Raw genomic sequence first — 250375 nt, 5'->3', positions numbered from 1 at the left:
ATGAGGATACAGAAAAATATGTAATATAATAGCATAAAAATCGAAAGTATTTATCTTAATTAGTCTTAATTTAGTATTAAAAAACTATAAATATAGGTATATATATACACATTATACAAGGTAGTTATATCATAATCTTATATAGAAATAGTATTTATATCGTACATTTACAAGTTTACAAAATAACGTTTAAAAATACTTCTCATTTTATAAATATATATTTGTGTTAAAATAACATAATTATATACTTATTGAAGAGTGTATTTTTATACTTTCGCTATTTAAAGAAACTATTCTGAGTAGTTAAATAAAGAATGTAAGAATATATCGCATAAGGTTATCAATATCAAATAAAACTGCGATCGCTGCCGTCTCCACCTATGGATCGCTTCCGGCCAGTGTTACTTTACGCGTTCTCTATGCTGTGTCATTTATCATTGACGGCCGTTACTGAATCTCGATACCACGGTATACCACGGTAGTTAGTGACAGATAATAACGAAGTCACGGGTCTCGATACGATGCCCATTTTCAGACGCGAGAACCATCGAATTTTCCCGATAATCAATTTTCGAGAGAGAGGAACTCGTGATCGCGTTCGTATCTCTCGAGTCGGTTGACCTTATCACGCTTGCCAGATTAGCGTCAATCGTTTTGATGAGTGTTGCTGCCAGTGTCAGTCAGCAGTGAACATATTCCGTGCATCGTCTGGAAAATGATGGTCACCGTGGTCCAGGCGAAGCTCGCGTCGATGATCATCATCGGCGTTGGCAGCTTTGTCGTTGGTGTTGCACCGGTGTGTTTTGTTTCACGCGTGAGATATCTTCAACAGAAGCTCCTTCTCTCTTGCACACTGTGTTTTGGTGGTGGCGTTCTGTTCGCAACTTCTATTCTGCACATGTTACCGGAAACACGGGAATCTATGTCTAAACACGCAGAACTACTTTTTTCATGCGGATTTCTTCTCCTGTATCTTATAGACGAATGTGTCCATTATTTTTGGGGCAGTGAAGACCAGCATGTTCCGCAGGAACATCGTTACGAAAACTCGAACTGGAATAATGGAAACCAGGCGTACGTATATAAGTATATGCACGATTCTGTTTAATATATCGTGATAAACAAAGATTACTTGTTCAAGAAAAGGATTCTGTAGTATTCTATTGGAGTATTCTATAGCGATACGATGATTAATGGCACTTTCATATCGGAATGGAATTTTTTATATTTAGTTGTAGTGTTATAACGACGAATTATATTTACAAGCACTATTTCAAGTTGCTGACATGTCATTTAGAATGTAAAAATTAATAGACAATAGACCGATACACAGAGTAATAGACCACAAATTAAAGATTTTACGTGTCATTTCTTCTTATATGCTTGTTTCTTGTTATTCAGAAAATTAATTTTGATTTTACTTTTCTAGAGTACATATACATATACCTATAGCAGTATATTGATATAGTATGTATATATTCACATCGATAAATATTAATATATTAGTACATATATAACATCGTATATAATTCTACGTTAAATAACGTGAAGAGTTTCTTAATCAAGTTTACGAAAGTTTATCAATTAATAGATAAAATATGTTATCTGCTACCTTACAAACTATCTTCTGTCTCATCTACTTAACTTTGGTTCTTTTCCAAAAATTAAGGTTTCAATATACTTGTCAACAGTGACGTTTCATATTTTAGCAATTTTATCTGTTGCAGAATAATTGCAGTTTATTTTAACCGGTTTATAAGATTTCTATTTCTAGAATGGCAACTTACATTCAACTTTTGTATCTAACTAGTTGATTATTTCGTCTGCAGTTTGAATGAGTCAGCCAATAGTAGATAATCCTATGTTTAATCCTAGATCGTCTAACAATATATTCCGTGTCTTTGTAAATAACTGATAATGGAAGAGGAGCAGGAAAGTGGCGAGAAGTAGAAATGATACGTTCTTGCGCTTGTCTTCTGATAACTGTGTAATTCTTTTGTTATTTTAATATTATTGGTCGCTTTGGTGTGAAAAATCTTTGTATGCGGAAAATCGAACGTTAATACGAAGATTGAACATTAAATCAGAAAGATTGATTTATCATTTGATCATCATTGCGATACGTTGGGTATATATATGTCGATAAATTGAAATGGGTTTAAAATTGATATATTATATATATATATATCTTATAATATATATATGTATATTACAAAAATGTAAAAAATGATCCATACCAATTTTATATCTATATTTATATATATATATATATATCATAAATAGCAATTTTGATTTTTTTCATAATTAAATAAATTACAATAAAATAAATACGAATTTTCCATCAAAATACGTATATATACTTTCTTTTTGTATTTGATGAGATCAATTGAATTACTTCGATACGGTGCTAATCAAATGCAATACAATTAAAAGATATTAACACGAGATTATCTTTCATTACTGATACCGTCTGTTTTTTTCCAAGCTTGATATAAGAATCGTTTGCACGAAGACTAAACCGATTTACGTCGACAGATTGGCTCGCCGCTTTAAAATTCATCTTGGGAGATGTTAATGTTCCAAATATAGGAACTTAACTAGGAATTTAATTAAACAATGTCCAAGATAGATGTTACAAGATATAATTACGGTAAAATGAATATAAACGTGACTGAGAATACCGTGGCCATAGTCTGCATAGTATAAACGAAATATCTTTTCTAGCAATGATAGATCGAATTACCAGCTGGGATCAATCGAAATTTCATTTGTGCCAGTTGCATCAAAGTCGACTGATGAATCGGCTATTCGTACGTAAAGTGAAAGTCAATTGTGAAAATGGATTTGTGGATTTACAGGGAGCGATGCCGGAGTCACTCGCATCAAGTGAGCTATAACACGGGCACGCGGACTGTCAGAGGGGTCCCCAATGCCGACTTTAATACGTCTTATCAGACGAGTCTAGACGGAAACGGAATGAACAGCAACTGGGAACGCGAAGGTTACGGAGCGGTACAATATACACCGACCGCGCCACGTCATTATAACAACGAAGGGACGTTTTTATGCCATGGCAATCATTCAGAGCCGTGCTCAGATTCCAATACCAACATCATGGGACTTTTATTGGCGCTCACGGTCCATGCTGTCCTCGAAGGACTGGCGGTTGGCCTGCAAAAGGCTACGTCCGAAGTGTGTAATGCTTCCAAATAGCGTAAACGTGATATGGACGACACGATATATGGCGATAAATTGAGGATATCTATGCATTTATGGGGAATATAATTTTTGTATAATCTTTGATTACAGGTATTTTTGTTAGTCGGAGCAGTAGCTTCCCATAAGTTCGTCGTTGGATTCTGTTTAGGATTAGAATTAGCCGGAGCTAATAGCACTCTTTTTAGGCTCGTAATAGCAATCTTTGTATTCTCCGCTGGGTCTGCAGTTGGTATAGGAGTCGGAATGTTAACGTTCAAAGTGAGTAAGAAATTTACGTCTGTTTAACTTGGTTCTAATTTACAGTCAATATGGTTCTTCGATCTATGTTTAATCCAATTTCATATAAATTATATTTCCTCGTCGTATATCTAAATATTAAAAAAAAAAATCGAAAAAATGATTTAAGAGCTAAGAGTTTAATCAATTTTAATTCTTGAATAATATTAATAATTTAAGTTTAATCGTTCTAATTTCTGAAAAGGACTAGTTCTAATTAAAATGATTTAGTTGATTGAAAAATGAACGCAAGAGGGTTAAATCGTAGGAATAGAAAACAGTAATTTGCGTAATGATTTGTGTAGATGCAGAATAAGTGGACAAACGTAGCTGTACCGATTCTTCAAGGTTTAGCAGGTGGAACGTTATTGTACGTAACGGTTAGCGAAATTTTGCCAAGAGAGAGGGCGAGATGGCACAAAAATCTGCGACGATCCGCCGGCGTTTTGCAGCTCTTGTCCGTGATTCTTGGCTTCGTCGTTATTTACCTTTTGAATAACTACGTGGCAACGTGAATTTACAATTTTACTTTTAGCTATTTGATAGAAAAAATAGTTCAACAAACGAAATGCAACAGTAGCGTATCAAGAACTACAGGGGAAGAAAAATGTTACGCGAGCTTCTCTGAAATAAATTTACCTGAGAAGCTATCTTTATTTAGATTCAAATACAAGTTTAACGTACACGGAATATCGTGACGAAAAAGAGATATGGAGAGCTGGAGCAATTGAACGAGGAGAGACAAAAGAGAAAAGATAACGCCCTTTAAAATGTTGTATAAAAATAGAATGTTGCAACGAAATCGATAAAATGTTTTAATTCTCGTTTGTTCTATTTTTTTGCACGTTCACAGTTTGTTGTTTAAAGAGTATAGAATACAAGTTACAGTACCTGCAGCTTGGATGTTTGCGATGAATTTATGAAAGGATTTCCAGAATTATGTAGGATAGAATTTTTATTTTTTATAAAGTAAAATTACGTGTAGTTTTATCAAGTTGGTGTTTACCAAATATTATAGGCATGAAATTGAAGTTCATTCGTCAAGTTACCATACAAAATACAATTATTTTTGTATCACGTTTTTTCATTAATTTTCATAAAAATGAATCATCGAAATCAACGACAATAAGAATAATACGAATTACTAATTACAGATAACGAATACAATTAGCGAAATAGACTATTAGCATATTCGCTCGTCAATAATCACCTAGTAATTCGTTAATGTTAACGATCACGATCACTAGCGTGAATAAAATCTACTATTACTTTTATTTTTATACGTATGCTTCCGCTTTATATAGCGAGAATGTCTGAGTAAGTGAAAGATCGAAGGGAAAATTAATAAAACCTATGTCATGAGATCTGCAGCTTCAGCCCATAATTACATATACATTACCGTTTATAAATATCAGGACACTTACAGAAACTAAGATAAGCGTAAAAGGAGATATTTATTTAGAGTTAGCTTATATAAAAATCTGGTCTACGAATCGCCAATCTTTTTTGATTTTGCGCTGAATTTACAAATTATTAATCTTCCTTTGCATATCAACGGAATCTCACGTAATTCAATATTTAGCCGAATGGCGTGGGGGTTAATTTACCGCGAGTTACGCCACCGATCAACTCCGCTATCCTCTTCTAACTATGCAACGCGCGCCCTAATCTACGTTACAGGAAGCATTTACCATCGTGTTCATTAGCATCAAGTTGTTGCTGATTCCTTGGCAAGATTAGCACAATCGATTCGATTAACGTCTACGACACGACGAACAACGAACAAGATTTTACGCGATAGCAAACGTGACAACGAGAGCTCTGCACATCCAACGAAGCTTCGAACGAATCGAAAGACGTATCTCTGTCATCGTCAAACGCAACGACGCGACGCATTGAACGCGAATTGTGAATTATTCGTTCTGTCACCACAGAGATTGGGAAAGTGACGTATCTTTATTAGCATCGTTGTCATTTCCTCTTTCGTCAGAAGCTACCCCATTGACAGAATTTGACTAATCGTTCGTTTTCATCTCTTCTTTTATCCATTTGATCTGTCCTATTTCGTATCTTTTTTTGTTCTTTTTTTTATGTTTGTTTGAAAAGTGGCGTGAAAATATCGTATACATTTTTATATAATTGATTTTATCTTAAAACATGCAGGTTGCTTTTTTAATACCTTTCTCTTTTACGCATGTTTGTTTTAATTAATTACTCGCAGCTGCATCATAAGTATCATCGAAGTCACAAGTTTTATACATTTTCGAAAATACTAATCTGCTTCAAAAATTGTTTTTCAATTGTAATATAACGGATAATCGACCGTTTAACTATTTCTATGATCTCTGCGAAATATCTGTATTTGCATCAAATACGCTGTTTGCAGCTTATACGTATGTATATGCATTTTCAGATTGGTTTCAAACTTTATCAATATGATCATTAATAATCATTAGGCTGCCAATGAAATTTTAAAACGTAATATATTCGTAAAACGCGTTTACAAATGTTCGAATATTTGCCGTGAATCGTCACAAGTAAACCGTACGTAGTGTCGTTCGATATCTTCGATAGCAACTTCTCTGAACAAACGAAAGTTTATCCAAAATTCCCCTTATCGAAAGTATAATCCGCAGGAGAGTAAAACTGTTGGAGGAATTTTCTTGAAACTTCGCGAAATCTTTTATGCGGCTCACGTGGAGGGAGCACGAACGTTCTATCGACTTTAAATTCCCTAATAAAGGATCGGAACGCGAATTCTCGCGATAGCGTGGCAAGCAAGACGATGACAGTGAACTTGATCCGATCTGATATCATCGAGTATCAAGAAACCGTGCTTATCTTTCGCTATAGTGACCCAACTTTCTGCCTCTGTCCGTGAGAGAAATCAATGCATTTTGTCGGCGAAGAAATAAACGGAGCTCGTGCATTGAATATATCTGCGATCGGTCGACTTCAAAAACATCGAAGGACCAGCAATTACATGGAAATGAAATTTCGATGTTATCGTGGTTGGTTTTGCTGGGATTTAGTTTGGAGTTTGAAGTGGTCGTTCCGAAGCTTTCAGCTTCGTTTGATTCGTCTTGAACGCATTACGGCTCGCTGTTTATTCCCTTCGAGTTCAGCGTTCATGAATTTTGCAACGAGATGGTGTGATAGAAGATCGAACTTGTTTTAATATAAAAATACTTTTGTGAAATTGCATGGTTTCATCGAAGATGATAGGCATTAAAAAATCATACGGTTACTTGTTGCTCATCGTTAACTATTTCTTCTCTTCTTTACTTTTTTATTTCTACGTATTTTTGAAATTTCCTAGGAGAAAGCAGTGTAATGTCGACCAATGTTAATTCTGTTTCGTACGGTACAGTACAATACGGTTCCATATTATTTACTTTATTATTAAAAATTTTAATTTAAAAATATTATTAAAAATGATTAAAAAACTAATTTAATTAATTTCTGGACACGATCTGGGACATTAAACGTAGAACGTTATTTTTCGGAATAATACCTGGTTTTTCGGATAATTAATTATTCTAGGCCACGTCGTCAGCATTAAAGCTAGACGTTCGCAACAAGAAATATAAAAGGAATTGCAGGGATGACAGGAAAAAGTTCGCGATATTTCCGATTTATTTATCAGAGGCTTTGATTATGAGATATATTTTTAATAAACATTTACCGACTTTCCTTTCGTCAGTTCGTGTACATCGCGAAAAAAAGCAGATATTTATCGATGCTAATATGGATGAGATTAATGTGTACTCTGGTAAATATTGACCAGCATGGAATACATCGTCCAATGTGCAAATTCTAAATCGGTTTACCCAGTTTCAACTGCGACGTATAATTTTCAGCGAATCATTAATAAATACCGGTACACGTTAAAAATATATGCCTAAATACGTTTATCAAAGAGTAGAGATTATTAAAGAGTGGTTAATTCGAATTGAAATAGCGAATATTTTGTTAAAAAAAAAAATCGAAATGTAGCGGACAAAAATTGGAGATGGTAGAAAGTGTATTCGTTTGCTTCGTTGAAGGAAATTTGTTCCTGTTATTAGCTCCTCGATCGAGAACATATTTTACGACAAATAGAAAACCTAGTACTCTCGTTCTACTCTCTTTCCACTTTTCTTTCCTTTTTTCTTCGTCGATCGAGGCAATTTCTTGGCCACCGAACGCGTAAAAGAATTCCACAGACTTCTTCCGGTAATAAACCAACTAATAGAAAACTTCATTCCACCAAGGCAGAACGATCGGTGCGATTTAAAATTAGCCGGTCGCTTTTAACTGGAACAAGATAAATCCCTTCCCCGGGCGGAAGTAACGAACGCGATTACGAGAGGGAAGATAAAACGAACCACTTAGGGCACGAATGTATTCCAAGAAAGTGCTGGATCCAAGTAACTCGCTAATGGATTAAATTCTCCGGCGTAATTTCACGTTCTAAACAATCGATGCGAGGGGAAAGATCCCGTCATGGGAAACAGGCCAGCGAGACAGGAAAAGAAAACGTTCAAACCGACTCTATAATCGCGCTGCAATTACCGTCAGGCAGTGGACTCACGAATTTTTCGTGAAAGAACGCCCGTGAAAGGACAGCCCGCCTCCATTTCGTAAATTGCACGACGAATGGAGAACTTCATGCTTGAAACGCCGACGGATAATTAAGACTTGTTTGTGACTGTTAACAGTCCAGAATAAAAAGTTCTAAAAAAAAAGAGAGAGAGAAGAAGGAAATAAAAAAAGAAAAATTGTCGACAGAAATGATACGACGTTATTTATGCACGTTTCCATTGTTCTTCCCTCGCGGAAATTAATATGGAAGAAACACAGCCGGAAATTCGAAGTCTTTACGACAAAATGTAAAAGTGCTATTTGTGCAATTGTAGTTGTTAAGACGTAGAAGGTGATAGCCGACGATATATGTTAATCGATGATATATTTTAAATTCTTAATATCTTACGAACGCTGTGAGAGTAGCTGTGCGTCATCTTCCTGCTCGGTAAGAAGCGAAAACGTGCTTTAAGGACCAGCTAGCTGTGTAGACGCGTTAACGATTTAAGGGTGATTATGATATGATAAGTAGCGATCTAAAATCTTTAAAGGATCTTAGTAGTTTAATGGAAGAATTAAGTAAATGTAAAGTTAAGTAAAAATCGTAGGGAAAATTCGAGTTGATGTAATCCCTGGAAGAGCAGTTCATATAAAAGGGTTTTCTACGCGTAACGAAAAGAAAAGTTATATTCTTAATCCCTTGTAATTCCTACTTTGATATTGAAATTATTTTAACTCTTTTGATTATATTCAAGCGAAACACCAAGAGGGATATAATTTGTAATATTTTTCTAAAAGATAAAAAAGAAAAAAAGAAAGTACAGCAACTACAATAAAACAAATAAAACAAATAAATATTTTTGTAAAGTATACAGCAAACAGGTTACATATTGGTATTTAAAAACTTGAATGGTTATGATTATTCGATAAATCTGAAACCTTAATCTGTCATTTCCTATTACTATAGATTGTATTGCCCAATAAAACAATGACGCGCAACCAGATTTGTATTTATAGCAAAACAAAGTGGAGAGGAAATGGAAAGCTGCAATTTTTCAAGGTTTTAATAGGAGTTGGGAAAGGTTATGTATATGGCTTTCGAGCTTATCCGTTCCATTAACGGCGTTGAAAAGCAGCAATAAAATAAATGGAGCATTGCCCTGCGAGAAACAAATCGGGATTTAGACCTTTTGATGCTTTTCAATTCACACGGGGAAGCTCATTAATTTTATCCGTTTCTCCGGTGACTTTCTATAGTGAACAATTTCAGCTTGGAAAATATTATTCAAATTTGTACAAATGTTTAAAAACTAATTAAATATTTTAACATACTATATAAGATTGTTGTTTTTCTTTCTGGTGCTCTTTTACGCGAGTTTCTTGCTAAATATTTGGTGCAAATAAACGAATATTTACTTCATGGCTATTTATTCTCCAAACAGAATAATTTCGACAGTTTGTATAATGAAAATAAGTAACGAATATTATTACATTCTGCAAATTATTAATTTACAGTACGATTGTTTCATTAAAAAAAAAAAAAAAAAGAAATGATTATCTGAACTTAAGAAATATCGTTTATCAGTAGAATGCACAATGAAAACTTCGATTAAAGTTGCTTCGATGAACTATAAATATCCTGTGGTTGTATTAAAAAGATACAATAACGAAATTTATTGTTTGTAAAGCAGCAACCATAAATGAAATATCGTCAACCAGCAGGCTATCGAACGCACACTTCGCGTAATTCATCGTGTCATGTGCTGTATTACAATAGCAACATGTATTCACTTCGTAAAAATTGTTGGTAATCAACTTAATAAAATCCCATCAGCTTAACACGTTCACCGAGGATTCAATTTTCATCGAATGCTGCATTGTAAAGGACAATATATTTGAATATAATAGCTATCTGTATATCGTAAAATTTTATGTATGCCTGTTATGAATCATTATACGAGTTTTTTCCACATTTTCATGGTTAGTGGTTCAGCTCCGAATTGTATTAATTTTCCAGAATAAATCATTCTACATCGAAGGATTATAATTGGACCGTGAATTTTTATGCATTTGTATGAAACGTAAAGGAGTAAAAGTTCGTAAAATGCGAACAATGTGTTCGTAAAAATATTAATTCGCATAAAAACCTACAGCCTAATTATGACGAATGTAAATGACTTAGAATATCATTATGTTCGTGGTAAAATGGAATTTCGGCAAATAGAAATCCTCCAATAGCTACGTCAATATTTTAATTAAATAACTATATTTTAATATAGTTATAGTTTAATATATTTTAATATAGTTATATAATATATTACCACCTCAATAATAAAGGTCTTACGTAAATTTACGTAATTCTAAAAGGCAATCACTTGAAAAAAAAAATAACGAAAAGAAATTGAGAAATTTCTATCACGCTTCGAGTACCTATAACAACAGCTGTCAAAGGAGTGATAGATCTTTAGCTATCGAGATTCATTTTTCATCAGACTTCATTCGAATAATGCGTCACTGGCCCTGGAATATTAATCATTGCTTCTGCAAAATTTTGTAAAGATTTCATGCCTCTTACCATGTTAACATAATAACTGATTTAAAGTGCTCGATAAAAGTCTAAAGGAACTATCACGTTGTATTTCTTTTTTTGCATTTCTCAATAAATATATTAAGTAATTTAGTTGTGATTACAACCGAAATAAGATCTCATCTTATTGTCCGCGCGAGACTTTCGATTTTCCAACGGTATCTTTTTTTTTTTTTTTATTCGAATCATTAACTCGTTCTCGTGTACGTAATACGATGTCCCAGTAAATATAGCAGATACTGAAGCGTGCACTTCACGAGCCCTTAACTCTTACTTTCTTTCAGTAAAGTTATTGATCAACCTGGCATCGTTTCATTAACTTTAAAAATAACCCTGTGAAAATAAGCATTAAGAGTAACGAAGAGGATCAGAGCACGCACTCTTCTTCCGCTGATCGATTTGTTATACCGTTCCTGAAAAATTAATTTCACGAATCAAGCTATAGGATGTCACTTCTCTCAAGTATAGGTCGAGTTCCGTGAAACTTGCTACCATTATCTTTCTAATCACCGCGTAATCATTTAGAGTTATCGTGTCTTACGAAATATTACGTTATTCAATATTTTGCAAACAAATGTATTTAACATCAGTAGTATAATTATATATAATTGACAAAAGTTATTCGCTAGCAAGTATAATTATTCACAAATCTTTGATCTTTCACGAGGTGACATTCTTCTGTGTTTTGTTCAACGTAATCGAAAATTGTCTCTCAGCGATTGTTTCCAAGGTATAAAAAGAATGTGCGAATAAAAAATAAAATAAAATAACGAAAAAGGGAAAACTCCGGTATTTATAATGCGAATGTCTAATCTGAACTCAGCTAAACAAAATCATTTTATTATAATCACTGCGTTACAATTTGACTGCGCGCGGCCCTTCTTCCCAGTTTTGATTCATAGAAATTAAAAAGTACCTGGATGGGTAACAAGAAATTCGGTTTATTCTTAGATTTTTAAGGGTCAATGATTAAAATATTCTTTCATTAATCGGCGTAGTTGCATAACTATGGTGGCGTGGCCTTTCATTATTCCCAATATCGGGAAATATTTATGGGCATTCATCGGAGTACGAAAATGATAACCCTCCCTTGAATTTTCTCACGTCTCTCACTTTCGAGAGATATATGCTCTGCCCCCGCTTTAACTCGCCTCTATTTCTATCTATCTCACTTTGTCCCTTTCACATTTCCTCTGATTACCACCTGAATTTCATTCCGTATCCCCTCCCTTCTGCCCACGTGTCCAGTAATCTATTTTATTTATCCATAAGTGAGAATAATTTCTCCGATGCACGAAGAGTTTGTACGAACGTCTTGAAATTTATAAAAGCGTATTATATCCGTGAAAACCTCAATCAGGGGGTAAATGGGTGCAAATAACGAAATCTTTATGAAAACACATAGTTTTCTCCAGAAAGTTATCAAATAGTTGTTGATCGAATTGAATAGAAAAATTTGTATACTTCCATTGGGGAATAACGTTAGTCACAGTTTTCGTTTTCTTAATAGAACAGCGATATTACGATTAAAATTCGTCGTACGGACAACCTTACTACAGAAATTGTATTTTTACCTAATTCGGGGCTAATATCCGTTTTTGTCGTCTTCTTGAATGTTCCAAAAATATTGCTTACCACCACATTAATATTATTATGTCTTTACAGAGTATTATTTTTATTTCCTGTATTTATCGCATATTTATATCCTTCGACTTTAGTTGTCGCATTGCTTTAAAAGAGGAAGAAGTTAAATAAAATATTTTGAAGAATAGGCGCCGTTCGTCTTGATACTTTATACGACACGTAACCAGCTAACATACCAGTAATTCTACTGAAATAAAATAAAAAAAAACGAAAGAGACGTATGTAATTAAAAATTCACAATTCACACGAAGCATTGAAACTCTATTAAGAATAAAAGGTATTCCACGACTGTTTTCATTAAGAATGTATTTTCTAAGATAAAATAACGCTCGTGCATCTTATCATCGTTTATCCTAGAACTCATTTCATGCAAATAAATAATCTTTTAATAACCGCTAACTAACCGCTTCTTATTACTTCGTCAATCATAATTTTCGCTCGACGATTTCTTTTTCCCAAGCGCTGTACAATCTTTTTTCTCGCAATTCGTTTTATTCCCAAGCGTTTCTTTCTCTCTCGCTTATATTATCGACCCGGGGTTATTTAATAGGACCCAGTTTCTCGAGCTATTTAGTCCAGGGACGCGACACGTTCGACGAACGGGAAATTGGTCAGCTCGGACCGAAATAATGTTCCTTTCGGTTAGCGAAAGGGCCGTGCGTTGCAGAATTCTATCAATCGAAGTAGAACGATGCGATTAAGGAATGTCGTTGTTGCACACATCTGTACACGAGCTCTGTTTCCGCTGGAGCTCGAATATTTGAGAAGATCATCGTCCACGAGCGTTTCCAGCTTTCCGCGCGATATTATCTACTAAAGCTGTACTTTTTCACAGAAATAAAAAAGAAAAAAAGAGAAAAATGAAAAAATTCACGGTTGCGCTTGTGCGGTTTACTATCGGTTACGTTTTCTGTTTCCTGTTTGAGTTTAATCTTTACACTGTTCATAAAAAAAAAAAAGGAAGTACAGGAAAGATATATAAATTGTGAGTGTATGCCTCGGAATCGTATTTTCTTCCGATATTTGAAAATAATGCGACAGAAGAAGGGATAGCATTTTTAAACAAGAATGTGTATTTTATGCTTATATTACGTTCTAGTAGTTAATATTATCTAAATTGTAATTTAAGAGCAGATTTAAGAGAGAGAGAGAGAGAGAGTAATTTAAAAGCAACTTTTATTATGAAATATTTATTGAATTCTAGCGGTGCAAAGATTTTTACGAATTTCTTTAGACGCGAATGCGAAGAACACGATCTTGAGCAATATCGCTATTTATAAATAACACGATAATATCATATTATATGGTATTATATTAAATAACATAATAACATAAATTTAAGATCCAAAACTTTTGGCAATGTAAAATAAAGCTGAGAATATTGTACCCCTTCACTTGTTTATTTTAATATTTCTAATCATTTTTAATTGATATAAGTGAACATCCTTAATGAAAATAAATTTTAATCAAAACTTCGAAGATCCAGCTTGTATTTGGTCTTAAAAAGTCACAATTAAAAAACCTGGGCTCATGAAAGCTCAAGGCCTATAAAGCTCTAATCCCGCTAAGGGACGGATCGCCAGGATTTAACCTCAGAAGCTCAAGGTTTTATGGCTAAAAAAAAAAAAGAGTTTCTTGATTACGTTTACTGATTAAGACTCCGAATCATCGAGACTCAATACGAAGCATATAATTTACACAGGATAAAACGTTCATATTCTATAAATTTCGAAGAGGTCTATAAGATTCAGATAACACGATAAAACGAATAAAAGCAAATTCCTTGAAATGAAATGGGCACCTTAGAAAAAAATTGAAATTTAAAGGAACATAACGTGAATAGTGGCCGAAAAGCGGAGAAAAGAGTTTAAAAGATAAGAAATACAAGAAAACACCCTTATTCTAAAAAATTAATTATATTTAACAAAGACAGGACATGGTACCCTACAGACCTATGTACGCATGAACTACGGATGATTGTTTCCAACGTGATAAAAAATGTGAGAGAAATATCAGATTCGTACAAAATTGTCAGTAGTTTGAATTTACATAACTCGACTAATCCAAATGAAGCTTCAGACAGATCTCTAGGGTCTCTTATTTACGGTATCGAATTTTCCTCGTGGTCGACGTCATCGCGTTTCGTACAAGGGATGAAACGTTCTCATAGACGATCGGGGGCTTCTGTGACCCTCGATCAAGCATCCTCGGGGGCATTTTACTCCAGATAACCGGACAGTTAGTTAGCATGACGGGTCTCGCTTCGACCACTCTTGTACACGGTCTCGAAAATGAAGAGCCGATGAGATTTACCGGGAACGACTGGTATTTTAATGGAGCGGGCCTATGCCTTTAAACGACATTATCTCGGGTGTCCTTCCTCCACCCTTAGGAATACCAACGGTGCCGTTCGATCGCCCTTTCTCTCCGGCTTCTCCTAGCTTCCAATAATATCGCGACACGGAAAGAGCGGAGGCGAGCGAAAGAGAACGAAAACGAGGCGGCTGGAATGGCGAAGGAAAGAAGAATGAGGGACGCGAAAGAGTGGAAGGTGATAAGATCAGAGAAGAAACGGGGGAGAACGTTGAAGACGCGGCAAGGCATTTAGTAATCGGACTCGAGGAATCTTCAATATGACGACGAGTGAGAGAGTAATGACATAATAATTGATCGTGGACATTATCATCCGCTGATCTTGTTTATCGCTGCTTAACGATTTAACCAGCAATTATGACAATTTTTTCTTTACGAAGTGTTGCGAGTTTTTTTTTAGATTAATGTTACGAGTATTTTGGAAAAGGAATAGTTTAATTCGACACAGTAGAAAGTGGAATAACAAAGTTTTTTATTTTAAGGGGCAATATTTGAATATTATGATAAGGAATATTTTGAATATTTCAAAGGGGTGGAAAAACACGCGTATAGTCTGAAAACCAAGTAGCAAGGAAATTTTGATGATACGGCATTAATCGACAACCTATTGAATTTTAAAACTACTGTGAAAATAGAAATAGCGTTCTTCTCTTGAATTCTTCACTCGCAAGGATTAAAACCGATCTGGCAGAGATCGATTCGTTTTTATTAACTTTTAATCGGATAATTACAGAACTTTTTGATCAAGAGACGCCTCGGTAAACCGATTAAACATTCTCCACTGTGACAAAGTGTTTGTAATTTAATTCCTCGAATTTCGCCTCAGGTACAACAAGCGTGTTCTCGATACAGAAGACTGCAAGTACGAGCGAGTATATTTAGAGTAGCATCTGCAATTTATTCGAGATTTTTTGGAAGTCCCAAACTTCTAGAAATCTATTACGAATTTTATATGATAATGCGTAAGCGCGATTCATTCTGCATTTTGGATATCGAGATTGAATTTTAGATGGTATTTTTAAGCAATCTGCGATCCATCAATTTCATACAGGATTTCTTGTACAAAGGTTTGACTCGTATTAAAGTGGCTAAGAATAAGGCGAAGCTGATACAAAAACAATCCCGACGTAGGTAGAAGGTTGTTTCGGGATAAAAAGTTGGCTGTCAGGCATTGTGTGACAAGAGATTTAGAGGTTGATTCCATTAAATTTCGTTTTTTTTTTTTTGGATCCTATTACAATAGAATAACGTTTCTTTTTTTCTTTCGTTTCATCCGTTTCAGGCTGTTTGATTTGAAGAAAACGAAGTGGTATGCATCAACGATGTACGATATTTTTCCTCGTTAATAATCAACGTTAGCGCGGTTATTAAAACTGGCTCAAGTTTCGAAAGTTAAGAAAGCAAGTGTACTCTCTTATTTGATCGATCAGTTTACCATTACAATTTAACATTTTTATAAAAATGAAAATATCATTCTCTCGTAGATTAATACGTCGTTACAGTTTTCAACGTTTATATTCCAACGGATGATCGATCGAACCTTTGTAAAAACAAAACAACTATTAGCATAAGGGAAAAAGCAGGCCCGCGGTTTGTTTTCTATCGTGCAATAATATTTTGTGCAGTTTTCTACGCGTTCCCTTTTGTATCGCGGTTTCAATGAGTTTCTGACCCATTTTTCGTTTTGTAAATATTGTCTGTTGTATTCCATGGATGAATTTCAACGACGGATAAATGCTTTCCAATCCCATAAAAGGGAAGAAGCGAACGAATAGCCAGCCGAACGCATTTTTCGCTCTCTCTGTTGGAGATATATTGTTTAATAAACTGAACATTCCAATATAACAAGTAGAACAACACGCAGACGTAGTTTCTAGGAACGAATTAAATAGTTTATATACATATCAATTTTAATCAAAACATTCGCTGCAATTTAAAAATCATTTTATTTCATAAATTACTCAGAATTTTGCAAGGATACCGTAGACAAATCTGTACGATTAAGGCGCGATTTGCCTATTTAATTTATTAGGATTTATTAATTTATTAGATCCAGATTTATTAAATATTCGAACGGAGGCAAATTTTCAGCGAAACCTATTGTGTATTCGAAACAATATGCATATATGCAGAAATAAGGAAGATCCCGAAAGGATTTAGTTGCGCGTCGCTTTTCGAGGGAATCTCGTTCAAGGAATTCTTATTAACCTCCTTGCGATCCAATTGCAAGCTTTTAATTACTTTTGCTGGGCTAATATTCAGTTGGCAGCTCACTCAATTTACGGATGCAAATTATTAAACGTTATACGTTTAAGAAGTCGGGCATTAAAATAACGACAAGCAAGATGCCAAGCAATTAATTAAACTCGACTGCGCCTCGTGGTAAGCCGAATTTGCATTCCGTATAAATGTCTTCTGTTTGTAATTGCGGCATTTACGTTAAATTGGGGCATTTAAGTCGTTTTTAAGTGACTGAAATTCTAAGTTCGTCCCTCGGCGAATTTTCTTTGATGATAAATTGTAGTCCATGGTTCATTGTTTCAGAAGTTTTAGCAATTCAGTCTTATTTTGTACGTTAGCTTTACTTACATACGCGTATGCAGTAGTGTAGGATCTTTACTACAATTAGTTTATTTACAATAAATGGATTAATTAAAATGGAAACGATGGTTGTTTAACGTGAACTAATCACAATAACGTATTATAATTAAGACAACTAGATAGTTAATTTGCAATTCTCGTCACCACTCGTCATCCCTCTGACTTCTCGATTCACACTCTCTGACTTCTCAACCCACAATCTGTCTTCTCAACACTCTGACTGTTAATACGTCTTTCTTCCTTTTGTCTTGGCCCCACCAAACACGTCGGTTTATAGTTCGCCCGATATCTCTTAGGCCTTTCGTCCACGATACTACTGTAGATGTATATAGTTTACGAAAAATTATTTCTTTATCGTGTTTAAAATTTATTTATAATAATTTGCGAAATATTATAATTGCTAGCAAACTTAGTAAATGCTTATGAATGTTACTTTACGAGCCTATTTGATCGTGATGGTGTCAACGTTATTCCGTATAATTCTGCGTATTCTATATATAATTATAGTCAAATACATCGACATTTTCATTTTCAGTCTCATATCTTTCATGTAATTTCCAAACATTTCTTCTTTAAGTTTCCAAATACAATTCTTATTACGAGCACGTAATATTCACATGCGTTGTTTGTATTTAATATTTTCTATATTAGAATTTATATAAATTTAATCTTCCGAGTTGAATAGCACGCATTTGCAACATTTTACCGTGTGGCCTTCTAGAGGATAAAGAGACAGCTTGATAACGTGCAGGATAGTTCAGACCGTAATTCGCATTCACGTCGAAAGGACGTGCACAAGTGAGCAATTTTCACTTTCGACGCTTATTTCTTTCTCTGTGATCCTCTCTCGTCGAGTCCTTTGGTGTGGTGTAATTAATAACACAGGGTCAAGCGGTGCGCTTTAACGAGATCTACCGTGCATGCGTTTTCGCGAATTTTAGCCACGCGGTCGCAATTTTTTCGGCTGCATAGTATAACACTTTTTCAATCAATTTCACGTACTTTCTTTCCTTTCGTGCGATAGCACTCAACGTAAAACTTTGAATATGGAAAACAGGACGCAATGAAATTATTAGAATTTCGATCGTTACAAAACCAAGCAACTATGAAAATTATCGGCAATATAATATACGTATAAAGATATTTGTTTTTAAAATGCGAGATACTTTAATATTATACATTGTTTTATTGTATCCTTTTGTTTTTCACCATTCATATTTCTTTCATTCGTTGTAAAAGAATGTACGCACACATATGCGCGATATTATGAGCAGCATGAAGCACGCGTTTCAGCGAACGTTGAAGTTGTTTGTAAAATACAAATTATCCGAGGGATCAAGAGGAAATAGCGGCAATAAATAGGACGATTTTTTGATCGAACAAGCGACGAATGAATTGTGTGGAGTGGTTCATATTCCATGATGGAATCTGGAACGCTGGAATTAACTCGAGGAGCATTGATCATCGCTTAATGGGATTTTTTAATTAATTCATGTATTAAGAGCAATTATAAAAAGCATAAGATATTATAATATAGAATATATACGAATATTGTTTAATATTGTTCTCCTTTTTATATATTTATTTATGTATTTCATTATCAGCGTGAGTTCAATATTTACAATTACAGTGCAATCTATGCAATTCCATATTTTCATATTAAATTCTATTGTATTTCCCTCGCAAAATCTGATATGGACATATTCGTATACGAAATTTTTCTATTCTTGCTATTAGACAGATAACTTTTACTGTACCATTTTATTACTATCAGGTTGTCCGAAAAGTTTCTTTCGTTTTATAAGGTGATTCATTTCGTTCTATTTCTATTATTATGTTCGTGCATAATTCAATAAATTAATATAGAACAAAAAACATTGTGAGTGTATTATTTCCTTATATAACGAAAGAAACTTTTCGGACAACCTAATATATAGAATATTTCAGCGAGTCTTACTTCGTTTACTCCATTTAGCGAGAGTAAATAAATTTGAAAAATAGCAAAAATTGGTAAACGATACATCGAAATAAGGCTGTCACTCGGTCATTGATTTATTTTACAATGGCAGGATAAGTGTGAAGAGTTGCCGAGGACGGTAATAGGGTATGCAATTCATACGATCACCTTTTACCATAATTTCACACAAGGGATGTTCTATCAAGGATGAAGAATGATCTCGATATATCGCGGTAGCTGAATTATTGAACGCTGAATACGCGATGCTATTGCATTGGAACGCTACTCGATTGATTGATTGTCGAGCATGTATAGGTCCACAGCTGAATAGTTATAAGAATTTTGAAAATTTATCACCTAATATTCGTCGAACTCGGGCTTACAATTAGACTTGCAATTAAAGAACGACGATCAAACCAAACTATTATTGGAAATCAAGAAATATGTACAGCTACATATCTACTACTTATTGTACTATACTTAATACCATCTAATAAATCCTTTACTTTTAAATTACCTAATTTTTGCTTCTTCTTTGACATTCAGTTTAAAGATACAAACTTTTTTTCGACTCTAGTTCGTAATTACGGTAATTAAAAAAGTAACAAAAAAAAAGAAATAAAAGAAAGAAGTATTGTATCTTATAATTGTTAATAAAAATCATATTGAACGCTGAATACGCGATGCTATTGCATTGGAACGCTACTTGATTGATTGATTGTCGAGCATGTATAGGTCCACAGCTGAATAGTTATAAGAATTTTGAAAATTTATCACCTAATATTCGTCGAACTCGGGCTTACAATTAGACCTGCAATTAAAGAACGACGATCAAACCAAACTATTATTGGAAATCAAGAAATATGTACACCTACATATCTACTACTTATTGTACTTAATACCATCTAATAAATCCTTTAATTTTAAATTACCTAATTTTTGCTGCTTCTTTGACATTCAGTTTAACGATACTATCTAAACTTTTCTTCGACTCTAGTTCGTAATTACGATAATTAAAAAAGTAACAAAAATAAAAGAAATAAAAGAAGAAGTATTGTATCTTATCATTGTTAATAAAAATCATATTAATATAGTACCTCCACGCTGGTAATATTAGACTTGGTAATTTTAAAGAAACGATATTTCACACGCATCGATCTAATAGTTCATCTTGATACTAATACTAGCGCAAGGAAACGCAATAACATCCGAGTCTCCAAATTTTCTACCAATTCATAAAATATTATTATATTTCCCAAAGCTCCTAACGAGCAATATCGCGTCTCTCATTCTCTCAGCTCGATCGTCCCAGTTCAGTTACCTTTCGCCTCATGGAACAGAACCTTGCACAGATCTCTTTATTACGTGCCCTTCATATTTCATCCTATCAAGGAAAAACGAAGAGAAAGCACGTGCGCTGGTCCGATTAAATCGCAAAAACAGTGAATATGTGTGGCTATCCGGGTAGGCGGTCGTCGCACGAAAACGAGATACGCGGTAAGCAATCCAATTCGCAAAAAGCTTCATTTATCAGCCATAGTGAGGCCGGTAAGGGAAGAAGGACAATCGCACGGGGAATGAATTAAGGACCATTCGAGTATTTCTTTTTTTTCCTCTGGTTTCAGTCGCCCACCTGTCTCATCGATTTCATTTCACGAGTCATTTAGAAGCCGGCGTTGTTTCGCTCGATCACGAAAAACGGGTCGAGTCAACGCAATTTCTTCTATTAACAACGAAATCACCATCGATAGATAAGAAACGTAATCGCATCTTATCTATAAGCACTTCGAAATGTAATCTTTCTTATCCCTGGTCGATTGTGTGGTTTTCATATACTGTATCGAGTTAATAGGATTAAATTAACGAATACTATTTAATAACGAATAGTTTTTTCGATGAGAATATTCGACACGTGTATGAAATATCATTTAGTAGGAACTTTTGGAATTACTAATTAGATTTCATTCTTCAAAAGAAGACTAATTAACTTTATCGTAACAACTAGAAAGTGAATCTTTTAAATCAAAACGATATATGAAAAATGTGTAATGACGTGCATAACATCGATTTATATATATACTGTATAGCAGAAACGCAGAAATCATTTAATTCTGATTGAAGATACGAAAATAATGTTACGTTAGCTACAGTGTCTACTTTTGATAAAACATTCCTTACGTTAATGAATTTCATCGTACAACGAAAGAATATTAACTCCAAACGTTTCAAGCTTTAATTCGCATAGTGTGATGATGCAATATAATCTCGAAAATAAACCTCATTTTACACATATTATTGTACTTATTATCATTATTTGAACATAATATGAAACAACATTATACAAAAGGAATATCAAAAAACACGAATAAAAAGGAACATAACCGAGTTCGCGAATTCGCTACAAAAGTCTAGGAGATACAAGCTCTTCATTCGCAACCAGGAAACGTGGTTTGGAAAGCTCTGTCCAGGAAAATCGATTGACCGCCAAAACATGCACGAAAAGGAATTCTTGCAACGTTCTCTGATTGGTGTTCGTCGCTTCGACGAGAGTTGCTTTTAATTGAGTGTCGACTTCAAACCGAACTCTTTTGTCGTCGTTTCGAATCTGTTTTCATCCGTTTGCGAATCCAATTTAGGACGGAAAGGGATATTAACGAATGGGTAGGTTCGAAATGTTGCGTCGCTTCGCGTCGTCCTTCTTCTCATTGCGTAATACCTGTCTACGTTATAGAATAGTTGGCTGTAGATTAGAATTTTCTTGCTTTCGATTAGTTTTACGTATAACCATTATTGCAATAATTCTTATAAATAGAATCATTTTTTCCAGATTACTCTTTCAACTGAAAAATACATGTTTAAATAACATTCAGGAGGTATCGTTATCTGTTTGAAAATAAATAGAAATATTCGATATAAATAAGAGAGCAAGTATATATTTTATTAGGAAAAAATATATTTTTCCTATCAGTAGTAGTGTTACGCTGTGTTTAAATGTTACACAAGAAATCCCAGAATATTTAAGTTAATCAAGCGAGATCTATTCGCAAAAGTACGATTCTGTGCAGGAGCAGCTGCTTTCCCTCGTGCGAGGAGTTATTTAAATTCATATTTTGCAGCGGCATGCAAATAGGCTCACTTTTCCATCCGTGCGTATTCACGTTTCCACCACTGCTGCAAATCTTGTAATTACTCTTCCATGTAGTCGTATACTTTAATCGAACAAAATGCACATTGTACCATTGCTTCGCGAGAATTTTTAAATTTCATTCATAAACATAGCGTTTAATTTCGTTCTAGCATCGTTGTCGAAAAATATTCATTTGGTACAATTAGAACGGATTGATAAAAAAATTTCGTCAAACATTTCTATACTTGTTTCGATACTTCACTCGAAATATATGTATTTTTTATTTTTATATATCTTGTTTATTATTTTCATCATATTTCTGCTATACGAAGCATAGGAAACGAAGAACAAGGCGTAATAAAAATCCGACTTAAAATACCTCTTTGTTTTTAATTTTGATCAATCTTTGTCAAGATTAATTTATTCAATTTGTCCGAATAAAATTTGGTTCGTTTATTTTAACGAATTACTTAAATCCCCTTCGCTAGATCATCCTATGTCCGTATCTTTTATTTCGGTATTGATTATGCACTTTGATAAGGTACCTGTCGCCTGTCTGCATTTTTATCAATTTCACATTTTTTTGACATATTGGAATATGCTATCAGGGCTTCAAATTTTTTCCCTGGCTCTTAGAATATCGTGTATCAAAATACATTTTCAAGCACATATTTTATACAAATTGTTTTTACATAAGGGCGAGGGAATAGCTTTATCTGGCTGCTCCATTTCCATTACTTGAAGCGGTATGAAGAATGTTCCCTTGAAAAGTCGTTTAGTACTGAGGAGAGTGTTACGCGATGGGAGCAGCTTGTGTATGGGGACGTGAAAGAAATTCCAAGGTCGGCACCATATTTTTTTAAAACAAGCTGATGTATTTTTATCAATGACACGCGATACCTGTTAGCCGCATATTTTAAGCCCTAACGAATAAACTGAAGTTAATAAATTGGATCCTCCAATGGTAGACGTTTATTGAAACGCACGTTGCGCGTTACCTTTTACAGCAAAATCTTCAATTCTCTACTCTTCGGTCGTTTCAATTAAAAGTCATCGTCAGGAGCAATAATCTGAAACTCATCGCATTCGTAATATCGCAGTTACCATTTTACAACGCGAGTGTCGGCTTTTGGAAATCAAAACGATCTCGTCCTGTTCTCTGGCTCTTCTAAAGGGAACTAGATCATTCGTTTGGTCAGTTAATTTCCCTGTGAATTTGCCAAAACATAGCGGAACGCGATACAAAGCCATCGTCTGGCAAACGAGTCCTTCCGGATCAAAGTAATCCGCCGCTTGGGTCTCGCTGGATTTCCAAACGTTTCCTTTCACTCTGTCGCGATGTCGGCGAGAGGGGAAATGCGATATGACTTCAAAACCGTCGTATTCGCAGTCCATTTTTAGCGTTAATAGCACGACTGGAGGTCAGCTGAAATGCATGAAAGAGAGCACTTTCATACGCGAGTCCTGAATACAGGTTCGAACGTTTTGCGAGCCCTCCTTCCATTTCGCGCCTCGTTTTCTCTCTCCCCTTCCTCTCCTTTCATTCTTTTTGTCTTTTTCCCTTCTCTTCTTCTTTTTTTTTCTTTTTGTTTCACGCCCCATGCTGTCGCAATGAGATCGCGATCGCGCGTACGACCAATTCCGCGCGTATCCGCTTGGGATGTCATTTAAAAAAAAAAAAAACCCTCCGTGTCGATTCTCTTCCTCCGTGGAACAAACGAACTCGCGTCGTTATAGATCGACATCATGCAAATCTGATCGAGGAACGGTTCGAATTTACATTCAGGAAATCGTGTTTGTAATTTGCACGAGTTCGAACTGCGAGTTTCTTCGATTTTATGTTTGCAAATTCGTTCTTTGTTTGCGGGACGCGAACACGTTGTTGATCTTGAACGAGTTGCCGACCATGGGCTTCTCTATTGTGCGCGTGGAGGGTGTTTCGCTCTGCTAAGAATATAAAAGCCACTTGAAGGGGATGGCTTCGGACGGAATCGTCGTTGGAATGCTTTTAGGGAACGTTTTAAGTCTACTGGTATCCAAGTGGATCACGTTCACGTGTTCTAGTTATTCTTAGGTTACTCTTTATCGAAGCAAATATACATCTATTCCAATAAGTGCAATAAGTTCTTGCAAGGGTGAGAATTTGAAGAGTTTATTTTGAAATATTACGCTCTCTTTCACCTGTTAGTATTGTCAACGCAAGTAAATGTAGAGAATTCGCCTTTTCTTAGAGCCGTTGGTTACAGCGACGAAAAAATGTCAGTGAACGCATGTACGAAAGGTTTGTTTGAAAATCTTAGGCTGAATTAGAACTGACATATGTGCCTACGCATGTTATACGTTTAATTAAAACGTGTTGCTCAAGACGATAGTATATGAATATAAATATAAGAGAATATACAAGATAACAATGTAGATATGAATATAAATATCCATTACATTGTTAAAAAGAACAGACGAAGTGACGATGAAATGCTTTATCATCTAGCGCTTCCCTCTCGATAAAGAAATGTTCTATTTTTAATTAACTTGTTAAAGATAAGTAGCCTATAATTAAAATTATGTGATTATGCACTATTGTATAACTGCTCGTATGACGTACGTTGATAAAAAAAAAGTATCTGATAATTTTACCATTATTCACATTATTTTATATAATTTCACGTTATTATTTCATATACAGGTCTATAAATACGCAGGACATTTTCGGAGAATCGATTCTACGTGTCAGGGTGGTGAAAAAATATGTGCAAGATATTGAGGAAGTTATAGTGTCAAATTTCGTTACCAAATACATACGCGGATTATCATAAGCAATTTTATCCCTAAAAATATTTCTCATGCTTTTAACATTTCGCAGGATTTTTTTCTATCTACGAATCTTTCCTTCTATACGAGGAGATATCAAAATACGAGATACGAGGGTTACCTACACCTTTACCTAAACATAATTTTACCTAAGCATAATTTTTCGTATAAAAATTCGGTATACCGTTAAATACACTCTATAAACATTTATAAACATCCATAAACGTCTACAACTTTGCTACATCAAATTAATTTTAACGTAGTATACCTCGTAAAACCGCGCCTTTATCTACCCTCTTAACCTACTCTCCCTTTCAAGAGAACTATAAAAGAAAATCCTAAAGTCTGGTGGATCGCCGTGGAATCACGCCGGAGACGCGTTTCAGTGCCGCAGTTTCGATGATCCGGCTCATTTTAACCGTCCGATTTTTCGATAGATCGGGAGAGCGCGGGCTCTTTCACGGGCGCGCCTAATCGCGCCGCCCCTTTTGGAAACTCATTGAGCCGGATTTTATGCAGCCGTCCGCCAATGGTCGTTTCATGGTGAGCTGCGTGGAATAAAATCGTGGCCCTCCGGAAAAAGAACGAGGAATGAAACGAGAACCAGAAACGTAAAAAATCAAAAACAAAAAAAAAAGAAAGTAAAACGAAAAGATAAAACTCGATGAAATTAGAGAGAGGAAGAAAGAACGGAACGGTGGCCTAGGCTATGGTTACAATGGGTGCGTATTCGGAGGATTTAACATCCTGACGTTGATGTAATTAAATATGTACACAGTACTCCATCCTTCAAAAATCCCAGGGTAGTTACTGTATTAACTTCAAAATTAGAACGAATAAAGTACGTAGTAAAGAGAGAAATGACGTTTGTGTAATAAAGAAATTATACGCTATTAACGTACTAACGATTTTAGCGAGACACGGGTTTTACTTAAAATTCGCATTGTACCTCATATATGAAAATTTCATTAAAGATAAAAAATATCCCAAGACCTTTCAAGAAAAATGTATGTACGTAGATTTCAATGAGTGCGTACGTTACAGTTTTCAGACGTTTCATTCGTCGAAACTGAATTCGTCCGGATACGCATCCCTTGTAACCATAACTCTGTTGGGTAGCAGTTCGTCAATTCGATCAGGTGTTCGCTTTATTTTCTGTCCCCGAAGACACAGAAGATGCGCTTTCACCGGCATCGGTCTAGGAATAGCCAACGGCACCGCGTCATATTATTATCGTTGCCATTAAAACATCCCCTTTAGTTAGCATTTCACCTTGCAACAGGGACAAAGTGTCGTCGGTGTGTGTTGGAGGGTACCCGCGGCAGAGAGCCGATCTTACACGCCACTGCTCGACAAAGTGAACCGGCGTCGTGCACGTATTAATATCTAGGGCCCACGGCTGGCACCCTCTCTCTGTTCCTTTGCCACGGGGTCGCTTCTGACGTTCAGCAATCTTCGTCGTTCGAGATATACGTTTCTCGGGGTGATCGGTAGACGTCGGGGGCGGCGGGCGGGCAAAAGGGCGGCCAACGTGGCCTCGGAATATTATTTCGATTAGAAAATTCGCGTTACACCCGCTCGATCTCTCTCCGCCGTGTCGTTGGGCGTATTTGCGGCGAACCACGATAACCAGGATGCTTCATGTTCTTTTTCTCCCCTTGGTTGGTCGGTTGCTCGATCGGAACGGAATATCAGTCCTCATGGAGGAAATTGAAAGTGAGAGATGGTCGACCTCTTCGATGATTTAGGATATCGTTTTTCATATGTCGTTCGTACAGGAAATTTCGAATATAACGACTCACGAAAATAGTTGGACGCTTGTCATAGGAATTTTTGGCGAATACAGTATGCGCGTTGTAGCGACAATTTTTGAAATTTCGTCCACTGTGAGATTATCGCTTTTATAGTAGTATTGTTTGATACCAATTTTTAAATGCACGGTCGACCCTTCTATGAATTCTACGGTTAATTCGTTCCGCGTTGTATCGAAACCGTGTTTCCGAAATACTGTGTTATGAGAGGGTTGAACATATGTAAGAAATTAAGTAGTAAAAAATTAGTAAAAAATTAATATTACGAGGTAGTTGTTATAAATAAAGTTACCTTAAATAGTTGTTCTAAAAGTAGTCCCACTAAATATCAAGGCTCGTTGATACAATGGATAATTGATCGTTTAAATTTAAATAATTGCCTGAGTCTCGTGAGGCTTATGTTTTCTAGCTTCTGCGTACGTTTTCGAATTTGTTCCAAATTTTGATAGTTTGACGATGATAATCGCGTAACGTTGCGTGTGATACAAAATTCAGTATGTCATCCAGTAAGTCACTGTATACTCGTTTATTTCTTCTTTTATTTCGTGAAGATGATTTTTGACAGTTTAGAAGACAATGTAACATTTAAAGCCACATCTATTTTCCAAATTAAATATTATACGGAAATTTATACGCATAGCTAGTTACTGCTGAAAATATGCAAACTCGTCGATCAAAATTTCATGGATATCGATTTCTAATCCATCTCTCTCGATGTTTGAGTTTGCCCATTCTCATCGCTTCATTATACATTCTCTTAATCTGTATCTTTGCATCGCGATATACATGTCATTTCACGTAATTGGCTTCTGTTATATCGCTAAGAATATTGAAATTATATTATATATTTCGTATATATTTACATATAAAGTTATATAAATATAATAAAATAGTACATATAACAGTATACTAGAGTCATGGAACGTTATAATCAGAACCACAGAAGTGGTTCAATTTTTCGTTGCAATAGCTGTTTTATTAAAAAATTCTTTTAAAGATTCAACCTGGCTCAGTTACGTGGGATAGCCTGTGTAGGAGCGCCTTGCAACTTTTTCCAGCATCTTTCACAATCTACGACAGAAAGTCCTTGATACATTTTTTCAAAGAAGCGTGGCGTGCCAGGTATTGGAAAGGTTCGACACTGGTTCAAGTTTGTTCTTTGAAAGTTTCGTCAGTGTTATAAAAGTTGATACAATGATGTGATAGATATATCGAAATACGAGAGCACCGTGTTTCCCGCAACATCGAGTAATTGCGATTCACGAGAAGTGGGTATAAATAGTATGTGTTTTTCGAGGTCATGAATAATTTATCTATCATTGAAAGAATTTTGCATTAACGTCTGAACATTCTTCAATTGTTAGACAATTTTTGTTATTTTTACAAAATATAATAAACCCGCGAATAAATAGGTTTTATCTTTTCCTTCCATTGGCACTTAAAGGCCACAATGCATTATTTCAGTACGTGTTTTTTTTTTTTAAATTAATGCAGACGAACAAGTGGAAAAAATTGAGTGTTTTATTATTGTTTAACACTAGATGAATTACAAATAATATTACGATATTATTACAGAACTATTACGGGGCGATAATGTGAGAACAAAATTCATCTACGACAATCCTTAAGAGTTAATGCAATTAGAGAGAAATTAGAGAAATTAAAAATTTACGAAATTAATGTACTTTCAATATAAATATGCTTCAACTTCTTTCATCAGACTTCTTTAATTTTGTAAACGGTGCATAAATTTAAATCACTTTTTGTATTTTACAATTATAAATTATTTGTCATTTAAGGTCAGCTTTGGTAATGTATTCAATTAGTTGATGTTAGTTCCTAGATATGCGTTGCTACGGTATATTTCAGTTTACATTGCCTCTATTATACTCTACGTATTGCATAGCTAACGGTATGTTAAATTTCCCATTATGCCATTCACCGGTTAGTTAGTGCATATATTAACATTGTCATGGAATGTTACTATTGATATCAAACATTTAATATATTCCAAGCTTAACTGACAGCTTCCCAGATACACAAATGTTTCAAAATTTATATAAATCTCATAAAGAATTCAATATCGTATATAATATTGTAATTTATGCATTCGTCATGTCATATCGTGTAACAAAAGTTGTTCGAATAATGGTTGTTTACGTGTTAAATTTCTCAGCTCGTACGAACGCGTACAACCTTCTAACAAGTACGTAGCAACTTTCCAATTGGAACCACGTATGACGGCAATTTATTTTTATCGTTGCAATAAATCAAAGAGAAGACCGCTAATAGCGATCAATGATACAGAAATGGCAACGACATGATGTTCCATATTTTGTCAAGTATCAATGATATTCACTATCAAAGTCGTGATAATTATTTTCAATGTTCTTTTTGTCTGAACGGTTGAAACGTTCGGATATAGCAAAAGAAAAGATTTGTTCTTCAAACACCATCATATTTCTGTGACAGAGAAAATCCCTTTTTATGGATATGTGTATGGATTATAAGAAATCCCCTGTCGTTGCGTGAACTTCAAAGGGACGATGAAAGGAAACGACCCGAAAAACGCGAATTGATATTTCGTTTTTCGTATACATTTCATTTGCCGATGTTTTCAAGATCTTTTATGTCGTATCCCAGTTCTTCCACTTTCGCATTAATAATTATTAAATTATCAAATATCAATATACGAATATGGGCAACGAAATTACGTAAGTTACGAAAACTTTCTCCAACCATTCGTGAATAAGTTCGACCGTAACTTACAATTTCCTTGATTTACATATTTCAGTTACCTTTCATACGAGACATTCATTCACAGAGTACAATGCGTATTTGTTCCATACTATTTTTGGCCAGAAAGCCCATTGTACGAAGCACAATACCTAATCATAGAATTTTGTTCGCGACTGAACGATTCACCAAACTTTTGTATCTCACTGCATGGTAATTTCTACCTGGGAGCAGATTAGAGAATTGTTTCGAGTTTTCCCGGTTATAGCCTGACTAAAACAGGGTTTGATACACGACAGGTGGTCGGTTTTCCATCTGAATCGGAAAACGACTTTACAATGTGTTACACGGACGACAGCATTTCCGACAGTTGACTTCCATTTGATTTGATTCGCATGTCGTGACAGATTTTGTAGATGAATTTTCAACTACTTGCGCGTTGTTCGAATTGATTAAAGGAGCCACGATTCTTCAGCATTCAAGGGCGCGAATTGAATGTCAAGGACGAGGAAGATATCGAGGATTCGAGAGAGCGATATTTTTAGCGAATATTTTTATTGACCTATATGGAACGATCTATTTCCATCTTTATGTGGACTTACTTGGAAATGTTTGTGAAATTGATGAAAGAAAGACGCGGATTTAGACGGATTTTGCGAGAACACATTGAGATTCTACGCGAATAGTTTGAAGGATTACTTGCAAATGATGTTTGGAATGAACTTTACACGTAGAAAAATCTATTTCTATGTGATAATTTCTGTATAATAATAGAACCTTATTTTTTAATCGTTCGATAAGATGAAATAATATATAACTTTATCGTATTTTCGTATCAGTTTCACCTGTGTTTGAAATATAAATTTGAATAATAAAAAAGCAAGAATTAAAATACTACATTCAATACTAAATTTTATTCGAAGGATCTTCGGTTTGTAATAAATAAAAGATTCTATTTAATGAATCAAAAATTAATCTAATTTTCACGATTTAAAGGGGAAAAATCACAATTTCAGGAAACTATAAGTTGAACTAAACGTACGCTTTATTCGCAATTTACTTAAACACGAGAATGATCTAGCAGCTTTAAACGTATCCTAGTGCCAAATAGGCTTGGAAATGCTTATGCAGTTGTTTCACCGATCGAACGTCCCAGTGTCTCGGGCAAGTAGTTTGACGGAAGCTTATATTCAAAGTATTAAGGAAACTTAAGGAACCACGTGGATTAAACGATTGAATTTTGTTTGACTAGCTTAGAATTTTAGTTTTGTTTCTGTCAGAAGTTCTTGCATAAAGTTCTTATGTGAAATGTTTGACAGTGCTCATTGCCAAATATATGTATTTTCTAGCGAAAGTCTCATACGTTCAATATGTTATGTATTTTGTCTACAAATCGTGATAGTATAAATAGTGTAATTAGCATGTGTATCAAAGTATCGATCTTCTCAACGTTCTACAATAATATTCTAAAATTTAACTACACTGAGTTCTATTATTAATTTAAATATCGCCTAACAAAGTTTAATGTTTAATAATAATCGTCTTATTCAAATACAACATTAAAGTGGAAAAACGCGGAACCTTTGGAATTGCAATTTTGTGTTGTATAGTATCTTCTACAATACAATGTCTTTACATTTAGTTATTTCCAACTAATTCGGGAAGAAAATCTTCGAGATTCGAAAGAAACAAAAATTTTTTAGAATCTCGTAACTAAGATCGGCTATTCAAAATTTTGTATCGGTGTTACATAGGTACAGGCGGATTAACACAAGTAAATCATATATGTATAAGCTCATCATAGATAGGGCTAGATTCACTGCGGAACACCTGCAACCTAATTATAGCTCAAGTTTCGCTTCGTTATAAATGTATACAACCCTGATGTAGACTTCGTATAATCGTGACGTGAACATGTTTAAACAGGTCCATTATCTCGATCAAGTTTATGGCAATTCACGATCGAATTTGCTACAGATCACCTGAAGAAAGTATCCAGGTCTGTACACCAATATCCTATTAAAATTTAATTTTGCTCTCCTATAAAAAAAAAAAAGAAAAAAAGAAGCAGGAAATACAATTTATCACCTTTTCCCCCCACGTTTCTGCGCGAAGAATTACTCGGGGATCGCGAGAAGCTCAAGGAACACGGTGTGAACGAAGCTTTAAACTGATGCGCGTCGCGGCGGCTCAGGTGGAGGCGCGCGTTGCGCACGCACGTCAGATTTTCGCGGGGTTCCCCGCGTCAGCCGCGTTCCGCGCGTCGCGTCGCGTCGCGTCGGCCCCTCAGTAGGCCACTGTCATTCCGTCGAGTTGCATCTTGCCAGCGGAGTACACTTTCTCCCGCCCACGCGAGATCAAACCGCGCGAATCCAAAATCACCGCGAATCAACGGCGACCAAGTCGAAATTTTTCCCGCGCAACTACGCGATCTCCAGAGTCTGATCAACCCTCGGTTCTTCGACTCTGTTGCCATCATCGCCTCCTTTCACCACTGTCTATAATATATATATCGCTTTTTTCGTCCTCGATCGTCGCATCGTTTGCGATACGATACGCGTACATACATGTGGATCCAACAACGGTACCCTTGAATCACTTCCACCGTTGTACGCTCGAGATGTTACGGTTTAGCCCGATCATCCATCGTTGCCTCGTGAACTGCTACCACTCTTTGATCGTGTGCCGTACATTGCTTTTCGAAATTCATGCCGTGAACTGAGCCACGCGTTCCACGTTCGCTGCTTTTCTTCCGCGTTGGTGGCTATCACCGGAAATGATAAAAGGACGAAGAAGAACGTTTTCCATTTCGTTTCATCTTGGTCGTCTCTTTCGTCTGACCTTCGTTCCAAGAGATTGCTCTTTTTCTAGTTTTGTTGCTGTTGTTGTTCTTCTTCTTATTATTATTTAAGTTGTTATTTAAAATCGTGCGTCTTCTTGGGGACTGTCGTGTCGAGGGACGATTTTTAAAACGGTATGAAAGTGTTGTATACGTAGACTTCTTCGATGATTTCCTATAGTAGTACGAATCGCTTAAAAACTATATTGACTCGATAATTTCATAAACGAAGAAAAAGGTGACCATCTGACGAGCATTATCTTCGAAATACGCTGCAATTATAATTTACTTTGCAGATATCTTCGATAATCTTCCGTATATGAACTGCTTTAACACAATACTAATCTCAACTTCATAAGTAAAGAAATAAGAAAATTTATCTTGCGATAAGTATTATAGTTCTATGGAAGTAAGATATTCAGTCTTCGTGATGTGAAAATTGACTGAACGTGAAGTTGATCAATTTGGCTCCTAAGAGTCTTGTACATATATACACGTACATACAATGTATATACTATCTCCAAAATGCCATTTTCCACCTCTTTTATTTAGAAAGACTTACCCTCTATTCGGTTCTCCTTTGTGGCAGCAAAGAACGGAGGCTTTTAACGTTCTCTCGGGACAATAAATTCCTGTGATCCACGTTTACTACGCTTCGGCATTCGTGTAATTAAAGATTCAGAAATTAGACCGCTGCGAGCCATTTCCTAATCCCTGAACGAGTCCACCGGTTCTTCAGTGAAACGCAAAACCTTGTAATTATCCTGTTCCTTAAAAGTGACAGTTCGTATTTGCGCACCGTGATGTTTCAAAGAGAGACTGAAAAGGCTCGAAATATGTAACACAGCTTTAATTAGGCAGTGGTTTCTTTGTCTTTGGTTACACGGCGGAAGCTTTTAATCCGTTTATGTTTGTCTTGGATCGGATCGAGTTCTCTCTTTGTTCGCTTTCGCGGAGAGAACTTGCCTAAAAGGGGGAATATGGACACGAAGAACACCGAAAAATCCGGAGGAACTTTCCTGTCCATTAAACGTGACGCACAGGTTACCCGGCTTCTCGAGTTACCGCGCTGAAAACATTCTTTTTAAAAATTTAAAAATTTTCTTCTCTTTCCTGGTTTCTTCATATTCCACAGAGGAATGGAAACGTTTCAACGTATTTCTTTCTATCTTCTTCGTTTCTTTATTCGAGTTCGATTGGTTTAATGCAGAACTTTCGTTTAACGATACTTCTCGGTATTAATTTTTATTTGATCCATAGAACCTCGATTACTAGTTTCGATATCCAGTCTCGTTTTCTTCGTGGTCTTCGGTGGCTGATAAAAAATTTTCCTCTTTGCTAATCGTTAGGTTTCGGATTATTAAATGTCCAATCGTCTAATAGTACTCTTACGTAATTACGTAAATTTAGCGGTGTGAACATTCGGAAGACTCTGTAGGAATATTCTGCTCTGTGGAAATTAGTCATACGACTTTTTCAATTAATATTTGGCTTCCAGTTTAGTCAAATTTCAATCGTACGGTAGCGCTTTTACGCGATTACAATGGTTTCGTGCCATGACAATTCCGTAGCAATCTCACACGATATTCTGAATTAATATTCGACGTATTTATTTATCGTTACTACTTGTACATATTAGTTACAATCCTTTCGGAATAAAGCTTCAACGTGTTCGTATATCCTTGTTATAATATAAAGTCTGCAAGTCAGTTACGTATAACAAATCGTTCAGTAACTCGTTAACGTGTATAGCATCGAACGAGAAAAGCGAAAATTCTCCACGAATCCTGAAATTCGTTGAAGTCTTTCTTGAAGAGACAAGCGATTCGAATCGATTTAAATAAACCGAGAAAAATTAAAAAATTGCTATTTGAAATACGCGAACGAGAATTCTGACAGAGAAACGCGGCTTTCGAAAGTGGCGGACGGGTGGAAGGCGATTCAAGGGTGTCCATTGTTAACGATGTCAACAACTGCTCGAGCAAATCACGAAGACTCGTGTCGCGACGCGCCTCTTTGGCTCTTCCATCGTGCAACGGATCTTGCACGAAACGGGACCGTGTATTACTCCAATTACTACGATTCTCTCTATTCAACCACTCAGAGAAGTACAAAGGAAAATAAAACAAGCGAGAAACATGAAAAATTCGTCTTAACTGCCGCTTTTTCCCCGTGAAAGTGATCCTTCGGTGCACGAGGCTAGCGTAAAGAGGCGTGTAATTTCACTGACTTCTCATTCTTCGTTTGTCGAACAGATATTCGTCGTAGCCAACCTGGATGATTTCGCAGTGAAAGCCGAAGTGGAAATTATTGCTATTCGTTCTTTAAAATAAAATATGCGAATTTTCCACAGATACGCGCGAATTTAGTCGATGTTGCTGCTGTCGATCGCGGGCCAGTCTCAACAAAATGGGTTCATCGTCGTCGACGTATAATGATTAACTCCGTGAATTTTTGTTGATCAGACGAAGCTGTTCCTCGTGGATCCTTGCCGCGGCTTGAGCAGCGGATTTCGATAAAAAGAGAAAAGTAAAGAAGTGGCGCCCATTGGGCGTGCTGCAACATTGGCTCGGTCGATTAATTTGATTAGATATAAATATCGCAGGATGTGCGCCGGCTGATCTGCATGATTTTCTGCGCTGCTTGTCAAAGGTGTCGGCTGCCTCCTTTTTCGCTGTCTCTCTTTCTCTACGTCTCTGTCTCACGCTCTCTGTCTTATGTCGGTATCTCTCTGTCTTCCCTTCCCTCCTGGTAAACACGTAAAATTCGTCCCACCTCCGCCACCTGTACGGCCCCGTCCTCTCGATTCCTCGAATACGACAGATGCGCACAACGTTTGGAAATAATTCGTGCGAGCCAGAACGTGCGAGATCCGAGATCGATCGAAGTTGGAAAGTTTCGTGATGCAGTGATCCGAGGGGATCGCGATACCACCACTCTCAGCCGAATCCGAGAGAAATGGACAAGGACAGGCATGGGCAAGGTAAGCGACGTCTCTATCGTATGCGTTTTCCTATCGAACTTTCCACTGTTCTTCGAAAGTCTTGATTTACTTGCTTAACCCTTAACTACGTTGCAGTTTCATCGTCGAGTATGAAGTTAATTTAAGTTAATTTAAGGATTCTAGCAGCATACATTATGCGTACGAACTTTGAATGTCAGGTTTCGGTTGATCCAGTATTAATTGTTAGATGAATTATTAGTTCCTGGTGTACTAAGGTTTTGCATTTTAGAGTTAAGTTTACAGTTACTTCAGCAGCTCTAGAGAGAGAAAAAAAGGAAGCAACATCTTTCGCTTTATGTCATCTATTCGCTTTATGAAAAAGAAAAGTAGATTACTTTCTAGCTATCAAAGTGTTTCTTTTCGTTTACTTGTTATTATACTACACTGTACTATACTCAAAGTCCGTAGTTAAGGGTTAAAATGCTTTTGTAATGCACAAGCATCGTCACAGATATTGTCATCTAAAAGTTTGCAGTTGTAAATTATTACGTATATGCGAATTACGTATACGTGTAAATTATTGGTATAATTGTGGTTAAGACGTTATTAGGAGAATTAAATAATTTCCAACTTCTACGTTATATAAACTACATGAGACTCAGGAAGAAGATCTCGTTAACATTATACTCCGACTGCTATGAATTTAGAACAAGAGTAAGTCTAACTTTTTGAATGGCGTTACATGTTAGAGAATCGGTAGTTTGTCGTTGCAATATAATGTTGCAAATGAAACATATAAAAATATATCGCATGTAACTCGATCTTAAATTACACGAAAGATGTTTCAGCTAAATTACAAGAATCGTTGAATTCATAATTTTTTCGAGACGCCACCATTGTTTCTGCTATATCGAATTAAATTACACGTCTTTACCATGTCGAATTAAATTACGCGTTTTTATCGCGTCACATGACTGGAATCATAAAATGTAATCTACATTAGAATATACGTACGATCGGCATAGGCTATTGTGCATCTTTTTGCCAAACGACAGCGTAATACATATTGATGATGCGAAAGGCGCTTACGCTTGTTACATGCAGCTCGTACAAGTATCACGGTGACGCTGGAAATTTTGGTGAATTACAGAAAGACACAGCTGCGGCGGATGCGCTAAATCTAGAGCTCGTTGCGCCGACTGGAAAGCTCTCTTTGCGTTTTAATTGAAAATACGTGTTAAACAAGGGAAAATAATTTCTGCCTCTAGAGATTATTCGGAGTTAGAGGGAGAAATTATTACCATCTTGAATCACGTACCTTTTGTCCGAGAAGCCGACCTTCCAGTTATCGCAACGTCAAAAGTGCATCGTGAAAATATACTGTTATTATCTCGGAGAATGAATTTTTGAAATAAAAATCAATTTTAAACTACGACTCTGATACACAACAATGTGATTATTGGAAATTATTCGTGTAGTATATTACAAATTTTACATCTCCGATTGTTTCCGCGATATTCTATCATTATAGTTGGAAACGTTTGAAGGAAAAACGACGTGTTTATCATTTTTATTACTCGCAAAGAATTTTAACCGATATGAGCAACTAAACGTACAAAATGTAAGTCACCGCCATTTCATCGACAGAAACTTTTGGTAATAAAAGAGTTACGATCGTGAATACATATAATTGAGAGTTTCAAAAAGACAATATGATTTTGAGGGAATTTCAAAGTATTGGGAAATCTCTATTACGGTTCGAAGAAGTTTGAAACAGCGAGTCGGAGCTCTTTGTTCCAGTAAACAAAATAATTTAACGCAATAATGCCATCGGAGTAACACGACTAACAGGACAACGTTTGCGTGAAAAATTCCAATGAAATAAATAATTTCAATTTATATTCCTAACTCTCTTTGACATGGTTATTTGAGAAGAAGTTTCGCTACGGTTCGTTTTTAATTAAATTGAAATACATAACGGTATATGTTGGCATAATTAGAAAAAAGTAGAAATATTCAACTATTCCTTGTAGGGTCTGGCATTCCACAATTTCTCTTGCGTTTGACACTTTTATAAATATCCACCTCGTGGAAGTTTCAAATAAAAAACTGACTTTGATCGCTCTCGAACTATAACGTGACAGGTTCAACGTGAGTTTATTGAATTCGCAGAATCTCCGATTCCGTTACAAATATTTCAATCACGCTTGTGTGTATCGCACATTACGCGTGAAAAGCGAACTCTAACCGGTGTAATTGAAGTTTCATTCGTTTGGACGAAAACGTAGATGGTTAAACATTTCTCTTAAAAACACGTGTGACGGTCAGAGATCAACGAAGAAACGTATGATAGTAGTATGATAGTACTAAACGAAATAACATTTAACACGAAGATCTATATATGGAGATATAGACGTATGTATCCTTGAAGCATCACCAACGAACGATATTCTCCTGCACGTCGTATTTATAAAAATCGCATTTGCTAAATAACTTATTGGACCTTGAGATTCGAAGTAATAAACTGTAAAAAGAATACTAATAAATGTAATAGCAATTACAGAAAATACACGTAAACATCAGCATGTAGTAGTACATCTTCGAACATCGTGCAAACTTCCAAGTCACATGGTATTACTGAGGAGTTAAGTTGACTAGGTAGCACAATCCTTTTAAGCTCTTCAACTCTAACCCTGTCCCCAATAAGTGCATATAGGAGGTATTCTTTAAGTTAAAACATATAGGATAGCTAACAAATTCTGGACAAATTCTTAGACAATTTTAAATTTTACAAATTTTCGACAATGCCAGATTCGTTTAGAAACAATCATTCATGTTAAAACGTGTACGTAGAATATAAACGAATCAATTAGAAATTTCAATGTCTTCTGAAATCTGTCTCTCAAGTTGTCAGCCACAACTTGATTCGATTAAAAGCAAAAATCATTTTCTCCTGGATATATAGAATTTTATAAAGCGAAGCGCATCGACCACGGATGTTTAATTTTTAACTTCGTAATAACTTGACGACTCGAGTCTGGCTCGAGCTGAAATTCTATTCTATGGACGGTACTTCGCGAGAAATCTTTTCAGCGGTGCGAACTTTCTTCGCCGCTTCCTTTACGCGTCGTATAGACCTCTGTTATTTACTTCGAAGCTCTAATTCGTTTAAACGACGGCTCCAGGTTAAACTATTGACCCCGGACCCTTCGACGCGAGATTTCCTATAAATAACCGGCACTCTTTTTTTTTTTTAATCCGATGAAATGCATTTCTTTTGTATTTTTTCCCCCTTCCATCCGCGAATCGTGGTTTTTTTTTAACGATGTTTGAAGTTTTGATCGAGTAGAAGATTATATGTATATTGCTTTTATTAAATTGCGATATAAGTTACACGATATTATACCAAAATGTACCTACTATTAATTACGTTAATGCAATCAGTACATATATTAGGCTATCGTTGTTAGATTAGATACCGATGCCAGCAATATTACCACATAATTGTTTGTGCAACTGATCCTGTCAATTCTTTATTTGAGACTAAATTTGATAAAATATCTATTGGCTCAAATCCGATACAAATTAAACGATAACATTAAATTATTGTTATCGTACAATAATTAATATTACTACGTAAACGATCGTAGTATTAATTATGACGCGCTACCCTTAAATGTACAAGATACGTACGTAATTATATGCGTGGCATTAATACGAGAGTTTATTATTATTGGATACTATCGATATTGCCATGTAATTGCTTGTAAAATTTATTATGTGAATTTACGCTGTATATATTTTACTATGCTTCGTTTTATTTTATTAAAGCGAAACTGAAATGCAAGAAAGGAAGGAAGCGCAACAGCAGGCTTAAAGAAAACGCAATTCTTTGTAATTTACAACGTTCCTTGAACTTGGTAAAATTCCAAAGATCCGATATATTTGTATTTACCAGGAATATTTTAAACGAAATGATTAATTTGTAATTTAATATTGTTTTTACAACAAGGCCACGTTATTCCCCACGCGTCGACTTAATTTATTTCATCTCGAGATAAAACACGGATTTAATTCGAGCATGTAGACGTAAATTAAGATGTAAACCAGTTAACGTCTAGATGCGGCGGCTGATAAAAGGAACAATGGAACGAGCCAAGCGTAACACTTTCGAACATATGTACTTGCCATCCGAACTTCGATTCCGACATTAACTTCTCTCGAATCGACGCAATAACGAGTTTGTCCCGTCAAACCAAGATTTAATAGACTAAGGTCAATTCATTAGTCGAACAGTTTAACTCATTCTGGGCAGATGCTGAATGCCGCGCAATGTTAGAAAATCAATTTTCCAATTCTATCGAGAACAGCATAACTCGGCTGTTGGAACTGCAAACTTCCGAGCACAAGCGTACTAACTGGATCGCGTTGAAAAGCTTTCATTTACGATCTTGCGTATAACGTTAGATGCGTTGTGTAATCGCGACTAATGTTTATAAACTAGAAATAAACGAAAGAAACGCTATTACGAACGATCCTATTTATGATTAATTTATAATTAATCAAGCGGATAGAAGCAAGTAAAACAAAATATCTGTTTGTGCTTTGGAAAAGAATTTAGAAAATATATTATCAGGCGATATTTTGTAAAAAATTGTATTAGCTCGCGGTTCAAATCTCTAGTCTTAATCCGCAAGTTGATTCGATTTCGATATCGTTTCACGGTAGCTTAATTGTAATCCAACGAGCTTCGTTAAAAAATTGTTTCAAATTAAATGCATATATCACGCGTTGTTTAAGTCTAAACGACGTTTCAAATGTTCTCTCTTCCTTTCACTTCGTACTTTATTTCTGCAATAAACGTGACAAACGTAAAACTACCACCAAACAAACAGCATCTACTTATTCTACGTATAAACGCTATCGTACAAATATTACGTACAAATGGTATCTATCTATTCTATACGAAATCCTAACAAGAAACCTTCAAGTTTTCGTTAAATAGTTCAAACAGTCAACCTTTAGAAAATATATTAACTTGCTTATGCGAGTTATTGGACGCATGTAACTCGAATGACACAGGATGCGTCGTGAAATACGAGCTCAATCACAATGGGGTTGCATCGGAACCGGATAAAAAAGGAAGTTTAGAATATGTTTATTGTGCAAACATTTCTGTTATCTGGCCTTGTTTCCAAGTTACAGCTGTATCGTGGTAATAAATTTCATTTCGGGCTGCGATAGAGCTTCGTATTTCGTGTCGACTATTTGCGAACGTTCTCATAACGTTCTATGAGGCGTTTCATTCTGTTCTTTTGACGAGGGAGTGCTACGTGTCGAAAATTTCTAATAGCGTTCTCCGGCAATGGTTGAAACAACTCTACCGGTATAAGAAAAGTTGTAACACGGAAATAGGGTCAAGCAGAACGGACGTTTACGCAGACTTTCGTTTTTTCGTTGTTTTTCTAGCGAGGTGAAATTGTTAGACAACTGAAGTTCGCGAAGCATACTGTACGACCGATTAACGCGAATCCTTCACAGTCAAATCGCGTACAATTGGCTCTAATCCTTGACAATTTGTTAACGCGAAGCTCAAACAGAAAGCGAATCGACGCGATGGTAGAATTACGACTGTAGAATTTTAATTCCACTGTTACTTGAATTCCTTTGCAATTCATTCTGGTGGAATCTCTCTTTTTCGAATATCTTGTATCACGTGTGTTGGTTCTTTGATCTACAACAACGATAAAAAGTGGCGATATTTATCGAGCTTGTTGAGGTTATTAGATGTATAAAGAGAGAAAACGCGTGGATAAAGTGTAAGGTAGAAAATATATATTTAATAGAGAAGTGTGATAATAAGTAGGAATACAATTTAAGCTGGTCCAGATCCGCATGCTAACAGTGTTACCTTATAACTGAAAACACCGAAGCCAACGTCGCCTGTCTATTGTTTATGGTCTGTCTTCGTGCCAGTCTTTTGTCTATACGCTGTCGATGGCTTCAGTGCTCGAGAAAACTAAAAAGACCAGATGTAGAGTTTTCGTAGAAGTGGTGACCACTTCAACAGAGCAAATGACAAAATTATTCCATTGGAAGATATTTAGGAGCATTAGAAAACACGGACAACAGCATTTGGCAGCTACTTGTTCAGAAAGCTGCTCGATTGGTATTCGTGTGTATGAATACGAGTGTTTTGTAAAATTGTACCACAGAACTTCATTTATCTAAACTTGTTGGGGAGACAACCAGTTTGGTATATATAATTCGAGTTCATATAATAAAAGCCCGCTAATTTTCCTCTCTAACTATAGTATTTCGTTCGCATAATAGGAGCTCACGTTCGGACAAGCGAATTGAAGCAGCGAAAGTCCAGCTAATCGGGCATTAACTAAAATCTAGTTCCAACGAGTCGAGCTTTAGTAGCTTTAGGACTTTTCTTCGTTTTACGACTTTCCTCGGAGAACTCGTTCGTTAATTATCGCGACGAGTAGAACGCAATAACTTGGCATCGTCGTCGAGAAAACTACTACTGGTAAAAGCAACGCGTACTAAAAAAATCGCCCGGTTGATGGAAAAACTTCGAAGCAAATGTCGTTGCTCACGCGCCAGCCGATTTATTTCCGGTCAACGGTCGAACATGTAGAATGGCAAAATCGGCAGTGACAGCTGCTTTCTAAATTCGCTGCAATTCCATTTCGAGTTGGAGACGAAGTTAAGGCGCTTTTGTCCGACGGTGGTTGAATCATGGTCCATGTTCCACGATAGCTTAGAGTGGATCCGCGAATAAAGACAGGTTCGATCAACGTTCATAAACTTACAGTACTTTCGGCCATCTGGAAAATTTCCTACCGATGGTTTCTCCCTTCTTCGGAAAAGTAATTTACCGGCCAAAAGCGTGCAAGGGCGCATACATTCGAGGCAGTTACTACGTGCCTGGCATTGAAATTTTTATCTTAACTTTTGAGATTTATGACATCTTTTCTTCCGCGAATTGGCAAACCTCCTCTGTCTCGGCGGTGAACGTAGACAATTTTTGGCTGCGCTCGCTCTGGCGGATGTATTACTTGAAATAAAATACAGAGTAAATGTGAAATGACCTAGTAAGAAGGCATCCTAAATCTATAATTTGATGGAAGTTCGATGTATGGCAGTTCTCAAAAATATTTTATCAACTAGCTATTTTTTCGATGAAAGTTGTAGTTACGGTAGATACATCTGGACTGACATCTCGAAAATCGTCATAGCTGGTGGGTTCATACGTGGTTGAATTTTGTATTTTTAGATGATAAATTTGATAACGTGGATAGGTTTAATAAAGAAAAAAAAACACTTTCGATTAATGCGAAGGAAATAACGTTTCTAATTTTTAAAAGATTCGTTGTTAGATATTTATAAATTTTCGTGTTAATTCGTGGGAAGAATTATTGGCTAAACTGAAATATGGAGTGGACATGGAATGGTTTGACGAATCGTCGATTGATCGTCAATTTTTACGAAAATAAATAGAATTTTATGAAAAACCATGTAGAGAACATATATCTCTTTTTCGTTACCAATCTTTCACATTCAGAGGAGTGAAAATTGCGTTCAAAGTTTGCAGATAGCAAATATATTTGTCTAGTATTTGGGAAACTATTATAGTTAAAGAAATAATGCGAAGAATCAAACTTGGGAAGTTGGAAGTTCTCCTAACTTTGTTAGCAACGTTCAAGTTGTTGCTTGAGTGGATATGGTTGTTCTCTTTTCTTCGTAAATAGTTAGCATTGTTTTCTTATCTAGAACATCGTTCGAGGAAGGCGCAGAATTTTCTTTCTGGTTAGAAAGAATTGTCGAACTAATGGAAGTATAGTGTGACTCTGAAACGATATAAAAGATCTTTCGGACAAACTCTCTACTTGTGACGTGATACAGAGCGAAGGTTTCGATTTAAGGTACAATTATCCCAATGTTGACAGCTTTCATAGGTAAAACAATTCCGCTTAAATTATTGCTTCGTTATACGAGATGTCACATAAAACTTTTATCAATATAAACGACGTAACGTAATCTAAGTATATGAAAATAGAGACGCGTTTTTATTTAATGTACCTTTTTGTAGAGCCAAAGAGAAGCCTTAAGATTTTCCGGCGAGATGCAGACCACCGCTTAAAAGTATGCGAATACTTGCTGAATTTTAAAACAATTCAATTACAAATAATTGAAACAATTCAATTACAACAAATAGTAATCCCAGAATTTTTAATAAGTTTCTAACGTAACAGTTATTTGCGAGAGTTACGGAAGAATAATGATAATTTAATCTATTTTTTCTGGAACAAGGATTCGATATATCTCATGTTACGACAGAAATTACAATTTTAAATAATACGATTAACTAACCAACATTTTCTACGTATTTTTTCCCTCAATCGCTGATAGATTTTGTACTTATAAGAGCGAGGGTGTAACGTAGAATAGCTATGTGGTAAGAATATTACTTCTTGTTTTAGAAAATTTTCCATAGTATTGAAAAACTTTGGAATTAACTGAAATATGAGACGATTTTAAAACGAAGGGGCAAAGTTCTAGGACGAAGTTCGTATTTGTCACAAAGAGAGAATGAAAAAGTTTCCTTTCCGATTATTTGCAAGTTGAAAGTTCCCTTGGGTAACGTGATTCAATTTCGATCGTTGCTCTAATGAATATTCCTACTTGGATAATATTGATTTATATAAGCCTTATCTTAAGAAAATTCAACGTTCCAATTTTTCAAGAGTTCTTTTGTTATTGATAGAATAAATCTGGTATTGTTACAGTGCTGTCGTATTTATCGTATTGAAGTGAGCTATAAACGGATGCTGTTACTATTGTCTTGTGCTACAATTACTCCATTTATACAGATAATTGACAGGCGTAATTACTCATTGTCGGTGAAACAATTGGTTCGATATGTTATTTCATTCTATCAATTACAAGGATTCTCCTAATCGAACATGACTTCTACATTAAAAATACAGGAAAATAAATGATAGATATTATTCGTTTTGTTTAAACGGTTTCATTCCACTTGTGTACCAAGGAAGGTAAAATAGAAACTTGTCTCTTCACGAAATTCTACATTCACGCGTTATTAAATTATTTTCTATTTCATTATATATGTCGACAACTGATTACAAACGAAATACTACGAAACGAATATACATGTACGTACACCTACAATTAGTTTCGATTGTAGTAAATCCTCAACACGTATAATAAAATAAAGAATGTTTTAATAATATGCAAATACAATTCGTTGAAATAACATTCAGTTTAAATTTTACTTTTGTAAAACGAAAATCGGACGAATCTATATGTAGCCGTGCGAGGATCGCGTGAAACATAAAATTCAATGTATTAAAGGTAATCTTTCACGTAAGATACGAAGGTCTTAAAATATTACCGTTTTTCAGATCCCCTATTCAGCTGCATTGGGTATATCGTACGGTAAATAAGTCCTTTTATAATAAAAAGTACACGACATTAATTATTAGCCCCATGCGTAGCGAAGAATGTAAAAATATTTTATCCCTAAAATATTCTTTACCCAGATACAATACAGGTCGTGCCTTATATTACCATATTCTTTAAATCTTTTTATATTACGAATAATTAATATTACGTTTAAGAGGCAAATTATTAGAAAAGGAACTCGTGAGACATAATAATGAATTTATGTGGCAATTTATATAAAAAATGTTGGTTTCAATTATTTAATATTAGACTACGTTTGTGGGTATGTGAAACGATGATCGAAACTTCCTTCTGATTAAAAACGTAATATGTAATACGAATTTTCTGTATTCCATAGAAGAGAAATTGTAGAATTCAATACGTTGTCAATCAAATTCCAGATCAAAATTATCTTTCTACGGTGGACAACGTGTCGATTACTGTTACATCGTGTCGCGATTAAAAGCACAGCATCGTTGTACGATTGTTCTGTCCGGCGCTTAATAAAGCCATTATCTCACAGTTTTCTTGTCGTGGTTAAAATCAAGCATTTTTATCTGACCGCTGTCCTGGTCGAAACGATAAATTTGTCCACCGGCGACGAGCAGCTTGGATTCCTTCCTTTCTCCGCTCCGGCCATTTAATGATCGGTTTTCCACCGGGTGGCTCCATTCGCCGCTTCCTTTTCCATTTGGTTTCATTTTCAACCAGGTGGTTATTATCGTCCCGTAGCCGGAGAATTTATGATGCAGACGTTGCCGAGTATGATTTTGATTAATCGCTATCGTACCAACGACGACGTTTAATTTATGAATAGAATGTCCGTACGCGATGAGACATGTAATTGGAACGAGTGATAGACCGCGTTTAATCAAGAACGAGGGCATGCCGGAGGAAAAATTGAATTTAGTATCTCACGGTTTGATTGGTTTGCGTGGAATATGTATGTATATGTGTATATGCTAATTAAATCTCCGTATGTAATATGCTAAAGCGTAAAGTATCCGAGGTAAAGTGTTCGTAATAGTATTTCATATTTTATACACATATAACGTAATCTTTCCATTTTACGTATAATAATTTTATACGTCTTATACGTTTGGACGAAACAGATCTTCGTTTAGGTTTCTTCGCTTTTTTGATCACGTTCATGAAAATACGAGATTGCATAAAAATCCGCTATTATGAAAGTAATACGTTCAATGTAACATGCTGGTAATAATACTTAAAAAATATTGAGATTCGTAATAAGGTATATTAGATCGAATGGTAATTACACGTATAGTTGGTAATAGCAAATCAGAAACATATAGAAGATGTAGAATTTCATAAGTTCCATAAAATATCTGAAAGAACTTTCTGAACATCATGCAATCTATGTAAAATTCGTCTATAAAAAGTTACATTTCCATGTTTATGAGAGAAAAAGAGCTGCAGAAAAATGAGTTTTGTTACATATTTCTTATTATCTCTTCTTATCCGCAAGGACGAAATATAAATCGTTTCAACTGATAACTTTATTTTACGCATGACTTTTGTTATACTCGATTTCACATCTACGATATACGTTCATTTGCACACTGCTGCCTTTTAGTAATAATTAAATACACAGGAAAAACAAATGAAACGGTGTTACGTGCACCGTTTAATTAAAATTTGGACAATCATCGATCGAATAACGATATGCTATCAATTTTAAATAATATTTGTATGGTATAAAAGTTATTGCCTTATACCGTTTTCATTGTTATTTTACGTTCGTGTATTATACGTATGTCGACCTGTAAGCACCCTTATATCTTTTATCGATTATCCATGAACTTGGATTACATAAAATACCTAGTAATCGAATCACGATTCACGTTCGCTGATAATAATTAGCAAATGATAATAAAGGATACGTAGGTAGCTATTGAGTGAATTCCCACGAAATTTCGTGTAGAGGAGACTCGGTGCATTACGTGAAAGTAAGGAGAGATTTTAGATCGGCATATCGATCGGAAACTACGTCATGCAATTTGTTATTTATATTTTATTTTTATTTATTTTCGCCATGCCACTTCAATTTATCCGTTCTAGATTTTCTAATCGAATTTTGTTAATACATTTTACGGGTACAATTAAGAAAAGATGTTATTAAGGTAAATTGTTTGAAGCTTTATTAAAAAATTACAACAAAACTAGAAAGTACGAAGGAAACGGCAACGGTTATTACGCGAGATAAGAATAGATTGACGATCGATAAATGTTAATGCACCATTTTAAAAGCTACACTATTTTCTCCTATAAAAACTGACAATAAGAAATTGGGGATATTTTTCCTGTACAGTTCATTTCAATTTTATTTTGTTTCAATAAATTAATAGACTTTTCATATCAATTCAACGCACGCATTAATATTTATTCTATGTACATAAATTGGTCGTGTTCTATTCTCCTTGTATTTTGTACGTTTGTCGTAATAAAGTTTCAAACGACGTATTTTTGTATAATATTTTCCTTATTAATAACCATGGAACGTTCGTTGATAAAATTCGAATGGAAAAACTTACGATATTCTGTATAGATGCGAGAACATTTAAATATACAATTAACGTTGCAACATTTCACGAAACTAACACGAAACTGGCATATTCAACGGTACTTTCGCTCTAATAATAAGAAACAATTAATATCATCGAGAAATTGCTCTAAAGTTATTCACACAACTGAGATAATTCTCATAGTTTATACGAGAAAATTATGGATGAGACGCTGGAATCTCGAATTTCATGCATCCACAGTTGTATGTATGGTCGTCTCAAGTTACCTCTGCTTTGTGGGAATTTCAACACCACAGTCTAGGTATCATAGGAACTCGATCTTCATAATTCCAAGGATATGAAAACCGCATCAGAACATCACGGAATCGTATGGATATTGGACTAGCACGTAATTTTTGGCTTTAAAATTACCTGTATCCAAACCTCGAAAGTCCTAACGCGCTAGTCCCAAAATCCCAGACGGCAGAACCCGTAGGACACAAATGCTCAGATCCCAGGCCTTGAATTATTGAACTTTGAAACCTCGGGTCTCGAATTATAGAATTCCCAAATCGCAAATTTCACATGAACCAGATCTGCAATCAAAGGATTTCGGATGTCTGATCTTGAATTATAAATTGTAATTCTTAGATCAGAGATCATAGAATTCGTAGACTGTTATTCTGTATCATACACGACTGCTATTCTATCATAGAATCTCCAGACCATAGATTTTCGTGCATACAAGTTTCAAACTTCAGATTCTCAATTATAGAAATTTCAAACTGCAGACTTAAACTTCGTACCCTAGATAGATAGATGTAAATTTGAAATTTGGAACCACAGAACTTATAAATGCCTGATCTCAAACCATAGAATCTTTAAATCCTCGATCACGAATTGTCAAATTCTCAATTTACGATTACAAGAATCTCTGATTGCAAATTTCAGATCAAACAGCACCTCAAACTCCATGTCCTAAATCGCAGAACCTATTGATCACGTATCTTTAATCGTATAATTGGGCTGTGGATTTTCATGCAAATTTATATGTTTACGAATAGATACAAGCAAAGAAATAGCATCTAAATAAACAATTTCTTCACTTCTACTAAAAATTATGAAGATCGCTGTTCTTTGGATATAAATTGGATTCTATGCATTTTCAAATTTCGCCATAAACCCATAGAATCTACAATCTACGTTTAATAATCTTCAAGTTTTTGATTTTAGACCATATGCATGTACATATAATCCTGAGAATCTCGAGTTCCCAAACTATGGAGATTTTAGCTGGGAATTTCGTCGATTCTACGTACAGGTTTAAATTTGACACGTTCTTCAAGAATTTCATATGCAAACTCTGTAGTCCGAAGATCCACGGTCGTGTTATTTCTTCACGCGTTTTTTTTACAACATTTTTCCCATGAATATCAAGATTCCGCAATATCAAGTTTGCGGTGTTTGAAGTGCAAAACGGCAGAAGTAAGTTAGAAGGGGTCGTACGATTCTGAGTAGGTGCATGAAGTTTGAAATGTGCGGTGTGGATTTTATTGCTTTAGTTCTGTACATGGAGTTTACGCTACAGTTACAGAATCATAAAGTCCAGCGTCACACTGTCTGAAATTATTGACCTTGTATATAAAGCAAAATTTTATATCTTTTTTTATATTTAAATTGCAATATAAAAAGTTTATATAAATTTTACATAATTTTTAAATTTCATTTTCATAGTATAATCTTATTGCGATTATATGAAATTATTACCGAACGATACGAAATGCAACGTACTATTCAGAGATGGAAAGAAATCTCGCGGGACGGTGCAGGAGCAAAAGGTTCTACTGTTCTCTATCGTCCACTGTCACGCGATATTACGATGTTTCGTTTGTATATCTGACATTTTCGACCAATACGCGCGCTTAACTTTACCACTGCGTTGGAAACTGTCCGTCAAAAACGATGAATCAAGTCCGCATTTCTTTCCATCTACGTGCATGGATCTAATTAATCGCAGTATGTAAATACGGCAATGAATACGATAGCGTTCAAATACTTTTTTTAGCCACTGTATATTATAGACCTGAGCTAATCTAAAACATTATTCCTAACAACTCACCAATCTGCATAACACAGAAGCGTCGATCACCATCGACGATTTCCATCAAACCGAGAAACAGGATAGCAAAGGAAAGGAAAGGAAAAACCAAATGAAATCCTCGACGAAATGCATTTGGTTTGGTGATCAGTTCGGAAGGTGGAAACGAAAGGAAGCTGGCAATATGTTATTCCCATCAGAGACAAACGTAAAGTCATTCCATTTCTTCGTTTGCACCTCCGCGACCGCCGCAGGTCTTCGCCAATGATCGATACCATGTATTTGAATACAGTTTGAATCAAGCCGGATTGCGTCTATTAGATTTACAAAGGTTTCAGACTTGCAAATAGAAGGAGAGAAGGAAGAGGTGGAAAGAAGCAGGCGGTTAGAGCAGTCGGCTCGTGCGATTTATTGGATAGTCAGCACTTCTAACGCGACTCGATAAGCCGGAATCAATGGCCGGGCGAACATAGCTGCTGACCATCCCTCGGTGGATGTCGCTCAACGAAATTCGTTTCCGGAATCGGGATCGATTCGACCGAGAGAACGCCTCTTCCCTCGCTGTTTTCGTTCCTATTGTCGACTAAACAGACCGCATTGAGTCAACTATGTCGCACAATTTACAACATGTTGTAACAATGCTGCACGGTGTACACGGCTGGAAATGATTATACCAATTACGAGACAAGAATAGAATGGCGAAGACAAAAGTCCATTTAAAGTGCGAGGAAAAGTCACGTACGCAACCTAAACCATTAAAAGTCGGTAATCCACTGGAAAGTTAAGCTAAATTATGCCGCGCTATGCCAAGTTTAAAAATACTTGCTTCGATAGTACACGGGTATACCGGGTAACGCGACTCGCTATCTTTCTGCAATTTGCGGCCACGTAACGAAAGATGTTTTCGACTATACTTTCACAGTGTCGAGTGTAAAGCGACGATAAAAAAGTTCCGAAAATACTTTGCTTCCATAGCGGAAGCAAGGCCACCTCTCGTAACGCAAATAGAACCATACGTTGTTTTTATTTTTTTTTCACGAGATTGCAGGGGTCTTTACGACAAATTCAAAAACTATATTACACGATATTTTGATTAATTCGATATCAAGTTTACGGATACACTTTATTTTAACGCTCGTTCAAACTGTATATCGCCTTCCGCGATACAACATTTTGCTCTTTTGCAGAAGTTTGAACGACCTGTCGTTATTATAATGGCTGAATGTACAACTCTACATGCTGTAGTAATTCTCTCTTTTTGAAATGTAAGTAATTCCGAAATATGTCAACGAGTGAAATATTATTCCCATTATTGTATATCTAGTTTATTAAGTTAATAAAGATGTCATATAATACGCGTTTTGAATTCGTCGTAAAGTCTGCTGCAATCTCACGGACAAAACATATAGCTCTATTTATGTTATCCATGGTGATCTCGGTTTTGTTATGGAAACAAAGTATTTCCGAAATTTCTTTTTTCGCCTGTTTGTAGTACGCCCGACGCTATTAAATTACGGTTCAAAACATTCTTTGTTACATGGCTGCAGGTGGCAGAAAAATATTGAATCGCGTTGAAACGCGGGACGTTCTCTACATACGCAACAGTTTCCATTGAAATTTAAGCTTATAGTTTATTATATTCAAGTTTTGGTATCCCGTGTGCTATACTTTTGTGTATTGTATATTTTTGAACTTATCGTAGCACGGCACAGCTTATCTTAGTTTTCCGATGAATCTCCGGCGTAGGCGTTCTCTTATCTGCTAAATTATAGCAAAACCTGAACGTAACTCGGCCCACGACTCGTGGCAATTTTAAACGAACGCCCAACAAATACTCAAATGGCAATTTCTTTCGACTGCACGGAGAGGCTGGATTTTTATTTCTCTTTTTATAATTTTGTAAATTATATTATAATTAATATTATAATTAATTATAATTATATTATAATATTAATATTATATTAATATTATATTAATTATAATTATATTATATTATAATTAATTTATATAATTATAATTAATTTAATATTAATTTAATATAATTTAATATAATTAATTAATATTAAATTATATGAAATTATATTATATTAAATTATATTAAATTATATTGTAGCAAAACTTGAAGATAACTCGGCCCTCGACTCGTGGCAATTTTAAACAAACACCCAACAAATACTCAAATGACAATTTCTTTCGACGCCACGAAGAGAGTGGATTTTTATTTCTTTTTTCATTATTTTTTAAATTATAGTAAAACCTGAAGATAACTCGGTCCACGACTCGAGGTAATTTTAAACGAATTCCCAACAAATACTCAAATGGCAATTTCTTTCGAGTGCACGGAGATGCTGAATTTTTATTTCTCTTTTTACAATTTTGTAAATTATAGTAAAACCTGAACGTAATTTGGCCCACAACTCGAGGCAATTTTAAACGAACCCCCAACAAATACTCAAATGACAATTTCTTTCGACGCCACGAAGAGGGTGGATTTTTATTTCTGTTTTCATTATTTTTTAAGTTATAGTAAGACGTGAAGATAACTCCTCTCGCGACTCGAGGCAATTTTAAACGAACACCCAACAAATACTCAAATGACAATTTCTTTTGACGCCACGAAGAGGGTGGATTTTTATTTCTTTTTTCATTATTTTTTAAATTATAGTAAAACCTGAAGATAACTCGGTCCACAACTCGAGGCAATTTTAAACGAATCCCCAACAAATACTCAAATGGCAATTTCTTTCGAGTGCACGGAGATGCAGAATTTTTATTTCTCTTTTTACAATTTTGTAAATTATAGCAAAACCTGAACGTAATTTGGCCCACAACTCGAGGCAATTTTAAACGAACCCCCAATAAATACTCAAATGACAATTTCTTTCGACGCCACGAAGAGGGTGGATTTTTATTTCTGTTTTCATTATTTTTTAAGTTATAGTAAGACGTGAAGATAACTCCTCTCGCGACTCGAGGCAATTTCAAACGAACACCCAACAAATACTCAAATGACAATTTCTTTTGACGCCACGAAGAGGGTGCATTTTTATTTCTGTTTTCATTATTTTTTAAATTATAGTAAAATCTGAAGATAACTCGGCCCACAACTCGTGGCAATTTTAAGCGAACGCCCAACAAATACTCAAATGGCAATTTCTTTTGAGTGCACGGAGATGCTGAATTTTTATTTCTCTTTTTACAATTTTGTAAATTATAGCAAAACCTGAACGTAATTTGGCCCACGACTCGTGGGAATTTTAAACGAACACCCAACAAATACTCAAATAGCAATTTCTTCCGACTGCACGAAGGGGGGTGGGGTGGTTTTAGCTTTGACAGGTCGCTGGAGATTCTGTGATTGGTAGTCGCGAGGAAAAAACGCGGAAAGAGAAAAGCGAATAATTTCGTTCTCGAGGTAAAATGGAGAAAATCCTGCAAGGGAAAAGACAAGTGGTTAACGTTACGTAAAGAGGTTTCCAGACTGGAGAGGTGTTTCCGATTGTAGAAAGACGTACGGAGGATTATTGCATGGTTTTGTTCGGCTCTCTCGAGTGTTGTTGCGTTTCAAGTTAGATCGTTGTAAGTTTGAATTTAGGCTGTTGAGAAGATTATCATTTGTCGAAACGTGATCTTCAATTACTAATCCGCTACTGTAGATCGATTATAGTTTTCGAATAGTCGTCAGTGGTAATATATTAGTGTCCAAGAAATGTCGGCGATCTTCCAATACCGAGCCTTACGAATTACGCTAAACGAAAGATTCGATCGATCGTAGAATAGAAACCCTCGAATATTCCGAAGAAACTGCGATTGAGTCATTTTCGATATTACGGTTCGAATGTGTCCCGGTAATAGATTTACGTAGAACTCGAAGAGTTATAGTTGAAAACTTTTGAAAGCTCCATTACTTTAGGAAAAACTCGATCAAATCCGAGAGTATACCTATTCGCATCTAGATGACGATCGCAGAATCTCAGCAGCGTAGCTTTTTGTTCACGGAAATCAGGAGGACAGCGAACGTGACGAACGTCTTAATTTAATACGACACAATAGACGAGCGTTTAGTATAGAAAAAATGTAATTGAACTATGTTTTGTAACTAACAACGATAATTCAACTTTTACTTGTACTTATACCTTCAAGTACCAATTTTAAACATTTTCCTTCTCTCTTTTCTTATTTACCTTCCTCATCTACCTTTGTACTCTATGTTCTCGTATTTTCGGCTTTCTTTCGATATAATATCATGGTAGCCAATATAGCCGGTTATCGTTACAGTGCTAACGCGTTATGCTAATAAAATCCAAAGTGTTTGCAACGCAACAGAGACAATTTATTCGTAAAAGATGTCCAAAAGCGTTCGAATACTTTCACGAGCCCCTTTAGAGTCTCTGCAGATGCGATTTCTTCGTAGCAATAGGAAGGTCCGTGGTTTTGGTTGGACGTGAAATTGCATTCGATATCTGAGTAGCGCGAGGTTTGTCGATGAGGCGAGACGAATAGGATGAATCGAGGTGAATACCGCCGGGAGGGCCGAGCGCAGGACAGAAAAGATTGCGAGGAGAGCGTTAACAATAAAAATAGAGCGTCGCGCCAACGGGGGGAATCGGGGCTACTGGATAGCGATACGAAAAGTAAGATCGATAACTTCTTTTTAAGATTGAATCGAAGTGACAAGTCATGATACTGTGATAGTGTTCGATCCGGACAACTGGCCAAACGTTTGACGCGAATCTGTCACGGCGAATATGCGAGTGAACGTTCGAAGTCTTCTGGAATAATCAGTTTTCCGGGTTTTACGTTGATGAATCGTGAGCGTTTTAAAGATGAAAAGTTTCTAGAAGTATTGACGTTGTCAGGTCCTTGGAGGTTTGACAAATGCTTGGGTATTTTGTAGTTGGATGTTCGCGATTCGTGTCACAAATACTGGAAAGACATTTGTGTCGTAAGTAGACTAGAAATATTTTTACGTTTAGGGTAAATCGAAATATAGTTTCGTATATACAGACGTGTAAAAATTCAGTGATCATGCGGATTATGCACAGAAATAGTAAGCACGATCCTGCGATATATTTCAGCAATTTAAATCGTCATTTGACCCATGCGTTTTCAATGGCAGGTTCGTATAATTTCACAGTTATTGGATACAAATATGTCGCATGAATGCGTAATTGGGTATTTCGAATTATCGACGATAAGAAGTTATCACGCAATCGCTTATGCGTCTAACCCGGTATTATTAACGCAACTGTTATTGTCTCGTATCTGTTCACACGGAGAATCTATGAAATTTTTAAATATCAAATACCGTTTGTCGGATAATAGATTTTCATGGGTGTTCTATTGTTTGAACATACAATCGTTAAATGAAATGAAATAAAATTTCATCGGCGAGTTGGTTGATTGGTTTGGTTTACATATCGAATAAAATGAAATACAGTTCATTTAAAATATATCATTCGCGAGAAAAGAAGAATAATGAATTTTCTATGAAACAAGATGTCGGGTTTGGTCGTATTTCCGTATGTCGTGAACTGCGTTATCGCGGGCCATCTAATGCGCGGCATTTAATCGGAAAAACCTGCGTTGGACAAAGCTGTGATGTGAAATTCTATTTAATGCTTTGAAAGTCGCAGTGCTCGGTCTGTTCGTGTCGCGTTAAATCGATAACTTGTTGAGTTCAAAGTTGGCGAGTGATTTTGTAGATACGAATGCTGTATTTTATATTTTGTTTTTAAATATATCGATTTAATCAGTTTTGAAATTTTATCGCTTTAAACGGTTCGAGGCTTTGATCGATATCAGAGTTTAAAAAATAGTCGATGCTTGTACCTCGTTCTACGGTATTTTGTAGTTTTACGAAAAATTTTGCTCCAATTAGCCCAAACTTGCTACGCGATTACAGCTAGTCGTTACATTAACTGTTGCATTCCAAAGTTGTTTCTTCTGTTTGCGATTATGTACACGTTACGTCATTCTACGTTTTATGGAAAGAAAAGTAGAATTTATGATAAGGAATACTGTGACTTTACTTTGAGGAATTAATATTACAGTCGTAATATACATTGTAAGAGACAGAAATAAGATTCTTGATTCACATTATTCTCACTCTCGTGGGATTAATTAATTTTAATTGCTCAATGCAATTAAAGTTCTTCTCTTTCGTCATTACGAGTATACTTACGAGTGATATTTATACTGTTTTACGATGGCCCAAATCTAATTATAAAATGACGATGATACAGTTACATGGACAGATCATACAAGAATATTTAAAATATTTCTACTACCGAAACCTTCGCCTTTGCGTTAAAATATTTAAAAGAATTCGTTTCTACCATCTTCAATCCATTGCTTTAAATATTCAGTTTCACGTTAAAACAATCGAAGGTATCTACTTTTGATACAGAAAATTCGTTACTTTTAAGAAGAAACGTTTCATCCTTTTGTTTGTTTATTGCATATCCGTGAAAATACACGTTTGACAAAAATAAAAAGCTAGAAACACATATTAATGAATACCAGTGATTTCCTTTTTCTTCTATTTAGGAGAGAACTATATCCAATATCTATATTTTTATATTATTTTTCTTTTCACGAAGAGAAGAAAAAATCTAACGAGAATAAAATAAAAAGACACGTATCGAAAAATATCAATCACTTCATTTTTTCCATTCGAGAAGCAATTGCATAAAGTACATACATAGCGTATACACCGAACGCTTGCTATATTCCAAAAAAATAAAAAAAAAAAAAGAAAAATGAGGAGAAAGGATATGTGTCAACACCTTTCGCAACCGCCGCATATCGATAAATATCGATGACTTCATTTGTTCCATTTCTAAGGGAGCTACATAAGATACTTACACAATATCCATAAGTAGCTTTGCTCTGCCTCTTCTTGTTTTTTCTTTCTCTTTATACGAACTTCACATTTCAATTTTCAGAGTTCAAGAAGCGCTTTCTTCGCTACGAGCGATATATCCACATCGTATGCAACCATAAAAATCGATTTTAATAAGTCAATCATAAAAGAACAGGTGGTCGTATTTTCAGGGAAGATTGAAAAGCGGTGACGAAACTGGAAACCGGTGATCTTCCCAACGAATGCGGCGAATACTAGTAATTTCAACTTTCGTTGAGAATTTCCAAGACTTCGGCTCTCGTTCTAGGAAAGAAATCACGGACGTCGACTGTCGAGAGTTTCGTATCGCATGCTTCAATTTCTTAACGATTCTTGCAACTCCATAATTAATGGCTCAAGCGTGAATTACCAATTAACGATCTCTCGCGTATACAGACTAAGAAACTAAGAGATTCGAGATTAGCGAGAAGAGTTATACTTTAAACATGCCGATCGATTTATCGCTTGATAAATTGATAGAAATAATAAATCATTGATCTCTGTGAAAACGCTGACTTTTATCTTTTATCTTCAATTGTTAGAATTCAATTACCTGCGCTTCTGATTCCATCTTTTATATTTCGAATTTTCACATGCAAATCTATATTCCGTTACTTTCAAATACATGTTACGTATGATAAACGAGGCACATTCAATTAAACGTAACACGAGCAAACAGTTAATCGGAAACAACAACGAACGACGATCGTAAACTTGGAACAACGCAAACGCGTAGCATCACAAATTGTTCGTCTACGTATTTCTAAAAATTTGTATTTCATCAAAGTACAAACGTTTTAACGCACCGTAAACGATGCCGACGTAACTTTGTCGCGGTACCAACGTGTTCCCTTTCCAATTATCGCCACAATACGCGAGACTTTACAACTCTATAGGCACAATCTTAGCAAGCGTATCTTATTATGCGCGAATACCAATTATTAAAGGGGAAAAGGGCCAATTAAAGGGCGCAGAATGTAAAATGTACTTTAACCGAGCGTGAAATATTAACCGGCGACAAAAGACGTAGACCCTGCAATTTTCGGGACACGAAACAGAATGAGCAGCGAAACGACGATCGTCAATCTCCATTAGGAGATGAGGTTACAGCGAGAAGAACGATCCTTCTGCTTGAACTTCACGCGTAGAGTTCAAGGTCGTCTCATTAGCAAACCGAAATGGAACGAACGACACTCAAATCGAGAAGAATCATCGTCGAAGGTTTCGGGATTCAGTGGAAACTCGAGCAATTATTTTCTAATCGAGCACGTCAGGCTGAGATTGAATTACAGTAGAACGCTCGAATCGTTCGCAGTTGAATCGAATGGCAGATTAACACGAGAACCAAGGAACCGCTCATAATGAATACCTTCGTTTCATAGATTTCTGTGAAATCTTCTCTATTCTTAAATATAATGGAAAATACAAACATTCCATTACTGTATCTACATCTAAAAGTATTATCACACGATGAAAGTGATTTTTACAATGCAGACGGTGCAACACTTACGTACGTTGATAGCGACGAAGAATACGTAACAGCTGGAAATTCATACTTTGCTTCCAAAGGGTTTCGATCGAATCAGAATGAAACATAAATTACGCTTAAACACGATTCTTGTCGGGTTAATAAATTTTATGGCAAGTATGTAATTGTTTTTCTCGAGGAATCTCTCAATCCTCGTAAAAAGTACCAACGCTGTGCACAATTTTTGTTTATCTACTTTTCCTGCTTATCGAGGAGACTCCTAACGGAAACAGATTATTCTGGAGGAAATGAAAGGAAACAAAAGCTTGACGCGGCCATCGAATAAACCGGCCAAATTTCTTCTATGGTCTGATGAAAAAGTCTCGTGCAGAGATTACTTGACCGAGGATAATTAGAACGTGACACGAAGAGTTCGAGTAAAAAAGTCACTAAACAGGATTACTCTACTATTTCGTTCGTATTTAATGAAGAAATCGAGAACGAAACTGTTCCGCTTTCCGAGAAAATTACCTTTTACTCGAATCCGTAATCGTGAAAGCTTTCGAACATTTTCAGTTCGAGCACGTCGTAACGCAATTCGAACGTCCGATGCAAAGCCTGCATTTTAAACACACTCGGCTCGTTATAGCATTTTCTTAAGACAACGGTGAGTACCCTTTTGCAAAAATAACGCCGCGGATAGCGCGGCTTCGCTAACGAGACTCGCGATGGAAATTCAGACTCGCGAGCTTTTCAGCCGCAATATAAATAAACATATGTTACCACGGGCTGAAAACAAGCATTTTCTCGCAATCTCCGCAGGTAGTTCAGCTTATGAAACGTCAGTCGATGTTGAAACAGCATTGTAAAGACCCGCTGTCTCTGCTTTTAGTTTCGTCGCACGGCGACAGCTCGATACAGAAATTTATACACAGATGTTCTTCTCTACCCGAATAGAATTTCAAAACTGATAATAGTTGACTATAAACGTATTGTATTCTACACTGTCTGCCTCGTTTCCAGTATAAAATCGATTCTTTTAAATTCGTCGTAAATAGCAATGAAAATTATTATTATCGTGTTTATGACTTACAGTCTTCGATGATGTCGCATTGTTTCATGGTTCATTCCTTAACGAGTACAAAATAATTAGAAATTCTCCAAATGTGATCGAATTACAGTGAAACGTACTTACTTATTCGTTAATCTCTAGCTCGATCTCTTAATTATCGGCTTGGCAATTAAGTGGTTGCGGATTCTGTCGATACCATCTAATGACAAAATCCGCAACCGCTTAGTTGCCAAGCCAATAACATTCAAGCGGAACGCAATACAAAGAATCTCTATTCCGCTGTACAACAATATAATTCTTGGATTTATTTGAAATAAAGCAAACAGCCTTAAACGTGCAGCACGACCAAATGTTTTCGCCAACTATTGAAATTGAAATGCGCTATCCGTGTTTGCTCGTATACGTGGTACATAAAACTACAAAGACTGGACGGGCTGTGTTAACGCTGCGAGTACAATTGACGGGCCTGTCATTTCTTTCGTTACGAACCGTTGATTTAATATTAAATAGGCGAACTACAGACAGCTTGTTTTCGAAGGCTCGTTATTGTCAAAGTTGTGTCGACGTTGTGCAATGAAGATATTCGCGTGCAATTAATCTCGATGGTGAAAACGAATTGCACTTTAATCGCGTCGAATTAATTGAAACGAATTGAACTTTAACTGCGTCGAACGTTAACATAAAGTTGCCGGATGAGTTGCAATTTTCGAAGTTTCCATATTATCGCCAGTAATATTACATTCTTTGGCATCTAATTAAGGATTGTTTAACGTGTTTTGCAGGTCAAAGGGAAATTTTTGAACGAGAGGGAATATTTATGAGCTTGTTAGTTTACATAACGCGAAAAATAATGTATAGTACGGATATAGAAAATAATGAAAGAAAGAGTAAACGAGAGGAGATAATGAAAGGCATAGAAAGAACGGTTAGAAATTGTTACGTTAATTTGACAAGATAAAGTAAAAGAATATGACCAAATAATTAATACGTAATTAATAAACTGATAGCTTATTGATTTTTCTATAATTTTTTCTATAATTTTCTAAGAGTAAACGAGAGGAGATAATGAAAGGCATAGAAAGAACGGTTAGAAATTGTTACGTTAATTTGACAAGATAAAGTAAAAGAATATGACCAAATAATTAATACGTAATTAATAAACTGATAGCTTATTGATTTTTCTATAAATAATATTTACAATTTTACGTTTGTATCGATCATATTGTCGCGTATTAAATAGGATTTTGATACTAAATACGACACGATCTTCTTACAACCATTGAAATTTTGCCAATGATTATAACGAACGAACATTATTGAATATACGATGAGTCTATAGAATCGGAAATCATCATTAAATTCCTTGCACAGGCGTTAAATGTACTAGCACACGCGTTAACCAATATAACGTACCTTTTTCCAATTAAGGTCGAACAAAAAGCCTTTATTCAACTAGTAATTTCTCTCGTTTCGTTAGTTACAGTCTCCGTGGCGGACAGGATTTTTTTTTTTTAATAAAACGAATATGCGTGCTGAAAGACTTGGAATCTATATCCGAATGCCTTTGATCTCGCGAACATATTCCGTGCATCCTGCAATTTTCAATCCTTACGCTGGTACGAGCTACAAGATACCATAGCGGTATACGAAAATCAAACGTTTAAACTTACGAAAGTTATCTCTATAATTTCATTTTCTTCTATCCTGAATTCATTTTTTCTTTTTTTTTTTTGCGTAATAAAATATTCTATCTCGCTGGTTCTACAATTACGAAGCAACAACAAACTACGTAGTTAATAATATTCAGGCGCTCAGAGGAATCTTCTACATATGTAAAACATTGCGAAATCTCTTTAACATCGAAGCACGAAAGTCGACATATCGCTATACGATGCAACGTATAAAAATTGAAAGCTTCTCGTTCGTTTTGTAATTACGCGAAGCAGTGCATTTACGAGAGTCTACACTACTGTGTGCCGGCGTAAAAGAAACAGTCGCGTTCGATCGATCTCGACAAAAACCGGTGACCACCAGTGATTTCTATTAGCTGTTCCACGTGTTTTGCAACGGTCGTTGGTTGAACAAACGACGCGATTTGCAACGTTGGCCTTTAATAAATATATGCGCAAAAAAACCAATTAAGCGCATACTGGTTACCGCGATGGAAGCACCCTCGTGTAAAAACTAAGCTTCTTAGAGGGCTAGTCGGCTTTGTTCTACGATTATTGGATTACTTGTGCCGTGTACCACCCATGGCCCAGACCATCCGTATTCATACGTGGCTGATCGTACGTCGAGTTATTCTCCTCGTTTGTTCTTCCACCCACGTGAATGGCGAATATCGTACTATCGAGACGAGACTTCGGTCGCGATTCGGAAATTCATCGACGTTCAGCTGACTGATTTTTCGACTTTCATCGTTTCGGAAACTCTCGCGCGACGATTTATCGATTAATAATTCGATCGTGAATCTTGATGCGTCTATGGGAAACTCGAAGCAGCGAAAATACACGGAATATAATATGCAAAAATATGTAAAATATTCGAAGTAACGTGTTCGTTGTAACGTTAAAAATTGAAAAACTCGAATTAAATTGCAAATGTAAAGATAGCACACGGATGATCGCTTCATATTGGGATTAAATTTGCAACTGAAATTGCAATTCACGTTGAATCGTCTAAGTGGAATACGTAGCATTGAATTCCCTACGTGCAATACGTTACATTGAATTATCTCGCTATAATAGTTCGATGTGCTATAATAGGAATGGATGAAAATTATCTATAGTGAAAGCTCGCTATTGATTGCTTAGAGTAGCAGCCCCTAGGGTTATCTCTCTAACACGTATCTTATGGGACACGATCAATTAGAGACAGTCGTTCACCTGTGACATACATTATCATCGATAGCTCTAACAGAAAAGGCAAAGGATATTTCATATTTTATATGAATTCGACCATACGAATTTGTAATTTCCTTTCTGTTCAAACAGCAGCTGATGATCTAATTAGTTAAAATTTCTTGGAATCTTAGAATCACATTTTACGATAAAGCGTAAGAATCATATTTCACAGAAAATAGCAGCGGACCTCGATTTATGAAACGTACGGAATATAATATCGATCGGTCGATAGAGAGGATTAAACGAATCATCCGCAAATAATTTTCTATTCTAGTTAACTCTCTCAGATAAAATGACAAATAATTTAGATTGCTAGTTATCGGTGATAGTTCCAAGCTGTCTATCGTAATGATAATCTAACACGTGCGCCGGAAGTGGTACCGTTTCATTAATAATATCAATCATACGCTGCAAATTGTCGTCGTCCTTGGTCTACAAGTCGATAATACATTCTAATCGGAAGCTGAAGTACACGCGAACTTCCGTGCATTGCGGTTTCCACGTGCTACAATAACTCTATCCGCTTCTCGATGGGTTGGCCACACAACAGTGTTCCGTTATTAAGTTCGGCGAATTATATTATGAGATCGATAATACACCGTCTGTTATTATGGACTAGATAACGAAGCAATTATATCGTATAGAAGAAAGTAGATTTGATGTTTGAAACGATACACAATTAGCGATATTGCATTGGTCCAGTCGATGGTCGATGCACGTGTACAGGTTGGTTGGTTCACGGACCAGGAAGTTGTTTTCTCGAAATATTGCGAGGAGAATCGCGCGAATCCTTACGTTTTCATGGATAAACAGAAAAGCATTTCAACACTATGACGCTATGTTTAATGATATTTAGTATTTATAAATACTTCATTTCACAATATACAGGGTGTGCAAAAAAGTTGGAAAGGAACTAGTACTCGGAAAAACAAGCAAGAAAATCTGAATAAACATCGATCGAAAAAGCATCAATTTCGGAATTAAGAGACATTTAACGCATAAAAGTAGAACGTATAATAAAACAGTTGCTTCGTTGGATGAGGAAACTGCTGCCAAGAGATAAGAGAAATGCCGGAGGACGTATTGAACATACACCGCAATGGTAATGTTCTTACTGATAAAATATCTTGTAATTTGAAAGCTAGTGGCTTTTGAACCCATGTTGAGACATTTTTGTTGCTCTTAACCAGTATTATGCGCTCCCAAAGTTTCTGTTCAATTTTTCTATACACGATATATATATAGTTTATGATGCATTTATATTTTAAATAATTAATATTCTCTTAAATATCTCCTCTAACTTTTCTAAATCTCTTAGCAAAGGAAAGATTCTTTTCTGTCCTTTCAATTCAATTGAAACTAAATTAAAATAAACTAATATTCACGAATCATGCAAATCGAAATTTCAAAATAAGCGCATTACTTGAGCATTCGCGTTTTCAAGGGAAAGGAACAAGCGATCTGAATGTTAAGAAATTTTCGATACAATTCAACGGCACCGATCTGATATGAAATTCAAATGCGCTTTGTGTAAACGCTCGTATCTGTCGTTATTCGCGTTTTTCCTCAGACAGTTTATTTCTGAATTAGTTGAAGGTATATCTACACATGTCTCGCTACTATTGGAAAATCCAGGTCGATAGCCTTTCTTTTATACTTACTACGTGCTCGTTATTTAGTCATACAGAAGTATAAAAGATTCAATTAGCATTTTAATTTGATCTAATTTTCAGACGCTGCATAGACGAAGATGTTTATTACTTTTGTCGATCTTTTCAAACTTCGTCTAATCTTTTCATGTAGAATTTAGGAGTATTGCGTTTCTATTTCTAACGTTTAAAAGATCTGTAGCTACGACGAAAGTGGAATTTTTTAGCGAATTAAAGGAAACAGTTGTTGAACGAGTATTTGACTTTTAATTATACATATTAGGTTGTCCGGAAAGTCTCTTTCTTTTATGGACACGTCTTTTACAACAACGAATTTTTATAGAAACATGAAACCTAATCTATCGAACGTTGTGATCTTTAGTTTGGTAGAACAAAATGGATCATACGTGATTCGATAAAATAATGTAAAACGAAAAATGTCGTGCATCCATTATTTCCTTATAAAACGAAAGAAACTTTTCGAACGACCCGATACGTATATTTCGATTACATACGTGCATTTATCCATATTATGTCTCAGATATTTTAAATAACAGCGTTGTTAAATTCTAAACAAATTGTTGTGTACATTTTATGCACACTTTATTTCTATTTTTAGCGTCTATGATCTATAAGGTAAAACTATCGATACGTTAAAGAAAGGAGTCTCCAAAGAATGCTGTATTTTTGTACTATATTTATTACATACATATTGTATATTTTAATTTACCAGATAAAGTAAATAATACTTAGATAAATATAACACTAGCATAATGCGTTCTTTGACTATTCATTACGGAACAATAGAAAATTATAATACTGAAATGGAAAGTAAGGAAGCAAAAGGAGGAAGCACAGTAAGATCTTTATTAAGGGGAATATGTAATGTTGAATAACAAGACTGTTATTTAAAATTTAAAACGATTATCTCGCATCTAAGATTCTCTTTGAGGTTGTTCTTCCGTGAATTATACATCTTACACGCACAAAGTGCTAGAAAAAGAGTCAATTCTCGCGTAACCAAGGATATCCTTATATACTAGGATAAGATGTATAAGGAACAAGGCGGTGTTCCGTCAAAGGCTTTCAGCTTGCAAAAAGATACTCTATTATAACAGTAGCTTTCATCTTCGATAAATTAAAAAAGGTAATATCGTGATCAGAGGTAGCTTAATTATTACGGAAAGTTACGAAACTATTTAACCTTCGGAGAGAAAACGAACAAGACCGAATTAAAATTCATTAAATGTATATAAAAAAGGACTAAGTAATATCCAAACGTGTAATCGTATAATTATTTCTGATCTTTTGATCAAAGGAACTTTGAAAAATTAACGAATAATATAAGATAGGTTGGAAGAACCTGCCACAATGAAGCGCGCCATACATTTCTTCTCACCGTACATCATCTTATTATTTCATTTAAATTTTATTATTTTAATAGGAATATTTAATTAGCAAGAAAATAAGAAGAGTTGGGATCATGGAACACAGTGGTACTTGTACATCATCTTATTATTTATTGACTGATTATTTCATTTAAATTTTATTATTTTAATAGGAATATTTAATTAGCAAGAAAATAAGAAGAGTCGGGATCATGGAACACAGTGGTACTTGTTGCAAGGAGTACGATGAATTTATGAGGGATTTATGTTTGAATTTCTGCGAAATAGTTAAAATATTTTACGCGTAAACTAGGCAAGAATTTATGTAACAACCGCGTTATACGGATAACCACGCGAAAGACGCGGTTTCTTATCGGAAGTCTACGACGTTGTCTCGATGGAACTCTACAAGTTTGACAAGTTCGGTGACATTTCGGGAAATAAGATTGCGTTTATGAAGTCTTTGAAGCGTGAACATTCTTTTAAAAAAGAACGTTGATACGTGGAAACACAAAATGCATCTGCATCCAAGTTTTCATTCGCTTTGTGAAACCTTGAAAACACGCTTGCCCCAAGACATGACGGATTTTCAATGTGTATATCGGTTCGTATCTGAAAGAATTCGATTTCTTTGTTCTCGCGAATAAAGTTATCTCGTGATGTTACGTCGTGTAAAATAAATTTGAACGAGACGAATTTTGCTTGGGAATATTTTGTGAATTTGTCAGAACGATCTGAACTTCCAGGAAGATTAAATCGGCTGAATATCTTTTACTAGTTTATTAATCGAGAAACTTTTTGAAAAAACGGCACATGAGTCTATGGGAAATATGTAGACGCCAAGTGTATTTTCTAGTGAAATAGTTAAATTGTTACGAAGTTTCTATTTATTTTGTACAAAAGAAGATAAAATAAAAAGGACAAAGTTGGTTAAAAAACTATTAGTTTGATGTTGGCTCTTTTATAATTAATTACCAATTTGAACGTAGCTAATATTAAAAAAATTGCATAGAACTAAAACTTCCGATGCAATTTTATCTTATAGAACTTTTTCGTAGACAGCTTTTCAATTACTAGATCTATAAAAAGTCATATTTAATAAATTTAATCTTGTTCAAAGTTCAAACTTTTTGCGGTTTAATAGTTTATCGAAGGTTTATTAAATGCTTTGAGAGTTGATCCATGAATATTCGAGAGCTGGTTGAATATATTAAGATATAATAAAACGTTCTTGTACTATTTTCTTAATAGCCGAGAATGATTAAACATATTCTAAGATCGCAAGAGTACTTTAATATCTTAACACGTAGTATTTTCTGAATTTCAAATATTTTCATCGAACAAGCTTTTTTAAGATATATACTCGAGATTTTAAGATATATACATGAAATCTTTTCATCTTCTTTCTGAATAAAAGAATTAACTTAGAACTTCAAGATTTTATTAAAAGAGTTCGATAGAATTCGAAAATATTTATCATATTTCCACATATATACGTAGATACTATCTATATGAAAATTTTACCACGATATATTAAAAATCCTGTAATCAATTTCGTAATACTTACTTTATTACACTAAAATTTCATAGGTAAAATAGCACTTCGAAGATTAATTTATCCATTTTAGTGAACATTTTTAGCGAAGGATTACTTTGCCAAGATATTTAAAAATTCTTTTCATATAGCATCTAAAATATCCATCTAAACTATTAATCCAGCAATTTCATTTAATATTTTCATTAAATGGCTATCTAATTAAGAATACAAGTTAACTAAAATTTCTTATCCTATCATTCACGCAGTTTCCAATACTTCCTCTTCTTACGGACGAATAATTACTACACAGCCAATTTACGTTACTTCCATTACTTGTAGCGCATCCTTTTGTACCCACTAATGGATACTATCGGCCGATGAAAACCAAACTTTCAACGAAAGCGTGTCCAGTGTCTCTTTTACCAAAGTAGTTACAGCAACTTCCTGTAGTGTAACGAAGCACGAACCTAATTATGGTTAATATCTCTATTAACGTCAGGAGGTTCGATCAGATCGTTCGGGTAACATTCGTTTCGCTTTCATGTTCCGGAACTCGCATGTTTTCGTAAACTTCCGCTTATAATACAGACATAGTATCGGACAGATGCCAGCGAAACTGCGATCAAAGTGACAAAATAAATCTCAAGATGGATACCAGATGGACAGTCGTAAAATGATCGAGCTAATTCAGAGCAATTTGATGCTTGATACGATCATTAAAGACAGCGGCTGTATCTCGTTGCGTCGTCACGTTTATCAAAACGTGTAGTTGGGAAAAGCTCGTAATCTTGTTTCATCTATGTCAAATCTCTTTAAACTTCGATCTTCTGTTGTCCAATTTTTCGTAAGTTTCTAAATATTTAATTTCGAGTTTTCCTTAGTCACACGCCCAATAAAGAGATAAAGCATTCGATGAAATCATTCAGTTTTTCCTCTTGTCTATAGCATACATCGTTATATCTCCGTCGTATCTTGTTGTTTTAGAACAACAGTCAATCGCGATAGAAAAGGTATTTCCTCTTAACGAGTCGATCTTTTTCTTCGATTTTCTGCGAATATCTTGAGAAATATTCTATTCGCTAGATTTTTACAGAGCCAATAAAACAAGGAGGATATCATGGCCGATACGACAGAATGAAATAACGCGGCGAAAATATAATTTTGGATCGTTCGAATTAAGATACCAATTTTCATACTGCAATTTATTCTTCGACGTTCATTTCTTCTTCTAACGCAGGTGCTTCCAGGGATAGTTAAGATCGTTTGATATCAACTTGCTTCGCATACGAACGTCACCACCGTCTCATGGAACGTTCTATTCGCTTCGAGGAGGTATTCCAATTTCGTAGAATCGTTGTCTAATTTCCATTGTTGAATCTATTTTTGCAAGTAAATTACATCGTCTTCCAGCCAAACGTTTATCGTTACTTCACAGAGTTACTTTACAGAGAAATAAGGAATTTCGAAGCAATCCTCGTACCGCCCTAGAAAATGGCTTTTTAAAGTAATTTCGAAGAACGAGAAACAGAAATATACCGGTAACAACACGGGATGTGACTTTAACTTCATTACCAACTTAAGTATTCGTTGCTTAAACGGACTGTAATTTGCTTCGACAACTGAGATATACATTGTCCTTGGTAATAAGACGATGGGAATTCGTTCAAGTGTCAAAGTAAAACAGTAGCCTGGAGGGAAATAAATTGAAGAACGGTTTTGCTCATTGGAAACAACAGAATTTCATACGCGGTATTTCTACAATATTAGACGCAAGGCTCGTGCCCGAGAATTTCCATAAAGATACGTAGGGCTCTGTTGTATTGAGCAATCTCAATTTATTTTTGTATTTACAGAGGAACACGTCTGACGTTTATTCCCGGTATCCTTATCCACTGAAACAGAATCCTCGATACATTTATAAATGGACGTTGAATAACGTACGATCTGTATCTTCGATTATAATATATTAATATACATACTGTTACTAACGGCGATCTTTGAAACTTTTCCATTGTTATGCAACGTCTTCGATTCGATGTTTTTCAACGAGAGTCATTAGGATTTGCAGAATGTCAGTTAGAAGAGATTTGAAAAATTCAAGACCGTGGATTTTTTGTTTTCATTAGGGAAAATTAATGGAGAAAAAGATAGCAAGCTGTTGTCATCGATGATAACGTTTTAAGAAATGTTAGGAAAAAAGAGGCGCGAAAAATGGCAAGAGAAACGACGTTTCAAATGGAAGTCGTCCATCCTGCTATTATCCATCACTTGGTTCAAATAGGAAAAATGAAAGAAGTAGACAAATGGATCGTGCACGGGTTCGATAATACGGCGAACCTTAGAAATATGGAAATAACCATCTTCGTTCGAAGAAATAAACAGGATACATTTTTATTTGTGACGGATTTGACGGATCCCGTACGAAAATCGAGAACGTCGGAGGATAGAAAGCCTGGATAAAGATGAAACACGCAGTATGTGTCGAAATCACTGCTTTCTTCTATTTGGATAGTCATCTGCATAGATTATCCATTATAATTTTCTACAACGTGTGAGTACAGTTGGACCAAAAGTTTGCTGTGAATTAATAGATAAAATTCATAGGTGAAATTAACTGAAGATTTATGCATATACATATATCATATGGAGATCGTGGTTGAAAAATATGAATCGTATTTTTTATTTTTCGTACAAGAGCAGCTTTGAAATTCGATATATTGTCAACGTCATTTTAGAATTGCACGTCAACCGTATGGTTATTAACGACAAGAACAGATCATTTCGTCTATTGTTTTGGTTCCTGTAATGGATCGAAGCGGATTACGAATATTTCGACCTATTGTATAATAATTTTTTAATAATTTAAAATCCATGTATTAAAAACAACATTTCTCGTAAGAAAACTCGTTTCTTTCCGAGTGTACTTTTCAGTCCATTTTTATTTACATTTCAAACACTCGATAATCTCGAAGTGACTATAACTATTCGATCAACAAACACGACGTGAAACAAGATCTTCCGAATAAATCTGCGACGATTTCCCCCATTTCCTATAGCTGTTTCTCAATTTTTCTTACAAGAAGCTCTAAATTTCCTCCTAATCAAATTACATTCTGATATTCGATATTCTATCCCTGGGGACGAGTTTTCTTAAACTTTCTGATCCTGCGTCCCCCTTACTTTATACGCGATCTATTCCGAAACTTACACACGTAGTCAAACAAAATATACAGAATGTCGTATGGCGTAATCGCTCGTAATCGTAATCGATCTAATCAATTTATGGCAATTCCACTTGAACGAAATTCCACTTACGAGCAGAGGTGAATCGCGAGGTTCGACGATGACGAGTAGACGGGAATAAAGCTCCTTGCTACAATGCTATCCGCGGTGCTGAGCGTTAACGACTATTAAGCATCTAATAGTTTGTACGAAGTAGCTCGCTTTACATAGCGATCTGGTAACGAGTGTTTCCGCTCTTATCTTGGCCACGTCGCGTCGTTCGTTGAAACTTTACCTTTAGTCCGATTCGCTTTATGTTCGAAATTCTCTGGCAGTGTATTTCCCTAGATTTATAGCGGACCGTTGTTGCGCGTAGCTGAAATTCTGCTGAAAGCTCGCCTCTAATTACGAACGAAGGTCGAGATATAGTGATATATCTGACTAGTGTTTCACTGTTACTTGTGAATAGTAAATTGCCATTTGTCGTGTAACGCAGTGGTGTTTAGCAATACGTGAAATCGTGCGGTGAATAATAGTTTGGTGTACTAAACCCTTAACGTCTGTGTGAGGCGAGCACAGCCAACCAACTATTTTTCTACTACGTATAAAACTTCGTTTTTCCGTATTTCAGTTGCTTATTTTCTTTAACTCTACGAAACAAAAGATAGAGAAAATCTATGGAATTGTATAGGATAAGCATCGATCGAGTGTTTTGGCACTAAAATTTAAGAAATGTTGAAAACTATAGTCAGCCAGAAATCACTTTGGTCTGTGAACGACTCATTTATACAAACGCTTGTTTCTTGTCATTTTCTCAGATAAAGTTTAATTTATTGTAATTTATATATTCCTTTTAAATGACGTCTTGCGTTAATTAATAACACATTAATTTTGTGTCGATGTACAACATTGTTTAATACACGTGTCTATAAAAGAAATCATAGTCCTTACCGTACTACGATAAAATCTTACGCTTCCGTTACCTTTGGTGAGAAAATAATTTTCTTCGTAAGAAAAAATCGATAATTTTCTCTAGGTTTCCTTCCTTGGCTACCTAGCTGGCGCCAGTATTCCTATCAAAGTTTCTGTGCTTGAAGAGTCTCGACAGTAGTTCATGTCGGTAAATTATCAGCTGCTGGACGTCTGACCATGTCTTACCGCTTCTACTAACGTTGCACATTCCTTCGATATTTGCATTACATGGAAGCAAATGTCGAAAGAAATTTGAAAAAATCGCCATCAATGATGATCTATACCGCTATTTACGTTGGGAAAATATTAGAAAAATTCAACGATTACAAAAATTAAGTTGCACCAGCAAAAGATTTGTATAACATTCTGTGCTTAATTCGATGTCATAAACATCGTGAAATATGTAGATAAATATGTTATTTCTTATAAATATTTCCTATGGATATCCCGTTCGTTTTAGTTATTTTAATCTACAGTCGGAAAAATAAAAAGTTACGCGCGTACCAATTTGATAAAACTCTTAATTTCAGAATAGCACAGAATATTATTGCTGCTAATTACGTTTGGGAAATGACGTGGATAGAGATGAAGCGGTGGCGAACGAGACCAAATCAAACGTGAAAATCGTTCAAGGGGGAAATATGAAAGGCGCCAATAGTCGTGGAGAAATTTTAATAAAAGTCACATCGACCATCAACGACGAGTCTCATTTACGGGCTCCGAAGTTTTGAAGTATTCGCCTCGGCTTTTCTTTACAAAACCTTGGCGAACACCAAGGCTGCAATAATCAGATTCTTGAGAGGGTTCCTGTCACCACTCAAGGAATAACCACCTACGTACACAAAGAAGGAACAACCTCAGCCTACATCTCGTTGCACGTCCAATAATATTGCTTCAAAGTAGCTTTTACTATCGCCTTTGTAAATTTCAAGCTCGAACAAATTATAAAGTATAATTCTCGCATGAAATAATCACGTATTATGTACATTATCAGTACATTTGTTACCAGCCATGATTTAACTTTAAGCTTAAAAGATGGGAGATTTCTGACAGTTATCGTTTATAATAAAAATATATTTAAATAAATGAAGATATATTATTAAATATATTGTACGAGAAAACGTGAAAGGCTTTTTGCTTATTCGTTGTAGCAATATTCGAATAACTCAATAACCAAAGCATCGAACACTATGATAGTTCACTTAGCAATACTAAATATCATTTGGTGCATCATGTGACTTACACAATTTGCTTATCCAGTTGATAATGCACATGGTACGTGAGTGTACGCGATATTCGCCATACTAATTGCACATGGATACATAAACCTCTGCAATATCAAACTCTACCCATTTGCATCGAATATAATGGTGCATAGCGTATGTTATGGCGCGTATACGCGAGAGAGCGGTGCGTATCTGCCAAGGGGCATACTAGGAAAGTCATATACGTTTGTTTGCGTATTGTAGATCAAATGTACCAGTATCGTGGAACGTATCACGTTGCGATATCACGAATCGCGAATGTACGGAAGTACGAGAGCTTGTACAGCTTTCAATAGCATTAATAACGCGTCGTGTTGCAAGATTCACCAATGTATCTATCTTACAGGATGAGTCCTTTCTTCAACAGAAAACGTAGTAGATTCGAATGTTCGAGATGGTTTAAGATCGTTTGAAGAATTCAGATGATTGAAGAATATGATATTATTAGATAGAAGTTTCAGTTTCTTCAGGATTCGAATTTTCATTTGTAATAACACGAATTTTATTTCACGTTAAGAATATTTGCGATAATAATATTAAAATTTCATTTCCATTGTCAGGCGATAAGTATAAGAAAAAGTTCTCACAACGTTATAAATTATAATTACAGGGAAAATTAGCTTAGATTCTAACCGACAACTTCTCTTCATAACTAACTATTCTTAAAAAAAAAAAGATTATAAATTAAATGAAAGTACGGTGAGAAATGTGAATAAAAATGACGGAAGAACAATTATTCGTAAGAGGTTGATAATTTTCTTACTTCATCCGCTGGTTTCCTTAAGCAATTAATCTTTTCCATTATGTAAGTACACTTCGGTTTAAAGTAATTAGTCACTACGATGATAATTGATACTTTTTTGATAATCTGAAATTATCTTCGAACAATGTCCGTGCAAATAAGATTAAGATTGGGAAAGAAACGCACGAAATCCTAGAAAAAGAACAAAAGCGGAACAATCTGCTGGTAACAAGCCGCTTTATAGCTCTTCGAGGAATTACGTGATGTTTATTGCCATTCATTTCCATGCCTTTTCCTCGTTCTGCTTCTTATCTTATTAGCGTCGTCATTCCTTAACGAACGAGAACGAAAAGAAGGAAAAATTACTATGTAAACAACAAGGGCTTAATGGATTTCATCGTCTCGGAGATGAGGAAACTTCAAGTGCAATTAACGTGTTATCGTGAGAGATCCTTTAAGTTTTTCCAAGTACGTTGCACCGCGTACGTTTCCTCGATAAGTCATTTTACTGATTTCCCAATCTTTCTCACGGACTTTATAATCATTTTTCATTGGTACACGCAGTTTTCGGGAACAGTTTTTCGTTACCATTAAGAAATTTATTTTGCAACTTAAATTGTTCGTTTTCGAAAATGACAGTAACAAGTATCAATAAGTTACAGATGCGTCAACGATATTTGCATTTTTAGTTTAGTTTAAACTTGCTACTTTTATTTCTTTCTTAAATGAAAGGATTATGTGTTTTGTGGCTGTGGCAGATCGTTACTCTCATCTAATTTTTCATCTAATAAAAATATTTAACCACGCTTTTCTTCGTCTTCATTTCATATTCCATTTTACATTATAAATTGCAAAATCATCAATTTACTACAAGAATTCGTCATTTTCTGGATAATGTACGAAATATAAAGTTGTCGCGCTTTGTAATATGTAACTGTTTGTAGGACTACGGTTCGTTTGCAGAGGAAACAACGTAGGTACACGTCGTTTGCGGGTGTTTTGGAAAAGCAAACAGGATCACGGCTCGGTTGTAGAAATTTTATCGCATTTCGTTGTTGAAATGTTGTTTGCGTGGTGATTGCGTATATGTAGGATAGAATCGTGTTTCGATGGAGTAAATATCGCAATTGGTAGTTACCGCGGTTGTTATTGACTGAAGCGATTATTTTAATAACCGCAGGCTTGTTATATGTTCAGAGAGATTTTATTTCGTTCTATATTATACACACACCTTCGCGAATTGTTTTTTCCGAGCTACAAAAATACTAATATTTTTGATAGGGAGAGAAATTAAGAGAATCGCAATTAAAAAAACTGAAAGACCAGAATTTCAGTAGATATTTGTTTCGAGTATTACAAAGATTACTCTAACAATAAGTACTTTGAACGTTTCAAATATTTTTACTCATTATGTGCATTTTTGTATTTTTAAATCTCCTATAAACGCACAAGCAACTGCGATCTAGCTATGGGAGTTTCGCGAAAGACTTATTTGTTAAAATCCTTTCGTTTGTAAAGAAGAAACGTTACCATTAAATCGTAGATTCGTTCGAAGTAAACTATCACGCGAACAGCCAATTTCAGCTGCATCCTTTGTGCTCTGAGTAAGTAGTTAACACAACCATCTTACACAGCTTCCACTTTAATGTCTTTCAACGCGATAATAGATGTTTGCTTTTTATCTCTTCTATCTTTATACTTCCACACTGATTTTCTTGCGCGTATAATCATTACAAAATTTTTTAACCGAGACAAGCTTCAACCGCCAATTATCTCGAAACAATGGGAATAAGAACGAGAAAAGAACTCACGGAACCGAAATGAAACGAAGAAGACCGGTAATTCTTCGCGATATCATTAATACGTTATCGATTAGATGGAAGAAGAACGCTGGACGCAATTGTTTTTGCGCGCTACAATTCCTCAGGTTGTGCCAGTTTTCTTCGCGAAAGACGGAAGGAAAGTCACGTGGAAAATGCAGACAAACTGAATGCGCGTCGATAAGTAACAAAGACAGCCAGAGTGTAATAAGTACAGCGTTTGTTCGCTGTGTTTGGCACTTGTCCGAATCGAGGAACAACTAGATACGTATGAGTGCAATATGGGTTTCTTGGATGACCCAACTACGGTATTTTCATCTTCTAATGAATTTATTCATGCTTAGGGAGCATTGCTTGAGAAATAGCTTTTAAGAGAAACATTGAGATCTGGCATTGCCGGAAGTTCTGTGTTTAAAAATTTATCCGAAAAGAACTTCTCTTCCTTTCGTACATTAATTTTTAATCTCAAAAGTTATCTTGTTTAGACTGTGAATAGGATCTGACTTATCGTTAAATTTAGACGAATATTGTATTATATATTTTTTAAAATTCCGCGGAACTTGAAAATTTCAGATTTTAAATGATAAATTGTTACGTCTGTCGTTGGTCTGTACTTACAGGTGGGGGCGTATATAGAAATAATTTCTTACGATCTCTAGTAATAGAAATAATGTCATTACACTTTGACCATGTTTAAAATATCGCCACTACTAAGATAGTCAATAAGGTATTCATACCTGAAATGTTAAGTGAAAGAACGTGTGCCAAGAAAAGTTGGCTTTATGTCGTGTACCAGTCTACTTCAGGTCATATGATTTCTGTGTGTAACAGAACGCGAGCCTCGCGTTATCTCCATATTTCATGATTTCATGGGATAATTTTGACTTTTATTATAGCACGTGTTTTGAACAAGGCGAGAAAAGAGCCATTCAAATTCCAAATATTCATGAAAATTTAAAACGCCAAGTCAAAGGTCCTGGAGCTGCTCCTCCTTTCAAAGCTCTTCTATGTAAATCCTCTGGTCGCGTAAACGAACTGAAGAAGGAACTTATAGGTCACACGAAATGTCAGCTACTCATCGTGCATATTGTGGAATCTGTGAGATTTGTTTTTTGCGACGATCAGTTTGGTCGAATAATTTTTGCTACTTTCAATTAAGACATAGGGTAGGCTTTTCACCGAAACTGTAGATTATTTGCATCGCTATGAAAATATCCGATGCAAGTTTTATACTGGCCACGTTGATTTTTGCGTTTGTTTTTTAATCTTTGTCTTTTGTATTTTATTATTTCACCGTTTATGAATTATCCGTCGTGATTTGTCCGATTAGCGGAAGTATCTTGATGAAAACAATTTAATAACTGCTTGCTTGTCGGTTTTTCAGGGAAACGGAAACGATTTAATAAATCTGATGCATTTTTGAACGAATAATAAAACTACAATTAAGCTCAAATTAGAAAGCGCGTTTCTCTCGTTTCAACGGTTCCGTATTTCAGACGCAAAAAAATGAAAAAGAAAGAGAACTTAATACCGCAATGGAGCGTAGAAATATATCGTGTAATATATGAAATATAGATACTGTGAAAACTGACGAATTAAAATTTAAACACGAGCTTCTCAAATTAATGAATTGTGGTTTTTAATAATGTCCCAATTTCATTGAAATTTTACTTTCTAATTTATGAAGTTGATTAATATGGCTTGCGTGCGTGCCGTATATTAACAAGCAGTCGTTTAATATTCCATCTACCAATAAACATAAAAAATGGAAAAATGTAATCCTACAATAAAGGCAATATTATACGAAGCTCGCGACTATCTTATGCAAATTAATTTTTACAAATTTATTCGCCGATTCTTTCGCAGGATTTAAGTCTCCTTGAACCAACAGATGGTCTGGTTCGAATGTTTGTACGAAACGGAATATCTTAAAATTTCTTTTTCTTAAACCTAAACGTTCAACTGCCAAACGAGAAATTTCACCGCAGTGCAACATCGTGCAATATACCTCGCAAGGGTTAGGAGTACAATGCACTCCACTCTGTTTGACCTAAATTCGCGACTTCGAACGAAAGCGTAAATATGCTGCTCAAAAATAATTAGACGAGCATTCGGCAAGCACTTCGATGATTACTCGGCTAACGATCTACCATACTTGAAATATGAGAATGATATCTAAACGAAGGTTAAATAAATATTATAACGAATACTTTGCTTGCAATATTTTATACACTTTCGTATATTACGCGCATTGTGTATAATATAATAGCATAACGGTTTAAAGAAATAAGGAACAGAAATTTGTATTTTCTATGCGTCATGTTCAATATTCGTTAAAGATTATACGAATTGAAACACTCGTACTCTTGCACATTCATCTTTCGTAGAATTACTTTACGCGGCTGAAATATTGTACAAACATCAACAGACGTAATTCCACCAGTACAACTGCAATCCCAATTCTAATTAACATCCAAGTCTCCAAATAACTCATTCCCTTCTTCTCTGAATCCTTTCAATGTACGAAGCGTAGCCGTACAATCTCTGTAAATATCTACCGACGGACGACCATCGACATTCGTTGTGAAATTATCGCGTCCGTGGATTAAGTAAGAAGAAAGAAAGAAAAAAAGAAATAGAAAAATGGGAAAGGAAAAAGTAAAGGGGCGAAGGAAGAAGAACGAAACGGTGACAGTGGACGAAACGAAACGAAACGAAACGAACTGGCGCGATACGACGTCCCCGTTGTGGTCGACCCTTAGCCTCGTTGCGGCTTCGAGTCTCCCAACCTCCGGGGTGTAATTTAATTCAAGGGTCGGATGAGTGAAGATAGATATAGGTGCACGAAAATGAGTATACCGAGTGGGCTGAGAAAGGGGATGCTGGAGATTGAGACGTGGTTGAATCTCAATAGTGAACTAGGGACTAAGCAGTAGGAATAAACTTTTAGATGCATAAAATCTCTTTTCTCAAATTACTTTAGAACGACCGGTCTTTCTTGTTCCAATTTCTTTAAATTTCTTTTTTCCATTTATTTTCCATGTACTTATATATATATATATGTACAAATTTGTCACGTTACTTCCAAAGCAAACATTACACACATGTAAATTTTCTTACTCGGAACACGTTAATTTTGTATCAGAATGTCTGATTCCGTGTTATTTCAGTTATTTGAAAATTGTTTGGTAGAATTTAAATGAGAAAATAATGGGGGCTCGCGTGTAATAATTCGTCGCATTGCTGCAACTCTTGAAAATACTTTGAATTTTCGCTATCGATCGCGAGCTTTGCTCTGTAAATACAAAATTCTGTCGATTAATTGTTAATTTAATAACCTTGTTTAACTATAGATTATGTGATAAAAAAAATACAGAATATGTACAGTTACTAGTTATCGACACATAACATTTGCTTGCGATTCCAATAAACTGAAATAATTGAAGTAATCGAACCACCATGACCAGAATGTAGCGTATTTTGTGGCACCATAAATAGCCATCGTAGAAAATCGAAGGTAAATAGGAACACCGTTAGGAGAATTTCATCGTCCCTGATGCAATCAAGGAAATTTGATCGGTTCAAGGATCGCTTGGGTGTGCAGTTTTTCCAAAGTTTACCAGGAAACATACCTCATGCGGGGTGTCGATTGAACTATTGGTAAAACGAGTAGCCAACAACCGTTTCCAACCAGAAAGTTTCGAGGTTCAGGCTTTCGGGTTAAAGCGTGCCACTTTAAGTTTAACCAAACTAGCAAGTTCTGTTCGAGAACTTCTAGCAAATTTGTCTTTCTTTCTTATATCGATCGATGTTTTATTCATGACGAACCGTCAATCGGAATAGCGTTTCACAAATACTGAAAGATTTCATAGACGGAAGATGAAATTGGTAATTAGAAGAAAAGCAGATTAAGAGGCAAATACAGGCGGTATTTTATATTTGAGAGGTATACATTAACATAATTAACGAGCATTAATTCGTATACGATAGATTTTAGATGGACGAATAATACATTTGTTTAATAATTGAGAGTTAACGTAACTGTTGCAATCGACTATTACATTTAATCGTTTATTTATTTTGAAATAACGAATCTACGTGTAATTTATAAGAAAACGAATTTATTGATTATACAACGGTACTCGTAAATACGTAGACACAGATTTATGCATTTGTATGAACAATACGTATGAGTTACTAAATGATACGAATAGACGATAAACTAACGATCAGAAATGATATTTGCTATTTTCCTGTGAAATCAACGGATTGTATCGGGTTGTTCGAAAAATTCACAGCGTGTTTAAGGGAGTTAAACTGTCTTCAGAAAGATATGATTAAATAAAATGCTAAATTATGATGTTTATCGTACATTAGGAGAAACTACTGACAAACATCCCGTTAATTATAAAGATTTTGCTGTTGACCTTGTTCAATTTCATTCGTACTGAACGTATCAAATTTATCGTTTATTTTAGAATTTTCGAAGAAATTCAAGTAAAATGTAGTCGAAGGGAAAAAGAACAAAAAGCTTTAGGAAAAAGAGAATTTGAAATTGAATTGAATTTGAAAAAGAAATCGAAAGGGACGATGCATGTATATTACTCGATGCAATATTAAACTCTTGAATTTCGCTTTTCGAACAATTTAATTTCTGTTTTTATCGATGATCGAGAATTTCGATTCGAAGAATGGTACGCGAGTGAAAATGTTAATAAACATTACTCGTCTTGCCAAAACGAGATAGTTATTTATCGGAATACTGAAATGAAAAATTAAGACAGGAAGTTCGCTCGAAACCGTAAGTTAATTAAAGGCAGAGTTGTTGCCTGAATTTCAACGCTTTCGAATGGCACAAATAACTGGGCATACGACAAACGAGTTTATTTTGCGAGGCGTGAGTTCAGACGTGCTTTCAAACTTTAAACAAAGCATATCAAACGATCTTCGGAGCTAGTCGAAATTTAGAGTGAAATTGAATACTAATATAATTAATAGGATTTAATAAAAAACAATACACTGGTTATATATTTCGTAATTGTATAACATTGTTTTATTTACAAAAATGTGTCTATAAACAAATATCTCAATATAATTTATACAGATAACGCAGTTGTCTGGCATGGAATTAAATTTTTATTAAATCAGCATCATCTGTTTTACCTCAAATAAGGTATGTAAATCGCATCGATCGATTCCACCGAGAGTTTCCCTTCGCGATTTCATTCTGTTTCTGGTCGCATGGCGTAATATTCGCCTTTTAATACCAGAAACATGAATGAATTCTGGAGTGGTTTCTACCTCGCTTTTTCCTCTTGTACTTCACCTACTAAATTGCTAACGATCCAATCTCAGATAATAGCTCGTTTCTTCGTTTCCCATTAGCAAAGTAGGCACAACACGCTGTTATGCTTAACTTTTTAATATACGTGAACATGCAGGTACACACTCTTATACTCGTATAGAAATATAGTATAAATACTTGAATACACGATAATTATTTCGATGTAGGAACACGGATCAATTTATATTTATATCTTTAAAATTAAAATTAGCCTTTAGCTGACATCACAAAAATATTTTTAGCGATTTATACCATTTTATAATTTAAAATTCTGTTCTTAAAGAAGCTAATACCGATATAATATAATCGCGTTAGTGTATATTTCCATAGGCGAATTAAATATTAAATAATTATTAAGGATAACGCAGTTTGGATTTGTTCGGGACGCATTGCATTCGGAGAACGAAGCCTATAGAAAGAGTGTTTCACTTGCTTTCAAGAAAACTCGAGGAAATAAGAATATCAAACTTCGAACAAACGAATGCTAGGAGCTAAGAGAAGCCATCGCCGTAAACCGTTTCTCCTTTTCTATCATGTTCGCGATAAGCTACAAACATTTTATTCAATCGTGGGATTTGTTACGATGTCATTAGCAGAAGAGGTTCGGGATTCTTGATATCCAGGGTTTCTCATTTACCATACACCTGTGCCCTTGTGCACGAAGATTTCAAGATTTCACACTACGGAATTCCTGCATTCAGAATTCAAGACCGAAGAATTCCAAAATCTCGTACTCGGAACTCCAGACTACAGGATATTAAGATCCCAGATTTCAGTAGAGCGCAAGATCGCAAATTCCAAATTCAAAAATTCGAAGATTTCACCCTAGGGAATCTTTGGATTTGGGATAGAAGACTAGAAACCTTCAACGTACGAAATTTAGGACCTCTAACAGGATACCGCGAGTCCAAATGCAAAAGTTCATAGCCTGTGTATCAAAATCTTCTATACTTGCGATAATTATACTTGAATGCACGTTTCGTGATCCATGACGCGGAATTTAGTATTTAGCGTTAGACGATGCGAAGGCTGGCGGCCAATTTGACGTACATACATGATATATCTTCTAATTTATCTCGAATACCCTTCAAAGGGGCTGTAGAATTCCAGCTTTCACAGCTCGGTGGTGACCTAATTTGAGGTTAATAACTCTATAATTGTAGAATTCAGAGATCGACAGTTGTACGGTTAGTCTGAACATATTGTACGTCTCAGAGTTCAGGAATTCTAGCACCTAGTGGTGGCCATTGATCAATTTTGCGGCTCGAGAACCCTAAAGATCTACATCATAGTTGCAGGAGCAGGTGTAGATTCCTGTATATCACAGGATACGTGGTTAACGTTAGCCCTTGTCTCATGATTTTCGAATCAGGATGATCGAGCTTTAAGAAAGTTCCAGTCGCGTCTTATGGCCCTAGAGACGTAAAGTTTCTATTCTCCCAGTCCAACAACGAACTTTCATCGGGTGTTCTATTGTTCGGTTTCTCGTTATTAAGAATTATTTATTCATCTTTCAATTAATACTTAACCCACTGACATAGCAATTTCTTCGCATTAAACGTTCTTGCGCATACGTAAATGGATAGTAGTAGGCTTTGTCGAAATTTTTATTCAGACTGGTTTAAGATTCAAGCTATGTTTCTTAAGTCGAAATTCTCGAAATCGGTCGGCGATATGGTTCAGACACGATTCGCCAAGCTGTCGACTAAACCCGTATTGTTCGACAATTTCCAAGGAAACCGATGTTCCGTGAGCTGTAAGAGCTACGCTCCGCCGGTCTTAGGAGCTTTTCCACCTTATCGGTTTGCCACCCTTTTCATTGTCGTTCTCGGCTTGTCTACAAGGTAACGCGCGTTACCTCGTCGATCACGTAAAAACAGAAGCTTCAACATCTTTACGATCCTTCGATGCTCCATCGTTATAGCGTTTACGCGTTGATCGTCACAGCGATTCGAGTTAGTAAATTTTTTACAACGACTAATACAGGATGAATTTCTTGGATTAAAAAAATGTTCAACAATGCCAATGATTTAGATTATTTATACAGATTATGAGAGAAAAATTGTGCAAATATATACGATAGAATATTTTGCACGAATTAAATGTTATACTATAATACATTTCAAGCTATCGCGGCTGCCAGGACAAGATATATATATATATATAAAATCGATATAACAGTTAACGTATTAACTGAAGTTCGATGTTGAAATTGTGCAAACATATTTCTCAATGTTGGTAAAATTGATGAATTATAACTTTTGGATCTCCCTTCGTGCAATGTCCACGCAGCCTCAAAGTGTAAATTCGCGATTAATCTGATGCAGCCAGGCGAATAAATTTCTAACGCGGTTTGAAGAGATAGCCTGCGGTTATATGATTTTGTTTGGTATTTCGAGAGCAGCATAAATCGAGAGAATGCAACGTTTAGCAATGCTAGTTTCGATATATTTGGATGAATTTAACGGGAATATATACGATCAAGTAATACTCAAAGAAAATTATTCTAATTATCTCGCATTATAAAAATTTCAACATCTGCGCACATACGATCTAACCACATACGATCTTATTCAAATTTTCATAAATCTATTACAAACTAAAACTAAATTTTCCACATCGTTCGACCTTAATCTCCGAAAACAACAGTAAGAGAATTTCTTCGTAACTGCTATTTGAATTTAAAATTCGTCAAGCCGTTTCAAAACTTAGTCTAAACTTCTTAGCTTAAATTGTCTTCCCTTTTTGGGAATATTTTTCAGCTGCGAGGAAGGTTATTTCCGATCACAGCGTTTCGAGGCGCCGAGAATCGGTTGGCGCTCTTTATCCGTTCTGCAACCGCACGCGGTTCACCGTGCCAGCGATACTGAAATTTAGTATAGGCGAGTCGCTTAAGTGGCGCGTTTCGTGCGCTGACGGATCGATAGCCCCGAAGATGGAAGATATGCAAAGCGTCGTTCACAATGAAACTACGCCGGAAGGGTGCATATTCCGACCACGGAAATCGCGTATTACGCGACACTGCTTGAAAAAGATAACTACAGAACCGGGATAGACCGACTCTGTGCAATGACGAATGGATCGCGAACAAGTTTATTTATTTACATATAAATTTAGATGCACGGGACGTACATAATACACGAAATGTTTATGATATGTAAAAGTATACAAAATATCCAAAAAAATCAACCGTTACAGTAAAATTCCATTTATGTGAGTCTGGTGGGGATCAAGTAGTTCATTTAATTGCAGTTCATATAATAGGAGTTCACGTCCAGATAAGTGGATTTAATCGGCGGAAATTCGTTTAACCAGGCACTAACCAAAATTTCGTTCAACTAAATGGAGTTCGTATAAAGGCAGTTCTATTGTGCGATATTTATAGCGAAACGAAATAAATCTGTACTTGGTTGTTTCATAAAAAATATGAATTTGCGGAAATGTTCCTGGTCTACTCGTAGTACACAGGTTTGACTATCGCGTGGGAGATTCGAAGTTGAATCTTAAAATATCGAAGCTTAGCTAACCTAATTCACTCTATTTTACGGTGTACTATAAAATTGGAAATTCGTTTAAAAACTAGCAGAGTATACGTGCGTGTGAAATTGTACTTCGTTGACGTGGACAACAACAATTTATAACGCTTGAGAAACATCGTATTGCACAACCACGTGCGACAAATCTCCATTTCTACGAAATAAAAGTTCACTTATATTTTGTCCATTTATCAAACGGAAGTTTTCCAATGAATGCTTCTTCGGACGAAATAAGATGCAGACGAATCGGCGTTTTTCTTGGCTCCGAAATAATGCACAAACGTCAAGGAGAATTAATTTTTGGCGTTAATGCGCTACTTCACTCGGCACGGCGCCGCGTCAAAGCACACGTTAAATACTGTACATATATCAGGGTACAAGACGATAGAAGTCGCTTCGAAAAGAGTTTCGTATAACCGGAAGCTTAACAACTGACAGCGCAAACAATGCCAAGAATCATTCTCGATTCTGCTTTCGTCTCGTCACGACATATAGGAATTCGGCAAATTATTGCAACAACTTCTATTCGACCTTTCTAACTCTGCATGGTACAAATTAATTTATTTTTTTATTAATATGGTTAACTACTAAATAGATTTGTAGAGTTTACAAGTATTGTAATCTATTAAGGACGAAGATCATAATATAATAAACGGATTACAGAGTCTTATACATTTTTATATTTTTATGTTTCTACTAAATATCGTAACACGCTACTTTACTTTCAAGATACTATACTTCGAATATTTTACATATTTTTGCATTACAACTTATGAATTTCTTGGATCAAAAAAATGTTCAACAATGCCAATGATTTAGGTAATTTATTTATATAGATTATGAGAGAAAAATTGTGCAAATATACACGACAGAGTATTTTGCACGAATTAAATGTTATGCTGTAGTATATTACACAATATGCATTATACGGATATCGGCAGTTTAATCACAAAGATCAAACTTATGTTCGTGTACACGAATTGCATATAATTGGAGAATATTGGCGCGTGGATAGAAGGGGAAGTCAAAGAGCGAGTCAAATTACAATCAGAGTCGAATTAAGTATCTCGATTCCGTTCTAATTAATTCTATTGTAAAATATAGAGCCGAGGTTCTATGTAAATCCTAAATCTTTTAAAGCGGAATGCCACTTACATCCTCCTATTTCGAGAGGTGCAGAAATCTGAAACCTGCTTTCGTTTCAGTTGAATTTACTGCTTTTGCCATACTCCTTTCACTGGCTAAATACTGTATTTTTTCATCATTAATAGTAATTATCTTAAATTTTGTAAACCGTTGTTCGTAGAAATTATAATAAATTACTCAATATTTTATCGACTCTATACCGATTTTCGAAAACCCTACGAATTCTTTGCTTGCAAGAACAAATTACATCTTTTCGGGAATTCGTTTAATAATGCACTTGGAGACGGATATTAACAACGAAATCGATAAAAACGAATAAAGTGTATGTCGTTCGGAAGCGGTAATTATCATGTCAGCTTGACTTGCAAATTATAACGAGCATCGTTTTCCATCGCGCGGTAATCAATTTCAAATTATCTCGGTAGTCTCGAACGACCAATTATTTCACCAAGATACCCACTAAGGATAGAGGGTAAAACTTCCTGCGAATCGAGATATTTGATCGAATTTGGATTTCTCAAAGACTCGGGATTCTGTGTGGTAAAGAGAATAACATTACGCTAAATTACATATATTACGATTTTTTTTTTTTTAAAGAAACTCGATCCTTTCTTTGTTACAAAATGTTGCAATAAGATTATTATTATTATTATTATTCCCAAGATAATAATCAAGATCAAGATACAAGATTACATCTATAATACAATGCGCCTTCTGGCGTAGTTTCTGTTCTACAGTGCTTGTCTTTATTACGTTGTAAACAAATTTAGACAGTCGTTCAAGTTCAAGTAAAACGTATAAACAGCGTTCGCAAACAAGCATTAAAGTTGTATCGCGAATCGAATTGCAACTCCAAGTGCCACGCTAGGTCGCAGTGTTCTATGAATACGAAACGCTGTAGCCCGCATATCGTGATATTTATTACAGCATCAATCCACGATACAACTGACCAACGTGGTTATAAAACCTATCCAAACCAGAGGAATATAATTTCATATTCGACGGTTTTGTTTGAGATATAAAAGTTTGTCATCGTGCTTACTACACTTGCAATTTTCCCTTTTTATCGCCGTGGTATTAAAGATATCGAGTGAATAAATTCGATAAAGTAAAAGGAGAAATCTCACTATTTCAAATATCAGTTTTAATCCTATCGGCAAACGGTCTAGATATTTCAGCTTGTGCACGAGTTTGCATTTCGGTTGTTAATCTATCGATCGCGAAGGCCAATTTTCATGGAATGGTGACTTCCGTTCAATTTCAATCATCGCTGTCTTTACACGAAGGAGACTATCCAGCTGGTAAATCGGTTCGGTTAGAGAGCTGCGACAAGGCGGCGGAAACAATACATTTTATTTATTTGTTAATCGAATTTTAATGATCTCGCGATATTGAAAGGATCATCCGCTTTTTCTAATCTTACGATTATCGCGGTGTTTGGACGTTCGTTTTTTTATTTTTTTATTTTTTTATGAATTATATTTACGGTTAGTTTGAAAAATATCGTAATTTTGAAGAAAGATAGAAAAGTAGTTTTTATTACCAATATATAGGTTTTTAATTGCACCGAATATAATATCTTGAAAATTAGCGAACCATTTGATGAAATGCTATTGAAATTGAATTCAAAGCACTTGCATCTAATTACGATAAATGTCTGAGAGTGCGTCTAAATTTTGTGGCGCGCATTTCAGTTTAGCGATAAAATTGATGAAATTTTACAAATTGTAGTCATCCTTTGATTATCCTGTTTGACGTAGAATCGTAAAAGAGCACTGTGTGACTTATAATTTGTAAGCTAAGAGTTCACTGATATATTTCATACACATTTCGAAGCTACTCAAAAAGTATATCCTTAGTTTATAATTTATCGCGCAGAAGTCTACGATGTGGAAATTATCACGGAGGATATATTCCTCCAGAAAATTTTTACGTTCGTAAAGGTTCTTCGGAAAGCTTCGTAAGGGAGCTTTGCGTTCCCGACGAACAAAGCAATCGTCGCGTCTCACGAACCGTTTAGCGATTGCATCCGTTCCAAATATCGGGCCTAAAATAATGGCGTTTACGCATTATTTCCGCCAATTGCATCTCTCGTGTATGCGTCTAAATTTATGTGATACTTATAGTACGATATTGGAAAGCAGCCTACTATCAGTTTCGACTATAGCGTTGGCTCACGAATAATTTATCGTACTGTGAGCTACTAAAATATTATAATACGAGAGAGAGAGAGAGAGAGAGGAAGGGACAGGGAGATAAATAATTCATAATGCTTGTACGATGGTTAAGTTTTGATAAAGTATAGGGAAATGGACGAAGAAATTCTAAGTGTATTAAAGAGATAAGTTTTCTATCGAATTTTCCATTTTGTTTCGATAGTTTCGAGGGAGAAGTTTCTCATCGGATCTCTCGTGACACGTAGCTACGATTTTATTGATATTAGTTCTAATGCTGGATTTTAAACTGTCGCCTAGGCGATTTACATTCTTCGGATGTTTTTGTATAGTTCTATGTTTTTCGTGCTTACGGACCTTCGTATTAAATTCTCAGCTTTCCACTTCATTTTCCTATTCGCTCTTATTCTATGCTCCTAGACGCCTTTTTCTAACGGGTGCAGATCTTTACATATAAATTCGGGATTTAATTTATTTATTTAGGATATTATTGGTTTCGCGTCTTCCGCCTCTATCCATCAGTCTCGGGTCGCTGGTGGTGAATTGTTAATACAACGAAATAGGTTTGTGATAATAATCCTATTCGTGTTATAGAATCCTTCACATTTAATTCAATTCTTGAATTTCTGCTCTCATTTCGACAAGCAAAAAGATTCTTAATATTTTATTTGCGATTAAAGATAATTGGAATACGACGTAGAATATCATATTTAAGAAAACTCCAAAAAATCTTCAGCTCCATCTACCACCCACAGAGAAAAAGAAATTCATTCGACGCCCGTGGACAGCCGTAAATCAAGCATCCCACATTTTAATTCTCAAAATCAACAAAATGCCGCGTTAATATGCCGAACATCCACTTCGTACCAATCCAGGTGTTTTTACTTTCAGCTGCCCAGAAAGACTAACATCGTATCGTCGATCACGAAGGACCTAAATCCATTCCATTTCCATCACACGAAGCCTTACAAATCCAATCATCATCCAACACCAATCATCCTGTCGAACAATTTGCAAAAAAAAAGTGAATCAGCGAGCAATCAAGCAAGCTGGTCGAGCGAAGCAAAACGGTTCATCAAACGGTATTTCGCGGGATTGTCCCTGGTGGATTCGTCGAATCGCATACATCGGTTCGGCGAAAAAATAATTATTCAACGGCGCGGTGATCCATTCTGAAAGCGTTTCCCTCTCGATTCCAGGCCGGAACGTACGGAAGCTTTCACGGATTGGCTTTCGCCATCTGACTCGTTGCGCGGCACGCTTGCGCGGCTTTCAAGGCGAGCTTTTGAGCTTTCGAGTCGCACCGCGAGCCGAGACACGTGGAGTCGTCTATCCTTTCGCCGAGCGGATTTCACGTTTTCCGCGTATCGCTCAAAACCGCCTCGCGAGAACGATCAAAAGCCAAAGTAAAGCAAACTAAAAGAGAAAAATAGCACTCGAGTGATTTGAGCAAATCGAATCGTTAAGCCAGTTCGTTAATTTCTTCTCCATGAATCGTTCGAATAAAAACGCACCGACGTGTTGTTGACATGTGATTCGCGCGCAATCGGTAGGAAATTGTGCCTCGCGATTTTCAGAATCAACTCAGACGTGAAGTACGAAAAATTGCAGTGAGTGTTTTAATTGGTGAACGAATACGCGGCACACCAAGTGTGCTGCCAAATTGTGTACTCTTTGGCTGTTCGGTGTATCGTAGCCCTCGTATCTCTCGTCTCGCGCTTCGTTGGCTGTGTTATTTCTCTATGAAACGACGATAAACGTATCCAAGATTCCGATAGAGAAACGACCGCGTCATATAAATGTCACATGCGCGCGACTCTGCTTGTCAGAAGATGCGCTCTTCATCTTCAGCATCATCATCTTCTTCCTTTTCTATTTGTTCGTCACTGGAAAGGGGATTTCGCTTTTAAACTGGATCGTTGTCTTCGCGTATTGTATTTCTGATTGCAGGAAATGTAGGTCGATGAAGGTGTTCCTCTTCTCTTTAGCGTCCAATAGCTTTATACAGGCTGTTCGAAAAGTTTATGAATCGCTGTTAAATCGTTTACGCACGTAAACGTTCTTTGTTCGAAGGAAATAAAGAGTGTTCGATAGACATCGGTGTGAAAGTCATGTTTCCTTAAATTATAAAGAATTGTTGCTTATCTATGTTTATTTATGGCGCCGTTTCCAAAGCACGATACATAATTCATTAGCTTAGGTCGTTCTATACGTACGTCTTGGATCCAAGTTGACATACATCTTTGAAACACACGTATGTTTCCGTGTTGCAAGATGACGGATTGATATTACGAGATTTTGAATAGAAACTTTCGTAATACTTCATGTCAATCGCACAAAGTTTCTCAATATAGAAGTAGGTTTTATTTATTAGCACGTAGGATTAGTAACACTACGTAAGGTAAATTTAATCAACGGTGATAAAAGACGCGAGATAAATTAGTACGAAAGTCGTTTAAATTCTAAGTGTATGGATTAATTAAGTTTTCGAGAGAATGATTTATTTTGGATGTGTACACGTGTTTGAAACAATAGATTTAGCATAGGTTAGACGATTATTTGGTTTAACAGTGAAAGTTGATGATACGTCTGTTGTTGATTTGTTTGAAGTTCGAAAGGTAGACCGTGGATATTAAATAGGTTGATTCTAAGGGAAGGATTCTTTTTAGTTCAATCAGTGATAAAACATGCCAGTAGAATTCTAACTTTTAATCTTCTTGTCCAGCACTCCTAAACCCACTTTTCCATAAATTAGAAGCATTTAAATATCAGGATGAAGGAATTTAAGGATGACGGAAGGAAGAAAAAGGGAAACGAATAAGGAAGAAAATTAAAAGAAGAGCAAGCCATAAAACGTAGAATTCAGAATGCAAAGTAGTAAAGTGGAAGTAAGCCATTTGACCTTTCCGCTATGAAAATGCAAATTTCTCGTGTAACAGGGCATCTCGCAAGATTGTAAAATTTCGAAAGGATCTGTAACGAAATTTTTATATTCATTCAGATCATAGCGCTGTTACGTTTTACGCTTATTTTATGCCTCTTGTCTTAATTTGTAACGCGTGTATCTTTTTACATTCATGTTCCAGTTATTTCTTTCCTTTTTCAGACTATCCGTTCTTTCTTATTGATGTTATTAGTATTTTTTTTTTCTTTTTTTTTCATATGTCAATTAAAAATGTACAATAAAACAAATAAATTTTTAGATTATTGTACAGTACTTGGAATATCATTGGTATCGTTTTTATGTATTCTACGACGGGATTTCAGATTACAAATTCTATTGGCTTTCGTCTTGATTCCGCTTAACCTTATTTTTCTACATATTTCTTAATTTCATTCCGTACAATGTTGCGAAAACAGCTTATCCTATAATAGCGAAAGGATTAAATACCGATGCTTCGAATCACATTACCTTCCTTTTCAATTATTCATATTTCGTTGTTTTATTCGTTAGCACGAAATTAATCGATTTACTGCGGACAAAAACCGAATGCAATTTACCAAATGCTTTCAATTAAACAATGGTATTAGGAGGTTTCATAATTTCAAGAAACGTATCTCATCGATGTATTTTCTCTCGCTTTTCGTCATTCATTCCCATTTCGAAATTACCTTCTGTATATCCAGCTAATAATATTAAATTACAAGCCGAAGTTTCGGAGATCATTTCTGACACGTTGACACATTTTGAATTTATTTATTAATAATTAAATTTATGTTTCCAATTATTACGGTGTATTCATTTTCTTTTATGAAATAGTTAAAGCATACAGAATCGTAAATATTACGTGGCTACGTGACATGTTAATTAATTTTGTCAATTTAAAATTAACACATCAAGTGCCAAAATTTTATTAAAAATAGAAGATGTGCTAAAATTCTTGAACAGAAGCGCAAGAATTTTATTAAGAATGTAAGAATATTTAATATCAATTAAACTTACTGAGATCGCGGTCGTAAACATTTCTACAGAGATTCTAGCGTATCTGAGAGATATACGGTAACTTGAAATCCATGCTGCAGCGCTTATTTTTGCCAAAGGACTGTGTAAAGTCATATTTCTCGTACGACGAGCTTTTAATTATACCAAAATTGATACAAAATATAATACATAGATACATTTGCGCTATGTATAAATTATAGAATTATTGCTTTAACATAAAAATATCTAGAATTACATTTTACGTATATCTGTATATCTCTCGGATCAACTACGATTTCCGGCGGGTTAAGAGAACAGACGACTGAATACAATGTATCTTTGACACATAGCCAATGATACGTATTTGAAAATCTATGAGAAAGAAACGATAGAATTTGCCCGGAATCAAAATTTATTCTGCGCATTATTATCAATTTTTTAATTAAAATATAATACATAGATACGTTCGCGCTGTGTATAAACTACGGAATTACTTAAAAATTTAACTTAAAAATATCTAGAATTAGATTTTACGTATGTCTGTATATCTGTCGGATCAACTACGATCTCCGGCGGGTTAAGAGAACAGACGACGGAATACAATGTATCTTTGACACATAGCCAATGATACGTATTTGAAAATCCATGAGAAAGAAACGATAGAATTTGCCCGGAATCAAAATTTATTCTGCGTCATTATCATCAATTTTTTAATTAAAAGGAAAGAAAAAAGTTTGCCATTCTCGTCTATACGGTGTATAATTCAGTATTGCTGGACGTCGGGGGCTCACCACGGTAATCTGCTCCACTTAATCGTGGATTTCTACCGAGTTCGGTAAATCAATCGGCACGCCGTAAAACACCGACCTTGTTTCAACGTTCGAGTTTCCCTCGGTGGATCGCGGCACTGATCTACCGATTGAAAGTTTTCGAATCGGTCACTGATGGAAACGAGTCTCGAGTAATTCCACTGGATCGTTTGTAAAGTTGGCAGTAAAATTGGAGAAAAGTTTGGTGATATTTTGTTTTTTTAGAATCGGAATGTTGTCAACTTGTGTATGACTCTTTGCCAGTCATTGAACAGTTTCAAGGATTCGATCGTTCGAAGTAGATTCTTCGAGTACAATTTTTTAAAACGTAGAATATATGACTGCCGGGTGATATTTGGCGAACGACACGCACGGAGTTGTATATTTCAATTAAATTTCAATACTCTTTTGCCATTTCGTCGATATATTTATTAATCTAGAAATTTTCTCTTTAATCGCTATGTATAATGTTCCAATTAATCCGCTGATTTTTATTCATCAGAATCGATAAAATGCAAAAGCGTACAGAACGTATAAAATGTACGAAAGTATGTAAAATATTAGAGGTAAAGTAGTAACAAATACTTCGCGATAAATAATAACAAATGTTTATTGGATAAAAAGAAATATTTATTTGAGTCGAATAAATACCCGTTTAGGTGCCATTTTTTAATTGCTTTCGTAAAAATATAAATCTACATGAACATCCAGCAGTCGAATCGTAACGTTGATTTTACAAATTCCTTTCTCTTTATGTCAAAAACATAATAGAATATTAGTATTAATTATCAGAAACTCGTCCTGGACAAGCAAATACCTCGAAAGCGTCTCGCTGTTGTAATCGAAAATCTCGTTTCATTCGATTTTCGTCCTTATCAGAGTCACGAATGAGATATCGAGTTGTTTCGTAGCGGGCTGATAATTCGATGACGCTAAAGTAAATCGATCGAGCTGATATGTAATTCTCGTTCCGATTCCGATCACATTCCTTCAGGAAGGACCGGACATGACTTCTAATATCCTCCGGGTCACGTACACTCCGAGAATTTCACTTCGAAGCTCAATAGGTCGTCCGTTTCGTCCTTGCTAATTGAATAGGTTCCGCGAAAACGAATGATTCGACGATGATCGAGAGTTCGTGAGGATTTTTCGATTAACTTCGACTATCCAGGCAAAGTTAGAAAGGTTAGATTTGACTGGGATATTTACCACGCCAAGGGAAATGGGATTTTTATTGCTAGTTAGCAAGAAGAGATTGAATTTTTGTGCAAATAATGCCAAGCTATTAGATAGGTGATTTTGATAAATAACTGGATTTCTTTTGTTTACAAGAGACAGACTTACAGTTAATTTCGTTACAGATTGTTATATTCTGTTTGGGGAAGAATTAAGTAATAACTGATATAAATAAATAAATTATTTGTATAGGAAAAATACTGATCAGGAGCATGTAATTCTAATTGTAACATGATCTTATACTTTCCAACTATAAATAAAGGTAGTATCTCGTAAAGAATGAATCCGTGACAGATCGACATAAGCTTTTACAGCGATTAACATTTTATTTTTCAGAAATAAAATTTGTTTCCTTTTTTTTTACAAATAATAAATCGATAAAAAACAATCTGATACATAATGATTATTGAACGTTGAAACATTACGAAAGGAAGAATTTAGCTTCGTATTAATTAAACGAACTTTGTGCAAAGACTATAAACAAGATTTCTGCATATATTTAATCGCCTTAACTTACGTAAATTCTCTTAACGCTTGTTATTTTTCATTACTTATACATTTCCACTTTCGTATAAACGTCTATCCTCTTTTACGAAAAATAAGCTTATTCTGACTCGAAATATCTCCGATCTCGTTAACTAATTTGCAATACACAAACGTAATAGCTATTAAAAGACATGAACACGAAATATGCGATTTAATGGTGCAGCAGACATTATACTCTGGTTTATGTTACTAATAAACACACGTATTGCTTCTTTAATTACGTTGTTTAACAACTCATCAATTATATGGATAGTAATTTAATTTCGTTGAAATTATGACGGTCATTGTGTTATCGAATAAACCAAGTTAAATGGCAACAGACAAGATGCATTATATTATGGAAGCAATAGTGGACAGGTAACATCAAAACGTTGACAGTGTACTCGACAACTTTGTGACTACGTTTGAAAATTATGTATGTCCGAAATTCAATAATCGCTGATAGATAGCATTAAATATTTCGTTTGTCGTTAATATCTGTTTCATGTCTCTTTCACACGAATAACATAATCTCTATGACGATAACGATCCATCGAAAACTAGAACATTCGTTAACTATTCAAGACGAACGTAAAATTAATTTCGATTTGATATCCGCAGCAATCCGAATAATCTCAGATCAACAAATTATACTCGAATAAGTCGCGTTCCTACGTGTCGCTTAATACGTCTAAGAGTATGAGAAATTTGAAAATAAAATAGAAAAATGTATTGGAAAGAGAGATCGAAAAATTCTTGATATTAAAATGAATAATTTCACGAAGATTTTTGTCGAAAAATAATACGCAGAATGGCAAGAACTGCGTCGATGATTCGGAAAGTGTTTGGAACTGGAATCACAGAGTTCTTGATATCAAAACGAATAAATTCCCGAAGATCGAATAATTTACGAACGAAGATTAATTTGAAGAATAGGAAAGAGTATCAAGGATCGAAAATGTATTTCTGATAAAAGTCACAAAGTTATGTAACATCGAGGTCAATAAATTTTTACGAAGATTACATACGCGACAAATGAAGAATAATTTGAAGAGTGTAAGAAAATGTGTCGATGGTGGACCTTCGTAAATTACTTTATTTCACCTTTTTCAAAAAGATAAATAGGATTACCTCAAAAGAATCAAGAAAGAAGCAAAAGGTCTTTGAGTATAAAATGATCCAATAAAATACTTTCTTGACTATACGAACTACTCCTTTTTACAACGCTTCGCTGTGAAAATATGGCATGTTCCTTGGGAGAGGAAGTTTTATGCTTTTTTTTCGCAAGCAGCCGACACTATTACCGCAGATTCAGCGGTTTCGTAAAAATCCAAGCATATTTACCGAGGGACGCTTTTCCTCTTTCTCGCCGGAAGGAAAGAGGATATTTCTGATCTTGTCGATTCTCCGATGTTGGAAAGATGTTTGTACTGCGTTCTGGCTTATTAGATCTCGTTTGTCAACCAGAATTCTAGCTTCTAACGCAAATCGAGATACGTTGAGATCGGTTTAATTTAATTAACTCTGGTCGACCAGCTACGGTAGATAAGCGGCTCGCTTCTATTTCTCAACCCTTTTCTTATTTTACACCGTCATTTACTAGCGTTTGTTCGAAATTGAATTTCTTTCCTCCTATACCTTTTTCCTTTTTCAAAAGTTTTCGGATATTCTCTATTTGTAATAAAATTTTGGGATTCGACATAGGAAGAGATAAATTACACGGATATTGGCTTCGGATCGAACGAAATAGAAATAGATGAAAATAACTTTCGTCATTAGCAAACTATTATTAAAATAATAGAAAATTTCTATTCAAAAGAAATTTCAAATTTCACGCTTTAAGAGCAAAATCTTTGTTCTGCGAATAGCAAACATGCAGAATAAAAATCTGGAAATTTGGATAAATTTCAACGTAGAAACGTTAAAAAATCCAGCCAGTTGAAGCAATTTCTATAGCTTGGTAATTTGAAAAGAGGCAAGAGCACGAAAACTAAAGAGCAACGAATCAATTAAATTCTACTTTGTTATCAGCATCGCTAATTAACGTGGCGATAAATTTCGTTGGCAAAGGAATTTCGGAGAACGTTCCATATGCTCGGTGTACATTATACATTATAAAATAATCATCTCGTGAATATCAAGCACGAACAGGGGAAAAAACTTGAAATATAAGTGGAAGAATGTAAAAAGAGCGTCTGGTTAAAGCGATTTCTATATCCTCTGTAATTTAAAGCGACACGAGAAAATAGCTCGTTTTTCAAGTTTATTCATTTTCCGGTTAAAAAGTAACAGGGAACGCAACTTATCTTCTCAAGAGGGAAAGAGATAAAAAAACTTAACTTGGTTGGCGAGTAATTTAACGCTAAGACTGTTTTCACACGAAGATACGCGCATGACAGATACGGACTACACGTGTACACAAATGGCAGCGTTCACACGATAATTTTCGTAAGACGTAGTATCGCGATACTCGTTTCGTGTCTCTTGGCAACGATACTTCTCGACAAACGAAATATTAAAACAAATGGCGACATTCACACGGTACGCAGTTCGTCGTACGCGTGTATGTATCACGATACGCTTATCTCTGTGTGAAGTCAACCTAAACGTGGAGCCTCCCCTTGCGAGAGAGTGGATGGGCTCCGATTAATAATGTCGCATCTACCTGGATATTGCAATTAAAACCGTCATAATAGGCGCGGCAAAGTGGATTTACACGATCTACCCTGAAATTTACCGTGACTGATTGAATAAGGCAATCATATAAACCACTCGTACCGGAACTCCATAGTACGAGTTACGCCTTGTATCGATGAAACATCGAATATTCCTGTTCATTAACGTACAGGGTTCGATGTCTGGCCGATGGGAGTGCCACTACATTCCTCTACCTATGTATCCGTGAAACGTATCCTTAATTTTCGATTCGTGGTTGAACAACGGTTGAACACAACGGTTCCATCGATCAACCTGTACATGGAATTTCCTCAAATTATTCAGCCTGGAATTTCGTTGTTTTATATTCATCGTTGGCGAATGCTTCTTCAAGAAGAAGTTCAGGGGAAATCGATGAAAGAAACATTTCACCAATTTAACACTTCTTACTTGATACGCTCACTTTGACGGAAAATTTACAATTTCTCTTAATCGTACACCTTTTAGAAAGTTCGTATATTATCTTTTCCGTTTCGCGTATAATCTTTTCGGCGTATCTTAGTGGTGTTTTCAAAAAATCCACGTAGAATCCGATTCAGCCGAGAAGCTCCGTGCAATTGTTGGAAGAAAAATTAAAAACGCGAACTACTCTAGGTAATAGTGCCAACAAGCCAACAAACCGAGAACTTGCGAGTGAAAAGTTTCAATATCGGCGGAAAACTCATCTTGCAAAGTATCCCGAGTGCAGTTAGTTTGCGAAGCAAACGTTCCTTGAAATCCATTCTGTGGTTGTTCGATTCGTGGTGGCGCGGTTCAAGGACGTTTCTCGATTGCACTCGAGGTGACGGGCGGCATTAATCAAAGAGAGTTTGTGCGATGGAAAGAGATTCGACGGAAGCGACGGCGTCGACCACTCGTAGGGGCGGAATTTTCGCAATGGTCGATCGAAGACGCGATCGACGCGGCGAAAGGTGAGAAACCAACCGGAGCCAAACCTCGTTCGATGCACCACAGTTTCCCTTCCACGATTCGGATACGTCACGATCGCGGAAGTGCACTCGACGCGGCCACTCGGTTCCGGAGTCACGTATACCACGCGAGCTATTAATTCACCGAGGCCTCTTAAACGACCAGCGAATGGAGAACAGCAAGACCGAGGCAAAGAACGGGGACAGAAAGCGGTGTCGAGCAACGGGGATGGAGATAAAAGCGAGGAACTGGAGGAGCGTAACTAGACGAGGATAAGGAGAATCGTGAAAGAATTTTAATCAATTTACCAACCGATTCAGTAATTGATAAAACGTGATGGATTTTTTGAAAGGAAGATTCGTAGATGATCACTGATTTTATTATTATTTATTTACTTAAAATGGATTAAACAGGAAACGATGGTTATTTAACGTGAACTATATACAATAACGTACTATAATTTAGACAATTAAATAGTTAATTTGCAACTCTCGTCACCACGGTTCCAACGTTCTCTTTCACGCGGACCACGCTCTCTCGATAACGCTGATAACACTCTGACTTCTCAATTCACATTAACTGTTAATTCGTCTTTCTTCCTCAAGCATTCCTTTGCCTTTTCTCATAGCCCCACCACGTACGTGTTCCGCAACCGTTTGTGGCCAGGGTCACGCAGACCCTTTTTCCGGATAACTATTCGACTGAAGGACCGACGATACATTGATGGGCCTATTGACACTTGGGCTTTCTCGCGACATTGTTTATGGTTCACCCGATATTTCTTAGGCCATTCGTCCACGATACCACAATATGGTATACAAGAATATATGAAATGTTTGAAATGATGTAATTGTAACGTTTAGTGGGTGAGATAAATCTCTGTTTAGGTTCTATTTCTTTCGTCGAGTCTTTTGTTAAAAATAATTTACTTAAAATAACTCTTTATGCGGGGACTGTGAAGCGATGACGTTAAACGCGTCAGATACGTTCAAGGTTGGCGAAACTTCATCAAGCAATATTTTCTCGACTATACGATTGTGTTACTAATTTATTTACTACCACTTAATTACTAGCTGTTGTAATATTTAGCGGGAGAAACGAGAAGTAGCTTTGTTGATCGGTATTGTACGTTGGTCTTCTCTAACGTTTCTATTTTCGTGTTGGAATAAAAATCGATTCGCATTTCTCTTCGAACGTTACCTTTACAAAACCGTCTCTTATCTTCGAAAACGTAAACCAGCCCGTAAGCCGTGTCTCGAAATAACGGGACGTTGTTGTCGAATCTGCCATTCCCATCGCGGTAAACGTCAGTTTGGACTTTTTCGTATTAACGTTCGAGGACCAAAATGTCCGTACTTCGATCTAACTTCTGACGAAACTATTAAGTCACGTAATAAGTATCCGATAAATCATAAACAATTGTAAATAATTATAAATAATAGAAACGATCGTAAAGGATCCGAAATAATGGAAATGATTGCAGTGACCGTAACTGATTTCTATCTACTAAAAAATTCCACTTAACCGAGTACAAAAATGGCAAGAAAAAAAGAACAGCCAGAAGGAAAGAGAGCTCGATTTTATCAGCAGCTTACTCGAAACGACGAAGGAGAAAGAAGCGAGGGGAAAATTGATTTTTTAAATAGAAAAGAGTTGGAGGATGCAAATTGTCCCAGACTCCGTATCCGATGACATCTCGAGGGACGAAGAGGCGAGGAAAAGACGAAACTTGTTTGCCGACAGAACAAGACGAACAAAGGAAGAGGTATAGAAATTACACGCGAGAGAGATCTGGTTAAATTCGACCTTATGAGCGTCGAAGAAAAATCCAGGATCAAACGAGAAGGAAAGGTAAAGGGGGAAGAAAATCGAGCTTTAGCAACGGACATACTTACGAACGGATACGATTCGAGCAGAAACGTGCAATACGATGAACGAGCAAATGGAAGAAACGAGAGGGAGGTAAACGTTGGGAGGGTGAATCGGAAAAAGCGAAATGCTAGAAAATGGAAGCGGGCAAGAAAGAAAGTAAAAGGTTGAGATACGTTGAAGGAGGGAAAAAGAAAAACTGTGAGGGGATCACTGAGATTGCTGGCAATTTATCGGTGAGACGTCACCGTTGACCGGGATAGGGGTACATAATCGGTCGGATGCACCCGTACAATCGATCAATTTGCAATTTGCAAGAACTGCAGCCCGTTATGTTTGTTTCACGGTGTTGCGGATCGTGATAATTTCCATTAGGCACGCATTACGCGTGAAATTGCTACGACAGCAATGTCCATTGACGACCGCAAATACAACTCGATCGGAGATGAATTTTCAAGTACAATGATGTGTCGCGTGTATCGAAAACGTGGCCAAATATCCATTATACCCGCTGTTCGATATATCGCGATTGTTTTATATTTGATTAAATTACGATACGTCGAAGATCATGTTACCTATATGCTGTGTTATCTGCTTTTAAATTTTAGTAATTTGTTGCTTAAATTCGTATCGAAATGCTCTTTTAAGATTTTCCTAAACGAAGCATTTCTTGATAAACGTTTGAAACTTCCAACAATTTTGATTATCTTCCGACAAGTTTATAAAATACACCCTATTAAAGTTCTTTTAACTTTAAACGACGTCATCTTATTGCTTTACCAATTTTATTTTCTACTACTGAAATTCCAGGTTGGAATTTTTAAAGATCGTTGCATCATTTCCGAGTAACTCATTTACTTATTTCATCAGAATCTATCCATTTACGGATGAGCAAGATAATCTATAAATCTAGATATATCCGAATCGTTTCTTCTTCACGATAACTACGCTTTTCAAAATAACGTTATTTTCTTCCTCTTTGGTATCTAAATACCAATATGAATTAAAATTTTGTATGACCTTCCATTTTTTTCAATTAGATCTCCTACTCGTATCAATTACTTTGGTTATTATCGACTGGCGCAAGACACTATAACATTTTCACCAGTACTTTTGTTCTCTTTAAAAACTTGACGAGGTTGTCTATCCGTTTATTGATCTAAACGAAAGGATAACGTTAAACGCAATACGTAAGTTATCGTCCATACGAATTTGCACAACCAGTGCGATTTGATCGAAAGGATAATACCTTTTTCGTATTTTCAAAGTTATAATTACACGGGGGATGTTTATGCATTTATAGGAATAATACTATAAATATACTAATAATAATAATAATAGTAATATATTAATAATAATATACTACCAAAAATCCTAAACCACGATGATTTTGCAATCATCCTTCTACAAGGATGATAGGCGTATCTGGTTCACCACTTCGTAGTACATATATCATCCGTTAAACCACGCTGACAGCGGAAAATCCAACTTTTATGCCACGGTGTATTTCACCGCGTAATTCACACGAGATATCTAAACGCGTAACGTGCAAACAAATAATAGTTGCACACGTCGAAGTGTGAGTCTAGTCGGAGGTTTCATTGGCGTATCACGGTCCACCGAGCGAGATCGAACTTTACCCTTTGCCGTTTTTGGCAACTATCCGCTACTATTCTCAACGATACAGCAAGCTCATCCCCTCCCCGAAGGTCGACCGTGACAAACTGTGCGTCGTTATACCGCGGCGATGCGCTTCGCGGCGATTTTTGCTGCGGCTACTACCGTGGCCCTGTTTCTCGACAGCAAGTGTGCCACCAGACGATCTCTGGGAATTTAACGCCACCAAAGTTTTCACGGAACAGCGGGAATTTTTCATCCGCTCTCCCTCGTGCTTTCTTCGGTTAACCGCGTGTCACGCGTTCGAACGAACTACTGTGGTATCTGGGTTTCGCGTACTAGTCACGTTACGACGTTATTCGAGTTTGCTTTTAAAGATCTGCCCGCTTCGCGAATTTTTTCTATCGCATACGAAACAGTCGGAAGTTAATCAATTTTGTTGCTCTCTTCTTCTTTCGATCGATTTATGTCGAAATTAATGATCACGGTGACAACCGAGCGAGAGGCTAATAGGTTCGGAATTCTTGAAGGCGTTGGCTTTGTCAGAACGTTCTCGAATATTTATTAGGTGGCTAAGTTAATTTGGCGCTTGCAGATTTACTTGTTCCTAAGGACTTATTTGAAAGTCAAATATTTTCTTGGCTTGGCCGCAGGCGAATGAACGGTAGTAACCAAGATTGGCAAACTAGTCACGTTACAACGTTATTTAAGTTTGTTCTTGAAAATCTTTTGCATACGAAACAGTTCGGAAATTGATCTTTTTAAAATTTTCTCTCGCCTTATTATTTTCTTCTTTGTTTACTTTAATGTTTCACGTAAACATTTATAGTTGCGATAACGATATTGTTTTTGAACTGTCCAATTTATCTGTGTAGTGTCAAAAAGCTGACATCTGAGTCTTAAACTTGAAGCCCTGAAATATTATCCGCTTCACAAGCATGCACGTATATTCAATAACATAAATAAAATAAAAACATTGATAGTATTCAAGCGGTACCTTAAAATTGCGTATTTTATCACCGCAGTAAATGTTAGCACCTTTAAAGTCTGAAATCGAATGTAGAATTTATTATCGCGCTTCTTACGCGAATTCGCTATTTACGAGCGAGAGGTCGACGTTTCATGCGAAAGTTTGTATTAAAGCTCGCAGGAAGATGGCAATTTTCCTGGCCGCGCTCAAAAAGCTTCTTCAATTTCTCAAAGAGAAACGACGAAACAGAATTTCTAGCAAGTTCACATAGAAGCGTTCCTCTTTTTATCGGAAATAAATTCCAGACTTACCAATTCCACGAATCGGTGGTTTATGAAATTTCCCTCTTCGGTAGACATCTGCCTTGATTCGAAGTTCTTCGACTGCGCTTTAACTTCTCGAACTCTAAGAAAATTCGTCATAGTTAGATTTTCAATATTTCCAGCGTTGTATCCTTCGCGGAATTCGCTATGCGTTTGATAATCGAGGTGATATGATCGTGATTTGAATTTGATCGCGTGTGATATAGATTAGAGATTGTGTGTACGAGTAATTCATGATCAAAAGTTGAAAGAAAGTGCAAGAGACATCATGAGTGAACAGAAATCAAAGGGGCCACCACCTCCACCGCTTCCGCCCCCGTACCCGCATCAAAAGCTCTTCAAGAAGTGCAAGAGTGCAACTTTTCAACTGGATGGTGCGACGTATACCATAGGTAAATATCGTCGGGAATATGCCAACTTGTTATTTTGTAAATTTAATTTTATGTTATAAAAAATTTGTGAACATTAGTTAATACGTATTTTGTAAATTTAGTATGCGTAGAGATTTGAGCTTTTATTCGAATTTTAATGACAATCATATGATAAAATATACGCTCTTTTAAGAAATATTTTAGGACAGAGTTTGTATAGTTTATTATCATTAGCAATATTAGAAATATACTCTGCGTTTCGTGAAAAGTTTAACGAAAACTGTTTTGAATAAAAAATTATTGCCATCGAATGAAGAATTTCCTCTAAAAAAATGCAGAGGTATCGTGTCCTCGTAAAAATGGAAATCATTTTGTATTTATATACATTTTTATGAGAAAATGGATTATTTTCTATGGAAACGATAATAGAATTTTATTATCTCTTCTAAGTAAAATCAACTAATGGTAGTCGATGAATATTTCCAAATATTATCAATCAATTTTTATTAAATTTGTATCGCTCTGAATTGACAAGTATATTGATGCCAAAATGAGATGATGATAATGGCAGGGCAAATATAGAACATCGGGACACTAATGGATTGTTATTGGTTGATTGTATTGTTCGGTAGAATCGCATCGGATTGCTAATGTCGTAAAGAGCTCTTTAAAGTCTTCACCAATACCATCCAAGCCAATTACATTTTCCTCTCGGCATAAGTACTCGCTTTACTGTGAGTACAGCGTTTTCTTTGTTTGATCAGAACTTTTGTCGTTTTCGACGTACCACTGTTTGGATCATTTGCCATTCTTTATTGAAATTCTTTTGTCTTAACACATTTCCAACAGTTATTTCGTTTGAAGCGCACTATCCAAAGAACCTCAATGTCGCAATTCGAAACATTTTGTACGCACGTGTGCCACATTTCTAGCAGTTCACGTTATGTCGGAGTGTATCGCGTGTAACTTGACGTTGTGATGTCCCTTACGAAATCATCCGCGGTGAAAAATGTAATAGTTTAGAAGACGAGGTTGTATAACACAAGGAATTGGTTTAAACGTTGTTGATTAATCAGTTAGAAAATAATTAATTAAATGGAATACGTATATATAAATACTATAGAAATATCAATCATAGTGAAAAAGCGACGAGTTATATAAATGTGAAAAATATTGAACTCCTTTCGCGAAAGGTAGATATTCAGTTGGTGAAATGAAGCGTGAGATGTGAAAGTTGGAACGTAAGTAATTCGACAGAGATTGGAACACAATCGTTGAACCTTAAAGAGCTATTTGAGACAAAAACGTGATCGAGCATTTGTTTTCTCTCCGTTGGATACAAATTGGAAATTTATTATGGTTTGAAGTAATAATTTATGAACGTGATTTCTTTCTATTCCTCTTCAGGCTCAAAATTTCAAAACATTCCTTTCTACCTATTAGGATAATTTTTTATGCGTAGAAGATGTTTCAAAAATTCATTACCAAGAATTGACGTGTAAAAGATACAACGAGCGAATGTCAAATCAACGTGTTATTTAATATTGAAAAATAATAAAACATTTAATCGCGTTTGTTTCACTTTATTAATCGCTAAAATAAAAAGATACACGTTGAAGTTAAATTTCATCCACGATATTATACATAAATGTAATTTGCTTTGATAACAGCTTTTAAGTATTAAATAACACAAACAGTAATTCAATAAAAAGAGATAAATTTCAGGTAATTCTAGAAATGAAACGAACCGCGAATCTCGCAAAATTAATTTTTCCTAATTTGAGAAAATCCGAATCTTTCCCGCATTGCGCAGTTGCCCCGTGCAACCGTTGACGCAGGAAGCATGCAAAATCCAGGGAACTTCGCGAAAAATTCTCATTGATGTTTTCACGCTCTACTTACGAGGCCGCAACGTCAATTCAGAGAATTTCAAAGAACTAATCTCCGTTAATTGAGTACTAATTCTTTCACCATAGATAACTACTTTCATTTCAATTATTTATATCAATAATTACTTAATTAACGAATTCGTACATATGTTAAAATTTCCGTATATTACGCGATATATTTAAAAATAACTTAATTTTAAGTCTCCTTTGAATTCTACTAATTATTATTATTATTAAAGGAGATCCCAAGTTCTGATCTTTGATCACGGTAGAACCTTAATTATCAAAATACTGTCAATGGAATGACAATAATCATCGGGATATCGATTAATAAAAAATTTAGAGATGAAATCCCTTGTAAGAAACATCGAAAGACAAGGACAAGAACTAAAAATAAGGTTGTTAAATTTCTATTAGAAAATCTTTGTTCGCGTTTAATATTAACATTAAAATAATTCAAACTATATAACTTTCACCGTATCTATCGACCGATTTCTGACAATATTTGTTTCAACTATTTACCTTCGAAGGCTAGCCTGGATCGACGATACGATAATGTCCATTTGCTAATGTATGCAATACCGAAGAGGCTAGCGATCACGCGTTTACCCTTTCAATAGAAGCTACGTTTCACCGATTCCAATACCCATAAGACCTCTCTGTCTGTCTCTTGAGGAAATCGTTCCGATTCAATGAATGTGCATCTGCACGTCAGCGAAGAGTATGGCGAGATTCACTACGTTCATTGATCCGTGAACAAAGCCCGCCAAGTCGTTCGGCTTGTTCTTATCGGTCTCACAGCGGGATATAAGCAAAAGAGAAAGTTAGAAAGAAACATACAATTCTTGAGAGAGATCGATCAGACTTAAGTCACGAGGAATACCGAGTTCGAACAACAACATCTTGATCCGTTGCATCGACGTTTTCTTCTTCATTTCGAAGCTTTGAGCATTGGAAGGAGCGAGATTAATTTTTCTCAATGTAGCAGATACTTGATTCCTTCGTAAAGGAAATTGTACGAAGTATTGAAATTCTTACAAACGTGATTAGAAGAATCGTAGATTAAAATTATAGTGGCTCATGGAAGTGTGTTGTTATTTCTGTATTTAGAGATAGGATCACGATAGATTTATCCAAAGAATAAAATAATAGCTATCGCACCGTTTTGAGCCGAAAAATCTTTATTGCACTTTCTTACATGGAATAGATATAAAAACAAAAAAAAATATCTTAAACCTATCGATTATATCTGGAACTATCTTCTGGTTATTATTTATTGTAATCAGCGCATTTGCATATGGATGGCAAGGGCGAACTCACGTTGTCATTTTCAACAAAGTGTTTAAGCACTTGTTATGGAAAACTTCTTGATTGACCTCGTTCGTAGAATATGCGTGTACGTGTGAGCGATAAATAATTATTGATAATTACTGGTGAAGATTAAAATATTTATATAACGATGTTTATATTCGATCACGTTTCTATAATTCGACGTGACAATTGTACGTGAGAATTTAGTGTATAATAAATCTTTTTTCTTATCATGTTTAATATTTATCGACAAATCAGGGAATTCAACGTTGACGTTACGCACCAAGTGAGTAGAGCAGAGCGCACTCTTGAAGTAAGAGGGAACGAGGGGCGAATGTAGAGGATTCAAAGGCAAATAACACGGCAGGGGTTTGCTTATTTTTCTTGGAGGCGAGTCGAGAGCGCAAATAGCATAAATGATCTAACGTTGCATCGAAATTTGCAACAGAACGGAAAATAAGGTGTAATAAAACAGCTCGTACAAAAAACCAGCTCTGAGCCAGCAAAATTAACGTTTAAACGAATTCATATCTACCTTTGAAATTACTCATGTATAAAAAGTGTCGTTAGAAAATTCTGGTTCAGTATAGCTACAAAAGTCACATCAAATGTTGAATATTAACATTTAGAAGGATTCAAAAGAATGAATACATTATCTTCATTTTTAATTGTTATTTATTATTCTACACGTTATTCTTAATTCTTATATTTTTATAGTTACTGGATTACTACCATCGGTTCAAGTTTGATGACGACAAAACCACTGCCATCCCAAAAAACATCTCTCCAATTCTTAATTCATTCTCATCTATTTGTTGTTTCTATATTTCTCTAATTACTAGATTATCGACACAATTAACTTTTAAGAACAATAAATATGTTTCTATAGGCAAGATTATTTTTCCAACTTTTAATCCGTTTTTATCTTATTTATCCTTCTTATACTCTCATTATCGCCAGTTTATTTGCCAAAATTCAAATTCAATTGTAACGAAACTGTTTCCATTCCTAAAGGGATTTTCCAAAAGAAGTGGAGCTTCGCACAAAGCCGGTTAACCGTGTTAATTGCGAGAAGCTACACGGTGAAAAGCACAGTGGCAATCGCGACAGCAAATTACGCGTGCATGCTAATGCGGTGATAAAATTTCACGTAGCTTAACCGCAATTTGAAAATGTTCAACGCGACTCCTTTCGGTTGTAATACGATCGTTATCTTAAATTCTCAAGCAAACGCGATCCCACCCTTTGTTCGTCTGACGACCGATGTAACGGAAGCGGAACGGTCGCAATTACGCGGTGCAATAAGCGTGAGACAAAAGATGAAACGGTCCTTTGCAGCCGATGACGATCCACTTGGACGAGATTTCGAAGAGAAACGCTGCCGTGATAACGGGGACTTTTGTACGAGAAACAGAGCAACGAAGGAGTCTTTCGAGTCTTAGACTCGCGAGATTTTCATCTTGCTCCGTTGGGAAAGAAATGATTTCGACCAGTTGAAAACAAGTTGGACCACGCTACTTCCTCTGGTACTCGTTAGAGAATGTTACGCGTTCCGCTGCTAATGAGTCCGTATTCAGTGGAAAACAAGCTACGAATACGACGCTGAACGCTGATTATTAAAATACCAACTCCTACAACAAAGTTGTAATTTAATAGTTGGATTCCAGAGTTGCTGTAGTTTTAGAGACATATTTGCGCGATGGTTTCTCTGTTGCATTTATTCGCTCCAAAATAATGAGCGTTATATATAACAACGAATATATTACAATACGATCATTATTAAACTGCCATATAAATATCTAATAAAATTGGAAATTTAACCATTTGTATGTGACATGCAATGATTTTATATTGCGAACAAAGTAATATATATAATGCCTTGGTTATAAAAAATGTATATGTATCGGAAATAAATTTGTTGTCCTTCGATTTCTTCTAACGTCGATAAAAATAAATAAAGATCTAACGTTATTCTTATTTGTTCAAGATTCGAGGAAAGTAAGCAAAAATATTTAGAAGAGGGAAGCCTTTAAAGATGAAAGAGAAAATCACTGGTCTAAGGAAACTTGAATTCTCCACTATATAGAACCGTGTAGCGTGTGCGAATTAAACTATCTGAAAGCTTTACTTTCTTCGCTTCTGACATTCGTTTATTATTTCATCGAGCTTGCGTAAGAAAACGCCTTTTTCGCGAAAACAGTTTGTTGATTTATCAACTGCACGAAAGGCAATTTTATTTTTATGTCTAACGATCTTGTAAACTTCCTTTAATTTCACCGAAAGCGTCGTTTTTTCAATCGTACACGATTATATTATTTAACATTTGCCGCTTCGTAACGCAAAGGCGCATAAAGAAATCGTAGAAATTTGTCAGAGTTGTTCCACAAGCTGCGTACTTTGCAATAATACACCAACAAACTGACAACAAATCGCGAGATTAAAAGAACTTTCGAATGTTAATTCATTATGCATACAAGGATGCTCGTTAAGCCTGCCACTCTCGTTGACATCGAAGAAATATTGCCAATTAATTATACAAGTTGGAATAGATTTCACGGAAATAAACAGAGAACAAGCGTAACTCTGTTTCGTTTCGTTTTCCACCTTCGTTTCCTGACGGAGTTATAAAAATTATCAATATTTACGGACCAGCTAATTTTAAATTCCACGAAGCGTAGCTTATAAGTCAAACAATTCTACTGGAAGGAATACACAACAGTTGTTTTTACGTATTAATTAATTGCATGCAAATATATTAATACGATTTCCATATGGCTACAAAAACTGTTAATGATAAGAGAACGTTTCATTGAAAAGTAATGATATGTACAAATAACTTCTGCAGCCAGTGTACTCAATGCAGATAAAGATATTCATATCTTTGCCTTAAGTTCACAGCATGACATTTCAAATGTTGATCTAACCTTTAAGTTTTGACCTAAATCTTTGAAAGAATTTTTCAGTGAAAAGATCTCACGCTGCTGATCAAATGTCAACATGATTTATATAATACACACACAGGCGCATCTTGTGTATTAGATATATCCTTAAAATTTGTCATGATAAGTGTCCAAATACTTTCACGAGCCACCGTATATGAAACATATCAATTTTGTCTAACCATAAGGCGTATGCACTGCTTTAATTACGATATGTTTTCTTTTTTCTAAGAAGAAATGCGAATCGACAGAAGTGGCCAACAAGCTCTCGAGGTTAAGCTGGTTTTCATCTTTACCGCGGGTTTCGTGATTGAAATTCGCGATGCATGAAACGAGACCGTGCTTTCGTCGTAATTAACACTCGCGTTACCGAGCTGCGCGTTTTCAGATACGTCAAGTTCGAAGTCACTGCCCCCTAGACCCTTCCTCACTGTTTTCCGCTTCCGGTTTCAAACGATCATGCAAGAACAAAATTTATCAGGCAATTTCAACTTCTTCGATCACTCGTTCCCTTGTATCAGATTCATAGTTTACTAGCGGTGTTAAAAAGTTCATCGCCACGAGAGAGCTCATTGTCCTAGTAAACGAAACTTCGTATTACAATGCAGCTACAGTTCGTGCTTCGCATTTGACCGCTAGGAATTTGATAATTCTGTGTTACAAAGAGTTGAGAACAACGAGTCAGACACGGAAGTAGTAAGAACAGGCGTCCCGCTGCAGTAGTCATTCACTGAGCTGGTCAGACAGTGGTATAAGTTTGCTTTGTTGCATAATTGATGCAACAACTCTGATCAATGAACGTAAGCGTGGAATATCTGGGTCGTTGTGAAACCAATAAAACTTACAAACATAAATAGGATGAATAGTACTTGCACCATTGAATTAAATTTGAACGATTTCAATTTAAATAAATTATAAGATACTATTTGTATATGTAAAGCTTTGAGGTATGTCTTAATAAATATCAATGGAAGCTTATTTAATCGAAGGATAACTTTTCCAATTTAAATTGCTTTTTATATGACAAGCGAGATATTTATCTGTAATTTGTATCATTGGAAATTTTAGAATTTGAATAATAATTAAGAAATGATTGAAATAATCGAATGAAAAATATCACTCTTTATATCAATCACTAGATATAATTGGTTATTATCAAATTATTCTCACAACGTGCTTTCAATTTATTTCATTTACAATTAGACAATAATCGAGTTGTTGAGAAAAATTTAATTATTTAATTGCTCTTTGCTCGTGATTGTTTCAAATTGCTTGATTATCTATATATATTCCGATCGAGCTCTATCATATTCATTAAATATTCATATCTAAGAAATCAGATAAATTCTCTACATCTTCTGACGTAATTGACTATATTTTTAGATTTGTATTCTTTGAGCATTGTTTAAAGACGTTTCTGTAAGGGTCGTAGATTCTCGAACTTATATTAGATGTTCCTCTCAAATGAAGTTTATACAATGAGTGTTCCTAAATATGTCTGACATATACAAAGCATTATTCTAGAATACAACTCTCGTTATCTATTGCTTTCTGCACGCAAATCCAGCCTAGTCACGTCACCTTCAGAATGGGCTTAAATATTGATTTCCAATTCCTCTTGTGAGTACTGCGCTATTCTTAACGTTTATAAATATATCGCGTTACTCTTCTGCTGCACTACGACATAAATTTTTACCAATGAATACGGAAAGATTCCTCCCTACAGCTCTTACGAACGAATCTGGATTTCTTTCGTGTTTGCCTTCGAAATGCCTTCCATTTCCAACTTCAATTTTATGCAGATATATTTTTATTTCTACATATATTTTCTATATACTGAATCTGCTTCAAGTACATTATCTTATATGCTTGCAGCGACTCACGAATGTACTGATATAATTAGATAGAAAATTTGTATGAATAATAAAAATTGAAATTTCATTAACACAGTAGAAAAACGCAATTATTATAATTAATATTTATTCTTCAAAGTTGTATTAGGAATTGATTTTTCTTAATGGGAAGTAAAGATATTGGAAAAATCCCTATCTGAATATTCGGAAAGTACTTATTGAAATTATTATTCCGCGTACGCGGTGCTAAGCAGTTTTAACGTAAATTGCTCGAAATTTTCAAGTTAATATTACGTAAAATGTGTATGATAATTTCGTTTGAAGCACTTTGCACGCAGATTATAAAACACTTTGAATTAATGAGGTATTAAGGTATGATAAACGTACTATGAAATTCACACTTCCATAACAGAGGATCTACCTCCACCAAGCTTAAATCAGTAAAGGTTAATGAAGTACTAAGAATCCGGAGAGGTTTAAATATTAGACGGGCAATCTATCTACCAGGGGCTACGCGCTGAAAAGTCTTTAATAATAGGACCGCTTAATAGACATTACACGTGAAGGGAAATAACCTCGATAATTAATCGCGAGGTGTACGAATTAATAACTGAAATTCTCGGTAAAAAAGAAACAAAATTTTATTTCAAGGAAGCGATGTTATAAAATAGTCGATGTATAGTAAATTTTTAAAAGTTGCTCCGATTATTCCAGTACCCGCGTACCTATTTCTTTGATTGATTTATTTCTAAGAAGGATTAAATATAATAAAATTGTGTCATTCGATTATTTGACCTTTCCCGGTATCTAGAAATTGCAGAAAGTATACAAAGTATATTTAAAATGCCTATAAACGTTTCGTTAAAAATTTATGACAGAAATGTGAAAAGTGAATCGCGCGATAATAGTTTTTCCTTTGGTTCGGAGCACAGCAAGAAGAGATAGCGCATGTTTATGTCATCTGTATGTATAAGCTATGTTTACTATTTAATTTGCATAATAATCACGTACGAGCGGAATAAAATCAGTACGCTACACGGCAGAGATTATTTCAACATCAATTCAAATGCATCGTCCGGATGAAAATATAAACACTTATAAAATGTAGACATAAAACAATTTCATGGCAGCAGTTTCATGACTATGCAAACAGAAATTACAGATAGGAAACTTTATATCCCTTACACAAATACGTATTCACGTATTATGGAAATAAAAGTATTACACGCAGGAAATCCTACGTTCTTCTCGAAAAAGATTTGTTTAAATATTTCTAGCGAATTGAATTTCAAAGTAACGACCACGTCAGAAAACGAAATGGACAGCAATTTTTGTCTCATTGTTTAAACGTCAATATTATCTGAATAATTAAATACATGTATGATACAGGTAAAAGTCTTAAACGACTAACAAGAAGAGATTAAGAAACAATTAAGAAGAGATTATTAGTCAAAGATAAACGTTGCTCTTGAAACGTTAATGTTTGTCAGTATGTACTGGGCAAGAAGAAAAATGGAACAAAGTAACGTGTTGCTGACTAAGTGGCGTGAAAATGTACAAACTTAGTCAGCATGAAGAAAAAAAAAATGCCTACGTCTTAGCTAGCAATGATTATACATATGTCGAGCAATTGCTTAGGAGAAGGAAACATTGCGGCAGTATTAAGCATTAAAATTGCAGGTTTCGCATTGCCGAGACAAATGAATACCGCCAAGATATCAGGATATAAATTATCGCTTAGAAGCAACGCGACTGCAAACCGAGAGTGCAGTTTACGACAGACACAATATCCAATGAATTGTCAACGGAATAATAGTAATCTATAAGCTGCAAGATTATTCATATCACGTTATTTTGTCACTTTTTATATAAAACATTTCTATCGTTGAAGATTGATACGATACAATTGACGATTTAATGTTTTGATACAATACTTGAGCGAAGATACGTATCGTAATATGCAATTGCCGTTATCAAATCTAAGATTGAAAAGAGATAAACGTAGCAGTAAAACGTATTGGCTATTTATTTGAGAATAGCGATGAAATCGAGATCAAAAGAATAGGAAAGTAAAAAGAGAAAAAGAAAAGGTAGAGAAATATTTTAACGAAGAAATTTTCAGCTTCATTTAGTTTCGAAATGATAAATGGAAAATTTTAATTAAGCGGGGCAGATGATCTTATTGCGTTTGATAGTTGTGATACTCTTGAAGCTCTTGTTCTTTCCGAAGATTCTGCAGTGCTTGGAGGCATGATTTATAACCTTGTAACTTAATATGACTTTTAAATGTTCAAGTTTGTTCAAGGTATAGAATAATTTTGCATCAAAATAATTTATTTCTCTCAATAAGCTCTGTAATTTAATATTAATCACGAGAATCTTATTTACTAATTGCCACTTAATTCTGTGTGTAGATGATGCAGCGCAGAATGCTGTAATAATCTAAATAGAATTTACGAAGTTGGTAGGAGAAAAGTAGTTGCAGAATGCGGTTGTACGCGCAAACCATTTTAACACTACTTGCATGTATATGCGTATCGCTGCAGTCAGATCCGCATTTTCGACGAAAGTCGTTATTTTCCCGTTTGAAATTTAAATCGTTTCCTTCGTAATATTCTTTCAACGAGACTTTCTACTCCAAAGAGAAATATCGCGTATAGAAGCAATACTTGGCATGCAGCTTCTGAAAGTATTGATTGCAGCGTATGGAATACGATAAAGTCAATAGGTTCAAACGATCAATATACATCATGAAAATTAATTAGTAAGGTTAAGGAAGTCGAGGATTTGCAATTTTATTTGATACTCGTTTAAACATTTTCTGTCTTTCATAGAAAAATAATTAAAAAATTTGATATGTTGTCAACTAATTCCAAATTATATTACGAATATAATCATAACAACCGTATCTAGTTACATCAAAATGTATTTATAAAAATTGTCCATGGTAAGTGTCTGAACACTCTCGTGAACAACTGTATTTCATATTAAATTCTTTCCTTTTAACCATCAAGTAACACGAACATCACAAAGTTAGATAAAATCACCATATTACTCCTACGTGGTTTTCATTCGTAATATAATTATTCTAATTTGCCATTTTCTGTATGCAGTTCAGTATGGTTTTTATACTGTTCGTATATCGAGAAACTCATTTCTTTTTTTTTTTTCTTAATTACGCGCGAAAGAATTTGTTGTCTATGTAAGTAATTGTAAGTTGAAAAGATTTTTGCATATTTCCAGTGAAATCTGTTCTGTAATGTGTTCTTTATGCGAGATCGTTAGCGCGAGCTACGTAGTGAGATAAATGTTGGATACGAAAAACGGAGGCGGAGAGGCTATTGAAACAGATGGTACTGTCGTGCCATGGTGCTGGTTCAGCGGGAAAAAAATAGGATAAAAATGACTGGCGGAAGAAAAGTGCAGATTTCTACTATTTTTGAGGCAGCCTACATTACCAGATTTCTCGGCTGTACGATTTATTGTCATCTTCAGGGTAATTTTTCCTCGTGGAAGAAATCGATAATGGTAATAGGCATGAATGATCTTCGAACCTTCGACTGTAACGTATTATACTCAATGATCGTACTTTTCACTGCGTAAATCGGCTACGATTTTGATAAATTGTTATCGCACTGACATTCACAGTTGTCAGGAATAATATTTTCAAACACGAAAATACGAGCCGAAATTCTAGAAAGTAAACGTTATACATTTGTAATAAACTTTTACTCTTTTGTACTGAAATGTTTTCTACTTTTTAGCGAAATGTGTCGAATCGAAATGTTGTTGTTTCTTAATTAAGAGAAACGCATTATGTGCTTTTTCCGTATAAAATAATTCACTCAATTAATAGACTTTTCTTTTAAACTTCTTTCTACTTGGAAATTCCTTTTTTCCTTAAATTAGAGGAAATAGATTATTTTAAAGAATAATTTATTTAGTCAACTATATAATCTTCGTTTTCTAAGGACTCGATCGATATTCAATTCTTTTTCTTTTAAATAAAACGTTTAAATATATTTTATTTAACTTCACGTGCTATTCTATTCAGAAAGTAACGTGGATCGTGATGTCTAGTTAATAAACTTACTAAAAATATCTCTCAATTTTATTTTTTAAGAATTAAAACGTGTGAACGCATTTCATCTAATTTGTTTAATTTTATACAGCTAACAACGTTGATTTGAACGTCGTACTGATAAGTGCATATCAAGTATCATTTAAATTTGCGAATTGATATAACCAGCATACGTAGACTAACATTGCTTTCGTAGACTAACTCGAAGATTCGAGATCAATTCACGAACAGAGTGGGTGGTTACTTCAAACTTGCAACTAGTTCAGGAACTGTGTCCTCTTGTGGAATAGAGCAGAGGCAAGATATCGTTCAAGTTGGTAACGTCGTTAAATGGACATGATTTTATTATAGATATCTGAAATCGCATGAGTTATCTCTTGTTACAGGTTTCGTTGTCAAGTTAGGATTAGCTTCGTGTTACAGATTTCGATTAACCAGTGTATGAGGCCTATAAAAGAGTTTTGATTATATTCTAGGTAATATATTTCGTGTGCCTCGCAATTACGAAGTTGCGAATTAAATTTACAATAATTTATCACGCGCACCTACGAAATACGTACGTACGTAAATACAACAAGTACCTAGTTAATTAATTCAACGCGATGAATTATTTTTCTCCGGATCAGTTAATTTTAAATTAAAATTCAACCAATAATTAAAGTACGCGTTATCCGACAGCCACAATTTTATTATTAAATCTGTTTATATCAGCCGTGTTTAATAGAACCTCTGAAATTAATTTTTTTTTCAAAGCAAATCTATATAATAGAATTATAGAGATCGGGTGGCTTGTTGTTTGTTAAATCGCGTGGTTACTCTTACTATTATAATACATTGTACTCTGCTATCTTACGAGAGACGGTATAAATATCTTTTCATAACAGCAAATGTAATAACATTATATTTCTCGAGTCACGATATATATCACGTTTATGCAGTAAGACTCTATTTTCAAAAATTTCTGATCTTAACTATATAATAAAATGATTTAGCGTAAAACGTAACGAACTATGCTTTTTTTATTACATTTATTATTCAATTCGTATCATATTGTTTAACACTAAAATTATAAAACTTGTACCACAGAAATCAAAACGAATGGTAGCTATACAAAAATATACATAACACAGAGAATAAAATGTATCTTTATCCAATATACTATACCAAAGAATATACAAATTCCTAAAAATGCATACATAGTACTAGTATTCTATTCATTATTATCGAATTTAAAAAACTATCACCGGCACGATGCTTATAAGGATTTCATAGTTTCAATTAAAAAAAAAAAAAAAAAAGAGAAAACAAAGAGAATAAAGACACGACTAAACAATATGGAAACGCGTTAGCTTGTACAAATCGATTTTCAACTGTGTCGAGTTAATTTTTATTTTTAGAAGAATCGTTACTTTTTACAACTTTTGTATCGGCGTTTCATCGAATCTCTATTGATATTCGTCCAACGTGTTAGTCAAGAGTTACTTTGGTCCCTGTGATAGCGAAATCCGGTATAAATTGCAGCGAAATATGACGAAAGTGGTTTGGCTGGGAATCAAGTGGAAATAGAGGTCTACTGACAAGACGAATGGCACTACGTACGACAACTGACGTCATTCCATCTGGACGCTTATGCCCATGATGGATTTTATATAAACGAATTTCAATTAATCCTACGTTTGCTGACGAATGAACGACAATGCATCAACATTGTGTATAAAGCGTAACAGCGAGGTAAAGTGCATGAAAATCGCAGAACCTTTGTCAGTTGGCGCGGTAAGCGCGAGTAACAACGATCGCATTAAGCGGTTTTGATACGTAAACTTGCGCTGCTTATTTATGCCATATTTTAAGTCACCTGTGCTCGGATCGTTGGTTACGTTCCTGCTTCCCAAAATCGAGGAATTAAGATAATAAACGATGTACGTAAGCGCTAACAAAATAAAAAATGATTTTATACATGACAACGTAATAAAATGGCTTTTTCCTTTCTATTCGAAATCTGTATTTCCGACACTTTAGCTCGCGAACCGTTTCTACTGGTTCATTATCACTAAATTACCTTTTCACGGCGACGAGTAAATTTCCGATGCTAATGTTGAATTTTTTCGTCGCGGTCCTTAGTACTCGTTCGCGAGAACGTCTGTTTTAATTATTTACGGTAAGTCGAACGCGAGCTTTAGCGTTCTGTATGCAGGCGAATAAACAAAGTCGCGTCGTTTGCGGGGTATTGTTGTGCGCATCGTTAAATGCAAATGCACAAGAGAAGCACAGATTTATAGGCATGAATGTGGCCCCGCGCCTTGAATAAGAATTTCGATGATAATACATTTGGTATTATTCCATGCTGATGGCGGGCATATGTTCTTATTAAAGATACAGGAAATTCCAAAAAAATAAAGTCGCGGTTCCATGATCTTGGAAATGCTCTTACTGCAGAAAAATTGTACAATGAGAATCTTCGGATAATATGTAACATGATAAGCGATGTCGATTATGATAATATTTCTTATTGATCTCTTACGAGGTTTATGTAAATCCGGGCAATGAAACGTTTTTAAACATAATTTCTCTACAGTATCTTTTTTAACATCACCAGTTTGCTAAGAAGAAACAATCAATTTTAAGATACGTGCAAGGATCCATCATAAAAGTGAACTATTTTCTAGGATTGAAGTACTATTGTAAAATTATGCCACTTCTATATATATTTTTCAATAAAATGTATTTCTATATATATTTTTCTATACCATATTAAAACAATATTATCGTTTATAAATAATTTATGATTCTCGAAATTGACCATCTGATTTGTTAAATCACTGACCGATTTATGCCACGAAATCTCTTCTATCTGGAAAATTCCGTACAAGAACGTGCAGTCAGAAGTATCTGTGGAAACTTAACTATCGCTTTAATTGACTTATGAGCGTTTGTTAGCCAGACAGCCAAAACAATTTTAACGACCATAACTTCCTTGTTACGACAATTTGGGAATCGCAAGAAACTCGAAGCGAAGGGTAGTTTGCTGCACATCGGAAAAGACACACAATATACAAGCAGGCAACGTCGTTGTCGCAACCATAACGACGTTAAACTTTAATGGGCTAATTTACTTCGAACAAAGATGTCTGTTAAACCGCAATACACGCTTTACAAATTTCGAATGGATATCCATCGTCCATAGAATTTATTTTGCAATGGAATCGGTTGTACAAGATTTTTTGACATGGAAATATTAGATAAAGATATTTGAAATTATTTGAACAGAAGAAAAATCCTATTTTATGGGATTATTCTTGGAAACTTTCGTCTATCGTCATAGAACTTAGAGCGCTATAGAATTTTTTTTTATTATCATAGAATTAGAAATGTTACAAACTACAAATTATTGCAATAAGGATATTTTAGTAATCTATTTTTAAAACATTCAACTTTTTTGTTATTAGTTGCATCTATATATCATCTCGCCAATATAAATGTACGTTTATTCTAAATTTTTTCTTTTTTTTTTTGTAGTACTATGTAACTAATTTTTGCGGTATTATGCCTTATCAGTTCGATTGTATTCAAACGTTTTTTCTAGATCTCTAAGAGAAGTGGAATAGAGTAATTTAGATCTCGAACTCAATCCGTGATTTACTTCCTTTTTGCGACCATGCAATTTGTAAGATCACAGTGAAAGACATGTAAGTTTAAGTTTCATTCAAGACCTACGTTTAGGGGCTCTCAAGCAAAGTTCAATCGTCTTGAAGCATCGAAGTTAAATGTAGATTTTATGCACGCTGGTCACGAAATCTCTGCCAGTTTCCTTTTCCTTACAGAGTTACTAAAATTATACAGAACGTTTTCATATCTTTTTGCTTCAAACTAATTATTGACAATTAAACGATAATTTCTAAATAAATTCCAATATCTTTTAATAGTTAATTAAATGTATCCATTTAATATTAATATGCGAATCGTTTTAATATATAGATGTATATAGAAGAAATTAATATACATAATATATATAAATTAATAATTAATTATATAGAAGATCTTAAGATATAAAATTTTAAGCTTCCGAGGATTATAATTAGACTACTATCTAATTTTTGTCTCACTTATGGAAAATTTAAAGACGAATGGAATGCATGTAATACGCAAGAATATATAAAATATTAATACGATTCTCGTTACAGTATTTGGTAAATGAAATAAATCTTTGCTAAGACGCTACTCATTCTTCTCGTGAGGATATGAATTTGCATAAATATTTCCACTTCGATTACAATAATTTCAGTAGGGAAACGTAAACATTTCAGTGGAAATTCTAAAAAGTAAATTTATCATTGCAGCGTCTTTCATCGTAAGACGTCTAAAAATAAAACGTAGTATAAGACACGTAACGATAGCTACGAATGTCGGGAAAGCTGAAGGATCTTAAATGAAAACGGTCGAGAAGGAACACCAAATCAAAATGTCGGTAATTGTGCCTCGAAGGGGTAATTTTTCCTTCTTGTTTTCTTATCGACTGTTTTCCTTTCAACCCTAAGCGGCAAACTTCGCTGTTGGTAATCCTATTTTTGCTACTGCAATCGCTTCGAGTACTTTTCTGTCCTTATTTCTTCCAGTTATTGCGTTAACGCAAAGTCCCTAAAGGGTTTCTTCTTCACAAATAAAATATGTATCAAAGTTTACGATTATTATACAGCGATAATCGAGATATAAGCAAAGTTATCAATATTAGATTAAGATAATGAAAAATTTCTAATATTAATTATCGTAATAAATTTAACTTGTTTTCCTCGCTATCCGTCTGATTTAAAATTAATAGATGTATTTCGATAATGTAATATTTAATAGTTGAATTCTACGAACGAAATGAACATGCGATGCAAAAGGAAACTAACGCGTCGTGGGATTATCGCGAGTCTTTTCCTATAAAGAAAGTTGCTCGTGTTACTCCGTATACATCTTTGTAGGTCATCGCTACTAGATAGAGTTATTACTTAAATACACTTCTCTGCAATGTGAACAGTCTCATCCTTTTTCTACGAAACGTTTTCATTTTGATTCCGTACATGGATCTTCCTCGTACGATAGAAAGTGTCTGTCTACTTTGCGCTGTTACGCTTCTTTTTATATAAAAATACGTTTAAAAAAATATGTGGGGTATGTGTACGATGACCAGTCGTTAAGTAAAACTCAAATAATGTTTGACATTAAATAAAAATGTATTAAAAAAAAAATGTAAAGTAGGATTGGTATACTAAGTATTTAAAAAATTCAGCAATAAATCTCGACGTAGCTCTACTTCTCTATTATTTAAAATTAAGAGTAAAATTTAAGATGCAGATAGAATCTTAAATTTTCATTCACCCTTTTCATACGTACACTCGCGATATTTTACATTCTCTCCACTTCTCGAATTATTTTCCTCAACTATTCCTTAGCAGTAATTTAGAATTACAACTGATTACGTAAAGCCATTCATTCTAATTTCTTATGCACATTTTATCCTACTTAATGTCTTGGGTTGCTTGTGCGGGTTACCACCACAAACTCTCATTACTGCCTCGTTTCGTTACTAATATTTTAAATATCTCCAGTCGAGTGTTCGTTCAGTCGAAATAAAATCAGAATGTTAATTCAGCGAAAACAAAATTTAAATATATCCATCTCAAGTAGTTTAAAATCTGCACAATGAAAAATACTGGAAATTGATATCTTAGTCTACCAAGACTCATATCTTGGTGTAATTTTTGTAATTTAAAAAAGAAAGGCTAGTAACACTAGTATTATATTCTATTAATAATGTTAATATTCCAACTTATCAAAGTAAAACAAGTCAAAACATGACGTATAAAAGTCAAAATATAAAATCGCGATGCTTCCCTTTCTCCACAGACTTCTTCATTTTCCAGCTAACTACAAGAGACGATGTTTCAACACCAGATGCCTTATTTGTCGGATATTAAATCAACCTGATCTCCGATAAGAAAGATCATTCTATCCGGAAACATGGCACAGCAGATTTCGATAACGGTTCATTACGGGATTTGATGCGACGTACGGTCGGCCTGTACGTCTTGGAAGGTCTTGACATCTACTTAGTAGGCATTTCACGGAGGCTTTGTCCGATAAACTCTGATGAAGGCCTGAGCACCGCAAATTGACGCTGTTACGTGCAGGTAACAACTATTGACCGAAACAGTAGGGTCGCATCTAATTACCAGAGTGTTCGGAACAAGCTGTATTCGCGGTGCTCTTAGACTAATTAGCGTAATGTACATACTGAACTTAAAGCCGTATCGGGGGGCACATTTCGCGGAGTGGCTTTCGCTTGTCTCGTGTGTTGTATCTGACGTATCTCACGCGATACGCTTTTGTTACAACCGTGTCATTCGCCGCGTTTGTTGCCTCGAACGAATAAAGTACGAACGAGTAACGGAAGGAAGCAGCAACGAGCAAGTACAAATGCAAGCCGAGAAAATCAATGAAACGAAATTTGTGGGGCTCTTTTTGTTTCCTATTCAGCAGACTATTTGCAGTTTGTATTTAAAAAGAAAGGAAGAAAAAAAAATAGACGTTTACATTTGAAGAACAATTCTGTCGGATATGAGAGAAGCGTTTTTGATATTTCTCGAAATTAATTTCATTTCTCCTTTTATTTTTGTTCCAAACGTTTGTTAACTGGCTTTTAAAAACATGTAATTTAATCGTAGTAATTATTTGTTTATCCAAATATCTATCCCACAGAAAATTCAATAAAATTCAGATGCATTATGGTAATACCAAAGTCATAATGTCATCGAAGTATCATCGTCTTTGAAGTCGATGACGTAGCGTCCCAGTTACTATCTCTGCTGATACATAAATCAATGGATTTACATATTTTAGGTATACAAGCACGGTTGAATAATCTCAAATATATTTTCGACCTTTGTTCGTTGGTGGCCGAGAAAGAACATAGTAAGAGAAAGAAGAAGTGTGCCAGCATACGTAAACACCCCATTATTGCCATTCTTATCTTTCCACTGGAGTAGGTAAGGTATAACAGAAGGCGTCGAAAAATACATAGAAACCTCGTTGATATATCTAAAACTCCCTCAAGAACGGCTACAATAAAATTGTTGAAAACAAGATGCGAGGCAGTATTTTCGCGTACACTTGGAAAGACACGTGTTAGCCGGGAAAAGGGGCTGACTATGGTTGCCTTTAGGCTTACGTTGTCAAAGTTCAAACATGACGGACAGGGGTTAGCCTTTTGCCAGTCGAAGTTTCCTTTCTCCTAACCTCCTATCGCTCTTCAATCGATACCACCCTATATATGTATATTGTTAGTTTCTCCTTCTATCGCGGGATAATGGTTGTATAGCGTTGCATGCAGACAAGCTTGAACTGTTAATAACAGAGTTCTCTGTTCCCTCTCGAGAACTGAAGGACTTAGATACTCGAATAAATACATCAATAGGAATATGTTCATGTACTGTACAGAATGCGTAGAACTGTACTGTACACTATGCGTAGAATGAGAAATTGTATATTTTTTTAGTGATTAGATATTTAAATATCGATTAGCGAAATCCAAGTATATTAAAGTTTCTGTCATTTGGAAATACTTTAAGCTTTCTCAATCGGTCGCTGCTGATCGAGTTATTATTTGCTATTGTACAAAATCTAATTTTCTATTGGAACATTTTATGTACATGTTTTATATGAATTATTGTAAAGTTTAATTTGTACTCTAACGCATTTAAGTAAGTATTGCATGTAGTAAAAATTAGGAAATACAAACTTACAACATTGCAAAGAGAATCGAGTAACTTATTCTTCCTTTTATATCATACGATATGAAATAGTGTTCAAACGAATAAGAGCTGTTTATACTGTACTATAGTAGATACTTATTTTTCTTTAATAATTTAAATTTATTATCGCGAATTTCATCACTTTTAATACACTGCTAGAAGACTACTAATCCTAAAGACTAATTATCCTAATATCCTTAAGGATCAATGAGCAATGACCAGCTACAATTTGATTATATTAAATTAATTCCCAGAAATAAGGTATAAAGCTGAACAAAAAAAGTTAATTTAAGCACAAAATATGAAAATATTTTGAAATCTATTCGCTATAATGTAACAAAACATTAATAAATTAATGTAAGTCATAAAATAAAAAAAAGTTGTCAGTGTCGATTCATCGAAAACTTTATTATGCAAATACGAAATTATTCTGTATTAATATTTATTTTGTTGGCCATAATCATGTGCAGATGAAGCATGATGCTTGAAGTGACGTTAATCACGAGTACGATGATTATTCGAAACGAGAAAAGTTGGATTGCCGCGTTGGAGTTTGTTTTAACGAATTTGAATATGCTTTCTCTGGATCATCTAATTATAGCGAAGCAAAAATCTTGACAGTTAGAATAACGTTTAAAATCATACCATAACGTGTTAGAATTTATTCAGGAATATCGTGATTCGTTCTAAATATTGTTTTTCAATTTACATGGTTTTCCAGAAAAGCTGGCTAAACGCATCTTTTTTAATTAACACGTAATGCTCGAGTAAATGCAATCGTATTCGGTCGAAGAAGAATTCTGAATAATTTCTCATTATACTCAGGAGCAATGATTTATTTTTATTAACTTTTATTATATTTCCTGTGTGGAGATAAATCTCATAAAGGCTTGAATAATTTTAAAATGTATAATACGTATCAAAGTAAACGAGGAAATGTTCTATCAACGTAGATCTACAAATTAAATTTAAAGGGGATGGATCATTCCAGGCCAGACTTTTATCCCATCTTTTATATAAAAATCTTTTGGCTTACGATTAATTTTTTTCCATCCATTTTATTCTTTCTATTTCGTAATTTAGATCAAGTTACTTTGATAAATAAAATAAATGTGTACCTCTACTTTAAAGTTAATTACGAATCTGTGCTTTCATTTATAAACCACCGGACAAATTGCGCTTGTAAGAATAAATTACTCTGTATTTCTGCAATCTTATTAGAAATCTGCCTTAATACACATTTCGTACAATTTATCAAATCTCGAATGATTTACTCATAAAGGTCTATACGAAGTGAACATTTCTCACTTGTCTTATTAATTATTTACGTGCTTCAAAATTAGATGATCCTTTCCCCAGATCATCCGTATTGTTCCAAAATTAGTTGCGCGTCTTCAATCGGGTTATTGTGTTGCGGAGTAAGAACCGCAGGCAATTAATTTTTCAAGAAAATTAAATTCTCTATGTGTATTTTCAAATATAATAAGAGTTTTCTTAATCTAAACGTTGATATTTCTACGTTCAACTCTACTTAGATATTTATTGAGATAGAAACGAAGCGTATGTAGTATAACAAAGTGATACTGATGTGTTATCTATCGTTAGATTAATTTCATGCCCTTTTATGTGAAATTATAAAAGATATCTATGCAAATAACAACATCGTATCCAATCCATACTAGCGAAATGAAAAGTCAACATTAACGGAAACTGTTCGTTGCAATTATACTTAAACATAGTTCTCAACATTCCAAGTCTATTACCCTGCACAATTAAATCGATCGACACTTGTACTACTTCCTTCGCAGAGTAATTTATGACGAAAATTTTCCGTCTTGTCGAAGAAAAATATAAATTTCCTCAATTCCGACCACATATTTATCTTCATACCATTCATCGAAATTACCGTTAACCGTGTAAATTCCGATAGGAAATCGCTACCAGTATACAAATGATTTCCATTGTAAATGATGTTGAAACACCGCGTTATACGATAAACGCAATAAACTACCGATAAGCGCTATAGATATCTTTCGAATTTACATTATTACTCGGTATTGAATTATACGAATATTAAAACAATAAATACTATTACTTGCCACACAATTTACTCGTAATATAGGAAACTGCGAATACAGTTAATTTGTGACATAATGTTCGTTCTTGGTATGTTATAACAGTTTCGTACCATTTACAAAGGAATTCTACAGAAATTCGATTAATCGTCTGTCCTGTTACCTAACGCTCGCTCTGTGTACGACTTTGTTCATTAATGTCGGTAAAATAACGACACAGTGTCAAAAGTCATGGTTACAACGGCTGAATTTACGAGCCATTACATACTGCGACTTAACGAGTTCGTTATGGTTGGTACTCACATCGAGCGGATTGATTTACAGTGAACGCGAGTTAATTGGAGCCACGAAATTAGTTACCTGTTTGAGATATAATCCAGAGAAATTACCCACTCACGGGAGTCAATATTTAGAACAAAGGAGTTTTAGCGAAATTCCTTACGTTTAATCTCTCGTTATTTTCAATTTATAATTGATAATCTTGTTATTTTATAAGTACAGTGAAACGTTGCGTACGAATATAGTTTTAGTAGACAGAAACAGACTGTTTACACAGTGTTTCCAGTGTTTGGTACTTAATTAGTTAAGTGTGCTGCTTATCCTTAATACGAATGTGAGAAATTATGCATATCGATAACGATTCATTATGATACTGTCGTTATGCTAAAAAAATACTATTGGATGGAAAATGGTAGTAAAGAACGCAACAAAGTTAACGTTACGCCAATATATGAAACCTTATACAAAGTTTCGTTACTTTCTGCCAGATGTACATTTATCGTTCGCAGAATTAGCTGAACACAAGAGAAGAATTACGTCCTTGTAACAAGCAAAGGTTTTATCTTTGTAAAATTATAAAACAAAAAGGAGGCGGGGAAGGCGCGAATATTTTATTCTTAGGGTAAACACTGATTTATTAACAACCTGTTTGACGTTCGGTATACGTTGTTTTTGTTTACTCGACTCGCGTTTAGAGCTTCATTAATCGCGACCCTCTCTTTAAAAAGTTCACGCGAACAATTAATCGCGAAATAAAAGCCATTCTCGCGATAAAATCAACTTCGCCGTATTGAAACCCGTTTCACGACTCCCAGTGTCGAACGTTCTCAGTAATTGTTTGCATTTTTAGCAAAGAATAATTTCTGAAAATCACTCTGTGTCATCGAAAACGTTATTATTATGTGATGGAACTTGTGTTTAAAAATTTTCAATGGTATTTAAATTGTGTCATATATGCGTTAAAAAATGTGTATATAACAGGTTTTCCTTTTGTTACAGGTAATTATTTCTACTTATACACAGCTGGAATTGTTCTGGACTTCTTAGAACCTCATCAAAATTCATTCAAGTATGTAACATAAGATTCCTTTATGTGTTTCGCTATGATTTATCGGACTCTAAATATTCTTTCGAATCTCTAGTTACACATTTATTAATCGAGCCACTTTACTTCAACTTCAAGCAACGATTTGGAATCGTTGCAAAGTTGCAAGTAAAATCGAGACGATTTCAACTATTTCTCGACTTGAAAGTTAAAAATTTCTCCATTTTATTTCCATTGTCGTATTTATCGAAACTGGTCCCCTAATTTAATTGACTAATTTGGACGAAGATTAAATATCGTAAATTAATTAGCGTAATAGAGATTTCGCTAATTAATAAAATATTCTGTTAAGAAATAATGACACGCCTAAAGCTCTTTGTTTGTGTCTCAAGAGGTACGAATGGAAAAGTAAGAAAAGCAACGAACCTAAAGCAAATCCGTATACATACCTATAATGTTTGCAAGCTCGAGAAGCTACGTATAAAGAGACATTCCTTGAAAGAGATCTGAGAATCGGAGTACGTTCATTGTCTTATTTTCACCTAAAATACCAGTGAAGGATAATATCTTTTACGTGGAATGAAGAAGGTCGTTAGAAAGATCGAATTGAATGACTGCGACATAACAAGAAATTCCGAAATAAAGCTTTTTACTCTTCACTTTTAGGAATACACGTAGTATCCAACAAATAACGATTCTTACTTCTCATCAACCTGGATTTCTGCTTTTACAGCAACATTATCGTCAAAGAACTAAATAGCATTGTTTAAATACGTATAGCAGAAATACGTCATTCTTTCATGGAAAACAATTTGAAACGTGCATATGAATACTAAAAACCAAGTGGAATTACAATTTGCGTTATATCGAAAGAATGAATTATCAGCAATAGGAAATATCATAGAGATGAATGAAACATAATTAGTATCGTATTATTATTATTATAAGGCGCTAAAGGACGATGTATATAATAATAAATATAATGGCAATGAAGTGTTGGTTCGAGGAAATATCTTTTAATTCTTTCCAACTTTTGTATCTCGTTGGCTAATGGCGCAAGATTAACCGGAAATGCTGGAGTCTGCGGTAATTTCCGGTGGAGGTCGGTAAAGAAGAGAGTACGTAGAGATTGATCGTTGCCTCCTGTTTCAATCGCGGTTCTAGTCGGAACCCCGTAGAAATATACGCAACGATATTACAGGGAACTGCATGGAAATTGTTGATAATTTCTCGCAAATTTTCAATCGCATTTAATTAATCACGTTATTCGTTCGAACGCAAAAGCGAATTTTCAAATCGTACTAATTATATTAATCACGACTGAAGTTCCATTTTAACGAAACGAACAGAATTTGCATCGAAACGAATTTTAGCGAACTCTAGAAAGTACGTGTCTCCGTGAATTAATAATAAAACGTCGGTATAATTCGTCCGATACAATTCTTCTCGTGACTAGTTCTCCTTTCGCTCTATTTTAATTCATAGACGGACATTTTTATGGTGCTACGTATACACGCAACTAGGTGTTGCGTGTACCACTCAAGACTTATCTATTGATTAATGAACCCGCGTAAACGATAACGTAGGAAAGAAAAGCAGAGATGTTGGAGCACGTTAGGGAAGGGACAAGGAACGAGGGAAACAATGTCCCCGCTTTTTATTGAAATTTGCAGGCAAAGATACTTCTTACGGTCGTGTAATCGATCTTCATTTAATAGAGAACCGACTTTCAGAAAAATTAGTTCTCTTCGAAGAAAAATTACCGAGCCCACTTGCAACGCGAACAATTTCAATGATTTTAAATGAAGATGTTATTGAGATATACATTTCTTACGTTTTTAAGACATTAATTTATCGAATGTTGTAACCTTATGCTCTGAGAAACTTACTTTCTCTCTTTATAATATTATCTTTATTTATAATATTACTATTATTTATAATCCTATTATCTTATAATATTATTTAAAAACAAATTTTTTATCCGCTTAAGAATAAAATAATAAAGTTCGAGATATGTCTCGTATGAATTACCATAAAGCGAAAATCGAAAATGTCAGTAGTTGAGGAAGAAGCGTATTTGCAGTGAAACCTAGAATTTCGTTGTCTAAAAGGTTTCGGATGCGCTATCGAAGATTTCAAGCTAAACGACGGCGGAAGATCAAATTAGACACGCCTGGTATCGACATAATACGATCAGGGTGTACGCTCTGCTCATGGTTTCAAATTATTCGTGCGTTGGCTCGTAATTCTCTGCATGGCAAAGATAATAACACGGTACGATCAACTCAATCTATAACTCTCCGTACACGAAAGAGATTGACATTCGATCACGCGTAAAAATTTATATCGTTTAATATCACTGGCGATAGAAAATTATATGAATTTATTTGGAAAGTTAACAGTTCGTTTCATTTTATCATACAACACTAATGGAAACAAATATGAACGCAACTAAGTAGGGCGTTTCAATCTCTAAATATCACATTATAATAAGCACTTTACTTTCGGTATTTTCTATATTCTCGCCTACTACATATGCGTTCTGCATAGTTGTATACATTTAATTTCCCCATAAATGCATAAGCATCCTCAGTCTATTGATAACAAATACCAAACATCTGAATGTCTGTTAAACCTACGTTATTTAGTTTCCTTTATTATTCCTAATTAAATGCCTACATATTCATCCTAGAAAGCTATCGTAAATACATTCCTACGTGTAATTCCATTTCACCGCGTATAAAGTCGTTTGTACCTGGAGCGGCCGTTCTACAAAACGCAATTTACATCTAGTACCGCACTAATTCAAACCGCAAGTTTAAATATTGTCTTTTACCAGCAAAAACAGACGGTATTATCGACTACCAGCGCACATTGTTACAACGGTCGCCTTCGATTAATTCGATGTCATCAATACCGTCTCTTGAATACATATAGTAAAATCAGCACAGAGAGGAAACTGCTGTTTTCGAATGACTTTGCGTTTCAATTATTCAAGCTCGACACCTCGGTGAAACTGCGCTGTAAATTCAACCATGTGCACATGGAAATCTATCCTTCTGTTTCGTGAACGCGATGAAGAACGCAAGGAATTCGCGTGAAACAAACCGACCAACTCTATCGGGGCTGTACGTGGTATGATGGCTTGCAGTGGCAACGATGCCGATACACAATAACGCGTTAGGTATGAATGTAACGCGTTATCGTTGAACGAAAGCTGTATCATCGTAGGCGCGCCAATTCCTGCTGTTCTCGTTAATGGAAGTAATCGCGAGTCGAGATACGAATGAAACGCAGACGCTGCTTGACGTTTAATATTTATGGATTCTCATAAAGCTTTGCTCGGTTATAGATTATGATCCTTTTTGTGCAGGACGACTCAGCTCGTCGCGTTTACAACGTTATGATCCAGCAGTATACGACGCATACACGACGCCGACGAGGGTGTCGTAACTTGAACGAATCAATGCACCACCGCGCTTGCCTTCCAATGCGACAATCGCTCGTCACCGCTCTGTCTGGTTTATCCGATGTACGCAATAAAATTTCTATCGACGGTATCCTGTCGTTGGTCAATAACACCGATTGGCTGTTTCTGGTTGGTCTAACTGAATTTCGACGATGAGAGAGCGCAAACAATTTTTTTCTTCCTACGCTTTTATCGTTTTTTAAAAATATATATAGCAAGTTAGAGGAAATGACACGAATATGTATTGTACAATCGATGATAAGTTCTACGTATCACAACGAGTGGAAAGCGTATCTTTGTTAATTTCCTAAGTTTAATGTCGTTTCATGATCGAACAGAAGAATTTTAATAGGACGATCGAAAATGAAAAGCAAGCTGTTAGGTTTACACATAGTTGATAAATCGAAGTTAAAAAGAGTGAAACCGGTTAATTATACTGTACCTAATTATACTTGCCCGACGAAATTGAAAGAATCAAATCCGTGAATTTATGGGAGTTATGTCGGCGTAGGCGGCTACCATTTCGGGTATTAAGCTGGGGATACGTTTTCACTGCAGCAAATCTGCACGGTCAGAGGTTTTCGGCTCTGTTTTATGGCAACGACTGGCATGAGAATACTTAAAGCGCGTAAAACCGTAACAAGCCGAGCTTTAACCATAATCGCTTAACGTTCTTACGATCTAGCGAAGGGAACAAAGTCGCAGAAGCTTCCTAAATTTTAAAGCTTAACTTGCACGATTTTAGCGTAAGCAGTACGTATTTCGGTTGCAATAACCCTTAGGAAAGAGGAATATACATATCTGCTCGATAAATCAACTGATAAATCCTATTTCTCAGGATATTTTCAAGCAACATTTTAACAGAATTATTCAGACGTCAGAGTCTCGACAAATTAAGGGTGTACGGCATATTCCAATATTTTCTACGGAATTATTCAAATGTCGTAGTCTCGACAAATTAATTTCTCCCACGATCGCCTTGATATCTCCGTCTTATCGATGTCACGAGTTAATCGAACATTACTCAAAAGGGAAATCAATCGAGATCTCTCTCCCACAGTTACATTTAATATTTATGTTGACTGAACGAAAATTAGTGTACATTGGCGAACACATAATCGTAATCGCTTTCACGGACGTACATATATACACAAGTAATATACCCGCTATACACGTAGGGCTGCAGTAAGTGCATCATTTCCACGTGATTTACATAAATACACGTATTTCAAGCGTTCAATAGAATTAATAAAGTGCAGGAAATCCTGTGTAACTTTATTCGATTATATTTATGAAGCAAACGTTATCGAGAATGTCCAATATTTCGAGTAAGAGAAATAAATTGACATCGTTGATCGAAACGATACCATTCAGATAAAAACTGATCGAAATAAAATGAAAAGAAAAAAAAAAGGAAAATCGTAATCGTCCCGTTGATAATTGTTTCGCGTTGTTTGCATTGCAAACAATAACCACTCGTATTTAATTGCTGCACTCGTAAATCACTTACGAGATTTATTTCATGCTCCACGATAGATGAGGCCAATTTGTGTATACCTCTTACCATTTTTATTCTTTTATTTTTTGTATCCTCTTACGTCGTAACAATTGTACACCAGCTATAGGCATATGGTTGCTCAACACTTACGGTACAAATAGTGCCTGCATATTAATTTATATAACATAAATCATTACACAATATTATTAAATTATTATTACACATTTATTGGTAGCATTAACATTCGTATTATTGTTGTTCAATATTGTTAATATGTACATCTATATACGCCTCATTTCGATAAATTAATATACATTTTACCACATTGTTTTAATGTTACATAAATATGTATACCATAATTGTATGATTTATTTTTCACGTTTGTTTTCCTTTCTTTGGTATTCAATATATATGTATATATATACATATATACGTTTAGCATAAATGCATAAACACGGTACCTGGAGCTATTTCGAAAATGTTCAAGCCTTCAAGCGGATACCCGTACTTAACATGCGAGCAACGAGCCGACATAAACACGTATGCTTATTCTACTTTGGACGGTGCACTCGGAACTCCGCAGATTTGCATGTTGACTCACGTGAAGTCTTGACAGTACAGTAGATTAGCCAGGTCGACGTCGACCTTACAACATCCACTTCGAAGACACAGGGCGAACGATATTTAGAAAAATATTACACTTTTCTTTCTACCTGATGTGTGGATCAATACACGAGATATAAAACGTGTCTCGTTAATCTACTCGCGTTCATTTTATTTTGCATATCTTAAATCCGATATCGGGTAGATAAATGGCGCGTAGAACGCGCGAGTTCGTCGCATGCGCATTGATACGCAAACCTGCTTTTATCGAGCAAAATATGCGTCGATTCCAACGAAATTGGACAATTTATTTTATTTTATTTTCGGTACCGTCACGATGAATAGAACAATTAGGATAGACAATAGGACTAAAAGAGACAAAAGTACGACGTCAGATCGTTTGAATAAAATTCAAAAACAAACAAAATCGACAAGATGATTTTGTTATATCTTTTTATGCTTGATTGCATTATTTTTAAAATTACCATTACTCTATTGTAAAGACAATTGGTATAATAAATAGTAAGATACAAATGTAATTGACGTATTCAATTTGAACATCGAGTAGGGAAAAATTTTCACAATCTTTGTAGAAAGAAAATTCAGGATTAAGAGAACTTGATACTAATAAATTATTTTCGTCGAAGACAGCATTTCATATGAGAATAAAAAATAATCATACAAAATATATATTTCCTGCTTGGCGTTGCAGTATCTATTTGTAGAGGAAATAATTTCAAGAACATACATCGACCAAGTAACGAGGAAATGACATTGCAAATATTTTCTGTAATAAAACCCAGTAAATCATCCTACTGGACGTACAACCATTGTTGCAACACGATCGCTCCAATTAAATAGAAGTAACGACGAGAGAAGACTAGTGATCTTCGTTTGAATTGCGTAAGTGACTTGAAATTAAGCCAGAAACCAGCACATCGATGAAATTGTTTGAATCAAGCCGAGCACCATATCCAAACACGAATATTTAACGAGGTAATACTCTCAGTCTCTGCACGACTTTTTGACATTGCTTTTTTTTACGGATAAAAAGAATTCACAAAAGTCTTTACAATTCCTAAGAACATTCGTTGAAACTGTTCCACGTATTTTAGCACGCTCAGCAATGGATAAAGTGGTGACGCGGGAAATTTTAATATCAATGGCGCCACATGCTCGTAAATTTATCTTTGAATTCCCGCTTAGAGAATTAATTACACTTAGAACATCTTTCCTAGTCTAACATATTCGTACATTATTAAAAATATCGATAGATTTGCTAATTACAATATCAACAAAATGTAATCGATAAAACCGTAACTCTACAGATTCAATTTGTTAATTGAAAAAGACCAATTACCTTTTCCACATATTTTTGTTCTTTTCCTTTGAATACACCGCTATATATGTACTGAAAACACATTATTGTATTTACCTTCGTTAACCTTTAACATTTTACCAAACAAGGAGTTTCTGATCGATGAATAATCTATTTAACAAGTTAACCCCTTAAGGAAGAAATTGCATTAATATAACGTTACTTTCTAATCGAATTACGTTACTGAATTCTATTGAATGTACATTGTAATTATGGAAAGGAATATCGTAGATTTTATGAACGAAAAATATTCATTTTCTACACAATACCCTTATGTTCTATGGATCAAGAGAAAAAGAAAATAATAAAAGAGCGTAGACTTAGATAGTTTTTAGCGTTTTGATCATCGATCGATCGATCATTGGCATCCCTTTTTTTGGAGAATAGAATTTCCTACTCTAGGAAAATTCTTCGAAATAAGCGCGAAAAAATATTCATCCACATTTCTGTGGTTCTTTGCTGCGTACTTCTCTCGTTTCGAAGCGAGGTGTTGGATTTTATATTAAATTCTCTGGATGTTATTCGCATTTCACGATTTTTTTTCTCCAACCCGTCATTATTCGATATTACTCAGAGTTGGCCATTTGGATCGTTCTTGGCTTGCAAGTCCGCGTTCCTCAGGGTTGATAGGTTGAAAGCACAACAGTCGTTCCGTTTATGGCCTATGCATCAAACGTGAAAGTGCTTTCCGTGCAGACAATATTGTAAGACGGCTTTTAAAGAATATTAGTGTCTCTTGTTTCGCTGGATAAGCCGTGTAGATTTTGAGTGCAGCAAGAATAATGGCAAAGCAACAGATTCGAGGCATCGAATTGTCGAGATGTTATGTAATGAAAGATCGTGGACATAAAATAGAAAGGATGAAGAGATATAAAATAGAAAACGAACTATGCTTAGCTGATATTTTTCTTGTGCAAGAAACGCATCGTTCGACGAATAAAGATAAATGTAGTTCTACTTAAAGAAATGACACTCAGCTCGAAGAAAACTGGAAAAAATGGGCTTCGAGAAAAAGATCAGGCATCGTAATATTTGTTATTTTCAACCAACTAACTCTGTCCTGACAAAATCTTCTACATTGATAAATAAAAAAAAAAAAAAAAAAAACAAGATGTAAACGAATTTAAGATAAATGGAACAATGTGTATATTTGAAAGAATCGTACTTGTATGCTATGTAGATTTTGTACTATTTTTTGCACGGACTTCAGAACATTCTAATCTAGCGTAGATGTGTAAATGCTGTGATGCGAAATTTTAGGAAGATGACGCGAAATTTTAAAGTTACGTAATAAAATACTGCGCGACTAAAATTTCAATTTCAAACATCCAAGCTAGTCTTTATCTTGATTTCTTTTACCTATATCTCGTATTTTTCTTAACTTAATAATTAGAATGAAAAAACAAACAGTTGTTTCATTCTTCACTAAGCTGGCTGCTCGTTTAATTATCGTAAATTACTGATACTATCGCCCTTTATTTTATTCGTCATTTCTGCATTTAATTATTCCTTTCCTCCCTTCGCCCTTCTTACGACCAAAATAAAAAAGATTATATCCGATTTACTGTACATTACCAAAGATTCGATTTTTAATCCTCCTCGAACAAAGAAAATAGGCGTAGACAAGGAGGTTCCGTATAATGGCACGTTTAATCTACATCGCTACGTTTCACTTCCGCTTGTTTAACGAGTATACAGGTATTAATTGATAGGTACATAGTGGCCGCAGTACTTTCCATTAAGCGCGACCTATGATAAATGGAGGAACGATGCATTATCTAGGATCGTGTCTTTTACTGACAGCATAAAAACATTGACGTCGTCATTACGTGGATATCGCGGTGCCTCAGGTTACGATCGTTTGGCGTTTCCAACCTCGAGGATTCCCCGTCTAAAAGGCTAACCTTATTTTTACGAAGCGCAATTCCATGCAATCTGTACGATCACACGATTGCATACGGCGATTAGCATATGGAAAAATCGAGAAAACTCAACGTGGTTATGTCACGCTTGTCAGGTTTGTAGAGACGCGTTTAAAATGATTTAGGATTTCGCGAGTGGCAACGGGAATAACGTTCAAGGAGAACTTGATAATCGGATTTGAAATTGTATTGACAATAGAAAAAGAAGTTGAATTTTTAACAAAAATTGTACGTGCAAAATATTATAATTGATCATACAACTAGTGGAATTCTTAGACCATTTTTCAATTTTCCTATCATGAAGTTTAATCATTTTGCTGCTTGCTAAAATAATAAAATGTAATAGGAAACTCGTAATTTCTAATATAAATAAGGAAAGAATATATTTTATATATATTGATTAATAAAATCTGGAAATCTATCGTTTTGTATCGATAGAGACACAAATGGACAAAATATCCCCAAATAGCTATGGTAGAGGATTAATTAAGAAAACTTACGAATTAAAATAATCTAATCTAATTCTGATCAAATCAATATTTATTATATCTTTTGTATGTTGGGCAAACGATATTATTTCCAGACCCTTAAGACAACTTTCGTAAGCTCAACGGCTTACGCGTAGTTTATTTTACGATCTATTCGTCAGAAGGAAACTCACGCGCAAATATTCGACCATGCTTTTAAATTATTCTATCCTGCGGGAAGCGTAGTTTTCCGCACCCGTTAAACCGAACTCCGAAGATAATTCCGGTCGATATTTCCACTCGGAGTACCTTTTCACGCGTTCCCAGTTTCGTTAGTAAGGATCTGGGAACTTCATCGCCGAAACCCTCGACCGACCATCGGACAATTAAGGAAACGAGGGCTCGTTTCTTATCCTCATGGGGCAATAACACACCAATAGCGCTTCATTTGTCCATGATACAAAGAACGTTTCTTTCATTTATGATTTAGACATTATTCGTTTCTGTTACAGCCATATATATACTTAGATTTTATTTCTTTCGAAGTGAGCAGCTTTTAGATTGCTCTGCTATCTAAACTTTTGCTAGCGGAACAATTCTTTATTATTATTTATGGAATACGATGGCGTAAAAAGATTTTAAAAGGTTTCTCTTTTCTAAATGGTATGGTTATATATGTATTTCTTTGTATTTCATTAAAGAAAGGATTCAAATGACTTTAAAGTAATAGGAAGTTAACAGAAGAAAATATCGTAAGAAAAATATAAATAAGTTTGTGTAATTTCTCTCGTTTATCTATCAAATAACACATATTTATAGAAATTCTATATGATTTATAACTACAATATATCTAAACTACATAGCTAAAAAATTAATGTATAATATATATAATATATATTAATTATATATATATATATATATATATATATATATATATATATATATATATTCATATATATATATTCATGAACAGATCAGTAATTGTTTTGACATAAGCATTCTTTCCAATAAATATTTTCTGTCCGAGTTGCTATTCGTTGTAGTACTCTGTATACTAATCCCACTTATAAGACGCGGAATGATATATGTACACAACACAATGAACACAATCGGAAGCGAGTTCTTAATCTTCAAATTTTTGTGTCTAGTTGTAGTCTAATAACCTGAATGTGTTATTGTCACGGTGATACATTTTTTATTCACTTCGACGTACACACGCGACATAAACATACAAGTTACATTGTTTATTTTTTCAATCGACCAATGTAGATGCTTCAAATGTGATACTCTTTTAAAAATAGTAACAAGGTCGAGCGTAAGAAAGCAGCGAAAGAAACAAACAGTATATACACAGTATACACAAAGGATTTCAATTCTTTTTCGATAACATGCAATTTTATATAAGCTTACTCAAACACATTAAATTTTAGCTAATATATATATATAAATATAACATCATTAATGGTATCGTATTCATCAGGTAACTAACTATAAATAAATTTGTAAGAAAATAAGATAAAATATTGTTTAATACCGGACAAAATGGCGAACTGGTGATCGTGGATATGGAAGGAATATGGAACGTGGAGTACTACGGCTTGGAGCGACGTAACTCGTACTACATTGCACATTAGTTGGTAACTTATTCAGAATAAGACGTATTTTCACACCTCTCGAATAAAAACTTTCGTAAATATGATTCACTGTCAAGTTTAACGTAGGTGAACGACGTGACTGGCTTGCCTGAGGACTCGTGTAACAGTGAGATTATTGGCGCGCTTTTCTAAGTTCGGGGCCCCTCGGCTATAGTCGGACGTGACATCATTGAACTTCGGATTCCTCCGGATTTCGCGTCGTAGAAAATGATAGGGCGTTAAATCCACAGTGGATTATATTATTTAATAATATTCGAAGATTTACCGTACAGGATTGTTATGTATATATTGTACGAACTGTTTAGAATATTTTCATTTCATTAGCACTATAACGAGATACGACTGTCATGATGATATTCACAGGATTGAAACAGCGTGAATATTTATATGCAAGTTACAACCTAACCCCAAACATAGTAAAACATAAATACAAGGTATGATTAGTAATTTTAAATGTGAATTTAAAAAATGATCCTACTGAATATTGAGAATTATTAATATATTGAACAACTTTTACGATCTCTGCAAAATGTATATTTACGCTAAATATATTATAGTTATTATTGGGTTGGCAACTAAGTGATTGCGGATTTTGTCAATACCACCTAATGACAAAATCCGCAATCACTTAGTTGCCAACCCAATATGTATACTTTTAGATTTGTTTCCAACTTTATTTACTTTAGGTTAAAATTATTATATTTGTAAAATATAAATATAAATTTGATCGTTAACAGTAAGTTATCAAGTATCTTCAAATCTACCGCTATTTAAAATGTATAATTAATTGGAGTTTTAAGGAAAATATACTTCAACAGTTTGCAACTTTCATAGTAACATTGTCCATGCAAACTGAAACGTGATACGAGATTTAATTAATGCATTACTTCGTTTAATTAATATTAACGTACATAAATTTTCAATTATGAAACAGCAAATAATACAACGCTAGCGAAATCCTTAACTGATATTATATTCTGTCATGTTTGAATGTTTTATATGAAAAATATAATTTTGAGAAAAATGAATGCAACGACCTAAAACAAGTGGAGGATCACGGTAAAGTTATTTCATTTTTAATTTTAATCTTGGTTATTGCATTAGTAGAATTGTAGCTGCGTAAACCATTGATTTAACGAATATTGTAATGAAACACAAATATATTTTAGGTTACTTGCTATTTGCAATTAACGTCATCAATTATTATTCCACGATAATTTGACCCATCTCTTCATTTTCTTCAAACGATAATGTTACAAATACTACATAAAAGCATTTCGTATTACAAAGCTTGGTAATCGTTAAGTATAATTAAGAACTGACCTATTCATTTGATATTGAAAATAATTTTTACTTAAAGCTTCGATAGAGGTAAGATTCAATCGTGGAATTTCCTTGAAGAAAAAACGAGACATTGATACTATTATCGTGAAGAGAAAACCTTCCGCGGCTTAAAGCTCTTTCACAAAGCTTCGAGAAACTCATTTTTCCGAGCTTGTACGCGGCTATCCGACCAGTGGAGATTTCCAAGCTCGATAACTTCTTATTCACATCATTCAGTCACTCTGAAATTCGTTATTGGCATTATAATAAATTCATGATATTGAAATCTCCTTTTTTCATGTGTTAATCTAGATGCCCGTGTAAAAATGGAAACTCTCTAAAAGGGGAAGTAATCATAATTAATACGTAAAAGTGCAAAAATATACAAAATGTACACTGAATATGAAAATATACAGAATAGAACATTCATTACGATATTCGGTAATCAGGATGAATTTTTGCTTATGTTTCACTTCTTTAGTTATGTTTATGAAAATATAAATTTCCATAAACATTTTCTGTTTAGTGATAACAAATGATAAAAAACTTTTCCATTGAAACTGTTGGTTATACCAATGTATTAGATAGATAGACAAATTTTGTCGATTCTTGCATTACATGAAATAAAATATGATGGTGTTCAATAGAAACTAATTCTACAGAATAACTACAGACGTCATACTTCGATAATATATAAAAGGACGATGGCTTTTTGATTATTTTATGCCAATAATCGAAGTGGGGAAATATCAAAGAATGAAATCGTGTGTGTCGCTGTACGAGTTCAAAAAAGGTAGAGGTACGAGCTTGCAACGGCATTTATCCAGCGTATGGTAAAGCTATAAATAAAAGAACATGCTAGTGATGGTTTATTTGTCATCGCCCTGAGAATATTTCGCTTCAAGACCAATCGTAGTTAAATGTCAAACGTACTTACTGATGACTTCATAAGCTCTAAGGACTAACATTCTCTGCAGAGGGATCAGTTAAGAAATAGATGGAAAGGAGTCGTAAAATTAAATTGTTAATGCAAAGTATGAGGTCACATTTTTTAAATAATGGAAAAGTTCGATGCAACTTAACTACGATCGATACTAATACAACGAACAATAAAACATTAACACGATGCATTTTCTTATGAAACTTAATATGACTGTATAATAAGCAAATGTAGCCTAAAGCTACTGCAGCTACCCGAGGTTTATTTCAAAGAAAATTGAAACGAAGTAAGTATGCATAGTGTTTGAAGAATAGTATGAGATGCATTTGTTCCATTCTCGTGTAAGACTGCAGAAATGAGAAGTTGTGAACCCGACGGAATTAAGCATGAAACGAAAATTTGCTTTAAAAATCAAATATATGAGTATGGCAGTAAGGAAGGTAAGGTAGAAATGTACAAACATTGATATCAGAAGTTATTATAGTATAATGGAAGAAAATAAGAGATGAATTAAAGAAAATATTATATTACTTAATATTTTTTTAGAGGCAGGAAAACTATAAACTTTTATTGATTGGAAGAAATTAAGACAGGAAGGTACATTAAACTGGTAGGAAGCTATAAATTATGTATATTAAACCATATATGAATTTACAAGGATCCTTTTAACAGGTTAATTCTTTCCCGTCCTTGATGTTCAATGTCTAACGAAGGAAATTATTCATGAAGCGAGATAAGAAGTAGTTATGAATTAAAACCATGCGTGTGCGATTTTATTCCTGTGGAAGAAGTATTATATGTAGAGACGAATAGAATGTCAGAGACGCATGCGATGAATGTAAAATAATCCTCGCATCTATTTGAATAAGAAATTTTCTGCAGAACTTGGCTAGATTATGACTGACGCAATTTCTTTTAATTTTCAGAAATATTAAATCATATACTGCAAAAATCAAATAGTTTTGCCATTCTAGAAAAATAATTTATAATCTGCTTATCATATTATACACTTCAACGCTATTTATATAAATTTACAATCTTCACAATCCACAATTTCTTATAATACAATAAAGTACAAAATATGTGCCAATAAAAACGAATATAAACACAAATGTGATATGTCAGTATTAGGAATGCATTGTATTCGAAGCAAAAATCCTCTTCTAGCAGAACAGAATATAGGTACGTAATGGTACAGTAAGCTTGATAAAATATTATTCTTCAAATCAACATTAATTGCAACGTAATATTTTCCCAAGCCATTCAGTTTTACTGAGTCACTAACAAACGTTTCGTAATGGAAACAATCGGAATTGGACGACGCTCATGCATATCATGCATATTCAGGACGTAGCGCGATAAAAATGACGAAACATCCCCGGTTCGACGTTACTTATATTCCCAGTACGTCCTACGACGATATATCAACGTCGCTACACCGTTCAACGAATTTTTCACGCGGAAAATTGCTTCCCCTCTTACGCATCTTCCCGGTGTTCTTCACAGTGCTTCCTATTTCTAGTCGCATAAATACCTTCGCGACCGAATCAGCCATTACTCGACCGAAACTACTGGAAGCATATCTCTGTCTCACGGTTGGAAGCAGAGTATTTGCTGACTAATTTACTATCCCTCTGGAATAAGCTTTATGGATATTTGAAGTCATCTCGCTCACACTCGTCCTAAGGCGTATACTCTAGATCGTGCAAAGATGAAGATGGGCCACAGTATGAGATATAGCATAGAGGGTATATGGGGGAAGCATGAGGGATATCCACGATAGCGTCGTTGGTGAGGCATGACGAAGCAAGGGTTTGCCACTCGAGGTTGGAGCTAGTGTCGAAGGGGAGTTGGAACGGTTCGTTGGACGCGGTGAGACTCTATATACTTCCCTCTGTGGGCTGAGGTTTCCGCGAGCGTAACGCTACCGTGTAAAACAGATGTAGCTGCGTACTGCGTTTGAATTTGAAATGTTCCCTACTTGAAGTCGTAATATGAAGGGGATTTACGAAAGGCGTCTAACCGAGGTACTCGAATCGAGGATTTTAGGCGGCCGACAGAGAATATCTGAAGCCTCTGTATTGGTAATTACGCGACCTAGGTCGATTTATGTCTGACCTAAATTAAATCCTTCCAAGCGTAAATTTATCTATCGGTATAAGCGAAGGAACGCGACATGTGGAGTGTAAAATACATTCTGCCTTTAAAGGGTTGTTCTGTAGATAGCGATAGAAGCAAGAGCGCTGTCACGTGACGGTAGATAAAAGATTAAGTTCTTCTGCCGTGTATATTAGAGTACATTAACGGGGGAATCTATAAATGTGACATAGGAATCGAATTAAGGACATTACCCGTGGAAAAAGTTCTCGCTGCTAACTCGAACCTTTTATCGAATCCTGTCTCTCTCTCTCTCTCTCTCTCTCTCTCTCTGCAATTTGCAATAATGTTATTAGCGTGAAAAATGTTTTCATCAAACATAGAAAACGCTATAATTTTTCTCAAAATTGATGAGTTTATAGAAATTTAACAATAGTACTAATAATACATTGAAAAGAAACTCACCCGTGTTATGTATGCAAATAACACTAATGATAAAATGTTAGAAAATTATGGTCCTCGAGAGACCTCGTGTCATGCGGGAGAATTCAATTTCTGTTTCTCGTTGAGTTGCTATCCTTCGAAATATGTACCGAATTGTTCGTTATCCGGTCGTTCTGTTTGCATTAGACCTAGAAGGGAAGTTAAGGACACTGACGAAATAGAGTTAATCGCGCTAAATTTACATAAACCAAGAGGATCGGGTGGAAGGAGATGTTAGAGCGCGGTTAGTGGGCGGATAACTATGGCGACCAACGCGAAACATTTTATCGCAATACGGTAGCGAAACTATGGAAGTACATCGGCGCGAAACGTTGGAGGTGTCGAGAAAGTCGATAGCTGCGATCAGATTCACTGCCAAATTTAAATTACATTTGGGAAATTTACTCGATCAATGACGCAGTTTTACAGGGGAGACCGAACGACTGTTAATTTCAATTAACTCGAACGTGACAGACGTTTACAAATGGAACGGGGCATAATGTTAAGGAAGGGAGAGAGGAGAAGACAAAGAACACAATTAAATGCTAAACATTTCCCATTACGCGTTTGGAAATAAAGTTTAGTTTTCAGCCCGAAGAGATGGGAATAATTCGCGATAGAAAAAGAGGATGTGGAAGGGTGTTACGAGGCTTAGTGAGTGTCATAGACGTCGAGGAGCAAAGAGAAATCACGATGGCGGAAGTGACGCGTTGAAGGGAAAACTACGATAATGAGAGGAAAAAAGGAAACGAGTAGATGAGAAAAAAAGAATCTCGGTAGGATCGTGGAGCGCAAACAAATAATTGGATGACTGAAATGGGAATGAACTTTTCTAATTATTCATGCGGTTGCGTGTTTCTCGTCTGCGTCGCTTTAGAAATTAATCATTTTTATTTCCACTCGCCGAGCGCACAAGCGATTAACTCTCTTCTTGCGCGTCCTTATTCATTGCTCTATTTCCCGTTGAAAATTCCCAGACTCGTTTTATGGCGTTCCGAGTGAGCGAAATTTCTAAAAGGTTACGGCGATAGTGGCGGGTTACCTGTCGGCGTAAGATGGGAGCAGTAAAGGTGAAAGGGTCAAACGAGGGATAGATATCTAGAGACGATGCTAAGAAAGACGAACGCGAGAAGATCGAACGATCGAATATCGCATAAACGAAAACGTGTAAGGACAGAGCTGAATTTTCTTTTCCCTTCTTATGTTCAGTAACTTCGTCGTGCGTAAAAAGGTATAATATATGATGATATATGCTTAATATACAACGTGTCACAACTTTACCAGCCAAATGTTGATGGAATTTTCTATAGACACGAATAAAAAAACATGTTGCATAAGTATAGGATGTTTGCGATGTTCATTAGGAAATACGAAATATGAAAAGAATATTGTAAGACAAGAATAAATCTACTATAAATGTAATCGTTGTTGCTAATACGAAGTTCATTTTAACTTAGCTTCGTCTCAGTTCGTCATGTATATTGGTACTTGTTTAATATATCGCTTTTAGAAAGTTACTTATTCGCAGGCCCAGAAATTATTCTCTTTGTATTTTCAATTTTTGTCAAAAATAATTCCAGTAAAACTTCAAACGATCTATGTTTATGCAACATCTTCTTAAATTCATAATTCTATGGAACTTCTTGACAAAATTTGATCGAAGAAACTGAAACATCTGATAACGTATAAATATATAATACATGATTGTTATAAACATAATATATAATATATACAGATATGTAATAATGTAATTTTCTACGCAAGATCTTTCACCAAAATATCGAAATCTACCGTCTGTTTCTCAACGTATACGCCACACACCCGGTTCACGATCAATCATCACAATATTACCGTTTAATCCTAAAACGAAATAATCGTTCCATGTCATCGAGTTTTCTCCCTTCGCTAAACCGACAATCGGCCGCATCGGTATTTGTAAATTCACTTACGACAGTGCTTCTAACTTAATCAGTGTGCCCAAAACAATCTCCCTCGCTTCGACCAAACATCCCCTATCGAAATCGTATTCGCCGTAGGGTAATCGGTGATCCCTACGACTTTCCTCCCAAAGAAACTGTCTTCGATGTTTACCTGAGGGTGAATGGTACTCACGAGGGTAGGGAAACTCGTCGATTTCGCGGAGCGAAGAGAAAAAGCGAACGAAGATACGAGCGGGACCGATGACAGAATGAACGAACGGACGAACGAACCAGCAAACAGAAGAACGACAAGGATGACAGAAATGAGAGTAACGATAGAAAAAGAGAGAAATCTGGGAACGGTGAAAGGGAGGGAGAAGAATGATCGACGTGCAATAAGATGGAAAGAGAAGAGAAGAGAGGGAAGAGAGAGAGAGAGAGAGAGAGTAGTGAGAGGGCGACGTAGCGGGTCGACAGGAGGGTTTGGAGCGGCGTGAAGAGCGAGAGGAGGAAACTCGACGAGAGGTGGAGGTTTGGAATGGTTCAGTTGTAGCGGTACCGCGGCTCTGGTCGCACGTGTGTCTCCGTTTTCGCGTAGATCGCGTTCGCGTGTTGGCGTTCGCGCGTGTATCATTCGCTCCGTCCCGCTCGCTCCCTTGCTCGCTCCGCGTCGATCTTTCCCTCGTGGCGTCATTCGTGGATTCAGCCGGCGCGTCCCTCTTGTCGCACGAGTCTGCCGCGTGACGTCTGACCAAGCACGCGGTTCTTCCACTCGCGCGTTGCGCACCTCTTCCGCTCAAAGTTCCCTATCGTCGATCCCCAATCATCGCCACTTCGATGGCAATGTAGAATTTTCCAAATGTGATTTGATCATCCGGTGGATTGTTCGGGATCTCGTCCAACTGACACGATCAACGAAGAGGAATCGAGGATAAAGTTTGTTTACCGGTGGTTGGATTTTGACAGGATGGATCGTTTGACGGATTGCCAGGACGACGAGTAACGTGATGTAGAAACGTAGAGAAGTCAGTCACGTTGAGTCTGCTGTTTGCGAAATTGCGAACGGATTTCCGTGCGAACTGTCGAATAGCGAAAAGGATAATCCTGGACGAGTTATTAATAAAGAGTGACGCAGCCACAGGAAGAGGAAATGCTCGATCGAAGCGGCAACGACGCGGATAATCTTGGATAAAGTATAAATAAATATTATCGAGGAAGCGACCAAACTTGCGTAATCCTCGCGGCTAGAGTTTCCAGGCTGGAGCAGGTGCGTGCGACGGGCGCATCTGGTTAAATGACACCTGTGCGAGCGTAGTCGTGTAGACGCGTGAAACTATCGACGAATGATCGTCTCTGGATCCCGATAATCAGCGAATGCGAAGTGATCGATCGTTGTATGAAAAGGTGCGCGCCGTGCGCGTGCCGGCTTCGCGAGAGTGCCGGCGCGCCGGTGCACGAGCGGGTAAACTGAATTTAACGTTATGGTAACGTGAATCGATCGCAGAATACCTTCACCCCTCGCCATCACGATTTTCCGTGTCCGTGCATGCACGTAACGGCCATCGTAAAAACTCCGCGAAGAAGGTGCAAAGGTAATTGAACTATCGGCCCGTGTTCCCCCTCCCCCTACCATTTCCAGGCTAAATTACCCCGGAGAAACTTTGTCGACTTTCCATTCGTGATAACATCTCCAACTTGCACGAGCAAATTCGAGTGGTTCACGCGGTCTCTCGCGAAATTTCCCGTGCGTGCACTTCTCAGTGGCGAGATCCATCGAATCGATCCGACCGCTCAGACTTCAAAGACGAGTACGGCAAAGAGAAAGGGGCGAGAACCGCATACACGACCGCACGTTAGGTTCACTCGGAAGAATCCTCGCGATGGACACGTGTTAATACGCTGTCGGTCGTTTGGAGGTGATCAATCAGCTCGAAGAGTCTCTGTACCGGGGAATCGAGTACGTTTATCAAAAGAAGCTGGTAGAAGATTAATGCCTTACCTACTTAAGGTTAACGAGCGGATGTGAACGTGTATATTTAATAGCGCCGATTAAGGTTGAATGCTAATTTGCTTATAATTGTGCATCCATAAGGATATAAATAAAATTAATGCCAATAATGTATTAAACTTGGAATTCTCGTCGATTCGTCGAATTTATCTTTCATCTATGCGGTATTCGAAGTAGCCAACTTTCACGTACGTCCCTTTGATCGAAGAAAGATCGAGAGATCGTTCGATGCATAACTGATTCCTAGAAGCTGCGCGTATTTGCCAGAAATTTCGGACGCGTACGTGACAGGAAAGATTACTGATCGGTGGAACGAACGAGTCGACCGACGACGAGGATTCTCTTAGGTCGTTTGCTCGCGGGGATCGTTAGCTTGTAATCGACACTGGGGTCAGCGTTCGCGGCATAAATTTTTGTGCTGGCGGAAACCTTATCGAGCCGCGTGCAGCTCGGAACGTTCACGAAGGTGTGAAAAAGAAGGAAAAAGAGAATAAGAAGGAAAGTTGGTCTGTTTGTCTGGTCGATAGAGCTACTGGTATATTTATGTTCCACAAGAACCCGAAGATTTACTAGAAAAATGATGAAAACCGACATCGATGGCCCTTGTAAAGATAACGTAACACGTTGCTGGCGCGTTCGAAATGTTTTAGAATCCACAGGTCGATAAATTCAAGATCGACAACTTTGGAAACTAGTAGAAACTTCCTCGAGACCGAAATCATCGGTGGTTCAAAAGAAATTGACAGGAATTGATCGAAAGAGGACGTAAAGAAATTCTATCGAAAAGTGATGAAACGAAGAATCCTATAACTAACGTTTATTAGTCGTTGTCTTAGAAAGAAATTTACGTGGTATCGGAATTAGAAGATACCGTGCATTCGCAGGCGTTCCACCAACGTGAAATTAATCGGATTACGAGACGACGTAGTTAGCAAATGAGGAAAGAACGAATTACGACGATTGTTCAGCGGACAATTGGACTACTTGTTTCGGTGTAATTCGAAGAATCTCGACGTAAAGGGATAGTGAACGGGACGCGAGACGCGTTAAGAAAGTTACCACGGAGGAAAGAGAAGGATGCTCGTAATCCTTCGTTGGAAATCAGCGCGGCCGAAAGCAATTCCAGAAGATAAACAAGTTCGCTGGGAAGCACCGGATGCAGCGATTGTCATTGAAGTTGATCAAACCTCGGAATAGTTTAATGGCCACGATATCAGTTAAACGGGCGAAACTCCTCTCAACATCCCGTTGGAAATACACTGTGGTTTAAACTTTTTAATAGAAGTAAACAATCTTTTGAGTAAAAACTAACTAAAATAAAAAAAAAAAAGAAAAATCGTGCGATAAAATAGCAAAAATAAAGCAAGATAAGAATATACAATCAATAATTGAAGCTATCAAATGGTTTTGAAGGGACGGGAAATCGGCGTTATAGAGGAAATCAAATCAAACGTTCGAAAGTATGTGAGAAATACCAAAGAAAATGACACGTGAAACGTGGTAATCCGAACTGGAATAGAAGCTGGCACGCAACAGTGTGCCTGAAGGAGTCTTCTCGAGTCTCTTCAGGGACGTTGAACAAATTACTCGGGCATACACTGGGAACGCTCGAGAGCAAGAGGAAAGCCATTATCAAACAATTGCTCTACAAAGGGGAACCTTCTCTATTTTCTTGCACAGAATCTTCCAACGTAAACGTGACGTTCGTGTTACGATCGAAATCCACGAGATCTTATATACTGAAAGATCAAATAATCCCCTCAATCCCAAGTTTTCAAACTTTAAACGACAAGAAGAAAAAGATAGTCGATTAAAACTAGGCTGGTTCACGCGAGTTTCGACGATTAACCGCAATTACAGCTACGTAGCTCGTGTTCTAGCGTTTTCAGACGGCGAGCGACGAGTGGAGGATTTCGTGAAACGAGTATATCTACCGGCACGACGTGTTTCATGGCCTGGAAGTAATCCGTGGGAGCTTTTCGAAGCTTCGAGCGCCAGCGGTATTGGTTCGTTAAAGAACCGAAAGAAGTTGGGGCGCAAAGGTAAACAGAGGGGAAAAGGGTAAAATCGAAGTTTCGTTGGAACGTTGGCGAGCAAGGGAAAAATCGTGTGTCACGGACGAGCTACTTTGTACTTTGTCGAGTGAACGGTGTGCAAGTGGAACCGGATGTAACGGGGGTGTCAGTCAACGGCAATGACGAGTATCGAATTCACGTTGTCAGGCTGTCGTGATAAAAACTTGGCAACGATAGTAAAAGTCTGTTGGAGATCGTCGCGTGGCTAAGTAGACTGGTGGCGCGGGCATGGTGCGGAAGTAGGTTTTCTTTCTTCCGGCTTCTGCTAGAGAAGCGCAGTACAAGTGGCTCCGAAGAGGACGATGATGTCTAGACAAAGCAAAGATCCCGTGCAGAAGTGCCACTCGGACCCAGGTGCTGCAAGTACCGGCAGTACTCCTTGCAGCCCTGGTAAGCGAATTTCTCGCAGAATAGTGCCAGGAATTCCAAGCTCTTCCAACACACGCAAATGTGTTCTCACCTTGGACGGGTATAGCTACGTGATCGGTAAGTACCGAACCACGATAAGACTTGACTTCTATCGTCCAGCCAGATAGAGCAAGGGCAGGTGGAGAACGAAAGAGGGAAAAGGCTTTGCTTATCTTTCGTTCTTGATGGCGCGGCGCGTACAAGCTATTATCGTCGTTATGTTATACGACCCCGATGGAACCAACTCTTCCATCAGAATCTTCTTTTCGTTTCTTATTTTTTATCGGCGATATGATTACGGCAAGTCTTCTCGTATTTTTAGTGATTCGATCGAACGAGCTACAAATCATCCAGGATTTTTTTTTTTATTCGATAGCGTCTGGATGTTACGGCGAGTTTCCTCGGGGCGCAAATCCGCGTAAACTTGGACGACAGTTGTGGGTCAACGAGAACGTCTGTTTTTCTTTATTGCTGTATTCCGTGCTATCATCGACATTCCTCTGTCGCTGTACAGGCTCATTTGCAAAAATAATCAAAAGTTTATTACTCGGAAAGTACACGCAAGAGCGTCTCGTCCGAGAGTTTCGCTTGTACGAGTGTAATTATTCTTCTCCGGTACCCAGCACGCTCGGTGACTGGTGCAACGTCAACTTCGTGATTTCAACGACCTCGTAAATCGTGTGTTCTTGCTTATACGTAATCGTGCCGTGTCTCGTCTTTTGCCCTAATTAAGCGAAATACCCGTACACAGGCTCGAGGTTCAAAACGGGTAACCATGGTCGGAGGAAAAAAGGGAAAAATACCGGGTAAGCTTAATTAATTGAGAAACGCGCGAGTGGCTAAGCAGAGGAGCGCGAACACCTTTGAATTTCGCGAACCGTGTTTGTACGTGGATTTCTCGTTGAATCGAGTAACGAATACGGCCGGTTTATTATCATCGGCAAAGAAACTCGCTGTTAATCGAACGTTATTATGTGCACTTCAATATTATACATATTAAATAGAACTTCAGAGAGTACGAAAATTCGCAGATTTCGTTCGATCCTGTTTTTATCGGATAAATTATTATTTACTCGGTTTTGTGTAATATTTAGCTTTTCATTCTCATATTCTGTCAACTTTGATGCTCCAGAGCCAATGATATTGCAAGATACGTTTAATTTTCTGGCTCAAAAGAGTGATATCTTTTGTGCACGTTAATGAAGGTTGTCTGTTTTTTGATAAATTTTTATGTCATTGTGGATCCAAACTCAGTTAATCATATCCTTTTATAGTTTACTTCTGATGCATATTCATATTCCTATTAATTTAAATATTTTTGTTTAAACACGAATACGTAATCTGTTGTTGCAATTAAACATTTATATTTATTTGACCAGTGTGTTCTGGCCTGATTTCCTCATATATTTATAATTCATTATATATGCGCTACATCATACAGATACTTATAGAAATAACAAATAACGCGTCTATACCATTAGCTTAATAAATATTATATTTTATATTTCGTGCAATAATAATGATCTAATAATCATAATCATCTTTAATTTTTTCAATTTTATTTATTTTATTTGAAATAATTAAATTTAACACCTGTCGAACGCAAACGCTTCGTGAACAATTCGCAACCGAGTTTGAAGATTATTCGATGTTTCTTCTTAAGTTCGAGAATATTTCCAAACTTTTTGTTCCGTTATTTGTAAATGGAATACGGCTGTTTATAAACACAAATACTCATACACGCGGCAAACAGCACGTTTTAGCTTTTTCCCTCTTGCCTTCCATTACGTGACATACGACTTATAAGATAAAACTGTAATGTCACGTCAAAAATAAAAATATTAGGTTGGTCGGAAAGTGCCGTCGCCACATTTTGCTTCTATATTTTCAAAACGAAGTTTCCACAAATCACATGCGGTTGAATCGTATATTTTCACATAAATAACATGAGCTGCGAAAAAACGGTATATTATTTTTGGGGGAAATTATTTCGTCTTGAAAATTTGATTAGCAAATTGTTCCCTCGTACGATACACTGCCGAGAATTATAAATATTATCGTACCGTTAAAAGCTGTATACCAAGTTCTTTTATAATATATTGAATTGAAAAATACATTTCCTGACTGACAGATTGCTTCGATTTTTATACAATTTTTTGTCAGGAGAAACGTTCAACACTCTCAATCAGGCAGTAAATATACTAGGGAAAAGAATATGTGAAAAACAAAAATGAAAAATTCAACAACGATGGAATAAATGAACCGCTAAATAACTGGAACAATGAATGCTCTCTAATCGTCGAATACAATAAATGTTATAATAACGAATATTACACGAAAGACTAATCAATGGAAATTATTGTTGTTAAATTGAGAGTCAGGTTTCCATCTCACCGTATACATTCCTGTCGTCTACATGGTCGCCACAAAGTACGTACAATACATTTCTCGGCATTGATACCACCGTGCCGTCGCAGTTTAGATCGAATTCAGCCGAATACAGCGACACCCATTGTAACCGAATGACCCATTCTTCCTCGGTGTCAAAAGTTATCGAAGGCGAGTAGAAGGCAACCTCGTTTGTCAAGCTTTTAATTCACTTGGAGTTCATTTACATTGAACTTTGTGTTCGAAGCAAATCTATTTACGACACGGAGCAATGTTGCTGCGATGGTAACAACGTCCTCTCGACTACGACGACCACGACCACGACGATGAACTGCACGTGCTCTTCGTTATAAAACAAGCAAGCAAAGTGGAGACGGGAAACTCGAGACAGAGAAGCAAGAAAGAATAAAAAAAAAAAAAATGCGAAAGAAAGGGGAGGAAGGGACATTTACATCGCGTGCTACGTAGCGCGCGAGAAATTACGGGGAAATATTTTTAACGAAAGAACTTGCAACGCGGCGCACGAAATTACAAAATGCCTGAAAGCAAGTGATTTTATCATTTTTACTGGCTTCAGGTTCTCCCTCTAACACCGTTCTTGTACTTTCTTTTCATCCGTCAACCGTTTGAAATTAACCCACGTTTACGCGCCGCATTCGCTTCCCTCCGAGAAGAATCAAAGTCGTGAAGCTCGGTTCCCTTCTCTAATTGTTCAATTTTTTACCTGCTCTACCAAGTACAGAAGTTAGGAACTTTTCTACTTTACGATTGTTCCAATCGTGAATTATGAATTTATTTCTTCTCACCGAATACCGTACTGTAACCGTAAATATCACGTCGAATAATTTATATTCAGGTTATAACATTCGACGATGTATTTATCGTTCGCTTTTATCTGCATTTGTATCGATATAATAGCAGGAGTTATAACAAAAGAAGTAAAATAAATACTGTATAACATAAGAAACATATTGCGATTTACGTGTTTTGTCTGTCGTCCGTCTTAATATTTGTATCGTAAACGTCTATTTACGATTGCTGGAATTTAGTATTGTTCCACTCATCTAATTTCACGTATATATTCTAGGAACGTGTTTCTGCACAAATTATTCTAATATTCTGTTTTTAATTATTTCATATGAGCGAAATTTGGTATTTGCCCTATCATGATAAATAGTACGATAAATAATAGGATGAATTTCTAATAAAAATTGATATGATTGTACGATTTGTTCTAAATGACTAACAAGATAATTTACTAAGACATTAGGAAGAATAATACAAGTATAATACATGGGTACAAAATTATCAATAACATCGTTAATCATTTATATAAATCTATTCGTCTCATCAACTTAATTTTCTAAACCAACTTTAGAAAAATGAATACTTCTAATGATCAATTAACGTATTAGTTAACAATTAACATCTAATAATCGATTAGATGTAATAAACGTATTACATCTAATTTGTAAATTCTATATTGTTAATTTTTATTGCGTAGGATCCATCCAGATATTTTCAGAAATATTGTGTCAGATATAATCCATACATCTACCATTAATCGTCTGTTCTTTACGTAACAATGGGAAATTGCGTTCAGTCCTGTGACATTGCTACTTTCGAGACAAGAGTGTTTCCGATAATCTTAGTTCCAGCGGCCGTGATAATGTCAGTACGTCCAAGATTTTTCTCAATACCATTTCTCTTTTGTTTTAGTGGAAAATCTCCCTAGAATCCCCATGGATTTGGAAAATGTCATTGGACGTTTAAAAACTAGCACAGACTGCAAAATCGAGTATCTTTTGCCATTTATTCCCTGTTTTGCTCGTTTTTCTCGATTTTCTCGATTTTCGCAACGACCTTTCTTCCTTTCTTCGCTTCTTCTTTTCCGGAGAGACTTTTCTACCAGCGGAAATCCAAATAGAGTACTCTTCTACTGGTCGAGAAAACAACACACGAATTCGCCATATATCCGAATCCACCCCATTGTATCCAATCGTTGACGTAAATACAAGTATTTTCCCGCGATGAAAGTTTCGATCGGAATAATTAATCGAATTATATAAATTATTATATTCGATATTCTTAGTATCCGATATAATATGCAACGTTATCTAGGCATTAATTTTGAAAAGAAGATATTTCAAAGTGTCTCTTGAGATTACCTTTAAATTTTTCTTTCTTTTGCACAATTAGAAATTCGAAGGAATTATAAAAAATCCAAACAGCGCAGCATTCTTAATAGTTAACGCGTCTGCGATTCGTTACAGTCCGTTTATCCTCGAATAAGTGACAGCATCCGTCATTAGTCGAATGATTACGTTATTACGAATCGTTTCACGAATCGTTCTCGAGATATTCCTTTCTCGCAGTCGAGTTTGTTCGCGAATGGATTTTTACAAGTTGAGTCACTGCAGCTTTTCTTCGAAAAAGCGAGCTTCGTCGTGCATTTTAGCTTCTGACAATATTATCTCCCCTTTGCACCAATACTATGTCGTGATATTGCACGTGAAAAGTTCGGTTAGCGTACTCCTACGAAAAGATCTAGAATCGTGCGACGCGGTGAGACAGCCTTGATATATGAATATAATTTCTCTGAGCATGGACGTGGTAAAGAAAAATATTCTTGTATCTTTGATGGATAACGAAAATTCACGTTGCGCTAGGATTTATGTAGTTTCTTTTCAACAATACGTATGCTGGTGGGAACATTTCGTCAGACGTCTGTGTTTAGCACGATATAAAGTATCTTTTGCGATTACATGAACATATCAAACTAACAATCAAGATATATCAATGTATCGAACATCAAAATCGATCGTGAGAACTTTTTCTTACTTTTCCATCATTACACGATGACTTGTGAATTTTATCAGGAAGAAATAATCGCGGATCTGTTGTTTTATCACTTATTGTATGGTCCATAGTAAATATTTTTCCCTTGAATATATAACATTTCTATAGCTATTTGAAACTTCCTGCAACCAATTTTCAGAGAAAGAATTTATAAATATTACACCGTTTTTGCTATCGAAGGTAAAAGGGGCAGTATACGAGTACGTGGAATTTACTCAGTTGTTTATTAAGAGTTATATAAGCACGTGTAATTATCACGTCATGTATCGTGTACTTGCTTCATTAGCAACCTCATTAGAGTAAAAAGTCTATTTCACATATTCTTCGTAGTCGTAAGTGTGAGTGAGCTGTCGATGGCGTACTTCGAGTAAACTTCTTCTTAATCAAATAGAACAAATAAAAGAGGAACACCGTGATCTATGAATAAATAAATGGAACTCATGGTTCTTTGCCTTCAGATCATGCGATATGACTATTTACGAGACGATCAGTTTAGTTTAGCAGTTTTCATTTAATTAATCACTGTCTCCTGTTCATTGACGTATACATTTAATTGATAACAAGAACGGACCAATCTGAATATTTAACAAACTGAGCGAGTAATTCGTTGTCTAAAATGTTTAATTCGCAAAAATTGGATGCCTCTATCTTTGTATAATTAATACAGCTCGTTGGTGAAAATTAATTGGTATAAATTAATGCTATGAACTTTTATTTAAAAAAAATGTGCCTTAGTTCATGTTTTCTCTCGTACTTGCTTATTATATTACTTGCTAGTTTAGTTAATAAAATATTTTTCATTCATATATGTAGCAATAAAGCGGAAATAAATTACTATTTATATTTTATTTAATAAGTTGGAAGATTCTATAAAAAATTAGCTGAAACGCGAAACATCTTCCATCTTTGAAATAAAATGAAAACAAGGGGAAAGTTTTAAGGAAATGCAAATTGTAATAAAAACTATCCAGATGCGTGCTGCTCCTTGGAAATTGAAATCGGAGTTTCCAAGTTCCCAAACTGTGGTATCTCTAATTGTTAAATTAAATTTGCACGCCTGGCCATTCCGGGTCACCAAGTTTCTGAAGTTTTAAAGGTGGCACGATCTTCGATCGAATCGGAAGTTCCTCTAAATATATTCGTCAGCTACTTTCAAGTCTTATTATAGTCCTGTCATTATCCGTGTTTCGGCCGGCAGCCGAACATGAAAATTTTATTAATCGACGTCATTAAATGATGTATGTGTCTTTGAAGAGAGAAACGAAAAGGCAATTGGTCTAAACATGTTCAAGAAGGACGCATGTATATGGTTGAAATAATAATTTCTCTACCGGAGGTTCCGCTTTGTCAAAAAACGATTACGTTGTCTATAGCCTTCTTAATTACGCCATCACGTCGTTAAAGAAACCTGCGGGCAATTTCACGTGTGTCGTTCCAGTCAACTCCTCGATCGAATTTCTTTTCAGCAATCACGTGATCGGGTTACGTTTCGAAGTAGAAATATTTTCTTCCTTTCATTAGCAAATAAGCTAAATGAAATCCATCATTCTGATCTATCCTGATCTATCATAATCTTTGATACATTTGCTCGATAGACTACGGTTTTTGCTGAGGAAGAATTTAAAGACGAAAAATGCATAGAACGCGCATTTGCAAAAATATATAAAATAATCAAAGTGTCGTATTCGTTAGAATCAGACTATTGATATCTATGCATTTATGACAAAAGTAAAAATGTGCAGGAATCTAAGTGAATACAACAGTATGACGAAGGTAAAGTACGTGTCAGTATGTTTAGAAAATAGTACATGCTTTTATATTCTTCAAGTTTCGATGTTTTATCTTCTTGCGAAAGAGATAAATTTGAATAAATATCGGCAATCTACTAATTAATTTCTAATATCGACCAAGCCCAGCTATTGTTAGTTTATAAATTTTGTACGAGTCAAGCCTTTCGCTAGAAACGTTCTTGGATAAATTAGATGTTTGAAATACGAACGATATAGTAGAATAGATTGAATCTTGAGCTTTTAAAAGCACGCACCATCGTTTTATGATTTTCAAGCGTGTCATATATTCCTAAGTGGCTTTAACTTGGCGAATTTGAAACAGGCCTGCGCGAATTATGTTATAGATAGTCAAATTGCTATATAGAGAGAAGCAATTAATTAAGATGGTTCAACAGTGAGAAGTCTTAATAGGAGTAAGCGAAATTTGGTAGTCCGAACTTTATTGTGAAATTAGATTATTCGCGTTGGAAGGAAATGGGCTCGCTATAGATACGATCCTGTATCGTTCCACTATTTCTATTCTGTTCTCTAATTTTCGTAATTAATGCTCTCATTTACTTTCACGTGTAACATCGAATTTTCTTCTGTTATGAGAAACGGTAATTATGAAACGAGTGAAGTCATTGCCATACTTGCTACAGAGACATGCAAGAAAGTAATAATAAGATGTTGCAATATTAATAAAATAATTACTTAATAATTATTGTAATATTAGTTCAATCGTGTAAGAGGAATCTGAGAAAGAGATCAATGACGAATATTTTACGTGCATGCAAAGTATCTTAAAAATAAAATTATCTAAATATGAATAAATTTCAGTACTTAAGAAAATATTGTTACAAATGATGGAAGAATTCCACGGAGAACAAACACGCGCGTTATAGCATCGAGAGTAACGTCACGATGTCTATGAACAATATCATAATCACAATAAACCAATCGTACATTCCAACATACCTATAAATCATATCTCTTCGTAAAGCGTTTTATTGGATTTCGAAATTTTCAATTGCGTCGCTTTCGCGTCTCTGTGATTTGCGTCGCTCGAAACGTAATACACTAAATATAATACACTGCCGTGTAAAAGCATTCTGCGCAACATAAAGGAAGGTACAAATGAGAAATATTCCACGTAATACGTAGAATGCTGAGAGGACGCGATATATATTTTTAGAAGAAAAAGGTTCTTCATCAAGAACGATATCCATGACAATAGAACACCATGATTTTTCTTATGTCGGTCGGTCACTTTACAACATCCACACAGAAATTGACCATCTCGAAATTGAGTCGCCACCATTAGTTCCTTGACCCTTCTGGTCGTTCATTCCCTCTCCTTCGGATCTACAAGGATGCCGATTGGCTCCCAAAAACTCATACCAGTTCCCTCTTCTCTTCCTCCTCTAGGTCGAGTTCTATAAAAAACGAAGTAGCCCTTGGTGACCCGGCAGTTTCCCTTTCACAAGTAACAGATTACGTCTTCAAGCAGAAGATCCTCAGGAGAGAGTCGACGTCCCTGATTTGAAAGAAATCTGGCCCCCATTTCGAGCGCCGTTCCCAGCTGGGACGCGAATCCGAAAAGATTTAGTCAGCACGAAGAAACCTGTCTAATCTCATGTAGGTGTTTTGATCATTCTGATTATCCGGCTTAAGCTGTGCTTACTGTACTTACGATACGATCGCCTTTGAGTATCGTGCGCATAACTTCACCTGTTGTACTAAATCGCATGACGATAATAGCAACAAACAACGTTGATTACGAGTAACAATAATAGATGATGGTTTCTAAGAATTTATCAATCGTCAACAATTTGCATATATCGATCAAGTTCATATATCGTGACCATAGATTCGCATAGATTCACTGTCCGGATACTTACCTATGATCGGCAGTGTATGTTTCTACTTATAGTGTAGGATATACTTTAGCGTCTTGATGGGTGACGCTTCAAGGACAGCGCGATCAATTCACCAAGCAACGAGTATAGACTGATCGGATTAAATTAAAGGCTGGCCTGTTATTCGTGGACAGTTGTCTTGACCCCGGACGTTATCGTCGGATTCAATTTAGGGAGTTGATGCAGTCAAGTGAAACTATGCGCACACAGAGGTTAAGGCTATTAGTCCACGGGGCAGCGTGCACATCGTTATATTCTAGTTTTGATGCTGGCACGAATGCTGTTTCGATGTTAATCGATTTTCCTCGTTCGAAAGTTACATCGACCTAGCAAGTGTAAGTGTAACGTAGATTTAATTATATGTTTGAACTGTTTCTCTATTGAATGGGCGGTTCAGTACTGATATTTTGTTGTTGCATAAGAGTTGGAGTTGTAAATGTTCAACTCGTTAATTTTGATTCATCGCTATGGGACGTCGAACGAATCGAAGCCAGGGGAGGAGTTGAGAAAGTTTTAATCAACTTTTCAGACGAATACATGAGAAAGTTTCTATGAAGCGGATTAATCGAGTAGTGTTGCTATAACGCAACGAGATAACTATTAAGCTGTAACGTGTGAACGATTGAGAATCATAATGATGTATGTTAACTACCAATTTCTACATAGTAGAATGTTCTACGTTTATAATTATAAAAATTTCATTATATTTTTTCCAAGTTATGAAAACGTATTGGGTCGAAGATATGACTTAATTGATACTCAAATACGCATTCTGAAATTCTTGAATTACACCACTGTGCTCTTTTAGCCCGTCGCACACGTACGACGACCACAGTGAAACAATACGATAAATTTTCTTTGAATTTCCGAGATTTATACCACTTAAGTATCGCAACGTGAAATAGTCGATGAAGGGAATAACCTGATACAGTCGAAGATACGAGTCTTTCGAAAATAGATGATAAATAAATGATAAATGTTCTGTTACGTCAAAATGTGATACAGTTTTTGCTTTTTTCGACGCTTAAACAATTTACGATTTCACGCTTTAAGGGCAGCAATCAATTAAGCGCGCGTAGAAATTAGATACGGGACCGAATTAGAAATTCCATCTATTCGCGATGGAAGCGCGGGCAGCATCTCGCGCACGGCCATATGACTGTGTCACCGTTTCATTTCCTGGCTACGCGATGAACGCAATATTGCCGAACGCCTGCCCCAAAAAGCGCTATCTGCGGTGACGATTCTAATAATCGAGCATCGATTCGCGATTGCCCGTATATTGTCGCTCGATTGTCCCCGAGATTCCATTTAACGCCAAGTTTGCCAACTATTATTACTACATTTAAATTTCGATAGCTCTACGTGGAAAGCTAGGAATTTTTAATAGCGAGTATTAAAACTTTATTCACTACTTTTATTATTTCCTTGCCTCAACCAGGAAATTAAAATATGAATTTATTCGTCTCAGAACTTCTTTATTTATGGATCGTCGGTGCTTTAATACGCGGTTTTATCTTTATTGAAAGTGAATTATATCATATTCGTGTCATATTTGCGAAGAACATAACAAATCTGCTACAAAATACATTTGAGATTCTTCCCGCCGAATATGTATAATAAATCGTTATTGTATTATCTGATCAATTTCTATCATATTTCTGGAGGAAAAGACAGCTGCGAATTTCAGTCTGTGAGTTTTTGCGGTCGCATGTAAATTACAGTTACACTTCTCTTTATTACGATGCGGAGTAAAATAAGAGCAGCCACTAACAACGAAACTTCACGGCGAAATACCAACGAGAAAACGTTCTCCAGATATTGCTTGGTTAAGAAGAAAAAGACACGGAATTGCAGCGGCGTGCAATTCCTAAAGTCACGACTGCATCGTAACTTACAGTCACGTTAGATATAGTGCCTATTCGATAGTAGCTCGCGTAGATTAAATCGTAAAATCGGTATCGCGCGTTAACGAGATATTCGTTAGGGAAGACATCGAATTCCACGTAGAATTTGATACACGTGGATATTGTATTTTTCGTCCTTTCTTTAAACGTTACGATGTTCTGTGGTTGGTAGCATGGAATTGCACTGTGTACCTGCGTACAATACCTTCTGCTATAAAACTTATTCCATTGAACGAGACTGCGTGTAGTTTAAAAATTGATTTGAAATTTTTGATACTCTCATGAATAGACTGTGAATGTGTATTTATGAAAAAGAAAGTAGAAGTGCAAAGATACGCGCGGTGTGCTAAAATATAATATGTTAAGTTTCGTGAAAAATTGGTCGAAGATTCTGATACTTTCAGAGCCGTTGAGAAAAATTTATTTTAAACCGGGTAATAAAAATAAATATTCAATATCCTTCGATATGCTATTGGATACGATATCGAGCAACTACAAATTTCAAAAACTGTATATACAATCAGTTTGCGCGGCTTGTACGAACATATCTTCTGAAATTTTTATCGATCGCGACCTGATTAAATTTTTGAAATATTATTCGATACATAACGATAATTGCAATTAGCAAACCTATCGACGAAATGAAAATCTATTAATCATTTTTATTATCCCCTTCATTATCCTAATATTCCTCTTTCAATTCAAACGATCGACGAAAAATTAGATTTCGCTATAGAATATTGGATGATATAATTTATCGATATATTTATCGTATAAAACACGACAACATTGCCACATTACAATTCCGCTAATTCGATCACTTTGTGTTATTTATACTCACTGGATGAATATTCTCGTTAAAAGTGGTTAAAAGGTTAGAATCGTTAGCAAAAATTAGAAACTATAGTACAGAAATGTGGCTGTGGATCGTAAGGATAATGTTAATTCTGTAAGCGTAAAGTCCATTAATTAGAGTGTAATTTTATTGAAACGTAGCCAACGTTGAAAAAAAAAGATGCATTATGGCAATTTCGTTCGTTAAATCATTCTATTATACCGTAATTGTACTGATAACTTCATCCTGCAATTTTCGTTCATCGAATCGTTTGCACTCTTATACATCCAGTCCTACGCAGGCTAATTTCCTAACCGGAATGTAGTACGATCAGTATACGTTTCCATAATATTGACTCTTCGATTAAATCGCAAGATAATTACTGCTTTTTCGATAATAATAAATAGGAGTATATCTTCGATCAATTTATTAGAATTGTCACTTCTGACAGATTCCCTTGAATTTTCGAAACTAAATAATTTATAGCGGACGCGTACAAGATATTTAAAATTGGAGTCGGAGAGAGGAATCAACAATTAGCAGCAATCTTTTCCTGAATCTTCCTTTAATTTCTACGTTGCGTAATAATGCTTTCGCGTATTCAATTCAGTTTAATTTCCTTTAATTCTTTGGCGAATCGAAACTCGTTATTGGACCGCGTGGAAGGTAAAATTACCAGGAACTTGATTCCTGAGATTGCCGCTGGTTCGGCTGACTCTGAAGAAGTTTAAGATATCGAGTATCTTTCAACGATGTTTCTAAAAAATGCTTGGACATTTACTAATTTTTCATTAACTTTTAAACGAGAAATTGGTGAGTTAGAAAATTGTACATTTGTAGAAATAGCTTAATTTTCTGATAGACAAACTAAAATATTTGCTTAGTAATTGTTTAGAATTTTGTTAGCTATCTATTAGTTCTATTAATATACAATTAGTATTGAAATATTCTTTCAATTTAGCTTAATCCTTTTCGGATTCATTTGCATCCTGGCCTATATTCTAGAAATATACGAGACATGCACCAAAAGTTACAATTCCCTCGGCATAACGAGTTTAATTTACTTCAAACAAATTATTCGTCGAAAGCTTCGGCGAACGTTTAACAAATATTTTTTAAACTCCAATTTCGCTTTATGCTCTCATACGCGCTAAACGTTATAAAGTAAATCAGCAGATTTAGTTTACCGTTTCCAGTGGTAAACTTTCAGTTTTACCAGTTCCATTTGGGTTCGCCATTTTCAATGAATTCTATTGATCTGTATATTCGTTCTACTCTCTATAGAAAGCGAACCAAATATATACTTATCGCCACACAAAGTGTTTGCAAGCTTTCATTAATTTTTTAACAAAACCAAGATAAACGAACAGCTGGAAAGTACATATTACGCGATATATATAGGTATAAACGATCGTATGAAAAGCACGCGGTTAACGTCCCTGTAAACTAATTAAAGGATAGGGTCTGTGAATTTCATTCGAGTTCCCAATTGTACAGGGTGCCTAAAACAACTTGGCGTCAAATTTCCATAGCATGTAATACTCATCAAAAAATACTCATGAAAAAATGCTCGTACGAAAGAGCGTTATAGCGTGAAATAGTAATTTTTCAAATATTTTATTCAAGAAATGCTCGTGGCCGATTTAGACCCACGTTCGTTAAGATCCTCTTGCCACGACCCAACTTTCTGAAACATCCGGTATAGCGCGACGTTTCGTGTTCCATTTCTCGTGGCTCGAGGTGTGGATTGAGGTGTCGACAGAAGCCGGTGAAAAAGTCGAGCGAACGAGAGGAAGACGGAAGGAGAAAAGAAGGAAACCTATAGAATGGAGGAAGTTGGAGAAAAGGGCAGTCGTGTAATCTTTCCCGGCGCAACGTATTTCGTGTATATACATACAGTGAAAAACGCCTTCTGACGTTCTTGCTGCAAAGAAAAGAATGGTATTCGCATTACAATATACTTTAACCCGCGCAGAACCGCGTTTCCCGCCGCGAAAGATTACCAAATTTCTTTCCACCGTAGTCTGATGTTTTTCCTTGCTGTTTAGTGTTTCGCGTAACAAACGTGTTTTAACAGCTTGCATCGAACCGCGCAAGGGAAGTCACAATGGAGAATACTCCAGCTTCGAACGAGTTTCCGATCGCATGAGAAATAAGCTTTAGTAGTTTGTTTCGCCCTTTTATCGCGTGCTACTCGATCATCCAAGCATTTTCGATGCACCCTGTTCTAATTTGTTGCGGTGTTTGGGGAATTTAGATTGAAATATCGCTGCAATTTGAAGTTCTTATTATTCACGCTTGTATAGACTCGGCCGAAAAATAGATGGGAAAATTATGCTAGTGAAAATTACGAGAACGTTAATACGAAATAGTTTTCATGAAGCACGTTGGTTTCAACGATGATACAATGACGATATGGTTGAATAATTAATAAATACTTTCAGTGTATGTGCTCCAATGCGTATACATACTGCATATACAAAGCAACGAAGCATAATGTGGGAATGTAATCTGGCATGAGTAATTCCTCTCTTAATTACTTGAAAATAGAGCGTATAATGTTGTCACATTTCAAATCAAATTACAAAGCCGTGCGATTGTTACTAATCACGGAATTGTGCATTGGAAAAATATAAGTTTCGTGCTAGATTTTACACGCGAGAGTCCCGTGTTTAATTTAATTATTTGCAACTCACCAATCATATTGTACGTCCATATTCGAGTATTTCGTGATTAATGTCATAAGGAATCTTTTTTAAGGCGCGAGACAAATCTCTTTGCGGCAGTTAATGCTAATGGGAAAATATATTTTCTAACGTCTTTGCGAAAAGGACATAATGCAGTAAAATGTCCAGGAAAAATTACGAATTGATCGTTTTCCATCATGTTTCAATAATTTCTAACGTTACGAATTATACATATAAAATATAATATACATTCTATGGCAGGTGTGGACAATAGCTTTAGCTTCTTTTTATATCAATAACAGTATCGATGTTAATTCAGAAAAATTGAATAATCGCGAAATAAATAGATAAAACGTAGATTTAAAAATCGTGTCCGAGTGAAATGAATCGTTACGATATTTGATTATTTTTAATTTATAGATATTCTTTTATTTAATATCCTGTGTAGAATTGGGTGTTTGCCCAGGTGGTGTGGAAAACAATTTGGGTAGGCCGGATTTATTTCATGCGGGATGTTTCACCTATAATATGTTGCACGTTTTTAGTAATATAGGTACGTTTAAACAAACTTTACTTCTCGTTTCGCTCTTTTGACAATACTAGAAATTAATCAACGCAGTAAAAATGTGCTTTAATTTGAATTTAACATTTTTTAAGAACGTTAAACATTCATATTTTGGTTACCCATTGAGCGTTCATTGCACCTACATCGGATAGTTTTACAGAATTTCGATAAAGTTTTAATACAAAGTCTACGTTATTTCACTGTTATACTTAATTCACGCTAGAAAGACCAAAAGCAACGATTAATTTCGCTGACAATTATAATTCACAAGTTTTTTACTTCACATAAACTTTTCACTCCGAAGATAATATTTCTTAAGATAAATGCTATAAAAATTACGCAATATAAACGTATACGTAACAAGTATTCGACGACAAACGAATGGAGTTGGAAAGTATTAGGTGTAAGGTAGAATGAAGAACAATTATTTGAATTTCACTTTGTAGCTAGTATATACTTATATAAACTTGTTTAGTGATTGACAGGCACAACAGACACTGATTGATAAGAGAAAAAGAGAGTTGGTTGGAAAGGTAGAGATTGCGCGAACGAAGACTGACTGATTGGCAATATAGAGTGCTGATTAAATACTGACCATCGAATCTGTCGTTTGGTAGGTTTATTATGCAGATGGAGATGTCTTGCTTTTTAGTATTGTTCTAATTGATGACGCTCCGGAGATGCTAATTAGCCACGCCCTTTGTAAAGATAAACAGAAACTGTTAATTAGCGCTAGATCACTGGAAGGCTACCTTTAAATCTTTATAATTAAATTTTCGTTTACTTGCAAGATCCGCGAGATAATAATGTATAATCATCCACGATTCCCATTTTTCTGATTGAAAAAATTAACAATTCTTACAAATAGACTACCTGTTATATGACTATAATACAGTCGTAAATAAAATAAAATAAAACAGTTACGTGATATAATCTTATACCGAGAAGAGATAATACAAAAAAAAAAAAAAATAGGATACAATTTATTTTTCTTAGAATAATATATATATAATACTATGTTATATGCTCACTTGCAATACTATACTTATATCTTGTTAACGTTATACTGAAAATCTACACTTTCCAATTATAATTTCGCTCCTTAGAAGCAGCTAAAACAAGAACGAGTAGAGAACGATGAGTTCTGGTATTCTAAAGTTATTCAGTTAAAAGAATAACACCGCATCTGTCAATTAAACGTTGTGTGGTAATAAAACGATCTGTAAATTTGTCAAAAGATCGCCAGACGCTTTATCCTCTCGAAAATTGTGGAAAATATCCAGCAAATCAATGATGGATAGGAGAATCGCATCCAGATTTGTTTCGTCTAGACTGAAAATAACTTACAAGTAGTTCGGTCCGATGGCGACCGATCGTTTGACCCCGATTCGAATCAGGCTGGATTCTGTTCTCGAAGAGGAGCATCGTCCGCGTGAATCTATCCTCGGTTCGATGCCTCTTTATTATTACAGAAATAACGCGACTGCCAATTTAGCTGTGTCCATTGTGGTTAGACGATGTTTGCCCACCCATTTCCGCGCTTTGCTCGTTAATTGGATAATATTGAATAATGCAAGACCTCGAAGTAGAAAGCTTACGCCATTTCGCCTCTTCGTTTGTTGCTGATCTGTGATGCGTTCAAGAAATCACGAGTATCTCTGACATCGATATTTGTCAATTTCTAAAGTTTTCTCCTGTCGTTCTTTTCATGGAAGCAATTTAGAGCTTTACGAGAAAGTTACTTTGCGATACAAAGCTACTTTATTGGTTAAAGGGAAATTGTACGCGCATTACTTTTTTATTTTATACTGTCGAATTACAATTTTTCAGAAACGAATAAACGAGATTATTTAACGAAGAGAGAAATCCAGTTCCTAGTTTCTTCTGCTTTTGTAATTAATTTACATCTCTGCAACAACCTGTACGTTATGCGGAACGAGGTGTCGGTACCTAGAAATACGTATTAATATAAATAATTACCTATGACTCGTTTGAGAAATTTTACATTATACGATTAAGATTTTGTCACTTAGATATAACAACACGAATGATATCGAACTGTGATTAACTTATTACGCGATTAGATCCCGCGTGCTTTTGCTTTGACAATATTCGCGTGGAAAACTTAGTATTTACACGTCTCTGACCGACGATACGTTTAGAAAATCGTCTGTACTTTTAATATTAGCGAATTACAATTGGAAATTTATAAAAGAAGATTTATGAGAGTTTCCTTTACGAGATTTGTATTTGTTCAACGAACAAATTTGTTTCAACGAACAAAGCGACTTTCTGAAACAGACAAGATCTTTAACGTAAGAAGAGTTCACGAACATCAATAGCATCCTTTCATATTTTCCTTAATCTTAAATAAATTAGATAAATTAGAAGAATATTAAATAGAATTTTTAAATTTAAATATTTTTCCGCGTATTTAAAATATCTGCACCGGTATTACGATTAAAGTTTTCAATCGATTCATTATTCCTTGTCAGAAGCGTACGATTACAAATATCTGTGCCATTTAAACAAGAAAAATATGTGTAATGATGTATCGAAGGTTCAAATCAGAGGACAGTCCCAGAAAAGACACAAAACAGATGGTACACGGCGCAGGAGGATTGTAACGCGAGAGATGCCAGTTGTACGACCGATCGCGATGTGAACAATGCAAGGCACGTAGAATCCTCTTTCAAATTTAGTCGTCGGTCGTCAACATGTTCGTTTTGTCGGGCAATCAGAGTTCGGAACTTCCGTGGCCGGTTTAAACAACCAACGGAGTCTCTTTCACAGCGGCTTTGCACCGAATAACGTGCATTCTTCCTTCGCGTTCAGAAGACTGCGAAATTCGGCTCGTTTGTCTTCGACGACGCCTGGCATGTTGAAGAAAGGAAGCGGATGTAACGGTGGTTGAAAGCGCTGCTTTCAACGAGATCGATCGAAACATTGTCAGGGTGTTCGCGGAAATTTGGAACGGTGAAATTTGCCACGGTTTTGCGTTATGAGCGAAGCGAAATAATCTTACGAAGAGCACACAAACGAAACATGATATTTCCATTGATTTATCGATTTTAATGTCTTCGATCTTATGCCTTTGTAAATTAATTTTATTTCCAATTTATTGTAAGTCGTATCGTATAAGGAGGATACCTTCACAGAGCGTTACAAAAATCGTAAAATGGAAAAATAGAAATTTGACATTCGATTAAAATGAATTTCTTTCTATTAACTTTTGCGATTTTGCGATTATAGAATTTTCTGGTTAAGAAACGAATCGATCGACAGGTTAAACATTTCCGTATACTCCTGTGCTTCAAGCTGTGCGATTCGTTGCATTTTCTTCGTTACAAATCCGTAAAGACGTTTACATAAACTGAGGATAATTTGCAAATGACTGAGGAACGTTATCTCGCAATCACGCTAAGAATCTCAAAGCGTTCACAAACGTCAGAGGGATAACTCGATCTAAGTAAGTACACCAACACGATCGCTCTCTCCGATCATTTCTCTCCTTGCACGGTTGCGAGCTTCCTGAGTTTGCTGTAGCTTTCTTCGCGAATCGCAAACAGTATAGAACTAGTTTGCCGATATTATCGTACGTCAAAAGAAGTACGTGAATGGCGTGCGCTGCCGTTCGTAAGAATATTTCGCTTACGATTTCTCCCGAGAAATTACAATACGAGGAAGCTTCAACGAAAGTTCTTTGAAGCTCAGCGAATTGTCCGCGAATGCTATTTCGTGTTTCCTTCAAAGAAAAATTCGTCTGTTTTTAGAGAAAATGAAAAATTCGCTTTGTTCTAGTGATCGCAGCTTCATAGAAAAATAGAGTTACGCCGGGCCAAAGTATATATCGGGATTTGAATCGTGTAAAATACAATGCTTAAGCAAAATGGAAATAAGAATTATAATAGACGTTTTAACTTTAACTCGTAACAGCTAATAACGGTATCCCTGTGGATACGAACGCATTAGAATTTCAACGACTTTTCCTATCTTGATCTCAGGATTTCGCTATTTGATCAGGCAAAGTAATTTCGTATTCGATGACGACAGCCTTTTGTTAATCGGAGAAAAGGGGAGAGGGGAGGGGATAAGCCCGACATGCGGGCCGAAATTAGTTTCCAATGGAACGCTTTTCCTCGTTCGAATATGAAATAGCCAAGAAATACGAAGGTCCGCGAGAATATGTTCGGTTAATATATAGAAATTGGATGAAACTAACTTCCTTTTATCGGTTCCCGAGGGAATTACCTTCTACTTGCCTTTTACTTGCCCTCACCTCGCGGGAATGCTCCGAGAGAAAAAGAAACGTCGCGTTCATCAACGCGAAACAGTCCTTCGAGCTGCCACGTTACTTCTAATTACTTTCTTGTGGTTACTTTCAACCTTTCCATGACTTTGCCCGCTGTTCGTGTCTACTTTACGTACCAATCATTAGTCAAGAGCCGGCTGAATTTCCACTCGCTTTGGATATTCAGCGTTTTAATATTAGTTTGTCATGAGAAGATTTTAAGGTTAATTACCCTAGTTTTACATTTATAATCTGATTTTATTATTCATTATACAAATTTGATTACTGTTTTGATATTCGATTATATTTGATTACAAGTTTGATAAATCGCCTGTGCACGAACGAACTTCTCCAAACGTCAATTAACAAATTTTAACGCTTTAGATATATTCAGCATGGGGAAAGTTGTTTTCTTCATGCTCGAATTTTAGGAATTAATACCAGCCATTAAATTTTATCTCATCGTCGTCACAAAATCTCGAGCTTGTAATTTAATTTTCTAACATAATGTAAACTTTTCGTAGCTCATTAAACCGAGACTCACGTGTGTAATTATTTCAAACGTGATCATATACAACCCCATTGTAAAAGCTTCTGTCACGTTCAAGACCTTATCGGCTTCAAAGACGATATCGATAAAATTGTTGTTAAATCTGTTGGTTCGAATAACATTTTCATGCAAATGAGTTCTGAGAAATTCGGGGAAACTTCCGTGATTCTTTTTCAAACGACGGTACGGGTTCTAATATGCACCGTAGGTGGTCATTGGTGGCGCAACGAATTGAATTTAGGCTTGCGATGAATGCTCATATCCAGCAATTCATCGGCACTGGTCGATTCGAATAAAAGCCGATGCAGGAAATTATGCTTGCAGGATCGCCGGTACGAAATCATTGATCTACCACTGAAATGCGTTCGAAACGGGCTCTATTCAGAGATAACATCGATAGTTCAAACCCGATGCATAATTCATGCTACGAAAACAACGCGACGAACCACACGTTCGACAAAAGTCCACACCCTTCGTGTTTTCTCCGTCACTTTCGTTTTCATCCTTGACAAAGTGACACGTCTTTCAAACGTTCGTGAATTCTATCCCAGCACGAAAAAAGGATATTTCCTTTCCATTCAGATGCTGTCCTCGAAAAATGTATATTATCGATATTTTTAGTTATTACCTTCGAAAGTTACGTTTTATATTCTATGTTACGTTTGGATAATCGACGCTAAGACTATAAACGAAGTGTCTTCGCAATAAATGGCAATGCTGTTCGAGAGAGAATTGCATTTTTTAAATTAATTACGATATTTCAATGCACAACGAAAATTTCAACGTAATATTAGTTATACAGACTGTTAAATTTGCATAATAACTAAAGCAACATTATTCGTTTCGTTCGAAACATTTTGGACTTTTCACCGATTTTCAAAAAGCTTATATACCGTCGAATTTATCAGGTTGTTCCCTTTCTCAACTATCTCGCGTTAAAATATTGCATCGAGTATCCATTCGAGATTATATTTTTTCTACGTGATAGAATTTTGATACTCGGTTATCGTATAATTTCGATACGTCCGAGTACGAGCGATACACAAGCGAAACTTTCAAACTTTATAACACATACAAGAACGACGGACGAACAAATGGTACGAGATTATTCGCAAATATAAGAATTAATTAATCGTTATTACGTTACTATACCGATAGAACACCTACGCAAGTTTCAAAATAGTCTCCTAATCCTATGTAAAGTACAAAGGATGTCTTGACTCGCTGTTCATTTGTCATTGTTGATGTCGCCTTGTTAATTTCACCGACGAATTGGCGTGCCTCTTGTTAATCTTTTACTTAAGCATATTCCAAACAAGGATTAGTCGAACTTACATCTGGAAACTCATCGCCAGCGAAACAGAGAAGCAACGATGAGATCGTTCGAGGTTCCAAACTTGGAACCAAGTGTTCGCAAGTCCGGAAACTTTCCCGCTTCTTCCTCGGGTGGCCATTATTTGTTGCGTTCTTCTCCGCGCTCGCCGGTGACCTGTTATTGTTTCGTTGCGCCAGCACACGGCTAGAACTGCGGTGTTTTCCGGCCACAAACACGATCCACGGCAGAGTTTTACGGGGTATTTAATTACGCGTCGACGTAATTAAGTTATTGATTAATTTCGCCAGGCGTTACCAACAGAGGGAGAAAGAGAAAGAGAGAGAGAGAGAGAGAGAGAGGAAGAGTAAATCGAGCCGTGGATAAATGCGCCTTGAGAACGCAACCGGAGTTACTTAATCGCCTAGTGGCGGGCAAATTTCCGAGCACGACTCGTTACGAATGAAGCCAATTTTTCATTTATTATGAAAACTACGCCGCGTACATCTTTTTATAGCGAAATATTTTGTCCTAGTTACGATAACCAACACGGCGGATAAATAGAACTAATTGATGTTAAGAGGAATAGAATTTAAGACAAATGAAAAATTTGTGAGAGATAATAGAGTCTTTATATTGCTAATCATTCAATTTAATGGTAATTTATTTGATTTTGGTGTCAAATATACAGATAGTTACTGTAGTAGTTAAGATTGATTTAACCAATTAATAGGTAGAGATATTAGAAATGTGAATCTCTGTTCCCTGTACTCTCCTATAATAAAAAAAAGAAAAAATAAATAAATAAATAAAAGACGCGATCTATACATAATACGTATATCATTTCCTTTCCTGTAACCTTCAAATATGTAAATGTAAATAATTCTTTGTTTAGTATATTACTTCATATAGTATTTTTTGTTTAGTTGTGAATAGATTGCGGCTATTTATTATAGGAAATTAGGATGTGCATAATATTCAAAAATGTATAAAACTGTTATTATATATAGGTTGGGGTTGATATTCAAACTGATTCACACGGATTGATTATCACACCTTTTATTTCTGTTTCTTGTACACATACGTCTGATCACACAGGATACGTCTAAGCAATTAACACGTGGTCGACTCCTAAGACAAAAGAGCGTTGTTAGGAGTCGTACCAACTTAGCTTATAGTAACTAGCGGTCATACCAACTTAACATTTCTCAACAAAAACATCGAAGACGTAAATACTCGTAAGATTTAGCAAGTAAAACCTATCTCTGTGTAGTTAATTTCTTTTATTATAGATATTCATAAACATATGAATTTGCATAAACGTGTGCAGTCTAGATATAAGGTAACTCTGCATCCTTCGAATATTTCTCTGTATTGCCTAGAATGATGCCAGAGATACAAAATATTTCGATACCGAAAGATACTCGAAATATCGAGCTATCGACTCTGAATATTCATTTTTCCATCGTTCGATGCGATACGAGATGTATTTCTTTGTGCCTTTCTCGTGCAGGCAACGCGTTCCTATGGAGGGCGACCTGTGAACGGCTATGTAAGGTTTTTGATCGCACAGCTCTGAATTCGTACGAATGTCACACGCAACGTTTTCAATTCGACTTAACATGTTCCAGAGAGAAATTGAAAGCTCGAGGAATATTCGTTCACTCGGAATTTTTCGTGTTATCTGATAGACCCAAGTTGGTTCTTTGGCAAACGTTTAGAGCAGTTGCTGTCATTTCGTCGATTTTGACGTCGTTTGAAAACATTCGCGATATGATCGTTGATAAAATACAGCTACGCGTAAGACTTGTAATACTTATCCGACAAAGTAGAAAGTAGAGAGAAAATAATGATTAACAAAAAGCTAGTGAGAAATAAATACGAAATTAGAAAAACGACTGAAATATAAATGACAAAATGCTCCCACCTCTTGCAAATAGCTATCGTAAAAATCGATTAGGAATAAAATATATCATCGTAGTGTAACAGAGTTTGTCATGTTGCTAATCGTTACTCATAAAAAGATTATTACATAAAAATTAAATTGTCACGAGAAAATAAATCAATTATTAAGAAAGATTAATCCATTATGGTGATGTACGTTACCATCGCAAAATATAAACCATTTGAACATTTAACCTGTGAAATTACTTACATAACTATATTATGTAATATTGTAGGATCTTTACTACACTTAATTTATTTACAATAAATGGATTAAACAGGTGTTGGTTAAACAGTAAACGATGGTTGTTTAACGTAAACTATATACAATAACGTACTATAATTTAGACAACTAAATTGTTAATTTGCAACTCTCGTCACCAACGTTCTCTCTTACGCGGATCACACTCTCTCGACAACACTAGCAACACTATCTCCCTGACTTCTCGATTCACATTCTCTAGCTTCTCAACTTACGCTCTCTGATTTCTCAACTAACTACTCTTTGACTTCTCCACTAACACTGACTGTTAATCCGTCTTTCTCCCTTAGCACCCCTTTGTCTTCTGTCTTGGCACGTGTTCCGCAACCGCTTGTCACGTAAACTTGAGGGTTATATGATAAAAACAAGACAGCTGAACCGTAACACAACTATTAACTTTCTCTTTTATTAAACTTTATTTTTGCATTTAATAGTTACAATTGAGTATACACTGATGGATATGTATAAATCAAGTACGCGACTGGTCTAAGGGTAGAAACCGGTGAAGATATGTTGAATATTCTAAGGATAGAGAATAAGTAAGTCCAGTGACGGAGGAAAGCTAGGGATGGGCGTGTCTAAGGATACGGGAGAAAGTTGCTAACGGAAGATAGCGAACGTGAGAAAAACTAACTTTCCCGTGTCAAGCCGTAGTAAACAATAAATGTAAAAGGGGCGCTTAAAACAAAAGATACTTGTTTGGTCTGAAGGACCTTAACTATGAAAATCTCAAGACCCATGGTGGGTCCTTAAGACTATTGAGGTTACGCGCCAAGGATGTGTAGACATCTAGCTACCATCTCGCCCGCGGTGTGTGGCCTGGTCTCTGATGTGGATTGATGTTACACGCTCGTGGCCAGGGTCACGTAGGTCTTTTCCGCGTAACTACTCGATTAACTCCTTAACCTACGATTTACGTTCGAGAATTTTGGGCCGAAAACGTAAACAAACTCGCGCAGCCTTCGAGCCATTCGCACGATTTGTGTAGTACGTACTACGGGCTATGCCCGTAACATTTACGTTTGGTTCGATCATCTACTATGGGCTATACCCGTAACGTTTACGTCTGGTCCGATCATCGTACTACGGGCTATACCCGTAGTTGTAGGTTAAGGGGTTAAAGGACCGACGATACATCGTTGAGCCTGTCGGCACTTGGTCTTTCTCGCGATATTGTTTATAGTTCGCCCGATATCTCTTAGGTCTTTTGTTCACGATACTACAATATGAATCGTCATTAAAAATGTCGATAAGAAGAAGATGGAGACATACGAATTTATAAATTGTTTGTTGATTTCTGCAAACATACTACTTGAATTACGCTGTACACGTGCAATGGATGGATAACATTAGAAAGCGTTAAAGATCGTTTGATGGTTTTTTGCGTCGTATAGTCGTTTCACGGTTACTGGTAATCGAGCGGGGAATATCGTGGCCGCTCTCAAAGAATCATTAAAGTCTGTTGACATCTAGCCAATGTGAGTGGGTATTAAAATTCTTATGCACGCATTTACGAGCAACGTTGATGGCTGGCAGATCGCGATGGCAAACTCCGCCGCGTTGCCGCCCTCACGGTATAAGGGCCATAAAAATTTTACGTTGGTTAAAACTCGGATACCAGCGACGCTTTCTATTCCATTCTTATTTGCTCGTTTAAATACTCACGCGATGAGATCTTTCAATGATTTTGATACAGTCATGAACATCTTCGATCCCCATATTTTTCAAATACAACGAAAATTGCGTAATTGGCTCTAGAACCAATTAGTTGGAAATTGAAACTGATTGGTTCTAAACCATTGGTCATTGTAGCGTCAGTTTATAAACAGAAAAAGACATTTAAAAAATATACTTGTCGCATTAAGTAATCTCCTCCTTCGCGAAATCGGTTAGAAACTCATAAAACTATAGTTGAAGTTCACAACTTTTTAATATATGAAGCGGATTGTATTTATTAAATACGGTAATAATGAACATAAAATAATAAAGATAGGAGTCGAGAATTCAAACGTAATAGTCGAATTAACGTTGAAACAAAAGATCTTCTTTTTTCCATTTTGACCCATTGGATTGTTTCTTCGAATCGATTGTTTAAATATTTCGGTAATTGCAAAGTACGCTTGCATTAAATATCTTTTAATTTCTATATACAATTTCAGATCTGTTTCTATCAATTTAATCACAATGATCGTATCTTATTACGACGTTAATAAAATTTCAAAATATTTTGCATAACAAGTATAGTATATTATATAATATAATATTTTCATAGAAAGTTTGTATAAGCGTTCGCTTTAGCGAACAACTGTGTAATACTATAATCTTATCACAGTAGATAATAAAGTGTAAAAGTGAAAGAGCCCAGTAAATTTTTATCGAGTTTCAAAAATCGAACTAAAGCTTGCTTCGGTATTCCGCGTGAAATATAAAACCTGAATCGCTATAAAAGGTTACTATTTCTTCACAATACCAAAGCCAGGGAATTGTCGAATGTACTTTTCCTCTGTACTTACAGTTAAACAATTTGGCAAGGGACGTTCAAATTATCTTACTGAAAAAGTCGCTTAAATCATTACATTAAAAAAATGCACATGTTAAATTTTGCGTGTATATTCTTGCTATTTATCAACGATCGACACTCCAAGTCACAATACTGCGAATTTTGACGATTGGTTATACTTTACGCGATTGTGTTGTACCGATATTACGAAATATTTATATTATATACATTTATTTTATATACTTTTAATAAATATTTTCTACACCAATCGTTGTACAATGAAATTTCAACTTTCAAGTTTAGCCAACTAGTTGAAATTAAAATTAATTCATGTAATTTAATTTTGATACGTACATAATTCTAGGCTAAAACCATAACTACGAACCGTGGGAAAATAATTCGCCAAAGTGTATTTCATACTACCACATAATCGGTAACAACATCTAATAATTCCAGTTTGCAAGGAAATTCTTGAAAGAATGAGAAGCTGAATGTAAGAAAATCACTCGAAGTAAAACGATTCCATCGTAGAAACGCGTGGAAAACTGAGTGAAGATTTAGGGAAAGAAATATCAGGCTTAACAGAAGAGTTTTATCAGAGTTCGGTTGGCGGAATTCCAACAACGGAACGGTAACAGTAACAACCGTAATTCCTTCTGTCGCGTATCCCCGTTCGTTCATCGACCATTCTGTCTCAGCAGGTGCGAATCCGGCCACATAAATTTCTGCGTGAACGGACCGAGATACGAGGGCGTAGTGACGTAGGGCGTGGACAGATTGCGGTGGAAATCGGATGAGAGAAAAAGAAGAAGAAGCGGAGAGATCGATAACGGATCGGTTCGATCCGATAGCCGTCCTTTTTCTCGGTTAACGCCGTGAAACTCGATTTTCTTTCCAGCTGATCTTCCTCCTAAGGAAGCGTTGTAAAATGACACGCAACAGGTGTTTAATAAAGTCACAGAGCCGCGATATTATGTATTATTCGCACGCCATCGACGGGATAACGCGCAAATCATGCTCCTTGTTACATACTTGTGTATTCGAAATCGCATCCGAGTGGAGGATTTTTTTAAGGATCAGGGTAAATTGAGGCATTGAGATGACAAATCTCGGATTGAAAATTAGTGCGGTACAAGTCAAGATTCTTGGAATTTGGATTCAGTCACGTATTTCGCTCATTTTTTAAAAACTATCGTTTCGTTAGTTTCGCATAATTAATTTCGTTATAATTTTATCCTCCGCTGAGATTCGTTCTCGCCACTCGTTCTCGACAAGGTATAATGAATTTTTTCAATAATTTTAGAACATTACGTTATGAAAGACAGTGGCGAATTAATTTACAGCACGAAATTCCAGTCAATAGTCTTTAATTTCAATTATTGTGCTTTCATCCTTTTTACTATTCCTTCGATATCTTCTGTCCATCGTATCTCGGTACTATTTTCTTGTTGTTTCGTACTTATGGCTTTTTGTGAAACTATGCTCATTGCTGATAATCACTTTTAGTACTTTTCTGGAATAAACTATCGATATCGTAGTTAAGATACTCGAGGAGATCTCCTTGTACAAAAATTAGCGATACATCGGCCTTAAGAAATAAATAAACAATGTAATAAATAGTAGTCTGATTTACGTGTTACCCTTCTTTGTACTCTTACGTCATGTAGTTCGATACAGGTTTTCCGTTTCAAAATCAGATAATCTATGATTGATTTGTTGATAAGTTTTGATATCTTTGTTTTGCCTCCCCAGGTATATTTATGGGTGTGTTTGTGTTCGTAAAATCCATTTGTTATTCTTAGTTCGTTAAGCATACAGATGTCTATTAACAGATGTATATTTACTTCGTTATTGTTATCATGAAATGGACCAGTTTATCACTGTCTTTTCTATCTGTGTGGCTATAGAGGCCTCCTAAGATGATGATATCTCTGGTAAATACAATGTCTACTAATTCTTTATCCAATTTCTCAAAGAATTCTTCTCGCAAGTCTTTCCTATGCTCATACGTTCCACGTCAGCCTCTTGACGAATTTAAAATCTTCTGTTCAAAGCATTTAACTAATCGTTACGTTGATAATACCTGCCATCTATCTGTATGATTTATTTCTAACAATCGTATGGCCTGTGAGTATTCTAAATTTGTAACAATTACACAACCTGTAAGCATTTTTTAAGCGAAGAAGATCAAGGATGGCGAAAAGAAAATAATAAGACTTCAGTTTTCTCGGATATTTAGAAGCGGTAAATAGAATATTTTACCTGAGAAAATGTAAATATAATAGTACAGATTTTAAATAATATTCTTCGAATATCATTTCGACAGATAAGTTCGGAGAATGTTTTCAAATCTTTTTACTTTCGTTATCACATCATTCAGGGACAATAATGCAACACGATGTAATCGTTGTCCAAATATTTATTTGTATTTCGTAGAGTGTAACATTTTCCAATTTTAAGTGCATAAGTATCGTTACAATTATCGCATTTACTTTTCAAGTTTATTTACGACAGAATAACGACGGTGTAATGATGCGGGAAAATTATCAGTAGAATAACTCACTCTACTCTGTCTCGTATAATACGCTAATCGGTGTATTACGCTCGACAACGCGAGATCTTATCGCGCAAATCGCAATCGTGATTATTCGTACAATTCAATTACAATTCGATAATATGTTGACCGTTTGGTTGTCATTTTTTTACGCGTTAAATACTTCGTGTTGTTCGATCGTTAAACGTGACAGATATATATCACTTACATAACATATTTGTACTTCTTCGAGTCTCGATTGCATTTTTAATAACTCGTTACGCTTCGTTCCAGTATTTTCAGTGAACATCGCAGTTCACTTTTATAGAGCAAATCCTGAAGCTGTTTTAGTTGGAATCAAGTCTGTCCTGAAGAAGCGAACTGTAACGTTTGTGAAACACGAGAACAAAGTATAACGCGCTATTAAGAACGCTATGAAATTCGGCAAACCACAAATGCATCATCGAATAGCTTAATGTCTAAAATTCACATATCACATAAGTCTACGAGTAAGTAGAAAGCAGACAAACAGTTTTTATGTTTTACCATGGGAAAAGGGAAAACAACACTGCGAATAGAAGAGATATGACTGAGTAACTGGTTAAACTAGCACCGGACGAAATCAGAATGACGGCTGCTTGTCCAGGAAGTTCGATTATCGAGTTATTAACCGAGATGCTGAAAAATAAATTATTGTTATGTCACTAGTGCTGCATTCGATGATTGAAATAATTAATAACAATTGAAATTAATAAATCGAAATAATTAAAATTAATATACAGCGTAAATAGTGGTCTGAAACATATAATTAATATTACAGATGCCCTCGTTAAATTGGCTTACTAACGTAACGAATAATTAGTCATTCAAATTGTAAAGTGCAATAAACGCATGCGATAAATATCCCATAATTTCTATATACATTTACAGATACATTCAAAATTTATCGATATAACAACGATAGGTGTGTCCCATTGTCATATTAATGAAATTTCAAAATGCTTCGTATGACACACAGAATATATTTATAAAAAGTTTCTATAAATTCTCGAATATTTTCATGAGCCACTAAATGTATGTTCCGCTACTTATATTCGGACTTAAATCTTGCTTATACTTTATTAAAATTATATCGATCGATTAGACTTTATTCAAAACGATCTTAATGTTTGATTAGAATATACAAGGAGAATTCGATTCGAATAATTGTTTTCACTTACCCTGGCTCTTTATCGAAGTTCGTGCTACCGAGTTGTATCTTAGTTGGCTTTTCGCTCACCCTAGTTGAGCCCAATTCCGTCAAGTTCACTGAAGCTCTGTTCTGTGAAGTATTGATCAAAAGCGATACAGTTTCTGATTCGGTTTCTCGCAGGACGGCAAGCACATATTTCGATAATTCTTTCGTTATGAGAGAACCATGTTTCAGCGTATGTCTCTTTCGTAATTCGATTAATTTAGTGTAAAGCTGATAGGTAGAGTTCTTCTGGTTGCTCTCTTTCTGCAAATTGATCTCTTTGTAGTTATCGTTGACGGGTAGCCATGTCGTTTTGTTTTTACTGAAACCTACGAATAAAATTTGAGTTTACCAACTGTTAAATACGTACGTTAAGTATAACATCTAATGGTTTAATCTAAGCTTTCTGGATTAAAGTATTTGCTATGCTATATATCGTTTCACTCATAAATCCCATGATAAACAAATAAATAAAATTTGACAAATGATGTTAAATAAAAATGAATTAGTTGATTCTTAACAGAAAATGTCACTGCAATGTAACATTGAAATAATTAAGCAGTTATACATATATGTAATTTCCGCCGATTTGTTTACGAGCTTGTCTAGAAGCGAAAAGAATTGACTGTTAAAACAAGAACGCAGCTGCACGTTCCAGTAATTTAAATAAATTAACAAAACCCAATTCAAAACCTATTATAAATTCACAGTCTACTAACATTTGCGGTAATAAAACATTCTGCATTTATGAATATGAGACCATTGAATATGAAAGCTATACCTTTCTTTACCTTTCAATTGTTATTGAACTGTAGAAAGGAATTTCAAAACTAAAAATTCTCCTAGCAATAAACGGAAGTAAAAGATAGTAGATAAAAGAAGTTGTATCATTTCGTTTTTAAATAGTTTTTAAACAAAACAAGATCAAAAACACACACACACACACGCATATATATATAGTAGTACATCTTATATTCGTTAAATTTTATCATAGAACGGTTCATGTCTCAAGAGTGTGCTATCGTAATAAAAACTTGTTATCAAAATCAGTCAGAAAGTGGTAACTGAGCTTGATCGAGTTTCTCGTTCGCTTGATTTAACAATTCTAGATTTTTTCTATGGAAGTATTCGAAGTGGAGGTCTGTGAAAATAAATCCACTACACTTAACAAGTTGAGGTACAACATCCCCGAGGAAATTGAACGAACAACACAACGAATATGTGAAAATATTATGGAAAACGTAAATGAAGAAAACACATCTGACTTCGATATCATACTTTGCACGTAAATATGATAATCCCATGATAAAATATTGATAAAAGAGAAGATTTTTAACTTTTTATCAAAAGTTACAAATTCGAAATATCTTGTTGCTTTATACTATACTGATCATACTTATACTATTTGTAAGTGAAATATATATAAGAGATGTTTTACCATCGTTTTTAAATAATTTTTAAACGAAGCAAGATACATATAAATACGTATCTCATCCTATCTTCTTTACATTATCACAATACCATAAACTAAAATGTGTATTCACCTGCACTGGTAGTGTTATCCCATTGGAATGGCGATCGACAGCCATCGCGTACGTCGTATTTCATGTAAGGTATATCCACCATGCCGATTTCTTCTCCATAGTACGTAACCGCAACTCCGGGCAAAATCATCTCCAGCATTATCATTTGATCCGCCCTACCAGGATAACGTGAGCCAAGACGAACCCGATCGTGGTTTCCCATCTATAGAAATATAATTATGTAAATATACTTTCAATGGAATAGACTCGCGCACTAAATCCAACCAGATATTTAACATTCGGCATTTGTTGGATTTTCTTTATTCTATGATATTTATCTTCGATCCGTTGAAGTTATACATACTTTTCAGTGAAAAGCGTCAGTTTCATTTCTGATTAGACTCGACAAAAATTGTACACAGTTGATGTTCTTTTTGATATTCGAAAGTATTAGGTAGTCGAAAGAATATTGTTAAAATGAAAAATTTAAGCGAATGTTCAGGGTTCTAATCGTCTTCTTATCCCTAAATTAACAGAGCAGATTTTCCTTATTCCCCAACGAATCAAAATTTCTCATTTTCTGTCTCATTCATTGGAAACAAGACGCATATTCAACGTTATTAAAGACTCTTGTGTGGTTTGATTAAAAATTTACGTACCACCCAATTTGCGGCCGTACCCTGCGGCATTTCATTTATCCAACTATCTATAACGTTCTTCAACTGAGAGACGTTGGAATTTGCATCGGCGTCCGTTATAAATTTGAAATTGAATGGGACGTGCGAGCCGTAGTTGTAATACTTGATCGTGTTCGATAAAGAAGTATACGCCTCCGTCAGAAGCACCTGTAACATTAAATGTTAACGTGGAGACGGGCTACTTGGGTAATAAGGTTTCTGCGATAGGACCAAATTTGGATTAATGGTTTTAAATGTTGAACATTTTATCCGTGAAGTATTCTGCGCTTTCTACATTCTGTTGAAGATAAAAAGGTGCAGGATTGAATATTATCGAGATCTCAATACCAGCGAAGCTACCGCATTTCATTGACACGTTCAAAGATTAAAACTCGAAAGAAGAAACTAAAATATTAAATATTGCGAATTGACAAAATCGAAATAGAATATAGTCCTCAAGGCAGATAAAATTATTCAAAAATATATTTGCTTTCTCTTACTATCTCGTCACGATTATTTTGTTTCGCATAATCGTCCACGAAATTTCGCCAGCTCTGTACTAATTCGTAAGTTTCATTCTGGTCCTTTGTATAAATGTGATTGTAATAGGCGTGATTAGATGCATTGAGACTGGGATCCACGTGATCAAGCTTTGGTTCGTTTTTGGTTATGTCCTTCAGCTCATACAAGTGTGGTACAGCATCTATGCGGAACCCGTCAATTCCTTTGTCCAACCAAAATTTCATTATGTTCTGCGAAAATAAAATAACCATACGTGTTTCGCTCTGTTAGAAATAATTATTTAAAGATAGAAAAGTAGATTCATTGAAATAAAAACGGCACGCTTATCACAATGACGCGATCGCATCGTTCTTGTTATAATCTAGCAGATACTAACTAAAATGGCCAACGTGGAAGATTCTCGATTTTTCATGAAAAATATGTTGGATAAATGACGTAATGATCTTTCTCAATTTCTAAATCTGTGCACAAAAATCAGCCCATCGATCGTCGATATCGATGCCTATCGAAAAAATTTTGTTTTTCTTTTATCTTACTTTTCTCTAGCTTTACTTTCTTTCTATAGACTATAGGATATGGTAAAACATAGAATAGCAGAACCGAGAGCTACACACAAAAACGGTAGTCAAAATGGAAAGAAATTCGCGGTCTCGTCGAATCAATTTGAATTATATTAATGTAATCGATCGAACTATACCTTCATCTCTTCCTGCACGACCGGGTTTCTGTAGTTCAAATCTGGTTGTGACTTTAAGAATTGATGAAAATAGAATTGTTTCCTTGTTTCGTGATACGTCCATGCTGATCCATTGAACACGCTGACCCAGTTGTTAGGTGGTGACTTCTTGTCTTTTCCTATTCCATTGACCCATATATAGTAATCCGTATAGTTTCCTTCCTTTTTGACGCTTTTTTCGAACCAGGGATGCTCGTCAGACGTGTGATTAGGAACAAGATCTAAAATAACCTAAAAAATAAGAAGAAAATTATCCGTATCCTTTACGATTACTAGCGATTTTGTAAGTTCCTACGAATATATCAAATCGACGGATGGATTGTTCATGTTGGAAAAGCTAAAAATCGTGAAGTACCAACTATTATAATTATAACGGTGCACTATCTTATATCACGCCTATTATATTATACTGTTATATTTGATTATATTATTTATTATATATTATATTATATATATTATTTACCAAACTAATTTTGAATTATTTACATGGATAAAGTGCGGCACGAATCAATAACCGCGATATTTGAGCCAGTGCTAATAATTCAACAAACTCGACTATCAAAGAAATGCTTATTAGCATTGAGACAACTGCTATTCATTGATATTATTTAATATTTTATCTCATCGCTATGATAACAGGTATTTCCAGATTTTTTCAACGTAATTTCTATGGTAATATTATTGCTTTATTGTATTATGGTAAATGTTTATTATTTTCGCGTTGAAAATATGCTGATATGCATCGTAATTCGATGTTATACAAGCAAGTAATAAATTACAATTGTTAACGTAACTTGTCTTTAAAACAAACTCTCGTTCTCCACGTTCTTCACGCGTGTTGTTTAATTGCTTAACACGATTCAACGATGTTGTACGATTCGATTAAGATCAACGATCGTCATTCGCAAAATTTCATTTCGCTTTACCTTTAAACCAATTTTATGAGCCTCTTTCAAAAGATTATCGATATCTTCTAGAGTACCGAAGACTGGAGCGATGTCTGTAAAGTTTGATATGTCATATCCGAAATCATTCATAGGGCTTTTATTGATCGGTGACAGCCAGATCGCTGTTACTCCGGTAGAATTGAAATGCTGAAGTCTGCTGGTAATACCTGTGAGAAAACCAAGTACAATTTTATGTCAATTCCAACGATTATAGGAATACAAATGGAGGATATTCTTTCGAACGACACTGGTGATCGATCAGGATGAACTTTGATAGTTATCACGGAATGGGATGGATTTAATTATATTGATTAATTACATTATGTTAATTAATTAAATGAAATATTAACATAGAAACTACATTAATATCATTCGGTCTTTGAGTTTATCAGACTGTATCGTTCTAACATAAAAGTCATATAATCGTTCAGTGATATAAAAGTCGGAAAATGAGCTTATGATATTTTTCTCGTGTAGTCTTCAATTGATATCAATTACTTCCTACCAACAATATCTACTAATTCTAAGTATATATGCATGACTGTTTGATCAATGTAAGATCAAAGGTCAAAATTAAATTAAAGAACTTCGTTCGAAATACATTTTATATATTGGTAATAATTTAGAGGCGTGGAAATATTTACGAACAGTAATGCATGTGCAAACAATATTTCGATAAATGTTACGGATAATATGATGAAAAAAATAACATTGTAAAATTCCACCGTTCAATAGGCAGAATAGTATGAAATCTTTTACCTTGTTTTTCTATCGTATGATTAGATAAAATTGTGAGATATGAGATATCAATGGATGTTCATATATACAGCTATTCGAAAAATGTCGTCTTATCTATAAAAATATATTTATGAAATCGATAATACTATAGATATTAATACAATATCACGTAGACTAAAGATGAGCGATCCGTACATACGTATAGGGAAATTTTTTTCAAAACGTTGACCTTGACATTACATTTTCAAGCTTATCAAAATTGATAAGATGCACGCTATTCTAAACAATCACCATTGAATAGTTTGTACATCTTAGTGTCGACTACCAATTCTATATGCATAGGTGTTAAAGGAGAAGCTACGTTCTAATAATAGATTTTACTAAATTTTATGCATTTACTATGTTAGTATTTTACTATTAATCATATTGATGTAATTTGTTACGATTCCGAGTATCGTTTTAATATTTAAAAAGACACACCGAAGCATAATTTTGTTAATGTCGTAATCGATGTTGTTACAGGTAAGTGAAAGACGCAAATAATCGTGGCGTCATACGGCAAAGTAAGTAACAATTTAATGTAATCTTAGAACTCATTAACGTGTTCTCATCTGTATATAAAATTAGAAACGAACCGATACTTCTGTATCGTTCGTTGTATGTCGTGAAATCTATCAAATATTATACTTGCAAAATCGAAATTGTGGTATAATAAGAAATTGTAGTATATTAGAATAAAATAAATTGCCTTAAAACGAATAAATTTCGACTGTAGTTAACAGACATTTCTAAATAAAATTTGCTACACTTTATTTTACGTTTTGTCCATTGGCATGATTTATCATTAAACGTCGCACAATTATTGTCGTGTGAATCTCTGAAAATTTTCAATCTAAATATCAATATTAAATATATAAATACTGGAAAGCTAGATATTTCACTAATAGATATAACATATTTGTAGAAAGATGAAAATGGGAAAAATGCCAACTACAGTCTGAAACGCGATTATTTAGATCAATTCATTTTTTAAATAAATAATCACCGATCCTACCACTGTCTCATTAGTCCACCGTCGTAGGAGACATTTTCTGGGATTCGACGAATCTTTTTAATTACTATCGAGCGTTCGAAGATCGCACGTTACATCACGTACATGAAAGAAAGGAAGTATGATGCTAGAAGTGCAATTAAATATTACGGAACTGTTTTTATCTTTTGTTATCGTACGCCGTGCTATTCTTGCGAAACGTGTACAGAATTAAAGAATTAAAAGTAAAGGATGTTACTTGAAAAAAATAGACAAGAATGTTTGCAGAGTATTCTTCCATTTATCTAGTAAGAAAATACTGTTCAACGTATAAATCTCCTAAATATTTTATTGCTTACTATTGGCTTATTCTTATTTCCTTCGTTATTATAGAAAATCACTGTTACTTTTTACTGTTAACTGGGAATAACCGCTGATATCATAGTAATTAGGCGAGGAATTGAAACCTTGGATTGGTTCCAAGTTGCCAACACTGTACACGAGATGCCCAAGTGTTTTATGCATCACTTAAAATATCGTTAACCACTAACGATACTACCGTTAGACACTATAATTAATTACAATATTAATTGTACGATCAGATGAATCATTAATTTATTTGTTGGTTAATTAAGCGGAACTAACACGAACCATTAACAAAATCATCATCACTATTTATAACAAGAATTCACAATGTAGATTTATACAGTCTTTCGATTTCTCTGTTGGTTTCCTCCGACAATTTTTCAAAGGAACACCATTTACACCTGTCAGCTTCGGCCATTGTAGTTCGCAATTATGACGATACAATCCTTAAGAATCTCGTTATTACACTTCGTTAGATGTATATGTCGCGTTACGAAACTTCCTTCCATCGACACTTGAATCGCGATCTTTAAATGACCATGTTTTTTAATAGTTTATTACTTTTTTAGGTAGTTTACAGTATCGTACACTTAAATACATTTTCTATGGCTTAGACGTTTCAATTTTGGCCTTACTTACCAGCTTCAAATCTTCTACGAACTTAATTCTTATTCCCTGAGCATAGTGTGTAGATATGGCGCGAGTAAAGTTAAAAGATGCGACAAGAAATCGGAAATTTTAGTTGCACAAGCACAGAGTATAATGATCACGAGAGAACGAATCGAACATTACAAGAGAGAAGAACGGCTACAAGAAAGAGATCTATAGGAAGACTAATAAATGAAACGGTATAAAAATTTCAGAATATTTCATACACCACTGCGTCCGTATCCAAACTTTTCCACCAGTTAGCGTATATTTCTCATTAATTATCATTAATAATTAAATCACGAATTTATTCAAATTACATCTTATTTATTCTAGCTTTTCTGAATCGCGATCATGTCACATCTGTTTCGTCTCGATATTCTTTAAACTGTCTCAAATGATGCAACGAACGGTTCGCATGTCACAGAACGTTACCAGATACCTGAACATCCTAATGTTTCCTACGGATTTCTTACCTTTCAAGTCTCCAATGCCATCGCCGTTCGAATCCATGAAACTCCGAGGATACACTTGATAGAAAACCGCATTTCGCCACCAACCCTTGTTCTTGATCTCGGCGGCGGCCAGGCCGACCGCAACGAGAAGCACAACCACCACGAAGCTGATGTTCTTCATGATTTGAATGATGCGGCGCGCAATCACTCGGCTTCTTATATGCCAGATTCGATGGTAAAAAAGAGCAGCGTATCGCATGTCCTTATCAACGGAGCATTAAGAAAAGTCGCGATAAATAACACGATACGAAAGAAAAATCGCGCGATGATCGAGCAATTTGAATTGAACGATGTCCTACCTTTTCACCGTTCGTGTATTTTTTACAATGAGATACTTTTAGTAATTACATCGATTAGAGTTCATCGAATATTTTCTCCGTCATGATTCTGAGTAATTTCATTTGGAACTTGCGCTCGGCTTTAGTTTTCCAGATACTCGTAAAAGTGTTTTTCATGCTTTTTACTTTGCTGTGTAGCAGGGGAGCGTGTAGGTTTGTGGACGAATGAAAAATAAAAAAGAACGAAAGGAAAGAAAAGAAAGTTAGAGCGAGGTTTATAAATGGACGTGAATATGGCTTGCATACGTTTGCACCGCTATGCGTTTAAATATGTATGCATTATTACGTGTTTGTATCGTTTCAATTTGCAAGTACAGGAAAATAAAGAAGGAAATCGTCGTTCAAATTGGCCTAGCTATTCGATAATTTGTACAGTGACTCAGTGACTACAGAAAGTATTTGCACACCACTGCGTTTATTATCGCACTTATACGCTAGTTGATTAGATCCAACTGTAGTAAATTTCGTATCATTCAATAGTACTTTCATATAATTGCAACAATTTGATACCAAGGAAAGGAAATGTAGAACTTAAGAAAAGGAAAATGCTTCGTTGAAAAATAAGTGTGTGTAGAAAAATACTTTTTTAACCACTCTACATACTTCAGTAATCTATACTTTCTTTATTTAATATTTTTTAGTTTGATTTTAGGTTTCGGTTAGCTTGGGTTAGCTCGGACTAGTCTTAACACTAGAACTACCAGGCCAGTCAAATCGACTGGTTTTACAATTTTATTTTAAAATTCCTACTTCATGTTATATTTTTTTCCGCAATGATGTAATGACTTTCGCAACGATAATTAAAAGAATAATAGAATGAATTTTATTTTGGTTTTCATGTATTCAAACTGAAAATAATTTCGTATTAAGGCTACTTATACCAATGACAGTCAAAATGACTGGTACTTGTTAAAGTGTAAAAGGATCCTGCAATCTGTTTATCGAACCTCGATTAACCAATTTCCTCGTTTTGTACAAATTCCCACACGTTTCTCAAATTTTCACCGCGTATCATTCGATATGTTGATATTAGATATCAGAAGAATTCAGGATCGATCGCTAGATCGCCAGATGCTAGCATTAGAAATACCACAGCAGTCAAAATGATTGGCTCTAGAATTTTATAAATGTGTCAAACGTCATTTAGGGATCATGATCCCAGATGGATTAATAATACCAAAAATAAATCGATAAATATAAAAATATTCTATTATTACGTATTTTTTAAAGACCGGTCGTTTTCACTGTTTTTGATAAAAATAGCTTCGTGTTAACTATCGATAATTCTAGCGTTAAACATTTAAAGATTATTATTATCAGATACTATCTTAAAAATTAATCTTAAAAATAAAAAATTTAGACATTATTATTATTAGACATTAGAGGTACGTAAGATGTTTAAAATGTTAGAAAGTTTGAAGGCTGTTAGCCTGTGACTGCCACGTCAATTGCAAAGTCGAATAAGCTTCACATTGTGCGCGATTCTGAGAATTTTAGTCGCCCGCCTTACGCTAAATTTCGCAACGAGGAAACAGGAGATTCGAAGCGGGATTCCGCGAAATTCGAAAGAAAAGTTGTGTTGCGCGGAGATTTTATAAAACTTGCTCTTGTTGGTGTGTGCCAAGAAAATTGTTGAAAGCGGCAAAGAACGAGAAAAGAAGTTGCCAGCTCTTTTTGCGCGGTGGGTAATTCGAAGTAGTACCAAAGTTTCCTCTGTATATATTGCAACGAAGGAAGATGTTTTCTATTGCAACCAACGAACCTCCCGTCAAAATTGAGGAGAATATTTGGAATTGTTGAATTTTACAAACGGAAACAGGTAGCAAACAATTAGAACGTACAGTGGGAAAGACTCGTTATACCAATTCACGAGCAAAATGCTACTTTATTTTAATTTCTGTCGTTGACATTAGTTGCAAGTGGAATGCGGCTGAGTATGAATTTATGGTAAATTTAAACGAGTTAACATATCCAAGATGAAGCGATTACTGTAATATTTACTGTGTAAAACAAGCCTTTATTTAGATTCTATTTCTGTACGATCATAAAGGTATGAAATTGCACAGATATCTAGTTATAAGTAGCTGTTGATTACAGATGGATGGTTATGAACTTCTATAGTTTCCAGTTCTTAGTTATGATTATGTTATTTTAAAAAAGTCTAGCTCGGATTAGTCAAGTTATTTCAAGCGACTTGAAATCGAGTCACTTGATTAATGAGAATAAGCGTAGAAACTTGAAAGAATCTTTTGCCACAAGTAAACAATAATTTCACATCGGTAAAGTGTCCTAATAATTACTTCAACTCACATTGCTACATATTCGTAATATTATTAAGAACAACGATCAGTGTTTACAGATCAAATAGTTGTAGATCAAATAATAATATAATTTTTTCTACGACTAAAATGAAGATATCAAAATAGGATATTCGTGAGAGTCCTAAAGTTAATGATAATATACGGCGATTATTGAAAACAGAATTTTCGATGATTCTTTTATTAGTTAGTCGTGTTTCGTCCTGAACATATGATCAGCCTTCGAAACGAATCTAAACCCGAGGAGCACAAGCTAAACGTTAAATTCGATAAACGAAAATTCGATAACGACGATCGTGTACAAGATTTTATATAAATTTTCCTTTCGTCAAAATGAACAAATTTTTGTACGTAAGAAATTTCAAGTTACCAAATACACAAGGAAATGCAATATTTTATAACGGGCATTAAGTTATTTTTCTGAGCTTCTTTAAAAGAGAAATGAAGCTCGTGTATAAAAACGGTAATTGCTTATGACTCAATCAAATGAAACAGAAAACTGAGATGAAAGGGAGAAAGGGTAAAAGTTTTTGTCGCTATTCTTCTTTAATACGTAATTCAGAAGGTGGTAGTTATCTTTAACAAGCGATCTTGGAGCCGCAGCAAAAACACACTATACTCTGGAACAAATTACTTGCTGTTCGCTCTTCTATTATAATAACTCAACTTTTTAAACTGGCAATCGGATCCAATGATATTTGTCAGAAATGGCTTTATAACAAATCCTATAAAAGGTAATCGGCTACAGATAATCAATCGTATCTGCAATGAATGTTACGAATTGATTAAACTGCTAATATGTGTATGTTTATGAGCAATGTGAAAGTGCGGGTATCTATAGAAAAGTCTAGAAATGTATATTTCTGTTTGAAAGTTCGTCACATGTTAGGATTTCAACAGAAATAATGGCTTCCTTAAGTAAATAAATATCTTATTCGTAATATTACTGCTTTACAGTATTGAAACTGTAATTGTGGGATCCTGTTTTAAGATTAAACGTTTTAATGATAATATTTCTTCTTCCTCAGGAAAATGTACAAAAACGTTCGAAGGCAACAAATTCGAAAAACAAATTGCGCTGCAAACTTCTAAACGAGTGTATATGCAATATGCAACGATATATGAAATATTTAAAGTAAAATACTATTGTAAAATATTGATTATATTTAATGTGTGAAATAAATATATCTTGCATTTCTTTAGCTATATTCAACAAATATATATATATATATATCTGTAGTCTAATGATAAAGATGACGTCAGTCTGTAGTCTATATCTTAAAATTCTGTACTAAAAGAACACGTGGCAAGCATATTTATTCGTCTATCTTGGCTCTTATTACCTAGAATACACCCTATATAGATTTTACTCTTCTAATACCTTCTTATTAACGCAGAAATGTAGTAAGTTTATTGGTTTTAAAACACACTGCTGATGTAATATTTAACCATACTTGTGCAAGATACTATTTTTAAATTATTAATGATTAGATATGTATAAGCTTTATTGTTTCAATTTCTGTAAGATGATCTTCAAACATTTCATATAAAAGACAGTAAATATATGATGGTGGAAAATGTACAATTTCAGATGTTTGCAGGAATATAATTTTTTCAATATTTCTAATGGACAAGATCATTAGAAAAATCTAATATTTAGCAACTTTTATCGTTAAGTTATCGTGTTACTTGAGCAGATGTTAGTTCGAAATAATTTATTTCAGTGAATAAACGATCTTCCTCCGAATAATTTTATCATTTAACTGTCAAATGAAATAAGTTTTTATTTTAGCTGGCATTTATACCTTTGAATAAATATTTCCCGAAATGATTTTTCAAATAATTTTCCTACCTATTATCTCGCAATCAGATACGTATTATACAAGCGTAAGTGAAATTAAAATAATTTCAGGAGTAGAACGAGTTTTGTTAAAACGCACGAACGTACGCCGATAGTTCTGTCAGGATAAAATAATTTATTCAACATCAGTAAATTTGCAACATAGCGATCATAGTTTCAATGAGTCGAGAAAGTTTCTGATAGCATTCTGAGCACGACATTTAGATGTTTCGCCGCTATTAAAAGTATAATGGTGTCACGGTGCTTATCAGGGGTAATGGTAGGTTGTATTTTCAAAATTCGAAAATGGAATATCGTGTACACGATACTCATGCGTAGTCGACACATGAAATGATATTGATATGTAGACGAAATAAAAATCGTAGAAACGAATTAAACGTATAACGAAATTACACGATTTTTTATTATAGTCTTCTAGGAAATATATAACGTATAAAATATATATTAAAGTTAATATATATTTTATATATATAAATATATATATATATATATATAAAATATATATTAAAACATGTATTTATATGTCGGAGATGGAAAAGCACCGGAACCTCTCCTTGGATTCTCGGGAATACCGTAATGTCGTAATTTAGATTAAACAAATGTCGCTCCGATTGTTCGAGGTTTATGATAGTGAGCTTGGGCTCGAGGCGACAACCAGTCGCCGAACGTAGCCGCGGTCAAGGGATGAACGTTTTGTCTAACAAAGGCATGAAGTAACCCTATAGCTATCCTTAAAAGAAATACTTAGGACGGGGCACGACTGTAAGCGTTTCAACGATTTCTGTCCCGTGGCTCGCCACACGCAGACTCTATTCTTTGAGTAAGATGATTACCAGATGTCGACGCGTCTCCACAGTACATGTTCAGCTAGCCCGAGGACCCGCTATAAATCTTAAGATCTGTTTAACTAAAGTCCTTCAAACCGACAAACAGTCCTCGTCCCAACTACGAGAAAATAGGAGAAATCTATTTTTCTCACCAACGACGCTTCCTCTTCTCGAACTTTCTCTTAAGGGCGGCTAGCACCCTTCCCTAACCACCAACATGGAAATTGACCAATTAACAGTAACGCCAATTTCCCTCACTTTCCGAATGAAGGCTTTTCTCCACGAATCCGATGATTTCGTGCCCTTAGGCACACCCGTCATAGTTTTCCTCGACAGCGTTACCGTGATGGAGAACCACTCTCCGGTACGATCTCGACGACGATTCAAGTAACTCTCGGATACGTAGTGATTGCCCCACGCATTAACATTGAGTACAACTTAGACGCTAAAGAAGAGTAGAGTTCGTCATCCCGTTGACCGTGGATTCGTTATTGAGCCTAGGATCATTGTCATTAGCTTCTCGAGTATCAATTTATCGCGATTACTTGTCCAATTCCAACATGGTCATGTTTGCACTAGTAAATATCTCCTCTATTGCATAGTGATCACGTCTAGTGTCAATAGGGATTCGTTTACGCCCTTAACCCTAACTCTAATCGTAACGCCAACCCGACATCAGAAGTGGGATCAGTGCCGATTATAACAGTGTTAGAACTTACGACCATCGTGCGCGAGTAACCCAGTCGCTAGTGCAAAATCGAGTGTGAAACCTAACAAGTTTTCGCTACCACGTTTTAACCCTTAAAATCGCACGTTCCGATCCCGCTGCACGGGGCGCAACTGTCAACCTGATTATGAAAGACAACCATAATTTCAATAACGAGTGGCGAGTCGACTTCTACGTACTGGAAGCATCATCGGGTAGATCAAGTCATCTGGGTGAGTCGTTTCCATTTTACTCCGATTCGGGAGCCGAGCGTTCACTAATTAAAGAGTCCGTGGCCTCGAGATTTCTGGCAAAAGAATGACTGACATATTAGTAATGCGAGGAGCAGGAAATACTTGTATTAAACATACGCCTCCCATTTGTTCATCGTGTGTATTAATGATTTTTACATCGAAGATAATTTCTCATGTCCTTGCTGATAGTTATCTAAAATATGATATCGCGATTAGTTGCGGAACTCTAAGTCTGGGTTTTGACGTAACATTACACAAAATAGCCTCGCTATGTGTAAAACAAAAATAATTAATGTCTGTAATGAAACCACTGCAAACGAGATCGTCGTTAATGAAGCTGACACTGATGTACATGGTAATAATAAAAGTCGATCAATTTCTCTTCTCGACAAATTCAAAGATTCATTCGTTACGGATTCCCTACGTATTCGCGTAAATACAGGCCGGTTAGAAATACGATTAATTGATCCTAACATCACCGTACGAGGAAGTCCTTATAGATTTAGTGAGGAGGACCGAAGAGCGGTACGTGAGAAAATAAGCGTTTTAATTAAAGCAAAGATCATAAGGCCTAGTAATTCGCTATTCGCGGGCTTTACGTAACTCGTGAAGAAGAAAGCGGCTCAGATAGATTACGAGTGGATCCCCGAGAACTAAATCAAAGTACCGTCGCGGATCGGTACCCTTTACTCCTTATTGCGGATCAAGTCGCGAGATTGCAAGAGGCGAGATATTTTATTAGCCTGGACATGGCCAGCGGGTTTCACCAAATTCCTACTTATCCTAATTCAGCGGAGTATACAGCGTTCGTTACTCCCGACAGACAATATGAGTAGATAACGATGCCGTTTGAACTGAAAAAATTGCGCCGTCCGTCTTTCGGAGGGCCATTCGCAAGGCCCTAGGCGACCTCGCTCATTCGTACGTTGTTATTTATTTCGATAACGTTCTAATTATTGCCGACTCGATAGATCAAGCTTTAGGAATATTGAACACCGTGTTAGATACCCTCGTAAAAGCAGGATTCTCTGTTAACATTGCGAACTGTTCTTTTCTAAAGACATCGGTGCTCTATTTGAGATATGTAATTCATAACGAAGAAGTTCGTCCGAACCCGGGTAAAATACACACCTTAAGCTCTTTACCTGTGCCATCAGCCGTCACGCAGTCCAGGCAGTTCATAGGCTTAGCTTCGCACTTCCGAAAGTTCATCCCTAAATTCTCACAGGTGATGAAACCCCTGTATGCGCTCATCTCAAATAACAGAAATATAACTTGGACAGATAGGCACGAGAAAATAAGACAACAGGCAGTTTCCGCCCTGACCGACGCGCCGGTGTTAATGATATTCGACCCCAATTACCCGATAGAACTACATACTGACGCTAGCTCGGAGAGTTACGGGGCGATTTCGACGCATCAAGTCGAAGGTAAAGGCAAAGCAATAGAGTATTACAGCAAAAGAACTACCCTCGCAGAATCTAGGTATAATTCCTACGAACTAGAGACGTTAGCAGTCGTAAACGCAGTCGAGTGTTTCCGTCACTATCTACATGGACGGGAATTTCTTGTTGTCACGGATTGCGACTCGTCGAAAGCGTCGAGTAATAAAGTACATTTAAATGACAGGGACCATCGGTGATGGGCCTACTTGCAGACTTTTGTTTTTGACATTATGTATCTGGAAAGTAAACGGACAGCCCACGTAGATTTCTTCTCGCGAAACCCCGTAGATTTAGACCACCGTAAAATTGATAAAATTGCGGAGAAAGAAATCAATCTGGCCGAAATATCGGAATACTAGCTGTTAGCCGAACTACGTCCTATACCTAAGACCAGCATACCCTGGCATACGGTCCACATGGACATAACAGGCAAGTTGAGTGGTAAAAGCGATTCAAAGGAGTACGTCATTGTTTTGATCGATGTGTTCACTAAATTCGTATACCTGCATCGTACTCGTAAGATAGATTTCCGTAATACCATTAAAGCGCTTAAACCCGCTATATTTTATTCGGAAGTCCCTGCCGGATAGTAGCAGATCAGGACAGATGTCCTAAGGGTAATGAATTTCGAGAATTCTGCGAAAGCAAACGAATTAAAGTTCACTCGATAGCGACCGATGATAGAGTCAATAGACAGGTAGAGCGTGTTATGCGTACATTGAAAATACGTTCACGACAGTAGAAACGACCGGGCGGCCGTGGCAAGACGCGATTGGGGAAATACAGCTAGCGTTGAACTGCACCACCAACCGCGTGACTAATTCGAGCCCTTTACAACTACTAATCGGTAGAACAGCGAGACCGTACGACCTATTGCTACCCGACAATATCAAAGAAAAGGAAGTCGATATCCCTGATGTAAGACAGCAGGCTGTCTAGAACATAGAGAGTAAAGCCCAGTACAGCAAAAAAAGATTTGATAGAAACAAAGCTAAAGTGGTTAGGTTTAACCTCGGCGATTTCGTACCACGCAAAAACGAGAAAAGAAACCAAACCAAGCTAGAGCCAAAATTCAAGGGTCCATTCGTAATAACCGAGATTTTGGAAGGAGATAGATATATTTTAAAAACGCTAGACGGCAAACGATCGTATAAAGACAGTCACGACAGATTAAGAAAAATGCCGGGCAGTCGCGTTCCCGCTGAGTTGGACGTCGATAGTGACGGCAATAACAGTGACCACGACGACATGAGCACCTCGATCTCGGAAGATCCTTAGCACAAAGACCGTAGCACCTTACGGAGTACGTTATGAAGCTTGGTAAAGGGGCAAGTGATGTGTTCACGCACACCATGAGCTATAGAGTTATGAAGCTTGGTAAAGGGGCAAGTGATGTGTTCACGCGCACCATGAGCTATAGAGTTATGAAGCTTGGTAAAGGGGCAAGTGATGTGTTCACGCGCACCATGAGCTATAGTGTTATGAAGCTCGACTAAGGGGCAAGTGATGTGTTCACGCGCACCATGAGCTATAGTGTTACGAAGTTTGGTGCGGTCGTGCGATCTAGAAAAACGAGATCCATTGGGGTGCGAAATCGAGACTGGTCCATTTCGCCGTTATGACCCGACTGATAACCCACAGGATGCAACTAGCACTTCCAATTACTCCTAATTACAACGTTACTAATTCATGTTCTCTTCTATTCCTTTTGTTGTCAAATCTCCGAACAAAATTTTGTTGTTACACTGGACCCTCAGCTTATTTAGACATTAAGTTAAATTGTAGACATGCTAATTGTACCGAACCTAATGTTAGAAAGACTCAATCTTATAGTTGCACCCGAGGACGTGTGATAGTCAGAATGGCCGTGTCGGAGATGGAAAAGCACCGGAACCTCTCCTTGGATTCTCGGGAATACCGTAATGTCGTAATTTAGATTAAACAAATGTCGCTCCGATTGTTCGAGGTTTATGATAGTGAGCTTGGGCTCGAGGCGACAACCAGTCGCCGAACGTAGCCGCGGTCAAGGGATGAACGTTTTGTCTAACAAAGGCATGAAGTAACCCTATAGCTATCCTTAAAAGAAATACTTAGGACGGGGCACGACTGTAAGCGTTTCAACGATTTCTGTCCCGTGGCTCGCCACACGCAGACTCTATTCTTTGAGTAAGATGATTACCAGATGTCGACGCGTCTCCACAGTACATGTTCAGCTAGCCCGAGGACCCGCTATAAATCTTAAGATCTGTTTAACTAAAGTCCTTCAAACCGACAAACAGTCCTCGTCCCAACTACGAGAAAATAGGAGAAATCTATTTTTCTCACCAACGACGCTTCCTCTTCTCGAACTTTCTCTTAAGGGCGGCTAGCACCCTTCCCTAACCACCAACATGGAAATTGACCAATTAACAGTAACGCCAATTTCCCTCACTTTCCGAATGAAGGCTTTTCTCCACGAATCCGATGATTTCGTGCCCTTAGGCACACCCGTCATAGTTTTCCTCGACAGCGTTACCGTGATGGAGAACCACTCTCCGGTACGATCTCGACGACGATTCAAGTAACTCTCGGATACGTAGTGATTGCCCCACGCATTAACATTGAGTACAACTTAGACGCTAAAGAAGAGTAGAGTTCGTCATCCCGTTGACCGTGGATTCGTTATTGAGCCTAGGATCATTGTCATTAGCTTCTCGAGTATCAATTTATCGCGATTACTTGTCCAATTCCAACATGGTCATGTTTGCACTAGTAAATATCTCCTCTATTGCATAGTGATCACGTCTAGTGTCAATAGGGATTCGTTTACGCCCTTAACCCTAACTCTAATCGTAACGCCAACCCGACATATATATTTTATATGTAAATATAAAATAACTAATAAAGATAATTTTAAAGTGGATTTTATATCGTAATGACACTTATAAAAATTAATTGTTGAAACGTATAAAATACGATTTATTTAGTATTTACTTTTGTCGAAAAGGAACTAAAAGAAAACTATCTGGATAGATAACGATCTATCAGATCAATGTACAGATTTTTCAAAGTATCAACCATTCGTTGTACATAATCATGAAGCTACAGAGGTGCAGGCATATTCTTTGTTTTAGTTCGAACTTGGTACGATAGGTAAAGAATTAACAATAGGGAGCCGTTCTCTTGTTATAGTTTTGAAAGTATAAAATATTAATTAGATAATTATTAAGTAAATAATTATAGGATATTAATTGGGAAAGTTTTAATAATTATTAATTACAAACATTTCGATTAAATTGCACAATGTGTCAAAATACTTGCGTATGGTGATATTTCATTTACTTATGAAAAGAATACAAATTTCCGAATATTGTTACTCTTCGTTAATTCGACGATATCTTATCTTATCGTATCTTTCGAGAGACGTTCATTGATATAAAGCAGATACCGAAAGCAATCGAGAAATACGTACATTGAAAACATAATCCGGCGGCGCATATGAATATTTTGACAAATGACGTAAGTTTATTAAGCAGCGTACTGAAAGTTGGTAAAAATCAGAAAACCGTATAAATGTGCGGGATTACACTCCATACAAACCATTCGTAGCGAACAGTGATATTTTTTACGTTTTAGCCGGAGAGCAGAAGGATAAACAGGTGATCCTGTTACAGGAAATAAAATTTAAGCGAAAATATTGGAGCATCGCGCATGATTTTATCTCTAGCTGGCGAATTTTAGCTTCTGAATAAGAAAATTTTCGATTTGACAAGCGCATGTTAGTAAAGGTAGTGAATATTTATTTTACGACGAACAATTTATTATGTTATTAGTAAGTGGGGTGTGCAGATTTTCGTGCATTTATGTGAAATTCAAAGGTATGAAAATATATAAAATATACAAAGTAAAGCACTCGTAACAATTCTTTAGTGAAATAAATATTTAAGGTCTATCTGTTTATTAACTTTCATATAAAAATATTTCAATCGTAACATTTTCCACATTTTCCTGTAAACGTTACTATTGAAGTAGCTTTTCATTTTCACCGTTTAATTTAATTTCTCATCGAAAGTTTAAGAGTTCCAATAGGGAGAAAGAATCGATACAATCGATAAATACTCGATTCGTTACGATGTAAAAAATGTGTACGTGCGAGGAATAAAACGAAATTCGCATGCAAATATCGTTTTCCTTTGCTTCGTCTAGATTCCAAGATCGAATCGGTTGTTGCAGCGACTAGCTTCCAAAATTCTCGGTGTTCGTTTCCCAAATGCACTTGCACGAAAGAAAGAATCGACTATGTTGCTTGCATTAATAAATTTTTACATCTTCAACGTTAATTTCCCCTCAACGAAATGGAACACGTGTACGACTCTAAAATGCCCTAATTGTGATTTTCATTTCGTACTAGGATTCGTCCTAATTACTATACTTTCCATTTTAAAGGTATACTTGTCTGTATTAGAATAAAAAGTAAATTTCCCTTTCTGCGATTCTGGTTTGTTCTCTCTTTTAAAACTTCTCTGGTGCAAATGAATATAGAGGGAGGAACTCGTTTCATAAAACATAAGAAGCGCTTCTAAATAATTAAACAGTCACGGCAGCTCGATACATAGGAAACTTTGATACATACACATTGAAGTTGTGATGACGGACGAATGTTACGTCTTTCGCTGCACAGACAAGTTATATAAGAGTTTCTTGAAAATCCAGGCCCAAAATTGGGACATTCTTTGCGTCATTTTTTTTACCATCTTAGCTTATCTTCGTATGTCCAAAAAGTAGTTGGAAACAAGCCATTTTACACATTCAGATCAGCGGAAGGGTATCTGAAACAAAATATATATTACGTTATGGTAAGAAAATTAAGAGGAAATTGCCGAATGTTCTGAAATTTAACTAAAATTATTTATATTAATAATCAGCCAAATTTTGCGCATAAAAGTTGTGTATGTATAAAGAAGAGCAGAATGTTGTATAAATATAATTAAGAGTTGCATTAAAAAGTTATACGCAAGAATGGTACACCTTGTTGCGAAAAGTCAGAAACACCCAGTATAGAATTATGATATCGTTGCTCGGCAGTGATAGTGATACGACTGAAAGTATTTCAAATTCACTGTTACTGAGTTTACATTATGTTTGTACTCTTATCATGTAAAACGGTATATTTATAATTCCATCAGCTTTGCATCAGAATGCAATATTATTGCAAATGTCGCTAGCAACGTGGTCTTAGTCTTACAACAACACCGGCTTATCTTCAATTGTTTTGTGACGCTACAAGTGGAAGGTTGTACTGCATTCGCAAACAGTGGCATACCTTGTGTTAAGTCAGCCTTACAGTGTCGTTGAAATGACTCACGAACGTTTCTTTGTAAATTAAATAAATCCTCTAAAATTTACGTGTTTCGAATCGTGCCGCTATCAACGACAAACAGCGACACGATACATCCATATAAATATACAAATTTCGATCGACTTGAAAAGTTTCGTTCGTTTTCCTACTCGACCGTGTTCGCTGTAGGGCAGCTTTCTTCGTCGAAACGATAGCGCGTTTTCGAGCACCAATTTCGCCGGTTGTTTTGCCCGGCCTGCATGCAGAATGAAGCTCGAACGGCGAATTTTTTAACGGTGAATCGAAGGAAATGCCCCAAAGCAGCGATCACAGCCGCCTCTCGATCGGCCAGGAATTTTGCGAAAGTTGACGAGTGAAATTCTTACGGGCTGAAACACGAAATCCACCATGGATATCCAGAGACGATTATAATTGGCAAGCTGATTGACGTGGCCGCATCGATGGGGGAACCGATACGCGGCCGCTTCCGTTCACGCTCTTAGGCCAGTTTTACCTTCGGGGAAAAAAAAGTGAAAGGCCGGTTAATCGAATCTGGTCCTCGATTCGTATCGTGAATTTCGGCCAATTTAACCTGTGGCTGTCTCTTCGGTGAATGTTTCGACGTGAACGTTGGCTTTTTAGCACGTCGACAGTTTGGAATTCGAAGGTTTTTGATTTAATAAACTTTGGTTGGAGACATTTGAAAAACAATTAAAAGATTCAAAGGGCAAGCGATACGAGTAAGAATATTTTAAATCTGAGGAAATTTTGACCAAAGTTGAGTTTTATCAGAGAAATCGAAAGTATTTGAACATTCATTAAGGAAAATTTTTATGAGCATGTAAGTGAAAATCTGTTTAAGAAATATTTTAACCAGTAATTTATTTTATATATTTCTTTATGTTGCGCGAGTCCTATATATTTTACCATTTTTCAATGAAATGTTTATATTATTCGATTTAAATGAACGTTAGTTTAAATTAAAAATAAATGCCAATAACAGCGTAAGCGATCACAGGCTATTTATAACAATATCTTTTCAAATAAATCTGTACCAATCGTTTTCCGTACTTATCTCGTTTCTTGGAAAAATGCACTCGTATTACTTTTCCATTCAGTCTCACGATTAATAGCAGGATTTATATTTTTGTAATAATAATCATGTAATAATCAATGATAAGTTTAATAGTAGTGAAATCGTGGCTGTGTGATAAATTATCGTAACTGGTTTATTTTCGAAACGTCGGCCATTGTATTGTTGTTATACGCAATATTGTTGTATCGGCACATACATTTTAAAACTGTGCATGTTAAAAGGGTATGATTAAGATGTAAATACAACGATTTGCGAGAAAAAGACTATATTTTCAAATTATTGATGTTTAGAGGTACATGTTCATATTCGAAGTCAGAAACAGTGGGAATCTGTTTTAGATTTATATGTATCCGGTTTTGATACCTGGAGAAGTAAGGATTATCACTGCCGTGGCAGGAACCTTTACTTTCTTGATGTCTCCGACCCTGTACCTATATTCCCAACAAACAAACAAATTTACAAAATTAATATCATCGCAACAATGTTCGATAAACGAATTTTTAAAGCATCAATTTAAAGGCATCGTCTCTAAAAATGATACAATAGGAATTTATATATAATAAAATGAAAATTAATTTAAAAGAAAGAAATATAGTCGAGCCAAGAACTAATTGGATAAGATGTCGGAATAAACGTTTTTACTTAAGAAGGTAACAAGTAATAGGGTAATTTAATTAAAAAAGAAAAGAAAACAGTACATGATAGCAGTACATGATAACATGAAATAATTCTGTGGATTAAGAATTTAACAGGGGACAGAATAACATCAGAGTCACTTAATCCAACTGCGCTCATCGGATTTTCATATTACAATCATGCTTTCATTTTAAGGAACAGAAAATATTTCGAACGTTTCAAGAAAACGTTTGACATAAAATCGTTTAACGTAAATCAACTGTTTTTCATATTTTCTTCGAACTTGAGATATCTTTTAACATTAGAGACGTACAATTGAATCGAAAATGATTAAAAGAACGCAGCAAGGATTAAGTAAACCTTTGTATCCTCGAATATCAACAAGTTTGAACGATGTTACGTTGCTTATTTGATCAATTATCGTTAAATATGCAATTTCTCTTCAAATAATTGAAGACATCTTTCCGTCTCGTTCGTTCCCTTTCTACCTTTTCTTTATCTTTTTCTTTCAATTTGAACAACGACGTTACAGTTTGCAAATTATTTCCAGTGCTTTTCACATTTCCCACCGTGTTGGAAGAAGAAAGGAAACTATGAAACGATACTCGACGCAATTGCATAAATTTGCCATGGCAGCGACGCAATTTAGATAAATAAAATTGGAGAAATTGTACACTCACTTAGAAAGCACAGTAGATTTAGCAGTAGCGTAAAACACATCCAATTTCTTCGGTGCGTTTTCGAATGCTGATAAATCCACTACGTCGTCCTTATCCGAGTAGTTTATTAGCGTGTAGACAGATTCACCCATCTTGGTTTCCCTGAAAAAATTATGATATCCCATATATACAGCGTATCGTTAAGAAACGAAGGCACTCTTAGTATCATGACTCATCGTATTGCAAACGCCGATGATCGCGATCAAGTAATTGTACGCTATTGTACGAAGGTATTTGTACAAATCAAATGTATCAATTAAATGGATAAATTAAACCTTAAGAATTTTATATTTTATAATCATCGAAAAATATTCTAACGTGATCAAATCGATGTTCAAAAATCAATACGCGATCGTAAAGTCAGCGTTTGCAATCGTAGAACTATTTTATTATTTGGCAAGCTCTTTATTCTCTTTAATTTCTGAATTATAAGCCTGACGAAGAAGATTCTTAATCTGGCAGAAAGACTTCCGAGGTTAATAGAACCTGTGATATTTAAGTAGTAAATTTTAAGTAATAAATATAGTGGTATACATAGTAAATGCTAAAATATATTCTTCCTGTCTTTTAATAGACGACTCAACCGTATAGTCTGGCAATTCTATGAAAATTAGTAAATATTACTGCTAATTATTAATTCAACATTAATTTGTAGTGAAATTGAAATATTCTTATTGCAAATCGACCAAAATATTTGGACATTTGCAAGTGATAGTGTAGATACATACTGCCACGCTATTAATCATAATTTTCTCGCGTTTAGCAATATATTGGACGAGTAAACCGTGGTATATAATCGTCGTAGTATCATCCTGATTTACGTGTACACTATCCTTACCTGGCAAACGCGAAAACGTTTTCACTCAACACCTTCGTAGTTAAGTCGGCTCCTTTAAGGTACGGTGACTTCCTCAGCGTTGACACTTTCTTGTAGAGGGTATAGAACGAGTTCTTGTCCTTCTTTTCGGCAGCCAGATTGACAGTCTTGTAATTATCGTTGACTTTCAGCCAAGTATCGGTGTTCGTGGAGAATCCTGCAAATCGAAATACTTGGTCATAGTTTTTGCGATTATTGCTTCCTTTTTTATTCAATTAATTGTAGTTAGTTAACTAGAGTTTCTGGAATTGGAGCTTCCTTTTATGAAATCTCGCACGAGGTTAGATACGGGTTAGATACGAGGTTAGATACAAAAGATACAATCTACAATTCGCATTTTTCAGAAGATAACATTTTCTTTACCGTGATATCGTAAGTAATAATTATGCGTTGATAAATAATTACGACATTCTGTATTATTATTTTATTACTGTGACAGGATGAAATTGATTTTAAAATAATTGATAGATATGGAATGAAATAGTTTCATCTGTGACAGTGAAACATGTTATGGCACGATGGAGAAATAATACCTCAAAAATGATTCGACAAATGTACCAGAGTTCAAAATGTGAAAACCAAAGCTCATTTGAAAATCTTCTCATTCGCGTGAAAGTTATATCCTATTGGAAACTCACCGGCAGAAACGGAGTCATCCCATTGGAACGGTGTTCTCGCGGGATCTCTAGACGAAGTAGCATAATTTTGTATACCAGCCATGCAACCCTGTGGGTCCTGTGTGTCTTCCCAACTGATAAAAGTGTCCGACATACCGATTTCGTCACCGTTATACGTTACACTTACGCCAGGTAACAGAAGCGTCATTACGGTAAGAGCACGAGCTCGCGGTTCTCCTAATTTCGACACTAATCGTCTTTGATCGTGGTTTCCGACCTGTACACAAAATTTTAAGGTATTCAAAAATTGAAGATATCTTATTATTTCTTTTTTTTTTAACTAACGATAATAATATTGAGTTGAAGATATTTTAGCTTAAATATATATAACGTTTGGGGATTTTCTGCTTTTCTCCTCGATCGTCCTATTTCTTTTAACAAACGCTTTTTGTTGATTTTCCTCGACATAAAAATATCGATTTTAGGGCTTGAAATTTTAGGTTTTCGATCGAATGAGCTCGACAGAAGCTCGATGCGCTCGTGGAATTCGAAGAACGCGAGCGGAAAGAGGCTCGTTTCGTTCTCTTCCAGGCGTTTTGTGGACATTTTTCAAGCTCGTTCACGCGTTGCCTCTGGCCGTTCAATCGCGCAGCCTCGAATTCGAAACAGTTAGGTGCTATCAAGCATTTTTCCAATCGAACGACGTTCGACCAGTTTCGTGCGTTTGCTTCCAGGGTAATTTGATTTTCCTTCGATCTACAATCACGTCGTCCAACTTCCAACGTCCAAGCAAATACAGACGAAGAGAAGTGAATCGAGGAAGGATTTGGCGAAGAAAATTTTCCAAATGCATGAGCGCGCGCGTACATGTGTGTGTGTGTGTGCGAGTGAATGAGAACATAGAAATGCCAACATGGAAGTTTGTCATCCTGTTGCGAATTTAGAAAAGTGCGATACCAGCGAATATGAGAGGAGTAAATGATTGAAATAAAAGGAAAATTGATTATAGAATTAATAAACGATATAAGTGCTATACAAATTTTAAGAAAGCAACTGTTCTAATGAAATTCTTCTTCTTGGAATAAGCTAGGAGTTATAGGATACTTTCTTGTAATTTTTAATGCTACCATAAGATAGAATTACGATTATAAGGGTTAACTAGATTATGATTGAAAAGGATGAATGTATAGTATATAAATAGATAATTTTTCCTGATCGTACAATATTTTTCCTCGCTTACTCTTCCTCTAAATTTATGAAGGTGATAAACGCTGTAAGTTTGTTGTATTTCAGCCAGACAATCTTTCGGTGGACGAATTATTCCGAAAGCAACTGCGAACTATGATAATTCCAGTCCAGAAAATGTTGAATGTCAACATTAATAATTTTGATAAATTTGAAATGATAAAATCACTTAAACATTGATAATGCGCATTGAACCACGTAGAAATCATTTTGACTGAATGTACAATATTTTGAAGAAACTATGTGTGTAAAGTTTTATGGGGATAAATGACAATCTAATAGAATGAATGATAGCGACGATTAAGCAATCCAATTTAAAAGTCCTCTTAAATATGTTAATCAGCTTTCTGAAAATATTAGTAACTTACCACCCAGTTAGGAATGCTATTTGTCGGCATGTTCTTCATCCAATTATCAACCACAGTTTTTAAGGTTGTTGCGTTCGCTGTCGACTTGACGTGTTGAAGCAGGTCAAAATTGAAGGGGAAGTCTGCTTCATATTTATAGTACTTCATCGTCATCGACGTGTTCGCGTATGCCTCGGTGAACATGTATTTTGGTTGTTTAAATTCATTCAGGACGTTTCTCCATCCAGGGATCAAGTCGTAACCTTTTTGCTGATGCATGGTATATATCCTATCGGTATAGTCAGGATTAGTAGAATCGTTGGTTTTACCTGACAAAGGTTCATCTGGGAATTGCATGTTCTCGCCAATAAATGGCAAGGCATCTATTCTGAAGCCATCAACGCCTTTCTTCAACCAGTATCTCAAAATTTCCTGTAATATATCAATAAGCACAGAGTTAGCCCATGCTATTTGGCAAATATTTCATTGGAAATAGTGTTTTTACGTATCTAAGAACGAAAATATTATTATATATATGTTAATCTTAAATATTATTACGTGTTGAGATAATATATACATTATACATGTGGATCACAGATAAAAATCATGATAAATGTACTTTTAGTGCTTTTAGAAGCACAAGATGACGATTGTTTTACAGAAACGTGTCCTCTTGGGAATAAATCTGCTTTATAAAAATCGACTGAATACATATATCGAAGCTACAATCGTATTCAGCTACGTAAAAGAAGATTCTAATATAAAGAAATAAAATTCTTTCTACTTAGTAAATTCTGTAACTTTTCTAACGCGAGCTGATTTTCTCTTAACGCGGCTGAAATTAAATAAGTCAGGTTCTGAATTGACAGGTACACGTGCTTACCATCCGATAATTCGATTGATTTTGTTCGTTTCTACCTTTGTACCAATGCATTTCCCCTGGTATACTTTTATTATTTCTGATTCACATGACTATTCATGAGTTCAAGTCTCTACACGTTATATTATATTACTTCTATGTTCGTATGTACGTTCGGTACTTCGGTAAATTTCTTCCAATTTATACGTACTCGTAACGTTTCTATAACAAAGATGTCGAGTTCGTTAGATTTCCGCGCTAAAATGTCAATATCGTACTGTTGGACTTTACAGGTAATCGTAGGTGAAAGATATAGTAACGTATGGTTGATTCGTATTAGTCAATGGTTGCGAGACATATGTCGATATCCGAAAGATTTCGCGGCGAAATTGGTCATGAGTACTTCTATTACAGATTGCCATTTATTGGCTCTCACATAATATTTACGATTGTATCTATCGTTCATGTTTGCTTTTTCTTTCATATCAAACAATTCGGTCATATTGATCTATCGACAAGTTAACATAAATTATTTTATTTTCGCTATAATTACCTAAAAGTCTTTGAATTTCGAAAGAACAAATAAATAATTTCATGTATGAAAGCTCAATTATAAATTAGTACGTCTGAAGCTAATAAGGATAAACGTAATGAATATTATTTCTTATTCGAATATCATAAATGATCAATTTTTCACTTAATTACAGATGATCGATATTCAAAATATTTTTTAGTGCATAGTTGAAAAACCTAACTGTATAATGTTCTTATATGTATTCTGCAACTTCTTTGTCGCAATCGCGCCGCGTTTCTCCCTTCGGTTCATTTAAATTCGATGAAGCAAGTACCACGTATCCCTCGATTTCGCATATTTTAAGCCATGGTTGTTCAAACCCGACATAGCTATAACATTCGCAACCGTAGTCAGATTTATATTTTGCTGGATAGTGGAACGAGCGGCTTCAGCCCTACTTGAATTTCAACCGTGGCTGACTGAATTTAACCGACCGTGTTTTCGTGATGTCCGTCGAATTTCATCGAACGAATTTGTGCCCATTAAAATTCAAATTTACCGCGGAATTCCGAAAAAAGTCACGAAACATCGCCGGAATCCTGGATGGATTCGGATTGATCGTGGATTTCATACCAAGTTCAAATATTTTTCCAAAGATTTTCTGACGTTTCGTGCATGAAAGTAGCGAATACTGAAATGGCAGACGTTGAGGTATAAACGACTCACGAAGCTAATTAGGGCAATTACCACATTACCTACGTGTATTATGCGAAGGTGTTTGAAGTTTGATTAGCAATACAATGGGACACGACTATCGTGATTGTATATGGAAAAATTTTAGATCAATTTGGGAATGCATACAAGACATTTATCGCAAACGTTCGCTTAATAAAATATATATTTGAAAAATTTCTTATTAAAAATTCCTAACAATAATCATATTCTCTGATAAATTAAAATATGACCAAATATTAATACTAGCAGGAAACGTGCAATAAATTCTGAAAGAGAAATGACTTGCTAATTCTATTGAATTAACGTAGACGTCATGAAATTCCACGATGTTGACGAACTGTAACTCATATTCCTTAGAAATCGATTCGATTCGTTCGATAAAACAATCGTGATCACGTTGAATCAACGAATAGCACGTCGAAGCAATATCTTTGTTTACAATATCATTATTTTTCATCATTTTCTCTTTTTCGTTTTAACGCGAGATAGAATGATCGTGCTTCGAAAAATCAGCAACTTCGGCTGAAATGATCGAAAGTTCGATATTATCTCGTGGAAAATGATGAAATCAAAGCGAGTAATCGGTATCTGTTTGACCGTATCTTGATCCTTGATTTATTACGATGTTAATTGTTGGGTCTCTGGTTAACGGTTAACGATGACGTTGGACGAGATCTATCATTGTCGTAAATTTTCCAGGCATTAAAACAACGATAAAAATTAAAAGAAGAGAATAGAAGAGCAAAAAACGGAAAATATGTTTGAGGATAAAATCGTCGAGTCGTGTTAAGTTCGTACAATCTTCATACTTGATACACGAATCATCGTTCGAAGAGATTGGAAACAGCTCGTGTTTATCGTGTACAAACGGAATTTATTTCCCTCTTGTTAACAGATTCGCGTAATCCATTATTTTTACGATATTAAGATAATATTAAGATAATACGATAAAAAGAAAGTCAAGTATTGTAGCTTCGATGACGCAACATAGATATCACTATCTCTAAGTAAATATAGTCATGAAAACGTACACAATAAAAAAACTTCTTACAACTACGAGTATCGATAAAGTGGATAAAAAGTGCCTCTATAGGTATAACAGTTTCTGTTACAACAAAATCCATTAAAATTGTTAGAAGTGTAAGAGATAATGGGGTAAATAGATAATAGGAAATTTACCCAGATTTAAACGTAGGTTTAAAGGAAATTACAGACAGTCTACGATAGTCTACAGTCTACATCTACAATAAGAGAGACACTGTCTTATTCCGTACCGTAGGCTACATATGGTTTAATTTAAAAAAATATATTCTTCGTGTTAAAATTATATTTTAATAAAAATATTGAATAAATTCGCGTTAAATTTGGTTTGCAAGTTGAACGTATTGAAAATCTTGTGTTTCGATGTGTTTACATTGTTCTAAAACAGGGTTCAACAAAGTTAAAATAAACACTATCAATTGAACTAAAGATATCTGTGATCAAAATAAAAAAGAATATGTAAATCCTAGTGAAGAATATCGTGATTACTTTAGTAACCGAGAATACTTTATCAACAAGTTCAACAATTTTACCTATACCGATAGATTTAAATAGAACTATGTACTTTTCAAACGATACTCACATGCATCTCCTGTACCACATCTGGATTAAAGAAGTCCAGATCAGGTTGTTCCTTTGAGAATTGGTGCAGATAATACGCCTTACGTTCATCTCGCCATGTCCACATTGATCCACCGAAAATGCTCACCTGCGCGAGAATATGTGTTTGTAAATTTGCAAAGTGCATAGAGGATGAACAAAGATTGCATAAGCTTTTGCCACGTTGTGTCGAAACGGATCGTTAAAAAATTGTTTAATTAAGTTAAATTAAGTGTAAAAAGTAATTTAAGCCTTCAGCTATGATGCGAGCTTGCCTTTTTCAGAACATGAAATTACATTTTTAAACAAAGATGGAATTCTAAATGTCATACTCGAAATTTTCGAACCGCACTTTGAAAGTAGAGCGAATGAAAAATTCTGGAAAGATCGTTCGAAAATACGTTCGAAAAATATTCATTCCTAGTTTCGAACGATGTTACTTCCGATTCGAAACAATTATGATAATTATCGTTAAAACGATAGGCAAAATTTTAGGAATATATATGTCCATAGATGAAATGTATCGAAACGCTGCGTGATTTATTCAAAAAACAGGAAAGCAATTACGATATCGCTGAATGAATATTTTGTTCATAACAATTTCATCTTGCTCGCGAAATAATTTGAAGTAATGAAAGGCACCGTGCGGTGAGAGTCATTGGTCAATGTGAAACATGTCATTATTTACTAAAGGTCAATATTACTTTCAAAATTATTACAATGATAGATCAGTGGTATTGCACGATCGTAACGAACATTATCGTGAACTTATCGTTAAAATTGATTATTAAGTAAAGTTGGTCGTTCGGAAGTAACTAGATATTCGTGCCATTGAAGTTTCAAATGCTTAACAAAAGAAAGATTTAATTGTCAGTTTCAATTTCTACGCTGTTCGACTATTTTTATCTCGAAACGAGACACGGCCATTAAATTTCATAACTGCAGCGATGCCAATCGATCTGTATCAGTTTTGGTTATCGTTGAACGATATTTTCTGATCGATAACGACAGAATAGAAACGACTGGTAGTTTAATTGATTTCATTCTGCATTTACAGGCGAAGAAGAAATGTAAATTTCGACGAAAAAAGCATTGTTTACGCGATGAAAGGATGTAAACGGATCTTTTCACGAGGAAATAACGAGCAACGCGTATGTGCAAAAATTTCTGCAGGCTAGCAACATTGTTTCGATATTTTACCATTTCTGTTCCGAGGTTCTTGATATGCAGTATACTATTCCATACTCTTCGTCTACTACGAGTCTACCATAAATCGTGAAATCTTTGGAAAAGTTTTGCTACAAACTTATGAAATTCTCGGCCATCATTTCTACTGTCACTTCTACTTCCATTTTTCTCTGCCTTCTCAAGATCATTTATATTCAGCTATTCGAAAACTTCTTTACGTTTTTGATAGTAAATATATTCTACGCTGTATTTAATAGAATTGAAAGTGAATTAATTATTACGAATTTTTACCAAATATCGAAATATTAATTTTAAACATATAGTACTCTTGATTCGGTTGTGAAATCGATGAATTAAAAATGTTTCGTTTAGCCTTTAATGGCACGATCCATTTTAACTATGAAGTTCCCGAACAGCCAAATAATATCAAGGTTTCATCTCAATGAAATTGTTAAAAGTAATTATTCTCTAACTTTAATGGATCGTGACAAGACATTCTCACACCGTGAAGTCCATTTCTAAACGAAGTTATAACATATTTTCACCTCTGTTGAAAACATCGAATGACTAGACTCTATCTGAAACTTTTATTGAGTGTACTTCAAGTTCATTCCTAATCGTAAGAAACGCTGGAGATCGGTAAAACTTTTCGACCAAGAAGGTACAAAGGTTTTTTTTTATACCTTTTTATGTATATTTTGTCCCGTACAGTTACTAACATTGCTAACATTCCTTTTAAAATTCTTCGCTAGGCGATTCATACAAAATGTCTCATGAATATTGTTTGCGCGGAAGTAATAGGCGTATCGACGACTGTTTCACGTGAAAATATTTCGACCGCGTTAATTAACAAAGAATGCGACGCAGAAAAATTCGAAAACATGCTTCACTGTTTTTCTATTGAAATAATATTAGATAACTATTTATGGACATTGGGCAAGTATACAAACGAGATACGTCGAAACGTGAAATATGTAAATACTGACAATTTTATTTTTTTTTTTTTTTTTTTCGAGTAATTAAAGCGGCTCGAGCATCGAGCAACGAATACCGGCAGTTGTATTTCACGAGGTCTTCTAATGTAAATTACGGGCGCAAAGGTGAGTTTTAAACTGAAAAATCTGTGTGTTTAAAATTCAGCGGGTTGCATATCATTATGATAATAAGAAGAAAAAAAAACCTAGATGGTACGTAATGATAAACAATATTACTATTCACAATGGTTATAAATAACTTCACCATAGCATTACCACAAAACAATAATATTGAAATAAAATTTGCGTGTTACCTATTTGATCCATCGTAGTTTTTGGGGGCTGAAGAATGTTTCAAGTAAGTTAAATCACACTTACCCAATTGGATGGCGGGACACGGGTGCCATTTTCCAATACTTTTCCTGGATGCCAGATATAATAATCACTGTAAGGCTTAATTCCCTTCAAGCTCTTTTGGAACCATTCGTGCTGATCCGACGTATGGTTCGGGACGAAATCCAGTAAGACCTTTATACCCACTTTGTGCGCTTCTCGGATCAGGTCTTCCAAATCCTGTATAGTACCAAATGTGGGGTAGATGTTCCGGAAATCTGAGATATCGTAGCCGAAATCTACCATAGGGCTGCTAAAAATGGGTGATAACCAAATTATGTCAACGTTCGCATCAACCAGATGATCCAACTTCTGTATGACACCTGTAACAGAAAAGGTCTCGTTTTCTTAGTCGAATTCTTTCGACGAATAAATTATATTCGAAAAAAAGGCAATTTGATGGAAATGTGTGTTTTTAAATAAATTTGACTGAATGATTAACACATGCAACGATAAATCTGCTACCGTTTCCAAGCTCCTTACGTTTAAATGCTTGGTACCTTTTACGAAAAATATTTGATCTCAGGTTTTCTAGAAAGAATTATAAAAGCTATATGCAAAAAGGTTTACTCGAGCAGAATTGTTTATAGATAATATACATAGAGGATAATATATATACATATAAAAAATGAAGACTCGACGTATCACTTAAGCAGAATGTTTTAGTAACTTTAGGACATTGCTTTTAGGAAACAAGGAAAATTTAACGAGGATACTTATTAATAACTCAAGTATTACTGATTTCTTTTCGTGTATAAGTAAACATGTACCATGCTTTTACATTATTTCTCTCTTGATTCTTCTTTTCTAACAAACTCTCGACTCTTTTACTATACAGACCTACATCCTTCTGGTCTTGTTATCTGACAGTTGCTCGTTATCAGTGTAGCTTATTTTCCTTTGGAAGATTTTCATCCCAAGAAAATGTTGTAACAAGAAACATTTCAGTCTACATTTATAATCGTTATTGCTGGTTAAAAAGCAGCTCAGACATATTGAAACAAATTTATCTCAAATTTAAGTTACAATAAAATGTTTTTAAGGTTTATGAAAACAATGTAAATTACTCAGATATCTAGAATAAGAAGGTGAGCTTTGTAGAAAAATAGAGTACGATATATCGAATGATCGACATCGAGAATGTCATCTATTCAACAAGGTTTATCGATTCTCTCAGTTCTTATCTATCGCTTCGTGAATTGAAAATTAACCCAAATATGCCTGAATTATTTGATGATTTTCAATTATTATCCTTTTCTCTTCATTTGTAGTCTAAATTCGATATGTCGATTAAATTCTAGTCTTGGTGTTAATCACTTTTGACATTTTTTCTACGTCATTAAATTCTTCATTTGATAGCAATAAACTTTTTTTCGAAATAATATCTTCGTTGAATTATCAGAATCAGCTTGAATATAGTGACAACCAATTCGTCGACCATCGTGTATAATAAAAATAAATAGAATAAAAAATTAACGCAGAAAAATATACGTCGACGTTTTCATATATGTAACATTTCATTTAGAAAAATAAAAAGAGAACGTGTTCGTTAAATTTCAACTAACGGGAACTTGAAAATTATTTTCCAATGACGTCGCTTGCGACATTAAGTCAGAGAGGTGTAAATCTTTCGTAATGGCTGGAGCATTACAAAAAGGCTGAAACTCTTCTCCGGAACACGTCGCTCTTAAGCCGCGTCAAAGCGACCAAAGAGGCGAACGCAACGGAAGTTTCGTTAAAATTTATTTTCGCGTTTAAGCGACATTAACTTCTTCCGCAGAGTTCTCTACGTGCGATTGTCGCGCTTCACTTTCCTTTTTCTCGGCTAACGTTTGCGTTTTTAGATTTCCTTGTTAATTACATCCGTACCGTACTTGTCTTTGTTCGTTGTGGTTACATAATCTCGCAAACAAATCGAAAGACGACGCGAAAAGGAAAAGCAATTATGCATCTGTTTACGAGCCGTGACACCGATGTGGATCGACCGCGTAACAAATGTTTCGCGTCCAATTATCCTTTGTAACTAGGGGTACATTCTCTGAGTAAAAAATCATTTTCCGCGATTACAACAATTAGATTTCATTTTCGCTTAGGTAGACTTATTTTTACTATAGTAGTAAAATAATACAAAGTTCAATAATCGAGACTTTTTGAGAAAATAAATTACTAGTAAATATTATTAATTAATTTCACAATATATATCGTACAAACGATACTTATTATGTGACCAGAAATTTTCAATGAATATTATCTATATATAATAAAATGATTGACGTATACTTGATTATGATTATATACGTAATAATATACGTAATAATATACGTAATATACGTAATAATAAACGGTGAGAGATAGAAAAAGAATTTTCACTTTTTCGAATATACAACGATGCACCGAGACAGTGCCACTGTACCCATCTTCCAAATGGAATTTTGTAATCTTTTATTAACCATTCGATACATTTTTTAATTCCCTAAAAAGAAAAAAGTATCGAGGCACTTGGATCGAAAAATGCTTGCTTTTGTAAAACTTTGTGTACGAGGAACGTATTGTCTTTCATACACTAAATTTCGTGAAATTAAAGCTGATATATCTCTTGAACTAAACATCTTTCTGCTCAAGCACCTCAGTACCATTTTTTTTTTTTTTTAACCATTTTGTAGAGAATTAAAGAATACCTGGTTAATAAATAATTGTAAAATTCCATTTAAAAGGAGATATTAAGAAAACATGGCAAGGAAAAAGTATCTACGAACATATAATTTTATCGTATTATTCAACTTTTCCCTCTACGGTTTCTCCTACCTTTATGTACGCCTCTGTATATTAAACAATCGACGGGATCATAAGTAAGAAAAAGGAACTCCTAATTGCAAAATACAAGAACATTCTAAAAACTGAAGGTTGACTGATTGTCAAGGAAAAAGAGGAACGTACCTTTAAGATCGCCAATGCCATCTCCATCGCTGTCCTTGAAACTTCTGGGATAGATTTGATAGACCGATGCGCCTACCAAACTGTTGCTCAAATACTTCGCGGTCGGTTTCCATGTGTATGGAGCGACCAGAGGCAATACCGTAAGGCAGAATACTATTAGCGCCCTCATGTTCCTAAGCACACAAAACGTTGAATATGAAATTAGTCGTCTAATGATTCGCGTGACTTCGAGCTTGGCGCACTCTGCACCACATCGTAAAAACGTAGTTCGGTATTTAGTAGCGTGATACCGGTTCCGCTTGTTCTCGTGATAAACACGATATATATATATATATATTGAAGTTTAAATAGTTATTTTTCAGAATAAATTACTTTTTGCAATATGTTGCTTAGCAATGTACAATTTATCGTTTCGATATGGTGTTATTTACCTTATTTCGAGCTACTCAGAGTAACTATGACAAGACCGATTATATCCGCTTGGAATATTTCGCCAGCGTTATAACCATCGACTGTGATGTAGTGCAGGATAGCTTCCCTTTTATACCACTTCTTGTTATGTAACGCATAATTGTCTAGAGTTTCAGTGGCAGGGTACACACATTCGACGATCAATCGTCCTTGTTAACTTTTATCGAAACGTGGTCGATTTACTTTTCGTCTGTGGAAACGTCATCTTATCGTGGAGACACACATTTCGTCAATAAGTGAAGTAAGTAAGGATATCCACACGATTTATTTAATAAAATGTTTAGAATGTAAACTTCATACGATAATGGGCTCGGAATTTCTTTTCATTTCCTTTGTTTTGCAAGGAAAATGTCCAAACATAATTTACTTACACCATTAATCAATAAACATAACATTACGATTAGGATTGGGACACCTATTGGATATATTTATTGGAGAATCCTGAAAAATTGTATTTGTATTTACTTAATATTTCACGTTTCAAGTAGTAGTAGAGCACTACCACTACTTTTAGTATTTAGTATGCATAACAATAGGAGTTTTGTAGAAATATCTGTAGTCTATTACTAATAGCCCTACTTGAATACGAACAAATTGTGTGGTTTAATCGGTGTCTGTGTTGCTTTTAAAAATATTCACATAATACTGATGCCTAAAATATCGTTTGTAGAAGGACGATCTTTGACAAGACCATCAATTTATTTTCAAAGTAAAATGTATTTAAATCACTGTTTTGTTCGATGAAAGGGCATACTAATTTAAGAGACAAACCCGCAGCTTTAATATCGAGAGTATTATTATTTCCCATAATATTAAATTTAAGAAGCTTGTTACATCAAAGTGCACACCTATTATTAATATTAAATATAAAGATATACATTTTCTAAAAAATTTTCTAAATTTACTACGATATTAGTATTATAAAAAAGTAATGCAGCATAAAACCATACGACAGCTGTAACAACGGAAGATCAGATAAGGAACATAATAAAGTACCTTAAAGAAACAAATATATTCTCCAAAATATAAGCCATACAGATACAATATCATCGGTCACGACTTTGCGTCGATGCACGTAAAACACGGAAGAAAAAGAAGAAGAAGAAGATGTAGTATCTTTTAAATAGATTTTATTTATTTTCCATCTCAATTCATTCATATTCAATATTCTATCTACATTCGATACAACAACCCATTAAATGTTTGTTTAATCTTTTTATTGCGATTGCAAAGATTATGTTAATTGTACGAATATTCATATATTCTAAAATATAAGTATATGTAAACAAAAAAACTAAAAACTCCGAATTTTTTATACATATGTACACATAAATCTGATTTGAATATATTTTGTACTATAGACATCCAAATATTATTATCGTACGATCAAATTAATTAGCATTTATACGATTAATTAGCATTTATGATACGCGATGGTCTATGAGATCCGAGAATCTCGTCAACATAAATTGGAACGATATTAAGATGAGGATTACCAATAGCATCGCGAAATACATTAGAATCCATCGATGTATACGATGCGTTAGCAGCATACGCACGTTCTGTATTTCTAATAAGACAATTCAGGATTTAGGAGAATCCCGATTATTTGTTATTTTAGCACCGTATGTCAAGTCATAAATTTAGACTCGAGAAATCATAAAATCTTAAAACCTAATTCGCTGTAAAACTCACCGAGGAATCGATATGTAAATACTATTCAAATTAGAGTTTTATTTTGTTTTCAATTTTGTGAATTATGTCTTTCGTTCTGTCGACGACGGAGTACGGAAAATTCATACAGGTGGGAATTAATTTTGTAAATACAGTATCTTAGAAAAATATTGTTGCTCGTTTATCATAATGATATCGATCATTCTAGTAATTAATGAAATTAGGAGTACTTTATTCGATAATATTTCACTTACAAGTTGTTTTCGCTATTAATTAGAGATAACATCTCAAAGATAGCCAATTGTCAAAAAGAAGAGTACATCTCAACAACGTTGTTCAGAAATTGTATTAAATGTTTTTGTATCGATAACGAATTTATTCGTTTAATTCATTTAAACTTAACATATACATGGTATTATTTCTAAAAGATGATAAAATTGCAAAAGGGAAATTCGTATCCGCGAGAGATACGTATTGTACATTAAATTTTTCGTATTACAAAGTCGCAAGAGTCATTTCGTAACGAAATATTATTATCGCCTTCTAACGATAATAAACTTTATTTTCATCCTCCACGTGGATTGGTACAATTATGAAACAACGAATTGGATATATAACGTTTTAATGATACACTTAATTACGTAGCTAACACTTGGACATCTTTTATATCAATTGTGTTAATCTCGCTATTTCGATTATAGACAATGTATCGTAATGTTCATACCTATCGTCAACGCAATTATATTCCGTAATTGTCTCACTTTTCTCTTGTCGAATTTTAATTTACCAGTATTTCATAACAGTAATGCTTTTGTGCTGTACAAAGTACTTCAGGAACAAAGGAATAACATATCGCTTTTCGCTTACTAACTTTTGCACTATACATGGACAAGCAGTCTTACGCTGTATTCGTGTTCATTATGTCCTTTCTTACTATTTAACATATCTAACTGACCGTATTAGAGGTACTTTTAACGATAAGTTAAACGTTGTTTTCCAACAATTTGTCTGTTATCTAAATTACAAAATGTAATTCTGAAGAATAAGCATATATGAAATTTACGGTAAATTAATTATTACTTTTCAATAACTTATCTGTTCGTACAGAATATCTTACTTGCCTGTGTAACATAATTGTTCGTGTATTATTTATGTTTTTATACATTACACGAACATTGTTTAAGATTAGTCGGAATTTTTTCAGTATGTTTACAAGATCGGTTAAAGAGCACTCGTAATCATATTAAAGTTACATTGGATAATACCTTAGTTTGAACTGATAAAACATCGAAGAGCATGTTGATCTCCATGTAAACGTGTAATCTGATACGTTTAGAAAAGAAACAGAGATCATGGCAATCAAATCTGTCTAATACTATATAAACATTTGCTATCACGATTAAACCGCACGAACTTAACGAGATTTTCAAGATAATAATTCTAATAAGTGTTACATATCTATGTATGCACATATGCACCAAAACTATTATGCACGTGGATAGAATATCTAGTTCTACGTAGACTAGATATACAGAATATATACCTAATTTCTTACATAAATAAACGTACATGTACGAACGACATGCAGTTTGCTACAAATATTTGCAAGCAACAATTGGATTATGCGTACTGATCGTATAAGTACATTTTGTATAACTGTGTAGCGGTCCTTATATGCGAACCACCAGAGACATCCACACAAAAGCAATGGCCTCAAAAGTCCCCGTTTAACTATCTCGCCCATACAAATACCTTCTCTGACCTGACCTTTACTGTCCAGCGTTTAGTGTGCTCAGATGTTACCGATAAACGAACTAGTCGTAGAAAACGCAGTTTCGTTTCATTTTTCTTATCTTTGTGATTCCTCCTTTTTCTTTCTGCGTTACGAAGCTATATGTTGTTTAATTTCATCATTATTTAATCTCATAAATGGACTGCGGATAATTTTTCAAATTCATATTTTCGTAAATTGTATAATTAGAAAAAAAGGAAAAATAGAATGGAACTTCAATTGAAGTGATACTTGTATTGTGCCTGTATTATTAATTGCCAACGTTCTCCTGAACAAAACGAAAATTACATAGTTGATAATTGGAGATGGAACGTCAGTGTCATTACCGAGATCAATTCAGCATGATAACAGAGGAACAAAGGCTTAATAGATGTTATGAACCTGCACAACACATCAATCCTTTACACCAACGACAAAAGTTTATTCACGTTTATTCCAACGGGCTGTTCATAGCTTATTTACCTTAGCTGTGAGCCTGTTTAATCGAACTATACGAATGGAGAATTAATTGAACTAGACACGTCGTCTGCAGTACCCAAAAGACGTCACAGTAATAATTACTCGTTAGTAACGAGTCATGACTCAACGCGAATGACAGATAATCGAATTTTAATTTTGCCCCGTTAATAATGACTCATATTTTGGGAAAACAAATAGCTGGAAAAAAAAATTGAGAGTTATAATTGAGAAATACATTGAATACGATCTTGTTGGTTTTCTGATTTTTATGTTACTTAGTGATTTAAAAAAAGGTGTACTTTAATATAACTTTTGAAGTTATATTAAAGCTGGAAAGAGAATCACCCTATTCGATGGTATTTTAGAAATATCGTATTTATGAGAGTGTATGTAAAAAACTATAGACCAATTTATGTCATGTGTGTCGACGTCGATAATTTTACCATAATCGCGTAACCATAATCGTGTTTCAGTTAAGTCTTAATTTAGCTTGTTAAATTTTAGTTCATCTATCGAAGATCGTTGGCCACATTTTTCGACTAAAAAGGTAGGCATTGAACGATTTGAAAACTTCCGGTCTCTTAAAGAAAATTAACTTTCTAATTTTGAAATTGACGGAGATCGATCAATATTTTTTAACGTCTATACTTAAGTCTAAAAGTTTTGAACATGGAAAACTCAGAGAGCTGATATATTTAAGAAATTTTTTAAATCCCACGAGTTTCTCAGTTTCATAAACTTCAGGATTTACGACAGAAGGTCTACGAAACAGGAATGAGAGAAAATAACCTATCTTCGACCCCGCTGCTTAAATCTTCGATCGTCAGGCGCCGAGATTGCGGGACAATGCTCGGTCTGCTCCGTGGTAAAGCCAAGCATTCGCGTATCACCCGAAGCGGTAAGATACGCCACAGACCACCACAATGACCTAGCAATGTCTTGGACAACCCGAGATCGTGGAACCGCAAGCTCACTATCTACAGAGATGCGGAAACCACTTTATATAACTCAGAAGTCGTCAGACGCATCAGCAACCATCCCTATCCATGGAAGTTTGAAATCTATGACTTAGAAGCTTGGTAGTCTTGGAATCTACATTAAACTAAGATCACACAAGAACCTATGGTAAAGAAAGTAACAGGTTACCTTGAAGCTATAAAACCTGCTTTAGACAACAACATCTATGAGGCTGTAGAACCTTCAACTTTATCGTGTCGTGAAACTCGCCATAATTAATCCAAGGAGTCTGCGATCTCAGAATTTATTACTTAGAATTAAAGGACATAGGACATGGTTACATACGTTCTTCAAGATGAGAAATCCGCCTAAAATAAATCTAGGAACGTAGTATTTCGAGTTTTACTATAGCAGAATTCCGATTTTCCGATTATTATTATGCTTCAAGCTGATCGTATATTATAACATCATTGATAGCTTGATCTTATTATTCGTCCTGATTTCAGATTAATAATTGATGGATACATTAGTCGATATTATTTAGCAAAGTGATTGCTATTTAACTTTAGAATATTGACGATTATGATTATTTAGACGATTGTGATTATTATTACAGGGGATTAATAGTAATCCTTTCAGCACATTACCGATGTATCTTCTATGGATACACAGTCCCACACGGTTATGGCGCCAACATTCGACCGTCGATGAATAATCAAATTTGCATTTTGATTACAAGCGCAATGTTTCAGCTATTTGAAATGGTTTGCTTTATAAATTAAACTTCCAGCGATGTGTCGTGTTGATCAAAAAGTTAACGTATTCTTTTAGTATATTATTTAAAAAAACAGAAATTGTTATGTTTGCAGTCATTTTTTTATTAAAATATGGATTTTATTGTCCGTAATTACATCCTAAGCGATGTAAGAGGAAAATTAATAATGGGAAATGTTTGCGAAAGAAAGATTTTAACGGTGACTTTTTATCGATCAAAAACTTATTTCAACTCGCTGTTGTGATTAACTCTTAAGAAATGTAAGAAAAAATTATTGAAACGAAATATTTATAAAGGAAAGTTCACAACGATTATCTCTCCTATTAATTACAAATTTATTTCAATTCATTACATGGTGTTGTATTCGTATTAATACAACCTGCTAGTTGTTCTACTTTAAGCAGCTTTATATTAAAATTGCCCAGACTTAGTTTCCATGTGATTGTAGCAGGAATATGACGTTATTGAGGTCGGTTGAAAGTTAAATAGAACAGGCGTAATTAGTTAATCTCATTCGCCGTGTCTATGAAGCATGGTTTGTCTATGGCTATGCGAACACCAAGTAATAAAGCCTAACATATTACTTGTAAATTATCTTTTATTGCGTAACAGTGATTCACACTAAAATACGACTAACAGCTGTTTTATTAACCCCTATAATGCTCTTTGACTTGAAAGTCACGCATACATTGTCCATGTGCTTTGCAAATAAGACAGGGCTGTACTTTTTACGATTATTATTTTATTATATTTTGCGTTATATCTCTTTCAAATTAATTTCTTCCTATTTCTTTTTCTCGTGTTTCTTTAATACCTACCAACACTCTTTGATATCGTAAACACCTAATCTATAAAAAAAAATTGTCTTATATTAATTGTCTTATTTGTTCGATTCAATATCTTTTATAATTCTTCTAATACAGTAAAAAAATATTTCAAACTCAAAGCATGAATCAAACATAAACTTCAAACCGGAGATGATCAAACTGAAATTTATGTGTTTCAACTTTCTCATCGTTATATGTATTGTTACTATTACTTGTGTATGTATATACGTATTAAGTTTTTTATTAAAATTTTTATCGGTCTCGTTTCATTAGTCGCTGGAAATCGGACCGTGATTGAAAATTGTTATAATGAAACTACCTGGTCGAAACATTAAATTCGCTAATATCGGTCGCTAAATTTTTGTGGTGCAGTTAATATTCTTGAATTCTATTCAGTGTGGAACAATGCATAATGTTATTTAATGTTATTGAGTTATAAACTCAATTCTAATTCCGTTAACAAAATTGTGCTGTCAGTTTCTATTCGTACTGGCAATAAATAAAATGAAATTTCCATAAATTGCATTATAGGAAAATATTATACATGTGCATGAAATTAATATGTAGATGGATTTGACAATCTCTACGTATAAAATCAATTGTGTTTATTATTATTATGTTCCCTCTGTAATCGACGTTTGTAATCAATGTCAATATTACTACGTATTTACGTATACTTATTTTTAAAAGATTTCTATTACTTTTAATCGAATAAAAATAATTTCAATCTCCCAGTTGCTTTTAGTATTTAATATCTCTTTTTAGAAACCATAGGGATAATATAATCTTTATTATCCGATAACAATATTGTAACACACTTGGCAATTCTATTATGTAATAATAAGAGGAAATAATTTCCATCTTCTGATATTATTGACCTCTGATATTATTAATATTAAATTTCTTTTTATATTTACCTGTATCGTTTCAATTGCTTGTCTGATATGACGATTGAATAAGGGTATTGAAATATAATACACATTTATATCTCTATTTATTTTTACATATCTCCTGTTTGTTATACTTCAACCGTAGTGTAATACCAAATATGAAGCACAAAGTATGACGATACGATAAATAAAATACGCGAGCTAAAACGTAAAAAGTATGTCGTTCGAAACGCTGCGCTGTTGGAAATAATAATTAATTTTCAACTACGCAGGCAATTTTGTATTTACCTGGCAAGCAAGCAAAATTCGATAAAGCTTCCTTTATCGAACGATGAAAATCCCATGTGCAAAATATCAGCGCACGCATCGCGAGCCTTAAAAACTTTTCGGTTTTACGAGACATTCAGCACTCTCGAGGGACATAAACGCAACTGACGACGATCCATTAAATCGGTGAACAAACAGATGGGGATACAGTTTCACAGTCTTCCGCCTGAAACTAAAATTGAACGGTGGAAGTAAAAGGGGCTGTAATAGCTATTTTTGAAAAAATTAAACAAGAATTTTTTTCCTCGAAAAGATGGTTTATATGAAGATCAATATCAGTAAATATAAAGGGAAGTGTTATCACAGTGATTTATACGGTCTTTAGCATTTCGCATATGATGTAGGACGTATGTTAGTTAAACGATCAGTTTCCTAAATTAAATTATGAGTGCTATGTGCCTGTGAACAACCTCCCTCGTGCTAGAACATGTTCGTAGATAAATTATACATTTCGATTATCCCATCAGGTAAGAAAATCTGTACTGACACTTACAGCCTTTTTAAGGAAATTAAATAATGGACTTACATTCTTACTTAAAATATATAATACCTTCTATTGTTTTTTACAATTTTTTATTGTCAACAGGTCTTTGAAATATTGAAATAAAAATATCGTAAAGCTATATAAAGTAATATAGTACAGGTAATAAATAAGTTTTGTAATCGTTTGTCAATAAATAACATTTTGGTAAACGAAAACATCGTTTTCTATAAAATTTTAGCTTCGTCACTTGTAGCCTTATTTATTTCCAATCTCTTCAATCGTATTTCGTCTTCGACGATCACCGACACCTTATAATACAATGAATAATTTTATCTGTGTCGGGCAAATCTGTTCGCAAGATGTTTACTAAATTCTCTTCAAAAGGTATAAAGTATAATGCATCACGTTCTAGTTGCACTTTAGTATCCTTTTAGATACAGATTTTTTACACTGCATTTCCAACTAATGAAACGAACCAAGATTAAAAAGATTAAAAATTTTGCTCCATTTGTGAAATAAATTGTTACTTAATCTTAAATAATATTATTTGAATAATATTGTATCTGGAAACTAAACTGTCTTGACCTTAAACTTGTAGAAAATAGTCCGTGAAATCATGTTCACAGGACGATTACAATTTCCATGCTATACGTATACTTTATATTTCTTTACATATATTTTCTTTAGTTTCAACTACCATGCTATACATATACTTTATATTTCCTTACATATATTTTCTTTAATTTCAAGTTCCATGCTATACATATACTTTATATTTCCTTACATATAGTTTCGTTAAAAATAAAACATGTTAATTTTCAGACATTTTCGTTTCACAAAATTTATTAATCAAATATGTAATTATATTCGAGCAAAAATTGTTTGTCTCGATATAAACGACTTAACTAATAACACTTTTCTCAATTCTACGTAATATATGTAGATATGTATACACGTTAGCAACAAACGCATTTTCATTTATATTGTCCGCTGAAATAGTAATATCGGTTTAATTAACGTAACACGCCGAAAGCGCAAATTGTTTAGCATAATACAAGGACTAAAATGTTTTCGACGCACACGTTATCGACTGGTTCTACGTGACGCGTCGAGCTTTAAACCAGATTCACTACGTGCCAATGCGCTTTTTTAAACCGCACCTTTTGACAAGATCCCTCTGAAGCTGCACCTTTGAAAATTCAATTTCCTCGACAGTAAAAAAAAAATTGGAAAGAAGTGCTCGTTTTTGTTTAACGTTCATAAAGTGCAAAAACGTATCTTTTACGCTTGCTATGCCGTTGACAATATAATTATTATTTAAGACTTTGTACATTCATATATTACAACAGAAATTAAAAGTGTCCAAAATTTACTGTAATATATCTGTCGAAAATTTTGAATTCTATGCAAAATTTCATCGATCGATAAAGAAAGTAAACACTGGTCAAAAATTGCAATTTCATGAGGTAGAGGGTTGGCCAATAGATACAGCCGATTACTTCATGCTTTTATGCGCAAAAAACGACTGCAGAGAAGCGCAAGTTTAGTTTTAAAGTAGAAGTGAAGTGGCCGTCTCAAGAGTCAACATTCAGCAGACAGAATGTCTGGAAACCATCTTACCCGTCTAGAAATCCTTACATTAAACTCCAACTAGTATAAGTTCACGTTCACATTTTGCCTCTTCTTTCTCTTCATTATTTACAGCGGAGTGATAGATGTGATATAAACAAGTAACGCTAAAATAATTTTTTTTTATGAAGATATAACGGGCGAGGTTACATAAATTAGGTTCTATAATAACACTGAAAGTAAATGAGCGAAATTATGTTTATTTAAATTTTAGACTTCATTACATAGTCGAATATTTTAATAAAGAATTTATGCGCCTTATATAGATTCGAAAAATTTGTATACGTTTCTTCCCTTTCTTCACAATCTTAAATCACTGTCCAAAAAGTTGCAAATCATTTCAATTTTGAATAATTTGTATTTTAAAAAAATTCGAATGAAGAAAATCATTTCATTTGTGACAAATTCCGATAAGCACTAAACAAATTTCGTCTGTTTGGACGCAATTACACGATTTCAATCACCGATACCAACACAGTCAGTATTGAGAACGTGCATTGATTCGCGATAACTGTAACCGAGGATGCATAATAAGTACTATAGAACCACATAATCGTATTTTCATTACACGTGCCGTAACAGACAGAAATTTGCATGGATCCACGATTCATTAGAGCGCAACTTGATCGGGTCACTATCGTCAGCCATGAATCACAAAATTCAAGCGAGCCATACTGGCGACTCAATCTTGTCGATTTCCAGTTGGTACAATTTATTGGATGCTTAAGTCGAGAGCAACCTACTGTGTCTTTCCAGTCATATGTTTAAATTTAAAAGCAATTTGTCTTGATCGCTATCGTGGAAACAATTAAATGTATTTATTACGGTTATTTAAGCGCCAATGAAAATTTACGAAACCTTAGAAGAAACAGGACATCGATAGAAATGCGACGTTTAAATTGCCCAAAGGTGAATCTTTAAAAGAACTAGATGTTTAAATACTTATATTATTTGCAGCATATGCATCTTTCTAAACTACTGCTTGCTTTTTCCATACTATAATTGTACGTAACTCAATACGTATTTTTTATTCTAAGTACTGAGATAAGGCTGAAACATTTACAAAATGAAAATAACATATAGAAATTCACGTGGAAAATCTTCGAAAATGTTTCTTATCATCGAATAAATATTTTTCAGATTCTATAGGATCAAAGGATACCAGGTTACGGGCTATCGATGTCCGCTGGTTTAAATTCGGAATTGATTTTAGAAGAGACTGAAAGAATAACTTTCAAACGAAATATTAAATTCAGAATATTCTAAAAATCGCAGAATCCTTCAGCTTATTTTTAACCAGTTTATTAATAGTTTAATAAAGGAAGATGAATTGAATTACATCGTATACACATATAGCATATAAAATGTTCGCTTTAATTCTATAAATCTTAGCTTCGTAGAATACGCGTCAGCTGTTTTCAAAATCTCATTAAGAACAAGTTACTTCGACTTGTCTATTTAGGCATTCAGTTTCGATGAAGCTGAATCAATAAACGGATACTGGTTTGTATAGAAAATTTCATTGAAATGTCGAACAGGATTTCGATTCAACTCAATTTGTAGATTTACATGAGATGTAAATTGAAATGGACGAGTTACTCGTCGACCATCGCACAAAAATTAAATCGACGAAGATTATACTGAACTTTGAGTAGGCATCAAAGTTCATGCACTCGCCGAATCAGCGTTAGTATGAATCATGTGTATCAGTATAATTTATTCATATCAAAAAGTATTAACAATCTTTCTGTCAGTTTCTTGCGAAGTATTAACATGAAGCGTTTGAAATAGAAAGAAAAAGAAACTTAATTATCCAAAAATTCCATTTTCCAAACATTCCTGCTTCTACTATTAATATTCTGCTTAAAATTTTCACCTAAAATCCATGGCATGTTCATTTTAAATAACTTTAGACCAGAACATAGTCTTTTTTAACTTTTTGAGCATTCCTCTTTGCTCTTCTCTGTCAAAACAAAGTAAAGCAACCTAAGACGCTGCGATATGTCAGAGCATTTCTCGTTACTTTCTTTTAAAAGTTTTGGCATCTTCCAAAATTTATTAGAAAATTTTTATTAAAGAAACAGGAACGGGTTAATTGAAAGTAAAATGAATTCGCGAGAATGGCTCTGATTAATTAGAAACGAGGTAAACGTTATTACGAAGATGATTACGAGTTGCTCGCTCCGAAATAGTAATATAATACTTAGGTTGATTAGGTATCCGGCGCGATAAAAGTAACCACACGGGAACCTGGGAAAGTAAAACTGTTAATTAGGTACAGGTAATACAGCACTAGGAATGACGCTAGAATTTCATTTCATTGATAGCACAAAGTAACAGCGCAAAGAGATTCTATTTTGCGATACAGTAATTCTTTTGCAGTGCTAAAAATAATCCGGTTATAATGATGTGATCAATTTCTTGTAGCGTAATAAATTTCCTGTTATCCATTGCACGGTTGCACAAATGTAAAAGTTATATTATTTGTGAAACGGACGCCGATTTATCATCATTGTATAACAGAAAATTAACATGTTATAACATGTTAGATGCTTAACACTTAAAATAATTTCTATATCAAAGATAACAAGTGAAATGTCACTAGCAATTGTAATAATTCAAAAATATTGTAAGATACGATGATGAAAAGAATAGCAGAATGTTTTCTAGATTTCAAATATCTAATATAATATAAAGCGTAATAAAAAAGGAATAATACGATAAAAGATTGCTTTAAAATGTTATATTGATTTAAAACATTATGTCATTCTTAAAATGTCCTATCTAGTATTTTTTCATGTTTAAATACGTTGAAATATTTAAAGTTATAAATGTTCTACATTTAATGAAGAAAAAAGTGCACAAAGAAAATGATGAAACCTCCAGTTTCCCTAATTTCTATCATATTTCTACCTAATTTTCCCATAACTACTATCAAATGCAATGTGATAGCATTGTAAGCCGAGCACAATTGATCGGACTGCTGCAGGCCTAATTTGTTATCCACAGACATCCAGCACGAATCGATAGCTCTTCCACCGAATTCCGCTATGCGGACCTGTTGTTTTCACGTCTGTTTGATCAATCAATTAGAGTGATTATCCTGACGCTTTGTCGTTTTCGAAGGGACTCTGAATTATCCTTACTTCTACTTAATCATCATTCTCATTAATTATAATTTCCACCGACTTGCTAGAACATTTTCCTCTTGATACACGTACCGACAATAAAATGTCGTAAATATTCTCTTTCATTCACTTCCAATTCTTTTCTTGGTGGCTTGATATTTTACTTGCTATTTTACTTTATCCCTTTTTTTGTACGTACGATAACTGCTTTAAGATAAGAAGAGAAATATCGGAATATCATGAGCAAGAAATTTTCTAATTATTCTAGTAGTTAGCGCATAATATATGAACTCTTATGGAAGAGAAAGAAAAGTAAATAACATCTAACAAGTACAACATCTTGAAGCAATCCTTCATTGTTCAATGATAAAATAAAAAATAGTATCTACGAAAAAGGATATTACGATAATAATAAAAAGAAATTTCAATTTTAAAAGTATTAATTTTCCTTGTCTTTAAATCATCGAGGCTACTATATATATATGTTATTCCTGAATTATATAAGATTAATAGCATCTCCTTCTTGTTACCATTTGAGATAATACTACATACGCAATCAATAGGCAACAAAACGAAGACTAAACCGAAATAAATGTACAATTTTAAATTGACAACAAATCGATGAAAATTTACATTAATAGATATATGTTACATTAATATTGCATTAGTAGTAATTTATATTTGTTCATTGAATTGCAGTTGCGTCTCCACCGGATCGAAGAGTCACGAGAGACGATATTGCAGTGTCCTCACCCGGTGCATCTCCAAACGTTAATGCAACTACAAGCTGCACTAGTACAACGTCGTCTCGATTGCACAACCCTTCCTCGCCTGGTCGGAATGGCCAGCTATCGAGTAAGTGACTCTATAACACGATTGTTGTATGGTATATTACGACCTTTATAGGATTACTCTATAAGGTTAGTAACATTATGGTGATTAAATAACGAACATTTTCAATAAATTTCAATAAATCTTGCGATGTACATAGGAAATTCCGATGCTTTAAATTGAATCAGAATTTCTACACATTTGATAAATTTTATCACATATGTTAGAGTCGTAAATTTTATTCGATCAGGTGTATCGATAATATATAGATTTTTCGTTTGAAATACAGCTTACAATTAGTCTCATTGGATTATGATAATTGAATTACGTAATTAATTTCGATATGACTATTTCTATACACGTAGGAAATTGCGATAAAATATATTTAAAAGTCGTCGTTCGACCAAGTTTCAACGAAATTTTTATAATCACATTATCGGAGCTCGTGTTAGATCCAGAAAGGAAAGTCATCTTCCTTCAGCGATGATCAAGCGTTTCGAATGTAGAAATTTTTCCTTTTTGGGGTGTACGCAGTATCGTGTAATTATTTAATATATTCGTGTCTTTTATGTTGCAGAACAAGGCACATTAACGATAGTACGTCGAAGTTCTGGTAAGAGTAAGAGTATCGGCGGAAGTTTCGAAAGTTCTCCGCCGCCGCACAGTCCTGACACTCTTTCGTCAAGCCAGTCCGTGGACCTTGATGAGATCCTTGATAATGTCGATCTAACGACGGACTCGCTTCCTGCCGTTGACACCCCCGATGCTTGCGACAAGGCTGCTCTCAGGTATGGCTTCCGCGATACTATTTTCCTCTATGCCGGTGTTCTTCCATTCTTTTCGAAGCGTATCTCATATATTTCTGTTCCGTCATTTCGTGTCAATTTGCATAATTGCATACGTTCATACTGAATACTTAAAAAACATACAAAAATCGCGCCCTGGAAATTGATGGATTTAATTTAGAAGAATCGAGTTGGAAACTAAAAAGAAATAAAAGTAGTTCCTTTTTAAGATGATTTCAGCATTTTTTCGTTATTTTATTATTTCGTTATTTCAAGAACGCAATTACTAGAATACACGAAGTACGTTTCGATGTAAAATAGAAATGAATTCAATTTCTCTTTTCCATTTGAATACAGTATTCTTCTGAAATATCATGGTGCGCGGTTAATATAACTACGCATTGTTTCGATGATACAAAAGTACGAATTTCAAAGCCTGTTCCCACTCGTGCAAAATATTAAATAACGCAACATTTTTCAAGCTTTTTCAAACTTTTGTCCAGAAAATGATTATATGTTTTGAAAACATTTGAAAACATTTTATTATTTGAAAACATAGCTACAAATTTACACGCACAATCGCAACATTGATTTTTATATTGCGCACAATTGAACTCAAAATATAATGAATTATGACGTGTTACTTGTGTTTCTATTATTATTTTCGTCCTTTTTATTGATTAAGTTACTCGATACGTTACAGTATGCATTAAGTACAATCTCTTACCGTGACAAAATATTATATTTTGAGTAGAATTAGACCATCAGGAGCGAAAGAAGATTGATATATTCGTTTGAAATCTTATCTTCTATAACACGGTAAATTTATTAATAGTAATAATGATCTTCAAATATTTATAACACGTAAAATATTAATTCCTGTTACAGATTGAGATGCTTACTGAGGCAGCTTCAACATGGCGAAATATCTGCAGAATTGCTTCAACGAAATTTACACTACGCGGCACGCGTACTCGAAGCTGTCTTCCTCGATGAAACCAAGTAAGTTTCGTTCAAAATGTTAATTGATAATCTCCTCTGTAAATTTCACCTTTAATAATATCGTGTTAGTTGTTTCCGTTATAGCTACATGCAGACGACAACTTCTTCGCGAAGATTTATATTTATATCTTGTGTGTATCATCAAAAAATTTGAAATTTGATATTAAATTGCGCACATCTACCCCTAAGTATATTCGTCTAATCAAATGATTAATAATTTGACTTCTAGGCAACTCGATTAATCGATCATTGACGAATTTGTAATTTATTCGTTATTATTGCTATAATAATAATTATTATTAATGTCTAACAATTAATGATATCTTTATCAGGATTTTGTATGATATATGATATTTTGTATGACTCACGACCCTTGAAAACACGACATTATATGAAAAGTAAATTATATCTTTGAATACGTAAGTGTAGTGTATTATATTTGTATATTGTATATATTATTTAAAACGATAAGAATAACTATGTATTCGTAATTTTGATAAAAATATAGACTTGTATTGTGACTACAGATTCGAGCAGTAAGGATAACAGAAATGCCTCTTTAGCTCAGTGGTAGAGCACTGGTCTCGTAAACCAGGGGTCGTGAGTTCAATCCTCACAGGAGGCAATTGAATTTTTTCTTTTTTTTCTTTCTCTATATCGCAAAAATTTCTCAACATTCGTCGACAAAATATTCATCATTTTTCACAACTGTTTTAACAATTCTTTTTATAAATGTTGTATCATTATTTGAGCTATTTGCGATCGTATTTCTCGCGCAGTTCTATATATCTTTAACATTCGAAATCGTCCTTTTTACGCTTATATTTACTTCGCATTATCATTACATTGATTTATTACATTACAATGATTTATAGATCGAAGTTGTTTCTTTATATTAGTCAAATAAAAAGTCAATATGTTTCATACTCCTGACGTTCTTTTTCATTCTCTTCTTTTCTCATTTTTCTCGTTTCGTTTAAATGTCGAAATTGATAAAATAACAGCGTTATCCACGCCGACAAAGCAGTCAGTCCAACTTGAGGCTCACATTACCGTGAAAGCCATTCCTGCCGAGAAACATCCGCATATTTTTTAAACGATCTATACAATTTTTCAACACATCCAACAAGGCGAGAAAACCATAATACGACGTGCAAACTATTTTTTAATGCGACGTATTTTCTACTAAGATTATCCATAAATTCTTACCATAAATTCGATACTAGCTGGCGACTACGATATAAAAATACTCAATTTAAAATACAGCCATGATAATCTCCGATCTATGTCAATTTCAACTGACGTTGCTCGTTTAATTTGAATATTTGCGTATATCACGATTAACATATTCCAGCAGCAACGACCGACGAGAGGCTCGAAGAATCCTTGAGTCTGCACCAGTCTACAGTTCGAAACTACATAATCCACTTAACCGTGATCTTTCCAGAGTCTATATCGGCGCGACGAGATTCTTATTAACCCCTCGACCGTGTAATAATTATTTCTTAGAAACAGGTATCCCAAGGGGAATAGCGACATCGATTCGAACCAAGCTAATCGACTTATATCCTCTCCGTATGGCGGCGCTATAATGCTAATGATTATAAATAAAGAAAAAGTGTAATATTCTACTGTTCTGTTCCCTACTTGACACATGCACTAACAAGCAGTACCGCAGGGTGAATTCAGGAGGGGTTGAGTGCTCTCGGTCATCGCGTAGGGGTGCGAGCCTGTCATCTGCATCCCTGGGGAGCGGCTTGGACTCGGATGGACAACAGGGCCACGCGGTGGTAACCCAGAAACGGAAGCTTCGCACCCCCGTATGGGCAAGGTTGCGAAATATTCACATTTCCGACCTCACACGACTTGTTCACCGCCCCTACCCCCCGCCCCCTTCTTCGACCCTTCGAAAATCAAACATCCTTCAAGAACCTATCAACCCAGACATCCGCCATGTTTCTATCGTTCTCTCCCCTTCACGTGTTGACATCTTTTCTCGATCTCATGGATCTCGTTATTAAGGGTCACGATCATGCGTCGTTTGCTCTGATCATTAGCGTCTAAGGGGAATCGAACCTTGTCCCGTGAACCATACCGAATTCCAGACCGATTCGATCGACCGGTTTCTGATAGTGAAAAATGACGGCGACGAGGGGGGGTGAAAGCGAAAAGCTGACACGGGATGTTTTTCTTCGGTCGAAGGATCTTGAGAAATGATTTTCTTATGAGTGTGAAGTTGACTTTGTTTTTTTTCAAGTTTCTCTTTTTTATTGTTTAGTGGTATTATAACTATTTTTTTTTTAATTATTTTCCATCATATCTTTATAACTAATTTTTATAATTACTGTTTCTTATGTATTTCTCATAACTATCTGATTTTTTGTAATTGATTTTTTCACTATATTTTTATATTGTAGTATTCGAGTTCTCGTAACAATGATTCTTCGTTTATTTTTTCGAACTTCAAGGTAATATATAGAATTATATTTATTTCTCGGAAAGAAGCTTATTCGATGAAAGCTGATTTCAATGATGAGGTTCGCGTTTAAGATATTTTTAATTTACCGCCCGCTAATTAAATCTAAAGTGTGAGATTTTCTAATGCGATTTCGCTCCCCCAGCGTTGCACCGCAGATCTATATACATACATACATACATACTACGTTTTCTTCTAGTCAACATATATGTAGTTTTGGCTTTGTACTAAATAGGTAGTGTAGACATTTTGCACAGGAATTAATGTGTGTCGATCGTTAGTCAAGTCTATAGTATCTTCGGAACTATCGTATCGTTCCTTACCAATTTGCACACATCTGCAATGCACGAATGTTAATATGTGATAAGTTTAGGTTTAGATAGGTCTAGCGACTATATAGCGAAACTATATCATGCTGCGAAGTTAAAACTGATGACATATTAGTTTTAGATTTTTTGAATAAACACACATGCAAGAAATTACGCTACCTCCTACAGTCAAATTTCGATATCGAAAAGAGATCAGTCAAAAAGCAACGATAGACGCGATAATTTTTTTTAATTTATTTCATTCTATATCAAAATTAACACTCGTTCGTACATCATTTGAAATAGGATCTCATCGATTTGCAATCGTGTTCAGACATTTTTTTATTAACCAAACATTCGCGAGAACCAGGAAACCTACAAAATAGCTTCTCGAAAATTCAGAACGGAGACACAAAAATAACAGCTGTTCGCCAGTTACGTGGTACACATAATTGGATTGCGAATGATCAAAGTCGGTCTATCACGAGCGTCAAACACATCAAAACACAGCATGACGACTCTCTCTACCTGCCTGGCCTGTCTCCCCCTCTTCTCTAGCCTGTTTTTAGATCTTTCTAGGTGTAACCTGCTCACTTCTTGGATATCTGCCTGTTTACCAGCTGTATGCATCGCTATCTCAAAAAAAAAAAAAAAGAAAAAAAAATATACGTACAATCGAGTTCTTCCCTCTGTCTCTATGTATGTGTTTCCTGCGCCCATCTATATGAGAACGTGCATGCGTGTATCTATATATACATATATAGGGTGGTGTGCGTTGAGAAATCACTTGTCATTTGAAACGAGCTATTTTAATGGAATGATCGAACGTCCCCTGTATAAACTGGATGACGAAATCGTCATCGAGACGCGACATTGTGTAAGCGCTTCTCAACCGTAAGAGATAAAAAGAGGAAAAAAAAGAAAAATGAGAGAAAAGAACGAGATGTCGCTGATAGAATGGAACTGTACAAACTTTTGTCATTTTTTCTCTCTCTCTCTCTCTCTTTTGTCTTCTATTTCCATTACTCTCCTATCTTTCTTTCTTATTTTCTCTCTTCCTTTACTTTATTTCCATGTAACGATATACACGCACGCAGGCGGACGTTCCGTGCTTTAGATACGGCCTGATGAATGTGATCTATCGTTTAATGTGACACACGTTTTTTTCTTCATGTTTCGAATTATAGAGACGCCGAGCGTGTGGAGTCAACCGCTACTCGCCGTCAAGGTATACGACGTAGGTTCGTTCAAATGTTTGAATACAAGAAATCGCTAAGATTTCATTCACGTTCACGATGTGCATCGCTGTCAGACACGTCTTTTCGTTTCGTCACGTTTCTTTTACGTTTCTCGTAGCGCGGAGACACGGTAATCTTCAAAACTCGCGGTAAGGACGCCTTTGAAAGGGTGACACGACGCCATTCTCTGGATAAATTGAATAGTTCGTTCGAGGACTCGGTTAAAGCGCCGCTCCATTTATTTTCTAATATCTTCCTCGATACCTAGGTTTTTCAAGTTCGCGATTCTTTGAAATTTGAAAGAAAATTTCCGTTAATGTTTTTATTCTTACTACAAAATATTTTATATTCCCGATTAGTAGAATATTTAAGGATTAATGTCGGATTTGTTTTAAAAATGACCGTAGTATAAATATATTTATACTGTATCGACATCACAGAAATTTCCTAAAAGAACTATCAAAATGATTTCACGATAATAATAACAGCGATTAGTCTAGCATTCGCCAAAAAATTACATTCGAAGTACGTATAAAAATTAGATATTACAAAATAAATAAAAGTTTTACCGTCGCCCTTTCAATAACTATTAAAACACAGCCATGATCCATATTCTGCATGAATCCTCATCCATCACTATTTGTCTTGTTTTAGTAACAATCGCCCACGTAATATAAATACACTCACCAAAAGCTTTAATATCACAAGAAATTACCATTTTTATCAAATTACACGATTACCACTTGTTCGTGTTAAATTACAGTACGCATGAATGTGCCGATTAATCGTATCTGATAAAGGAACTGTTTCACTATTCGATCAAATGTAAATATTCTTTAATCGTAATATTTCGAAATATCGTAAGAAACCTTTATGCGATAAATGTTACCAGTATTGATAAATCAATATTTTATTGTTCCAACGTTTTCACGCATTGATACCGTGCAATATGACGTTTCGTTGGTTGCATTTTTCTAATGGCCACAGCAATAGGAAATTTCGTAGTTTTATTCGATCTTAGACAACAGCATCGGTATTTGTTTAGTACAAAAAGATTTGTATCGATCCGACGCAAAAGTAATGGGAATCAGCACTCTAAAAAATGAAACACTGAATTGGAAGATTGTTTTTTTTTCTTTCAAGGCAGTAACGAGTTTGCGTTCGATATATTTTCCCGCGATTTTCCTTTTATCGTTGATGCTTGAACCTAACGAGAAATCGAGAGAGTGTTTCTACTGTGTTTAATAAGTTAAAACCTTTCACGGAGCTTGGTCGTTTCGAAGTACAAAAATTTCTGTCAAAAAATATTGCTTTCTATATTTTGCCATGTTTTTTCGAATTTTAATTGCAACGTTAGACCTGCACATGTTGCGTCAATTTCATTGTCTAACAGTAACGCAATTTAGGCAGAACAATTTTTGCAATACATGATTATAATGAATTGTATCGTTACGATGGATCCAACATTATTCGAACGAACTGGTATTTTGAGAAACGAAGCAGCTGAAGACTGTGATACACTCGTAAAAACCCATATACGTACATATTTTATTACATCGACGTATTTGGTTCGTCGGAATGTCAATTCGTCGATAATCTTAATCACTACAACGATAATCTTAGAACAACGAAACGAAAAGCAACGTACTGTGGTGGGGAATAAATTCTATTATTTAGGATGTAAATTCGTAAAATATTGTTTTCAAATTGATATTTTAGAATGTTGCGTCGATTTAATAGAAATTGGATTTTAATCAAGGAATTTTTCCGTTATTAAACGAGACAGAACTCTTATTCCTTTATCAAACATAATTCCTCTCTGTTCAGTGTTATATTCTTTGGAGAAGATTCCATCACAGTTCCTATTAACTTTACCGAGCTCCCTCTTAAAAGTATTAAAGACATTAACGACCCACTGTATATAGTACCAGTAACTTATAAAAACTTGCGAGGACTTTCTAATTCCTGTAGCTCCTGTTGTTTGACGTTGAAGAAAACTTCTTATGCTTTAAATAAAACGAGTAAAATTCCGAAGGTTAGATTCCTAATGCAGTCGATGCAGAAACACATCATCATCGATATTCAGACACAGGCGTTTCATTAATACCGTACATTGCTCAATTTACATGGATTCACATCGCCACTGCGTTAAACATTTATCGCTATACATACCATATTTTTAGCCACTTTGAAACACTAGTGTGTTTGCTTGAACCGCTTTCGCATACTACCGTCTTTTCCTCGCTGCGCATTTTCTCTATTCTACTTTAACTATTCAAACAGTTTCGACTGTATTATTCAGAACAAACTCTAGAATTATGTATAAATAATTTGGATCACTTTTGGAAGAGAATAAATAGAACGGAATAAATCTACAACCTTAAAGGCAAATCCTTGGTACAATTAAGCACACTTTCGTTTTAATAATAATGCTACCGTAATACCCATGAGCGAGATAATAATCTAGATTCATTGATCCAGATTCTGTAAGAATAATAAATCGTTCGTAATAATAGAGACGCGGAACCGTATTATATCTGCTTTCAATGTAAATCCCATTATAACCTCGAATTTCAAAATTAGAGTTCCAAGTTGTATCTAAAGAACACTTTGTTCGTGAAACAATACTCCTAGCTTACATTGTCCAATGAATATTCGCTAAAAATCCAATGTCTATCGTCATGGAATAATTCGTTGTCACATCGATCTTCCTCGATCAATATCAAGCACGGGCAAAAGTATGACAGCAAAAACTAATATCTTTTCAGTTCGTTCGTACGCACGTTACGAAAAAAAAAGAGTAACAAAAGCCATTAAACCTTTAAAAAAAGCCATAAAATCTCCCCAACAGTAGTTTGCAAAAGTACGATAAAACCGATAGAAGTATCCAGGGGATAAAACATTGCGTCATAATCAAAGACTGCAAACCACGATGCTCGGTGTATATCTAACACCCTGTAGCAAAATAAAAAATAGAAAAGAAAAAGAAAAGTTGTGTCATTCACAACTTCACACGCACCCTGTCGAACAAGCCTCCCGTCACGATCCGAGGCAGAGATAAGCGTAAGCTACGACTACCATTTGCTGTTTCTTTGCTCCTTGACAAAGTCCGCGAATGGTCGTATCCTTTATAATAATCCAATCGTACGTGTTTCTTATTTTCCCTTTCTTATTAAAGCCACTCGAATGACACATGCGATAAAGAAGCAGAAATGGCAAAAGGGAAAGGTACACGGTAGACGGTAAAAATTCACCAAACGAAAAGAGAAAAAGATATTTAACAAAATACCGAAAGCACAAAAGTAGATTGGTATCTAATTACGCAGAAATTAAAAAAAAAGACAAAATGAATAAAGAAAAGGTAGGAATTACTAGCAAAAGCGATTATTAGCGGATGTTCGAGCGTAAGCCTACTCTCTGTTCTCTTATAAAAGATTAAAAAAAAAAAAAAAGAAAAAGAAATTGTAGGGAAGGTAGGAGTTGTCCACTGTGATTCCAAGTTGTTTCGCGATCGTCTCTGGTCTCGCCGCGTATCACTTAATCAGAAACATTTTCCTTAGGCGGCTAGCGGACGAGGACGACGAACTGTCGGAGGTACAGCCGGACGCGGTGCCACCGGAAGTTCGCGAATGGCTGGCTTCGACCTTTACCAGACAGCTTGCGACCACGAGGCGGAAGGCAGACGAGAAGCCAAAGTTCCGCTCGGTCGCGCACGCCATCAGGGCAGGAATCTTCGTCGATCGGATTTACAGGCGGGTCACCAATATCGCGTTCATGCAGTTCCCGCCGGAAGTGGTTAGAGTGCTCAAGGTATGCCGGGTGCATTCGATACGAGCTTTATCCGACGCCTGTCGTGCGAAATTTGCGCGCAAACATGATTGACGATGAGTAATATTTATACAAGACGATATCTTTCGATCGATGAAGCCAAATTTGTCGAGATTTTCACACACTTGTACAGACATTTGTTCGTACTTCTTTTAACGCGTAACGTCGTTTAGGGATCTTTTTCTACAGCTTCGAATGGTAAATTTTTGTATGAAACTGATCTTTTATTTTCTAACGAGTTTTGATTTTTGATTTTATAACGCGTCTTTGGGCAGAAAGTAGAGTTTTTGAAGAGATACCAATAGATTCTAAAATTTTGTACCATGGTGTATTACTTCAGTGCTTTAATTTTTCTTTGTCATTTGCTAAAGCGTATGTAGATAGTATAATACTTTCACGGTGTAGCACAAGAGAGATTCAGACAAGCTATTATTAAATATTTGAGATATAATACGTAAATATAGAGTACGAAATTTGACAGCCGTTTTGCATCCTGAAACTGATCTCATCAGCTGATCATAGCTATAGGTCGCTTGTCTCTGGAAGAAGTCTGAACTTTTATATCGTTACCACGATCTGGTAGATGATATTTATCTTTGTGCCAGAAATACACATTGAAATCTATATATCTCTGTTTAAGACTTTAGACGATTGGTCCTTTGACGTATTTTCATTAAACGAAGCCGCGATGGGAGCTCCAGTGAAATATCTCGGCTATGATCTATTGAATCGATACGGCATGATCCACAAATTTAAAGTCCCTGCAACAGTGTTGGAGTGCTTCTTGGGAAGAGTCGAAGAGGGTTACTGCAGGCATCGAAATCCGTATCATAATAATCTTCACGCAGCTGATGTCGCACAGACTATGCACTACATTTTGTGTCAAGTAGGACTTATGGTAAGTCAATCAATTAAAAAGTGTATCAGTGACTCAACGATATTCCATTGTTTATCATTATAAGTCGAGTAGGTATATTGGCATTTAAATTACGATGAAAATAACTTAGATAATTATTAATTGAATCAATGTGAATTATTTAAAAAAAAAAGATGAATTATTATTATTACTTATTATCTCGTTCGAGATGAATATTTCAATATGAAATGAAATAATTTTCCACAGTCTTGTAAGAAGGAAATTCAATATCGCTACTTTGCTTTGATATTGACACAATTCAAAAGACGTAAATTTTAGGGAGAAGGCATTTTAAAATTTATAAAGAAATTTTCGTGAGTCGTTCCAACGACACTAAGGCTGACTTAATAGAAACTATGCCACTATTTGCGAAAGTGGTACAACCGATCACGAAACAACCGATGATGAGCCAGTGTTTCTGTAAAAGTGAGGCCATGTTGATAACGATTTAAGTAATAACATTGTCCTCTGACGTAAAACTGACGGAATTACAAGCGTACCGTCTTACACGATAAAAGTACAGGCATAATGTAAACTGTAATGTAAATTTTTTCAGTTGTGCCGCTATGAAAGCAAAGTAGCAATACGACGAATTATTTAATTAGAAATCGCGACATTCCAAACTTATTTCAAGTGGTTTATCGTAAACAACTTTCCCAGACCTAACAAAAATCAAACGTAACTAATCAAAAGTTGAAAATCCGAAGCAATTCACGCTCGAACGGAGAAAACCACTTCACCCACTAGTTTCCCACCCCCGTCGAGTTCTCGAACCAGACTACCACTATATCGAGCTGTTTCTAGTTTAAAAGTTAGCTGGCACTTGTGCCGCTTGACACGCGAGTCACTCGAGAATCTGCGCGCAAAACGAATAAATCGAGGTTTGCGGAGGGTGAGAAACAAATTTCGCTTTCGCCCGATATCCTCGATAACGATTTTCAGACCACTTTCTAGGAAAATTGTTCATTTACCAGGGATTACACGCGCGCGAACAGACGAAACGCTTGCTTGTTTGCAGAATTGGCTGACCGACCTGGAGATTTTCGCCACGCTGGTTGCGGCGATTATTCACGACTACGAGCACACTGGGACCACAAACAATTTCCACGTAATGTCCGGTAGCGATACGGCTCTACTCTACAACGATCGAGCCGTCCTGGAAAATCACCACATCTCCGCGAGTTTCCGGTACGTACGCGGAAAACGTCGGTCCTGTGTGTACGTTCGATCCCTTGATGATTGTCGGCCATTTTCGTTGTAATTTGTGCGCCGTTATACCGCGAACAACCGTCCTCCTCTCACACGTAAATCTTGCCATTCGACGAAATTGTAATTGATGCACGACACGAAGTGCGAAACGTTAACGCTTTGCGGTTTAAATTCCACCGGATGCTTTATGCTGATCGATTTGCGTGAAGTTTGACATATCCTATGGTGTTACGCGGTTTATCGATATTCAAGTATAATTTGGTATTTGATTCTCTTGAATTATGATTTACCAACCGATAATACAATAAAGCCTCCCTTATCCGAAATAACAGGGAGCCAAAACTGTTTCGACGATAGAATCCAATAGAATCCGAGTTTTCGGATAATGTAACAATCGGTTCTTTCCTTTGAAATTTCATTGATTCAAATGTAAATTAAGATTAATGGTAAATTAAGATTAGTATCTTTAGATGTTTGTAAATTCCTCCTCTTTTCGGCCGCTAAGTCACGTAATTTTCTCGTTATAAATAATCGCATACAGTTACATTCTTTTTGTACTTCGAATCGCCGAAACTCTTTCTCAAATACCACGAACGCTCTGGCACGAGATGTCAGCTTTTCATTACCACTCTCGTTCGCCGTTTCCATTTATGTAAAATCGTTGCTATTATCGTCTTTATCGCAATGAAACTGTTTCATTACGCCGATATATCTAAGCTTTTCCTACCGTTGCCAGCATCAGTGGACTACGTGCTTTAGATAGCTTTCAATTTTTGCTTTGGTAATATCTGTAACTATGGTTTTTCCAACGCCATGTATTTTTGTTAATTCCGTTGCATTTACAGCACCTTCGTGTTTTTAATCACGCCGTATTTCGTTTCATTTGTCGTATTACTTTCATATCGCATCCTCATAACCAGAATTCATTCGATCGAACAAAGCAAAGAATACAATGTATGCGAGCACTAATAAAATATGCAAATATTTGAAACGGAACAAGCCATTCCTTTACCGGGAAATATTATGTCCGGATATTAGGGTATTCGGATAAGGGATGATCTAATATGGGGCGGACAGGGGCTCCACCGTATTAGCTAAGAATTGACAAGTTACAACTTGTAGATTATAGATTTCACTCTTACAATCTCGTAATATTTTACCAAATAATAAAATGTAATTTTTCTTCGTTAACTATATCGTTGTAACGTAAGGATAGTTCTTGCTACCGGTAAATTACGTAAACCGTGATTTGTAAAATTTTATTGATAATATCGTTTCAATAACGCAAAAGGGTCTACATTGATATATTTTTATTTGCATTCTATGGCTATTGATATAAAAGTTTAAACGGTTAATGAAATACGGAGAGAGAATTATGAAACGTGTTTTAATTATTTTGAAGTGTATTTTAAAGGAGAGAATATATTTAATCGCTGTTGATAACGTTATAGAGGGTTGAATATCATAATATATTTTCTAATGTACTCAAATTTTAATAAACGCGGTATTATTTCGAAATTACATTTTATGGTCTTCTAGCTGCAGAAATATGCATCTAAATTTTTTTTATCGGGGCTATTACAATAAAACTGCAGTTATCTGAACTCGTCGCTCGCTAAACAATTTATACAATTACAGTTTATGTAATAGGAGATCACCAATTTTCCACGCTACCTATTATTTATTGTTCGTATAATAGCAGTTCACGTTTAGATAAATACATTTAATTAGCCATTAATTAAAAGTTTGTTCCGACAAATAGTGCTGTATCGTATATATTTCTTTTTGTGGGAACAACACTTTGGTTGTTGCATATTTGTTACATAACTCAAATTACTCGGAAAATAGCTTGAACATTTAATTATTTATTTTCTTGCAATATCGACGAATTTTTGTAAAAAAAAAAAATGAATTAAAATGGATTAGAATTCTCATAGAAATTAAGAAAAGTAATGGAATTTTTGCTGCAACTGAAAGGTCAGCTAATGATACCAAGAATAATTTAAAAGACAGATAAGTTTATCAAGATATATTTCAGGATATTGAGAGAAGATGAATGCAATATATTACAAAATCTATCGAGGGAGGAATTCCGAGAATTTCGTTCGTTGGTGATCGACATGGTACTGGCAACCGACATGAGCTTTCACTTCCAACAACTGAAAAACATGAAAAACATTCTGAGCTTGGCAGAGCCCAGCGTTGACAAAAGCAAAGCTGTCAGTCTGGTTCTCCATTGTTGCGACATCTCGCATCCGGCTAAAAGATGGGATCTTCATCACAGGTAGAACTTTTACTCCTATTGTAAGCAATTGAACGATTGTTGTGCACGAAATTCTTTCCCTGCAATGACGTACAACTTGCGATACAAGTTCTACGTAATCTATTACGTACAAAACATTGTAATGACAGAGACATGTGTACCCAATCCAATTAAATTTTATTTCTTCGTTATCAATGACAGAAAAGTGCTTCTTTTTCGCTATCTCTTACACAATTGGTTATTTAAAATGGTATTTACAAATTTTCTTTACCAAGAACTTCCAATGATTAATGGGAAGTTTAATTTTTTATCTAGTATTTAATTCAAGAGTTATTTTCTACATTTCAGAGGATAGAATTTTTTATTTTCAAACGTTCTAGCATTGCCCAATATTCGACTGTAAAAAGCAACAGTTACTACTTTTAATTGCAAACCTATAGAACTTAGTTTCACGTTAATCGTTTTACAAGTTCGATCTTTCCTAACAATGTTATTTAAATCATGCATATCGTCGAAAATTGTTTAGTCTATGAAAATTGTCTTTCTTTAATCGTTCTAAGAAATAAATTTACCTAACGTCACCGATGACCATCGCGGCAGCCAACGTGTTAAGCAATACACAGTCGCTTTCTCGAAAATTCCCTTGGAATTCGCCGTTATTTACGAGGGAAGACGTATCGAATAAAATTTTAAAGCTGGACAAATAAAAAACGATGACGTTGTTTCTTTCCACTCAGATGGACAATGCAACTATTGGAAGAGTTCTTCCGGCAGGGAGATAAAGAGAATGCTCTCGGCTTGCCGTTTTCTCCGCTATGCGACCGTAACAATACCCTGGTAGCTGAATCGCAAATAGGATTCATCGAGTTTATCGTCGAGCCCAGCATGCAGGTGTGCAGCGACATGTTGGAGACGGTTCTCGCTCCGTTGAATATAAAGGAGAATGTGGACGAATCGAACGACGGTGAGCGAAAGCCTATCTATGTCACGCTTTAATGCGTTTCACTTGCCCCCACTCTGTGAAATCTATTCAAATGACGAATAATTCATAGGGTCCGTTGGAGAAAGCAAGAGATTCAAGATCGGTAAACCTTGGATTCCTTGCCTCGGTGACAACAAGAAAATTTGGAAGGAACAAGCTGTTCGAGGTATCTTCATCAAGATTATTTTTACATTTATAGAATCTGGAAGAAAAGAGCTGTCCACGATATCAGGACACGGAGAATTAAGCTCTCTTGTGTATTCTCAAATATTAATAATTAACATTTCTTCGTGGAAGTTCATAATTTTATGAACGCAAAGAAAAGAAGGGGTTTCCTCTTAAAGACAAATCTTTTCACCTTCTAAATATTATAACGAGTAATTTACTTTGAGTATTTTGTATACCTACACGCGTTATACATGATGTGAAAATTTGTCACCTTTAAATTTCTCGTAAACATTCATAGCATATCGATAGTAATAGATCTTCTGCGAATACATATTTCGTAAAATTGGTATCTCAATAAATACTCAGTAAATATCTATTCATGTAAATATTATTCATGTATTCGGTAAATATTATTCTTTTTCTTTTCTTGTTTAATTTGAGATCGAGAAAGAAATAGAAATAGAGATACATGCGGTAGAATAAAAACATCCAAACCTTTTACATCCTTACTGAAATAAATCAAATTTATCATTACTATATCATTTTATTTGTTATTTTACCTGTCAACAGACGCCGAGGCAAGAGCGCAAAAGGAGCAAGCGCAAAAGGAGCAAGCGCAGAAGGAGCAAGAGCAAAAGGCGGGCAGCGAGAGCCGCGAGGACAGCGACACGACGCAGCCAGCGTCCGAGGAATGAAAACTCCAGCGGGCCGTTCTATTTTTCAAGAATATATGTAATTTTAGGCTACGAAGAAGCTCGTGATTCCACACACAGCAGAATATCTACCGCGTTGTGTCTGTCTCAGTGACACGTCTAAACGAATCGCGCGTCACCAAGAAAGTGATCTCCCTCGACGATCGAGCGAACGCGCGAAAGGTCAAGTGTACGATTAAAAAGAATACTCCCACGACTATTTATACCGTTTGTTCACCACACTACAAACAATTCTTCACCGATTTCGCTGTATTTCGACGATCACTCCACCTTTTTATCGATCGACCAAAAATTATCGATGTCTCTACGCGTCTTCAATTTCTCGTCTTGATTTTTCTCGCGGTCGAACGTAGCCTTTGCATAATCGATGCCATCAATAGTCCTTGCTCTTATTCTCGCTCTTTCGTTGTCGAGAAATCTTCGCGATTTGTAAATACAACAGAAGCTTCGCGGCATTTTTCTTACGCTACGCTACTGTCGAGCAGGTCGCGGTCTTTTCGTAGCTTTTAAGCTCTGAAAGTGACGCCTTAACGGACGATGTTCGATCGTCGAACGCGGTGATACTAAACCCTAAATCGTGATCGAAAGAAATTCAAATTTTAAGAAGAAGATGGCCCAAAATCTTGTTGTTTCGTTTATGTGAGTGTCGTTCGTTGTATTTTCTTAAAACTTTGAAGTATATAAATATCATTCGTGAATTCGTGAAGAATTTGCGTTAAAAAGGGGTCAATAAAGGGAACATTCCTTCGCAATTGCTCAATGAGAACAAAGATCAATTGTTGACTTTCGATCGATGAAAAATTCAATAAATGTAGGTCATAGTTGAATTATAATACACAATGGTATGACTTGTACATTCTTTATAAAATTAGCATACTATTCGAGGATCGTGAGTTGTCGCTTAGTCACATCAGCTTTTAACAAACGATATACTTTGCGATTTTTGTTACGTCATCGTACAATCATAGTTTGTACTATCTTTTGATCAAAAATAGAGCGTAACGCTCATCAAAAACATTATGTCGATGTAATTTTACTCCTAAACGAACGTATAATTAAAATTAGAAAATCGTTAGGAATATAACTAACTGTACGATGCGATTCTGTAATGAAAACGGGAAACCTGTACTGACAGATTTAAAGGGATTTAGTAGCTAAATGTTGAATTATAAGGAAAAAAAGAAGCGGGCAAACGATCAAGGCGTTACTTTCTCAGCTTACTTTACGCGTAAATATTACTATGAAAACGTAGAGATATAGTCGAGTTTCTATCGTAAGCGTAGCCTAAAGTTACCAGCTGCAATAGGCGGCAAAAATCGAGTACACGTTAACACACACATACATCTACACATGCAGCAAACAAACATACATATATACAGAAAAGAAAAGAGAAAGAGAAGATCGTAAACGTACTTACAATTAGAGGCACAATTGTCTGTTCGCGATGAAGTGGTAGCGCGTGTGAAAGGACGCTAACATCAACACGTCGACGGGTTTTCCATAGCGTTTCGCCATTGGAGCGCTGTCTTTGTCCGTACCTGTTTTTTCTTACAATTAGTGTATAACTAAGAGCATACGTTTTTTCATAGAAACGAAGACTTTCATCTTTGAGGGAGGAAAAGAAATAATATTGAATTCGATCATTTAACGAGCTATACTAACTAATAACTGCTCATAATCCTCGTTTCTCATAAAATCCTTGAAATTCATGGTTTCTTAAAGTACCGATCATTTGCTACGAGTACTGAGCCAATCTCTTGTTCGTAAATAATATTCTACGTTTATAGGGAGGCACGAAATAAAAATTATTTGCTATTTTCATGTTTTTTTACAAAATCTTTGAAATTTCTAATTTATTGAATTATTTTAAGGATACTGTAAACCCTGACTTAAACTCACGAACATCCGTAGATTCGTAAGTGCGAGAGTTTTGCGTATAACATTAGGGTATCTGAGAAGTATTACGTAACGTCGATCATTTTACTCGAGTTATTTTCACATCATCTATCCAAAGAAAAAAATAAAAAGGGTAAAAAAAGCTTAGGAGGCTGCTCGCGCTAATTCTAATGGCATACATTTCCTTCTTTCTACTTGGTGGATTTAAGGGATACCATGAAATCTCTAATCGAGATTCAATTTATTAATATATAAATCTAATTCTAATCGTGTTATATGTAAATTCTCTTCGCTAATGACCAAGTCATCATAAGGAAGAATTTTCCTTTTTCTTTTTTTTTTTTACGAATACGTAATATTTTTAACGCTGGAACTACCAACAGCTAAAGTATAAAACTCGTACCAAGCAAATCGATACGCAGGATACATAAAGATAGATATAGCGCGGAAAGACCACTTTATCAAAAATCATTCAAATCCTTCAAAGTAAATCATTTTAGATCTATGTATAAAACTATCGTGAAAAATTACGAACCGATCATTTTCACTACTCTGCTAGTTCTTACGCCAAAGACACCCTAATATTTGAGCAAAACATATTTTTCATAGCTTTACCACAAATAACTTGATCGAGATACTAGTACGAAGCTTGTAGAATTGATAGACGCAGGCTGGCTGTCGCACAAGTGTCGAATTCCATGCGAACTTCATACGAGGAGAATTTGACATTCTTCTTGACGGGATGTGGCGAAGTTAAAAGCCTTGAGGCTACGCCGAGCCCAATCTTCGATACGCTCGCGCAATACGCGTCAGGTTCCCGCGACCAGAAAAGCTTACACTTGCCTTCTCGAAACTTCGACCGGCCGATTGGCACGGAGAAAGGCGAAAACTTGCTTCTTTTCCAAGAAGGTCCGATTTCTCCAGTTCGATTCACTCGTGAGCTTGAACTTATAAAGTTTCGAAGAAACTTAAGATCCTTTACGAAATTGCTGATCGTTTCGTTCGAAATTCGAGACAGATCGCTGCTTTGATTCGACTTCTGGAATATTTCTCTTTTAAAGTAACTTTCATATTACTCCATACATTGATTAATTATCTGCACAAGTTGAAACGCCTTGCTAACTAAAGTTGATTAATCGAATCGTGTTTCACAAGTTGGCCACGTCGAGGAGCTTCTCTTGGCATTTTCCAATCTTTGCTTCAGTCTCTGATATTTACTTACGCTTTACTCGAGAATTTTGAAGAAAATAAAAAGAAAAAATATAAATCCTAGTGAAATTTACACGATATAAACGACTGAAAAATCGAACACCATTTCGAGCCACGTAACGTCCAATGGATAAATAATAAACAAAGCAACCGACGCTTAACAAAAATATAAGAGAATCGATGAAATTGGATAAAAGAACCGATTTTTAAACGCAACAATCGGGTGAAAGAAGCGTAACGAGTAGAAATCGGCGATTGAAGGGAACGAACGAAACGAGAAGAGACGAGCATCGAATCGGGAAGAATCGGACTTAAATCAAGCTGTGTGAGTTAGATTCATAGGGGTGTAACGTCGTTGTACATACTTACATTAGATGTGTATTCGTATACACGTAAAGGTGCAGCTTTAATGTATGTAAATGTAATGTAAAAGAGATATCACTAGCGTTTACTTAACGTGTGCTATGTTTCGTGTACATGTACATACATACATAAACGAGAAAGGGACGGAGTAGGTGTGTTTCTGCACATTTCAAGCGCAATGTCGCGAGAAACGCGAACTGGTAATTACGAACGCGTCTAGTTTGTACGTTCGATCGAACATATCGGGGAATCGCATCGTTTTATCCTGTTAACTTTGATCGATTGAACGATAAGCGAAGAGGAGAATCCTTTGAAATCGAGGCTCACGACGTTCGTCGAGAACGACGTAATGCGACGTGAACTGCATTATAGGATTTAATAAACGGAGGAACCTTTAGCGCGCGTACATTTGTAAGGAACATAGAGGATGCATAGGACAAAGTCTTTCGCTCGAAGATTAAACATATCCGTCCTGTATTTATTTGATTTCTCTCCTTCGCGTACGTGTCGTGTTTCATTGACGTAGAACTTCATGCTGCTTGGTACGGATGAGATATCGTATCGCATTCCGCTGAATCTCTGGGATACTATGATCTAAATTATTCGAGATAGCTTGTACCAATGAAACGATATGCAACTAATCGTATGTAATCTCTGAAAATGTACCTGCTTTACAATTCTACAAATGATTTTTGGAATTTACAACTGAAAGTGCTTGTACAGAATTGCATCTAAGATAGTTGAACTAGCGCACGTTACGATTGAATTGAAAATTTCCATCCCTTTCTATTCAAACGTGATGATGAACGACGAAGTCTTACGAACCTCTCACTATAAATATATTTCAAGCAAAAATGTTTTAATTTAAAAACTTTCTCCAAGCTTTTTCATAAAGTTTCCTCTCACGACTGTACGGGTAAAAAGAAACGAAAGATTGAAATCTCATCCAAGCAATTAAAACTAATCGCCGCCGAAAGAAATAAATGTAACATGTTCCAGGAACACGACCCGTATCTCCTTTATGTGCGAGTAAGTTAATTGTACATACGTGGAACAAATCGTGGGCGAGATCAGTTGCCTGTTCGCAACGCAACAAAGGAACATTCGCGTGTTTTTTTCTTTAGGGCGATTTCCCAAGTAAGACTGTGCACGAGGTTCGAATTCGTTGCAGCGAATCGTTTCGAAAGCCAAGCACGCTGCTCGAGCGGTTTTAATGTGTTTGCATGCTCGCATTCGTCGCGACGCGAACGCGACCACGCACTTGCCACTTTTGCGTTACGTGCTCAGCACGAAAGTTCATTTTCCTTACTGCAGCGGACGAGGGGCCAAAACGCGTGATAGAATTTAAAGAGAAACAAAAAAGAAAAAAGACAAAAAAGAGACAGTACATTTGGAACCATGCTCGTACCAAGAGAATATATCAATAGGAAACGCGCGAGCGAAAACGCAACGTTAAGTAGGTACGCATTGTATGCTGTCTACTCGATGCTTTTGATTTTTGGTTGATCGTAGTACCACGGTAAAGAAATTATGATCGTACAAAAGTGAATAATAATTGTAAGACACGTAGTTTGAGATGGAGAGAGCTCGATGCAGAAATTATCGCAAGGGGAATTAATTCTATCGAACATCGACAGCCATTGTATTTCGTTTTCTCTGAAAGGTGCGCAATTTTTAGAAAGTTAATCTGTTTTAATAAGAAAATTTGCAGTCAATGAAATTAGTATTTCACTGGTTACAATTTCAAGTTCGATTCGTCAATGTGCTTCGAATATTTATTATCTAAATCTTTAATCAAATCTTCGATGAAATTGAATTTACATTATGTCGAATACGACGTACGTTTCGCTAACAGCTGTTTCAATTCCTAGCAATCAATTCTAAAATTCCAGCATAATTTAACAAAATTAATTTAATTACCGCAGGTGAACATTCCATATCTACTTAGTTTCATAAATTGTGATTCCACCTGCTAAGAATTTGTCCATACTTTCTTCCAGTTCAGATCAACTTATTTCACCGCGATACAACTATATCTAAATTTATCCTACGAAAATCTATCCCGTTCTTTCGTCAAATTATCGCGCGTACGTTTCTCCATCGAGCTCTTCGAACTCTCGTTAAAACGAGTCCTCTTCAACGTCGTTCGTATTCGCTCGCGCCACTCAGTCTCACCTTAATCGTCCAACTTTTTTCAAACAAATACTGGCCTTTCCTAGTAGAACAGTGAAAACAAATACGTATCAAGGCCACCTTACGATTCAAAACATAAAATTAAGAGCCGCGTAACGCGTACTTGATACGTATAACCTATTGTAACGCTTTGCTCTAGGTGTACCTAGTAAATAAAATATAAAAAGAAGTATGAAGAAAACGAAGAGAAGAAAAAAATATAACAGCCTGAACGCGACACGTGGCTCGTGTACAGGAGGTCGCGAGAGAAGGATCGATATTACACGACAAAGAGGCTTGGAACAACAATATTCGACCAATAATCGTAATTCATAAGATAAGCTAACTCAAAGATACACCTACATAAACACTCACACGCATACATACAATGTACACGTACACCGGATGTGCGCATAAAAGAGCACCACTTAAGCCCCAAAGTGTACAAAAGTTCGATTTCCATTGGTTTTCATAAAGGAACGTTATATAATCGGCGATTATATAAGAAAACTCGTCGATTAAGCATACATTATGAGGAGAAAATATGGGAATCGAACGAGTATTGTACGCTTTTCGTTCTTTCCTCCAGTTTTTTCGTTCGTCGTTCCTCCGTTCAACGTTCGTTTAATCGGCACAATTAACCGCAACAGATGTGTACATAATCGATAAAAGAAACCATACAGCACCGTGTCCGTTTGATGTGATGTAATTAAGTAATAACGTCTAAGTGAAACAAAGATATGGTACGGGAGAATATATATTAATATAAATACAAAATATAAAGTATAAATACACGTCGTGTATAATTAGTACTGTATTCTGCATAAATTCACCGAGAAATAAAAAAATACTCGATTACTCATCGTAATTAGTTATTCAGCCCGTGACAACCTTTTCTCCTTGACTCTTTTTTTTTACTCCACTATCGGCCACATCGACAACGCGGAAATTCTTTCTTTGTCGTTTTCGCTAGTAAAATATGCAAATACGAGGATAGCTACCGTATCGGTAAATTAACAACTTTCTGCGAAACTTTGCCAGTCGATGTCAAGAATATTCGTCAAAGTGTAAAAGATTAGCACGCTAAAAGATTAGCACGATTTTTTCATATTTTTCTGTACAAAACCGTGGACGAAATTTATATTTTGTATAGAGACTCTTGCACCTGTTATATTCGAACTGCAGTTCCACCGAGTTAACTACCAGAAGATAATGAGCTAGACGAAAAGCGTCATTATCTTTCAATTAGTTCGCTCGATCTCCCCAAGAGGTCGACAGTATCTCTTAAAGATATCCTCCCCGGAGAAAAAGAAAAAGCAGATAATCTTGATTCTTCTGATCTTCTTAGATCTTACTTTATCGGTGTGGCTACAGGAGAATAAAACCTTATGAAAGCCTATCCAATGGAAGATGACTTTTATATGGTACAATTCGCTCTTTCGTCTCTCGAGAGTAATCCCATGGATCCCAGATGACATCGCGTGGAGATGAATGGATATGGCTAGAGCCACAACGTTGAAGTTCCTCGTGTTAGTTAATAGCAAGCGAAGGAGAAACACCGGCTGCTTATCGGTTTTTGACGTATTTGTAACTAATAGAAAATCCTGCACAGCTTGGCCAGTCAATAATTACCAACAGTCGTTTCCTTGCATTTACCGTGTGTACCACAGTATCGCAGAGAATATTACATTACTCGTGGAATTACTTAACAAAGAAATCAACCCACAACCGAAATCCACAAAGATCATGCTTCTTCTATTACCAATTTCAAAAATACGAATCTGTCTTTAATTTTCCAAATTGCGAATGCTACAAGTCCGTAAATATTTATTCTGAAAATTAGATTTCATTATCAAACGAATTGTTCAACGCTATGACTACAATTCTATTAATAATCGGTCAAAATGTAACCGGGCCTGCGCTTTAAGATAAGTAGCTTGAAAGAAAATGTATCAATTTTTCCACAAGAGCAGAGCTCTCTGTCTTCGCGCTTTGTAATAATTTA

The 250375-nt window shown here is 35.3% G+C and overlaps 4 protein-coding genes, 1 long non-coding RNA gene and 1 other non-coding gene across 15 annotated transcripts; 3 read left to right on the top strand and 3 right to left on the bottom strand.

Annotated features, from left to right (window-relative positions):
• Positions 1-346: 346 nt before the first annotated feature.
• LOC100643931 (zinc transporter ZIP3) lies at positions 347-6441 on the top strand. The gene is made up of 4 exons (XM_012309278.3): positions 347-1074; positions 2859-3192; positions 3310-3477; positions 3801-6441. The coding sequence occupies exons 1-4, from the start codon at positions 716-718 to the stop codon at positions 4008-4010; spliced, it is 1071 nt and encodes a 356-aa protein (XP_012164668.1). The 5' UTR covers positions 347-715; the 3' UTR covers positions 4011-6441.
• Positions 6442-31981: 25540 nt separating this feature from the next.
• Positions 31982-249228, top strand: LOC100643404 (calcium/calmodulin-dependent 3',5'-cyclic nucleotide phosphodiesterase 1). 9 transcript variants are annotated; one of them, XM_048406838.1, is made up of 14 exons: positions 31982-32286; positions 35007-35524; positions 226711-226866; positions 227420-227630; positions 228516-228629; positions 230308-230460; positions 232601-232654; positions 236212-236461; positions 237120-237377; positions 238414-238583; positions 240643-240888; positions 241605-241831; positions 241920-242015; positions 242588-249228. In XM_048406838.1, exons 2-14 carry the CDS (start codon positions 35500-35502, stop codon positions 242710-242712), a joined length of 2085 nt encoding a protein of 694 aa, XP_048262795.1. In that variant the 5' UTR covers positions 31982-32286; positions 35007-35499; the 3' UTR covers positions 242713-249228. The 9 variants fall into 9 exon arrangements, with proteins under 9 accessions (XP_048262795.1, XP_048262796.1, XP_048262794.1 ...); XM_048406839.1 differs by having other exon boundaries at positions 34895-35524; XM_048406837.1 differs by having other exon boundaries at positions 34797-35524.
• Positions 66430-70071, bottom strand: LOC125385321. Of its 2 annotated transcripts, XR_007224422.1 has the most exons (4): positions 69816-70071; positions 68480-69077; positions 68073-68392; positions 66430-67984 (listed from the first exon to the last, which is right to left on the bottom strand). It is a non-coding gene; the product is annotated as an uncharacterized LOC125385321 (long non-coding RNA). The 2 variants fall into 2 exon arrangements; XR_007224421.1 differs by having other exon boundaries at positions 68480-70071.
• On the bottom strand, positions 175687-184903 carry LOC100643731 (maltase 1). Its single transcript, XM_003395866.4, has 8 exons — positions 184716-184903; positions 181437-181624; positions 180472-180741; positions 179753-180004; positions 179235-179420; positions 178597-178798; positions 177039-177381; positions 175687-176496 (listed from the first exon to the last, which is right to left on the bottom strand). Exons 1-8 carry the CDS (start codon positions 184873-184875, stop codon positions 176361-176363), a joined length of 1737 nt encoding a protein of 578 aa, XP_003395914.3. The 5' UTR covers positions 184876-184903; the 3' UTR covers positions 175687-176360.
• Positions 199165-213171, bottom strand: LOC100643608 (alpha-glucosidase). Its single transcript, XM_012309279.3, has 9 exons — positions 213030-213171; positions 212599-212771; positions 209647-209984; positions 207090-207215; positions 203379-203789; positions 201787-202042; positions 201110-201305; positions 200233-200373; positions 199165-199347 (listed from the first exon to the last, which is right to left on the bottom strand). Exons 2-9 carry the CDS (start codon positions 212765-212767, stop codon positions 199257-199259), a joined length of 1728 nt encoding a protein of 575 aa, XP_012164669.2. The 5' UTR covers positions 212768-212771; positions 213030-213171; the 3' UTR covers positions 199165-199256.
• Positions 229183-229254, top strand: TRNAT-CGU. The gene has a single exon. It is a non-coding gene; the product is annotated as a tRNA-Thr (tRNA).
• Positions 249229-250375: the final 1147 nt, after the last annotated feature.

Source organism: Bombus terrestris, chromosome 6 (genome assembly GCF_910591885.1).
Source record: "Bombus terrestris chromosome 6, iyBomTerr1.2, whole genome shotgun sequence".
Lineage (NCBI taxonomy): Eukaryota > Metazoa > Arthropoda > Insecta > Hymenoptera > Apidae > Bombus > Bombus terrestris.
This window is presented reverse-complemented; position numbering and strand designations above follow the sequence as displayed.

What these genes read in the sequence shown, in the direction of transcription:
- LOC100643931 (XM_012309278.3), top strand. Translation starts at nt 716, where the DNA reads ATGATGGTCACCGTGGTCCAGGCGAAGCTCGCGTCGATGATCATCATC. An exon ending in TGGAATAATGGAAACCAGGC is followed by an intron (nt 1,075 to 2,858) that starts GTACGTATATAA and finishes GTGGATTTACAG; the next exon opens with GGAGCGATGCCGGAGTCACT. An exon ending in TGCAAAAGGCTACGTCCGAA is followed by an intron (nt 3,193 to 3,309) that starts GTGTGTAATGCT and finishes CTTTGATTACAG; the next exon opens with GTATTTTTGTTAGTCGGAGC.
- LOC100643404 (XM_048406834.1), top strand. Translation starts at nt 147,392, where the DNA reads ATGATGTCTAGACAAAGCAAAGATCCCGTGCAGAAGTGCCACTCGGAC. An exon ending in TCGGAATGGCCAGCTATCGA is followed by an intron (nt 226,867 to 227,419) that starts GTAAGTGACTCT and finishes TTTATGTTGCAG; the next exon opens with AACAAGGCACATTAACGATA. An exon ending in AAGTGGTTAGAGTGCTCAAG is followed by an intron (nt 236,462 to 237,119) that starts GTATGCCGGGTG and finishes TCTCTGTTTAAG; the next exon opens with ACTTTAGACGATTGGTCCTT.
- LOC100643731 (XM_003395866.4), bottom strand. Translation starts at nt 184,875, where the DNA reads ATGAAGAACATCAGCTTCGTGGTGGTTGTGCTTCTCGTTGCGGTCGGC. An exon ending in CTCATAAAATTGGTTTAAAG is followed by an intron (nt 180,742 to 181,436) that starts GTAAAGCGAAAT and finishes CTTATTTTTTAG; the next exon opens with GTTATTTTAGATCTTGTTCC. An exon ending in AACTTCGATAAAGAGCCAGG is followed by an intron (nt 176,497 to 177,038) that starts GTAAGTGAAAAC and finishes TTTATTTTTCAG; the next exon opens with CATCTCGGTTAATAACTCGA.
- LOC100643608 (XM_012309279.3), bottom strand. Translation starts at nt 212,767, where the DNA reads ATGAGGGCGCTAATAGTATTCTGCCTTACGGTATTGCCTCTGGTCGCT. An exon ending in GTGTCCCGCCATCCAATTGG is followed by an intron (nt 207,216 to 209,646) that starts GTAAGTGTGATT and finishes ATTCTCGCGCAG; the next exon opens with GTGAGCATTTTCGGTGGATC. An exon ending in AAATCTACTGTGCTTTCTAA is followed by an intron (nt 199,348 to 200,232) that starts GTGAGTGTACAA and finishes TTGGGAATATAG; the next exon opens with GTACAGGGTCGGAGACATCA.